This window comes from Ranitomeya imitator, chromosome 1 (genome assembly GCF_032444005.1).
Source record: "Ranitomeya imitator isolate aRanImi1 chromosome 1, aRanImi1.pri, whole genome shotgun sequence".
Lineage (NCBI taxonomy): Eukaryota > Metazoa > Chordata > Amphibia > Anura > Dendrobatidae > Ranitomeya > Ranitomeya imitator.
The window spans coordinates 1,183,219,771-1,183,508,128 of record NC_091282.1 but is presented as its reverse complement, the minus strand read 5'-3'; the positions used below and the strand labels follow the sequence as shown (position 1 = coordinate 1,183,508,128).

Below are 288,358 nucleotides of genomic sequence, written 5' to 3'. Positions count from 1 at the left end.
TTCTATAGGAATGAAGACAAATCCCTTAATAAAGTGAAGTGCAAAGTTTCATAACTTTCCATGGTGGAAAGAATGATTAAAAACAAATGAAAGTATTTTTTTTTAGCTTTTTTAGTAATTTGTGCTGCAGGAGCTCTCCTTTGGGATAGGACTAGATGTAAGCCTTTGCTCCCACTACCCTGTTTCTGGTTTACCAGTAGTCCTCTGTTGAATACTTATTGATGTTTCATCTTTTTTTTGCAGAAATTAATACAGATCCACTAATAACATGATTTGCAAAGTTCCATAATGTGCCAAAACTATTTTTTAAAAAAGTTTACTCGTCAATGTCTAGTATGATATACACATGTCCACACACACCATTTTCACAGAATGGGCATGCATCTGGGTAGGAGACTTCATGTCTTGTTACTGGAGTTCTTCTTCAAACACAACATTTTGACAAATGAAGAAGACGAGTAAACGCCGATATCGGTTTTTAGTACTGTAAATATGCTGTAATTTGTATGAACATCAGTGAAGCATGAGTCCCTACCTTTCATTTTTGCTTGACCGCCAAACTACTGAGCTAAGATGACACCGGTTGCTATAACAATGACACTTTTGGCTCCGTGACAACTAAGCAGCATTCTGACACTATTTCCTCCTGATAGTACAGTGCCTACAAGTTCTCTTGTGTCATGTTCAAGAGATATGATCTATATGAGAAAGGATGTAAAACTAGAAGGTCTTAAAAAGGTGTACAGATTCATGTCTCATGGGTCTGAGCTCACTAAGGCCCCCTTCACATGTCCTGATATTAGCGATGTCCTGGAAAATCAGTACAGTTAGTGCTTTTCATAGTGCTGAAGCCAGTTATCATTGTTGCCAGGTTCCCCGTAATCATGGATGAGGGGTGGGTCCCCCGTAAATTTCATAATCAGCAGATGAAAAGCTGACCACTGGGCGCTGATGTTAATAATCTGGAAAAGGGGACCAATATACCAAAACATTCCCAGGCTTTTAATAATATCTCACAGCTGTTTGTTTAGCATTTACTGAATAATTTACGGAGGACCTTCCAAAAAAGATGACGTGGGGTCCCCCTATAATTTCTAACCAGCAAAGGCTAAACAGACAGCTGTGGGCTTATATTTATAGCCTGGGAAGGGGCCAGAGATATTGGCCCCCCTCCAAGGCTTAGAACATCAGCCCTCAGGCACCCCAGAAATGGTGAATCCAATCTTCTCACTTGCCCTGGTGTAGCGGCAAGTGTAGTTGGGTTGGGGTTAATGTCAGCTGTTTTATGGCATCTGTAAGACACCCCCATTACTAACCCCATAGTCTAGTCAAATGTAAAAAAGACACAGAGTAAAACCCTTTAATTGAAATAATCGCAGAGTCCTTTATTTGAAATAAACACTCCCCACATTTCTAATGATACAGTTGGAGGTATGGCTCGCAAGTTAATTTATGATTGTGCATTGCTTATACTGTATAGCTCTATCATATTCCGCAGCACTTTACACGAAAGTTCAACGTTTAAAGAGTAACTGATGATTTTCCCGTTACTGAGATAGGAGATGACAGTTGGTGCTCATAATGTGTCTATGAAGGGGGAGGAACATGCATTCTACTGCATCTTCAAAAGAACTTTAACCCCTTTCTGACATTAGACGTACTATCCCGTTGAGGTGGCCTGGGCCCGTATGTGTTGTGAATTCCGCTCTTGGGCTCCCTCCGGTGGTTGTAAGTGGCACTTTTGTGAGTTCTGCTCTTGGGCTCCCTCCGGTGGTTTTAAGTGGTATGGCTGCTCCTTGGATTTAGCAGTCAGCAGCTGCTTCCACTGATTGTCTATTCTGCTCGGCTATTTAGCCTGGCTCTTTCCTTCAGCTTGTGCCACTTGTCAATGGTTCCTGGTTGGATTCACATCTCTTTGGATTTCCCTGTTATCCTGACCAGCTCAGCAAAGCTAAGTCCTTGCTTGCTCTTTTCTGTCCACAGGTTGTGGACTTATCCGTTCTGTGCTTTCTATGTTTGTCCAGCTTGTCAGTATGAATTAATTCAGGTAAGCTGGAAGCTCTGGGAAGCAAAATTACCCTCCACACCTTTAGTCAGGTGTGGAGATTTTTTTAGTGTTTTATACTGACCGCACAGTATTCCATCCTGTCCTATCTATCTAGCTAGACTGGCCTCCTGTGCTCATCCTGGTTTCATTCTGTGTATGTCTTTTCCCTCTCCACTCACAGTCATTACTTGTGGGGGGCTATCTATCCTTTGGGGATTTTCTCTGAGGCAAGATAGTTTTCCTGTTTCAATCTTTAGGGGTAGTTAGTTCTAAGGCTGTGACGAGGTGCCTAGGGAGTGTCAGGAGCATCCCACGGCTACTTCTAGTGTTGTGTTGAGCTTAGGGACTGCGGTCAGTACAAGTACCACTTCCCTCAGAGCTCGTCCCATGTTGCTCCTAAACCACCAGATCATAACAGTACAAGTGGCCAAAAATGAATTAAATGCATCTCAAAAGAAGGAAAAAATTCTGAGCCATTTTTTTTTCTGTGCTCTGTTGTGTCTTTTTTATCCTCTTGATCTCTGGGTGGTTCAGGATTTATGCTCTGGCACGGATGTTCAGGGTTTGTTTTCTCGTGCGGATCAACTTGCTGCAAGAGTACAGAGTATCCAAGATTATGTTGTCCAGACTCCGGCTTTGGAGCCTAGAATTCCTACTCCTGATTTGTTTTTTGGGGACAGATCCAAGTTTTTGAACTTTAAAAATAACTGCAAATTGTTTTTTGCTTTGAAACCCCGTTCTTCTGGTGATCTCATTCAACAAGTTAAAATCATCATATCCTTGCTGCGTGGTGACTCTCAGGACTGGGCATTTTCCCTTGAATCAGGGGATCCGGCATTGCTGAATGTAGACACATTTTTTCAAGAGCTCGGATTATTGTATGACGAACCTAATTCTGTGGATCATGCAGAAAAAACCCTGTTGGCCTTGTGTCAAGGTCAGGAAGCGGCACAGTTATACTGCCAGAAATTTAGAAAATGGTCTGTGCTCACTAAATGGAATGAAGAGGCTCTGGCTGCTATTTTCAGAAAAGGTCTTTCTGAAGCCCTTAAAGATGTTATGGTGGGCTTCCCTACGCCTACTGGTTTGAGCGAATCTATGTCTCTAGCCATTCAGATTGATCGGCGACTGCGCGAGCACAAAGCTATGCACCATATGGCAGTGTCCTCTGAGCAGAGTCCTGAACCTATGCAATGTGATAGGATTTTGACTAGAACAGAACGGCAGGAATTCAGACGTCAGAATAGGCTGTGTTTTTACTGTGGTGATTCTGCTCATGTTATTTCTGATTGCCCTAAACGTACTAGGAGGGTCGCTAGGTCTGTTACCATTAGTACTGTACAGCCTAAATTTCTTTTATCTGTGACCCTGATTTGCTCATTGTCGTCCTTTTCTGTCATGGCATTTGTGGAATCAGGCGCTGCCCTGAACTTAATGGACTTAGAATTCGCCAGGCGCTGTGGTTTTTCCTTGCAGCCTTTGCAGAGCCCTATTCCTTTGAGGGGCATTGATGCTACACCATTGGCCAAGGATAAACCTCAGTACTGGACGCAGATGACCATGTACATGGCTCCTGCACATCAGGAAAATTGTCGTTTTCGGGTGTTGCATAACCTGCATGATGTTGTTGTACTGGGTTTTCCATGGTTACAGGAACATAATCCGGTGCTGGATTGGAAAATTATGTCTGTGACTTGTTGGGGTTGTCAAGGGGTACATAGTGACGTTCCTTTGATGTCAATTTCCTCTTCCCCCTCTTCTGAGGTCCCTGAGTTTTTGTCAGATTTCCAGGATGTATTTGATGAGCCCAAGTCCAGTTCCCTTCCTCCACATAGGGACTGTGATTGTGCTATTAACTTGATTCCTGGTTGTAAGTTCCCTAAGGGCCGACTTTTCAATCTGTCTGTGCCAGAGCATGCCGCCATGCGGAGCTATGTTAAGGAATCTTTGGAGAAGGGGCATATTCGGCCGTCTTCGTCACCATTGGGAGCGGGTTTCTTTTTGTTGCTAAGAAGGATGGCTCCTTGAGACCCTGTATAGATTATCGTCTTCTTAATAAGATCACGGTCAAATTCCAATACCGCTTGCCTTTGCTTTCTGATTTTTTTGCTCAGATTAAGGGGGTTAGTTGGTTTACTAAGATTGACCTCCGAGGGGCATATAATCTTGTTCGTATTAAACAGGGTGACGAATGGAAAACTGCATTTAATATGCCCGAAGGCCATTTTGAATACCTTGTGATGCCATTCGGGCTCTCTAATGCTCCATCTGTGTTCCAATCCATCATGCATGATATTTTCCGCAATTATCTTGATAAATTCATGGTTGTATAATTGGATGATATTTTGATTTTTTCCGATGATTGGGAGTCTCATGTGAAGCAGGTCAGGATGGTGTTCCAGTTCCTTCGTGATAATGCTTTATTTGTGAAGGGGTCTAAGTGCCTATTCGGAGTTCAGAAGGTATCTTTTTTGGGTTTTATTTTTTCTCCCTCGTCTATGGAAATGGATCCTGTTAAGGTCCAAGCTATTCATGACTGGATTCATCCCACATCTGTGAAGAGCCTTCAAAAATTTTTGGGCTTTGCTAATTTCTATCGCCGTTTCATTGCCAACTTTTCCAGTGTGGTTAAGCCCCTTACTGATTTGACGAAGAAAGGCGCTGATATGACGAATTGGTCCTCTGCGGCTGTTGAGGCCTTTCGGGAGCTTAAGCGCCGATTTACTTCTGCCCCTGTGTTGCGTCAGCCAGATGTTTCTCTTCTTTTTCAGGTTGAAGTTGACGCTTCTGAGATTGGGGCAGGGGCTGTTTTGTCTCAGAGGGATTTTGATGGTTCTTTGATGAAACCATGTGCTTTTTTTTCCAGAAAGTTTTCGCCTGTGGAACGCAATTATGATGTCGGCAATCGGGAGTTGTTGGCTATGAAGTGGGCGTTTGAGGAGTGGCGACATTGGCTTGAGGGAGCTAAGCACTGTATTGTGGTCTTGACTGATCATAAGAATCTGATTTACCTCGAGTCGGCCAAGCGGCTGAATCCTAGACAGGCTCGATGGTCCCTGTTTTTCTCCCGTTTTGATTTTGTGGTCTCGTATCTTCCGGGATCTAAGAATGTTAAGGCTGATGCCCTCTCTAGGAGTTTTTCGCCTGATTCTCCTGGAGTCCTTGAGCAGGTTGGCATTCTTAAGGAAGGGGTGATTCTTTCTGCCATCTCCCCTGATTTGCGGCGGGTGCTTCGGGAATTTCAGACTGATAGGCCTGACCGCTGTCCAGTGGGGAAGCTGTTTGTTCCTGATGGATGGACAAGTAAGGTGATTTCTAAGGTTCATTGTTCTGTGTTGACTGGTCATCCTGGGATTTTTGGTACCAGAGATTTGGTTGCTAGGTCCTTTTGGTGGCCTTCCTTGTCGCGCGATGTGCGTGCTGTTGTGCAGTCCTGTGGGACTTGCGCCCGGGCCAAGCCTTGCTGTTCCTGCGCTAGTGGGTTGCTTTTGCCTTTGCCGGTCCCTGAGAGGCCCTGGACGCATATTTCCATGGATTTTATTTCGGATCTTCCTGTTTCCCAGAAGATGTCTGTTATCTGGGTTGTTTGTTACCGGTTCTCTAAAATGGTCCATGTGGTACCTTTGCCTAAGTTGCCTTCCTCCTCAGATTTGGTTCCATTGTTTTTTCAGCATGTGGTTCGTTTGCATGGCATTCCGGAGAATATTGTGTCTGACAGAGGTTCTCAGTTTGTCTCTAGGTTTTGGCGGGCCTTTTGTGCTAGGATGGGCATTGATTTGTCTTTTTCTTCGGCGTTTCATCCTCAGACTAATGGCCAAACTGAGCGAACTAATCAGACCTTGGAGACCTATTGGAGATGCTTTGTGTCTGCTGATCAGGATGACTGGGTGGCTTTCTTGCCGTTGGCTGAGTTTGCCCTTAATAATCGGGCTAGTTCGGCTACTTTGGTTTCACCTTTCTTTTGTAATTTTGGCTTTCATCCTCGTTTTTCTTCTGGGCAGGTTGAGCCTTCTGATTGTCCTGGTGTGGATTCTGTGGTGGACAGACTGCAGCAGATTTGGACTCATGTGGTGGACAATTTGACGTTGTCTCAGAAAAGAGCTCAACGTTTTGCTAACTGCCGTCGGTGTGTTGGTCCCCGGCTTCGTGTGGGGGATTTGGTTTGGTTGTCTTCTCGTCATTTTCCTATGAAGGTTTCTTCCCCTAAGTTTAAGCCTCGGTTTATTGGTCCTTATAAGATTTCTGAAATTATCAATCCGTTGTCTTTTCGTTTGGCTCTTCCAGCCTCTTTTGCCATTCACAATGTTTTCCATAGATCTTTGTTGCGGAGATATGTGGTGCCCGTGGTTCCCTCGGTTGATCCTCCTGCCCCGGTGTTGGTTGAGGGAGAGTTGGAATATGAGGTTGAGAAAATTTTGGATTCTCGTTTTTCGAGGCGGAGGCTTCAGTATCTTGTCAAGTGGAAGGGTTATGGCCAGGAGGATAATTCTTGGGTTGTTGCCTCCGATGTCCATGCCACCGATTTGGTTCGTGCTTTTCACTTGGCTCATCCTAATCGGCCTGGGGGCTCTGGTGAGGGTTCGGTGACCCCTCCTCAAGGGGGGGTACTGTTGTGAATTCCGCTCTTGGGCTCCCTCCGGTGGTTGTAAGTGGCACTTTTGTGAGTTCTGCTCTTGGGCTCCCTCCGGTGGTTTTAAGTGGTATGGCTGCTCCTTGGATTTAGCAGTCAGCAGCTGCTTCCACTGATTGTCTATTCTCCTCGGCTATTTAGCCTGGCTCTTTCCTTCAGCTTGTGACACTTGTCAATGGTTCCTGGTTGGATTCACATCTCTTTGGATTTCCCTGTTATCCTGACCAGTTCAGCAAAGCTAAGTCCTTGCTTGCTCTTTTCTGTCCACAGGTTGTGGACTTATCCGTTCTGTGCTTTCTATGTTTGTCCAGCTTGTCAGTATGAATTAATTCAGTTAAGCTGGAAGCTCTGGGAAGCAGATTTACCCTCCACACCTTTAGTCAGGTGTGGAGATTTTTGTAAACTCTGTGTGGATATTTTGTAGTGTTTTATACTGACCGCACAGTATTCCATCCTGTCCTATCTATCTAGCTAGACTGGCCTCCTGTGCTCATCCTGGTTTCATTCTGTGTATGTCTTTTCCCTCTCCACTCACAGTCATTACTTGTGGGGGGCTATCTATCCTTTGGGGATTTTCTCTGAGGCAAGATAGTTTTCCTGTTTCTATCTTTAGGGGTAGTTAGTTTTCAGGCTGTGACGAGGTGCCTAGGGAGTGTCAGGAGCATCCCACGGCTACTTCTAGTGTTGTGTTGAGCTTAGGGACTGCGGTCAGTACAGGTACCACTTCCTTCAGAGCTCGTCCCATGTTGATCCTAAACCACCAGATCATAACACGTATGACCACCAACGGGATATTACGTCATCACCAATCAGCCCCTCACACGGGGGGAGCGCGGCTGATCGCGGCCAGGTTTCAGCTGATTATCAAAGCTGACATCCGGCACTATGCGCCAGGAGTGGTCACGGACCGCTCCCTGCACATTAACCCCTGGAACACTACGATCAAACATGATCGCAGCATTCTGGTGGCATAGGGAAGCATCGTGCAGGGAGGGGGCTCCCTGCGTGCTTCCCTGAGACCCTCGGAACCAAGCGATGTGATTGCATTGTTCTGAGCATCTCCTCCGTCCTCCTCCCTGCAGTCCCTGGATCCAAGATGGCTCCTGGATCCTTCCGGGTCCTGCAGGGATGTGACTTGCGAGCGCCTGCTGAGAGAAGGTGCCAGCAAGCCTCCAGCACTGCCTGTCAGATCGCTGATATGACACAGTGCTGTGCAGTGTCAGATCAGCCATCTGACACTATACAATGATGTTCCACCCTGGGATAATGTAAAAAAGTAAAAAAAAAAAAAAATCACACTGTGTAAAAATATTTTTTTAAAAACCTAAATAAAGATAAATAAATAAATAAATATTGTTCCAATAAATACATTTCTTTATGTAAATAAAAAAGCCAAGCATTAAAAGTACACATATTTAGTATCACCTCATCTGTAACGACCCAACCTAAAAAACTGTCCCACTAGTTAACCCCTTCAGTGAACACCGTAAAAAAAATAAATAAAAAAGAGGCAAAAAACAATGATTTAAGGCTAGTTTAACACTAGCGTTTTTCTGATCTGCGGAGGGCTGCGGACTTCCTCCGTGAAGCCCCGCCCTCGGCTGCACCTCCGCCGCTAGCTCCGCCTACTTCTGCATGCGGCCCGCATACGGCCTGCGTACCTATCTTTAACATTAGGTACGCAGGTCGTGCGGCTGTATGCGGATGCTTCCGCATGCGTCGTTTTGACTATAAATAGTAAATAAGACCCCCTTTATCACCGCCTTAGTTAGGGAAAAATACTAAAATTAAAAAAAGTTTTTATTTCCATTTTCCCATTAGGGTGAGAGTTGGTGCTAAAGTTAGGGTTACGGTTGGGGCTAAAGTTAGGGTTAGGGTTGGAGCTAAAGTTAGGGTTAGGGTTGGGGCTAAAGTTAGGGTTAGGTTTGGAGCTAAAGTTAGGGTTAGGGTTGGGGGTAGGGTTTGGATTACATTTACGGGTGGGTTACAGGTGTGACAGGGTTAGGGGTGTAGTTAGGGTTATGGTTAGGGTTGTGATTAGGGTTAGGGGTGTTTATTATTATTTATTTATATAGCACCATTGATTCCATGGTGCTGTATATGAGAAGAGGTTACATACAAATTACAGATATCACTTACAGTAAGCAAACTAACAATTACAGACTGATACAGAGGGGCGAGGACCCTGCCCTTGCGGGCTTACATTCTACAGGATGGTGGGGAAGGAGACAATATGTTGAGAGTTGCAGCAGCTCCGGTGTTGGTCAGGCGGTAGCTTCAGTAGTGGTGAGGAGACAGCAGGGTCAGTGCAGGCTGTAGGCTTTCCTGAAGAGGTGGGTTTTCAGATTCCGTCTGAAGGATCCGAATGTGGTTGATAGTCAGACGTGTTGGGGCAAAGAATTCCAGAGGATGGAGAATATTTGGGAGACGTCTTGGAGGCGGTTGCGTGAGGAGCGAATAAGTGTGGAGGAGAGAAGGAGGTCTTGAGAGGAACGGAGATTGCGTGAGGGAAGATATCGGTGAGATTAGTTCAGAGATATATGCAGGAGACAGGTTATAGATGGCTTTGTAGGTTAGTATTAGTAATTTGAACTGGATATGCTGAGGGAATGGGAGCCAGTGAAGAGATTTGCAGAGGGGGGAAGCGGAGAAGTAGCGAGGAGAGAGATGAATTAGTCAGGCAGCAGAGTTAAGGATGGACTGGAGAGGTGCAAGGCTGTTAGCAGGGAGGCCACAGAAAAGGATGTTGCAGTAGTCAAGCCAGGAGATGATGAGGGCATGCACAAGCATTTGAGTAGATTAATGATTGAGGAAAGGAAGGATTCTGGAGATACTTTTGAGCTGGAGGTAACAGGAGGCGGAAAGAGCTTGGATGTGCGGTTTGAAGGACAGCCTCAGAATTATATCATGCCTAGGTTTCAGGCAGCTCATGAAAAATATATACATCCAAGAAAGCGAAAAAAAGCTATAGCCTTAAAATACAAAACGTTTTATTTCAATCAATAGTTAAAATCAACATTTTAAATAAGACAAAAGATAAGAAATTGCGAAGACATAGTGTAAACTATATGCGGACCAGCCTACGAGTAAATAGCACTATTGGGCTTTATGTGAAAAAAAGGGGGAACCGGTCCACGCCAACAGAGGTAATGTGCCTACGCCACTGTGCGATTTAACCCTTAGGCCTCTATTTGATTGGGCAATTTAACCCCTTGTTTTTCCATTAAGCTGCACCTGCACTTGCACCTTACAAATCACTAATCTCACCCCTGTGAGTATAGTTACTACACTCGGCCATAATTTTATTCAGGCATCTTTACCATCTTTACTTAAGCCATATAGGTACAGATATATTAACTTAAGGAGGGGCTTTTTTCCCACCGTAGATTTACTTTTTTCTGAATACCTATATGTTTCTTTTTTTCACATAAAGCCCAATAGTGCCATTTACCCGTAGGCTGTTCCGCATATAGTTTACACTATGTCTTCGCAATTTCTTATCTTTTGTCTTATTTAAAATGTTGATTTTAACTATTGATTGAAATAAAACGTTTTGTATTTTAAGGCTATAGCTTTTTTTCGCTTTCTTGGATGTATATAGGTTTGAAGGACAGGGCAGAGTCGACGGTTACTCCAAGGCAGCGGACTTCCGGTACAGGGGAAAGCGTGATGTCGTTAATTGCAATAGATAGGTCAGGTAAGGAAGATCTATGAGATGGAGGAAAGCTGATGAGTTCAGATTTGTTCACATTGAGTTTGAGGAAGCGAGAGGAGAAGGAGGAGGATATGGCTGATAGACACTCCGGGATTCTGGACAGCAAAGAGGTGACATCTGGGCCAGAGAGGTAGATCTGAGTGTCATCAGCATAAAGGTGGTACTGGAATCCATGGGACTTTATGAGTTGTCCCAGGCCAAGTGTATAGATTGAGAAGAGTAGGGGTCCTAGAACAGAGCCTTGGGGCACTCCAACAGAGAGAGGGTGGGATGAGGAGGTAATGTGGGAGTGTGAGACGCTGAATGTGCGGTTGGAAAGGTATGAGGAGATCCAGGATAGTCATACAACAACAGTCGCAGTCAAAGAAAGGTTTTCGGAGATTTGGTTTTTGTCTGAAAAATGTGGTTTTCTTTATTACAAACACCAAAATAAAGGTAGCACTGCAGTGTTTCAAGGTAGGTAACATTTCGACCCTCAGGGTCTTTCTCAAACCTTACTTTTAACACCACCACCGCAGACACTAGTATCTTCGCAGCTACAGCCCCGAACGGGACTCCTACACCCAACCAAGGATCTGTACCCTTTGCTCTGCTCCTACAATTAAAAGTAAGGTTTGAGAAAGACCCTGAGGGTCGAAACGTTACCTACCTTGAAACACTGCGGTGCTACCTTTATTTTGGTGTTTGTAATAAAGAAAACCACATTTTTCAGACAAAAACCAAATCTCCGAAAACCTTTCTTTGAGTGCGACTGTTGTTGTATGACTATAATCTGGAGCATCCCTCAGTGTTCAGTCTGCACCACCCTTAGCGAGAGTGCACGTCTTGTTCTACAATACGAGATCCAGGATAGGGCGAGGTCTTTGATGCCAAAGGAGGAGAGGATCTGTAGTAGGAGGCAGTGGCCAACTGTGTCGAAAGCAGAGGACAGGTCTAGAAGGAGGAGTACAAAGTAGGGTTGAGCGAAACGGGTCGAACATTTTCAAAAGTCGCCGACTTTTGGCTAAGTCGGGGTTTCATGAAACCCGATCCGACCCCTGTGCGGGGTCGGCCATGCGGTACGCGACTTTCGCGCCAAAGTCGCGTTTCAATGACGCGAAAAGCGCCATTTCTCAGCCAATGAAGGTAAACGCAGAGTGTGGGCAGCGTGATGACATAGGTCCTGGTCCCCACCATCTTAGAGAAGGGCATTGCAGTGATTGGCTTGCTGTCTGCGACGTCACAGGGGCTATAAAGAGGCGTTCCCGCCGACCGCCATCTTACTGCTGCTGATCTGAGCTTAGGGAGAGGTTGCTGCCGCTTTGTCAGAAGCAGGGATAGCGTTAGGCAGGGTCCATTAACCACAAAACCGCTTGTGCTGCAGCGATTTGCACTGTCCAACACCACCCTCGGTGTGCAGGGACAGTGGAAGTTATTTTTTTTTTTTTTCCCCTCAGCGCTGTAGCTCATTGGGCTGCCCTAGAAGGCTCCCTGATAGCTGCATTGCTGTGTGTACGCCGCTGTGCAAACCAACTGCTTTTTTCAAAGCACAAATCCTCTTGTTCCTTCCTTTCTGCACAGCTATCTTTTTTGTTTGTCCACACTTTTTATTTCATTTGTGCATCAGTCCACTCCTTATTGCTGCCTGCCATACCTGGCTGAGATTACTGCAGGCAGGGAGATAGTAGCTGCCTGCCATACCTGGCTGAGATTACTGCAGGCAGGGAGATAGTAATTGTAGGACATTCCCTGTTTTTTTTTTTTTTTTTTTTTTGGTGGGAGATTAAGATTGGCAATTTGGCATTTCTGCTAGAGTGCCATCCCTGTGTGTGCCATCTCTCTCACATAGTGGGCCATAGAAAGCCTTTTCATTTTTCTGTATTTTTTTTTGTGGGGTGTATAAATTCTCCCTGATAAAAATACAGTGGGAGATTAATATTGGCCTTTGGGCTTGTGTGCCAGTCCTGAGTGTGCCATCTCTCTCACAAATAGTGGGCCATAGAAAGCCTATTTTATTTTTTTGGGGGTTTAATAAATTCTCCCTGAAAAAAAGGGAGATTAATATTGGCCTCTGGGCTTGTGTGCCAGTCCTGAGCGTGCCATCTGTGCCAGCCCTGAGCGTGCCATCTCTCTCACAAATAGTGGGCCATAGAAAGCCTATTTAATTTTTTTTTTTGGTTTTATACATTCTCCCTGAAAAAAAGGGAGATTAATATTGGCCTCTGGGCTTGTGTGCCAGTTGTGAGCGTGCCATCTGTGCCAGTCCTGAGCGTGCCATCTCTCTCACAAATAGTGGGCTATAGAAAGCCTATTTAATTTTTTTTTTGGTTTTATAAATTTTCCCTGAAAAAAGGGAGATTAATATTGGCCTCTGGGCTTGTGTGCCAGTTGTGAGCGTGCCATCTGTGCCAGCCCTGAGCGTGCCATCTCTCTCACAAATAGTGGGCCATAGAAAGCCTATTTAATTTTTTTTTTTGGTTTTATAAATTCTCCCTGAAAAAAAGGGAGATTAATATTGGCCTCTGGGGTTGTGTGCCAGTTGTGAGCGTGCCATCTGTGCCAGTCCTGAGCGTGCCATCTCTCTCACAAATAGTGGGCCATAGAAAGCCTATTTAATTTTTTTTTTGGTTTTATAAATTTTCCCTGAAAAAAGGGAGATTAATATTGGCCTCTGGGCTTGTGTGCCAGTTGTGAGCGTGCCATCAGTGCCAGTCCTGAGCGTGCCATCTCTCTCACAAATAGTGGGCCATAGAAAGCCTATTTAATTTTTTTTTTGGTTTTATAAATTTTCCCTGAAAAAAGGGAGATTAATATTGGCCTCTGGGCTTGTGTGCCAGTTGTGAGCGTGCCATCTGTGCCAGTCCTGAGCGTGCCATCTCTCTCACAAATAGTGGGCCATAGAAAGCCTATTTAATTTTTTTTTTGGTTTTATAAATTCTCCCTGAAAAAAAGGGAGATTAATATTGGCCTCTGGGGTTGTGTGCCAGTTGTGAGCGTGCCATCTGTGCCAGTCCTGAGCGTGCCATCTCTCTCACAAATAGTGGGCCATAGAAAGCCTATTTAAATATTTTTTTGGTTTTATAAATTCTCCCAGAAAAAAAGGGAGATTAATATTGGCCTCTGGGCTTCTGTGCCAGTCCTGAGCGTGCCATCTGTGCCAGTCCTGAGCGTCCCATCTCTCTCACAAATAGTGGGCCATAGAAAGCCTATTTTTTTTTTTTTTTGGGTTTTAGAAATTCTCCCTGAAAAAAAAAGGGAGATTAATATTGCCCTTTGGGCTTGTGTGCCAGTACTAAGCGTGCCATCTCTCTCTCTCTCTCAGTCAGTGGGCCATAGAACGCCTATTTTTGGTTTTATTTGTTTTCTAAATTCTCCCTGAAAAAATCATTTTATTTTATTTGGTTTCTAAATTCTTCCTGATAAAATCATATTTTTTTTATTATTTTTTTTTCTAAAGTCTCCCTGAAAAAAAAAAAAAAAAAAAAAAAAAAAAACAACCCCCCAAAAAAAATGGGAGATTAATATTGGCCTTTCTGCTTGTGTGCCAGTCTTGACTCCTGGGTGTGCCATCTCTCTCTCTCTCTCTCTCTCTCTCCAATTGTGGTCCATAGAAAGCCTATATTTTTTTTCCTTGATTTGGGTTCCAAAATCTACCAGAGAAAATAACTCCATCAATCATTGGTAGAAAAATATTGGCCTCTGGGCTTGTGTGCCACTCCTGATTCCTGTGTGCGTCATCTCTCACTCAGTGGCCCATAGAAAGCATATAGTTTGTTACATTTGTTTTCTAAATTCTCCCTGCAAAAATCTATTTTTTTTTTTTTGGGGGGTTTCTAAAGTGTTCCTGAAAAAAATAAAAATAAAAAAAAAATAATAGTGTGACATTAATATTAACATTTGTGCTTCAGTGACAGTCCTGCGTGTGGGGCATCTCTCTAATTTGCAGCCACCAAAAACAGAGTGTGTAACATTGGGCCTGATTTTCGCTGTGGTCTCACCAACCTGTAAAGGGGTAGCTAAATCATACTGAAGTTATAGCTCACCGTGTAAGTTGTGTGACTGCAACAAATAACGTTAGTTTGGTTACGTTTTTAAAACAATGAGGAAGTCTAGTGGAAGAGGTCGTGGCCGGGGGCGTTCATTGTCAGCTGGTAATGAGGGTAGTGGTAGTGGTGGAGCATCAGGTGGTCGTGGGGAAAAAAATATTGCACCTAAGTCTGGAGCTGTGGAGCCAGGTTCGTCGTCCGGCTACACAAGGCCTCGAACGCTCCCTTTTCTGGGATTAGGAAAACCGCTTTTAAAGCCGGAGCAGCAAGAGCAAGTTTTGGCTTATCTTGCTGACTCAGCCTCTAGCTCTTTTGCCTCCTCTCGTGAAACTGGTAAAAGTAAAAGCAGCGCGTCGTTAGTGGATGTTCACGGTCAGGGACAAGTCACTTCCTTGTCCTCTTCAGCAAAAACAACAACAGAGAAGAATGCAGCAGGCGACACAACGGGTTACTCCATGGAGCTCTTTACACATACCGTCCCTGGCTTAGAAAGTGAAGCAGTTAACAGTCCATGCCCATTACAAGTTGAATCTGACATGGAGTGCACTGACGCACAGCCACAGCCAGACTACTATGCTGGTCCTTTGACTCAGACCACAACATTGCCCTCGCAGGGTGCTGATCAAGAATCAGACCCTGATGAGACTATGTTGCCCCATCACGAACGCTATACCACCGAACGACACGGTGACACAGACGAAGTTGCGCAGGAGGTACAAGAAGAGTTATTAGATGACCCAGTTCTTGACCCCGATTGGCAGCCATTGGGGGAACAGGGTGCAGGCGGCAGCAGTTCTGAAGCAGAGGAGGAGGAGGGGCCGCAGCAGGCATCAACATCGCCACAGGTTCCATCTGCCGGGCCCGTATCTTGCCCAAAACGCGTGGCAAAGCCAAAACCTGGTGGAGGACAGCGTGGCCATCCGGTTAAAGCTCAGTCTGCAATGCCTGAAAAGGTATCCGATGCTAGAAAGAGTGCAGTCTGGCATTTTTTTAAACAACATCCAATTGATCAGCGCAAAGTCATCTGTCAAAAATGTTCTACAGAGGTCAGAATCTGAAAAGTCTCAATACTAGTTGCATGCATAGACATTTAACCACCATGCATTTGAAAGCTTGGACTAACTACCAAACGTCCCTTAAGGTTGTTGCACCCTCGGCCAATGAAGCTAGTCATCAACGCAACATCCCTTCCGGCAGTGTAGGACCACCATTTAGCGCACCACCTGCTGTATCTGTGCAGGTATCTTTGCCAGGCCAAAGCAGTCAGGGTCAGGGAATCACCAGTTTCGTAGTAGGAAACACTGCATCTAGGGCACCGGCGGCAACAATACCATCTCCCACCGTCTCTCAGTCTGCCATGTCCACCGGCACCCCCGCTAGTTCCACGATCTCCAGCTCTCCAGTCCAGCTCACCCTACATGAGACTATGGTTAGAAAAAGGAAATACTTAGCCTCGCATCCGCGTACACAGGGTTTGAACGCCCACATAGCTAGACTAATCTCGTTAGAGATGATGCCCTACCGGTTAGTTGAAAGCGAAGCTTTCAAAGACCTGATGGACTACGCTGTACCACGCTACGAGCTACCCAGTCGACACTTTTTTTCCAGAAAAGCCATCCCAGCCCTCCACCAGCATGTTAAAGAGCGCATCGTCCATGCACTCAGGCAATCTGTGAGCACAAAGGTGCACCTGACAACAGATGCATGGACCAGTAGGCATGGCCAGGGACGTTACGTGTCCATCACGGCACACTGGGTAAATGTGGTGGATTCAGGGTCCACAGGGGACAGCAAGTTTGGGACAGTTCTGCCTAGCCCACGGTCTAGTAAACAGTTGTCTGTAGCCGTTCGCACCCCCTCCTCCTCCTCCTCCTCCTCGTCCTCCTGCAGAAGCAAGAGCTCGTCCACAGACCGCAGTCGCACAAACACTCCATCCACACCTGCCACTGTTGCACACCAGGTCTCCCATTATGGGGCAGCTACTGGCAAACGTCAGCAGGCTGTATTGGCTATGAAGTGTTTGGGCGACAATAGACACACCGCGGAAGTTCTGTCCGAGTTCTTGCAGCAAGAAACGCAGTCGTGGCTGGGCACTGTAGATCTTGAGGCAGGCAAGGTAGTGAGTGATAACGGAAGGAATTTCATGGCTGCCATCTCCCTTTCCCAACTGAAACACATTCCTTGCCTGGCTCACACCTTAAACCTGGTGGTGCAGTGCTTCCTGAAAAGTTATCCGGGGTTATCCGACCTGCTCCTCAAAGTGCGTGGACTTTGCGCACATATCCGCCGTTCGCCTGTACACTCCAGCCGTATGCAGACCTATCAGCGTTCTTTGAACCTTCCCCAGCATCGCCTAATCATAGACGTTGCAACAAGGTGGAACTCAACACTGCACATGCTTCAGAGACTGTGCGAACAGAGGCGGGCTGTTATGTTTTTGTGGGAGGATACACATACACGGGCAGGCAGTAGGATGGCAGACATGGAGTTGTCAGGTGTGCAGTGGTCGAAGATTCAAGACATGTGTCAAGTCCTTCAGTGTTTTGAGGAATGCACACGGCTGGTTAGTGCAGACAACGCCATAATAAGCATGAGCATCCCCCTAATGCGTCTGCTGATGCAAAGTTTGACGCACATAAAGGATCAGGCGTCTGCACCAGAGGAAGAGGAAAGCCTTGATGACAGTCAGCGATTGTCTGGTCAGGGCAGTGTACATGACGAGGTACCGGGCGAAGAGGAGGTGGAGGATGAGGAGGATGATGGGGATGAGTATATTTTTAATGAGGAAGCTTTCCCGGGGGCACGGGAAATTGGTGGCGTGGCAAGGCCGGGTTCTGGTTTTTTGAGGGACACAAGTGACGTAGATTTGCCTGCAACTGCCCCTCAACCAAGCACAACCGCAGATTTGACAACGGGAACTTTGGCCCACATGGCGGATTATGCCTTGTGTATCCTCAAAAGGGACACACGCATTACAAAAATGATGAACGATGACGATTACTGGTTGGCCTGCCTCCTTGATCCTCGCTATAAAGGCAAATTGCAAAATATTATGCCACATGAGAACTTGGAACTAATATTAGCAACAAAACAATCAACTCTTGTTGACCGTTTGCTTCTGGCATTCCCTGCACACAGCGCCCGTGATCGTTCTCACACGAGCTCCAGGGGCCAGCAGACCAGAGGTGTTAGAGGGGCAGAAATCAGAAGTGGCGTTGGCCAGAGGGGTTTTCTGACCAGGTTGTGGAGTGATTTTTCTATGACCGCAGACAGGACAGGTACTGCAGCATCAATTCAAAGTGACAGGAGACAACATTTGTCCAGTATGGTTACAAACTATTTTTCATCCCTTATCGACGTTCTCCCTCAACCGTCATTCCCATTTGATTACTGGGCATCCAAATTAGACACCTGGCCAGAATTGGCAGAATATGCATTGCAGGAGCTTGCTTGCCCGGCAGCTAGTGTCCTATCAGAAAGAGTATTCAGTGCTGCAGGTTCAATACTAACAGAAAAAAGGACTCGTCTGGCTACCCAAAATGTAGATGATCTAACCTTCATTAAAATGAACCACAACTGGATTTCAAAATCTTTTGCCCCACCCTGCCCGGCTGACACCTAGCTTTCCTATGAAAAGGTCTTGCCTGTGGACTATTCTGAATGACTTTTCCAATCTCGTAATTTTCTTCACCTGATTGTCCAGCATACGACATGTTTCCACCTCACGAAATGGCCAAACTCCCCACACGGGGCCGTGCTATCGCCACTTTGCGCTTGGACCCTTGAGAGTGCTGTTTGTCTGAAGAGGTGGGTGTGGCCGCTTTTGGTCGACGGCACTGCCACTGGGTCCCTCATAGTACAATAAAGTGTCTCTGGCAGTGGTGGTGCGCACCCAACGTCAGACACACCGTTGTAATATGAGGGGCCCTGTGCCTGTACCGCCGGCCACAAGACAGTTCCCCCCCCCAGCTCAAACAGTGCTCTACCACTAGCAAAATTATCTCTCACAGCTTCACCAATGTGTAGTCTAGGCGCTGACATCCTTCAATGCCTGGCACTGACAATACCATTGTTTTGACATTTTTGTTATGTTAGGCCTTCGAAGCCTGTCTGCGGTCCCTTCTTTCTACAACTACTACACTGACCAGGCCACTGCTGGCCGTGTTACCCTGGAACCAATTTAAAAGTGCCTACAGTCAGCCCAATTTTGTTATGTTAGGCCTTCGAAGACTGTCTGCCGTCACTCCTTCCACTAGACTTCCACTGACCATACACTGCTGCCCATGTACCCCTGGAACCAATTTAAAAGTGCCTACAGCCAGCCCAATTTTGTTATGTTAGGCCTTCGAAGCCTGTCTGCGGTCACTCCTTCCACTAGACTTCCACTGACCAGACCACTGCTGCCCGTGTACCCCTGCAACCAATTTAAAAGTGCCTACAGCCAGCCCAAGTTTGTTATGTTAGGCCTTCGAAGCCTGTCTGCGGTCACTCCTTCCACTAGACTTCCACTGACCAGACCACTGCTGCCCGTGTACCCCTGGAACCAATTTAAAAGTGCCTACAGCCAGCCCAAGTTTGTTATGTTAGGCCTTGGAAGCCTGTCTGCGGTCACTCCTTCCACTAGACTTCCACTGACCAGACCACTGCTGCCCATGTACCCCTGGAACCAATTTAAAAGTGCCTACAGCCAGCCCAAGTTTGTTATGTTAGGCCTTGGAAGCCTGTCTGCGGTCACTCCTTCCACTAGACTTCCACTGACCAGACCACTGCTGCCCGTGTACCCCTGGAACCAATTTAAAAGTGCCTACAGCCAGCCCAAGTTTGTTATGTTAGGCCTTGGAAGCCTGTCTGCGGTCACTCCTTCCACTAGACTTCCACTGACCAGACCACTGCTGCCCGTGTACCCCTGGAACCAATTTAAAAGTGCCTACAGCCAGCCCAAGTTTGTTATGTTAGGCCTTCGAAGCCTGTCTGCGGTCACTCCTTCCACTAGACTTCCACAGACCAGACCACTGCTGCCCGTGTACCCCTGGAACCAATTTAAAAGTGCCTACAGCCAGCCCAAGTTTGTTATGTTAGGCCTTGGAAGCCTGTCTGCGGTCACTCCTTCCACTAGACTTCCACTGACCATACACTGCTGCCCATGTACCCCTGGAACAAATTTAAAAGTGCCTACAGCCAGCCCAAGTTTGTTATGTTAGGCCTTCGAAGCCTGTCTGTGTCCCGTTCTTTCAACTACAACTACACTGACCAGGCCACTGATGGCCGTGTTCCCCTGGAACCAATTTTAACTTGCCTACAGCCAGCCCTATGTTATTATGTTAGGCCTTCGAAGCCTGTCTGCGTCCCGTTCTTTCAACTACAACTACACTGACCAGGCCACTGATGGCCGTGTTCCCCTGGAACCAATTTTAACTTGCCTACAGCCAGCCCAATGTTAGGCCTTTGATGCCTGTCTGCCGTCACTCCTTCCACTAGGCCTCCACTGACCTGTCTATTGCTGCCCGTGTACCCCTTGAACCAACATCATTAAATATAAAAAAAATTAATTTGATTATAAAAAATAAGATCGTGTTGAGATCTCAAATGCAGACATTTTAACAATCAAAACAAACACACAACAAATATCTGGAACTGTACTACAAAGGTCCAACAGCTACAATTTCTTTCTCCTGCAAGAAGTTAACTGAAAGTTTTTTGGAGTTGTTAACACAGATATGGCATCCACCGAGTGTTGTCCTGTCGCGTCTCCTTTAAATTATTTCCAATAAGATGTTAAACTATTAATTTAATAAAATCAATAATTAAAAAAATAATTGAGTAAGTCAAAAGCACATTGCAAATAAACATTAATTACAAATCAAGAAGCATGGCGCGTCCGAGGGTGAGTAGATACCGAATAAGAATATAATCACCCTCGGACGCGCAATGCTTATTTACAACAGCCTTCCTTCCTAAGAATCAGCCCTTCCGTGGTGTAGAGAGAGGTTGTGTTACACTCCAAGGTGTTCCCCAGGTTGCCTTTCCTGAGCTTCGATCTTCCGGCTCTCGTTTAGTAGCTGTTGGAAACTACGCTGCATTAGGCCTACTAATTGTGTATGGGTGAAACAGTGGCGCATCTGCGGTCCCTCCTTCCACTAGGCCTCCACTGACCTGTCTACTGCGGCCCGTGTACCCCTTGAACCAACCTAATAAAATATTTAAAAAATTAATTTGATTATAAAAAATAAGATCGTGTTGAGATCTCAAATGCAGACATTTTAACAATCAAAACAAACACACAACAAATATCTGGAACTGTACTACAAAGGTCCAACAGCTACAATTTCTTTCTCCTGCAAGAAGTTAACTGAAAGTTTTTTGGAGTTGTTAACACAGATATGGCATCCACCGAGTGTTGTCCTGTCGCGTCTCCTTTAAATTATTTCCAATAAGATGTTAAACTATTAATTTAATAAAATCAATAATTAAAAAAATAATTGAGTAAGTCAAAAGCACATTGCAAATAAACATTAATTACAAATCAAGAAGCATGGCGCGTCCGAGGGTGAGTAGATACCGAATAAGAATATAATCACCCTCGGACGCGCAATGCTTATTTACAACAGCCTTCCTTCCTAAGAATCAGCCCTTTCGTGGTGTAGAGAGAGGTTGTGTTACACTCCAAGGTGTTCCCCGGGTTGCCTTTCATGAGCTTCGATCTTCCGGCTCTCGTTTAGTAGTTGGTGGAAACTACGCTGCATTAGGCCTACAAATTTGGTATGGGGTGTAGAGACAGGTTGTGTTACACTCCAAGGTTTTCACCAGGTTGCCTTTCCTGAGCTTCGATCTTCATGCTCTCGTTTAGTAGTTGTAGAAAAGTATGCTGCATTAGGCCTACAAAATGGGTATGGGGTGGAGAGAGATGGTGTGTTACACTCCAAGGTGTTCCCCAGGTTGCCTTTCCTGAGCTTCGATCTTCATGCTCTCGTTTAGTAGGTGTCGGAAAGTAGGCTGCATTAGGCCTACAAATTGGGTATGGGGTGGAGAGAGATGGTGTGTTACACTCCAAGGTGTTCCCCAGGTTTCCTTGCCATTGCTTCGGTCTTCCGACTCTCGTTTAGTAGTTGTAGAAAAGTACACAGCATTAGGCCTACAAAATGGGTATGGGGTGGAGAGAGATGGTGTGTTACACTCCAAGGTGTTCCCCAGGTTGCCTTTCCTGAGCTTCGATCTTCATGCTCTCGTTTAGTAGGTGTCGGAAAGTAGGCTGCATTAGGCCTAAAAAATGGGGAATGGGGTGGAGAGAGATGGTGTGTTACACTCCAAGGTGTTCCCCAGGTTTCCTTGCCATTGCTTCGGTCTTCCGACTCTCGTTTAGTAGTTGTAGAAAAGTACACTGCATTAGGCCTAAAAGATGGGTATGGGGTGGAGAGAGATGGTGTGTTACACTCCAAGGTGTTCCCCAGGTTGCCTTTCCTGAGCTTCGATCTTCATGCTCTCGTTTAGTAGGTGTCGGAAAGTAGGCTGCATTAGGCCTACAAATTGGGTATGGGGTGGAGAGAGATGGTGTGTTACACTCCAAGGTGTTCCCCAGGTTGCCTTTCCTGAGCTTCGATCTTCATGCTCTCGTTTAGTAGGTGTCGGAAAGTAGGCTGCATTAGGCCAACAAATTGGGTATGGGGTGGAGAGAGATGGTGTGTTACACTCCAAGGTGTTCCCCAGGTTTCCTTGCCATTGCTTCGGTCTTCCGACTCTCGTTTAGTAGTTGTAGAAAAGTACACAGCATTAGGCCTACAAAATGGGTATGGGGTGGAGAGAGATGGTGTGTTACACTCCAAGGTGTTCCCCAGGTTGCCTTTCCTGAGCTTCGATCTTCATGCTCTCGTTTAGTAGGTGTCGGAAAGTAGGCTGCATTAGGCCTAAAAAATGGGGAATGGGGTGGAGAGAGATGGTGTGTTACACTCCAAGGTGTTCCCCAGGTTTCCTTGCCATTGCTTCGGTCTTCCGACTCTCGTTTAGTAGTTGTAGAAAAGTACACTGCATTAGGCCTAAAAAATGGGTATGGGGTGGAGAGAGATGGTGTGTTACACTCCAAGGTGTTCCCCAGGTTGCCTTTCCTGAGCTTCGATCTTCATGCTCTCGTTTAGTAGGTGTCGGAAAGTAGGCTGCATTAGGCCTACAAATTGGGTATGGGGTGGAGAGAGATGGTGTGTTACACTCCAAGGTGTTCCCCAGGTTTCCTTGCCATTGCTTCGGTCTTCCGACTCTCGTTTAGTAGTTGTAGAAAAGTACACAGCATTAGGCCTACAAAATGGGTATGGGGTGGAGAGAGATGGTGTGTTACACTCCAAGGTGTTCCCCAGGTTGCCTTTCCTGAGCTTCTATCTTCAGGCTCTCATTAAATTGTGGTTAAATGGAACAACTGCATTTGGCGTACTAGTTGGTTTGGGGCCTACTATCGGTGTCTGCCACTCCTTGCTGTTCTCCTGGTTTCCTGTCCTGAAATTCCATTTTCAGCCTCTCGTTAAGTAGTTGTTAATGTTAGACTGCATTTGGCCTACTAGTTGGGTTGGGGCCTACTATCGGTGTCTGCCACTCCTTGCTGTTCTCCTCCACTGAACAAAGCTGTGCCGCCTGTTTACTACGGTTGCCAATTTTGAACTGCATTTCGACTACTTACTGATTTGGCCCTACTCTCTGTGTCAGCCTCTCATTCCAGTTGTCCTCCACTGCAATGCCCCCTGGTTATTCCTGTGTTACCAATTTTGAACTGCATTTAGCCCACTTTCTTCTTTGGACCTATATCTGTGTTTCCACTTCATCGTGCCCATTGCCCAGCCAGTGATAGATGAGTCTGCTGGTACATTGACCCATAACGCAACATTCCCCGTGCACGCTACACAACAACATTGTGACCCTGCTGAAAGTCAGGTTGCTATTCCCGCATACCATACCACCTTACACGGGGACAAAGAGGAAGGTGCAGATGAAAGTGCAGGTTCCTTCATCAGGTGGGGGGAGGAATACTAGTTGGCGACGTCACTGGCACAGGGCCTCTCATAGTACGCAAAAGTGTTGCTGCCGGTGGGAGGCGCCCCCGCCGTGCAAACACACCGCTGTACTTTGAGGGGCCCTGTGCCAGTGCCAATGCCAACGAGTGGGCCCCCCCTGCTTGCTCAGGTTCACAGCACTTGCAAAGTTGAAATACTTACCTCTCCCTGCTCCACTGCCGTGACGTGGTCCAGATTTCCTGGGCCCACTAATTACTTGAACCAGCCCTACCCCCCACAACTTTAGCCAAATGACCCCCAATTTCAAATGCCTTCCAATTATTATAAGGTAAATTACGCTTGACAAGCTTCATTAAGAAGAATGGATGGTTTTGACATTAAAATGGGCACTCTAGGTGTTTTCCTGGCCCCCACTCACTGCCGACTATGCTGCCCCATTGACTTGCATTGGGTTTCGTGTTTCGGTCGATCCCGACTTTACGTCATAATCGGCCGATTTCACTCGACCCGACTTTGGACATAGTCGGGTTTCGCAAAACCCGGCTCGACTCTAAAAAGGTCAAGGTCGCTCAACTCTAGTACAAAGTATTGTCTGTTAGCTTTGGCTGTAAGTCGGTTGTTAGTAATTTTTGTCAGGGCTGTCTCAGTTGAGTGATGGGGCGGAAACCAGATTGTAGATAGTCAAAGAGCAAGATAGATGAGAGGTGGGAGGAAAGTTCAGCGTGGACATGCTGCTCCAGGTGTTTGAAAGCGAATGGGAGCAACGATATTGGGCGTGCCTGCCGGGGGCTCTGTGCGGGCTGCTGGGGCTCTGTGCGGGCTGCCGGGGGTCTGTGCGTGCCTGCCGGGGGCTCTCTGCGGGCTGCCGGGGCTCTGTGCGGGCAGCTGGGGGTCTGTGCGTGCCTGCGGGGGCTCTGTGCGGGCTGTGGGGGCTCTGTGCGGGCTGCGGGGGCTCTGTGCGGGCTGCCGGGGGTCTGTGTGGGCTGCTGAGGGCTCTGTGCAGGCTGCTGGGGCTCTGTGTAGGTTGCCGGGGCTCTGTGCATGCCTGCCGGGGCTCTGTGCATGCCTGCCTGGGCTCTGAGCGGGCTGCAGGGGCTCTGTGTGGTCTGCTGGGGCTCTGTGCGGACTATACATACAGACATACAGTACATTAAACATAGAGTACATACTCACCATTGCTTGTCATTTTGATCCCTGAAGCCAGTGTCACCTGTAAAAAAGATTAAAATATCAAACAACCAATATACTCCCTGTCCGCAGAAATCCACGAGTGTCCCACGACGATCTCCCGTGGAGAACGGCAGCATCAGGTGATCCGACCGCTCTCCAGGGGCTCCAGAAACACAATGACAGGAGGAAGGTATACTTCCGCACTGTATTCCTCCGCCGCTGTACAAAAAAATAGTCCCTAGTCTCACTTTTGGCATTGCTGTGTGAGAAATTTTCCCACGCAGCAATTGCCATAAAGTGAGACTTTGAACTATAGTAACCTCAGTGATGCACTGCAGGAGCCATTGTCTCCAGTCAGTGTGTCACTGAGGGTCCTATAGAGCAGTGACATCACCCGATGTCACTGTTTTATAGGGGAGATCGTCGTGGGACACTCGTTATTAATTGTACTACGGCGGACAGGTAGTATACGGTTTATTATTTTACTTTTTTTGCAGGCGCTGAAGTATGGTAAGTATGGATGTAGTCCCATCAGACGATGCCTGCACACACGCACAGACCCCCGGCAGCCTGCACAGAGCCCCGACAGCCCGCACAGAGCCCCGACAGCCTGCACAGAGCCCCTGGCAGGCACGCACAGAGCCCCAGCAGCCCGCACAGAGCCCCGGCAGCCCTCCCAGAGCCCCGGCAGCCCGCACAGAGCCGCTGGCTGGAACGCACAGACCCCCGGCAGCCTGCACAGAGCCCTGGCAGCCCGCACAGAGCCCCCGGCAGGCACACACAGAGCCCCGGCAGCCCGCACAGAGCCCCGGCAGCCCGCCCAGAGCCCCGGCAGCCCGTACAGAGCCCCAGCAGCCCACACAGAGCCCACGGCAGGAACGCACAGACCCCCGTCAGCCCACACAGAGCCCCATCAGCCTACACAGAGCCCCCAGCAGGCACGCACAGACCCCCGTCAGCCCGCACAGAGCCCCGGCAGCCTGCACAGAGCCCTGGCAGCCTGCACAGAGCCCCCGGCAGTCACACACAGACCCCCGGCAGCTCGCACAGAGCCCCGGCAGGCCCACACAGACCCCCGGAAGCCCGCATAGAGCCTTGGCAGCTTGCACAGAGCCCCAGCAGCCCGCATAGAGCCCCGGCAGCTTGCACAGAGCCCCAGCAGCCCGCACAGAGCCTCCGGCAGCCTGCACAGAGCCCCCGGCAGGCACACACAGACCCCGGCAGCCCGCACAGAGCCCAGGCAGCCCGCACAGAGCCCCCGGCAGTCACGCACAGACCCCCGGCAGCTGGCACAGAGCCCCGGCAGGCCCGCACAGACCACCGGCAGCTCGTACAGAGCCCCAGCAGGCACGCAAAGACCCCCGGCAGCCCGCACAGAGCCCCAGCAGGCCCGCACAGAGCCCCGGCAGGCACGCACAGACCCCCGGCAGGCCCGCACAGACCCCCATGGTCACGCACAGACCCCGCCTGCACACACAAACACTCAGTCTCTGCCCACGCACCGCCCACACACCATTATAGTGCATCATTGCACTATGGGAACTTCCGATTCCGGTATCGGATATTGCAAAAGTATCGGAACTCAGTATCAGAATTCCGATACAGCAAATATCGGCCAATAACCGATATTTGCAGTATCGGAATGCTCAACACTAATTATGACCTTTCACGCGCCTGTGTGAAAGGTATTTCAGCAATCGCATAACTGATAAGAGGATGCTGTGAGAGTCAGAGGCATGACGGTAAGGAGCTGAGAATCCAGAAAGATGAACGGGAAGGTGAGGATAATTTTTTTTTCTTACATATTGCATTTACAGTTTTATGTTCCAAAGAGAAGCAGAGAATGAATGGCACCAGGGAACCCTTTGAAGCACTAGTTGAAACGGCCGTCTTTTCTTCCCTGCATGCTGACACACACATGCTGTTCCTATGGACCTTGTTTTTTAACCTCATCATGGTAAAATAAAGGACTTCAGTTTTTACTGAATCTGGGTGAGTGCCGCATCTCTGTTCATGATTTACTGTATTATACTTTGCGGCCTGTAGAGACCACAACGCGTAATAATGGACATTAAAGAATAACTGTTCTGCAAATTGTTATTCCTGGGAAAATCCCCATGAACAGGATAATTAGAATTTTTGCCTGATTCGCTCATCTTTAACCAGGACATAAACAACCATACCACTAGTTTTTGGTAGTAAAAGCGTCCTGACTAGGGATGAGTGGTCTCTCGCTGTCTCTCTTGTCCTGGAACCCCGAACATTGCAATGAACTTCCAGGGAAAGTCTACCCGTCCAGTACGAATGCCAAACTCTTAAGTTCAGGTTCGCTCATCTCTAGTCCCGACAGGTTTCCGTTACATGTACTTATGCAGACTCTTTAAATTGAAATAGTTTTTTTTATTAACATGACTTTTAGAAAATTACCGAAGTTGGGAAAAAAATGCATGCCGTTAAGTTAGCGGAGTAATTGTGTTTACTGCTGTAGGAACATTGACTATATGTCTATTGTGAAGTTATGAGCTTCTAGGTAACTGTTATTATAGAGCCGACTGAATTTCACTAGACCATTTACATTCAAGCCATTTAAAATTAATGTCTCATGCATTATTCCTTGTTGCTTTTTCTGTCCTGTACACAGCCGGGTAATTTTGATTGTTGCTGTTCTGTTCCTCCTGAATGGCCTGAAGATTGGAGACAGATTTTTCTTACTGCTGTATATTTAATATATAGAGCCGGTATGTCTGATTGCTGCCTTAAAGCGTTCCTTTTTATACAGCATGTCATCTAAAATGTCAGCTCTGTCAAAGGATCTGTCCCGGCTTTCAGCCTCGTATGTACTAATCTCCAGTGGATAATAAGTGGGTTCCTTATAAATAAACGGTTATATCGATGGCTGGATCATTGTTCTGTCCTGAGTATGATTCTTATGGCAAGAGGAAGTTAATACGAGAGCTTTGTCATATACAGTATATAATCTAGCTAAGTATTGACATCCTAATATACAGTACTTTAAAGGGAACCTGTCACTTTGGACAGTCAATCCGTGGACAGCATGGTATAGGGAAGGAATAGCAGAGCAGAATGATATATAGGTTTGTTGGAAAAGATTCAGTACAACTTATATTTATTCATTGAAATGCCTGGAGTTTGCATGTATGAGTCCAGTGGGAGGTCCTACTCAGTGATTGACCGTTATCTATGTATGTCAGGTATACAGGGAAGAACCGCACGCTGAACTCACATGAATAAGAACACCAGGGATTTCAGTGGAAAAAAAATACAAGTTTTACTGAAACTTTTACCTCCCCAAAATTGTCTATCATTCTGATCAGGTCCTCCAGCTCAATAACATCCTGTCTGCAGATCAGATACAATTTTAAACATGATAGATTCCCTTAATGCAATCTACCTGGAAAGTACATGTTAAGCCTCAAAAAGGTCTAGTTTATTGATCCCCAATAACTGTGCTGTGTGGCCTATAATTTTAAAGTATAGGACATCAATATCAGATTGATGGCATACCAACACCCAGCACCCCCATTAACTGCTGCTGAAAGTACCCAGTATATGGATCTGGAGCAGCACAGCTTTGTAATCTGTGTACTGACCATTCTTGGGTACCGAATTTCAGCTCCCATTCACTTCAATAAGTATTAAGCTGCCGAACGTGGGAACGGCCACTACCCAGTGTACCATTCTGGGCTTTCCTGTTGTGAACTCCGCTCTTGGGCTCCCTCCGGTGGTTGTAAGTGGCATTTTTGTGAGTTCTGCTCTTGGGCTCCCTCCGGTGGTTTTAAGTGGAATGGCTGCTCCTTGGATTTAGCAGTCTGCAGCTGCTTCCACTGATTGTCTTTCTGCTCGGCTATTTATGCCTGGCTCTTCTCTTCAGCCAGTGCCACTTGTCAATGGTTCCTGGTTGGATTCACATCTCTCTTGGATTTCCCTGATATCCTGACCAGTTCAGCAAAGATAAGTCCTTTCTTTGCTCTTTTCTGTCCACATGTTGTGGACTTATTTGTTCTGTGCATTCTATGTTTTGTCCAGCTTGTCAGTATGGATTAATTCAGTTAAGCTGGAAGCTCTGGGAAGCAGATTTACCCTCCACACCTTTAGTCAGGTGTGGAGATTTTTGTAAACTCTGTGTGGATTTTTGTAGTTTTTAATACTGACCGCATAGTATTCCGTCCTGTCCTATCTATCTAGCTAGACTGGCCTCCTGTGCTACATCCTGGTTTCATTCTACGTATGTCTTTTCCCTCTCCACTCACAGTCATTACTTGTGGGGGCTATCTATCCTTTGGGGATTTTCTCTGAGGCAAGATAGTTTTCCTGTTTCTATCTTTAGGGGTAGTTAATTCTCAGGCTGCGACGATGTGCCTAGGGAGTGACAGGAGCATCCCACGGCTACTTCTAGTGTTGTGTTGAGCTTAGGGACTGCGGTCAGTACAGGTACCACCTCCTTCAGAGCTCGTCCCATGTTGCTCCTAAACCACCAGATCATAACACTTTCCATCTCCACGCACTGTATACATCTGGTGGCTGCGGGATCTGCTAGGAGCAACTAAAAGGTATTGGATCTGTTTAGGCTTACCTGATGAGGTGGATCTTTTAGGCTTCAGGTCCAAGTGGATACATGCACCCTAGGTGTTGGTGAGGTAAGCTAGAAAGCACATGGGAAGAGAGTACTTGGCATAGTCAGGAATCTTGGGAACAGCAGGATGGGTGAAGTGGAACCCAGTAGTGATTGAAGAAAGTTAAAGCACCATGTGCACACAAGGTGGGGTAGACCAAACAAAAGCCAATGCTAAGAGACAGGTTTGTGTCCTAATGGGTTTAAGAATGATTGGGGAGATGAAGTCACTGTGCCACACTATACCGTCTGCAAACCCAAGGTGGAGCACAACATAGAGCAGCAGACTGAAGGGATGGAAGCAGAGCCTGGGATACACTGGAATGGTGTTTAACAGACCACCATCAATCTGGTATCTAAAGAATAGTTCATCGATATTGTAATTTGTGTCAACTCCTTTACAGAGGTTGTGATACATAAAAAAATATAGTACCAATAATAATAATAATAATAATAATAATAATAATAATAATAATAATACCATAGGCTTGGTCTGGTATTGGGCTGAGATACATGACCAGATACCATCCATAGATTAAACTGTTATGTTTCGTGGCTGCTTTTTCCTGCACAATGGATTAAAAAAAAACATAAAACTGTTGAGATGTAAAGCAGGGATACTGCATGTTTCATGAACTACAATTCCAAAAGACTCGTCAGGGCATGTCCCTCACATCTAAACCTTTAGTGTGCAGTATGTGAAGTTGTTCACTTTTTAAATATCCAAAATTTGTAAGAAATAATCCTCACTGCAGGAAATGTTATAAAAAACAACTACCACTGATTGGCTATTAAATCCCCTTACACTGCAGCTCTGGTGATTTAGTGCACCTGGTACGAAGATGATCTGCACATGTATGGGACAGTAATTGGCTGCAGTGGTCAACCGCATAAACAGAATGTTATTGCTTCTAGAAATTAGCCATTTACTGGCAAAGTCTATCAGAGTATCGCTGCTTGGACTTCGTGAGATAAATAATGTTTATTTTTTATTTTTGAATATTTTCTAAAGTAAACCTTATTTCTTAGGATACTCTCACATCGGTTGTTTTTGACATGGAAAGCCACTATTATTTTAAGGGCTCTTTTCCATTTGTGAGAAACACGTCTGTGTCTCGCATGTGAAAACCAAGCTCTGGCTCCGTCACTCCAGAGCGGAGCGTGCGGCCGCATAGCAACACATGGAGCCGCACGCTCCGGCCCCAAGTGCCGGTGCCAGAGCATGGTTTTCACATGCGGGACACGGACGTGTTTCTCGCAAATAGAAAAGAGCCCTTAATGGGAAATTGGCCTGGCCATTCTTATGTCATGTAAGGTTGCAACCAGACAAGTCCTGGATGGAATGCTTGTGTCACTGAGATGCCTAGGCTGGGTGATGTGAAACCCAGAAAGCATGCTCCAGCACACGTAGTGCTGAGAGGATTTATTAATAGGCCTGAATTTATGTGTCTGGGATTTATGAGCAACTGAAAGAGCTGGGTGGGATTGGCAGGTCAGCTGCCTCAGATGTGTCCATTTTTTACCAGCACCACGGTCAAAATGCGTGCCGCACATGTGCACACTAATGACACACGGATGACATCTGTGTGTCATCCATGTGACACGTAGCGGCGCCTGGGAAAAGCCATACAGTTTGTACTTTTCCCAAGAAGTGGGTGTTGAAGACAGCTCTGATCATTGTCGCCTGGTCTCCCTGAGCTCAGAGCGACCAGGCGACAATAATGGGAGTTGAAATCAGCACTCGCTGCATACATCGTGTGTACCATAAAAAATTAAATAAAAAATTGGACTCCCTTGTGATTTCGATAACCAGCAGAGGGCAAGCCCACAGCTATGGGCAGATGTTACTTATCTGGGAAAGTGGACAATATCCCAAATATATTCCCAGGCTATTAATAACAGCTCACAGCTGTTCGCTTAGCCTTTACTGGTTAATTCGCAGGGGACCACAGAAAAAAAATGACATAGGGACCCCCTATAAATTCTAATGAGCAAAGGCTAAACAGACAGCTGTGAATTGATATTAATAGCCTGGGTGTCACGCTCACGCCCTGACTGGTGGGCATGAGCTCGGGGGGTTTGTGGCCCCACTATGCCACGAACCAGACTACCCTGGAATGGGCATGACTATGACAACTGCCTTGGTCTTCACTGGAGCCTCTGATGGCTTGTGTGGCAGGCAGCTGCCAGGTGCTACTCCAGGGTGGTGTCTGGCTGTGGCTGCTGATCCCACTTGGGAAACAGGAACACCAGGATTGATGCAGGCATCAGGCAGGACTAGCAGATGAGCATGGATGAAACTCAGACGAGTAGGCTGGCATGGCTGAGACACAGCTGGCAGACACACAGGACTGGCAGGAACGGCAGAGACACAGGGCTGGCAGGCAGGGCAGAGACACAGGGCTGGCAGGCATGGCCGAGGCACAGGACTGGCAGGCACGGCAGAGACACAAGGCTAGCAGGCACGGCAGAGACACAGGGCTGGCAGGCACGACAAAGACACAGGGCTGGCAGGCACGGCAGAGACACAGTGTTGGCAGGCACGGCAGAGACACAGGGCTAACAGGTACGGCAGAGAAACAGGGCTGGCAGGTACGGCAGAGACACAGGGCAGGTTGGTGTGGTGAATGGAGGAACAGGTAGGGACCTGTTCACACAGGAGGTGCATGTATGGATATGATGTATGAAGGAACAGGTTGGGACCTGTTCACACAGGAGGTGAAGGTAGCGGAATAAGCCGGAGGGAAAAGAGTATGAAGGAACAGGTTGGGACCTGTTCACACAGGAAGAGAACTGCAAGGCTGCGGATAGGAGCAGTAGAGCAGCAGAGCAGCAAGAGATAGCACAGCAACAGAAGCTAAGCAGAGCGGAACCGCAAGGAATGCGGAGAGGAGCTGCAGCAAGAGATAACTGCAGCAACAGGAGCAAAGCAGAGTAGAACAGAGCAGAACCGCAGGAGTGCGGAGCAGAGGTAAAGCTGCAAGAGAGACAAGAGTAAAACCACAAAGTGCAGAGCCAAGAGCAGAATGAAGGCACAGAGTGCAGAGCCAAGAGCAGAGTGAAGGCACAGAGTGCAGAGGCAAAGCAAGGTCGCAGAGTGCGGAGCAGAGCAGAGAGGCACTGCAGGGAAAGAAACCACAGACAAGGAGACAGAGATAGGACAAAGTTCAGACAAGGTAATGGAACAAGGCAAGGTACAAGAGCAAAGACACAGGGACCAGGATATACAGCCGCCAGGAGGGCAAACAAAAAAGATACAAGGCAAAGCAAGGAGAACAGCCTTCAGAGAAGGCAAGACACAAAGCAAGGCATGGAAGCTCAGAAGCAGAACACAAGCTGAGTTAACACCTTGCACAGGCCCAGTCCACTGGGTGGAGCTGCACTAAATACTGGAGGCCTCTTGGTAATTGGTCAGGAACAGATTAGACAGGTGCACCTGATTCCTATAGGAACCAGACAGTTCAGGCGCCACCACCCTATGCACACAGCCAGGAAGCATGCAGAGAGCAGAGGCACAGAATATGGAGCTGGCAAGAAACAGAAACCACAACATGACCTGGAGCAGTGGGTAAGATAGTGTGAGAGATGAGAAGCCATGCCGTGATGCCAGCAGAGTTGCTACAGTTCCCCCCATCTTTACGGCCCCTCTTCTTCAAGCCCGCCAGAATAACTTGTAGAAGAAGGATAGGAGCACACATAGTCAGAGCCATCACAACATTCCTCTGGTAGAATGAGGTAGATGAGACATAAGAGATCTCAGGTTGCCCAGTCTTTTAGAGTCCAGCAAGATCAGCTTCCCACACTGAAGATACAAGGGCCAGGACTTCTTTCACCTGGTTGACTGAAAGCAGGGTCTTGTAAGCTGCTGATTTGACATCAACATAATCCATTCTTTGGAAACTGAAGTGAAGACACATTCACTGGATCCAACTTAAGCCCATCATCACAAGGAAATTGAACCTCCTCCTTTAGACTGATGGAAAGCAGAGATGAGAACACTTCTGTCTTGGGATCTTCACCCAATGGCCACATGGAAGCTGGAGACATACATACAGGAAACATCTTCAGCCTGGTACCCTGAGAAAACTGGACGTCCTCTTCTAGATTAGAGGATGAGTAAGTGTCTGTCTTGGTATTATCACTAATTAGCCACTTGGAAGCAGAAGGCATACATTTTAAAAGCCCCATCAGCCTGTTACTCTGACAAAACTGGACCACCTCTTCTTCCGGATTGGTGAAGAACAGAGATACAAGAGCTTCTGCTTCAACTTCTTCATCCACCTGCCACATGGAATCTGAAGGCATCTTTACAGAAAGCATCATCTGCCCATAGTTTCAGAGAAAAACTTTCAAGTGACAGGGATGTTCCTGGGAACTGGTCACTGGTATTGGCGCTGGAGGTGTGTGGAGAGGGTGCCAATGCTTCATTTTCTTCAGTGGCGTCAGCACACCATGACTTAACCAGCAGATCAGGTGGAGAAGTTGACAACACTGTAGACCGACCTCACATTATAGGAACTAGAGACCTCTGAAGATTAGGTAGTTCAAAATGTAGCACCATGCTGGGTCTTCGGACTGTACTGGGCAGTAGAGTACCCAGCTCAGAACAACCGATGGGCAAACTGGTCAGCAAGTGAAAAACAAATTTCTTTGAATATAATGCTTCAATTTGGAGCTGTAGTAGTCCCTTCGACACTGGACTGTTCATAAGTAGGACTCGGCATTCGCCAAACCCTTCACAGGATTCTGGAGCTGAGGAACAGGAACCACACATAGACTCCGTCTGGTTTGCAGCTTAAACACATCTGCAGGACCGAAGCTCCCACAAGGCACCGGAACGGACACAGATTTTAGCGGAAGGGAGTTGTTCTCACCAAGGGCAGTCTCTCCTACTGGCCCGAGGATTTGGAGCTTTAGATCCCCTGGACAGAGGCCATCCAAGTATTCCTCACAACAGCAGCGACATTATATGACCTTTTTATGGCTGATTTCAGGCTGCTGCTTTGCCAGCCCACTCTCAACCTTTTTAGGCTTCACTCGGGTAGCTGGTTTAACGAGTAGAGGAACTGGAGGGTCACAGACGGTCGTGGCTTGAAGTGGAGGTTTCTTCACGGGTTTTGCCCGTCTGGAGCACCTCTCGGATCTAGGTGAGGAAGACTTTACAGGAGCAGCAGGACGAGGTATGTCAAAGACTCTACAGAAGGCCACCAGGAGGGCCCCAAGACTCAAGACGATAGGATCCCCTGCTTCCCAGAGGGGACAAATCCATAATAAAGCATTTCCTGCTAGGTAGGACATAATGTAACCCACCTTAAACCGATCAGAGGGGAAACAAGCTGCACACTGCTCCCTGAAGAAGCGGAAGCGAAACACGTGTTGGGTGTGTGCGGTGTTCAGTGCTGTCCTATGGGTGAGACATTCCTCTATCTAGCATCTGCTCTTGATTTACCTTTGGTTCACAGAGATATCATGGACATAATGTGCGGTTATTATACCTCCTTTTATATATTGTCCTGAGAGCAGGCTGGTGGTCATATTTTGCTCACCCATTTACGTATTCTTACTGTTGGGGTTACTCATATATATATTGTTAGATACTGTTATCAGATTATGTTACGGTTAGAGTACCCTTGTACCTTGGACAGCCTGTCACTGCCTATATGTGTCATTGCTTAGATTACCTGTCCAGTTACTTTGGATTTTATTGTATGTTTCTGTTCTGTCTCCGCCATCTAATATTGTTACCCTGATTATTTGCTTGCATAATTGCAGTTTCCTCAGTATACAGTATTGATATATTCATGCCTTTATTCATCTGTGATGCTTTGGCTCCCTCTAGCGGTCAGAGTTATGTTGGCAGTTCAATCTTGTTTTTGTATTATCCATGTCTGATTCTCCTCCTCCTTTGCAATGCATTATGGTAGCTCAGCCTCCATTTCCCTCCATTTTTCCTTTCACTTTCTTCAGTTTGCCTTCAAGGAAAGACGCTTCACTTCATCCCCCTTGCGATTGCATTACCGGTATGTCTTTATGCTTCCTATAGATATTCCTGCTCTATATTAGCTTAGTTTAACCAGTTGTACTCCTAGTTTAGTCACTAGCTTCCTAAATGTTATGCATAATGTACCTCATGTGTAGTATGTATCTGTTCTATACCATGCACTGATTCTATGTATATCATTGTTCACAGTTTCACCGCATCAATATACCACTACGTTTAATAAAGCACAGACTCAACCACAGTCTCCTTATTGGACCCCGGTATAGCGGTTTAGCTGACTGTATAGCTACGTATGAGCCTGCCTCAGCTAGTGAGGACAGAACAGTGAAACGGCAGCCATCCAACTAGTGGGATTCAAGTCACCGGCTACACAGAGACTGAATACAGCTGCAGCAATCTCTGCACAGCCAAGCACTCTCCCAAGACACCATGTCTCACAAATCACATAGGACAAGATCTGTTACTTCCGTCTCCTCAAAGACAACATCCATCAGCAGCGCGGTCGCCATTGCCCGCGCAAATGCTGAAGCCGCCAAAATACGAGCGAGCTTTGCTGACCAAGAGATGCAACTTAAATTAGAAAAAGCACGCCTAGATGACGAAGAGAGAAGGTTGCGCTTGGAGAGAGACGAGCAAGAGAGAAGGTCACGCTTAGAGAGAGACGAGCAAGAAAGAAGAATGCAGTTAGAGAGAGCCGACCAAGAGAGAAGAATGCAGTTAGAGAGAGCCGACCAAGAGAGAAGAACGCAGTTAGAGAAGGCACGTGTGGATGCCGCCTTAGAAAGCCTAGCAGCAAAAAGGGAAGCTGCCGCAGCCCTCGCCGAAGCAGAATCGCTAGAAGCCGCGCAAAATCCCAAGCTGCATAGCCAAAGCAGTACGTCGAGTCTGGAGTTTCCACTGCAAGACTCACCACAACGCACATCTCAGTATGTTAATGACCTTCCTGATCCAAACTATAACCCTGAACCAGTACCAAAACCAGAATACGACACCTCCAGCGAAGTGAGCGAGAGTCGTCACGAGGCTCAGGACAGAAACAAACTTGAAAATGTGAGGCAAAACAACTCTGCTAATGACTACCTTGCCCCTCATCAGGTAACCAACGTGGATCACCCTGCTGACACACCGTACATCAAACCGAAGCAATACGATACCGGCTGGCGCCACCATGAGGACACTAACAGGTACGAACGCACCTCACATCACTATCAGGGCGACCCATCACGAGTATACTCTGCTGACAACCGATTCACGACAGAATTTGCCAAGTTCTTCACACGACGTGAACTGGTTGCCAAGGGACTCATGAAATTCACTGACCGAGCTGAAGGTTACAGAGCTTGGAAAGCTTCCTTCCAAAATGTCATTAGAGACTTGGGGCTACAACACAGGGAAGAGATAGACCTGTTAGTCAAATACCTGGGAGAAGAGTCAGTCAAACATGCAGTAAGGATCAGAGACATTAATATAAACCGCCCTGAGACTGGCCTCAAAGAGATGTGGAAAAGGCTGGATGAGTGTTACGGCTCAGCAGAAGTAATAGAAAGAGCCTTGTTCAAAAGAATCGATGACTTTCCTAAAATATCTAACAAAGGTCTCCAGAAACTTAGAGAGCTAAGCGACTTGCTAAAGGAAGTCCAAGTTGCCAAATACGAGGACGACCTACAGGGACTTGCATTTCTCGACACAGCCAGAGGTGTTAACCCTATAGTCCAGAAGTTGCCCTACAATCTACAGGAGAGGTGGCTCACACATGGTTCCACGTACAAATACAAACACAGCGTTCCATTCCCTCCCTTCTCCGTTTTTGTTGACTTCATACACCAACAAGCAAGAATTAGAAACGATCCCAGCTTTGACTTTGCAATACCATATGCCACACCGTCACCACCTGCAAATCCACGCAGAACATCTGTGGAAGTACACAAGACTTATGTTTCTTCTCCAGGTTCTAATTACAGGTCTGCTGGCTGCTCCCAATCAGAGACAAAGGTGCAGGACCCTGACAAGCAGTGCCCACTTCATCAGAAGCCTCATCCTCTCCTGAAATGCAGAGCCTTCAGAGGAAAATCTATGCCAGATCGCAGAAGCTTCCTGAAAGAAAACGGTATCTGCTACAAGTGCTGCTCGTCCACAGCTCATCTCGCCAAGGATTGCAAGGTCAGTGTAAAATGCACAGAATGTGGCACCACAGATCATAACACCGCTCTACACCCTGGCCCAGCTCCATGGAGTACACAAAACATGCCAGCTGACAGTGAGCATGGCGGGGAGGAAAGCAACACTGATACAGCTACGCCAGAGATCACTTCACAATGCACAGAGGTCTGCAAAGGGACAATAGACAGTAGGTCCTGTTCAAAAATATGCCTCGTCAAAGTATACCCGAAGGGCCATAGAGACCAAGCTGTAAGACTGTATGCTATCTTAGATGACCAAAGTAATCGATCCTTGGCTAGATCAACGTTCTTTGACCTATTCAACATCAAAGGGCCAAGCACTCCCTACTCCTTAAAGACGTGTGCAGGTACTGTGACAACAGCAGGCAGAAAAGCTACTGACTACCAGATCGAGTCTTTAGACGGACAATTCTGCCTACCACTACCTGCGATCATCGAATGTAACCAGATCCCAGACAACAGATCTGAAATCCCTACGCCAGATGTAGCAATCCATCACGCTCACTTAAAACAAATAGCACACCTCATACCGGAACTCGACCATCAGGCCCAGATAATTCTGCTGTAGGGGAGAGATATCCTACAGGTTCATAAAGTGAGACGTCATATCAACGGACTCCACAATGCTCCCTATGCCCAAAGGCTAGACCTAGGATGGGTCATAATTGGCAACGTATGCTTGGGACGCATGCACGCCCCATCTTCTGTGACAAGCATGCTGATAAATACATTGGAAAAAGGACGTCCATCTCTGTTTCAACCTTGTAACAATGAGTTCCATGTCAGGGAACTGCCACACAGCATCCAACTACCTGATCATTTAATAGACTTTACTCACGACAGCAGTATAGTGTCGGGAAGCTATCAGGATCAGTTAGGGGGCACAGTCTTCCAGAGAACTAAGCAGGACAACCAAGTGGCAATGTCGGTAGAGGACAAGTTGTTCTTAGAGGTAATGGACAAGGGACTCGTTAAAGATGAGACCAACAGCTGGGTCGCACCTCTTCCTTTCAAAACCCACAGACCACGTCTACCGAACAACAGAAATCAGGCATTACAACGTTTCTCCGCTCTCATTCGTAATCTGCAAAAGAAACCAGAGATGAAAGATCACTTTTTCTCCTTCATGTCAAAGATTTTTGAAAACCGTCACGCAGAACTAGCTCCCACTCTCAAAGACTCTGAAGAATGCTGGTTCCTACCCATGTTCGGAGTATACCACCCTAAGAAACCAGGCCAGATCAGAGTCGTGTTTGATTTCAGTGCTAAATTTAATGATGTCTCCCTGAATGACGTTCTACTGACAGGACCAGACCTCAATAACAAACTACTGGGTGTACTTATGCGCTTCCGTAAGGATTCCATTGCCTTCATCGCTGACATCCAGCAAATGTTCCATTGTTTCCTTGTGAGAGAGAGAGACAGGAACTTCCTAAGATTCTTCTGGTACAGAGACAATGATCCTACTAAAGAAGTCACAGAGTATCGCATGAGAGTGCACATCTTTGGCAACAGTCCTTCACCTGCAGTCGCCATTTACGGACTCAAAAGGTCAGCTCAGGAAGGAGAACCAGAATACGGAGCAGATGTCAGACAATTCATAGAAAAGGACTTTTATGTCGACGACTGTCTAAAAGCCATGCCTTCAAATGAGACTGCCATCAGTCTTCTCAGGAGAGCTCAGGACATGCTTGCCTACTCGAACCTTAGGCTTCATAAAATAGCCTCAAACAGCCAAGAACTCATGGAAGCGTTCCCTTCTCAAGACCTATGTAATGGTCTCAGAGACCTGGACCTGGGGTCAGACCCCGCACCAATGCAACGCAGCCTCAGGCTTCTCTGGAATCTACAATCAGACACTTTCACCTTTCAGGTCAGCCAGGAAGAAAGGCCTTTCACACGTAGAGGCGTCCTGTCTACCATCAACAGTCTGTACGACCCCTTGGGTTTCGCAGCTCCTGTTACTATACAAGGCAAGGCCCTACTAAGAGACTTAACTAGGGAAACATCTGACTGGGATGAACCTCTGCCACCTGATAAGAGGATCCAGTGGGAAGAGTGGAAGAACTCGTTAGCGGCACTCTCCAACTTGCATATGCCAAGACCATACACCCCTGTGCCATCTACTGAGATACAGAGCCAAAGACTGTACATATTTGCAGATGCTTCTGTGAAAGCAATTGCCGCTGTTGCCTACCTCAAAACTGTAGACTCCAAATGTCAGTGCCACATTGGTTTCATCATGGGAAAGGCCAAACTCGCACCACAACCAGAGCACACTATACCCAGGTTAGAGCTTTGTGCCGCAGTCTTAGCCATTGAGTTAGGGGAGTTCATCGCATCCGAAATGGATATCGACCTGACACAAGCCAAGTTCTACTCAGACAGCAAAGTAGTCCTGGGATATATCCACAACGAAACCAGGCGATTCTACGTTTATGTCAATAACAGAGTGCTACGAATCAGGAGATCAGTTCACCCACAGCAGTGGCATTACATACCCACAGACCAGAATCCCGCAGATCATGCAACTAGAGCAGTTGACGCAAGTCGACTAGGTAGCACAACGTGGCTCTCTGGACCAAAACTATTGTACATTGAGGAATGTTTTCCAGACACCTTTGAACTAGTAGGAGAGGACTCAGATGCTGAAATCTGCCCTCAGGTGTCTACACTTCATACAGTGACCTCTAGTATCCAGCTTGGATCTTGCAGGTTCGACAGATTCTCAAGTTGGAAGTCACTTACTCGAGCCATTACCTGCCTGACTCATATAGCTCGCTCATTCAGGACCACCAGAACTCATGACATGGAAAAATGTAAAGGAGCAGCAAGGCTCACTCACGAAAGCCTAATCACCTTCATGGCTGAAGCTGCAACAATAATCAATGCAAGACCCCTGGTTCCAGTTCCTAACGACCCTGAGGAGCCTTTGTTATTGACTCCAGCCACTCTACTTACCCAGAAAACGGGACTGTCCAGTGCCCCTCCAGGAGGATTCGACGCTAAGGACCTCTACAAGCGCCAATGGAGACAGGTACAAAGTCTTGCATACACTTTCTGGGACAGGTGGCGCAAACAATATTTGTCTACCCTGCAGCCACGTACAAAGTGGCAATCTGCTAAACCTAATCTGAACATAGGTGACCTTGTTCTTGTGAAAGACTGTCAGATTCACCGGAACCAGTGGCCACTTGGTCTAGTTACCGCAACGTTCCCGAGCAAGGACGGCAACGTCCGCAAAGTTGAGCTAAGGATGACCAAAGGGAATGAACCTAAGACATTTTCCAGACCGGTATCTGAACTGGTCCTATTGTTGCCTTCGGAAGAAAGGAGTAGTGACATCCGTTGATGCCAGACGGGGAGTGTTCTGTCTCCGCCATCTAATATTGTTACCCTGATTATTTGATTGCATAATTGCAGTTTCCTCAGTATACAGTATTGATATATTCATGCCTTTATTCATCTGTGATGCTTTGGCTTCCTCTAGCGGTCAGAGTTATGTTGGCAGTTCAATCTTGTTTTTGTATTATCCATGTCTGATTCTCCTCCTCCTTTGCAATGCATTATGGTAGCTCAGCCTCCATTTCCCTCCATTTTTCCTTTCACTTTCTTCAGTTTGCCTTCAAGGAAAGACGCTTCACTTCATCCCCCTTGCGATTGCATTACCGGTATGTCTTTATGCTTCCTATAGATATTCCTGCTCTATATTAGCTTAGTTTAACCAGTTGTACTCCTAGTTTAGTCACTAGCTTCCTAAATGTTATGCATAATGTACCTCATGTGTAGTATGTATCTGTTCTATACCATGCACTGATTCTATGTATATCATTGTTCACAGTTTCACCGCATCAATATACCACTACGTTTAATAAAGCACAGACTCAACCACAGTCTCCTTATTGGACCCCGGTATAGCGGTTTAGCTGACTGTATAGCTACGTATGAGCCTGCCTCAGCTAGTGAGGACAGAACAGTTTCTATTTTGTATATTTATGTATCATGTGTCAATAAAGCTTTGTACTTTTTTCTAATTAGTTTATCTTTTTGATATTTGTTACTATTTATTTCATTTGTAGTTGGGAATCGTAACTCTTTTTTGTTTCTTATGGTTACTATTCTGCAGGATGTAGCGCAAGCACTGTTCCAGGAAGCTTTGGCATTCTTCTGGATTCCCATAGAACCTAGGCGGGTCTGCTGGGTCGTGCTCCTCCTCATAGGCCAGAAGATGCTTGTAGAGAGCGTTAGAGACTATGATTTTGTCAGAAGTCTTTTCAATCTGAACCACCCTTGGTGGAACAAATTTTTCAGGTTACTCACATGAGTAGGAAAAAAGTTCATCATGCTCTGCGAGCGGTAGGACATGGAATACAGCGGAGGCCATGGCCTGTGCAAACTGTCACGCTCATGCCCTGACTGGTGGGCATGAGCTCAGGGGGTTTGTGGCCCCACTGTGCCACGAACCAGACTACCCTGGAAGGGGCGTGACTATGACAGCTGCCTTGGTCTTCACTGGAGCCTCTGATGGTGAGGTCAGGCTTTTGTGGCAGGCAGCTGCCAGGTGCTTCTCCAGGGTGGTGTCTGGCTGTGGCTGCTGATCCCACTTGGGAAACAGGAACACCAGGATTGGTGCGGGCATCAGGCAGGACTAGCAGATGAGCATGGATGAAACTCGGACGAGTAGGCTTGCACGACTGAGACACAGCTGGCAGAGACACAAGACTGGCAGGAATGGCAGAGACACAGGGCTGGCAGGCAGGGCAGAGACACAGGGCTGGCAGGCATGGCAGAGACATAGGGCTGGCATGCACGGCAGAGACACAGGGCTGGCAGGCACGGCAAAGGCACAGGGCTGGCAGGCACGGCAGAGACAGAGGGCTGGCAGCCACTGCAGAGACACAGGGCTTGCAGGTACGGCAGAGACACAGGGCAGGTTGGTGTGGTGTATGAAGGAACAGGTAAGCACCTGTTCACACAGGAGGTGCAGGTACGGAAACAAGCCAGAAGGAAAAGAGTATGAAGGAACAGGTTGGGACCTGTTCACACAGGAAGAGAACCGCAAGGCTGCGGATAGGAGCGGTAGAGCAGCAAGAGATAGCACAGCAACAGAAGCTAAGCAGAGCAGAACCGCAAGGAATGCGGAGAGGAGCTGCGGCAAGATATTACTATATCAACAGGAACGGAGCAGCGTAGAACGGAGCACAACCGCAGGAGTGCGGAGCAGAGGTAAAGCTGCAAGAGAGACAAGGGTAGAACCACAAAGTGCAGAGCCAAGAACAGAGTGAAGGCACAGAGTGCAGAGCCAAGAGCAAAGAGCAGAGTGAATGCACAGAGTGCAGAGCCAAGAGCAGAGTGAAGGAAAAGAGTGCAGAGCCAAGAGCCAAGTGCAAAGCAAAGGCACAGAGTGCAGAGACAAGAGCAAAGCAAGGTCGCAGAGTGCGGAGCAGAGCAGTGGGGCACTGCAGGGAAAGAAACCACAGACAAGGAGACAGAGATAGGACAAAGTTCAGACAAGGTAATGGAACAAGTTAAATAGGTCTCAAGGCACGGTACACAAAAACAATTGTGTAAAGGAGGGAAACATCACCACTAATGTGCACCAGTAGGAGGTATATTGGACATATCGGAATAACACCTGAAAACACGAAGAAAAAAACCGAAACAAAGTCCAAGATAAAGTATAAATAACAATATTTATTTTAATATATGGTAGAGTGGAACGGTGGAAAAAATACCATAAAAGCACACCACCAGGGACATATAAATGGCACTGAGAATAAATTATAAATATAACCACACTTTATAATATTAATTTAGTATATCTGCTACTTAAATCTATATGGCTTACATACACAGGTATGCACATATATGTTGAACCTCCACTGTGGTTATATTTATAATTTCTTCTCATTGCCATTTATATGTCCCTGGTGGTGTGCTTTTTATGGTATTTTTTCCACCGTTCCACTCTACCATATATTTTAATAAATATTGTTATTTATACTTCATCTTGGACTTTGTTTCGGTTTTTTCTTCATTTTAAGGTAATGGAACAAGACAAGGTACAAGAACAAAGACACAGGGACCAGGATATACAGCCTCCTGGAGGGCACACAAACATGATACAAGGCAAAGCAAGGAGAACAGCCTTCAGAGAAGGCAAGACACAAAGCAAGGCCTGGAAGCTCAGAAGCAAAACACAAACTGAGTTAAAACATTGCTCAGGCCCAGTCCACTGGGTGGAGCTGTACTAAATACTGGAGGCCTCTTGGTAATTGGTCAGGAACAGATTAGACAGGTGCACCTAATTCCTATAAGAACCAGACAGTTCAGGTGCCGCCACCCTATGCACACAGCCAAGAAGCATGCAGAGAGCAGAGGCACAGAATATGGAGCTGGCAAGAAACAGAAACCACAACATGACCTGGAGCAGTGGATAAGATAGTGTGAGAAACGAGAGGTCATGCAGTGATGCCAGCAGAGTTGTTACACTGGGAAGGAGCCAGTGATATTGACCCCTCTGAGGCTACCAACATCAGCCTTCAGCTGCCTCAGAAATGGGGCATCCATAAGATGCTCCAATTCTGGCCCTTAGCCTTGCTCTTCCCACTTACCATGGTGCAGTGGCAAGTGGGGTATGAGGTTGGGTTGATGTCAACTTTGCATTGTCAGATGACATCAAGCCCAAGGGTTAGTGATGAAGATGCATCTATAAGACTCCCTGAATACTAACCCCATAGTCATATTGTAAAAAATGCACAGCCAGAATAAAGTCCTTTACTTGAAATAAGCACATTACACCCTCATTTTCATTTATTCATTTATTACTGTAAAAATGAAAATAATAAGAAAAACATATTCCTCACCTGTCTGACGACAATCTATTTGTCCCACAAAGAAGTCCGTCTGGATTACATAGCAGAGGGATGTCATGATGCGACTTCTCAGCCATGAATCTAGGACACACTGAGATGAGCTTGGGGTGCAGCTTGAGTGTCAAACGGTAACGTCATAGAGATTACCGCCGATCACTTCCTGCTGTTTCCATGCTCAGTTCAATGTGAGCCGGCTGATGAATTGTGGTAACCATCAACACATCACCACGAGCACCATGAAAATGTTCTCACGGTGCTAGTGATGATCTCATTGAGGTCACCGCAGTTCATCGGGCCGCTCACAATGAGCTGCCTGTAGGAACCGCAGTTTCAGTAACCTCAATGATGTCACCATGGGTCACTGATGTTGTGCTCTGACATTCAGCTCATTGTGTCCTGGACGCCAGGCTGAACGGTCGCATCATGTCACCGTTCAGCAAGGCATCCAGACGAAGGAAAGATGGATTATGACGTGGGACAAATGGATTATCATCGGACAGGAGAGGAATATGTTTTTTTTAATTTTTAATTTTACACTAATAGGTAAAAGAGGGTGGGGAGTGTTTATTTCAAATAAAGGAGTCTGTGTTTTTCTTTCAATAGGACTTTATTCTGGTTGTGTATTTTTTACTATGTGACTATGGATTTAGTAATGGGGGCATCTTATAGATGCCTCTCCATTACTAACCCCTGGGCTTGTTGTCAGCAGCCATAAAAGAGCTGACATTAACTCCAACCCTATTACCCCACTTGGCACCAGATCAGGGCAACTTGGAAAAGCGAGGCTAAGTGCTAGATTTGGTATATATAATTGATGTGCCATTTTTGGATCCACTGAGGGCTGATGTTATTAGTCTGGGAAGGAGACCAATATCCATGCCCCCTTCCCAGGCTATTAATATCAGCCCACAGCTGTCTGTTTAGCCTTTGCTGGCTAGAATAGGGGTCTCCTGTTAAACTAACCAGTAAAGGCTAAGTAAACAACTATGAGCTTTTATTAATAGCCTGGGAATATTAGGGCTAATGATCCCTTTTTCAAATTATTAATAACAGCCCCCCGCTGTCGGCTTTCCCTCTGCTGGTTATGACAATTTTTTAAAATTAATTTATTTAACAATAAAAAACAAGTTAAAAAACACACACAAAACACTGATTATATAGCCACTGACATATTAATATTTATCAACTATCACAAAAGGTGTGATCAGAGAATGACACAATGATCCCCACAATGGTACTATATAAAATATCAACTTTATTAAATATCTGTTAATAACAATAAAAACATATGAATTACTACATAAAGAGAAAAGTCACGCCTCCAGAAGAAGCTACTGCGAAACGCACGTTGGGGCAGAGGGACGCCGAGGAGCACACACCAGGTCCATTAAGAGGTAACATACCTGTTTCACTATATCGCCACATTTTGCTGCATAAGATAGGGGGTGAAAACCATGGTATGATTTTATACATTTCCTTATTGGGGGTACTTAACAACCTATTGGCATCTACATGGAGACTCTTAGTGAGTTCAATAGAACTAGGATACGTTAGACTCTATTGGTCTGTTCTCCCGTTAACACCTAGTGGCATTATGCGGCTTATTGTTTAGTTAGTTTGTCTGGCCTGGTATTGTGGTGCCTAACTCAGGCTAAATAGTCCCTCTATTTGTTGAGGATTTGCACCTTTCTCTTTATGTAGTAATTCATATGTTTTTATCGTTATTAACAGATATTTAATAAAGTTGATATTTTATATAGTACCATTGTGGGGATCATTGTGTCATTCTCTGATCACACCTTTTGTGATAGTTGTTCTGTATATGGTACCAGTTGCCCCTTGCTCTGGCGGGGCAATATTTTGTTTATTGAGGAGCAAAAGTTGTGTATATAATATTAATATTTATCTTCTATCTATCTATCTATCTTAACTCATGTCTATCTATCTATCGTGTTCCTCATCACTATCTCTATATTTGAACATCTTTACAACATAACTCTCTTTAATTCTATTCTTCAATACTGGACTCTAAACTAAGCCTTCACTGCCTTTCTATTGGTGGGGGTTGGACCAGGGTGACAAAAACGGTGCTTTGTCCATCATAACTACATAGGTTGAAAAAAGACCTGGGTCCATCAAGTCGAACCTTTCTCCACTAATTGTACATTTCGTCACTAATTTAACTGTAACCCGCAATATTATGTGTTTCAAGGAAATTGTCCAGCCCTTTTTTAAAAGCTGTTATAGTGTCATCCATTACAACCTCTTGTGGTCGGGCATTCCACAGTCTGACTGTTCTAACTGTAAAGAACCCTTTCCTATTTAGCTTTTTGAAGAAAAGGACAATGAGCCTCTGAACTGAAAAAGGGAGGCAGCTGCTATAGAAAAGAAAGCACTTGCTATCATGCCTGCACATGCATATGTATAGTCACATTTAGGTTCTGGGGTAGAGAGTCAATTTGACATTTTTTCTGAATATAAGAATATACATCCTGCATCTGAAAATCATGCTACAAAATTATCCACCTATATTTCTAAGTAATTTGCGAGTATATTGATAATAAAACTGGCTTCAGAAAAGAGGGCACCTGGCATCATGACTAGACCTGAAATGTATTGTCACATTTAGGTTGTGGGTTTGGAGAGTGACTTTTACATTTTTCTAATTATTAGAATACAAATCATGCCTCTGACAACCATCCTACCAAAGTATCCATCTATACTTCTATGTAGTTTTAGAGTATATTAATAATAAAACCGATTTTTAATCACTTCAAGAAATCCTCAGAACCTTCATTATTTTTAAAGATGCTTGCACATTACATTCTGAAAGCACATACTCGCCCGGCGCAAAAAGAATCGCATTCAAATAACATACTCCAGTTATAAACTAATTTCAGCGCCTTTTGTAATCCAAGAAGATATAATTGCAGAAGCAATCGGCCATATTGTATTGAAAGTATGGGCTGATAAATGACAGATAAGGTTTATTATACAGGGAAGATAATGCCTCCGGCCAGAGAGAGAGAAAGAAAGAGCAAATTTAGCATACAGTATATTAAATGGATCAAAAGTAGGTCAGGCCTTTACAGGGAAGTATTCAGAAGACTGTGAACACAGCAGGTGATCCAGCAGGTTTAAGTACCGGAACGAAGGCTAAATTCACATTATTAATTGTATCGGCGGGTATGGATGGGCCGTAACATGTAACATGATATTTATAGCTTGAATTGTACATCGTGTAAAAGGAAAAACAATAAAGTTTATAGGGTAAATGTATGAAAAGTCAATTATTTTAGTAACAAAAGTATATCTACTATATAAAGCTGAATGTGTGTATGTGTGTATGTGTGTATGTGTGTATGTATGTATGTATGTCCGGGATTGGCATCTGCACCGTCGCCGCTACAGCCACAAAATTTTGCACAGTCACACGTCTGGACCCTAAGAGTGTCATAGGCTATGTTGTGAGGCGAAATTTTAACCCCGCGCTTTCCAATTCACCAAACTATTTTGCTCCTATCTGCATAATGGGGAAAAAGTGAAAGGAAAAGTGTTGGAGGCAAATTGACAGCTGCCAGATGTGAACAAGGGGGACTTAAAGAGTGAGAGCGATGGCGCCAAAGAGTATATACCGTACAGTTGCTAAGGTGGGGCCCCGACATGGGATACTCACCACACACGGGGATATGAACACACACCCAAAATGCACCACACACTACCACGTGCTTGAAAACATATACCACCCTCAGCACACATTTCACCACACATACACCAACCTCGCCATATAAAAGTCGAAACACAAAAATCGCCGCTCAAAACTCGCCACGCGCAAAACTCGCCACATACAAAACTAGGCTCACGCTAAACTCGCCACACGTGCAAAACTCACCTCATGGAAAACTCGCCACACGCAAAACTTGCACACGCGGAAAAATTGCCACATGCACAAAAAATTTGCAACACATGTAAAAGTTGCCTCACACAAAACTTGCACATACTCATAATGCACCACACATAAAGCTCGCCACGCGCAAAACTCGCCATGCGTAAAACTTGCTGCACACAACTTGCTACACTAGCATGTCACATGCAACTCAACACACAAAAAGTTGCTACACGCATGTCGCCACACAAAACTCATCTCACAAAATTCGCTACATGCATGTCGCCACACGCAACTCAACACACACAACTTGACACATGAAACGCCCTAAAACACACACAAGTCTGGTATTATTCTTCAAAAATAAAAATCTGATTAATAAGCAGACAAACTACAAGAGCAAAAAATGTACCATATAGGAAATACGGCAGCTGTCAGTCACATGACCTGTCTATTATGTGTATGTGTGAGCTAATATATACTGCCAGGGGGAGGGCTTCCTGTTGACTGGGGATTTATCAGGCTGCCAATTTAGCTTACAAATACTGAGGTAAAAATACTGAGCAAATAACGAGTGAACGCGGTATAGGTATATAGTGGAGGAGATGACATACAGCAGGTATATACTATATACAGTGGAGATGACATACAGGTATATACTATATACAGGAGATGACATACAGGTATATACTATATATAGGAGGAGATGACATACAGGTATATAGTATATACAGAAGAGATGACATACAGGTGTGTATATATATATATATATATATATATATATACACAGGAGGAGATGACGCACAGCAGGTATATACTATTTACAGAGGAGATGACATACAGGTATATACTATATACAAGAGAAGACATAGGTGTATACTATATATAAGGGAGATGACAAACATATATATACTGAGGTGAAAATGAGGGGTGTGAGGTGAAAATGAAAAGGTGTGAGTGCAAAATGAGAGGAGTGAGGAAAATAGTGAAGTGATCGGAAAATGACAGATGTGAGGTCGAAATGACAAGTGTTAGAGGGAAATGAGAGGTGTGAGGGGGAAAATAAGAGGTGTAAGGGAGAAAATGAGAGGTGTAAGGGAGAAAATGAGAGGCATGATGGGAAAATAAGAGACGTGAGGTGCTATAACTAACCACTGATATTTACTATGCCCAGGCAACGCCGGGCTCTTCAGCTAGTCTAATATATAAAGCTGAATGTGTGTATGTGTGTGTGTATGTGTGTATGTATGTCCGGGATTGGCATCTGCACCGTCGCAGCTACAGCCACCAAATTTTGCACGGTCACACGTCTGGACCCCGAGAGCGTCATAGGCTATATTGTGAGGTGAAATTTTAACCCTGCGCTTTCCAATTCACCAAACAATTTTGCCCCTATCTACATAATGGGGAAAAAAGTGAAAGGAAAAGTGTTGGAGGGGTCGCAGCTACAGCCACAAAATTTTACACAGTCACACATCTGGCCCCCGAGAGCGTCATAGGTTATGTTGTGAGGTGAAATTTAACTCCGCGCTTTCCAATTCACCAAACAATTTTGCCCCTCTCTACATAATGGGGAAAAGTGAAAGGAAAAGTGTTGGAGGCAAATTGACAGCTGCCAGATGTGAACAAGGGGGACTTAAAGAATGAGAGCGATGGCGCCAAAGAGTATATAGCGGACAGTTGCTAAGGTGGGGCCCCGACATGGGATACTCACCACACACGGGGATATGAACACACACAAAATGCGCCACACACTACCACATGCTTGAACACATATTACCCTCAGCACACATTTCACCACACATACACCAACCTCGCCACATAAAAGTCGAAACACAAAAGTCGCCGCTCAAAACTCGCCATGCGCAAAACTCACCACATGCAAAAACTAGGCTCACGCAAAACTCGCCATAAGTGCAAAACTCACCTCATGGAAAACTCACCACACACAAAACTTGCACACGCGCAAAAATTGCCACATGCACAAAAGTTGCAACACATGCAAAAGTTGCCTCACACAAAACTTGCACATACTCAAAAGGCACCACACATAAAACTCGCCACGTGCAAAAACTCGCCATGCGCAAAACTTGCTGCACACAACTTGCTGCACTAACCTGTCACATGCAACTCGACACACAAAAAGTTGCTACACGCATGTTGCCACACAAAACTCATCTCACAAAAGTCGCTACATGCATGTCGCCACACGCAACTCAACACACACAACTTGACAAACAAAACTCGCCCTAAAACACACACAAGTCTGGTATTATCCTTCAAAAATAAAAATCTGATTATTAAGCAGACAAACTACAAGAGCAACAAATGTACCATATAGGAAATACAGCAGCTGTCAGTCACATGACCTGTCTATTATGTGTATGTGTGAGCTAATATATACTGCCAGGGGGAGGGCTTCCTGTTAGCTGGGGATTTATCAGGCTGCCAATTTAGCTTACAAATACTGAGGTAAAAATACTGAGTAAACAACGTGTGAACGAGGTCTAATACAGGAGGAGATGACACACAGGTATATACTATATACAGGGGAGATGACACACAGGTATATACTATATAGAGGAGGAGATGACATACAGGTATATACTATATATAGGAGGAGATGACATACAGGTATATACTATATATAGGAGGAGATGACATACAGGTATATACTATATATAGGAGATGACATACAGGTATATACTATATACAGGGGAGATGACACACAGCAGGTATATACTATATACAGGTGGGATGACATACAGGTATATACTATATACAGGAGATGACATACAGGTGTATACTATATATAAGGGAGATGACAAATATGTATATACTGAGGTGAAAATGAGAGTTGTGAGGTGAAAATGAAAAGGTGTGAGTGCAAAATGAGAGGAGTGAGGGAAAATAGTGGAGTGATCGGAAAATGACAGATGTGAGGTCGAAATGACAAGTGTTAGGGGGGAATGAGAGGAGTGAGGGAGAAAATGAGAGGTGTGAGGGAGAAAATGAAAGATGTGAGGGGGAAAATGAAAGATGTGATTGGGAAAATGAGAGGCGTGATGGGAAAATAAGAGAAGTGAGGTGCTATAACTAACCACAGATATTTACTATGCCCAGGCAACGCCGGGCTCTTCAGCTAGTTATTTATATAGTTGTATGGAAAAGGGAGAAAAATGGTGCTCAAATACCATCATTGGCTTCAAAAACCTACCATCTTCAGTTGCTAAAACAATAGACACCTCCATCTCCAATCAAAACCATGTTTGAATCTCTCTGCCATGCCTTGTCTACAGATCCGTGTATTAACCTTTGCTTGACATCTGTTCCTGTGCATTGTGATTCTGATCTCCACTCCTAACCTTGATCTTGTCCTTGGATATTGCTTATATCTTGCCATTTGGATTATTCATTTGGTATCTATTGTTCATACTTCTGGCTCCCATACACTACAGCTTCTGTCGTCTTTTCTGTGACGTGCCTCAGCCGGCGCCGACACAATGACGTTATGACTAGCAATGAGTGAACCCGAACAGTAAAGTGTGAGGTCCGTATCGAACACCTACTGCTGGGTATGGACCCCAAACACGGACGTCTCCAGGAAATGCGTGTTACTGTTTGGGTTCGGCATCCCAAACATCAGGTGTTTCCCACGCTGTTATCTGCATGGCAGTATGAGAAACACCAGGCAATAAGATCATTACCACCAGTCAGAGCGCCAGCAGTAAAAGTTTACCTCTGGTCACAGAGGTGTCGACTGATGTGAGTACTGCTCCGATCAACATACGCCTGCTTCTGCTAATAACAGTGAGAGCAGGCACGGCTATTAGGTGTATTCATCACCCGGTGCCTGCTCTATAAATAAATAGAATAAATGTCGTTGGGTCTTTCTATTTTTGATAAACAGCATGGCAAAACTGGCAGCTGGGAGCTGCAAGCCTCAGCTGTCAGCTTTATCATGCTTGGTTTGTTAACAATAACAATCACAGTAATACTCACCTTATGCCCATTCCATTGAAATTCTGGTCCCCTGTAAAAATAACACAGAAAATATTAAACTACAAAAATACTCACATAAAGCTCATTCCATTGAAGCCCTGGTCTCCTGTAAAAAAAATAAAAAACAACATCTGTCACCTGTCCGACATACTGTCCCACGATGTAATCCATGACTGCGATAATTGGTTTTCAACCTGGATGGTGCCAAGATGCAACTATCCAGACTGAAAACAGCAGGAGAATGAGCTGCTGCATCAGTTACTAGCGGTGACGCCGAGGTTACCGCACGTCACTCAGGCTGCGTTCACAGCTCAATTTGCTATGAGCAAGGCCGGTGAACTGCGGTGACCTCAGTGAGATCACCGCTAGCACTGTGAGGAAAAAGTCTCACGATGCAGCGCTGAGAAAAGCTGTTTGGGGGTGGTGCCGTTCTAGTTTCATCTAGTCTCCTGAAAAGTATCTGGCCGAATCTTCAAGAAAAATATACATAGCTGCAATCGTGGCGCCAGGCATTAAAGTTGATTGTGAAGTATATAAATAGGAAGATTTGTCCTGATCTGACTTTCTACAACCGTGGCATCCTAATAAGCTCAAACTCAGTGAAATTTTTACAACAAGCTATTTTTTCCCAGGGTTCATTGCCTGTAAGGCTACTTACACCATCGGGAACTCATCAAGGAGAAACAATACCGCTGAGCTTTAGGTTTCCTAAGCAAGGAGATTTGCCAAGCCTTTCCAGAGTATGGGAGGTCTCCCAGACATCAATGAAAAGTTGGCAAGTATAAACTTACAGGATAAAGAGAATACTGATAAAGTGTAGCACAGGTAATGTGGTGATGGGAATGATTTCTGTCTGCTGCAGCTTATCTTCAATGGGTTGCCTTTATGTACTAATAAAGGCGACAAAATTAATTTTGACTTAAAAGGGAAATACCTTTTGCTGTCATCTGCGCCTGTGAACGGCGCTATCATTGACCTCTCTCTCGGTATCATGTGCCCCTGGCGGCAGCTGCTGCTACTGATGTCAAGTTCCAAAATCACTTGCATCACCCTTGCGTGACCCATTCGCCGCACACCCCTGCTTATTGACTGGGCTGTGGGCAGAGTTTCACCACACGTCACAGTCCAGTATCCAGCACGTGCTGGCGGCTAATGAAAGCGGAGGAGAGAGGGAAAGCTCTTCCTGATCCACACTGATTGCATGATCTCAGCCAGATATACGAAATTCTGCAATTTCAGAGAAAAACACAGTTTAATATCCGCCGGGGACGGAGTTGCATGGATGACGAGTCGGATAGGTGGGTTCCTGGTGGGTTCTCACCATCTGCTCACCTGGAGTGACAGGTTTCTTCCTATACATGGGAGAGACCTGTCACTAAAGGGGAGCAGGCAGGGAGAAACTGCCAAGGTCAAGACTTTCCAACTAGTCTTCTATGCGGATCAGTCCTCGGCAGCCATTAAAGCATCTTTTTCTCTGAAAGTCAAACATACGTGGCTGAGATTGTACAGCCAGTGCCTGAAACATTCTGCCCCTGGATTGGGCAGTATGTATCAGCTCTGTTTACCTTTAACAAGTAAAATCCACTCCACTTTCCACTTTATAGAAGATTACCAAAATACTATTTGTTAAAAGATTAAGAGACAGTTCCTCCTGATGAAGATTTTGCCATTTGGCACTGTGATAATCCTCAATTTTTCACACCATTCTAAAGGAAGAATGTGCCATCTGAAAATGAGTAATCACTTATTGTTTAAATCAGGTTTTTGCATTACTTGTATCTTTAAGACTTTTTTGCCAATTTGTTCTTTTTTCATATCACGATCTTTCTTTAAACGAAAAAAAAACAGCACTCTTGCCTTTTTCACACTGGCCACTGGGGCTAAATTAAACTTGCACTTCCGGTCCTTTCAGGAAGAGTTTTCAGCAGGTTTCGTATCTTCACAGCCAGGATTATAATGACAGCTCACCCATCTATACACAGCTGACTACACAGGGTTCACCAATCACAATAATGTTGAATAAATGAATAATAATGAAAATGTTGAATAAAAAAAGCCTGATAGAAATCATAAGTCATTTTTTATGACACATTCTATTTAATGCATACATATTTTGCAGCTGAATTAGCATTTGTTCACCTTGTTGCTATTCAAAAAAAAAAAAATTTTGCTTCCTTTTTTTTCATCAGTCGTTTAAAGATGCCTTATCATTAGCATCGGATTTTTTGTGAGTTCAAAGGAGATATTGTATCCTAAAGAGTAGAATAGCGACAAATTACAACAGCGAGCGCTTTGGAAAATCCGTCTTTGTATGTAAAGGTCACTTTTAATATTACAACCTACAGCTATATATATTGAAAGGATCTGTCAAGTGTCTCGAAATTTACATCTCTTTAAAGTCCATTGTAGAAAGTGAGTTTTTCCAAAAGCTCAAAGCCAAGTTTATGAATTTGATGCATTTCTATATTAGGCATAATTGAATTGGTAGAGTGAAATGTTCTCACTCGTAATACAAAGTGCAGATATTATAGACCAAATACGAGTCTATTGTTAAAGGGGACCTCTCAGGACGGTTGTACTACTCTATGTTACTTCAGACTTGTGAATGCTTATGGAGCGCCCCCAGACACAGGGCCATGAGTTCTCGGTACCGGGCCTCTCTGATTCGGTTCTGAGGTTGTCACGGTGGCTAGACCCCGTCCGCGACCCTGCTAAGGGGCGTCCAATAAAAGGGGATAAGAGTCTGTCAAGGTTTCGTGACGCCACCTGTGGTGTTCGGTCAGGGTGACCGACGCTGCTGTGGGGTCCGCTGGGGTGATGGAATGGTAGCTAGATGGTATACCTTCCCACAGGTGAAGTATGTCCCCAGGGCTTCCCAGTAAGGTGGATGGTGATTGTGTGAGATGCAGTCAATAACGAGGACACAAGGTTGCAGTCTCTTTACCTCTTTACTGAAGACTTCAGGATCCTCAATCCAGAGCACACTTAACAGGGCTATCTGAGACCGGCCGGTCCAATGGGCACATCCAGAGTTCACTTTGCAGGTGGAAATCAGTGCCTACCACTAGCGCCTCTGTGTTGTAGTGCTACCCTGCTGAGCATTCGGAATAGTCCTCACAACTGCTGTTCTCATTCGTTCGTTCTTTCTAATTCTCTCTCGCTTGTTCCAGATGTTACTAGTTTCTCGTCCCCCAGTATGTTATGGCTAGGACGCACCCGTATGACGGGAAGGCTCGGAGCTCTCCCGGGACCCTAGAGACGCCCCTCTCCACGCGTTGCCCCCTATGTCTTCGTAGGAAATTTAAGGTAGACAGCCAACCTATAATTAACTGTCCTGCGGAGTTCGAAGTAAGGCCTAGAGTCAGTTACTCCCGCGGTGTTCCGGCCACCGGCTACGCACCTCAGTAGGATGTTGCCTCGGTCTCACGGCACGACTCCTACTGGTTCTCCTTTGTGCTTGATCTCGTTTCTCACTGTTCCTTAATATCCTTCCCTTCGTGTCTCTCTCTTAGGATACCGCCGCGGGGTGTGCAGGCGCGGTTCCGTTACGTTCTGCTCTGTTCGCTAGGCACCTGCCAGGTTCCCACGCCTGACAGGGACCCCCCAGTGTCTTCTCCCTGCAACACCCCCTGCCACGGGATGTTGCCTGAATCCAACCCAGTCAGCTTCTCACTAACTTCCTATCCAACCCCTAGTTTTACCAGTGTGAGGAGTGGCCCAATAAATAAAGCCTTTTGCTCCCCCTAGTGGCCGGAGTGTGAAGTGTAATGTGTGCTGGTGATACCTGGTCAGTAGAATTCCTTCAGTGCCATCAGACGTACCATCACTCCCCTTAGAGGCCGGAGTGTTATACTGCAACGACCAGATCTCTGGGGTGCTGCACTTACATCGCACACTCTGCACATTGTGAGTTTTCTCCATTACCGGCATTTGCATACTTCATGCCACATTCCAACTAGACTTATCTGGCCTTCTTGAGTTCACTTGCATTGACAAAGGCCGCACAAGTCTAGTCCGCATGTGACTGAATGTATGAAAATTTCATACTTGTGGTCAAGAGCCCACCGACATTGGAGAATCCTCACAGCGCGCAGTGCTCATATTATGAAGATTCAGGCTTGTTTTAGGCTATTCTTCCTCCTTTGAGTCATACTATAGGTTAGCGAACTCTGGGCAAAACTCTCTATATGTAGCTAAAAAAAAATAATATTTGATGCCATCTATTGTTGATGAGTTCTAAATTGAATTATTGCTTCCAAAAAATCTTGCAGTGTAAACAGACTGCTAATGACCTGGCAATCAATCAAAATGCTATTTATAAGGTGTCATGTATTGACAAGGGACTGTAGGCACCTATCAAATCTCTCGAACTAGGGGTACCCTACGCAATCCCTGTTACCCCAGATTACCTTGGATGGTGGAGACGCCGGGGTCTCGTACCTTGCTATGCTCCTAACTTTATCCTTATCTGTTCCCTCCCCCACTCAGGGAAGTATGAGGCCGAAGTGTATTGTAAATCAGTAACCTGACAGGGGTAAACAGACAGAGATAAATGAAAACTACAATCATACAAATACACTCACAAATCAATAGAGTGGAAATCAAAGGATTAGTAGTAGGCGTAGACCAAAAGAGAGAGGATTAGGATAAACACCAAATCCACGCTGTCAAAGATTGCAGCCTGAGAGGTCGCGAAGATCCACCCACTGTTATCTTTGGAGCGAACAGCTCTCTGCTGCCCTCTATAATCCAGACAATTACGCAATTGACTGATGATTTATGGAGGAAGCCGCAGGCTGTTTGCACTAATAGGCCGGTTATCAGGAAACTGTAGTGAGCATATGGTATATACACCTCTGATTCCAGAAGCATGGAATATATGTATTTACTCTTGATACAGTCACTGCAAACTCCACAATAACCCAGACTACTCACTCACTAGTTGTGTTTTATAGAGGCTGACTGGAGGCCTGGTTCTGGTAGTATATGGCTTTGAGGTGTGGGTTACAGAACAAAAGGAACATTTTATATTTAATCCAGTACAATAGGCAGTGTTTATAAAAAATATACAAAAGATTTTACAAAGGGGACAAAGCAATACAGCATATACAATTACATAAAATATAACAGGATTAACCAAAGAACTTACTACTGATTGAAAATGTCTGGTTAATGGAATCAAGCCTACACTGGTATGCATCTTCCTCAGCATTGAACACAGATTATATTTTGCCTTGATCTTTGATCAGCACCTCAGTTTCATCCATACATCTCCTCGTGATGACCTCACGTGGGCCGGGTTGTGGGATGTCCTCAGTCCTTAAGAATTTTATGAAATTCCCAACTTATATAATTACTTTACTCCTGATAAATGCAGAAGTTTGAGATTGCCACCATATTATTTATTGTGATTTTACCATTACCAAGAGGACAATGACATGGCTGTTGTCAATGATCTGTCCACTATTGATTTGTGGCTTATAGGCATGGTTTACAGTTATGAAAAAATATGCATCTTCTTCCCCGATTCATCCTAAAGCTGAAAATGTATGCCCTATGACTATCGGATCTATAGAAGCCCCAATATTCATAATGTCGGAGACATCAGTCTACGGTCCATTTATAACATTTCCCCTAAAGGGAACAATCTATTTCCTGTGGACAAAAGAGGCTTTTTCACTTCTCTATTTATGTGTAAACCCATGTCTCTCTTGTTAGCCAACCCTCTGGAAAGACAATTCCGATTACCTGTCCATTCTATAAATCTCATTCTTTTACAAAAGATATTATCATTCAGTCACCTGGCCACTACTTGGAGTCTGGGCTTCAAATGGAATTTTAATCAGATTTGCCACTTTGCTTGCTCTCCAATGTAAACATCTCAATCTTTCTCATTTCCCATATTTTAAACTGTGTAATTCTACTTCTAAAAGAGATTTATGGATTTTTAGTCCTTTTTGCTACTGCAATTCCTTGTGAGAGAGGAGGAGCGAGGGGGTAAATGCTCCCCTCACTAGGGTCTTCAGAAACGTTATCATTTAAAAAGATGAGAGAGGCCTGTAATTAACATCATAAGTAGCGCACAACTATGAGAGTCAAAATGAGAAAACAAATCCAGAAAATAACCTAACCTGATATGGCAAGATTTATTTTGGAAAATTAGAATTTGGTTACCTAAAAATATGCAAGATTTCTGGCTCTTACATACCTGTAACTTCTTCTTTAAGAGGCTCCTATGTTCTTTACTCATTAGGTGTAGCAATGGCACCTGTTTGAACTTGCTATCAGTATAAAAGACACCTGTCCACAATCTCAGTCACACTCCAAACTCCACTATTGTGAAGACTAAAGAGCTGTCGAAGGACACCAGAAACAAAATTATAGCCCTGAGCCATGCTGGGAAGACTGAATCTGCAGTAGGCAAGATGCTTGCTGTGATGAAATCAACTGTGGGAGCAATAATAAGAAAATGGAAGACATACAAGACCACTGATAATCTCCTTCGATCTGGGGCTTCATGCAAGATCTCAAGAACGGTGTGCAAAAATCCCAGAACCACATGGGGGGACCTTGTGAATGACCTGCATAGAGCTTGGACCACCGTAACAAAGGCTACCATCTATAACACACTGCGCCACCAGGGACTCAGATCCTGTAGTGTCAGACATGTCCCCCTGCTTAAGCCAGTACATGCCCAGGCCCGTCTGAAATTTGCTAGAGAGCATTTGGATTATCCAGAAGTGTATTGGGAGAATGTCATATGGTCTGATAAAACCAAAGTAGAACTGTTTGGTAGAAGCAAAAATAATCATGTTTGGAGGAGACAGAATGATGAGTTGCATCCAAAGAACACCATACCTACTATGAAGCATGGGGGTGGCAACATCATGCTTTGGGGCTGCTTCTGTGCAAAGGGACCAGGACAACTGCTCCGTGTACATGAAAAAATGAATGAGGCCATGTATCTTGAGATTTTGAGCGCAAACCTCCTTCCATCAGCAAGGGCACTGAAGATGAAATGTGGATGGGTCTTTCAGCATGATAATAATTCCAAGCACACCACTAGGGCAACAAAGGAGTGGCTTCATAAGAAGCATATGAAGGTCCTGAAGTGGCATAGTCAGCCTCCAGATCTCAACCCCATAGAAAACCTTTGGAGGGAGTTGAAAGTCCGTGTTGCCCAGCGACAGGCCCCAAACATCACTGCTCTAGAGGAGATCGGCATGGAGGAATGGACCAACATACCACCAACATTGTGTGCTAACCTTGTGGAGACTTACAGAAAATCTTTGACCTCTGTCATTGCCAACAAAGGATATATAACAAAATATTGAGATTGTTTGTTAGTGACCAAATACTTATTTTCCACCATAATTTGCAAAAAAAAATCTTGCCAAATCAGACAATGTAATTTTCTGGATTTGTTTTCGCATTTTGACTCTCATAGTTGTGGTCTACCTATGATGTCAATTACAGGCCTCTCTCATCTTTTTAAGCGGAAGAACTTGCACAATTGGTGGCTGACTAAATACTTTTTTCCCCACTGTAGGAGATGAGAAACTTTACAAGTCATTATGCTAAACTCTGTTCAGTAGGTTAGTAACTATAGTGAGAGGAGGGGTTGTAGTTGTACCTTGGTCCTTGAGTGCAGGGAGGGGGTCTCTTTGGCCCTTATACAAAGATTAATAGTATTAAAGAGCCTTGATAGTTGGGAATCCTGTTGAAGATTTTGCACTGAACTTCAAGTTATGTCACTACTGTCCAGTGCCGCTGAACATGACTACCCACTTAAAAGGGTTGACATAAACGCTCTACTGAACCTCCATAATTCTTGCCAAGTCATAAAGATTTTCCTATTAGATTCAATACAAGCAAGACAGAAAAAATGGCATGCTCCAAAAGCTTCATATGTATGGAGCAGTAGCGCAGCTACTGAGGGGGCAGAGGTGACTGTTGCCCCGGGCCCTGTCACATGAAAGGGCCCACTGGGAGCCACTGCCACTGCAGTGGGAATATCATTCTATGTATAGGGGAACTCTGCTGGACATCATACTGTATATACGGGAGCTGTGGGCCCATCATACTGTGTATAAAGGACCAGTGGGCCTACCATACTGTGTATAGGGAAGCTGTGGGGGCAGTATACTGTGTATAAGGGAATGGTTAGCCCATTATACTGTGTACAGGAGAGCTGTGGAGGACATCATACTGTATATATGGAAGCTGTGAGCCCACCATGTTGTGTATAGGGGAGCTGTGGAGGTATTATACTATGCAGAGGGGAGCTGTTTCCCCATTATACTGTATATAGGGGAGCTCTGTGGGATATTATTCTTTTTATAGTGGAGCTCTGTCAGCATAAGACTGTGTATGGGGGAGCTGTGGGCTCATCATACTGTGTATATGGGAGCAGTGGGGACATCATCATAATGTCTGCAAAATTGTAAAGCGCTGTGAAATGTGTTGGCGCTATATAGATTATTATCATACGGTGTATAGGGGAGCAGTGGGATCACCATACTGTGTTTAGGGGAGCTGTAGGGGCATTATATTGTGTATAGGAAAGCTGTGGGCCCAACATACTGTCTATAGTTGAGTTATACATAGGGGGGACATAGGGGACATTATTAAATGTTAAGTGGGCACTGAAGCATTATTGTTATAGGGGCAGAGTATTGTGACCTTCAAAGTTGCATACGGGTATTATTACTTTCTAGGGACAAAATGTGGAGGGCACTAGCACAGGGCACTAATATTTTCTAGGGGGGGAATTTTGGAGCGCCCCCAGACACAGGGCCACAAGTTCTCGGTACCGGGCCTCTCTGGTTCGGTTCTGAGGTTGTCACGGTGGCTGGACCCGGTCCGCGACCCTGCTAAGGGGCGTCCAATAAAAGGGGATAAGAGTCTGTCAAGGTTTCGTGACGCCACCTGTGGTGTTCGGTCAGGGTGACCGACGCTGCTGTGGGGTCCGCTGGGGTGATGGAATGGTAGCTAGATGGTATACCTTCCCACAGGTGAAGTATGTCCCCAGGACTTCCCAGTAAGGTGGATGGTGATGGTGTGAGGTGCAGTCAATAACGAGGACACAAGGTTGCAGTCTCTTTACCTCTTTACTGAAGACTTCAGGATCCTCAATCCAGAGCACAGTTAACAGGGCTATCTGAGACCGGCCGGTCCGATGGGCACATCCAGAATTCCCTTTGCAGGTGGAAATCGTTGCCTACCAATAGCGCCTGTGTGTTGCACTGCTACCCTGCTGAGCATTCGGAATAGTCCTCTGTTATGATCCGGTGACCTTGGAGCAGCATGAAAACTTCACTGGAGTAGGTGGTAACTATACTGACCGCAAATCCTGATCTTAACACCGCACTAGAAGTAGCCGTGGGGTGTACCTAACAAACCCTAGACACCTCGTCACAGCCGAAGGACTAAATACCCCTATAGATGGAAATAGGAATACTACCTTGCCTCAGAGCAGAACCCCAAAGGATAGGCAGCCCCCCACAAATATTGGCTGTGAGTAGGAGAGGAAAGACACACACAGGCAGAAAAACAGGATTTAGCACAAGAGGCCACTCTAGCTAAAATAGGAAAGGATAGGACAGAGTGCTGTGCGGTCAGTATTAAAACCCTTCCAAAAATATCCACAGCAGATTATACAAAAATTCCTCCATCTAACTAAAGACGTGGAACGTATATCTGCAACTCCAGAGACTCTTACACCCAGAGCAGGAATACAATAAAAAAAACAAGCACACAGCTTGTGTGCCATAGAAAAAGAAACATACACTTATCTTTGCTGAATTGGCAGCTAAGCAGGAGAAGCCAGACAGATCCAACACTTCCCAAGAAACATTGACAACTGGCAAGAACTAATGAGTCCTGCAAACCTAAATACCCCAGTCAGAATTGCAATCAGCAGAAACACCTGTCCAGGACTGCAGCCCAGGGACAACTGCATTACCACCTACAACCACCGGAGGGAGCCCAAAAGCAGAATTCACAATAGTCCTCACAACTTCTGTTCTCATTCGTTCGTTCTTTCTAATTTGTTCCAGATGTTTCTAGTTCAACGTCCCCCAGGTATGTTATGGCTAGGACGCACCCGTATGACGTGAAGGCCTGGAGTTCTTCCGGGACCCTAGAGACGTCCCTCTCCCACAGTTGCCCCCTATGTCTTCGTAGGTGTTTAGATGAGACAGCCAACCTATAATTAACTGTCCTGCGGAGTTTGAAGTAAAGCGTAGTCAGTTACTCCTGCGGTGTTCCGGCCACCGGCAACGCGCCTCAGTAGGATGTTGCCTCGGTCTCACGGCACGACTCCTACTGGCTCTCCTTTGTGCTTGATCTTGTTTCTCACTGTTCCACAATATCGTTCGCTTCGTGTCTCTAGTACCCTGCCGGGTATTCTACTAAGTGCAAATCCTGAACAATAATTTAACTTTTCCTTTAAGGGCATGTAAGCTAAACCCACTAAAGGCCTACTATAAAATACTATGAAATAACTCAACTTTTTCTTTCTCTTCTTTCTAGCGTCACCAATGCAGGACCGCCTAGCTCCTGGGCTGGGCCTACTGTCATTGTCTCTCTTTCAGCAACCAACTGTCGTTCTACGGTTCTCAGGAGGACTCTCTCTCTAACCCCTACGGGTTCACTTTCAATCTTTCCTGTCCTCAATCTTTATCAACATTATCAAACTATTCTAAATGTCAACATTATGAACATTTTAACTTTTCTTAAGGCAACAGGTGAACATTCCCTTTAAGAGGGAACCAAGTCTCTATGAGGTAGTGCAGATTCTCTCCATTTGCAAGTCCAATGAAAGCAAGACCTTCTGCGTCATGTCCAGAAGCATTATCTTTGCAAAGTCTTCTTTCTTTTGTAAAACCAGTAGGGAGCACCTTTAAGAAGGTGCAAACTATATACAAAGCAGTTTTGGAATCATTCACTGTTCATGATCCAGCAGTCTTTTAAACAATGATGAACTTGTGCAAAAATAGAAAAAGAAATGAAAACAACAGGGATCCCGGGTCAACAAAGGGATCCCTTTAAGAACTAACCCTGGACGGGTTCAAAGCAGCAAAACAGGAAACAGTTAAACAACTATGTACATACTCGGTTCTTTGAGGTTTATTTCTGCGACGTTGGTGGTTGTGACAACTCCACCAGCAGCAGTGGGCGGGGCCACCCCGCCGGGTACTCGCGTGCACTCGGTGTGGTCACAGGAGATCCCGGGCTCCAGTCCGGAATCTGTGTGGCAATGGTTCTGAACCTCCTTGCAGCCGAGGTACCAACCACTCCCGAGGCTGGGCTTTCTGCCACCACCGTAGTGGTAGTGTCCACGGTACAGGTAGTGGTTTTCACGATGGTGCACGTGGGGGTCACTACAGTAGTCTTATTGATGGTCGTGGTCCGGTCACAAGGGGGCACCCTCGCCACGGGGGACGGCTTCTCCGCCACTTTGTCTGGCGATGTCATGGGGACTGGCCGCTTGCGTACATTCAGGGCGAACCACCCCCTCTCCCCAAAGTGCCGGGTGTAGGTGACCTCGTCCCCCTAGTAGACATCCCGCAGCATCAATAGTAAAAAGATCTAATGCTAAAAATAATTTAAAAAAAATTAAAAATCAATATATTCTCACCTTCTGGCGCCTTTCCCGCTCCTCGCGAATCTTCGGTCCATGCATTGCGGTCTCGCGTGATGATAACGTAGCGGTCTCGCAATGCATTCTTGGGACCAGAGCGTCACGAGGAGCATCGCTAAACGCCTGGCCTGAATCCGGGGCCGCCGGAAGGTGAGTATATAACTATTTTTTATTTTAATTCTTTTTTTAACAGGGATATGGTGCCCACATTGCTATATACTACATGGGCTGTGTTAGATACTTTGCAGGCTGTGTTATATACTGCATGGGCTGTGTTATATACTGCATGGGCTGTGTTATATACTACGTCTCTGTGCTATATACTACGTGGGCTGTGCTATATACTACGTGGCTGTGCAATATATTACATGGGTAGGCAATATACTACGTGGCTGTGTTATATGCTGCGTGAGCTGTGCTATATACTATATTCGCACCCAGCTCTGCTCGGTGGCTGTGGGGATCTGAGGGGACGGCGTAGTGTGTGGGGGTTTTTTTCCGCTTTTAGTCGTCGGCGGCAGTGCGGGCTCCGGACACCACATCCAACCGAGGAAGTGGGATTATTACCGGCCGAGCAGCAGAGAGAGGAAACCGTGAGGAAGAAGCCGCTGCCAACCCGCCCGTCCTCCCTCCCGTCACCGCCCAGCACGTCTCCTGCTCCCCTCATCCTCCCCGTCCCCCTCCGGCCGCCCTTCACCTCCTGTAGTGTCGGAGCATGCTGTGGGCCTCCGGGGGAAGGCAGGAAAGCGGGTGAGCGCAGACTGCTGCCCTCGGGGCATGACCAGGCCGAGGAGGGGCGCGGACACAGCCGTGGATGGTCACACATTGGCTGCAGAGCAGCTGTAAAGGATCTGCACCTGTTCTCCCACCAGCTGCTGCTGAAGAAATTACATCAAAAAAAGAATTTATGTGAACCCATGAGTGAGACCGAGAGGGAGACCCTCCAGAATTTGGAGGATCTTCTGGACGAACAGTGGGACCTTTAATACATGGGTCTATCCTATGTTGGAATCGGGACACTATTCCATACTGTTTGCGCCACTGAAATTATCATGGAGGATATGACAGAGGACCTTTGATCTATCTGGCGGAGATAGAACTGTTTGAAATATGTAAAAATAAATTTCTTGTAAAAGTGTAATATACCCATATGTGACCACTATCTCTGTATGTGTATTATTTGTACCTCTGGACATGCTCGCCATATCACCATGTTGATTAATCTGCATTTTTGATTTGTGGCTGTGATGTACTAGTGTTCTATCTATACATTGGTGATACAGTGGTTGTGCGCATGCGCGCCGCGGCCCGGGATCCCTGGTATGTGGCGGCGCGTCTTTTTGCCTTGCTCGCACGCCTGGGGATCCTTTGTACTCCCCGCGTGTGCGCAGTAATGCGCGATGCTCCTCTGCACTTCCAGGACCTGCGGTACGCGATGCGCATGCGCCGCTTTCTAGCCAGTTGGATTGGCCCGGTTTCACCATGTGACACACTCTTTGACCTTTAAAGGTCCTATTGATCAGCGTTTTAAGCACTTTCCTTGAGAAAGCGGTTGATTAGGGACGCGAAACGCACGTCGGGGGGCTTTTTCTACACACCCAGCCCAGGACCCTCCCACCCTTGCCAGTGGTAAGTGTCTGCCGACCCTTCTTGTAATTCTTACTGCCCCGCTGTGGGGATTTATTTACTTGGGGTTTTTCTATCTCATCTGGCAGACCTACTTACCAGTGCCACAGTATTTTCTTGCACATGCACCTTATGAGTTAACTATTGTTAGGCACCCACAAACGAGGGCTAGTGGTGGGTCCTGATGACCCTGGTGTGTTGTTCTTGCACACGTGTCATTTTACGTATGTTCTTTACATATATGTGTATAATATTAACTGTATTCTTAATAAACTTTGATATATTTCTTATATATACCTAGTACAGCTCGTATTTTTCTCCTTTTTAAGTATTTTTTTAACAGGGATATGGTGCCCACATTGCTATATACTACGTGGGCTGTGTTAGATACTATGCGGGCTGTGTTATATACTGCATGGGCTGTGTTATATACTGCGTGGGCTGTGTTATATACTACGTCTCTGTGCTATATACTACGTGGGCTGTGCTATCTACTACGTAGCTGTGCAATATATTACATGGGTAGGCAATATACTACTTTGCTGTGTTATATGCTGCGTGAGCTGTGCTATATACTACATGGGCTGTGTTATATATTATGTGGGCTGTGTTATATACTGCATGAGCTGTGCTATATACTACGACTCTGTGCTATATACTACGTGGCTGTGCAATATATTATGTGGCTGGGCAATATACTACGTGGATGTGCTATATACTGTGTGGGCTGTGCTATATACTACATGGGCTGTGTTATGTACTGTGTGAACTGTGCTATATAGTACGTGGGCTGTGCGATATACTACATAGCTGTGCAATATACGTGGCTGGGCAATATACTACGTGGCTGTGCTATATACTGCGTGGGCTGTGCTATATGCTACGTAGCTGTTCAATATACGTAGCTGTGCTATATACTATGTGGCTGTGCTATATACTACGTGTCTGTGTTATATACTGCATGAGCTGTGCTGTATACTACGTGTGCTGTGCTATATACTATGTGGCTGTGCTATATACTACGTGGGCTGTGCTATATACTACGTGGGCTGTGCTATATACTATGTGGCTGTGCTATATACTACGTGGCTGTGCTATATACTATGTGGGCTGTGTTATATACTACGTGGGCTGTGCTATATACTATGTGGCTGTGCTATATACTACGTGGCTGTGCTATATACTATGTGGGCTGTGTTATATGCTACATGGGCTGTTATATGCTATGTGGCTATGCTATATGCTACGTGGGCTGTGTTATATACTACATGGGCTGTGCTATATACTATGTGGCTGTGCTATATACTACGTGGCTGTGCTATATACTATGTGGCTGTGTTATATACTACGTGGCTGTGCTATATACTACGTGGCCTGTACTATATGCTACGTGGCTGTGCTATATGCTACTTGGCTGTGCTATATTTCTCTGCTGTATCTGTGCATCATGAATCGTGGTATGTGTTAAAGAGGGGGGCCACTGAGACTCTTTCGCCCGGGGCCCTCAAAAACCTGCAGCTGGCCCTGGTTTCACTGATTGGTCATGCCCGGCCAGCCATGAACAATCAGCGACAGGCGCAGTCCGGCCGCGAATTGGCGTGGAATTTGAGTCACAATTCGCTAATGGATCGCTCCCGGATGTCCGAATCCTGTGTATAAATTGCATTATTCTGAAAACTTCATAAATAACCTACATACATATTCTAGAATACCCAATGTTAGGGGTCAAGTTCCTGCCTCTGCACAGGGGGAATCTCGGGCCGTCTCCACTGCGGTCTCCCATTCTTCTCCTGCCGCAGTGGAACCTGCTCAGCAGAGACATCGATCCCGGCATCTCGCTCAGACTGACTCTGTGCTAAGAGTTACTGCTGCACTTCCTGCTTCTGCCATTGAAGTCAGTGCTGGGCAGTAGCGAGCAGACGCTTTTGGGACTAAGTCCTGCTTTTCACGTTCTGAGCATGCCCAGAGTAAGATCTCTCAGTGAAGATCGAGGATCACATGATCAGACACTGCAGCTAGGTCATTGGTCCTTCTTGGAAGGTCCTTGTAGGTGCTAGGTCTAAGTCCTACTTTGCACTCTGAGCATGCCCAAGGCAAGATCTCTCAGTGGAGATCTGGGGTCACATGCTCAGGTACTGCAGCAACTCCATTGGTCCTTCTCTGAAGTTCCTAAACGTGCTGCAACTATTTAAGTCTTCCACGGCCATGCGCTAGTAATGACTTGATAATGTGTGTGTGTAGATGGAAGTATGTCGATGGATGAAAGCTCCTAAATCATTCTCATTCCTAGAGTTGTTGACTGTTCGCGAATGATGGTAGCTATCTAGCGCCTGTCCAAGCCATTAGCACGTTACACACATTACAGCGTCTAATTGCTGTGACCGCAAGTGCGGCGCCGTGTGCTTTCTCTGCGCTTTCCTGACCCAAGCCTGGGTGGTTAGTGGCGTCCGCCAGTGCGGCACCGCACGCACTCTTGTGCTTCTTAAATAATATTATTTCTGTCTCTCTGACACCCCAGTAGCGGTGTCGAGCGCATGAGGTCTTTATGAACTCAAATCCTGAGTCTTGGGATTGAGTTCTGAGACTCCTTGCTTGCGCTCTTGGTGCGGTACCGCGGCCCTGTGACGCAACAGGGTTCGCTTCCTTCACACAGGGTGAAGTTAACCCATGTGTGTATTCACATTGTACCGCCATATAGTCTGTCTCTACTAGCAGCAGGGTTTTCACCTGCACGGTGGACCTCGGACTGCGAACGCACCTAATACCATTACATCTTAAACTTGGTGCGCTCCGCCAGTCCTAACATAATACTAGCTCCCAGGTCTGGCTAGTAAATGGTGGATGATCAGCGTTTACAGCGGTACATCCAGCAGTTGGAGGGAAGGTTGGCGGCTCTAGAGCGTTCAACCTCAGCTGTGGATGTCACTGCTGTTGCTGTTCAGGCTGCTAGCGTGGCGGCAGCTACCTTGTCCACTGCCACCCCTGTACCGACTCTATCTCGCCTCCCGCTACCAGAAAAAATTTCTGGTGATAGAAAGTCTTGTAGGGGTTTCGTGAGTCAGTGCTCTATACATCTCGAGCTTCTGGCCTCTCGTTTCCCTACAGAGTGGGCAAAGGTGGGGTTTATCGTGTCTCTCCTGTCGGACAGGGCGTTAGAGTGGGCTACGCCGCTGTGGGCGCGTAGCGATCATGTGGTGCAGAGTGCTTTGTTATTCCTGAGCCCTCTGAAACAGGTCTTTTTAGGACCTCGTGTCACCCATGATACGGTGCTCCAACTGTTGGCATTGACTTAGGGCTCGTCCTTGGCCAGCCATTTTGCCGTCCACTTCCGCACCCTAGCATCTGAGCTGGAGTGGTCGGATAAAGCCCTTATTCCTATATTTTGGAGGGGGCTGTCTGACCACATTAAGGAAGCCCTGGCCACTAGGGAGATTCCCGCCACACTGGAGAAATTAATAGCAGTATCCACTCGTATTGACCTCTGTTTTCACGAGCGGAGGTTAGAGCGAGCCCAGTGTAGGCAAAAGTTTCAGCTGGCTCCCACCTTTGCCAAACCTTTGGAATCTCCAGTCCAGGCTCCTGAGTCACATGAGGCCCTGGAAGTGTCACGAGCGGGATCTAAGTCCCGGACCGCTCGTGCACTCCAAGTTTGTCATGTTTGCCAGCAGTCAGGACATCTTGCCACCAGATGTCCCCAGCGGTCGAGGAAACGTCAGCGTCTAGTGGTAGTAGGTGGAGGTACACTAGACACGGCGACGTTTGCCTCCAAATTGTCCTTTAAGGGGACAATAACGTTAGGCTCATCCTCCAACTCGGTAGAGCTCTGCATGGATTCTGGGGTGGAGGGCAATTTTATGTCTTCTGCCTTCGCCCAACATCACGCAATACCCCTGGCTATGCTACCTCAACCAGTAACGGTATGAGTGGTGAATGGGTCGACACTGCCCTCACAGATAACACACCAGACCATCCCTTTTACTCTGTCCATGTCGCCATCCCATCAGGAGATTATATCTCTGCTCGTCATTCCTGAGGGAATTGATGAGGTCCTGTTGGGGATACCTTTGCTACGGTACCACTCTCCTCACATCGAGTGGTCCTCAGGCAGAATTCTGGGATGGGGTGAATCTTGTGGGCAGCGTCGGACTGGAGCACCTTGGGCCCACCAGAGAAAATCATTCTTGGGGCCCACTATGTAGCTACATAGAAATAGATACAAGACCACCAATTGTGCGGTAAAAAGCGCTAATATCAGGGTATAATATAAGGTAGTTCACGTCTTAATAATGTAGCAAGGGTTGGGGTAGCCCCCTCACAGAATATAATGTAGCCCCCTCATAAAATATAATGCAGTCCCCTCTCATAGAATATAATGCAGCACCCCACAAAATATAATGCAACCCTCTCAGGTATGACGCAGTCCCCACCATAGAATATAATGTAGCACCCCATAGGGTATAATGCAGCCCCCCCATATAGTGTAATGCCACCCCCCACAGAATATAATGTAGCCCCCCAGGGCCGTATTTAGAGTTTCTGCTGCCCTAGGCACTTTTAGCGCTGCCTCCCCTTTTGGTGAGTATGACACTATCCGCAGTGACTTTGGCAAGAATCGCTGATGTGAAAGTCGCCTTTTGCAGCAGATCAGGCAGTTTTTCTGCATCGGCCGCGTAACGGATCACTTACAGCAACACTGCATTCGGCCTCATTCATTCCCTATGGGATTTGCGGCACTTGCCGTGATCTGGCAAATGTGGTACCATATCTCCCAACTTTTGAAAGGAAGGCGGTATAAAGTTTGTGGCGTGCGTAGTGCGCCGCGGCAAATTTTAGGCCACGCCTCTGACCAGACCCATTTCACAACTAGTCACACCCATATCCACGTCCCAACCGCAGCCATTTAGCACTGCTGATCACACTGTTTTATATACAATAATTATAAGCAAACAAAAATATGGCCACACATGATGCTCAATACTGTATAACGGCCACACATGATGCTCCATACTGTATAATGGCCACACATGATGCTCCATACTGTATAACGGCCACACATGATGCTCCATACTGTATAATGACCGCACATGATGCTCCATACTGTATAATGTCCATTGGCCACACATGATGCTCCATACTGTATAACGGCCACACATGATGCTCCATACTGTATAACGGCCACACATGATGCTCCATACTGTATAGTGTCCATTGGCCACACATGATGCTCCATACTGTATAATGACCCCCCTCTTGTATGCATGGCTCATCTCCCTCCTATCCCATATACATAGCTCATATTACCCCCTCCTGTATGCATGGCTCATATTCCCCCCCCTATGCATGGCTCATATCCCCCCCGTATGCATGGCTCATATTCCGCTCCTGTATGAATGGCTCATAGTCCGCCCCTGTATGCATGGCTCATATCCCCCCCCTGTATGCATGGCTCATATTCCCCCCTGCATGGCTCATAATCCCCCCTGCATGGCTCATATTCCCCCCTGCATGGCTCATAATCCCCCCTGCATGGCTCATATTCCCCCCTGCATGGCTCATATTCCCCCCTGCATGGCTCATAATCCCCCCTGCATGGCTCATATTCCCCCCTGCATGGCTCATGTCATATTCCCCCCTGCATGGCTCCGCACCCGCTCCTGCTCCTGCTTGGCGCGCCGGCTCATGTCCTCCTTCATCCCCCCGTCCCCCCATCCCTCATACTCACCTGTCCCACTGCACGGCCGTGCCGACATCCCTCGCGCTCTGTCCCGACTCCAGGCAGCGGCGCCGGCGCAGCACGTTCTTCCTGCTTGAGCGGTCATGTGACACCGTTCATTAAGATCATGAATATGCGCATATTCATGATCTTAATGAGCGGTGTCACGTGACAGCTCGTTCAGGACGAGCTGCAGTGCAGACGCCGAGACCATCGCTGGAGCAGGCAGGGTGAGTATTCAAGGCGGGCAGCGGCGGCGGGGGAGGGGGCCCTGGAGCGGGGGGAGGCCCTGCCAGCAGGTGTCAGTGCCAGGGCCCACAGGAGGATCCTCCGGTTCCCCGGTGGGCCAGTCCGAGCCTGCTTGCGGGGGTAGGTGTCAGAGGGAGTGCGTTCAGGTTGCTACTACAGAGGTACCCGCAGATCTATCCTCTCTCCCCAAGCAATATTGGTCTTATGCAGACGTGTTCTCCAAAAAGGCGGCGGAGACCCTTCCGCCCCATTGCACCTATGATTGTCCTATTGAACTCTTGCCTGGTGCTGAGCCTCCCTGGGGTTGAGTCTATCCGTTATCTCTCCCGGAGATGGAGGCAATGTCTCAGTACATTCAAGAGAATCTGGACCGTCTCTACTAGCAGCAGGGTTTTCACCTGCACGGTGGACCTCTGGCTGCGAACACACCTAATACCATTACATCTTAAACTTGGTGCGTTCCGCCAGTCCTAACACCCGATGCATTAGAATCGGGCCACCATCTAGTAATTATAATAATTGTACAGGATACCAATATAATAACTACCATTCACATCTCCTCAGTCTAATGTATTTTCGGAAAATTTGCTCCACTTTATAAAATATTTCCCTGGAAATATCTCTATGCATACAGTAACCTGAGCTTAATCTTCTGCATCGTACTGACTGGCCTAAAAATGGAGCATGCTGTCACAACACATTTACCTCATTTCATGTATTGTACCATTGCCTCTGGAATTTCAGAGAATAGCAGAACATATATTTTGACACCTAACATTTCTTAGCAAAATAACTCTTATTGGTAAAATAGGTAAGAAATTACTTTTTAAAGAATGGTCTACCTTCAGATTGTTAGCCAAACATTTAGTAAATAAATAGCAAATATATCGAAATAACTGCAAAAAACAAATATGTCCAGGGCTCTTTTTCCAAAAATACATGCTTTTCTTTTTTTAAAGCTGCAGAGGTTCAGTTCCTCTACAGCTGTACCAAAGGGAACTGAAGGGTTAGCGAGGGCATATGGAGCTCCATGGGCCACCCATATACAGTCTCGTAAAAAAGTATTCATATCCTGTAAACTTTTCCAAATTTTTTTTCCATGTTACACACACAAACTTAAATGTATTTTTGGGGGATTTTATGTGAAATACCAATACAAAAGAAGCAAATGTTTGTGAAGTGTAAAATAAATTATACATAGTGTTTACTAATTATTTAAAAATATAAATCTGAAAGGTGTGACGTGCATTTGTATTCAGCCTCCTGTAGTCGGATACTCCTAAATAAAATCCTGGGTGACCAATTGCCTCCCGAAATCACATAATTAGTAGATTGAATCCACCTGTGTGTAATTTATTCTCAGTATAACTACAGCTGTTCAGTGAAGACCTCAGAGGTTTGTTTGAAAACATTACAGATCAAACAGCATCATGAAAACCAAGGAACACACCAGATAGGTCAAGGATAACGTTGTGGAGAAGCGTAAAGCTGTTTGTTAGGTTATCCCTGCATGTGTTGTGGTTTTTGAACAGCTGCGAGACATGAAGCCGTGTCAACTCAAATATAGCATTCAATCACACTGAAGATACTCTGTTAGCACTCGAGCATGCTTGGATATCACCTTATCTGAGCACGTTCACTCAGCACTAGTTTCCCCCCATTTTTGACAACCAGCTAAGCTGAAGTAAACAGCTGGGGGCTGGTATTCTCAGACTGGTAAGGAACCATGGATATTGGCCCCCTCCAGCCTAAGAATAGCTGTCGCAGCTGCGCCAGGGAAGACACATCTATTAGTTGCGGCAATTCTGGAGCTTTGCCTGACTCTTCCCATTTGATCTGATGCAGTGGCAAGTGGGGTAATGGTTGTGGGGTTGATGTCAGCTGTTTTATGGCTGCTGACATCAACCCCAGAGGTTAGTAATGGAGAGGCATCTATCAAATGCCATTAATAACCCCATAAGTTTAAGTAAACATACAGAGTCAAGTCCTTTATTTGAAATAAAACTCTTCAACCCTCTTGTACCCATTTATTATATTTAAATGACAATAAAAAACACAGTATTCCTCACCTGTCCTCCGATAATCCATGTGCCCCATGGCGTGGTCCAACTCAGCTACATATGGATGCATTGCTGAGTGCTGACCGGATGCGACCGCTCAGCCATGCATCCAGGAGACACTGAGCTGAGCTTGAGAATGTACAGTAGCTTCAGTGCTCAGCACTGACGTCAGTAAGGTGACTGGAGTTCATTGGCTATGAACTCCGCTCGGTATTGAAGCTGGATTCTGCGCTCTCATGCTCAGCTCAGTGTCTCCTGGATGCCGCATCATGCCACCACTCTGCAATGCATCCACGTATAATAGAGTTTGAGCACGTTGTGGAACATATGGATTATAGGCGGACAGGTGGGGAATACTGTATTTTTTCTTTTTGCAATAATAAATGGGTAAAAGAGAGTGGGGAGTGTTAATTTCTAATAAAGGAGTTTTTTCTGTGTGTGTGTTGGTCAATTAAAGGACTTTTTCTATGTGTGTGTGATTTTTAACTTAAACTTACAGGGTTGGTAATGGGGGCTTCAGATATATGCCTCTCCATTACTAACCCCTGGGCTTGATGTCAGCTGACATTACAAAGATGACATCAGAGGCTATTTCCATGACGAACAGGCTAAGAATCCTCAGGAACGCTGCCAAAAGCTCGTGTCTGGCTATGCATCACATTCACAGCTGGTTATAACAGCAAAATAGGCTCTTCTAAGTACTAAATATACTTGGTATGAAGTGCCCGAATAATTCTGAGACTGCTGTTGTCATTAAAGGGAATCGGTCAGCAAGTTTTTGTTATGTAATCTGGAGCGGTATGATAAATGGGTAGAGAGTCTGATTCCAATGATGTGCCACTTACCGCACTGCTTGGTGTAGTTTATAGTTTAGAATATCTGTTTCCTCTGCTGTAGATGTAGCAGTTCTCTAAATTATGAGCTGTGTGAAGCTACGACCCGCAGTCCAGTAAGTGACATATAGCTGGAATCAGACTCTCTGCCACTACATCATGCTGCTCTCAGATTACACAACAAAAATCTGCTGATAGATTCCTTTTAAAAGTGTTATTTTGTAATTAATTTAGAGAAACCACTTGTTATATTGGTTGTGTTAGCTATTAACATTGTTCTTGTTTATTGCAAACAGCAGAAAGTTTATAAATTTTGCAAATAAACTGAATTTGCGATGGGAAATTGAAAAATTTTGATTGCCTCTGTGTATATTGATACATATACAAGTGCTTCTCACAAAATTAGAATATCATCAAAAAGTTAGTTTATTTCAGTTCTTCAATACAAAAAGTCAAACTCATATTATATAGAGGCATTACAAATAGAGTGAGCTATTTCAAGTCTTTATTTCTGCTAATGTTGATGTTTATGGCTTACAGCCAATGAAAACCCTAAAGTTATTAGCTCACAAAATTAGAATACTTTATAACACCAGCTTGAAAAATTATTTTAAAATCCAAAATGTTGTCCTACTGAAATGTATGTTCAGTAAATGCAGTCAGTACTTGGTCAAGGCTCCTTTTGCATCAATTACTGCATCAATGCAGTGTGGCATGGAGGCGATCAGCCTGTGGCGCTGCTGAGGTGTTATGGGAGCCCAGGTTGCTTTGATAGCAGCCTTCAGCTCGTCTGCATTGTTGGCTCTTTACAATACCACATAGATTCTCTATGGGGTTAAGGTCAGGCAAGTTTGCTGCCAATCAAGCACAGTGATACTGTTTTGTTAATACCAGGTATTGGTACTTTTGGCAGTGTGGACATTTCCATCTCAAATAGCTTGTCGGCAGAGGGAAGCATGAAGTGCTCTAAAATTTCCTGGTAGACGGCTGCTCTGACTTTGGTCTTGATATAACACAGTGGACATACACCAGAAGAGACATGGCTCCCCAAACCATCACTGATTGTGGAAACTTCACATTAGACCTCAAGCAGCTTGGATTGTGGCCTCTCCACTCTTCCTCCAGACTCTGGGACCTTGATTTCCAAATGAAGTGAAAAATGTACTCTCATCTGAAAACAACTATTTCGACCACTGAGCAATAGTCCGGTTCTTTTTCTCCTTTGCCCAGGTAAGATGCTTCTGGCGTTGTCAATTGGTCATTAGTGGCTTGACACAAGGAATGTGACACTTCTGTGTGCGGTAACTCTTGAAGCAATGACTCCAGCAGCAGTCCACTCCTTGTGAATCTCCCTCAAATTTTTGAATGGCCTTTTCTTAACAATCCTTTCAGGGCTCCGGTTATCCTGGTTGCTTGTGCACCTTTTTCTACCACACTTTTTCCTTCCACTCAGCTTTCCATTAATATGGTTGTATACAGCACTCTGTGAACAGCCAGCTTCTTTAGCAATTATTATTAGTTATTTATATAGCACCATTAATTCCATGGTGCTGTACATGAGAAAGAGTTACATAGAGGGTTATAGATATCGTTTACAGTACACCACAAATGGTACAGAGGGGAGAGGACCCTGTCCTTGCGGACTTGAATTCTACGAGACACTGGGGAAGAGACAGAAGGTCGGGGATGCGGCAACTCTGGGGGTGGTGAGTTGGCAGCTCGGGTGGTTGGTAAGGTGGCAGCTCGGGTGGTTGGTGAGGGGTGATGGATTCTGGCAATATTTTTGAGTTGGAGGCGACAGGAGGTGGCAATTTACCATAATAGATAGATCAGGTAGGCTTACCCTCCTTGTGGAGTGTGTCAATGACTGCCCTCTGGACATCGGTCAAGTCAGCAGTCTTCCCCAAGATTGTAGAGCCTGCTGAAACAGACTAAGGGACCTTTTTAAATGCTTATTAAGCCTTTGCAGGTGTTTTTGTCACTTATTCTAATTTACTGTGATAATGACTTTTGGGTTTTCATTAGCTGTAAGCCATAATCATCAACATTAACAGACAATAACACTTGAAATAGATTACTCTGTTTGTAATAACTCTATAGAATATATGAGTTTCACTTTTTATATTGAAGAACTAAAATAAATTAACTTTTTGATGATATTCTAATTTAGTGAGAATCACTTGTAAGTGTATCTACAAACACTGTGTCTACAGATAGCAAATCTTATAACTGCTCATTAACTGTACTCCAACTATGCAAAGTTGCAAACACAGATCTATTCTGCCTTCGTCAGCGATATGTTCCCTAATGAAGAATAAGTATATTCAGCTTTTCTTCAGCTATAACAAACAAAATACCTAAAGGCCAAATAACACATCAGAGCTGGAACACATTTTCCCTTAAACCAATGCATACTTTATATCATCATAATCACAGGGTACAAGACGTTCAGTTACGAGATTATGTCAAAATATTACTCATTTAGCATGACCAATTATAGAGAGATGTGACAACTTTGGTATTTTCGGTGAAGCCAGCTGAATAATATCCAGAAGTAGATAGTTTATGTGGATCCCAATGACATATGAGTACATCGACGTATTCAGCGTCCCGGATTGTAGTATTTGAGTTGCAGCTTTCTATCAGGAGTCGGAACCACCACCACTAACTCATGGAAGAAAACATTTTTTTATTTGTCCATTTACAGTGATTTTTAGTTATCCCAGTTGGACTACTGTAGAGCTGAAATAACACAGTCCGATCACATATGTTAAATGATTGCTAATTGGCTACATATTTACCGATTGATGCTCACTTATTGGCTTGTTTAGACCGCACTTCCCATTTCCATAGAACATCACTGTTTTCGGCAGCACATATACTGTTTACACAGGACGTTGTGCCTCTGAGAACGATGATTTATAAGCAAGCTTAAAAATGATTTCACTCAACAAGCAAGCATTTTGCTCATTTATTGTCTTTTAAACAGGCTGTTTTTTAAACAAGCTGATAATCAGGAAATGAGCATTTTCTAGAAACTGTAATTGGAATCTTGCTTGTAACATGCTATTCTGCTGACTGACACCTCTCTGATATTTTATAGACTCTGCTGCCAACTCAAGTATCTCTTCTTTGGTTCCTCTATGCCAGGTCTTTCCCTGTCAACAGTTCTCAATATTTTGCACATGCCATCATTTAGGGAACCTATAGTTTCATACTTTACAGTTTTCCCTTGAGAAAGCGTTGAGAGCGTGAAAGTGCAGTAGGCTGCCTGCTCAACATCTCCTTTACGGGAACATCATCCATAGCTTAGTCCTGGACAACCCATTTAAGCAGAGCACAGAGTCTATTTTTACAAATGGCACATCCAGGTAAAGCTTGTACATTCCAGGTCCTCCAGAGAGCTATTGTATGCTTTTTGCAGCCATCTTTTACCTGAACAAACCACCTAATAAACCATCTACAATTGACTTAGAAAGCATTAATAGAGTATTTCAAAATAAAGTTTCACTGTAATTCTCAGGTGGAAACTTTCTCAATCTCCACATTTTATGCGAATATTCTTTAGGTGTCCCATTCTCGTTCAAGGACATGTTTGGTCCAGTACAGTACCAGTCTACTCCTCCACAAACTAAACAGGGCTAAATGCCTTATTTCCATAAATCTGCTCGTTCTTTCAATATAAACTATATATTACATATAGAGTTGCCTTCTGGATTTTTTTTTTACTTAAATTCACGTATGTTTTATCAAAAAACATTGTTTTTGCAGTTAAGTTTCATTAAACATTTTGAACCACTTGTCTTTTTCAGGCCCTTTGTGTTCCTGCACATGGCTGGCTGCAGAATGAATTAACTTAGAATCCATCAATGAAGTCATATTGGGCAGGAGAGTTAAAAACTGTTTTATCAGTCTTTTTTTCTTACCTACTTTCAGCTGATTTATGACTACAAAAATTCAACTCAACTTTTATGTGGTCATAAATCATTTGAGAAGAGCTCAGGAGAAGAAAAATAGGAGTTTAAAACTCTTGGTGAGACCAAGTTTGCTAATGGATTGTCAGCAAATTTATTCGCATCTAGCAATATGCAGGGAAACAAAAAGCTAAAGTGCAACATTTTGCATAAATCTTAACTGAAAAAATGAGTTTTCCCTAAAAATACAAGAAATTCACTATATATTAAATAGGGGTCTGTAAAGTAGATAAAGCATAAATTTTAATAATTATCTAATAATCCAATCAGCACGATAATACATGAATGATGTAGAGTTTCTTAAATGACAACAGTTGGGACAGCAGTAGGTTAGTGTGGATATAGATCTCTCTAATACCTGTGGATATGCAGTATATATATATATACATATATATATATATATATATATATATATATATATATATATACAGTGGATACGGAAGGTAGTCAGACCCCTTTAAAGGGACACTGTCACCTGAATTTGGAGGGAACAATCTTCAGCCATGGAGGCGGGGTTTTTGGGTTTTTGATTCACCCTTTCCTTACCCGCTGCCTTGTGCAGGCATGTACTACGGAGGACAGAGAATGAACTTCAATCCAATATTGCAGCCAGCATGCAGCCAGCGGGTAAGGAAAGGGTGATTCAAAAACCCCAAAACCCCGCCTCCATGGCTGAAGATTGTTCCCAAATTCAGGTGACAGTGTCCCTTTAAATTTTTCACTCTTTGTTTCATTGCAGCCATTTGGTAAATTCAAAAAAGTTATTTTTTTCTCACTAATGTGCACCCCATCTTGACTGCAAAAACAGAAATATAGTATTTTTGGCAAATTTATTAAAAAAGAAATACTGAAATATCACATGGTCATAAGTAGAGTTGAGCGACCTTGACCTTTTTAGAGTCGAGCCGGGTTTCGCGAAACCCGACTATCTCAAAAGTCGAGTCGAGTGGAATCGGCCGATTATCGCGAAAAGTCGGGGATCGACCGAAACCCAATGCAAGTCAATGGGGGAGCATAGTCGGCAGTGAGTAGAGGCCAGGAAAACATGTACAGAGGCCATTGTATTGGCAAAAACATCCATTCTTGCTACTGAAGCTTGTCAATCGTAATTTAGCTTATAATAATTGTAAGGCATTTGAAATTGCAGGTCATTTGGCTAAAGTTGTGGAGGGTAGGGCTGGTTCAAGCAATTAGTGGGCCAAGGACATCTGGACCACGTCACGGCAGTGGAGCAGGGAGAGGTAAGTATTTCAACTTTGCAAGTGCTGTGATCCTGAGCAAGCAGGGGGGGCCCACTCGTTGGCTTTGGCACTGGCACAGGGCCCCTCAAAGTACAGTGGTGTGTTTGCACGGCGGGGGCGCCTCCCACCGGCAGCAACACTTTTGCGTACTATGAGAGGCTCTGTGCCAGTGACGTCGCCAACGAGTATTCCTCCCCCCACCTGATGAAGGAACCTGCACCTTCATCTGCACCTTCCTCTTTGTCCCAGTGTAATGTGGTATGGTATGCGGGAAGGGGGACCTGACTTTCAGCAGTTTCACAATCTTGCAGTGTAGCGTGCCCGGGGAATGTTGCGTTATGGGTCAGTGTACCAGCAGACTCATCTATCACTGGCTGGGCAATGGGCAGGATGAGGAGGAAACACAGATATAGGCCCAAAGAATAAAGTGGGCTAAATGCAGTTCAAAATTGTTAACAGGACTAACCAGGGGGCATTGTTTTGTTCAGTGGAGGACAACTGGAATGAGAGGCTGACACAGAGAGTAGGCTCAAATCTGTAAGTAGTCTAAATGCAGTTCAAAATTGTCAAGAGTAGTAAACAGGCGGCACAGCTTTGATCACTGTAGGAGAACAGCAAGGAGCGGCAGACACAGATAGAAGGCCCCAACCCAACTAGTAGGCCTAATGCAGTGTAGTTTTCAACAACCACTAAACGAGAGTCGGAAGACCGAAGCAATGGAGAGGAAACCTGGGGAACACCTTGGAGTGGAACACACCGTCTCTACACCCCATACCCAATGTGCAGGCCTAATTCAGTGTACTTTTCAACAACTACTAAACGAGAGTCGGAAGACCGAAGCAATGGCGAGGAAACCTGGGGAACTGTTGTGAATTCTGTGGTCAAGCTCCCTCCTGTGGTCATGAGTGGTACTTCAGCTGGTTCTGTCTATGAGCTTCCTCTGGTGGATGTGAGTGGGGCTGCGGCTTCTGAGTTTCCTTCCTCAGGTGATGAGGTTAAGTCATTAGGCACTGCTCTATTTAACTTTACCTAGTTCTTTGTTCCTGGCCTCCAGTCAATGTTCCAGTATTGGTCTTGCTCTCTCCTGGATCGTCTTGTGGCCTGTCTGCCCTGCATAAGCTAAGTTCTGCTTGTGTTACTTTTGTTTGCTATTTTTTCTGTCCAGCTTGCTATATTGGTTTTTCTTGCTTGCTGGAAGCTCTGGGACGCAGAGGAAGCACCTCCGTGCCGTTAGTCGGTACGGAGGGTCTTTTTGCGCCCTCTGCGTGGTTTTTTGTAGGTTTTTGTGCTGACCGCAAAGCTATCTTTACTATCCTTGGTCTATTCAGTAAGTCGGGCCTCACTTTGCTAATACCTATTTCATCTCTGTGTTTGTATTTTCATCTTTGCTCACAGTCATTATATGTGGGGGGCTGCCTTTTCCTTTGGGGAATTTCTCTGAGGCAAGGTAGGCTTATTTTTCTCTCTTCAGGGCTAGCTAGTTTCTCAGGCTGTGCCTGAGGCGCCTAGGTCTGGTCAGGAGCACTCCACGGCTACCTCTAGTGCGGTGTGATAGGATTAGGGATTGCGGTCAGCAGAGTTCCCACGTCTCAGAGCTCGTCCTATGTTGCTAGTAACTATCAGGTCACTTTGTGTGCTCTTAACCACCAGGTCCATTGTGTTTCTGAATCACCAGTTTATAACAGTACTGGAGGACCAAAGTACTAATGCTTCTCAATAGAGGGAAAAGAGAAGTTCTGAGACCATTTTTTTTTCTCTGCACTGTGTTTTGCCTTTCTTTTCCCCTAGACATTTGGGTGGTTCAGGACACAGGTGTAGTGATGGACATTAAAGGTCTGTCTTCTTGTGTGGATCATCTCACTGCAAGAGTACAAAATATTCAAGACTTTGTGGTTCAGAATTCTATGTTAGAACCTAGAATTCCTATTCCTGATTTGTTTTCTGGAGATAGAGCTAAGTTTCTGAGTTTTAAAAATAATTGTAAACTATTTCTGGCTTTGAAACCCGCTCCTCTGGTGACCCAGTTCAACAAGTTAAGATCATTATTTCTTTATTACGTGGCGACCCTCAAGACTGGGCATTTTCCCTTGCGCCAGGAGATCCTGCATTATGTAATATGGATGCGTTTTTTCTGGCGCTCGGATTGCTTTATGATGAACCTAATTCAGTGGATCAGGCAGAGAAAAATTTGCTGGCTCTGTGTCAGGGTCAGGATGAGGTAGAGATATATTGTCAGAAGTTTAGGAAGTTGTCTGTGCTCACTCAATGGAATGAATGTGCGCTGGCAGCAATTTTCAGAAAGGGTCTCTCTGATGCCCTTAAGGATGTCATGGTGGGATTTCCTATGCCTGCTGGTCTGAATGAGTCTATGTCTTTGGCCATTCAGATCGGTCGACGCTTACGTAAGCGTAAAACTGTGCACCATTTGGCGGTATTATCTGAGCATAAACCTGAGCCTATGCAGTGCGATAGGACTTTGACCAGAGCTGAACGGCAAGAACACAGACGTCAGAATGGGCTGTGTTTCTACTGTGGTGATTCCACTCATGCTATCTCCGATTGTCCTAAGCGCACTAAGCGGTTCGCTAGGTCTGCCACCATTGGTACGGTACAGTCGAAATTTCTTTTGTCCGTTACTTTGATCTGCTCTTTGTCATCCTATTCTGTCATGGCATTTGTGGATTCAGGCGCTGCCCTGAATTTGATAGACTTGGAGTATGCTAGGCGCTGTGGGTTTTTTGCTTGGAGCCCTTGCAGTATCCTATTCCATTGAGAGGAATTGATGCTACGCCTTTGGCCAAGAATAAGCCTCAGTACTGGACCCAGCTGACCATGTGCATGGCTCCTGCGCATCAGGAGGATATTCGCTTTTTGGTGTTGCATAATCTGCATGATGTGGTCGTGTTGGGGTTGCCATGGCTACAAGTCCATAACCCAGTATTGGATTGGAAATCAATGTCTGTGTCCAGCTGGGGTTGTCAGGGGGTACATGGTGATGTTCCATTTCTGTCTATTTCATCATCCACCCCTTCTGAGGTCCCAGAGTTCTTGTTGGATTACCGGGATGTATTTGATGAGCCCAAGTCCAGTGCCCTACCTCCGCATAGGGATTGCGATTGTACTATCGATTTGATTCCTGGTAGTAAGTTTCCTAAAGGTCGACTGTTTAATTTGTCTGTGCCTGAGCACGCCGCTATGCGGAGTTATGTTAAGGAATCCTTGGAGAAGGGTCATATTCGCCCGTCGTCATCGCCATTGGGAGCAGGGTTCTTTTTTGTGGCCAAGAAGGATGGTTCGCTGAGACCTTGTATTGACTACCGCCTTCTAAATAAAATCACAGTCAAATTTCAGTACCCCTTGCCGCTGCTGTCTGATTTGTTTGCTCGGATTAAGGGGGCTAGTAGGTTCACCAAGATAGATCTTCGTGGTGCGTATAATCTTGTGCATATTAAACAGGGCGATGAATGGAAAACAGCATTTAATACGCCCGAGGGCCATTTTGAGTACCTGGTTATGCCATTCGGGCTTTCTAATGCTCCATCAGTGTTTCAGTCCTTTATGCATGACATCTTCTGAGAGTACCTGGATAAATTCCTGATTGTATACTTGGATGATATTTTGGTCTTCTCGGATGATTGGGAGTCTCATGTGAAGCAGGTCAGAATGGTGTTCCAGGTCCTGCGTGCTAATTCTTTGTTTGTGAAGGGGTCAAAGGGTCTCTTTGGTGTTCAGAAGGTTTCATTTTTGGGTTTCATTTTTTCCCCTTCTACTATCGAGATGGACCCTGTTAAAGTTCAGGCCATTTATGATTGGACTCAGCCGACATCTCTGAAGAGTCTGCAAAAGTTCCTGGGCTTTGCTAATTTTTATCGTCGCTTCATCAATAATATTTCTAGTATTGCTAAACCGTTGACTGATTTAACCAAGAAGGGTGCTGATGTGGTCAATTGGTCTTCTGCTGCTGCGGAAGCTTTTCAAGAGTTGAAGCGTCGTTTTTCTTCTGCCCCTGTGTTGTGCCAGCCAGATGTTTCGCTCCCGTTCCAGGTCGAGGTTGATGCTTCTGAGATTGGAGCAGGGGTTGTTTTGTCGCAAAGAAGTTCTGATGGCTCGGTGGTGAAACCATGCGCCTTCTTTTCCAGGAAGTTTTCGCCTGCTGAGCGTAATTATGATGTTGGCAATCGAGAGTTGCTGGCCATGAAGTGGGCATTCGAGGAGTGGCGTCATTGGCTGGAAGGAGCCAAGCATCGCGTGGTGGTCTTGACAGATCACAAGAACTTGACTTATCTCGATTCTGCCAAACGGTTGAATCCTAGACAGGCTCGTTGGTCGCTGTTTTTCTCCCGTTTTGACTTTGTGGTTTTGTACCTTCCGGGCTCTAAAAATGTGAAGGCGGATGCCCTGTCTAGGAGTTTTGTGCCCGACTCTCCGGGTTTGTCTGAGCCGGCAGGTATTCTCAAAGAGGGGGTAATTTTGTCTGCCATCTCCCCTGATTTGCGGCGGGTGCTGCAAAAATTTCAGGCTAATAGACCTGACCGTTGCCCAGCGGAGAAACTGTTTGTCCCTGATAAATGGATGAGTAGAGTTATCTCTGAGGTTCATTGTTCAGTGTTGGCTGGTCATCCTGGAATCTTTGGTACCAGAGATTTGGTGGCTAGATCCTTTTGGTGGCCATCTCTGTCGCGGGATGTGCGTTCGTTTGTGCAGTCCTGTGGGATTTGTGCTCGGGCTAAGCCCTGCTGTTCTCGTGCCAGTGGGTTGCTTTTGCCCTTGCCAGTCCCAAAGAGGCCCTGGACACATATCTCTATGGATTTTATTTCGGATCTCCCCGTCTCTCAAAAAATGTCGGTCATTTGGGTGGTTTGTGATAGCTTCTCTAAGATGGTCCATTTGGTACCCTTGTCTAAATTGCCTTCCTCCTCTGATTTGGTGCCATTGTTCTTCCAGCATGTGGTTCGTTTACATGGCATTCCGGAGAACATCGTTTCTGACAGAGGTTCCCAGTTTGTTTTGAGGTTTTGGCGAGCCTTTTGTACTAGGATGGGCATTGATTTGTCTTTTTCCTCGGCTTTCCATCCTCAGACAAATGGCCAGACTGAACAAACCAATCAGACCTTGGAAACATATCTGAGATGTTTTGTTTCTGCTGATCAGGATGATTGGGTGTCCTTTTTGCCTTTGGCTGAGTTCGCCCTTAATAATCGGGCCAGCTCGGCTACTTTGGTTTCGCCGTTTTTCTGCAATTCTGGATTCCATCCTCGTTTCTCTTCAGGGCAGGTTGAGTCTTCAGACTGTCCTGGTGTGGATACTGTGGTGGATAGGTTGCAGCAGATTTGGACTCATGTAGTGGACAATTTGACATTGTCCCAGGAGAAGGCTCAACGTTTCGCTAACCGCAGGCACTGCGTGAGTCCCCGACTTCGTGTTGGGGATTTGGTTTGGTTGTCATCTCGTTATATTCCTATGAAAGTTTCCTCTCCTAAGTTTAAGCCTCGTTTCATTGGTCCGTATAGGATTTCTGAGGTTCTTAATCCTGTGTCTTTTCGTTTGACCCTTCCAGCTTCTTTTTCCATCCATAACGTATTCCATAGGTCATTGTTGCGGAGATACGTGGCACCTGTGGTTCCATCCGTTGATCCTCCTGCCCCGGTTTTGGTTGAGGGGGAGTTGGAGTACATAGTGGAGAAGATTTTCAATTCTCGTATTTTGAGACGGAAACTCCAGTACCTGGTTAAGTGGAAGGGTTATGGTCAGGAAGATAATTCCTGGGTCTTTGCCTCTGATGTTCATGCTGCCGATCTGGTTCGTACCTTTCATTTGGCTCATCCTGGTCGGCCTGGGGGCTCTGGTGACGGTTCGGTGACCCCTCCTCAAGGGGGGGGTACTGTTGTGAATTCTGTGGTCAAGCTCCCTCCTGTGGTCATGAGTGGTACTTCGGCTGGTTCTGTCTATGAGCTTCCTCTGGTGGATGTGAGTGGGGCTGCGGCTTCTGAGTTTCCGTCCTCAGGTGACGAGGTTAAGTCGTTAGGTGCTGCTCTATTTAACTCCACCTAGTTCTTTGTTCCTGGCCTCCAGTCAATGTTCCAGTATTGGTCTTGCTCTCTCCTGGATCGTCTTGTGGCCTGTCTGCCCTGCATAAGCTAAGTTCTGCTTGTGTTACTTTTGTTTGCTATTTTTTCTGTCCAGCTTGCTATATTGGTTTTTCTTGCTTGCTGGAAGCTCTGGGACGCAGAGGAAGCACCTCCGTGCCGTTAGTCGGTACGGAGGGTCTTTTTGCGCCCTCTGCGTGGTTGTTTGTAGGTTTTTGTGCTGACCGCAAAGCTATCTTTACTATCCTCGGTCTATTCAGTAAGTCGGGCCTCACTTTGCTAATACCTATTTCATCTCTGTGTTTGTATTTTCATCTTTGCTCACAGTCATTATATGTGGGGGGCTGCCTTTTACTTTGGGGAATTTCTCTGAGGCAAGGTAGGCTTATTTTTCTCTCTTCAGGGCTAGCTAGTTTCTCAGGCTGTGCCTGAGGCGCCTAGGTCTGGTCAGGAGCGCTCCACGGCTACCTCTAGTGCGGTGTGATAGGATTAGGGATTGTGGTCAGCAGAGTTCCCACGTCTCAGAGCTCGTCCTATGTTGCTAGTAACTATCAGGTCACTTTGTGTGCTCTTAACCACCAGGTCCATTGTGTTTCTGAATCACCAGTTCATAACAGGGAACACCTTGGAGTGGAACACACCGTCTCTGCACCCCATACCCAATTTGTAGGCCTAATGCAGTGTAGTTTTCTACAACTACTAAACGAGAGTCGGAAGACCGAAGCAATAGCGAGGAAACCTGGGGAACACCTTGGAGTGGAACACACCGTCTCTACACCCTATACCCAATGTGCAGGCCTAATGCAGTGTAGTTTTCTACAACTAATAAACGAGAGTCGGAAGACCGAAGCAATGTAGACGAAACCTGGGGAACACCTTGGAGTGGAACACACCGTCTCTACACCCCATACCCAATTTGTAGGCCTAATGCAGTGTAGTTTGCAACAACTACTAAACGAGAGTCGGAAGCCTGAAGCAATGGCGAGGAAACCTGGGGAACACCTTGGAGTGGAACACACCGTCTCTACACCCCATACCCAATGTGCAGGCCTAATGCAGTGTAGTTTTCTACAACTACTAAACGAGAGTCGGAAGACCGAAGCAATGGCGAGAAAACCTTGGGAACACCTTGGAGTGGAACACACCGTCTCTACACCCCATACCCAATGTGCAGGCCTAATGCAGTGTAGTTTTCTACAACTACTAAACGAGAGTCGGAAGACCGAAGCAATGTAGACGAAACCTGAGGAACACCTTGGAGTGGAACACACCGTCTCTACACCCCATACCCAATTTGTAGGCCTAATGCAGTGTAGTTTGCAACAACTACTAAACGAGAGTCGGAAGCCCGAAACAATGGCGAGGAAACCTGGGGAACACCTTGGAGTGGAACACACCGTCTCTACACCCCATACCCAATGTGCAGGCCTAATGCAGTGTAGTTTTCTACAACTACTAAACGAGAGTCGGAAGACCGAAGCAATGGCGAGAAAACCTGGGGAACACCTTGGAGTGGAACACACCGTCTCTACACCCCATACCCAATGTGCAGGCCTAATGCAGTGTAGTTTTCTACAACTACTAAACGAGAGTCGGAAGACCGAAGCAATGTAGACGAAACCTGGGGAACACCTTGGAGTGGAACACACCGTCTCTACACCCCATACCCAATTTGTAGGCCTAATGCAGTGTAGTTTGCAACAACTACTAAACGAGAGTCGGAAGACCGAAGCAATGGCGAGGAAACCTGGGGAACACCTTGGAGTGGAACACACCGTCTCTACACCCCATACCCAATGTGCAGGCCTAATGCAGTGTAGTTTTCTACATTTACTAAACGAGAGTCGGAAGACCGAAGCAATGTAGACGAAACCTGGGGAACACCTTGGAGTGGAACACACCGTCTTCACAGCCCATACCCAATTTGTAGGCCTAATGCAGTGTAGTTTGCAACAACTACTAAACGAGAGTCGGAAGACCGAAGCAATGGCGAGGAAACCTGGGGAACACCTTGGAGTGGAACACACCGTCTCTACACCCCATACCCAATTTGTAGGCCTAATGCAGTGTAGTTTTCTACAACTACTAAACGAGAGTCGGAAGATCGAAGCAATGGCGAGGAAACCTGGGGAACACCTTGGAGTGGAACACACCGTCTCTACACCCCATACCCAATGTGCAGGCCTAATGCAGTGTAGTTTTCTACAACTACTAAACGAGAGTCGGAAGACCGAAGCAATGGCGAGAAAACCTGGGGAACACCTTGGAGTGGAACACACCGTCTCTACACCCCATACCCAATGTGCAGGCCTAATGCAGTGTAGTTTTCTACAACTACTAAACGAGAGTCGGAAGACCGAAGCAATGTAGACGAAACCTGGGGAACACCTTGGAGTGGAACACACCGTCTCTACACCCCATACCCAATTTGTAGGCCTAATGCAGTGTAGTTTGCAACAACTACTAAACGAGAGTCGGAAGACCGAAGCAATGTAGACGAAACCTGGGGAACACCATGGAGTGAAACACACCGTCTCTACACCCCATACCCAAATTGTAGGCCTAATGCAGTGTAGTTTTCTACAACTACTAAACGAGAGTCGGAAGATCGAAGCAATGGCGAGGAAACCTGGGGAACACCTTGGAGTGGAACACACCGTCTCTACACCCCATACCCAATGTGCAGGCCTATTGCAGTGTAGTTTTCTACAACTACTAAACGAGAGTCGGAAGACCGAAGCAATGTAGACGAAACCTGGGGAACACCTTGGAGTGGAACACACCGTCTCTACAGCCCATACCCAATTTGTAGGCCTAATGCAGTGTAGTTTGCAACAACTACTAAACGAGAGTCGGAAGACCGAAGCAATGGCGAGGAAACCTGGGGAACACCTTGGAGTGGAACACACCGTCTCTACACCCCATACCCAATTTGTAGGCCTAATGCAGTGTAGTTTTCTACAACTACTAAACGAGAGTCGGAAGATCGAAGCAGTGGCGAGGAAACCTGGGGAACACCTTGGAGTGGAACACACCGTCTCTACACCTCATACCCAATTTGTAGGCCTAATGCAGTGTAGTTTGCAACAACTACTAAACGAGAGTTGGAAGACCGAATCAATGGCGAGGAAACCTGGGGAACACCTTGGGGTGGAACACACCGTCTCTACACCCCATATCCAATTTGTAGGCCTAATGCAGTGTAGTTTTCTACAACTACTAAACGAGAGTCGGAAGACCGAAGCAATGTAGACGAAACCTGGGGAAGACCTTGGAGTGGAACACACCGTCTCTACACCCCATACCCAATTTGTAGGCCTAATACAGTGTCGTTTTCTACAACTACTAAACGAGAGTCGGAAGACCGAAGCAATGGCGAGGAAACCAGGGGAACACCTTGGAGTGGAACACACCATCTCTACACCCCATACCCAATTTGTAGGCCTAATGCAGTTTAGTTTGCAACAACTACTAAACGAGAGTCGGAAGACCGAAGCAATGTAGACGAAACCTGGGGAAGACCTTGGAGTGGAACACACCGTCTCTACACCCCATACCCAATTTGTAGGCCTAATACAGTGTAGTTTTCTACAACTACTAAACGAGAGTCGGAAGACCGAAGCAATGGCGAGGAAACCAGGGGAACACCTTGGAGTGGAACACACCGTCTCTACACCCCATACCCAATTTGTAGGCCTAATGCAGTGTAGTTTTCTACAACTACTAAACGAGAGTCGGAAGACCGAAGCAAGGTAGACGAAACCTGGGGAACACCTTGGAGTGGAACACACCGTCTCTACAACCCATACCCAATTTGTAGGCCTAATGCAGTGTAGTTTTCTACAACTACTAAACGAGAGTCGGAAGACCGAAGCAATGGCGAGGAAACCAGGGGAACACCTTGGAGTGGAACACACCGTCTCTACACCCCATACCCAATTTGTAGGCCTAATGCAGTGTAGGTTTCTACAACTACTAAACGAGAGTCGGAAGACCGAAGCAATGGCGAGGAAACCTGGGGAACACCTTGGAGTGGAACACACCGTCTCTACACCCCATACCCAATTTGTAGGCCTAATGCAGCGTAGTTTGTAACAACTACTAAACGAGAGTCGGAAGACCGAAGCAATGGCGAGGAAACCTGGGGAACACCTTGGAGTGGAACACACCGTCTCTACACCCCCTACCCAATGTGCAGGCCTAATGCAGTGTAGTTTTCTACAACTACTAAACGAGAGTCGGAAGACCGAAGCAATGTAGACGAAACCTGGGGAACACCTTGGAGTGGAACACACCGTCTCTACACCCCATACCCAATTTGTAGGCCTAATACAGTGTAGTTTTCTACAACTACTAAACGAGAGTCGGAAGATCGAAGCAATGGTGAGGATACCTGGGGAACACCTTGGAGCGGCAGACACCGTTAGTAGGCAATACCGAAGTAGTAGCCCCAATGCAGTTTTCAAATTCCTAGAGGCTGAAAACCAGACTATTGACGCTCAGCTTTTTTCAAAGGAGGACAGCTGTATTGAATGGCGCTGACAGACACAGGTAGTAGGCCTTAAACCAAAAATGTGGCTCCATGCAGTTTAAAAAAAGTTACAGGGGTACACAGGCAGCATTGGTCTGGTCAGTGGAGGACTATTTCAATTATGGACCGCAGACAGACTTTGTACTCCTACTATTAAAAAAAGGATGCTCTATGCAATTAAAAATAGGTTCCAGGGGTACACGGGCAGCAGTGGTGTGGTCAGTGGAGGAGTATTGGAAGGAGGGACCACAAACAGGCGTAGTAGGCCTAACATAACAAAATTTGTCTGTAGGCACTTTAAAATTGGTTCCAGGGGTACATGGGCAGCAGTGTTGTGGTCAACGGAGGACAATTTGAATTAGTGACTGCAGATAGACTTTGTAGGCTGTCCCCTGTGGACCATGCATCCAACACATTAACCCAGTGCGCCGTAATGGACACGTAACTTTTTGTGGACATGCCTACTGGTCCATGCGTCTCTTGTCAGGTCAGGTGCACCTTTCTACTGTTTGATTGCCTGAGTGCTATGACAATGCTGAATTTTTCATGCCGGTGGAGGGCTGGGATAGCTTTTCTCGCAAAAGAAGTGACGACTGGGTAGCTTGAACCGTGGTACAGAGTAGTTCATCTGGGCTTTATAAATATAAAACAAAGAAAAAAAGTAGGCTTCATGCACTTTCAGCTGGGTTCCAGGGGTACACGGCCAGCATTGGTCTGGTCAGTGGAAAACTATTGGAAGGAGGGCCCGCAGACAGGCTTCGAAGGCCTAACATAATAAAATTGGGCTGTAGGCACTTTATAATTGGTTCCAGGGGTACACGGGCAGCAGTAAACAGGTCAGTGGAGGCCTAGTGGAAGGAGGGACCGCAGACAGGCTTCGAAGGCCTAACATAATACAATTGGGCTGTAGGCACTTTATAATTGGTTCCAGGGGTACACGGGCAGCAGTGGTCTGGTCAGTGGAGACCTAGTGGAAGGAGGGACCGCAGACAGGCTTCAAAGGCCTAACATAATAAAATTGGGCTGTAGGCACTTTATAATTGGTTCCAGGGGTACACGGGCAGCAGTAGACAGGTCAGTGGAGGCCTAGTGGAAGGAGGGACCGCAGACAGGCTTCGAAGGCCTAACATAATAAAATTGGGCTGTAGGCACTTTATAATTGGTTCCAGGGGTACACGGGCACCAGTGGTCTGGTCAGTGGAGACCTAGTGGAAGGAGGGACCGCAGACAGGCTTCAAAGGCCTAACATAATAAAATTGGGCTGTAGGCACTTTATAATTGGTTCCAGGGGTACACGGGCAGCAGTAGACAGGTCAGTGGAGGCCTAGTGGAAGGAGGGACCGCAGACAGGCTTCGAAGGCCTAACATAATACAATTGGGCTGTAGGCACTTTATAATTGGTTTCAGGGGTACAAGGGCAGCAGTGGTCTGGTCAGTGGAGACCTAGTGGAAGGAGGGACCGCAGACAGGCTTCAAAGGCCTAACATAATAAAATTGGGCTGTAGGCACTTTATAATTGGTTCCAGGGGTACACGGGCAGCAGTAGACAGGTCAGTGGAGGCCTACTGGAAGGAGGGCCCGCAGACAGGCTTCGAAGGCTAACATAATAAAATTGGGCTGTAGGCACTTTATAATTGGTTCCAGGGGTACACGGGCAGCAGTAGACAGGTCAGTGGAGGCCTAGTGGAAGGAGGGACCGCAGACAGGCTTCGAAGGCCTAACATAATAAAATTGGGCTGTAGACACTTTATAATTGGTTCCAGGGGTGCACGGGCAGCAGTGGTCTGGTCAGTGGAGGCATAGTGGAAGGAGGGACCGCAGACAGGTTTCGAAGGCCTAACATAATAAAATTGGGCTGTAGGCACTTTATAATTGGTTCCAGGGGTGCACGGGCAGCAGTGGTCTGGTCAGTGGAGGCATAGTGGAAGGAGGGACCGCAGACAGGTTTCGTAGGCCTAACATAATAAAATTGGGCTGTAGGCACTTTATAATTGGTTCCAGGGGTACACGGGCAGCAGTAGACAGGTCAGTGGAGGCCTAGTGGAAGGAGGGACCGCAAACAGGCTTCAAAGGCCTAACATAATAAAATTGGGCTGTATGCACTTTATAATTGGTTCCAGGGGTACAGGGGCAGCAGTAGACAGGTCAGTGGAGGCCTAGTAGAAGGAGGGACTGCAGACAGGCTTCGAAGGCCTAACATAATACAATTGGGCTGTAGGCACTTTATAATTGGTTCCAGGGGTACACGGGCAGCAGTGGTCTGGTCAGTGGAGACCTAGTGGAAGGAGGGACCGCAGACAGGCTTCGAAGGCCTAACATAATAAAATTGGGCTGTAGGCACTTTATAATTGGTTCCAAGGGTACACGGGCAGCAGTAGACAGGTCAGTGGAGGCCTAGTGGAAGGAGGGACCGCAGACAGGCTTCGAAGGCCTAACATAATACAATTGGGCTGTAGGCACTTTATAATTGGTTCCAGGGGTACACGGGCAGCAGTGGTCTGGTCAGTGGAGACCTAGTGGAAGGATGGACCACAGACAGGCTTCGAAGGCCTAACATAATAAAATTGGGCTGTAGACACTTTAAAATTGGTTCCAGGGGTGCACGGGCAGCAGTGGTCTGGTCAGTGGAGGCATAGTGGAAGGAGGGACTGCAGACAGGCGTTGTAGGCCTAACATAATAAAATTTGGCTGTAGACACTTTGAATTCTCTTGCAGGGGTACACAGGCAGCATTGGTCTGGTCAGTGGAGGACTATTTCAATTATGGACCGCAGACAGACTTTGTACTCCTACTATTAAAAAAAGGATGCTCTATGCAATTAAAAATAGGTTCCAGGGGTACACGGACAGCAGTGGTGTGGTCAGTGGAGGAGTATTGGAAGGAGGGACCACAAACAGGCGTAGTAGGCCTAACATAACAAAATTTGTCTGTAGGCACTTTAAAATTGGTTCCAGGGGTACATGGGCAGCAGTGTTGTGGTCAACGGAGGACAATTTGAATTAGGGACTGCAGATAGACTTTGTAGGCTGTCCCCTGTGGACCATGCATCCAACACATTAACCCAGTGCGCCGTAATGGACACGTAACTTTTTGTGGACATGCCTACTGGTCCATGCGTCTCTTGTCAGGTCAGGTGCACCTTTCTACTGTTTGATTGCCTGAGTGCTATGACAATGCTGAATTTTTCATGCCGGTGGAGGGCTGGGATAGCTTTTCTCGCAAAAGAAGTGACGACTGGGTAGCTTGAACCGTGGTACAGAGTAGTTCATCTGGGCTTTATAAATATAAAACAAAGAAAAAAAGTAGGCTTCATGCACTTTCAGCTGGGTTCCAGGGGTACACGGCCAGCATTGGTCTGGTCAGTGGAAAACTATTGGAAGGAGGGCCCGCAGACAGGCTTCGAAGGCCTAACATAATAAAATTGGGCTGTAGGCACTTTATAATTGGTTCCAGGGGTACACGGGCAGCAGTAAACAGGTCAGTGGAGGCCTAGTGGAAGGAGGGACCGCAGACAGGCTTCGAAGGCCTAACATAATACAATTGGGCTGTAGGCACTTTATAATTGGTTCCAGGGGTACACGGGCAGCAGTGGTCTGGTCAGTGGAGACCTAGTGGAAGGAGGGACCGCAGACAGGCTTCAAAGGCCTAACATAATAAAATTGGGCTGTAGGCACTTTATAATTGGTTCCAGGGGTACACGGGCAGCAGTAGACAGGTCAGTGGAGGCCTAGTGGAAGGAGGGACTGCAGACAGGCTTCGAAGGCCTAACATAATACAATTGGGCTGTAGGCACTTTATAATTGGTTCCAGGGGTACACGGGCAGCAGTGGTCTGGTCAGTGGAGACCTAGTGGAAGGAGGGACCGCAGACAGGCTTCAAAGGCCTAACATAATAAAATTGGGCTGTAGGCACTTTATAATTGGTTCCAGGGGTACACGGGCAGCAGTAGACAGGTCAGTGGAGGCCTAGTGGAAGGAGGGACCGCAGACAGGCTTCGAAGGCCTAACATAATAAAATTGGGCTGTAGGCACTTTATAATTGGTTCCAGGGGTACAAGGGCAGCAGTGGTCTGGTCAGTGGAGACCTAGTGGAAGGAGGGACCGCAGACAGGCTTCAAAGGCCTAACATAATAAAATTGGGCTGTAGGCACTTTATAATTGGTTCCAGGGGTACACGGGCAGCAGTAGACAGGTCAGTGGAGGCCTACTGGAAGGAGGGCCCGCAGACAGGCTTCGAAGGCCTAACATAATAAAATTGGGCTGTAGGCACTTTATAATTGGTTCCAGGGGTACACGGGCAGCAGTAGACAGGTCAGTGGAGGCCTAGTGGAAGGAGGGACCGCAGACAGGCTTCGAAGGCCTAACATAATAAAATTGGGCTGTAGACACTTTTGGTTCCAGGGGTGCACGGGCAGCAGTGGTCTGGTCAGTGGAGGCATAGTGGAAGGAGGGACCGCAGACAGGTTTCGAAGGCCTAACATAATAAAATTGGGCTGTAGGCACTTTATAATTGGTTCCAGGGGTACACGGGCAGCAGTAGACAGGTCAGTGGAGGCCTAGTGGAAGGAGGGACCGCAGACAGGCTTCGAAGGCCTAACATAATAAAATTGGGCTGTAGGCACTTTATAATTGGTTCCAGGGGTACAGGGGCAGCAGTAGACAGGTCAGTGGAGGCCTAGTAGAAGGAGGGACTGCAGACAGGCTTCGAAGGCCTAACATAATACAATTGGGCTGTAGGCACTTTATAATTGGTTCCAGGGGTACACGGGCAGCAGTGTTCTGGTCAGTGGAGACCTAGTGGAAGGAGGGACCGCAGACAGGCTTCGAAGGCCTAACATAATAAAATTGGGCTGTAGGCACTTTATAATTGGTTCCAAGGGTACACGGGCAGCAGTAGACAGGTCAGTGGAGGCCTAGTGGAAGGAGGGACCGCAGACAGGCTTCGAAGGCCTAACATAATACAATTGGGCTGTAGGCACTTTATAATTGGTTCCAGGGGTACACGGGCAGCAGTGGTCTGGTCAGTGGAGACCTAGTGGAAGGAGGGACCACAGACAGGCTTCGAAGGCCTAACATAATAAAATTGGGCTGTAGACACTTTAAAATTGGTTCCAGGGGTGCACGGGCAGCAGTGGTCTGGTCAGTGGAGGCATAGTAGAAGGAGGGACCGCAGACAGGCGTTGTAGGCCTAACATAATAAAATTTGGCTGTAGACACTTTGAATTCTCTTGCAGGGGTACACAGGCAGCATTGGTGTTGTCAGCGGAGGCGATTGTAATGAGTGTCTGCCAGTTAGTAGTCCCAAACAATAAATACATGTTAATGTCTCGCATTACAACAAAACGAAAACACAAAAGGGTGCAATCATTAGGTACACGGCTGGGCTCCTCTGCGCAGTTTCAGACCTAGTAATTTGGCACAAAGTATTTACTTGGGTAAATATAGGACACTGCCCCTGACTATGTTAAGTACCATCATACATGTCAACACAATGGTATTGTCAGTGGAAGGAATTTACGGATGTCAGCGCATAGACTAAACATTGGTGGAACTGTGAGAGATAATTGTGCAAGTGGAAGAGCAATGTTTGAGCTGGGGGTGGGGGAACTCCCTTGTGGCCGGCGGTACAGGCCCAGGGCCCCTCATGTTACAACAGTGTGTCTGACGTTGGGTGCGCACCACCACCGCCAGAGACACTTTATTGTACTATGAGGGACCCAGTGGCAGTGCCGTCGACCAAAAGCGGGCACACCCACCTCTTCAGACAAACAGCACTCTCACGGGTGCTTGCGCCAAGTGACGATACCACGGCCCCGTGTGGGGAGTTTGGCCATTTAGGGAGGTGTAAACATGTCGTATGCTATACAATCAGCTGCTGCAAATTACGAGATTGGTAAAGTCATTCAGAGTAGTCCACAGGCAATACCTTTTCATAGGAAAGCTAGGTGTCGGCCTGGCAAGGTGGGGCAAAAGAATTCGAAATCCAGTTGTGGTTCATTTTAATGAAGGTTAGATCATCAACATTTTGGGTAGCCAGACGAGTCCTTTTTTCGGTTAATATTGAACCTGCAGTACTGAATACTCTTTCTGATAGGACACTAGCTGCCGGGCAAGCAAGCTCCTGCAATGCATATTCTGCCAATTCTGGCCAGGTGTCTAATTTGGATGCCCAGTAATCAAATGGGAATGACGGTTGAGGTAGAACATCGATAAGGGATGAAAAATAGTTAGTAACCATACTGGACAAATGTTGTCTCCTGTCACTTTGAATTGATGCAGCAGTACCTGTCCTGTCTGCGGTCATCGCAAAATCACTCCACAACCTGGTCAGAAAACCCCTCTGTCCAACGCCACTTCTGATTTCTGCACCTCTAACACTTCTGGTCTGCTGCCCTCTGCAGCTCGTGTGAGAACGATCACGGGCGCTGTGTGCTGGGAATGTCTGAAGCAAACGGTCAACAAGAGATGATTGTTTATCAGAAGAGAAAATATGGCACTCACCCCTAGAAATGCTGTGATGAAGTCCTTTATTTGCTACAAACAGCAATCAGGTACACATGGAGAGGCGGCAGGACGTGAACAGGAGAGGGTGCGGGGAACCGGTAAGGACTACGGCCGTTTCGCGCAAAGCGCTTCAACGGGTCCACACACCTGTGAAAAGTTGTGGTTCTAGTGCCGCACGGCTATCATTCTTTGGTTTGGTTAGAGTTGATTGTTTGGTTGCTAATATTAGTTCCAAGTTCTCATGTGGCATAATATTTTGCAATTTGCCTTTATAGCGAGGATCAAGGAGGCAGGCCAACCAGTAATCGTCATCGTTCATCATTTTCGTAATGCGTGTGTCCCTTTTGAGGATATGTAAGGCATAATCCGCCATGTGTGCGAAAGTTCCAGTTGTCAAATCTGCGGTTGTGCTTGGTTGAGGGGCAGTTTCAGGCAAATCTACGTCACTTGTGTCCCTCAAAAAACCAGAACCCGGCCTTGACACGCCACCAATTTCCAGTGGCCCCGGAGAAGCTTCCTCATTAACAAAATACTCATTCCCATCATCCTCCTCGTCCTCCTCCTCCTGTTCGCCCGCTACCTCGTCCTGTACACTGCCCTGACCAGACAATGGCTGACTGTCATCAAGGCTTTCCTCTTCCTTGGCTGCAGATGCCTGCTCCTTTATGTGCGTCAAACGTTGCATCAGCAGACGCATTAGGGGGATGCTCATGCTTATTATGGCGTTGTCTGCACTAACCAGCCGTGTGCATTCCTCAAAACACTAAAGGACTTGACGCATGTCTTGTATCTTCGACCACTGCACACCTGACAACTCCATGTCTGCCATCCTACTGCCTGCCCTGTGTTTGTGTATCCTCCCACAAAAACATAACAGCCCGCCTCTGTTCGCACAGTCTCTGAAGCATGTGCAGTGTTGAGTTCCACCTTGTTGCAACGTCTATGATTAGGCAATGCTGGGGAAGGTTCAAAGACCGCTGATAGGTCTGCATACGGCTGGAGTGTACGGGCGAACGGCGGATATGTGAGCAAAGTCCGCGCACTTTGAGGAGCAGGCCGGATAACCCCGGATAACTTTTCAGGAAGCACTGCACCACCAGGTTTAAGGTGTGAGCCAGGCAAGGAATGTGTTTCAGTTGGGAAAGGGAGATGGCAGCCATGAAATTCCTTCCGTTATCACTTACTACCTTGCCTGCCTCAAGATCTACTGTGCCCAGCCACGACTGCGTTTCTGTCTGCAAGAACTCGGACAGAACTTCCGCGGTGTGTCTGTTGTCGCCCAAACACTTCATAGCCAATACAGCCTGCTGACGCTTGCTAGTAGCTGGCCCATAATGGGACAACTGGTGTGCAACAGTGGCAGCTGCGGATGGAGTGGTTTGCCGACTGCGGTCTGTGGACGAGCTCTCGCTTCTGCAGAAGGACGAGGAGGAGGAGGAGGAGGGGGTGCGAACACCTACAGCCAACTGTTTCCTAGACTGTGGGCTAGGCAGAACTGTCCCGAAATTGATGTCCCCTGTGGACCCTGCATCCACCACATTCACCCAGTGTGCCGTGATGGACACGTAACGTCCCTGGCCATGCCTACTGGTCCATGCATCTGTTGTCAGGTGCACCTTTGTACTCACAGATTGCCTGAGTGCATGGACGATGCGCTCTTTAACATGCTGGTGGAGGGCTGGTATGGCTTTTCTCGAAAAGAAGTGTCGACTGGGTAGCTCGTAGCGTGGTTCAGCGTAGTCCATCAGGGCTTTGAAAGCTTCGCTTTCAACTAACCGGTAGGGCATCATCTCTAACGAGATTAGTCTAGCTATGTGGGCGTTCAAACCCTGTGTACGCGGATGCGAGGATAAGTATTTCCTTTTTCTAACCAGAGTCTCATGTAGGGTGAGCTGGACCGGAGAGCTGGAGATCGTGGATCTAGCGGGTGTGCCGGTGGACATGGCAGAATGAGAGACGGTTGGAGACGGTATTGTTTCCGCCGGTGCCCTACATGCAGTGTTTCCTACTACGAAACTGGTGATTCCCTGACCCTGACTGCTTTGGCCTGGCAAAGAAACCTGCTCAGATACTGCAGGTGGTGCGGAAAATGGTGGCCTTACAGTGACGGCAGGGATGTAGCGTTGCTGACTAGCTTCATTGGCCGAGGGTGCTACAACCTTAAGGGACGTTTGGTAGTTAGTCCAGGCTTGCAAATGCATGGTGGTTAAATGTCTATGCATGCAACTTGTATTGAGACTTTTCAGATTCTGACCTCTGCTTAAGGTAGTTGAACACTTTTGACAGATGACTTTGCACTGATCAATTGGATGTTGTTTAAAAAAATGCCAGACTGCACTCTTTCGAGCCTCGGATCCCTTTTCAGGCATTGCAGACTGAGCTTTAACCGGATGGCCACGCTGTCCTCCAACAGGTTTTGGCTTTGCCACGCGTTTCGTCCCATCTACGGGCCCGGCAGATGGAACCTGTTGCGATGTTGATGCCTGCTGCGGCCCCTCCTCCTCCGCTTCAGAACTACTGCCGCCTGCACCCTGTTCCCCCAATGGCTGCCAATCGGGGTCAACAACTGGGTCATCTATAACCTCCTCTTCTAGCTCGTGCGCAACTTCGTCTGTCACCGTGTAAGACGGTGGTAGAGCGTTCGTGACGGGGCAACATAGTCTCATCAGGGTCTGATTCTGGATCAGTACCCTGCGAGGGCAATGTTGTGGTCTGAGTCAAAGGACCAGCATAGTAGTCTGGCTGTGGCTGTGCATCAGTGCACTCCATGTCAGATTCAACTTGTAATGGGCATGGCTTGTTAACTGTTTCACTTTCTAAGCCAGGGACGGTATGTGTAAAGAGCTCCATGGAGTAAGCCGTTGTGTCGCCTGCTGCATCCTTCTCTGTTGTTGTTTTTGCTGAAGAGGACAAGGAAGCGACTTGTCCCTGACCGTGAACATCCACTAACGACGCGCTGCTTTTACATTTACCAGTTTCAAAAGAGGAGGCAAAAGAGTTAGAGGCTGAGTCAGCAAGGTAAGCCAAAACTTGCTCTTGCTGCTCCGGCTTTAAAAGCGGTTTTCCTACTCCCAGAAAAGGGAGCGTTCGAGGCCTTCTGTAGCCAGACGATGAACCTGGCTCCACAGCTCCAGACTTAGGTGGAATATTTTTTTTCCCACGACCACCTGATGCTCCACTACCACTACCATCATTACCAGCTGACAATGAACGCCCACAGCCACGACCTCTTCCACCAGACTTTCTCATTGTTTTAAAAACTTAACCAAAGTAACGGTATTTGTTGCTGTCAAACAACTTACACGGTGAGCTATAACTTCAGTATGATTTAGATATCGCTTTACAGGTGGGTGAGACCGCAAGGAAAATCAGGCACAATGTTACACACTCTGTTTTCGGTGGCACCAAATGAGAGAGATGCCACACACTCAGGACTGTCACTCAAGCACAAATGTCAATATTGATCTCCCACTTTTTTTTTTTTTTTTTTACAGGGAGACTTTAGAAACCAAATTTAAAAAAATGATTTTTTCAGGGAGAATTTAGAAACCAAATTAAAAAAAATGATTTTTTCAGGGAGAATTTAGAAACCAAATAAAAAAAAAAATAGGCTTTCTATGGCCCACTATTTGAGAGAGAGAGATGGCACACCCAGGAGTCAAGACTGGCACACAAGCAGAAAGGCCAATATTAATCTCCCACTGATTTTTTTTTTTTCAGGGAGAATTTAGAAACCAAATAAATAAAAAAAAATAGGCTTTCTATGGCCCACTATTTGAGAGACAGAGATGGCACACCCAGGAGTCAGGAATGGCACACAAGCAGAAAGGCCAATATTAATCTCCCACTGATTTTTTTTTATTTTTACAGGGAGACTTTAGAAACCAAATTAAAAAAATGATTTTTTCAGGGAGAATTTAGAAACCAAATAAAAAAAAAATAGGCTTTCTATGGCACACTATTTGAGAGAGAGAGATGGCACACCCAGGAGTCAAGACTGGCACACAAGCAGAAAGGCCAATATTAATCTCCCACTGATTTTTTTTTTTCAGGGAGAATTTAGAAACCAAATAAAAAAAAAAATAGGCTTTCTATGGCCCACTATTTGAGAGACAGAGATGGCACACCCAGGAGTCAGGAATGGCACACAAGCAGAAAGGCCAATATTAATCTCCCACTGATTTTTTTTTAATTTTTACAGGGAGACTTTAGAAACCAAATTAAAAAAATGATTTTTTCAGGGAGAATTTAGAAACCAAATAAAAAAAAATAGGCTTTCTATGGCACACTATTTGAGAGAGAGATGGCACACCCAGGAGTCAGGAATGGTACACAAGCATAAAGGCCAATATTAATCTCCCACTGATTTTTTTTTATTTTTTCAGGGAGAATTTAGAAACCAAATAAAAAAAAAAAAGGCTTTCTATGGCCTACTATTTGAGAGACAGAGATGGCACACCCAGGAGTCAGGAATGGCACACAAGCAGAAAGGCCAATATTAATCTCACACTGATTTTTTTTATTTTTACAGAGAGACTTTAGAAACCAAATAAAAAAAATGATTTTTTCAAGGAGAATTTAGAAACAAAAAAAAAAAAAATGATTTTTTCAGGGAGAATTTAGAAACCAAATAAAAAAAAATAGGCTTTCTATGGCCCACTATTTGAGAAACAGAGATGGCACACCCAGGAGTCAGGAATGGCACACAAGCAGAAAGGCCAATATTAATCTCCCACTGATTTTTTTTTATTTTTTCAGGGAGAATTTAGAAACAAAATAAAAAAATAAATAAATAGGCTTTCTATGGCCCACTATTTCAGAGAGAGAGATGGCACACCCAGGAGTCAGGAGTGGCACACAAGCAGAAAGGCCAATATTAATCTCCCACTGATTTTTTTTATTTTTCCAGGGAGAATTTAGAAACCAAATTTAAAAAAAATAGGCTTTCCATGGCCCACTATTTGAGAGAGAGATGGCACACTCGGGACTGGCACACAAGCCCAAAGGCCAATATTAATCTCCCACTGTTTTTTTTTTATCAGGGAGAATTTATAAACCCCACAAAAAAAAAACAGAAAAATAAAAAGGCTTTCTATGGCCCACTATATGAGAGAGATGGCACACACAGGGATGGCACTCTAGCAGAAATGCCAATCTTAATCTCCCACAACTTATTTTTTTAGGGAGAATTAAAAAAAAAAAAAAAAACAGGGACTGTCCTACAATTACTATCTCCCTGCAGTAATCTCAGCCAGGTATGGCAGGCAGCAATAAGGAGTGGACTGATGCACAAATTAAATAAAAAGTGTGGACAAACAAACAAGATAGCTGTGCAGAAAGGAAGGAACAACAGGATTTGTGCTTTGAAAAAAGCAGATGGTTTGCACAGCGGCGTACACACAGCAATGCAGCTATCAGGGAGCCTTCTAGGGCAGCCCAATGAGCTACAGCGCTGAGGAAAAAAAAATGTAGCTTCCACTGTCCCTGCAAACAAAGGTGGTGTTGGACAGTGGAAATCGCTACAAGAACAAGCGGTTTGGTGGTTAATGGACCCTGCCTAACGCTATCCCTGCTTCTGACGAAGCCGCAGCAACCTCTCCCTAGGCTCAGATCAGCAGCAGTGAGATGGCGGTCGGCGGGAACGCCCCTTTATAGCCCCTGTGACGCCGCAGACAGCAAGCCAATCACTGCAATGCCCTTCTCTAAGATGGTGGGGACCAGGACCTATGTCATCACGCTGCCCACACTCTGCGTCCACCTTCATTGGCTGAGAAATGGTGCTTTTCGCGTCATTGAAACGCGACTTTGGCGCAAAAGTCGCGTACTGCATGGCCGACCCCACACAGGGGTCGGGTCGGGTTTCATGAAACCCGACTTTGCCAAAAGTTGGCGACTTTTGAAAATGAACGATCCGTTTCGCTCAACCCTAGTCATAAGTATTCAGACCCTTTGCTCAGACACTCGTATTTAAGTCACATGCTGTCCATTTCCTTGTGATCCTCCTTGAGATGGTTCTACTCCTTCATTGGAGTCCAGCTGTGTTTAATTAAACTGATAGGACTTAATTTGGAAAGGCACACACCTGTCTATATAAGACCTCACAGCTCACAGTGCATGTCAGAAAAATTGAGAATCATGAGGTCAAAGGAACTGGCCAAGGAGCTCAGAGACAGAACAGTGGCGAGGCACAGATCTGGCCAAGGTTACAAAAGAATTTCTGCAGTACTCAAGGTTCCTAAGAGCACAATGGCCTCCATAATCCTTAATTGGAAGAAGATTGGGACCACCAGAAGTCTTCCTAGACCTGACTGTCCAGCCAAACTGAGCAATCGTGGGAGAAGAGCCTTGGTGAGAGAGGTAAAGAAGAACCCTTTAGTCAGACTTTAGTCAGATGTGACATCATTTCAAGTGACATCTTTAAGTGTATCATCAGAAATATGCCAGAAAGATAACCCATGGCATATTCTCCTTCATGCTGTCATGCCCTGACCCACCTGCTTCCAATCACATGTACGTTTAAACTGTCTGCTAACCGGGAATACCCACTGCACCCCTGGATCCATGCACCTCTCTCCCCCTATTCTACCTGGTCCGCTGCTACTTTTTCCCTGACTTTAATTCAATGAATCATACTTCTAATTTACTGCATGCTGATTGAAATATCCATGCTTTTCACACCTAACACTATCCTCCTATCTCATCCTATCTTTCTTCAGCTTTGATGGCAGTCAAATGTTCATTTAACTGAAATCTGCTAATTGTCCCCTGCTGTGGACTGTCTTCCACCTCCTTCCTCCTCCCCCCCTCCCTCTCTCACCTGGCTTCATTTCTTGGACACTTGTATGGTATAAGTTGAATGGTGTTGGCCAGATTTGACTTTAGTCAGATGTGACATCATTTCAAGTGACATCTTTAAGTGTATCGTCAGAAATATGCCAGAAATAGTCCAGGAATCAGCCAGATGGTAAGACTAATCACTGTATTATAATTTTACTTGCTTCTCCTTTTTTCCCCTGCTCTTTAACCATACTCACTTTTGCCCTCACTATTTTCACTCCATGAATCCTCACCCCTATCCTTCTCACACTATGAGAAACTACCGCAATCCCTCACACTTAAAACCTGTGCATCTGACCCCCACCCCCCTGCTTCCTCTCTCTGGGGCACTTTGGAATGCCCACTTTGTCTGCAACAAGCTCCACTTGATCCACGATCCCTTCACTTCCCGCAACCTTTCCTTCCTGGCCCTCACTGAGACCTGGCTGACGCCCCCTGACACGGCCTCCCCTGCTGCACTGAGTTATAGTGGCCTCCACTTTACCCACACTCCTCGCTCTGGCAACAGACATGGTGGGGGAGTGGGTTTCCTTTTTTCTAAAAACTGCTACTTTAACCCTATCCAACCCCCACCCTCCCTTATCCTCCCTTCTTTCGAGGTTCACTCTGTCCGTATCTACTATCCCTCTAATCTCCAAATGTTCATCATATACAGACCACAGGGCTCAGCCACTGCCTTCATTGACCAATTCTCCACCTGGCTTCTTCACATTCTCTCTGCTGACATCCCCACAGCCACCCACACAGACGGACATACACAAGACCTCATCTTCACCCGCCTCTGTTCCTTATCTAATCTCACAACCTCTCCCTTCCCCTTAGCTGACCACCATCTACTCACCTTCTCTTTCTTGTCCTCCTCACCCGCCCCTCACGTCCAGCCAGTACCACATCCTCGCAGAAACCTTGCTCACCTAGACATTCACAGACTCTCGGACTCTCTTCTACCTCGGTCCTCCATATCTTCACTCCATGACACGGATAGCGCCACCGCTTTCTATAACTCCACCCTCACATCAGCCATAGACTCAGTCGCCCCTCTCATGCATGGCAAAGTGCGACAAATCAATAGGCAACCCTGGCATAACAACCTCACCAAAAACTCCGACAAGGATCCAGGGTCGCGGAGCGGCATTGGAAAAAAACACGCCTGCCAGCCAACTTCACCACTTTCAAACAAGCTACACTTGCCTTCAAACTAGCCCTCACTTCTGCTAAACAGACCTATTTCTCTAACCTTGTATCTTCACTATCCTACAACCCAAAACAACTGTTCAGCACATTTAACTCTCTCCTCCACCCCCACTGCCACCTCCTACTCCCCTCATCTCTTCTGAGGACTTTGCCAGCTACTTGAAAAACAAGATTGACCAAACAGGGCAAACCTTTACTGTTCCACCACTCCAACCACTCCATATACCAGACTTCTGCCCTTCCCCAATAACTTCCCTCTCCAACATCACTGAAGGAGAACTTACTCACCTCCTTTCCAAATCACACCTCACCACCTGTGCACTTGACCCCATCCCTTCCCACCTGCTCTCCAACCTCACTAACACACTCATTCCAGCCCTAACCCATTTCTTCAACCTATCGCTATCTTCTGGTACTTTCCCCTCTGCCTTCAAACATGCCACCATCACACCCATCCTCAAAAAAGCTAACCTTGACCCAACTGCTATGCCCAGCTATCGTCCCATATCACTGCTTCCGTTTGCTTCCAAACTCCTTGAGCAGCATGTCCATGGTCAACTTTCCTCCCACCTCTCATCTAACTCTCTCCTTGACAACCTCCAATCTGGCTTCCACCCCCACCACTCCACTGAAACTGCACTGACCAAAATTACTAATGACTTACTCACAGCCAAAGCTAACAGACAGTTCTCCATCATCCTCCTTCTTGACCTGTCCTCTGCTTTCGACACAGTCGACCACTGCCTACTGCTACAGATTCTTTCTTCCCTCGGCTTCAAAGGCCTTGCCCTGTCCTGGATTGCTTCATACCTTTCTGACCGCACATTTAGCGTTTCCCACTCCCACACTACCTCTTCATCCTGCCCCCTCTCTGTTGGAGTCCCTCAAGGCTCTGTCCTAGGGCCTTTACTTTTTTCCATCTATACCCTTGGCCTAGGACAACTCATAAAGTCCCATGGCTTCCAGTACCACCTATATGCGGACGACACTCAGATCTACCTCTCTGGCTCAGATGCCACCTCTCTTCTGTCCAGAATCCCGGAGTGTCTGTCAGACATATCCTCCTTCTTCAACTCTCGCTTCCTAAAAGACAAAACTGAACTCATCATCTTTCCCCCATCTCGCGTATCCCCCCTACCTGATTTATCTATTATGGTAAATGGCATCACGCTCTCTCCCGCACCTGAAATCCACTACCTCGGGGTAACTCTCGATTCTGCCCTGTCCTTCAAACCGCATGTCCAAACTCTTGCCACCTCCTGTCGCCTCCAACTCAAAAATATTGCCAGAATCCGTCCCTTCCTCAGCCCACAATCTACTAAAACTCTTGTGCATGCCCTCATCATCTCCCGCCTCGATTACTGCAACACCCTCCTCTGTGGTCTCCCCACTAACTCCCTTGCACCACTCCAGTCTGTCTTCAACTCTGCTGCTCGGCTAATCCAACTCTCTCCTCGCTACTCCCCTGCTTCACCCCTCTGCAAATCCCTCCACTGGCTCCCAATTCACCAACGAATCCAGTTCAAACTACTAACACTGATCTACAAAGCCATCCACAACCTGTCCCCTCCTTATATCTCTGAACTAATCTCCCACTATCTTCCCTCACGTAATCTTTGATCTTCCCAAGACCTCCTACTCTCCTCCACACTTATTCGTTCCTCACACAACCACCTCCAAGGTTTCTCCCGAATATCCTCCATCCTCTGGAATTCCACGCCTCAACACGTCCGATTATCCACCACCCTCGGATCCGTCAGTCGGAACCTGAAAACCCATCTCTTCAGGAAAGCCTACAGCCTGCAATAATCATTCTGCCGCCTCATCAACCACCTGAGCTGCCACCTCACTAACCACCTGAGCAACCGCCTCACCACAAACCATCCGAGCTACCGCCACATCACCAACTACCCGAGCTGCCGCCAAGTCACCAACCACCCGAGCTGCTGCCACATAACCAACCACCCAAGCTGCTGCCACGCCACCAACCACCCGAGCTGCCTTCGCGTCACCAACCACCCGAGCTGCCTCTGCATCACCAACCACCTGAGCTGCCGCGTCGCCACCAACCCAAGCTGCCGCGTCACCACCGCCCGAGCTGCCACCCCACCAACCACCCGAGCTGCCACCTCACCAACCACCCGAGCAACCGCCTCACCACAAACCACCCGAGCTATCGCCACATCACCAACCACCCGAGCTGCCGCCATGTCACCAACCACCCGAGCTGCTGCCACATCACCAACCACCCGAGCTGCTGCCACGCTACCAACCACCCGAGCTGCCTCCGCGTCACCAACCACCCGAGCTGCCGCGTCACCACCAACCACCCAAGCTGCCGCGTCACCACCGCCCGAGCTGCCGCCCCACCAACCACCCGAGCTGCCACCTCACCAACCACCCGAGCTGCCGCCTCACCACCACCATTGCTGCAGCACACCGACCTCCTGTCTCTTTCCCATTATCCCGAAGAATGTAAGTCCGCAAGGACAGGGTCTTCTCCCCTCTGTACCAGTCTGTCAGTGTAAATTTGTTTACTGTTAATGATATCTATAACCCTGTATGTAACCCCTTTTCACATGTACAGCACCATGGAATTAATGGTGTTATATAAATAGATAAATAATAATAATAATAATAATAATAACCCCAAGATCACTGTGGCTAAGCTCCAGAGATGCAGTAAGGAGATGGGAGAAAGTTCCACAAAGTCAACTATCACTGCAGCTCTCCACTGTTCAGGCCTTTATGACAGAGTGGCCTGACAGAAGCCTCTCCTCAGTAAAAGACATATGAAAGACCGCAATACAGATTGCTAAAAAACACATGAAGGACTCCCAGACTATGAGAAATAAGAATCTCTGGTCTGATGAGAAAAAAATAGACATAGTAACATAGTAACATAGTTAGTAAGGCCGAAAAAAGACATTTGTCCATCCAGTTCAGCCTATATTCCATCATAATAAATCCCCAGATCTACGTCCTTCTACAGAACCTAATAATTGTATGATACAATATTGTTCTGCTCCAGGAAGACATCCAGGCCTCTCTTGAACCCCTCGGCTGAGTTCGCCATCACCACCTCCTCAGGCAAGCAATTCCAGATTCTCACTGCCCTAACAGTAAAGAATCCTCTTCTATGTTGGTGGAAAAACCTTCTCTCCTCCAGACGCAAAGAATGCCCCCTTGTGCCCGTCACCTTCCTTGGTATAAACAGATCCTCAGCGAGATATTTGTATTGTCCCCTTATATACTTATACATGGTTATTAGATCGCCCCTCATTAGACCTTTTTGGTGATAATTCTAAGCGGTATGTGTGGAGAAAACCAGGCTCTGCTCATCACCTGCCCAATACAATGCCAACAGTGAAACATGGAGGTGGCAGCATCATGCTATGGGGTGTTTTTCAGCTGCGGGAACAGGACGACTGGTTGTCATTGAAGGAAACATGAATGTGGCCAAGTACAGAGATACCCTGGATAAAAACCTCTTCCAGAGTGCTCCAGACCTCAGATTTGGCAGAGGGTTCACTTTCCAACAAGACAATGACCCTAAGAACACAGCTAAAATAACAAAGGAGTGGCTTCAGAACAACTCTGTGACCATTCTTGACCGGCCCAGCCAGAGCCTTGACCTAAACCCAATTGAGCATTTCTGGAGAGACCTGAAAATGGCTGTCCACCAACGTTCACCATCCAACCTGACGGAACTGGAGAAGGATTTGCAAGGAAGAATGGCAGAGGATCCCCAAATTCAGGTGTGAAACACTTGTTGCATCAGTCCCAAGAAGACTCATGGCTGTACTAGCTCAAAAGGGTGCTTCTGCCATGTGATATTTCAGTTTTTCTATTTTAATACATTTGCAAAAATTTCTATATTTTTTTTCAGTCAAGATGGGGTGCAGAGTGTACATTAATGAGAACAAAAATGAACCTTTTTGAATTTACCAAATGGCTGCAATGAAACAAAGAGTGAAAAATGTAAAGGGGTCTGATTACTTTCTGTACCCACTTTATACTGTTCCTTCCTCTCTGCATAATGGCAAGCTGGAAGGACTGATCGAGGAGAGCTAAACAAAGATAGAAGAAAACATTAAACTAACTACAGTAAATCTAACTAAACCTCCTTAGCAGTGTACATGCCTTCAATCATTAGGGGATAACCAGAGCATTAAAAGGAATAAACGACTAACAGTAAATCAGTCCAACAATTTTGTACATACTGTGGTAAGGATGGATTTAAAGTGGACTTTTCACCAAATTTTTCATGCTGAGCTGAACACACAATGCAGCAATGGCTCCGGAATGGATTTTTTTTTGTATTTAGCGCCTCCATTGTGGAGATATTAGCAATAAAATATGTGGTACGTAATGAGTTAACTTTAGTTAAGTCCAAGTGTGTGTTATCAGATATTAAGGAAGTGCACTTCTGCCTCATGTATGGCGCTGATGACCAATCATAAACAGGCAGCAACATAGAAGAACACAAATGTAACAAGCATATCACATGTAAAAGAGAAAGAATTATCAAAATACAAGTGTCACATACCACTCAAATACATGCATCTACAGTATAGGACCATATCAGGACCAACGGCAGATACTTATATCAAACAAAAGAAGGACAGGCTGTCATAAGGTCCCATAAAATTGCATAAACATTATTAAATACAAAATGTAATAATATTAAAATTGATAGGTGCAATGGCAAAATGGGAAAATGCGCATACTCAGTGGCCACACATAAACAACAGGCTTCTAGGACCAATCATCCCTGCATCAACAAGATATCCCATAGCTATGATGGCAATTGGCAAGTATCGCAAGGACTGCAAGTACATCAGGGCAAGTGCCTACGTAATACAATGATTAATACTATCCTGAGGAAGGAGCTTGGTGCTCCGAAACGCGCTTCGGGGTGGGCTGACGGTCCTCCACTTCTGCATCAATCAGGTACTTTACCGTGACCACTGTCTTGTGACTGCTTGTATGGTATTAATCATTGTCATCTTGTCCCATAAAAAACGAGTGCCCATACAGCATCATCAGTGAAAAAATAAAAAAGTTATAGTCCTCAGAATAAAGCGATGCAAAAATAATTATTTTTTCTATAACATAGCTTTTATCCAAAACATAAAAAAATTATATAAATGAGGTATCTCTGTAATCGTACTGACCCGACGAATAAAACTGCTTTATCAATTTTACCAAACATGGAACGGTATAAACGCCCCCCCACAAAAGAAATTCATGAATAGCTGGTTTTTGGTCATTCTGCCTCAAAAAATCGGAATAAAAAGTGATAAAATGTTACCAATAAAAACGTCAACTCGTCCCGCAAAAAACAAGACTTCACATGACTCTGTGGACCAAAATATGGAAAAATTATAGCTCTCAAAATGTGGAGACGCAAAAACTATTTTTTGCAATAAAAAGCATCTTTTAGTGTGTGACAGCTGCCAATCATAAAAATCCGCTAAAAACCCCGCTAAAAAGGTAAATCAAACCACCCTTCATCACCCCCTTAGTTAGGGAAAAATAATAAAATTAAAAAAATGTATTTATTTCCATTTTCCCATTAGGGTTAGGGTTAGGCTAGGGTAAGGGCTAGGGCTAGGGTTAGGGCTAGGGTTAGGGCTAGGGTTAGGGCTAGGATTAGGGCTAGGGTTAGGGCTAGGGTTAGGGCTAGGATTAGGGCTATGGTTAGTGCTAGGGTTAGAGCAAGGGTTAGGGCTGGAGTTAGGGTTGGGTTTAGGGTTGGGGTTAGGGTTGGGGCTAGGGTTAGGGCTAGGCTTAGGGCTACAGTTAGGTTTGGGGCTAAAGTTAGGGTTAGGGTTGGGGCTAAAGTTAGGGTTAGGGCTACAACAACTTTTGGGGTCCATTTTCTTCTGTTACCCTTGGTAAAAAAAACAAAACAAATTGAAGCTGAAGTAAATTTTTTGTGAAAAAAAGTTAAATGTTCATTTTTTTTTAAACATTCCAAAATTTCCTGTGAAACATCTGAAGGTTAATAAACTTCTTGAATGTGGTTTTGAGCACCTTGAGATGTGCAGTTTTTAGAATGGTGTCACACTTGGTTATTTTCTATCATATAGACCCCTCAAAATGACTTCAAATGTGATGTGGTCCCTAAGAAAGAATGGTGTTGTAAAAATGAGACATTGCTGGTCAACTTTTAACTGTTATAACTCCCTAACAAAAAAAAATTTTGGTTCCAAAATTGTGCTGATGTAAAGTAGACATGTGGGAAATGTTACTTAGAAAGTACTTTGTGTGACATATCTCTGTGATTTAAGAGCATAAAAATTCAAAGTTGAAAAATTGCAAAATTTTCAAAATTTTTGACAAATTTCCATTTTTTTCACAAATAAAGGCAGGTAATATCAAATAAATTTTACCCTTATCACGAAGCCCAATATATCATGACAAAACAAAGTCAGAATCACCGGGATCCATGGATGCGTTCCAAAGTTACAACCTTATAAAGGGATAGTGGTCAGAATTGTAAAAATTGGCCAGGTCATTAACGTGCCATCCACCCTTGGGGCTTAAGGGGTTAATCATGTGATAATATAAACCTTATGGAAAACAGAAGAATTAATTGGGTACAAAGGCAAAATGAGCAACTGTATTTACACAGTGCTATACAAGATGATGGCTGCAATATATCAAGAGGATAACAATTTTGATTAGGAGAAGTGCGTCTTTAAGATTGGTCAGTGTCATACAGGAGGTAGGAGTACACGCCCAAAGGGAAAAATAAATCTGGTTGGTATCAAATATTTGATTGCTAATATCTCCACAACAGAAAGGCAAAATCAAACAAAATAAAAAAAACTCTTTTTATTCTGCAACTCATCATTCTGACTAGTGATGGGTCGTTCGTAAACTATCTGGTACAAAACACTGGCTCCCTGCTGTGAACAATGGGAACGATGAAAACCGACACTCCAGTGAGAGCCACTGAATTCTGTGACTGGCTCTCACTGGATGTAAAATTCCAGGGTTCGGCGGGCATAACTCAGCCCACCTGACCCAAACTCCGCCCAGCCATCAATTTAATTGGCTGTATGCAAGTGGGCAGGGTTTCGGCCATGGGTTGGCAGAGTTTCGACCACATGCATGTCATTTTAAATACGTGTTCACATTTTTTGAACACATATTTAATGGGGATCCATTTAGAATACAAAAGAGCCATCTCTTCTTGGTGAGCGGAGCCAAGAGAGCTGGATCACCAAAAAGAGCTGGACTGCCCATCACTAATTTAAACCCCAGACCATGTGACTCTTTCCATCATGTGACTGGCCGCATGATCATGACATCACACAGGTCCTGGCGGCAGCTCTGCAGGTGGGGATAAAGTGGACCTCCTCCCTCCCACTCTATGAAGGCCCACATGAAACCAGCCCATTGTGTAAGTTTAACTTAACCCTCACAGCACATAGGGTGCTGGAGGAAAACACTCTGCTTTCATATCTTTGACGCCATTAAGCGCAGTGACACTTATCTCCCCTCTATTACAATACCAGTGACTTTGTCACAACTTATTGTTTTAACAAGTCATAGATGCATGTCAAAAGTTTTGATTGGTTGGCATCAGGGTGCTGAAACCTCCACTGATCACTGAAATCAAGGAGCAGAAGTGCTCAGTTGACTGAAGATGGTTAGTTTCTATAGAAAATTTATGAAGTTCACCTTCAGACTCCACAACTTCCAAACTATGACTGACATTTGAAAAAGTTTTTTAAAATGCAAAAGTTAGGTTTAGACAGTTTGTTCTATTGTCCACAGTGGCCGCAAATACCATCTACTACATCAAAAGACACCAGTTTTATATCTTGCACATGGTTAGATGTGGGGAAGGGGGGGTGAATTGCAGACTTTTAAGTTATTTCTCCACATCTGATCCGCTTGTTAGCTGATATAATAATCGTTAGCAAGTCTAAGGGCTCAATCAGTCATCCAGGTTTTTATGTACAAGATAAAGTCCCAGTTTCATCATTTATCAGATTCTCATCAAAATGTCATCCAACTTTCATCAGAGTTTAGTCCAACTTTTATCAATTTTTCTTGGATGAGAAAACAATAGTTTCTCTACCTTCTCCTATCTAGCAGTCAGTAAAAATGGGCAGATGGAATCCCAGGACTGTCCAATTTTTTTCAAAGACCCATAGATTTGCATTGCCATTTCTGATCGGACACTTGGATCGATATCAGATATGTATTTCAGATTTAATGTAGATCAATAGGTCCACAAAACAAAACCGGACACGTGAACAGCTCCATAGACTATACTAGGTACAAGTTCTATCTGTGAAAAACATGGATAGGACTCATACGTGAACAACGGAACGAACCCTATGGGTGAGACTACATTTGGCCACATGATGCACGTAGTCAAATCTTCTCCCAATTGTGGCACAACCATGTGGTAATTGGCCCACAGCGGATGGGTGGAGGCAACTTTTTTGACCACAGTCTATTTAATTCTAGTAATTGTTAGTGAAGTATAAATTAAATTGTATATTGCTGCATATAATTTAATTTTGTGGTATTTTTCTCTCTCTTGCTGTTACCTGAATATTACCAAGTCACAGAAGAAAAGAATATGATGACCTTAAGGTTACATGTCGTAGATGGTGCAACGAAATCTGACATGTTCATGGAAAGAATTGTTGTGACTGTTGGAAAAAATGATTCACTGATCTACTACAAAACAGTAGTGAAAATGTCATTGTAACACCACAAAGTAATTGGAGATTCAAAGTAACAAGTCTGAGTCACAAAGTGTTTGCCAGAAAAAGAAAAAGTTACATTAATGTGAGCAAATTTGGAATTAACGGTGCTGAAATGTGGTCTCCAAAACTTGCTCAGGATAAGGAACAGCGAGACCTTTCCATGGTGGTAAATTATAGAGCAGCAGAAGAAAATAAATGACAAAAGTCAGTCTATGGTCATAGTCAAATATTCGGAATTTGATATGTGGTATATTGTTCTCTTAAAATAGCTGCCTTTTTATAAACTGCATCACACACGTCCACTACAGAGAAGCAAATCATTCCAAAGCGAATCGTGTTTCATAGAAAATTTGCATTTCCCGGAAACCAAATATTTTGGGAATTTAATACATTCGAATTTGATACACTTGAATATAGCAATATGGTCACTTGTTGCTTGATTCTTTTTTGGGGTTGAATAAAATAAAAACACTATACTTTGAGCAGACACATCATTCTTAAGCTATCCCATGCTACAAACAGATAAAATGACAAAGCCAGAGCCATCGGTAATCCTTAATTTAACTGAGGCAAAGTTTCGCTTATTGGCTACTGCCAGGGAAAGTACAGTTGCGTTGATTGATTGTGGATCTTCCAATAAGAACGTGAAGCCTTAGGTGTGTAAAGCTCACCTGGTGAGATGAAACAACTAAGTTTCAGGTCTAGATGGGCACATGGACCTCTAGCGTTGGTGTAGATTCCTAGAGGCCACAATGAACCGTGAGGACTTGTACAATCTGGAATCTCAGGAGCAGTAGGACAGATGAAGTAGAACCCAACAGGGATGGAAGCAAGTTGAAGCACAATGTAAGGACTCTGGATTCCTTGTTCATCTGTGGTGCTTTATTGCCATTTTCCAAGATGGCGTCTGCTGCCTCAAATCTGCTCATGTGATCTGACTTCCCTGTCTCTATAAGCCTGGCTTGCTTCATACTCCTTGCTTGTATATTCTGCCTGAATCCCTGGCTTGTGCTGCAAGAGACTTCCCCTCTTCAGATACTCTGGCTCCGCCTATTCAGCAAACCTTCTGAGCTCTCAGAGGTTCTCCTGCATTACTCTGCATTCTTCTCCTGCCTGCTGGGACTTCTAAGCTCATCCTGCTACAGCTAATCTTGTTTGGTTTCCACTGCTAGTTTATTTGACTGTTTCTGGACTCGTAGCTAGTGTTGAGCGATACCGTCCGATACTTGAAAGTATCGGTATCGGATAGTATCGGCCGATACCCGAAAAGTATCGGATATCGCCGATACCGATACCCGATACCAATACAAGTCAATGGGACACCAAGTATCGGAAGGTATCCTGATGGTTCCCAGGGTCTGAAGGAGAGGAAACTCTCCTTCAGGCCCTGGGATCCATATTAATGTGTAAAATAAAGAATTAAAATAAAAAATATTGATATAATTACCTCTCCGGAGGCCCCTGGACATCACCGCTGGTAACCGGCAGCCTTCTTTGCTTAAAATGAGCGCGTTTAGGACCTGAGAATGACATCGCGCTTTCTGATTGGTCGCGTGCCGCTCATTTGACCGCCACGCGACCAATCAGAAGCCGCGACGTCATTCTCAGGTCCTAAATTCCTAGAATGAGGAGTTTAGGACCTGAGAATGACGTCGCGGCTTCTGATTGGTCGCGTGGCGGTCACATGAGCGGCACGCGACCAATCAGAAGCCGTGACGTCATGGAAGTCCCTAAACGCGCTCATTTTAAACAAAGAAGGCTGCCGGTTACCAGCGGTGATGTCCAGGGGCCTCCGGAGAGGTGAGTATATCAATATTTTTTATTTTAATTCTTTATTTTACACATTAATATTAATCCGATACCGATTCCCGATACCACAAAAGTATCGGAACTCGGTATCGGAATTCCGATACTGCAAGTATCGGCCGATACTTGCGGTATCGGAATGCTCAACACTACTCGTAGCTCTGCACTGCTTCTGGACTCTTTGCTAGTACTGCCAGCCCTGGTTTGAACTGTGTCTTTTGATCTGCATTTCCCCAGAAAGTCCTACGCCCTTAAGACAAAGCTGCTAACGACCTATTCCTAAGAAGAACCCTGTTTGCCGTCCACAAGAACTGTTGTGCACGTACTGCACCCACGTTTGTGCATGTGAATATTGACTTTGCCGCAGGCAGAGCTGCAAAGAACTTATCCTGATTTCACCTTATTTGCTGTGTTTTGAACTTGCTCACGCATTGCACCAGTTTTTGTTTTTTTAATAATACAGACTTATCACTATACTTAGTTATGTTGCTTATTTGTCTCAAGCCAAGAGATTCCTGAGTGTACCACTATAATTGTTACACGATACACAAGCCAAATAAGGAATCTGCTGAGACAATGGCTACTGAACCTAAGATTGAACAACTGTTTTCTATGATGAGATCTCTGCAAAAAGAGATGGGCAGTCTGCAGAGTAAGGTTGGAGGCTTGGAACATAATCAGCAGTTGTTTGGACAGGATCTGAGTACTCGAATGGACACTCAGGAAAATACATTTAAAAACATGGAGTCCCAGTATGGACAGGCCTTTCAGGACTTAAGTGCACAGATGGCCACACAAGTGATCTTGCCCCCTGGACAGCCGCAGGCAATCAGTCCTCCTAAGCTGCCGCCATTCCGATACAATGGTGATGGTGATAAATTTTGTGGTTTTGTAAATCAATGTCTGTTATATTTTGATGTGCATGCCGACCGCTTTCACACTGATTGATCTAAAGTGTTATGTATCATTATGCTATTGACATCACGAGCACTCGCCTGGGAAAATCCGATGATTGAGTCTCGTGATCCACGTTTAAATGTATTGGATGATTTTTTGGCTGCAATGGCATTAATGTTTGATGACTCTAACCGACGCGCCTCTGCTGAGACCGCCTTACTGTCCTTGTGTCAGGGTAAATGTTCAGTTATTGAATATGCCACTGATCTTAGAAGGCTAGCTGTGGATACTAATTGGGATTGCCATGCACAATTGCCTATTTTCAGGAGAGGTCTATCAAGTGTCATAAAGGATAAACTAGCTCGCTCTGAGTCACCATAAGAGCTAGAAGCATTTATCCAACATTGTGTACGCATTGATATTTGCCTTACTGAGCGGAGACAGGAGAAAATGGCAGTATTTAATCGTATGTCTAATTATTCTCTTTCTCCCAAGGAACCTGCAGGTAAAACCACTCGGGAGACAGAGGTAGTGCCTATGCAAATTGACTCAGGACAGAGACGTGCAAGTAATGAGCGGTGGGAGCGCCGCCTTCGAGAGAGTCTTTGCTTCTATTGCGGCCAATCTGACCACTTCTTAATCAACTGTCCCAAGCGGCCTAACAAGGTGTTAGCAGTGGTAGGGGAATACGATAATGATGACAATGAATCTGATGTATCTGAATTTAGCCTACCATTGAATGCTGTTTTTCATTCTCTCTCTATGACTACTCCTTCCAGGGAGAAGAAAGAAAAAGACTCTCACTGCTCACTCCCTAATAAAATCTTATGTTCTGAACAGTGGATCTCTAGCGCAGCCATGATGGATTCCGGCGCAGGGGGTAATTTTATGGACATTGCATTTGCCAAGAAACACGGCATAGAGATTCAGCATAGAGCTTCTCCAATTGCTATGGAGATGGTAGATGGCCCACCTTTAATTTCTGGGCCAGTTGATCAGGAGACTGTACCGCTTGTCATTTTGTTGGAACCGGACCATTAGGAGCAACTCTCATTTTTAGTAATTTCTGATCCTCATTTTCCAGTGATTCTAGGCATTCATTGGCTGCGCTCACAGAATCCATCAATCAACTGGGAGACCAAGGAGATTACATTCTCAATCAGGAGTGATTCAACTGTAACGGAAACTGTTCCGGAGTCTCTTGATTCGGAACCTCCTGAACCGGTATTTACTTTACCTGCTGTGTATAAGGAATACTCTGACATCTGTGATAAGACAAAGGCAGACCAGTTTCCCCCACATAGGGATTATGATTGTCCTATTGAATTGCTTCCAGGGGCAGCTATTCCTTTCAGTAACATCTACCCGTTGGCAGCTCCTGAGCTCCAAGCTTTGAAAGAGTATATTGACAAAAATTTGGCTAAAGGCTTTTATCCGTCCTTCTTCCTAGGCAGGGGTGCCTATTTTTTGTATAGAAAAAGGATGGGACCCTAAGATCCTGCATTGACTATCGGGAACTCAATAAGGTGACCATCCGGAATCTTTATCCCTTGCCTTTGATGCCAGAACTGTTGGAAAGAATCCGTCATGCCAAGGTATTCTCTATATTGGATCTTCGCGGGGCATACAATCTGGTACATATCCGTCCTGGTGATGAATGGAAGAAGGCATTCAGATGTCGGTATGGACATTTTGAGTACTTGGTGATGCCTTTTGGGCTGTGCAATGCCCCTGCAACAATTCAACATCTCGCCAATGATATTTTTAGAGATTTACTGGACCAGTTAGTCGTAATCTATCCGGATGACATTCTAATTTTTTCTGACTCTCTACAGGAGCATCAGGAACATGTCAAATTGGTTTTGAAGCGTTTGCAAGAGAACCATCTTCATATCAAGCCGGAGAAGTGTGAGTATCATCGTTCTGAAATTCAGTTCTTAGGTTATGTCATCTCTCCTCAGGGGATAAACATGGAATCCGGTAAGATTCAAGCAATCCTGGATTGGTTGGTGCCTAAGAACATTAAGAAGGTTCAACGCTTTATCGGCTTTGCAAATTTTTATAGACGTTTCATAAGAAATATTTCAGAGATTGTCCGTCTCTGACTAAGAAGGAGCAATCCTTTAAGTGTCTTCACAGGCTCAGGAGGCTTTTGATCGGCTTAAGTCTTGTTTTACCTCAGCTCCGCTATTGATTCATCCAGACCCAGCACTTCCTTTCGTCGTGGAGGTGGACGCTTCTGATTGGGCACTGGGAACCATTCTCTCTCAAAGAACTGGATTGAAGGCTCTATTACATCCTTGTGCTTTTTTTTCTCGTAGACTTACCCCTGCAGAAAGGAACTACTATGTGGGAGAAAAGGAACTCCTAGCGATTATTGCAACCTTTAAGGAATGAAGATACCATCTGCAAGGGGCCGCACAACAAATCTTAGTGCTCAATCATCGCAATTTAGAGTTCCTCAGATCTGCTAAATGTCCGTCTTCACATCAGGCTCGGTGGAATTTATTTTTAAACCAATTTAACTTTATTATATCGTACCGTCCAGGTTCACGTAATGGGAAGACTGATGCCTTGTCCCGAATCCATTCTGCGGATTCCGTACCTGGAGCCCCGTTCAAGGCCATTCTTTCAGATGCCAACTTCATCGGAGTAATCCATGATTCAGATCTATGGACAAGGATCAAGGAGGCCTATGATGGTGATGTATTTCTTGCTAACCCGCCTGTGGATATCAATCTTGCCCATAAGGGAGGCTTGTGGTTCCGTGACAGATGCATCTACATTCCTGAGGCTGTACGTCTGCAGATCCTCAAGTTGGTACATGACTCCAAGTTGGCTGGTCATAGTGGGGTACAGAAGATGCAAGAATTCCTTAGTCGATTTTTCTGGTGGCCAACTTGCCTGAAGGATACTAAGGACTATGTGCTCTCTTGTGAGGTATGTGCTGGTTATAAGACTCTTCGTGCTTCTTCTACGAGTCTACTTCAGCCACTACCTGTTCCATCTTGTCCGTGGGGTTCAATCACTATGGACTTCATTGTGGATCTTCCTACTTCTGGTGGCATGAACACAATTCTAGTGGTAGTTGATCGTCTGACTAAGGCTGCTCACTTTGTTCCTTATGCCGGCATCCCCTCGGCTAAAGAGACTGTGAGCTTAGTAATACAGAATATTTTTTGGCTGCATGGAGTCCCACATGAAGTTATCTCTGACCGTGGAGTACAGTTCACTTCAAGATTCTGGAAGGGGTTTTATTCTGCGCTTAATATTGATGTTCATCTTTCTTCCGCATATCACCCTCAGACGAATGGTCAGACCGAGCGAACCAATCAGACTCTGGAGCAATATCTACGATGCTACGTCTGCCATCTTCAGGATGACTGGTTGGAACTGCTTCCTTTAGCGGAATTCTCCTACAATAATTCTCAGAATGCCTCCACTATGCTAGCGTCTTTCTTCGCTAATCTAGGTTATCACCCAAACATCTTTCCTAGTTCTCCAATGGGTGTTCCATTTCCGGCAGTGGAGGAGAGATTGACTGCTTTGAGGGAAAATCTAGAAGTCCTTAAGGAATCCTTAACTTCAGTTCAGGAACGTTACAAGAGGTCGGCGGATAGATTCCGAAAGCCGGCGCCCATGTTCAAGGTAGGAGATTCAGTATGGTTATCTACTAAGAATATTTGACTAAACGTTCCTTCACAGAAACTGGGACAGAAGTTCATCGGTCCTTTCAAGATCAACGGTATCGTGAGTTCTGTGGCCTGCCATCTAAAGCTGCCAAAGACTATGAAGGTACACCCAGCATATTGTTACACACAATATGCACAGAATGTGGAGCACACCAAAACATATAACTCTAAAGTTTTAATCTTAAAACATAGGTGTGTGTCTTAGTGGGCCTTAGATAGGCCAGGGAGATGAGGTCATTGAGGCATGCTGGGCAACTTACAAAACCTGACATGGAGCACAACAGAGGGCAATGGATCCTAGGGAAAGAAGTGGAGCCAGGATACCTGGGACAGGTGTGTAACAATATGTGTCTATGAGGCTGTCCAGTTCAGATTCGAAGACTCAGGGCCGATCTGTGCATAGCAATCTGTTCTTTGACATGTCAGGCTTTCATGGTTCAATTACGGGCTGCGATGCCTGGATTGATTGAGGATCTCCTGACCTGAAATTATTAACCACAGGGCTTGTTCGAACAATTATGTTTTCAGTCATCATACTGTCTTTCTGCTGATGGACCACACATGGACAGTACAAGAACCAGCTAGGGCCCATGGTCAGGTTTACGCAGATTTTTGTAGAAGGCCGCTCCTGCACCCAGCCACATTATACAGCGTTTGTCCCCTTCCTAATTTCCGATTCTTTTGCATTTTTGTCACTCTTAAGTTTTTCAGATCACCAAATTTAAATCTTAGGCAAAGATAACACAAGTAAACACAAAATGCTGTTGAAGGTCTTTATTATTAAGGGAAAAAGAAATCCAAACCTACAGGGCCCTGTGTGAAAAAGTGATTGCCCCCTAAACTTAATAACTGGTTGGGCTACCCTTAGCAGCATCAACTGCAATCAATCATTTGCATAACTGGCAATGAGTTTTTTGCAGCGCTCTGGAGGAATATTGGCCCACACATCTTTGCAGAATTGTTGTAATTCAGTCGCATTGGACTGTTTCTGAGCATAAGCTGCCTATTTAAAGTCATGCCACGGCATCTCAAGTGGATTAAGGTCAGAACTTTGATGAGGCAACTCCAAAGTCTTAATTTCGTTTTTCTTAAGCCATTCAGAGGTGGCGTGGCTGGTGTGTTTTTGATCATTGTCCAGTTGCATAAGTTTCACTTCAGCTTGAGGTCATGAAAATATGGGTGGACATTCTCCTTCACGATTTTTTGACAGACAGTAGGATTCCTAGCTCCATTTACCACAGCAAGCGTTCCAGGTAGTAGAGGGAGTACCTTGCTGGATTGGGCCAGACTTTTCTACACCACTGAAAAACATAACCTCCAATACAGTGTATTTTTTTGGAGATGTACTGTATTCCCATGCACATCTTCACACCCACACGTGAGAATACGCTTCCTGATTTTGCTTATTTGGTGTTATCCTCCTCCTTCTACTCATCCTCATCATCCACCACCACTAGATCACAGTGGTGACTGTGATCCGTGATGCAACAGCCAACTTATTGTGTAAATGGGTGTTTTTAATGCCCTTTAAAAAAAAAAGTTTAAACAGTATGTTGATGTGTACCCCCCAGGGGAAAATGTTTGTCAGCCCATAAACTTAGTGTATGGGCAATACAAGTATAGGAAACCCACTCCTTTAAATTGGGTAAAGATTTATAGGAGGACATCCTCCACGTCTCTTCCGACAGCACCACTAGATCACCAAGGTGAACGTGTTCCGTGATGCAACAGCCAAGTAATATTTTTTAAGGGTGTTTAGGATGCCTGTTCCAAAAATGTTCACACAGTATGTTGAGGTGTACCCCCCCCCCCAGGGGAAAATGTTTGTCAGCCCATAAACTTAGTGTATGGGCATTACAAGTATAGGAGACCCACTCCTTTAAACTGGGAAAACATTTTTTGGAGGCCATCTCCACATTTCTTCCTTGGGAGATTGGAGTGCATTCAAATTTTGGCCAGGCCTTATATTCACTTCATGGGCAAACTGTAGGTGACCTTAAAAAATCATAATAATGGGAACTTTGGTTTCATGTGGCCATGCGGTACGTGTGTTCAAAGGCTTATTGGGGTGCGTGCAACTCTGGTGCAGGGCAGAACTTACATTCAAAGCATAAGCAAACAGGATGGGAGTACCAAAGAATAATGTCAACTTCGTTTTCCTGTGGCCATCCAGTACGTGAGTTCAAAGTCTTATTGGGGTGCATGTAACTTTGGGGCAGGGCAGGCCTTGCATTCAAAGCATAAGCAAACAGTATGGGAGTACCAAATGAATACTGGGAACTCTGGTTGTATGTGGTCATCCATGACGTCTGTTGAATGGGTTGTTGGGGTGCGTCCAAATTTTGGGCAGCCCTGCCACTGACTGCATACACAATAACAGTATAAGGGACCCACTGTTTAATAATGGGAACAGGCAAGCATAGCCGGCTGATGGCTCGCTAAGAAAAGTGAGGGCCGACTGCTGGCCCTATAAAAATAGACTTTCAGAGTCCCTCCTTCATAAATGAAGTAGGATGTGTCTGATGATGTGTCACACACCACATGGCCAAATAAGGCTGCAAAATGTTAAAATGACATTTCCAGTGAATGCATTTGTCTTGGTTGAAAGCAATGGTAAAGTAGAAAAACACATCAAAAACGCTACGTGTGAACTTGGCCCAAGTTGTGGAGGAACATTTTTGTTTTGGGCTATTTATTTTGCCTTACATACAAATCATTACCCTGGAAAGCATGTTCCTCAACATATTTCCCAGGAAAATCCATCTTGGTTTTGTTTTTATATGTTTTATTGTGCGCCAGTAAAAGTGGCGTAAGGCTCTGACAGCATTGTTAACAGCTGTAATCTGGGAGTCAGAAATGGGGTCTTTCCCATGATGTTCCCATGTAATTTCAGTGTTCACTGTTATCATCGATTTCAGATGTTTTTAGACCCTAAAATGACCCCCCCATGTCGTGGCAAAAGTGCTCGGTTTTCCCATAGACTTACATTGGGCTCGTTGCTTGGGTCGAGCACCCGAGCGTTCCAATTTGCTCGACCCGAGTAATGAGCACCAGAGCTCCTGTGTGGGGTCGGCCATGAGGTCGGCGATCTTCTGATCTGGAATCGGAATTCCGATACCGAGTTCCAATATGTTTAAGATATCGGGAATTGGTATCGGAATTCATATTTAAGTGTAAAATAAAGAAAAAAAAAAATAAATATTGATATGCTCACCCTCGGACGCGTCCTGGTTCTCACCGGCAGCCTTCCTTCCTAAGAATTAGCGCCTGAAGGGCCTTCGATGACGTTGCGGCTTGTGATTGGTCTCGTGAGCGGTCACATGGGCGTCACGCCACCAATCACAAGCCGCGACGTCATCTAAGGTCCTTCAGGCGCTAATTCTTAGGAAATAAGCGTCCGAAGGCGCGTCCGAGGGTGAGTATATTCCTAATAGGTATATACTCACCCTCGGACGCGCCCTGGTTCTAACCCACAGCCTTCCTTCCTAAGAATCAGTGCCTGAAGGACCTTAGATGACGTCGCGGCTTGTGATTGGTCGCGTGACGCCCATGTGACCGCTCACGCGACCAATCACAAGCCGCAACGTCATCGAAGGTCCTTCAAGCGCTCATTCTTAGGAAGGAAGGCTGCCGGTGAGAACCAGGGCGCGTCCGAGGGTAAGTATATCAATATTTTTTATTTTAATTCTTTATTTTACACTTAAATATGGATCCCAGGGCGTGAAGGAGAGTTTCCTCTCCTTCAGACCCTGGGAACCATTAGAAACCCAATGCACTGCATTGGGTTTCGTGTTTCGGCCGACCCCGACCCCGACTTTTCTATAGGATCGGCCGATTTCACTCGACCCGACTTTTGAAAAAGTCGGGTTTCGTGAAACCCGACCCGATCCTATAAAAAGAAAAGTCGCTCAACCCTAGTGCTCGCCCATCATTAGTTGTATTATCTTTGTCTAATATTTTAATTTATTTGGTGATCTGAAACATGTAAGTGTGACAAACATGCAAATGAGTAGGAAATGAGGAAGGGGGCAAACACTTTTTCACACTGTAGATGAGCACATGGAGACAATCACATCCCTTTTTTATGAACGTGGCTGGCCTCTTTTTTTCCATGAGTACACGGAGTCAATCATGTCCGCATTTTATGAACGTGGCTGGCCTATACTGGATGTTGAGTTTGAGTCAGGAGGGGCACAGCAAGTCCCAATATTACAACACCAAACTTAGACTATGAGTGTAGGATTTATTAAACTGGCCTTAGATGTCAATGAATTTGGATTTTGTGTAGACCACTTAGTCCGCCAGAATACATAGACATGTAACCAGCACCATAGACTATCCAATGTGAGAATATCTAGTGATGTAAAAAGAAAAGTCTGATCTTTTTGCATTTTCCTGGGGGGCAGTATTTGAATCCCATTTGATTCAAATTCACATTAAGTAAGTTTCATGGAAAGCCGTTTCGAGCAATCTTTTCTCTCCTCTATTATCTCACAATCTGTAGGTTTCATACAATTTACATGCATTGATTATTAAAAAAAAGTCTGAAATTGAGATTGCAATTAACGTGCAGTAATTGCAGATGTGATGCGCCTGGAGTCATAACATTTTCTAGGCTCCTTCCATCAGCGATGTAAACAAACCTGGGGGGATAATTAGAAGTTCATTTTACTTTGTGCTTCCGTGCAAATACTTCAGCAGCGATATTTACATCTGATCTGTCCAAGGAAAGAATTAGCTCATCATCTGGTTCATCTGTTTGTAATAACTAATTTTAGTTTTATTACGTTTTCTTTTTTTTTTTTTTTTAAGTACAGTATAGTTACATTTTTAAAGTCTTATTCTCATTGGACATATGGATCTTCCATACATCTCTGATATATGTGGATCTCACCTCTGGGACCTGCATTTACCTTGTGAACTGGGTCAGAAAAGTGGCTGCACATGCGCAGCTCTCTTCCATTCGCTTCTGATACGAGATGTGTCTCTTCTTGGGCTGCTTGTGGTAGTTTTGATAAAATCATTGTTTATCAGCACGCAGGAGATTATCACTAGAGGACTAGTAAACCTTCTGCCATTTAGTCCTCCATAATGCTGAGCTCTGTATAGCCCCACCACTGATTTCTGCCTATGCACAGTGTACACAGAAAGCTGCCAATCAGTGGTGTGGGTGGGGTTATACAGAGCTCAGCATTCAGAGAACTAGTAGATCTACAGCAGGTTAAACTGTGATTTTATCAAAGCTGCAGAAAGCAGCCCAATAAGTGATGTATCACTGGAATCTTGCCTCTACATCATGCTGCTCTACTCTGAGATGGGGTAGCCAAAACCTGCTGACAGATTCCCTACAATTCTGCTTAGTGTGGTTATCACTTGTATTATCACTTCACACAGGACAAAAACGTAGGTTGCAATTTTTTGATTGTCTAGAAAATGAAAAGTCACAATGATTGTGTTTACTTTTTGAGTCTAGTTTTTTCTTTTAACTAATCCATCGTCATGAGTCACTGGATAAAATGTTCAGTCTACCTGCTTTAGTGAAAAAAGAGACAGATGAAGACAAAGAATGGAAGCAACTAGGAGACCTGAATCTCCTGCATTTTTCACTAGTTTTCCTCTCTACCAGCTGCATTATTTCAGTTGTCTCTGAGCTAGTGGGTGGAGACCACCTGCTATGATGTCTCCCGTACACTGCCCATATAATCATGATTGATTCTTGTTCTCCTATATATGTAGCTCATGTTCACAACCAGCAACTGCATGATTGGCATTATACACTTAAACTGATCAGTGTAGCTGTGGATCCAAACTGTGTCTATCCATCTCTGGTATTAAAGGGGTTAATCGGCCATGTTGGGAGCTCTGGGAGTTTGAGTTCTCAGCTGAGCACAGTAAGTCACTCCTATCCCCTATATAATCTGGGTCCTGACTGAAACACGCCATCAGAGCTCGATTATGCTGCATAGTTTGGAGCAGAGTTGTTTGGTGGTTTTATGAGTATGAGTTTGATGGATTTATCTGTGACTAATGCGTGGGTCTGTAAATGTGATAATTCCCTTTCCTCCTCTTACTTTGGCTTTCCCCCATTATCCAGTCCCCGGCATTCCTATGTTATATGTGAGTGAATATTTGTATGCCTGGTATTTTCAGTGTCCCTTGTGCGTGTTGCCCTTGTGCAGTTGCTCCCCTATTCCCTGGGAGGGGGACGTTAACAGACAGAGGGTGGATACAGGATAAAAGGCAATGTTGGTGGCCCTGGCATCTTCACCTTCAGAAGTAACCCAGGGAATAGAGCAAGCGAGGGCACCCCCTAGTGTTAGGGAAAGAGTAAGAGCCTCTGGTTCCGAGTCACCTGACAACTGACCTGTGACACATGGGCAGCCAATCACAGTAATGCCATAACCAAGATGGCTACGTCATTACAGTGACGTGCAGACAATGCCCGCATGCTTATTGGCTGTGTAACATTCGCTAAGAATAAAGGGGTGGCGGTGGGGATTCAAGTTTTAAATAGTGTACCGCCCATTACTTGGCAATTAACAAGCACATCCAAGTACTGTGAAACTTGAGTGATAACCGAGCATGTGTGCTCATCACTTACTATCTCTGCTAGATTTCTAAAACTTAACATGGACAAAACAGAATTCAACATCTATCCCCATCTTACTCGACTCCCCCAACAAACCTATCCATTAAAGTAAATGGCTGCTCTCCCTCCACAGTCCCACAAGCTCGCTGCCTCGGGGTAATCCTTGACACTGATCTCTCCTTCAAACCACATATCCAAGCCCTTTACACTTCCAGCCGACTGCAACTCAAAAGTATTTCCCAGATCGGTACATTCCTCAACCAAGAATCTGCAAAAACCCTAGTCCATGCCCTCATCATCTCTCGCCTCGACTACTGCAACCTCCTGCTCTGTGGCCTCCCCTCTAACATTCTCGCACCCCTCCAATCTATTCTAAACTCAGCTGCCCAACTAATCCTCCTGTCCCCCTGCTATTCCCGGCCTCTCCCCTCTGTCAATCCCTTCACTGGCTCCCCATTACCCAGAGACTCCAGTTGAAAACCCTAACCATGGCATACAAACCCACCCACAATCTGTCTCCTCCATACCTCTTTTCCAATGTAACGCGCCATGGAATAAATGGTGCTATAATAATAAATAACAATAATAACTATAACCCCAAATGCAGCCTATGGGTAAGAACACGCCTGTTTTTCCAATTATGGACCACAGTATTGAAAAATATAAATAAACTATCAACATTTCTGCCTATTTTTCTATGATAGCCCGCACGCTAATATGGGTTTCCTGTTTCGATCATGTGTGGATAAAGGTAATATGTGGTTAACACGCTTGTCTTCAGTTCTACAGGTGCAATCCCAAAATAGAGAGAAAAGTGGGGGAAGGAATCTGAAGAAGCAGGATGATATTCATTAAAACTGACAGAGCAGAAATGCTAGATTATAACATGTGCTAGAGGGAAGAAACATAACAAACGTCCACGGAAACTCCACAACAATTCATCTAGCCAGCTCATCAGCCCCGCTCTCCACATTTCACAGGTCACAAACCTCAATTGCTTATATTAGACCTTTCCAGGAGAGATTTCTCTTCTGTCAGTCACTCATTTGGATTCCTATTGAAGCTGTAAGCAGGAGTTACATTGTCGGTAATGACTAAGAGAAAATAAATATGATGACGGAGAAGCAATAGTTCTCTACCTGCTCAGTAGTCCTAATGAGCACTTATTGTACGGCTACTATAGTCATTTGCTAGAGATCAAGCGTCAGTAAAATGTGGTCATGGTAATTATGATGATATTCACCGTTTGCTCTTTACGCCAAATAGCCGAGTTAGTCAACAGCTATTTTTAAGGCAATGAAAAGGCTACGGCTAAAAACCAGGTCGCCTTAGGTTATTTACCAAGAACATATTCAGATCAGCCGTAACAATAAAATTGCTTGCATTATTTAGCGCGCTACATAGCATGGCAGCCCCATGCACAGCAAGCTGCAATGCTCCACTGTTCTAGCATAGCGGTATTGTTTTTTTTAGCAATTTGGGCTACATTTCATTCCAGGATAACCTTTAATAGCAGGTTTCTTAGTTTACTCCTGTATTGTTTGTAGCTCTAGGTCAGGGATGGGGAACCTTTTTCTGCCAAGGGCCATTTGGATATTTATACCATTCTTTGGAGGCCGTACAAATCATGCCCTAACACCACCCACAAAGTACATCCTGATGCTAGCACTGGGGTCAGGATGTAATCTTTCATTGCACATGCCTCAGAGTTCACTGAGCAAGGAGAAATTAAAGGGCTGGAGGCCATCAAAATACAGCTGCCGACCCAAGCAGTGTGTCCTCGAAAATCTGTCAGGGGGCCAGATAAAAGGTCATAAAGGGCCGTAAACGGCTTGCGGATCTGAGATTCCTTACCCCTGCTCTAGGTCCTAGTAACAAATTTATAGGGGTCTGTTCTCACCAGCCTCACCATTTACCATGTAACTATAGGATTAGTAATGGATAGGTGTCTTATAGATGACTCTCCATTACTAATCCATGGGCTTCATGTCACCGGACAATACAAAGGTGACATCAACCCCACAAATCTTAATCCCACTTGCTACTGCTACAAGGCAAGTGGGAAGAGCCGGGCAAAGCACCAGAATTAGCACATCTAAGAGCTGTTCCATCTCTGGGTGGCTGCAGGCTGCTATTCTTAGGCTGGGGGGCAATATCTATGGCCCCTTACCAGCATAAGAATACAAGCCCCCAGATGTCTGCTTTAGCAAGACTGGTTGTCAAAAAAGGGGGAGACCCCACACCGTTTGTTTTAATCATTTATTTAAATAATTAAAAAATACGATGTGGGGACCCCTCTGTTCTTGATAACCAGACATGCTGAAGCTGACGGCCGAGGGTTGCAGCCCCAGCTGTGAGTTTTACCTGGCTGGTTCTTAAAAATACAGGGGATCCCAAGCCATTTTGTTTTTTTTAATTATTTATTTTCAGCGCAGGAGCTGGCTAATGAATACTTCTATCAGCAGCTCCTGCTTTCGCTGTTATTAGCAGCAGCAGGTGTTGTATGATGGGAACAGTAGTCCCATCAGCTGACACCAGTGACCGGAGGTAAACTTTATACCTCCGATCACAGCTGAGCGCTCGTGCTGTCTTTTGACAGCGTGGGAACCACAGCTCTCTGACCGGAGGGGATGATATCACCACCGATCAAAAGCGATGTTTGCCACACTGTCATGCACATGACAGTGCGACAAACTCCTGGTGTTTAGGCAGCTGAACCCAAACAGTAAAACAGACTTCCTAGTGAAGTTCGTGTTCGGTGTCCGTGCCGAACTTTACTGTTCGGGTTCGCCCATCTCTAATACCCAGCGTTCTACAGCATTCAGAAGGGGTGGGTCAGGAAGTGCAATGCTGAAGCTTTTGGTGTTTGTTTCTGGAGCTGGCGGATTCCCGTAGCAACAAGGACTGTGGCATATGTTTATTTTTGTTTTTCCTATTACGTCAGGAAGGCTGGGTTTGTTTTTGCTAACGCTGCATTGGTTTATACAGTACTTTTAAAAATAATTGTAAGATTTAAAGAAACAGTGTTCCTGTGTCTACCTCTATGTGCAGTCAAGTGAACCGATCTACCACAACCTATATATCAATGCAGCATTAAAATAAATCTGTTCGGTAACCAAAGTGCTACTCACAGGGCCATCTTTGGCATTTTACAGCACTTGGCATAGTTGATGTCTCCTAGACTGTCACGGCTGCAACGTTATGACATCACACAATGCACATCATGTCGTCAAGTGGTGCACACTGTGACTAGTCAGCAAGGGAGACTCTAAATTTATCTGACCCGAAATACTGGTCCAGTGAAGACTGCACAGGAAGACAGGTCAGGGCTATGTGAATATTACTTTTTTAAAATATTTTAACCCCCTAGCGACCGCTGATACACCTTTTAATGGTGGCAGTTAAAGGTACTTAAGCCTCAGCACCGCTTTTTAATGGTACTGAGAAATAAGTGTATAGTGCCCCCCAGTGTCAGAATTTCTCCAGAGTCTCGGCTACCGTGGGTAGCTGAGACCCCAGATAATATGATTCTGGTTGGTTTTTACCGACCCCAGTGTTGCGATCGCCATTATTAATGTTATAATGGCAACCTAAAAAAAGTCCGATTTCCCATTTAATTTCTCTCTCCTCTGATGTGATCGCACATCAGAGGAGAAAGAAATGGGGTCCCCCGGTACCTCTGGTGCCCCTGCAACCCCCCCATGAAGTCCCCCAGGCCACCGGCATCTTCTTCCAGGAAGAACATGGCAGGCAATGGGAAATTTTTCCTATTGGTTCATTTTGATCACTATGATAGACCCTATCTCACTGATCAAAATAAAAAATAGTAAATCAAATCCCTTTATCACCCCCTTAGTTAGGTAAAAATAATAAAATTTAAAACATTTATTTATTTCCATTTTTCCATTAGGGTTAGAGTTGGGCTCAAGTAAGGGTTAGGCTAAAGTTAGGGTTGGGCTAAAGTTAGGGTAAGGGTTGTGCTAGGGTTAGGATTGTGCTAAAATTAGGGTTGGGCTAAAGTTAGGGTTTGGCTAGGGGCAAGGTTGTGGTTATGGTTGGGATTATGGTTAGGGTTAGTATTAAGGTTAGAGGTGTGTTAGGGTTATAATTAGGGATGGGATTAGGGTTAGGGTGAGTTAGGATTGGAGATAGAATTGGATGGTTCCAGTGATACTAGGTACATCAGGGGGTGTCCAAACGCAACATGGTGCCACCATTGATTACAGCCAATTTTGTGTTTAAAAAGTCAAACGGTGTTCCCTCCTTTCTGAGCCCTGCCATGCGCCCAAACAGTGGCTTTCCTCACCATACAGGGTATCGGCGGACTCAGGAGAAAGTGCACCACAAATTTTGTGGTCAATGTTCTCCTGATACTCTTGGGAATATAATAAAAATTGGTTACAAAATAATTTTTTTGTGAAAAAAGCAAAATGTTCATTTTTCCTTCAACATTGCTTTAGTTCTCGTGAAGCACTTGAAGAGTTAATAAACTTCTTGAATGTGGTTTTGTGCACCTTGGGGGGTGCAGATTTTAGAATGGTGTCACTTTTGAGTATTTTCTGTTATGTTGACCCTCCAAACTCACTTCAAATGTGAGGTGGTCCTTAAAAAAATGGTTTTGTAAATTATGTTGGAAAAAAAATGAGAAATCGCTGGTCAAATTTTAACCCTTATAACGTCCTAACAAAAAGAAATTATGTCTCCAAAATTGTTTCTCCAAAATTGTGTTAATTTAAAGTAGACATGTGGGAAATGTTATGTATTAACTATTTTGTGTGACACCACTCTTTGATTTAAGTTGGCAAAAATTACAAGTTTGAAAATTGCAAAATTTTCAAAATTTTTGCCAAATTTCAGTTTTTTTCATAAATGAGCGCAAGTTATATTGAAGAAATTTTACCACTAACATGAAATACAATATGTCATGAAAAACAATCTCAAAATCAATGGGACACTTTGAAGCGTTCCAGAGATATAACTTCATAAAGCGTCTGTTAGGTGTCGAGTTCCCGCCGCTGCACAGGGGGAATCTCAAACCACCTCAGCTGCGGTCTACCATTCTCCTCCAGAGACATTGGTTCCAGCACGTGTCTCAGGCAGATACTGTGCGTTTGGTTACTGCTGCCCTTCCAGGTTCAGCCATTTTAACCAACACTGACCAGTGGCGAGTAGGCGCTCCTGGGACTAAGTACTGCTTTTCTTCTTCTGAGCATGCCCAAGGGGAGACCTCTCATTGGAGGTCAGGGGTCACATGCACAGATCCAGTGGCAGCTCCTATTGGATGACTAGGAAGGTCCCAGAGAGCTACAGCTATAAAAGGTTTGCATGGCCACACGGCCATGCACTAGTATAAACCTGTTATCATGTGTGTGTGGATGTAAGCCTGTTCTGGTGAATGCTCCTTAATCATTCCCATTCCTAGTGTTGTTGAATGCTCGCGAATGCTGGAGCTACCTAGCGCCTGACAGTGCTATCCAAGCACAAGAGCATGATTCTTATTTCATCAGACCAGCAGCGACCGCCAGTGCAGCACCATGCGCAACTAGTGCGCTTTCCTGGCCCTAGTCAGGGTGCTTAGTGGTGTCCGTCAGAGTGGTGCTGTACGCACTCTCTTGCAGTAAATGTTTATTTTGTTTTCCCCTGTCACCACAGTAGTGGCGCCGAGCACTAGTGGTCTAGAGGGACTCTTCCCCCACTCCTAGGGGCAGAGTTCTGTAATCTCATCCTAGTGCTCATTTCGCGGTTCAGCGACCCTGTGAAGCAACACGGTTCATCTCCTTTTTCATACTGGGTGAAGCTAACCCATGTGTGATCACGTTATACCGCCATATAGTGTCTGCCATTACTGAGCAGCAGGAGTTTCTCTGCACGGTGAACCCCGGGCAGCGAACACATCTGATACCTTTCATATTATTCTTAGGTGCGTTCCGCTTGTCCTAACAGTGTCAGTGGTCAGATTTGTAAAACTTGGCTTGGTCATTAAGTACCAAATTAGCTCTGTCACTATGGTGTTAAATCTCTTCTTGACCCTTGTGAATCCAGCAAAATAGCTGTTGAATACTTATTCATCATGCGATATCATCAGGCAGGTTTCTGATTAGCTCGAATTTTATTCTCCAGCAGGACAACAATCGCAAACATACAGCCAATGTCATTAAAAAATATCTTAAGGTTAAAGAAGAATAAGGAGTTCTGGAAGTGATGATTTGGCCTCAAAGAGCCCTGATCTCACATCATCCAGTCTGTCTGGGATTACGTGAAGAGAGAAAGAAAGAAATTTACACAAGCGACATCCACAAAAGATCTGTGGTTAGTTCTCCAAGATGTTTGGAACAAACTCACTGCCGAGTTCCTTCAAGAAGAATTGATAGTGTTTTGAGTGCGAAGGGTGGTCACACCAAATACTGATGTGATTTAAAGTTCTGCTTTGTTAGTTGATAAAATTAAACTATTAACACTCCTATTTTTGAAATAGAATATATTAATATATAATAAAATATATTATAAAATAAAACCTGTCAATGGCTTCTGTGGATTCTGCGTATTGGCTGCTGCTTATACTAATTCAATTGAATTGTATTTTTTTCTTTTGTCAGTGCTATTAGGCTCAGAATTTGCGCATGATTCATCTTGGTTTTATACTGATTGCCACCTCTAATTCTATTCTTAATCCGCCTGATGACCCATACTGTCAAATTAGTTGAGTTAGATTTGATAATGTTCAAGACTGAATTTAGCTAAAGGACAAATGTATCTTTTTTCTTTCCATATTCTTCAGCCAAGGCTGACAAAAGGACAGGTTTTGTCTTCTACTATATAAGTGCTATTTTTGACAAATCGTTATGTAAGTAGCTTCCCATGCAAGCGTTATTGCATTACTCAGAGAAGGGTAATGTAAGGTAACCGCTTGCTACTAGCAGTTTTGAAAAATCAGTAGTTGATGTAAGATTGTAATATGCAGGGGCGTAACGATCGTAATCACAGAGGGTGTAACTGGGAGGGGGGCCCATTGATGTCAGTGACTATTTCAACTGGATGTGCGTCCTCGGTCGCACATTCAGCTGAAATGTATTGTGGAACGACAGTGGCTGTTTGCAAAGACTATGGAGTGTCAGAACGAAGATCCATCGGCTTTGTACAGAGGATTTGATGGACTTCGCTGTATTCGGTGAACTACTTTGTACCTGTGTGAGAACTTTTTTTTCTATAAAGTGGTGAATGAGTGAAAGTGTCTTTGTTTTTCTGTGTGTGTTCTTTTCAGGTTTCCATTTGCTGGACTATGGTGAACCTGAGTGTGATTTTTTTTTTTAATAATGTGGTTAACCTAAAACTCAATGTAGACAAAACTGAACTCATCATCTTTCCCCCATCTCGCGTATCCCCCCTACCTGATCTATCTATTATGGTAAACAGCATCACGCTCTCCCCCGCACCTGAAATCTGCTGCCTCGGGGTAACTCTCAACTCTGCCCTGTCCTTCAAACTCTAAACTCGCACGTCCAAACTCTTGCCACCTCCTGTCACTTCCAGCTCAAAAATATTGCTAGAATCCGTCCCTTCCTCAGCCCACAATCTACCAAAACTCTTGTGCATGCCTTCATCATCTCCCGCCTCGATTACTGTAACACCCTTCTTTGTGGCCTCCCCGCTAACTCTCTTGCACCGCTTCAGTCTGTCCTCAACTTTGCTGCCCGGCTAATCCACCTCTCTCCTCACTACTCCCCTGCTTCTCCCCTCTGCAAATCCCTCCACTGGCTCCCAATTCCCCAACGAATCCAGTTCTAACTACTAACACTGATCTACAAAGCCATCCACAACCTGTCCCCTCCCTAGAACTGTGAACTAATCTCCCAATATCTCCCCTCACGTAATCTTCGATCCTCCCAAAACCTCATACTCTCCTCCACACTTATTCGTTCCTCACACAACCGCCTCCAAGATTTCTCCCGAATATCCCCCATCCTCTGGAATTCCACGCCTCAACACGTCCAATTATCCACCACCCTCGCATCCTTCAGACGGAACCTGAAAACCCATCTCTTCAGGAAAGCCTACAGCCTGCAATAACCATTCTGCCGCCTCACCACCACCAGAGCTGCTGCTTCACCACCACCTGAGCTGCCACCTCACCATCACCAGAGCTGCCGCCTCACCAACCGCCAGAGCTGCCACACCCCCGACCTTCTGTCTCTTCCCCATTATCCCATAGAATATAAGTCTGCAAGGACAGGGTCCTCTCCCCTCTGTATCAGTCTAAATATAAAATAATAATAATAACCAGATATAGTGTTAGGGAGTGTTTATTTAAATAAATCCCATGTGCCCCATAACCCTGATTTCCACTGCACCAGTGCAATCAAGAAGAGCAAAAAGAAGTGCCAGACTTTCTAGAATCTCGTGTGATGCCCCAATTCTGGGGAAGCTGTGGGCCTGTATTTTTAGGCTGGGAAGAGCCCAATAACCAGAGACCTTCCCAGCCTGATAATATCAGCTCAGAGCTGTCTGCTTTACCTTTGCTCGTTACCAAAAGTCAGGGGACCGCACACAATTTTTTTCATTTATTTATTTATCAGGTTAACCCCTTTCTGCCAATGGACGTACTATTCCGTCCATGTGGGGTGGGCCCTACTTCCCAAGGACGGAATAGTACGTCCAGCGCGATCGGCCGCGCTTTACGGCTGGCCGACGCTCACAGCCAGTGCAGGAAAGCACAACGCCGGGGGACAGACACCGGAATGTAAGTATGTAGTGTTTTTTTTTTTTTTACGTTTACGCTGGTAACCAGGGTAAACATCGGGTTACTAAGTGCAGCGCTGTGCTTAGTAACCCGATGTTTACCCTGGTTACCAGTGAAGACATCGTTGAATCGGCATGGATCGCTAGCGATATCGTTCAGTGTGACGGTACCTTAACTTTCTAACCAAGTGCATTTAATGCTATGAAGAAGGTTTGCAATGTATTATCGAAGCTTCCAGGGAACATAATTTTTTTCCAAATGTGTCCTAGGAGACGAGTCATTGTCCGCCTTCACCTCACTAACCTCAGATATCACTCTGGCTATAGGGTCACTAGCAGAAGCCCTTTCCCATTGCTATGGATGCACCTCCTTCATCCAATCAGAATAACATTGATATTAGTTTTGAGGATTTTTCTCAAGTCTATGTACACAAAAATCCAAAGAAGTAATAAAATAATTCCTATTCTCCACTAATTCTCTGCTTATGTACTTAGTATATTACATTTTATCTTTAGTCATTGGCATTTAGAAGGAATGTCATCCCCCAAGCATCTATAAGCCGTTTCTTATCACTAAATTCCATTATCCTTTATAGGACGTTTCTATGCAAAGCGTCCAACACATTTAATTGTGGTAATTTATGTTTTAAGACTTTGCTGCAATTTTAATTAGACAGATTTAAATTTGTGCATTAATAGCAGGTAAATTATTTTTCATTGATTTTTTTTTAATTCTCTGCTGTCTTACCGCTCTATTCTTTCTGTAGTAAGATTCAGGAAGCCAATATTATCGGTGTCCGTAAGCTCATTGCCATCCATCCACTGGTTCTTTAGCAGTTGTATAACTACAACACCTACAATACAAAAAAATGAAAATAAAAATCCTTTTTGACAGTGAGGGTGATCAATGAGTGAAACAGGCCGCCACGAGAGGTGGCGAGTTCTCTTTCAATGGAAGTCTTCAAACAGAGGCCGGACAGACATCTGTCTGAGATTGTTTAGTGAATCCTGCTTTGAGCAGGGGTTGGACATGATGACCCTGGAGGTCCCTGCTAACCCTAATATTCTATGATTCTGTGAACATCCAACTTGTTAGGGCTGCCTGTTATGATATGGTAATTCAGTACCACAATGGACATAGAAGTCAGAGCACATACAGTGACCTGACAATAACCCAAAAACATAGAACGAGCTCTGAGACGTGGGAACTCTGCTGACCGCAATCCCTAATCCTCTCCAACCACACTAGAGGCAGCCGTGGATTGCGCCTAACGCTCCCTATACAACTCGGCACAGCCTGAGAAACTAGCTAGCCTGAAGATAGAAAATAAGCCTACCTTGCCTCAGAGAAATACCCCAAAGGAAAAGGCAGCCCCCACATATAATGACTGTGAGTTAAGATGAAAAGACAAACGTAGAGATGAAATAGATTTAGCAAAGTGAGGCCCGACTTTCTGAACAGAGCGAGGATAGGAAAGGTAACTTTGCGGTCAATACAAAACCCTACAAAAAACCACGCAAAGGGGGCAAAAAGACCCTCCGTACCGAACTAACGGCACGGAGGTACACCCTCTGCGTCCCAGAGCTTCCAGCAAGCAAGAAAAAACAAATAAGCAAGCTGGACAGAAAAAACAGCAAACAAAATAGCAAAAGCGGAACTTAGCTATGCAGAGCAGCAGGCCACAGGAACGATCCAGGAGGAAACAGGTCCAATACTAGAACATTGACTGGAGACCAGGATCAAAGCACTAGGTGGAGTTAAATAGAGCAGCACCTAACGACTTCACCACATCACCTGAGGAAGGAAACTCAAAAGCCGCAGTACCACTCTCCTCCACCAACGGAAGCTCACAGAGAGAATCAGCCGAAGTACCACTTGTGACCACAGGAGGGAGCTCTGCCACAGAATTCACAACAGCTGCCTTCATATAAATGGATCTTCCCAGTAATCCACCCAGAATTTGATCTTTATACACAAGTATTAGACTGTTATTATTATGCTTTTTGTCTTGCTTTTTATCATGACAGGTATTGAAGTGTCAATAAGGACCTAGAATGGCAAGTGGACCAAGAAGTCCTTTGCATTTACTAAAAGCAACCTATGCAATTTTAGTTTTCAACTGACAGGTCTCTAGGTTGTGTGTTATATTGCTTTATAGAACATGGTAAAGATTAGATAACCTTTGAAATTATATGTGACACTTTATATTTCAACTGGGCAGTGGGCCCTTGTGGACTTGTCACACCTCGATGGTATAAGGGTTCGGTGTACAACATGGTTTACTAGCCTTCTGAGTGAGATTGTATTTCGATATGCCGTCCCTGGATCATCGAGGTCTGAAACCACAAATGTTCTGGAGTTAATCTATACAAGTGAGGAGTAATTTCATAAACATCTTCTCTGTATCAACGGCCCAAAATGTTGTGCTGCCAGAAGACAGTATAGTTACAGTGATATCCATAAGTAACTTTACAGCCCTAATCATCAATTCACATGAGATTGTTACCTGCAAATGATTGGTAACAATTTACAACATTGTGCAAAAGTTTTAGGCAAGTGTATAAAAATGCTGCAAAGTAAGGACATTTTAAAATATAGAAAGAGTGCCCGGATCACAACATCATCCAGTATGTCTGTGATTACGGCAGTGATTACTGTCACAGACAGCGTTATACCGTCTGTGATTACTGTATAGCTGGCTACTTTACCTTTTCTGGTTTCCAGAAATAGGGGGGTCCCACATCATTGTTTTCATTTATTTATTAGGTTAATACATGTGCACTAAGCTACACATGCTAGGCAAAATTTATGAATCTCACGGATATCCATTTCTCTATATAAAGATAAGAAGAGGCAGCATTCCATTAAATAGGCAAAAAGTGTGGACTTTGTTAGTCCATTAATGAAGTGCTGCCTCTTCATATATATATATATATCTTCGGACTGGAGAAATGCGGCCGGTTGGCAATAAAGAGAGGCAATGTAGTCAAGACTGATGGAGTGGAATTACCAGCAGGGCACATAGCAGATGTACAGACATGCTACAGAGACAACCAGTCTGTACTGAGTGCCTTGGAAATTGTCTCACCAGCCAGATTTCTCTGCTTGTTTCTTTAATCCACACTTGCTTCCTGGCTGGCTTAGACCTCCTGATAACTCTTTGTCTGCTATAATCATACTGAAAACTCTTCTCTGGAACTGTTCACATTACAATTGCTGCTACAACAGATTTTATATCCTCAATAAACTACTGTGCTTGTAAATCACTGCTGCCAGAAGAGATCCTTTCCTTTGCTGAGTCAGACTTCACTTGCTGTAAGCACAGCAAAGCCTCCTCTGCAACTGTTTACACTACAAACGCTGCTACAAGTACTGGACTGACTGTACATCTTGATTTCTCAGGCATGTCTACATTTTTGTTTTTTTGTCTTCCGGTGTTTCATGTTGGGCTTTTCTGCCTTCTGTTCTGGTTCTTGCTATTCCATGTGCCATCTGACAAGAACTGTCCACTGTGCCATCGCCTTCCGTCCATATTATCCACCCCAACCCGTGGTTCAGAGAAACCATCTCACCAGGTGAGCCTAAATGTTGGTTGTTGCTTATTGTTCTACTTCTGGTTTTAACAACCAACCAGTCCTTAGAACCGTATCTCATAGTTTCTTTACCTTTAATTGCAGATACAGTCCGGGGCACTGGTGACAGGTGATCTTGGAGATTCGGGCAGCCTGGAAGCAGTTCAGAATCCCCCTAGGCACGTGGTATTGGAGGCCTCCCTTACTGCGCTGTTGTTTAGGTCCTTGATGTCTTAAGCTCTCTGCAAGTCCCTCTCTCAGTCTGTCCCCTTAAGTGAAACACTACCCGCATGGCAGGCAGCTCGAGCCTTTTACAGGTGTCACTCTCTCGGGGTGACGCCGGGCTCTAGTTTGCGGCTGTGCCTTCAGGTGTCAGTTGTGGCCAGGAGATATGCAATCTCCTGCCCTTCGGATTCAGTTGCTGGGCATGCAGTCCCCAGACAACCACGGACTCCATTGACTGGCCTTTTGCGCTCATTCCTGGGGTGAGCTCAGTCGCAGCTCCACACCTAGGCTCTCCTCGCTTGCTTCCTCCTCCACTGTTTCCCTCTGACTCACTAACTAACCCCGCCCCCAGGCCAGAACTTATAGGGAAGCTACCCTGAAACCGGGTTCAGAGCTCGCCCTTCTGGTCTGGAGTCAGGAAAGTGTTGTATGCTGAAATTACCTGCTAAGGGAATCCCATTCTGCTTCCAGGCATGGCATCATCCCTTGTGAGGGAGGCAATGCCACTGTGGCAACCGGACCCCTGGGGTGCCACAGAAGCGTTATCAGTCGGAGTTTCACAGTAAACGTTCATTTGACAGATTTAGTGTTTACTAGGGTTGAGCGAAACGGGTCGAACATTTTCAAAAGTCGCCGACTTTTGGCTAAGTCGGGGTTTCATGAAACCCGATCCGACCCCTGTGCGGGGTCGGCCATGCGGTACGCGACTTTCGCGCCAAAGTCGCGTTTCAATGACGCGAAAAGCGCCATTTCTCAGCCAATGAAGGTAAACGCAGAGTGTGGGCAGCGTGATGACATAGGTCCTGGTCCCCACCATCTTAGAGAAGGGCATTGCAGTGATTGGCTTGCTGTCTGCGACGTCACAGGGGCTATAAAGAGGCGTTCCCGCCGACCGCCATCTTACTGCTGCTGATCTGAGCTTAGGGAGAGGTTGCTGCCGCTTTGTCAGAAGCAGGGATAGCGTTAGGCAGGGTCCATTAACCACAAAACCGCTTGTGCTGCAGCGATTTGCACTGTCCAACACCACCCTCGGTGTGCAGGGACAGTGGAATTTTTTTTTTTTTTTTTTTTCCCCTCAGCGCTGTAGCTCATTGGGCTGCCCTAGAAGGCTCCCTGATAGCTGCATTGCTGTGTGTACGCCGCTGTGCAAACCAACTGCTTTTTTCAAAGCACAAATCCTCTTGTTCCTTCCTTTCTGCACAGCTATCTTTTTTGTTTGTCCACACTTTTTATTTCATTTGTGCATCAGTCCACTCCTTATTGCTGCCTGCCATACCTGGCTGAGATTACTGCAGGCAGGGAGATAGTAGCTGCCTGCCATACCTGGCTGAGATTACTGCAGGCAGGGAGATAGTAATTGTAGGACATTCCCTGTTTTTTTTTTTTTTTTTTTTTTGGTGGGAGATTAAGATTGGCAATTTGGCATTTCTGCTAGAGTGCCATCCCTGTGTGTGCCATCTCTCTCACATAGTGGGCCATAGAAAGCCTTTTCATTTTTCTGTATTTTTTTTTGTGGGGTGTATAAATTCTCCCTGATAAAAATACAGTGGGAGATTAATATTGGCCTTTGGGCTTGTGTGCCAGTCCTGAGTGTGCCATCTCTCTCACAAATAGTGGGCCATAGAAAGCCTATTTTATTTTTTTTTGGGTTTTATAAATTCTCCCTGAAAAAAAGGGAGATTAATATTGGCCTCTGGGCTTCTGTGCCAGTCCTGAGCGTGCCATCTGTGCCAGTCCTGAGCGTCCCATCTCTCTCACAAATAGTGGGCCATAGAAAGCCTATTTAATTTTTTTTTTGGTTTTATAAATTTTCCCTGAAAAAAGGGAGATTAATATTGGCCTCTGGGCTTGTGTGCCAGTTGTGAGCGTGCCATCTGTGCCAGTCCTGAGCGTGCCATCTCTCTCACAAATAGTGGGCCATAGAAAGCCTATTTAATTTTTTTTTTGGTTTTATAAATTTTCCCTGAAAAAAGGGAGATTAATATTGGCCTCTGGGCTTGTGTGCCAGTTGTGAGCGTGCCATCTGTGCCAGTCCTGAGCGTGCCATCTCTCTCACAAATAGTGGGCCATAGAAAGCCTATTTAAATATTTTTTTGGTTTTATAAATTCTCCCAGAAAAAAAGGGAGATTAATATTGGCCTCTGGGCTTCTGTGCCAGTTGTGAGCGTGCCATCTGTGCCAGTCCTGAGCGTGCCATCTCTCTCACAAATAGTGGGCCATAGAAAGCCTATTTAAATATTTTTTTGGTTTTATAAATTCTCCCAGAAAAAAAGGGAGATTAATATTGGCCTCTGGGCTTCTGTGCCAGTCCTGAGCGTGCCATCTGTGCCAGTCCTGAGCGTCCCATCTCTCTCACAAATAGTGGGCCATAGAAAGCCTATTTTATTTTTTTTTTGGGTTTCAGAAATTCTCCCTGGAAAAAAAAAGGGAGATTAATATTGCCCTTTGGGCTTGTGTGCCAGTACTAAGCGTTCCATCTCTCTCTCTCTCTCAGTCAGTGGGCCATAGAACGCATATTTTTGGTTTTATTTGTTTTCTAAATTCTCCCTGAAAAAATCATTTTATTTTATTTGGTTTCTAAATTCTTCCTGATAAAATCATATTTTTTTTATTATTTTTATTTCTAAAGTCTCCCTGAAAAAAAAAAAAAAAAAAAACAACCAAAAAAACAGTGGGAGATTAATATTGGCCTTTCTGCTTGTGTGCCAGTCTTGACTCCTGGGTGTGCCATCTCTCTCTCTCTCTCTCTCTCTCTCTCTCTCTCTCTCTCTCTCTCCAATTGTGGTCCATAGAAAGCCTATATTTTTTTTCCTTGATTTGGGTTCTAAAATCTACCAGAGAAAATAACTACATCAATCATTGGTAGAAAAATATTGGCCTCTGGGTTTGTGTGCCACTCCTGACTCCTGTGTGCGTCATCTCTCAGTCAGTGGGCCATAGAACGCCTATTTTTGGTTTTATTTGTTTTCTAAATTCTCCCTGAAAAAATTATTTTATTTTATTTGGTTTCTAAATTCTTCCTGATAAAATCATATTTTTTTTATTATTTTTTTTTCTAAAGTCTCCCTGAAAAAAAAAAAAAAAAACAGTGGGAGATTAATATTGGCCTTTCTGCTTGTGTGCCAGTCTTGACTCCTGGGTGCGTCATCTCTCAGTCAGTGGGCCATAGAACGCCTATTTTTGGTTTTATTTGTTTTATAAATTCTCCCTGAAAAAATCATTTTATTTTATTTGGTTTCTAAATTCTTCCTGATAAAATCATATTTTTTTTATTATTTTTTTTTCTAAAGTCTCCCTGAAAAAAAAAAAAAAAAAACAACCAAAAAAAACAGTGGGAGATTAATATTGGCCTTTCTGCTTGTGTGCCAGTCTTGACTCCTGGGTGCGTCATCTCTCAGTCAGTGGGCCATAGAACGCCTATTTTTGGTTTTATTTGTTTTCTAAATTCTCCCTGAAAAAATCATTTTATTTTATTTGGTTTCTAAATTCTTCCTGATAAAATCATATTTTTTTTATTATTTTTTTTTCTAAAGTCTCCCTGAAAAAAAAAAAAAAAAAAACAACCAAAAAAAACAGTGGGAGATTAATATTGGCCTTTCTGCTTGTGTGCCAGTCTTGACTCCTGGGTGCGTCATCTCTCAGTCAGTGGGCCATAGAACGCCTATTTTTGGTTTTATTTGTTTTCTAAATTCTCCCTGAAAAAATCATTTTATTTTATTTGGTTTCTAAATTCTTCCTGATAAAATCATATTTTTTTTATTATTTTTTTTTCTAAAGTCTCCCTGAAAAAAAAAAAAAAAAAAACAACCAAAAAAAACAGTGGGAGATTAATATTGGCCTTTCTGCTTGTGTGCCAGTCTTGACTCCTGGGTGTGCCATCTCTCTCTCTCTCTCTCTCCAATTGTGGTCCATAGAAAGCCTACATTTTTTTTCCTTGATTTGGGTTCCAAAATCTACCAGAGAAAATAACTCCATCAATCATTGGTAGAAAAATATTGGCCTCTGGGCTTGTGTGCCACTCCTGATTCCTGTGTGCGTCATCTCTCACTCAGTGGCCCATAGAAAGCATATAGTTTGTTACATTTGTTTTCTAAATTCTCCCTGCAAAAATCTATTTTTTTTTTTTTGGGGGGTTTCTAAAGTGTTCCTGAAAAAAATAAAAATAAAAAAAAAATAATAGTGTGACATTAATATTAACATTTGTGCTTCAGTGACAGTCCTGCGTGTGGGGCATCTCTCTAATTTGCAGCCACCAAAAAAAGAGTGTGTAACATTGGGCCTGATTTTCGCTGTGGTCTCACCAACCTGTAAAGGGGTAGCTAAATCATACAGAAGTTATAGCTCACCGTGTAAGTTGTGTGACTGCAACAAATAACGTTAGTTTGGTTACGTTTTTAAAACAATGAGGAAGTCTAGTGGAAGAGGTCGTGGCCGGGGGCGTTCATTGTCAGCTGGTAATGAGGGTAGTGGTAGTGGTGGAGCATCAGGTGGTCGTGGGGGAAAAAATATTGCACCTAAGTCTGGAGCTGTGGAGCCAGGTTCGTCGTCCGGCTACACAAGGCCTCGAACGCTCCCTTTTCTGGGATTAGGAAAACCGCTTTTAAAGCCGGAGCAGCAAGAGCAAGTTTTGGCTTATCTTGCTGACTCAGCCTCTAGCTCTTTTGCCTCATCTCGTGAAACTGGTAAAAGTAAAAGCAGCGCGTCGTTAGTGGATGTTCACGGTCAGGGACAAGTCACTTCCTTGTCCTCTTCAGCAAAAACAACAACAGAGAAGAATGCAGCAGGCGACACAACGGGTTACTCCATGGAGCTCTTTACACATACCGTCCCTGGCTTAGAAAGTGAAGCAGTTAACAGTCCATGCCCATTACAAATTGAATCTGACATGGAGTGCACTGACGCACAGCCACAGCCAGACTACTATGCTGGTCCTTTGACTCAGACCACAACATTGCCCTCGCAGGGTGCTGATCAAGAATCAGACCCTGATGAGACTATGTTGCCCCATCACGAACGCTATACCACCGAACGACACGGTGACACAGACGAAGTTGCGCAGGAGGTACAAGAAGAGTTATTAGATGACCCAGTTCTTGACCCCGATTGGCAGCCATTGGGGGAACAGGGTGCAGGCGGCAGCAGTTCTGAAGCAGAGGAGGAGGAGGGGCCGCAGCAGGCATCAACATCGCCACAGGTTCCATCTGCCGGGCCCGTATCTTGCCCAAAACGCGTGGCAAAGCCAAAACCTGGTGGAGGACAGCGTGGCCATCCGGTTAAAGCTCAGTCTGCAATGCCTGAAAAGGTATCCGATGCTAGAAAGAGTGCAGTCTGGCATTTTTTTAAACAACATCCAATTGATCAGCGCAAAGTCATCTGTCAAAAATGTTCTACTTCCTTAAGCAGAGGTCAGAATCTGAAAAGTCTCAATACTAGTTGCATGCATAGACATTTAACCACCATGCATTTGAAAGCTTGGACTAACTACCAAACGTCCCTTAAGGTTGTTGCACCCTCGGCCAATGAAGCTAGTCATCAACGCAACATCCCTTCCGGCAGTGTAGGACCACCATTTAGCGCACCACCTGCTGTATCTGTGCAGGTATCTTTGCCAGGCCAAAGCAGTCAGGGTCAGGGAATCACCAGTTTCGTAGTAGGAAACACTGCATCTAGGGCACCGGCGGCAACAATACCATCTCCCACCGTCTCTCAGTCTGCCATGTCCACCGGCACCCCCGCTAGTTCCACGATCTCCAGCTCTCCAGTCCAGCTCACCCTACATGAGACTATGGTTAGAAAAAGGAAATACTTAGCCTCGCATCCGCGTACACAGGGTTTGAACGCCCACATAGCTAGACTAATCTCGTTAGAGATGATGCCCTACCGGTTAGTTGAAAGCGAAGCTTTCAAAGACCTGATGGACTACGCTGTACCACGCTACGAGCTACCCAGTCGACACTTTTTTTCCAGAAAAGCCATCCCAGCCCTCCACCAGCATGTTAAAGAGCGCATCGTCCATGCACTCAGGCAATCTGTGAGCACAAAGGTGCACCTGACAACAGATGCATGGACCAGTAGGCATGGCCAGGGACGTTACGTGTCCATCACGGCACACTGGGTAAATGTGGTGGATTCAGGGTCCACAGGGGACAGCAAGTTTGGGACAGTTCTGCCTAGCCCACGGTCTAGTAAACAGTTGTCTGTAGCCGTTCGCACCCCCTCCTCCTCCTCCTCCTCGTCCTCCTGCAGAAGCAAGAGCTCGTCCACAGACCGCAGTCGCACAAACACTCCATCCGCACCTGCCACTGTTGCACACCAGGTCTCCCATTATGGGGCAGCTACTGGCATACGTCAGCAGGCTGTATTGGCTATGAAGTGTTTGGGCGACAATAGACACACCGCGGAAGTTCTGTCCGAGTTCTTGCAGCAAGAAACGCAGTCGTGGCTGGGCACTGTAGATCTTGAGGCAGGCAAGGTAGTGAGTGATAACGGAAGGAATTTCATGGCTGCCATCTCCCTTTCCCAACTGAAACACATTCCTTGCCTGGCTCACACCTTAAACCTGGTGGTGCAGTGCTTCCTGAAAAGTTATCCGGGGTTATCCGACCTGCTCCTCAAAGTGCGTGGACTTTGCGCACATATCCGCCGTTCGCCTGTACACTCCAGCCGTATGCAGACCTATCAGCGTTCTTTGAACCTTCCCCAGCATCGCCTAATCATAGACGTTGCAACAAGGTGGAACTCAACACTGCACATGCTTCAGAGACTGTGCGAACAGAGGCGGGCTGTTATGTTTTTGTGGGAGGATACACATACACGGGCAGGCAGTAGGATGGCAGACATGGAGTTGTCAGGTGTGCAGTGGTCGAAGATTCAAGACATGTGTCAAGTCCTTCAGTGTTTTGAGGAATGCACACGGCTGGTTAGTGCAGACAACGCCATAATAAGCATGAGCATCCCCCTAATGCGTCTGCTGATGCAAAGTTTGACGCACATAAAGGATCAGGCGTCTGCACCAGAGGAAGAGGAAAGCCTTGATGACAGTCAGCGATTGTCTGGTCAGGGCAGTGTACATGACGAGGTACCGGGCGAAGAGGAGGTGGAGGATGAGGAGGATGATGGGGATGAGTATATTTTTAATGAGGAAGCTTTCCCGGGGGCACGGGAAATTGGTGGCGTGGCAAGGCCGGGTTCTGGTTTTTTGAGGGACACAAGTGACGTAGATTTGCCTGCAACTGCCCCTCAACCAAGCACAACCGCAGATTTGACAACGGGAACTTTGGCCCACATGGCGGATTATGCCTTGCGTATCCTCAAAAGGGACACACGCATTACAAAAATGATGAACGATGACGATTACTGGTTGGCCTGCCTCCTTGATCCTCGCTATAAAGGCAAATTGCAAAATATTATGCCACATGAGAACTTGGAACTAATATTAGCAACAAAACAATCAACTCTTGTTGACCGTTTGCTTCTGGCATTCCCTGCACACAGCGCCCGTGATCGTTCTCACACGAGCTCCAGGGGCCAGCAGACCAGAGGTGTTAGAGGGGCAGAAATCAGAAGTGGCGTTGGACAGAGGGGTTTTCTGACCAGGTTGTGGAGTGATTTTTCTATGACCGCAGACAGGACAGGTACTGCAGCATCAATTCAAAGTGACAGGAGACAACATTTGTCCAGTATGGTTACAAACTATTTTTCATCCCTTATCGACGTTCTCCCTCAACCGTCATTCCCATTTGATTACTGGGCATCCAAATTAGACACCTGGCCAGAATTGGCAGAATATGCATTGCAGGAGCTTGCTTGCCCGGCAGCTAGTGTCCTATCAGAAAGAGTATTCAGTGCTGCAGGTTCAATACTAACAGAAAAAAGGACTCGTCTGGCTACCCAAAATGTAGATGATCTAACCTTCATTAAAATGAACCACAACTGGATTTCAAAATCTTTTGCCCCACCCTGCCCGGCTGACACCTAGCTTTCCTATGAAAAGGTCTTGCCTGTGGACTATTCTGAATGACTTTTCCAATCTCGTAATTTTCTTCACCTGATTGTCCAGCATACGACATGTTTCCACCTCACGAAATGGCCAAACTCCCCACACGGGGCCGTGCTATCGCCACTTTGCGCTTGGACCCTTGAGAGTGCTGTTTGTCTGAAGAGGTGGGTGTGGCCGCTTTTGGTCGACGGCACTGCCACTGGGTCCCTCATAGTACAATAAAGTGTCTCTGGCGGTGGTGGTGCGCACCCAACGTCAGACACACCGTTGTAATATGAGGGGCCCTGTGCCTGTACCGCCGGCCACAAGACAGTTCCCCCCCCCAGCTCAAACAGTGCTCTACCACTAGCAAAATTATCTCTCACAGCTTCACCAATGTGTAGTCTAGCCGCTGACATCCTTCAATGCCTGGCACTGACAATACCATTGTTTTGACATTTTTGTTATGTTAGGCCTTCGAAGCCTGTCTGCGGTCCCTTCTTTCTACAACTACTACACTGACCAGGCCACTGCTGGCCGTGTTACCCTGGAACCAATTTAAAAGTGCCTACAGTCAGCCCAATTTTGTTATGTTAGGCCTTCGAAGACTGTCTGCCGTCACTCCTTCCACTAGACTTCCACTGACCATACACTGCTGCCCATGTACCCCTGGAACCAATTTAAAGTGCCTACAGCCAGCCCAATTTTGTTATGTTAGGCCTTCGAAGCCTGTCTGCGGTCACTCCTTCCACTAGACTTCCACTGACCAGACCACTGCTGCCCGTGTACCCCTGGAACCAATTTAAAAGTGCCTACAGCCATGTGTTATTATTTTAGGCCTTCGATGCCTGTCTGCGGTCACTCCTTCCACTAGGCCTCCACTGACCACACCACTGCTGCCCGTGTACCCCTGGAACCAATTTAAAATTGCCTACAGCCAGCCCAATTTTTTTATTTTAGGCCTTCGATGCCTGTCTGCGGTCCATTCTTTCAACTACTACTACACTGACCAGGTCACTGCTGCCCGTGTACCCCTGGAACCAATTTAAAATTGCCTACAGCCAGCCCAATTTTTTTATTTTAGGCCTTCGATGCCTGTCTGCGGTCCATTCTTTCAACTACTACTACACTGACCAGGTCACTGCTGCCCGTGTACCCCTGGAACCAATTTAAAATTGCCTACAGCCAGCCCAATTTTTTTATTTTAGGCCTTCGATGCCTGTCTGCGGTCCATTCTTTCAACTACTACTACACTGACCAGGTCACTGCTGCCCGTGTACCCCTGGAACCAATTTAAAATTGCCTACAGCCAGCCCAATTTTTTTATTTTAGGCCTTCGATGCCTGTCTGCGGTCCATTCTTTCAACTACTACTACACTGACCAGGTCACTGCTGCCCGTGTACCCCTGGAACCAATTTAAAATTGCCTACAGCCATGTGTTATTATTTTAGGCCTTCGATGCCTGTCTGCGGTCACTCCTTCCACTAGGCCTCCACTGACCACACCACTGCTGTCCGTGTACCCCTGGAACCAATTTAAAATTGCCTACAGCCATGTGTTATTATTTTAGGCCTTCGATGCCTGTCTGCGGTCACTCCTTCCACTAGACTTCCACTGACCAGACCACTGCTGCCCGTGTACCCCTGGAACCAATTTAAAAGTGCCTACAGCCAGCCCAAGTTTGTTATGTTAGGCCTTCGATGCCTGTCTGCGGTCCATTCTTTCAACTACTACTACACTGACCAGGTCACTGCTGCCCGTGTACCCCTGGAACCAATTTAAAATTGCCTACAGCCAGCCCAATTTTTTTATTTTAGGCCTTCGATGCCTGTCTGCGGTCCATTCTTTCAACTACTACTACACTGACCAGGTCACTGCTGCCCGTGTACCCCTGGAACCAATTTAAAATTGCCTACAGCCATGTGTTATTATTTTAGGCCTTCGATGCCTGTCTGCGGTCACTCCTTCCACTAGGCCTCCACTGACCACACCACTGCTGCCCGTGTACCCCTGGAACCAATTTAAAATTGCCTACAGCCAGCCCAATTTTTTTATTTTAGGCCTTCGATGCCTGTCTGCGGTCCATTCTTTCAACTACTACTACACTGACCAGGTCACTGCTGCCCGTGTACCCCTGGAACCAATTTAAAATTGCCTACAGCCAGCCCAATTTTTTTATTTTAGGCCTTCGATGCCTGTCTGCGGTCCATTCTTTCAACTACTACTACACTGACCAGGTCACTGCTGCCCGTGTACCCCTGGAACCAATTTAAAAGTGCCTACAGCCAGCCCAAGTTTGTTATGTTAGGCCTTCGATGCCTGTCTGCGGTCCATTCTTTCAACTACTACTACACTGACCAGGTCACTGCTGCCCGTGTACCCCTGGAACCAATTTAAAATTGCCTACAGCCAGCCCAATTTTTTTATTTTAGGCCTTCGATGCCTGTCTGCGGTCCATTCTTTCAACTACTACTACACTGACCAGGTCACTGCTGCCCGTGTACCCCTGGAACCAATTTAAAATTGCCTACAGCCATGTGTTATTATTTTAGGCCTTCGATGCCTGTCTGCGGTCACTCCTTCCACTAGGCCTCCACTGACCACACCACTGCTGCCCGTGTACCCCTGGAACCAATTTAAAATTGCCTACAGCCAGCCCAATTTTTTTATTTTAGGCCTTCGATGCCTGTCTGCGGTCCATTCTTTCAACTACTACTACACTGACCAGGTCACTGCTGCCCGTGTACCCCTGGAACCAATTTAAAATTGCCTACAGCCATGTGTTATTATTTTAGGCCTTCGATGCCTGTCTGCGGTCACTCCTTCCACTAGGCCTCCACTGACCACACCACTGCTGCCCGTGTACCCCTGGAACCAATTTAAAATTGCCTACAGCCAGCCCAATTTTTTTATTTTAGGCCTTCGATGCCTGTCTGCGGTCCATTCTTTCAACTACTACTACACTGACCAGGTCACTGCTGCCCGTGTACCCCTGGAACCAATTTAAAATTGCCTACAGCCAGCCCAATTTTTTTATTTTAGGCCTTCGATGCCTGTCTGCGGTCCATTCTTTCAACTACTACTACACTGACCAGGTCACTGCTGCCCGTGTACCCCTGGAACCAATTTAAAATTGCCTACAGCCATGTGTTATTATTTTAGGCCTTCGATGCCTGTCTGCGGTCACTCCTTCCACTAGGCCTCCACTGACCACACCACTGCTGTCCGTGTACCCCTGGAACCAATTTAAAATTGCCTACAGCCATGTGTTATTATTTTAGGCCTTCGATGCCTGTCTGCGGTCACTCCTTCCACTAGGCCTCCACTGACCACACCACTGCTGTCCGTGTACCCCTGGAACCAATTTAAAATTGCCTACAGCCATGTGTTATTATTTTAGGCCTTCGATGCCTGTCTGCGGTCACTCCTTCCACTAGACTTCCACTGACCAGACCACTGCTGCCCGTGTACCCCTGGAACCAATTTAAAAGTGCCTACAGCCAGCCCAAGTTTGTTATGTTAGGCCTTCGATGCCTGTCTGCGGTCACTCCTTCCACTAGGCCTCCACTGACCACACCACTGCTGCCCGTGTACCCCTGGAACCAATTTAAAATTGCCTACAGCCAGCCCAATTTTTTTATTTTAGGCCTTCGATGCCTGTCTGCGGTCCATTCTTTCAACTACTACTACACTGACCAGGTCACTGCTGCCCGTGTACCCCTGGAACCAATTTAAAATTGCCTACAGCCAGCCCAATTTTTTTATTTTAGGCCTTCGATGCCTGTCTGCGGTCCATTCTTTCAACTACTACTACACTGACCAGGTCACTGCTGCCCGTGTACCCCTGGAACCAATTTAAAATTGCCTACAGCCATGTGTTATTATTTTAGGCCTTCGATGCCTGTCTGCGGTCACTCCTTCCACTAGGCCTCCACTGACCACACCACTGCTGTCCGTGTACCCCTGGAACCAATTTAAAATTGCCTACAGCCATGTGTTATTATTTTAGGCCTTCGATGCCTGTCTGCGGTCACTCCTTCCACTAGGCCTCCACTGACCACACCACTGCTGTCCGTGTACCCCTGGAACCAATTTAAAATTGCCTACAGCCATGTGTTATTATTTTAGGCCTTCGATGCCTGTCTGCGGTCCATTCTTTCAACTACTACTACACTGACCAGGGCACTGCTGGCCGTGTACCCCTGGAACCAACATCAGAAAATATAAAAATAAGTATTTTGCTTATAAAAAAGAAAATACTGGTGAGATATCAAATGCAGACATTTTAACATTAAAAACAAACACACAACTCTAATCTGGTACAGTACTAAAAATGGCCACCAGCTACAATTACTTTCTCCTGCAAGTAGTTAACTGAAAGTTTTTTTAAATTGAAAACACACATATGGCATCCACCGAGTGTTGTCCTGTCGCGTCTTCTTTATATTATTGCCGAGAAGATGCAAAATAATGAAAATAATAAAATCATTAATTACCAAAATAATAGAGAAAGTCAACACCACATTGCAAATAAACATTCATTCCAAATAAAGAAGCAGGGCGCGTCCGAGGGTGAGTATATACCTAATAAGAATATAATCACCCTCGGACGCGCAATGCTTATTTCCAACAGCCTTCCTTCCTAAGAATCAGCCCTTCCGTCGTGTAGAGAGACGTTGTGTTACACTCCAAGGTGTTCCCCAGGTTGCCTTTCCTGAGCTTCGATCTTCCGGCTCTCGTTTAGTAGTTCTTGGAAACTACTCTGCATTAGGCCTTCAAATTGGGTATGGGGTGTAGAGAGATGGTGTGTTCCACTCCAAGGTGTTCCCCAGGTTGCCTTTCCTGAGCTTCGATCTTCCGGCTCTCGTTTAGTAGTTGTTGGAAACTACGCTGCATTAGGCCTTCAAATTGGGTATGGGGTGTAGCGAGAGGGTGTGTTACACTCCAAGGTGTTCCCCAGGTTGCCTTTCCTGAGCTTCGATCTTCCGGCTCTCGTTTAGTAGTTCTTGGAAACTACACTGCATTAGGCCTTCAAATTGGGTATGGGGTGTAGAGAGAGGGTGTGTTACACTCTAAGGTGTTCCCCAGGTTTCCTTGCCATTGCTTCGGTCTTCCGACTCTCGTTTAGTAGTTGTAGAAAAGTACACTGCATTAGGCCATACAAAATGGGTATGGGGTGGAGAGAGATGGTGTGTTACACTCCAAGGTGTTCCCCAGGTTGCCTTTCCTGAGCTTCTATCTTCAGGCTCTCATTAAATTGTGGTTAAATGGAACAACTGCATTTGGCGTACTAGTTGGTTTGGGGCCTACTATCGGTGTCTGCCACTCCTTGCTGTTCTCCTCCACTGAACAAAGCTGTGCCGCCTGTTTACTACGGTTGCCAATTTTGAACTGCATTTCGACTACTTACTGATTTGGCCCTACTCTCTGTGTCAGCCTCTCATTCCAGTTGTCCTCCACTGCAATGCCCCCTGGTTATTCCTGTGTTACCAATTTTGAACTGCATTTAGCCCACTTTCTTCTTTGGGCCTATATCTGTGTTTCCACTTCATCGTGCCCATTGCCCAGCCAGTGATAGATGAGTCTGCTGGTACATTGACCCATAACGCAACATTCCCCGTGCACGCTACACAACAACATTGTGACCCTGCTGAAAGTCAGGTTGCTCTTCCCGCATACCATACCACCTTACACGGGGACAAAGAGGAAGGTGCAGATGAAAGTGCAGGTTCCTTCATCAGGTGGGGGGAGGAATACTAGTTGGCGACGTCACTGGCACAGGGCCTCTCATAGTACGCAAAAGTGTTGCTGCCGGTGGGAGGCGCCCCCGCCGTGCAAACACACCGCTGTACTTTGAGGGGCCCTGTGCCAGTGCCAATGCCAACGAGTGGGCCCCCCCTGCTTGCTCAGGTTCACAGCACTTGCAAAGTTGAAATACTTACCTCTCCCTGCTCCACTGCCGTGACGTGGTCCAGATTTCCTGGGCCCACTAATTACTTGAACCAGCCCTACCCCCCACAACTTTAGCCAAATGACCCCCAATTTCAAATGCCTTCCAATTATTATAAGGTAAATTACGCTTGACAAGCTTCATTAAGAAGAATGGATGGTTTTGACATTAAAATGGCCACTCTAGGTGTTTTCCTGGCCCCCACTCACTGCCGACTATGCTGCCCCATTGACTTGCATTGGGTTTCGTGTTTCGGTCGATCCCGACTTTACGTCATAATCGGCCGATTTCACTCGACCCGACTTTGGACATAGTCGGGTTTCGCAAAACCCGGCTCGACTCTAAAAAGGTCAAGGTCGCTCAACTCTAGTGTTTACTGCTTTCTTTGTCCACGGCTTCGCTGCATCGCGGGGAGCCCACCCCAGTCCACAGTTTACACCCCAGTCCACAGCTTACACCCCACCCCCAGCCTCTTCTGTTTCTTTTACAGGTCACTGATTATTTAGTGACCTGCCTCCTTTTAAAAATTCCATGCTGCTGCTGCTTCTATCATTGTGTGTGTGTGGCATGTGCACAGTGTGAGTCTGCGACCTCTTGTGCAGATCACTGATAATTCAGTAAACGCAAACCTTGCACTCAACTTAAATGCAAGACAAGAGACAAATGAAGGGGTGAGGCAGCTTTGTCATTTGTCTGTTATGGACCTGGTGGTTAGGAGCACCAGGAACGACCTGATGGTTAAACTCACACAAGACAAGCTCTGGGAAGTGGGAACTCTGCTGACCGCAACCCCTAATCCTATCACACAACTAGAAATAGCCGTGGAGCGTACCTAACATGGCCTAGACGCCTCTTCACAGCCTAAGAGCTAACTAGCCCTAGAAATAGAAAATAAAGCCTGCCTTGCCTCAGAGAAATTCCCCAAAGGAAAAGGCAGCCCCCACATATATTGACTGTGAGTAAAGATGAAAGTCACAAACACAGAAATGAAACAGGTTTCAGCAAAGAGAGGCCCGACTTACTAAACAGACTGAGGATAGGAAAGGTATCTTTGCGGTCAGCACAAATACTACAAAAAGACCACGCAGAGTGTGCAAAAAGACCTCCGCACCGACTCACGGTGCGGAGGTGCCACTCTGCATCCCAGAGCTTCCAGCTAGCAAGGCAAAATCATGATAGCAAGCTGGACCAGAAAACAATGAACAAATAATAACTAGCAGGGACTTAGCTTCTGCTGGAGTAGACAGGTCACCAGAAAGATCCAAGAGTGAACTGAACCAGTACAAGAACATTGACAGCTGGCATGGAGTAACGATCTGAGTGGAGTTAAATAGAGCAGCCAGCCAACGAATAAACTCCGTCACCTGTGGAAGGAACCTCAGAAGCAGCAGCACCACTCACAGCCACCAGAGGGAGTCCATGGACAGAACTCGCCGAAGTACCATTCATGACCACAGGAGGGAGTTCGATAACAGAATTCACAACAGTACCCCCCCCTTGAGGAGGGGTCACCGAACCCTCACCAGAGCCCCCAGGCCGATCAGGACGAGCCAAATGAAAGGCACGAACTAGATCGGCAGCATGAACATCAGAGGCAAAAACCCAGGAATTATCTTCCTGACCATAACCCTTCCACTTGACCATGTACTGGAGCTTCCGTCTCGAAATACGAGAATCCAAAATCTTCTCCACCACATACTCCAACTCCCCCTCGACCAACACCGGGGCAGGAGGATCAACGGAGGGAACCGTAGGCGCCACGTATCTCCGCAATAACGACCTATGGAACACATTATGGATGGCAAAAGAAGCTGGAAGGGTCAAACGAAATGACACAGGATTGAGAACTTCAGAAATCTTATACGGACCAATGAAACGAGGCTTAAACTTAGGAGAGGAAACCTTCATAGGAACATTACGAGACGACAACCAAACCAAATCCCCAACACGAAGTCGGGGACCAACACAGCGCCGGTGGTTAGCGAAACGTTGAGCCTTCTCCTGGGACAATGTCAAATTGTTCACCACATGAGTCCAAATCTGCTGCAACCTGTCCACCACAGTATACACACCAGGACAGTCCGAAGACTCAACCTGCCCTGAAGAGAAACCAGAATAACAGAAAACGGGCGAAACCAAAGTAGCCGAGCTGGCCCGATTATTAAGGGCGAACTCAGCCAAAGGCAAGAAGGACACCCAATCATCCTGATCAGCAGAAACAAAGCATCTCAGATATGTTTCCAAAGTCTGATTAGTTTGTTCGGTTTGGCCATTTGTCTGAGGATGGAAAGCCGAAGAAAAAGACAAATCAATGCCCATCCTAGCACAAAAGGACCGCCAAAACCTCGAAACGAACTGGGAACCTCTGTCCGAGACGATGTTCTCCGGAATGCCATGCAAACGAACCACATGCTGGAAAAACAATGGCACCAAATCAGAGGAGGAAGGCAATTTAGACAAGGGTACCAAATGGACCATCTTAGAGAAGCGATCACAAACCACCCAAATGACCGACATCCTTTGAGAGACAGGGAGATCTGAAATAAAATCCATGGAAATATGCGTCCAGGGCCTCTTCGGGACCGGCTAGGGCAAAAGCAACCCACTGGCACGAGAACAGCAGGGCTTAGCCCGAGCACAAGTCCCACAGGACTGCACAAAAGAACGCACATCCCGTGACAAAGAAGGCCACCAAAAGGATCTAGCCACCAAATCTCTGGTACCAAAGATTCCCGGATGACCCGCTAACACCGAACAATGAACCTCAGAGATAACTCTACTAGTCCATCTATCAGGGACAAACAGTTTCTCCGCTGGGCAACGGTCAGGTCTATCAGCCTGAAATTTCTGCAGCACACGCCGCAAATCAGGGGAGATGGCAGACAAAATTACCCCCTCTTTGAGAATACCCGCTGGCTCAGGAACATCCAGAGATTCAGGCACAAAACTCCTTGACAGGGCATCAGCCTTCACATTCTTAGAGCCCGGAAGGTACGAAACCACAAAATCGAAACGGGAGAAATACAGCGACCATCGAGCCTGTCTAGGATTCAACCATTTGGCAGACTCGAGATAAGTCAAATTCTTGTGATCCGTCAAGACCACCACGCGATGCTTGGCTCCTTCAAGCCAATGTCACCACTCCTCGAATGCCCACTTCATGGCCAACAACTCTCGATTGCCAACATCATAATTGCGCTCAGCAGGCGAAAATTTTCTAGAAAAGAAGGCACATGGTTTCATCACCGAGCAATCAGAACTTCTTTGCGACAAAACAGCCCCTGCTCCAATCTCAGAAGCATTAACCTCGACCTGATACGGAAGTGAGACATCTGGCTGGCACAACACAGGGGCAGAAGAAAAACGACGCTTCAACTCCTGAAAAGCCTCTACAGCCACAGAGGACCAATTGACCACATCAGCACTTTTCTTGGTCAAATCAGTCAACGGTTTAGCAACACTAGAAAAATTAGCGATGAAGCGATGGTAAAAATTAGCAAAGCCCAGGAACTTCTGCAGGCTCTTCACAGATGTCGGCTGAGTCCAATCATAAATGGCCTGAACTTTAACAGGGTCCATCTCGATAGTAGAAGGTGAAAAAATGAAACCCAAAAATGAAACCTTCTGAACTCCAAAGAGACATTTCGTCCCCTTCACAAACAAGGAATTCGCACGAAGGACCTGGAACACCATTCTGACCTGCTTCACATGAGACTCCCAATCATCCGAAAAGACCAAAATATCATCCAAATATACAATCATGAATCTATCCAGGTACTCTCGGAAGATGTCATGCATAAAGGACTGAAACACAGATGGAGCATTAGAAAGCCCGAATGGCATAACCAGGTACTCAAAATGGCCCTCGGGCGTATTAAATGCTGTTTTCCATTCATCGCCCTGTTTAATTCGCACAAGATTATACGCCCCTCGAAGATCTATCTTGGTGAACCAACTAGCCCCCTTAATCCAAGCAAACAAATCAGACAGCAGCAGCAAAGGGTACTGAAATTTGACTTTGATCTTATTAAGAAGGCGGTAATCAATACAAGGTCTCAAAGAGCCATCCTTCTTGGCCACAAAAAAGAACCCTGCTCCCAACGGTGATGACGACGGGCGAATATGACCTTTCTCCAAGGATTCCTTTTTATAACTCCGCATAGCGGCGTGCTCTGGCACAGATAAATTAAACAGTCGGCCCTTAGGAAACTTACTACCAGGAATCAAATTAATAGCACAATCGCAATCCCTATGAGGCGGTAGGGCACCGGATTTGGGCTCTTCAAATACATCCCGGTAATCTGACAAAAACTCAGGGACTTCAGAAGGAGTGGAAGACGAAATTGACAGCAATGGAACATCACCATGTACCCCCTGACAACCCCAGCCGGACACAGACATAGATTTCCAATCCAAAACTGGATTATGGACCTGTAGCCATGGCAACCCCAAAACGACCACATCATGCAGATTATGCAACACCAAAAAGCGAATATCCTCCTGATGTGCAGGAGCCATGCACATGGTCAATTGAGTCCAGTACTGAGGCTTATTCTTGGCCAAAGGCGTAGCATCAATTCCTCTCAATGGAATAGGATGCTGCAAGGGCTCCAAGAAAAAACCACAGCGCCTGGCAAACTCCAAGTCCATCAAATTCAGGGCAGCGCCTGAATCCACAAATGCCATAACAGAATAGGATGACAGAGAGCAAATCAGAGTAACAGATAAAAGAAATTTAGACTGTACCGTACCAATGGTGGCAGATCTAGCGAACCGCTTAGTGCGCTTAGGACAATCGGAGATAGCATGAGTGGAATCACCACAGTAAAAACACAGCCCATTTCGATGTCTGTGTTCTTGCCGTTCAACTCTGGTCAAAGTCTTATCACACTGCATAGGCTCAGGCCTATGCTCAGAGAATACCGCCAAATGGTGCACAGCTTTGCGCTCACGCAAGCGCCGATCGATCTGAATGGCCAAGGACATAGACTCATTCAGACCAGCAGGCGTGGGAAATCCCACCATGACATCCTTAAGGGCTTCAGAAAGACCCTTTCTGAAAATTGCCGCCAGGGCACACTCATTCCACTGAGTAAGCACAGACCACTTTCTAAACTTCTGACAGTACACCTCCGCTTCATCCTGACCCTGACACAAAGCCAGCAAGATTTTCTCTGCCTGATCCACTGAATTAGGTTCATCATAAAGCAATCCAAGTGCCAGAAAAAACGCATCTACATCACGCAATGCAGGATGTCCTGGCGCAAGGGAAAATGCCCAGTCTTGAGGGTCACCACGCAACAAAGAAATAATGATTTTTACTTGTTGAACGGGGTCACCAGAGGAGCGGGGTTTCAAAGCTAGAAACAATTTACAATTATTTTTGAAATTCAGGAACCTAGATCTATCCCCAGAAAACAAATCAGGAATTGGAACTCTAGGCTCTAACATCGGATTCTGAACCACAAAATCTTGAATGTTTTGTACCCTTGCAGTGAGATGATCTACACAAGAGGACAGACCTTGAATGTCCATATCTACACCTGCGTCCTGAACCACCCAAAGATTAAGGGGAAAAGAAAGACAAAACACATTGCAAAGAAAAAAAAAATGGTCTCAGAACTTCTCTTATCCCTCTATTGAGATGCATTAATACTTTGGGCCAGCTGTACTGTTATGGACCTGGTGGTTAGGAGCACCAGGAACGACCTGATGGTTAAACTCACACAAGACAAGCTCTGGGAAGTGGGAACTCTGCTGACCGCAACCCCTAATCCTATCACACAACTAGAAATAGCCGTGGAGCGTACCTAACATGGCCTAGACGCCTCTTCACAGCCTAAGAGCTAACTAGCCCTAGAAATAGAAAATAAAGCCTGCCTTGCCTCAGAGAAATTCCCCAAAGGAAAAGGCAGCCCCCACATATATTGACTGTGAGTAAAGATGAAAGTCACAAACACAGAAATGAAACAGGTTTCAGCAAAGAGAGGCCCGACTTACTAAACAGACTGAGGATAGGAAAGGTATCTTTGCGGTCAGCACAAAAACTACAAAAAGACCACGCAGAGTGTGCAAAAAGACCTCCGCACCGACTCACGGTGCGGAGGTGCCACTCTGCATCCCAGAGCTTCCAGCTAGCAAAACAAAATCATGATAGCAAGCTGGACCAGAAAACAATGAACAAATAATAACTAGCAGGGACTTAGCTTCTGCTGGAGTAGACAGGTCACCAGAAAGATCCAAGAGTGAACTGAACCAGTACAAGAACATTGACAGCTGGCATGGAGTAACGATCTGAGTGGAGTTAAATAGAGCAGCCAGCCAACGAATAAACTCCGTCACCTGTGGAAGGAACCTCAGAAGCAGCAGCACCACTCACAGCCACCAGAGGGAGTCCATGGACAGAACTCGCCGAAGTACCATTCATGACCACAGGAGGGAGTTCGATAACAGAATTCACAACATTTGTCTCTTGTCCTCTTCAGGCATCGCTATTCATGCCATACTTTTGCTGACTATTGGTGCCACAGGTATACCGCTGGGACGCTATACTATGGTCTCACTGTGTGCCCATATTGAAAATCTAGGGATAGCATATTTTGCCTGTTTTCTTGCACTTTTGTGGGATATTTGCCACACACCTGGTTGTGGCTTGGAGCATTCTGAGTCCTATCAGGGTCATGAGGGACATATTTGTTTACGGCATTATCACCGCCATATATGAGCATACTTATCCTGACATATGACCACATTATTACATATGAGAAAATTACTATAATTATTTGCCATTTGGTATGCTGGGTTTGGCTCACTTTATTTTCTCTATCTGAGTATATGCAATATTATGTTCCTGTATTTTTTCTGTGATCTGATAGAATATCCTGTGGACAAGAGACATTGTATATATATATATATATATATATATATATATATATTGTATTTATGTAATAACATTCTTTCTATATGTTAGGCCTATTTATGCCACATATGTTTAGGGGTGATGGTATATGGTCCTGTATCCAGACCTTTTTAATTGGTTTTATCTTGTACATGTCCTGTTTTGAGGTGTAATTAAAATTGTTTGATATGTTTATATAATCCGTGGGTGTGCATACCGTTATTGGCCTAGTCTTCATCAGTAACGTGACACACTGGGCTTGTGTATAACCTAGTTCCTAGAAAAGGACTGTATGTGAAAAGTACCTAAGCGGGAGACAGCACTAAGTGATATACGAGGCACTGAAAGAATGTAGGTAGGCGGGTACTTCTACCGCTGGGCATTAAATGGCATGTAGAAGGTGGGACAGGAGAGTAAGGAGAGAGGGCGGATACGTCCGCCGACAGACACGGAATCCACCGCACGTCAGACTCAAGGTTTACTTTTACTACATTAACAGTTTGGGAACCTAACCTTAGCACCACCCCATAGCTGTGCACACGGTGTTTTCTATATACTGATAATTCAGTGACTTGCCTCATTTTTATAATTCTGTGTTGCTGCCGCGATCATTGTGTGGGCAGCGCATACGCTGCTGAAGTCCTGTGCTCAGGACTTCAATAAAATGATGCTGGATCTGTGTATGCGCTGCCTCCAGTGCCATTTTATTGAAGCCCTGAGCACAGGATGCCGGCTCCCACTGTGTATGTGCTGCCCACACAATGATGGCGATGGCAGCGTGGAATTTTAAAAAGGAGGCAGGTCACTGAATAATCAATGACCTGCACAAGAAACAGAGGAGGCTGTTGGGGGGCGGAGAACCAGAAGAAGACCCTGCCCCCACACCCCATCTTGAAGCACACTGGAGCCCACAAAATGTAATTTTTTTTAAACTTCCTAAGGTGAGTATTCAGCAGCCACTGAGCGAATCCCTTCACATTAGGTATGATATTAATCAGCATCACAGCACCATTATAGCCATGCTTTTAGTTTGTAGGGCTAGATCCTGCTGACAAGTTCGTTTAAGTCTGCCATGTGTTTCTAATCCTGTACAACCACTTTGTCTACTATTAACAATACTCTGTAATTTTATCGGTTTTGACTTCTAAATATACTCCACTAGATGGTGGCCTGATTCTAATGCATCGGACATTCTAGAATATGTATGTAGTTTATTTATGAAGATTTAAGAATAATGCAAAGAATACACGGGATTCGGCCAACCAGGAGCGATCAATTAGCGAAATCAATTAGTAAAATATATACATTATCATTAAATTTTATTGCTCATAGAACTTAATTATACAACTGAACGAATCAGCGAAGCATGGTTCAAATCCCGTGCCAATTCGCGGCCGGACTGTGCCTGTCGCTGATTGGTCGCGGCCGGCCGGGTGCGACCAATCAGCGAAGTGTGGTACAAATCCTGCACCAATTCGCGGCCGGACAGCACCTGTCACTGATTGGTCGCGTCCGACCGCGACCAATCAGCAAAGCAGTGTTTAAATCCCATGCCCAATCAGTGACGCAGGATTTCCGTTACAGACAAACAGACAGAATTAGACGATTGTATAGTAGATTATACAGAGAAAAGTTCAGTAACAAAACAATAAGCTTTAATCAAACTCAGAATCAAGTAGTACAAGTGTTATCCTTGGGCAATGTCATCACTCTGGAGTAGAGAAAAAATAGTTCAGCCAAGTTTTGAATAAAAAGTTTTACCTTTCGCGTGATTTACAATGCTCGCTGCACAAACCAAGAACATTAGATGGAGTATTATCTGGGTTTTGTGCAGAAAGAATGATGCAAAGAGCCCGTGATTAGGAACATCTCGAGTACTGGAGGAAATGTGTCAAATTCAGCCATTAGCGCAAAAAAAAATAATAAAAAACCCTTACCTGAATCCTATCTCCACAGTCTTTAGACTTTGAAGCCCTATGCTAGAACTGTTTTTCCAGCCATTTTCGGCAATGCTCCGTTGAGTTCCTTCTTGAGTCAGGACTACTGTGCTTGTTTCTGCTCTGCTGTTACGCTCTTTTTTGCTTATATTAAAGAGTGATACTTTAAAAAGTTGTTTCTAAAGATCTAAGAGCCGCCAACGATCCCTGTAGATGCTAAATAATAATTTGATGAAGCGATTACTAGTGTAGAAAACCCAAGTTTGGTGGCCTATCTCAAATAGCAGCCATTGAAAGGTGATGTCCACTTTTGGCAACCATCTTTTGTTATGCCCCCCTCCATACACTTTAGAAAGCGTTCAGCTGGAACGATGGTTTGGGCGATCATTTGGCAGGCAGGTATCTCCTTCAACTTTCCCATATACAGCATTGCTCAGTCCGCTGAAATTAGCATGCTGGATCCAGTGGTGGACACAGACAGAAGAGGCCTCCTGTGCAAAAACAATATATGGACTCATCATCATGCACAATTCCTCCTGCTTTGGAGTTAGAATTGCCCCCTTACCTTTTGGGCCTCTGAATGATAATTATATGTCCGCCACCAGCAGGGTCCTTATCTCCCCAATACCATTTGTAGGGTGAGGTCAGGGGCTGCCATGCAAAATTGGCTGTCAGCAGCATCTGTCAATGTCAGAAGGTTTCGTCAATGTTAAAATAAAGGCTTCGACTCATTGATTAGACCACCATCATTCAGTTGTAATGTATATTTTATATATATATATATATACTAGATTGTGGCCCGATTCTAACGCATCGGGTATTCTAGAATATGCATGTCCCCGTAGTATATGGACAATGATGATTCCAGAATTCGCGGCACACTGTGCCCGTCGCTGATTAGTCGAGGCAACCTTTATGACATCATCGTCGCCATGGCAACCATTATGACATCTACGTCGATACTGTGCCCGTCGCTGAATCAGAAACGTGAGACGTCTACGTCCTTTATGACATCACCGTCGCTGTGCCCGTTGCTGATTGGTCGAGGCCTGGCGGCCTCGACCAATCAGACGCGGGATTTCTACGTCCTTTATGACATCATCGTCGCTGTGCCCGTTGCTGATTGGTCGAGGCCTGGCGGCCTCGACCAATCAGAGATGCGGGATTTCTACGTCGATGCTGTGCCGGTCTCTGATTGGTCGAGGCCTGGCGGCCTCGACCAATCAGAGAGCCGGGATTTCCAGGACAGACAGACAGACGGACAGACAGACGGAAAAACCCTTAGGCAATTATATATATATATATATATATATATATTTCTTGTCAGATATTCAAAGTATGGTCATTTTTCCAGTAACCAGCTTTCCAGTACTTGAATACTTTATACAGTTTGGTTCCTAGAGCTGATAAAATTGACAGAATGGATAATTTTTAGACTTTTTTTTCGTAATAAATGATACGCTGCCTCTTTTGGATTATATTTTAATGTTCTGTAATAAAATTGTAAAATGTAAAATGACTAAAGGCATAACCCAGGGTGATGGATGCAAGAAGTGAGCAGTTCAGACAGCTGCATTAGGCTCCTTTCACACTAGCGTCAGAATCTCCCCGTCGCAATGCGTCGGGCAGAGATTCTGACATTAGCGTTTGACGCACTGCACAACGGGTGCAGCGGATGCATTTCTCCAGCGCATCCGCTGCCCCATTGTGAGGTGCGGGGGAGGTGGGGGCGGAGTTCCGGCCGCGCATGCGCGGTCGGAAAAAGCGGTCCGTCAGGAGCAAAAAACGTTACATGTAACGTTTTTTGCTCCCGGCGGTCCGCCACAACATGGCGCAACCGTCGCACGACGGTTGCGACGTGTGGCAAAGCGTCGCAATGCGTCGCTAATGTTAACCTATGGGGCAAAAACGCATCCTGCAAACAATCTTGCAGGATGCGTTTTTTGCCATAAACGACTCATTGCGACGTCTGGCAAAAAACGCCAGTGTGAAAGTAGCCTTACATCTTCTCATTTTTTGGATGATGTAATGTGGGAGATTATGCACAACAGGACTCTATACATTGGGATAAATTGTCAGAATGAAAAGCAAAATGGCAGAAGCTGTTATAAGAAAAGAAATGGAATGTACACAGGATTTGGGGGATTTAGATATAGATTTCACGTTTTTGCTAGTGTAATAATATGTAAGTTGTTTCCAGATACCTAAGAACTATTAAATATATGACGATCCACTGCCTTCCCAGGACAAGGAAAGTGCAAGATGGACCCGATGATGATGAAGAAGAAGAGCTCATTAGTGTAAACTCAGTATTTCTAACATTTCCTTCAGAACAATCTATTTAAAGCCGTATTCCTGCTCCAGATATTTTTGAAGATTAGGAACAAGATGTTCCTCTGACCAAGATTAGAAAAATATTGCTGTTTAATTTGAAGGGAACCTGTCACCAGATTTTTGGTACCTGACCTGAGAGCAGCAAGATGTAGAGACAGAAACCCTGATTTTGTAGTTTTGATTAACCTTCGTCAGGCTGCATAATTTTACAATGTTAACAGGCTGCAGAGGTACAATTGTACCTTCATATATATTTTATTGAAATTTGGCCAATATATTCTGGACCAAAACTGCAGAGATGTCACGAAATTCCAGTCCTCTATGGCTTTTCGAAAAAAAAAACAGTTATTGCAATTTTAAAACGGAATAGTTACAATTGTACCTACTCAGCCGGATGAAGGTTAAATTAACGTTTTATCAGTAAGTAATTATCACTTAAGGACTACCTGGCCTACAGCCAGGTATTCCAATTATGCCCCCACCACTGGTAGTTTTCTGCCTATACACAGTATACATAGGAAGCTGCCAGTCAGTAATGTGGGCGGGGTTATACAAGGCTCAACATTCAGAGAACTGCTAACTCTGCAGAAGATAATATAGTCTTATTATAAATTGCAATAAGCAGTCCAATAAGTGACAAATCGCTGGAATCAGGGTCTTTGTCCCTATTTGATTCTGCTCCCAGAAGGGGGGTAGCAAAAACCTGGTGACAGATTCCCTTTAAGAAACAGTGCTTCCTCTAACCAAAGATGGTGTGTGGTATTGCTGCTAAGCTCCATTTTGTTAATTGGGCAGAGTTGCAATTCTACCCAATCCATAGTTCAGGAGTTGTTCTGTTTTTGAAAGAACGTAGCAATGCTTTTTTTTTCTAATCCTGGAAACCCCTTTAAAGGAACTTTGTCACAAGGGTTTTGCTACCCCATCTTAGAGCACCACGATGTAATGCAGAGATGCTGATTACAGCAATGGATCCCTTACTGGGCTGCTTGTTACAGTTTTGATGAAATCAGAGTTTTCTTTGCTGCAGATCTACCAGTTCTCTCAATGCTGAGCTCTGTATAATCCCGTCAACACCACTGATTGGCAGCTTTCTGTGTACACTGCGCATAGGCATAAACCTGCCAATCAGTGGTGTGGGTGGGGATATGCAGAGCTCATGAATATAGAGGATTGCATTGCAGCAGGTGTACTAGTCCTCTAGTGATAATTTCCTGCTGATAAAATAGTGAATTTATAAAAACGACAATAAGCAGCCCAGTAAGTGACACATAGCTGGAATCAGTGCCTTTGCCCCTATATTATATTGTTCTAGGATTAAAGGGAATCTGTCATGTATAAAAAAATGCTGTTAACCTGCAGATATGGGGATTTCTGCAGGTATGCAATTACCTCTATTAACCTGTAGGCGTACGAAGGGGCTGCCAGGAAGAAATAAACCTTATTCCTCCTGGCAGCCTCCGGCTTTCAGTTATAGAGACCTGCAGATTAACCCCATATGTGCAGGCTAATAGCATTTGGGGATGTCTCTTTATGAAATAATATAGCTATGGCGGTATACAATCCATCATCGCCAGTATAGGGCAGTACTGTTCCACACCATGGGCTGCACAAGAGCAACTTTGGCAACATTTTATTTCCTGATAGGCAGCAAAAACCAAACCGTCACACAATTATATGATTCAGTGTCAGCAAGTTTAGTTCTTCCATGAATTTGTCGTGGATTAACACATTAAGACTCGGTACAAAGTGCTGATCATACCTTTCTTTGCTAAACAATAAAGGGTCCATAATATTAGTAAAACGTTCATGTTTACGTTTATATCATGGCCTTTTCTTCCTGGAGAAATCCCTGTTCATCCTGATCATCTTGATGCATGACTACATTGCCTGAACTACAATGAATATTAATAATAATTATTTGGTGCAGTAAAAAGCGTCTGGTGGACAAGAAGGAATAATTGTGCATAACTAAATATATATGGTATATAAGGTCAGCAAAAAAGCTACAATAGGACGTCTCTGCTGATTGTAACCAGTCTTCTGTCTTTGTGTCCCAGAAAGGAAGGGGTGAAAATGACAATTTAATACCCAACATCTGCCGCACTTACATGGAAATTAATTTTGTAACTATATTACTTCCAGGATGCAAGGCTTAGTGGGAACAGTCTGTAATTAGTATAATTGTAGTGTCTGTGAATCCATTTGATACACTGGGAAATTCAGATGTGTCCACCAGGGATGAGCGAGCGCTAAAAGGCTCCAGTGCTCGTTACTCGAACTGAGCAATTCTTGATGCTCGGATGCTCATTGTGAGTAACAAGTATAATGGGAGTCAATGGGAAAGACTAGCATTTTTCCGGCAGACCCTACAAGGAGGTCTGGGGCAGTGAAAATGTTGAAATGGATGGAAAAAGTGCTGAATGGAAGGAAAACAGAATGGGGAAGAACCCTGGAAGCATGTCTGACTCCCCGATTACTGCTGAGAACAATGGTTTCACAATTTTACTCCACTTTAAGGAATTACAATAAAACATTCACAATCGACAAGAAATTGGAGCTTACAGGAAAAAAACTGTTGAGAAACATTCTTTCCTGTATAATGGCTTGTATATTCCATTATGTGGTAAGTTTTGGGGAGTTTCCATTGTTAAGGTACATCAAGGACTCTCAAAATGCGACATGGTGTCCCCTTATTATTCCAGTTTTGCGCTCCCAAAGTCAAATGGCGTTTCTTCCCGTCTGTGCCTTGCAGTGCACCCAAACAGTAGTTTTTCCCCACATTTGGGCTATCGGCGTACTCATGAGAAATTGCACAACAAATTGTGGGGTTCATATTCTTCTGTTACCCTTGTGAAAATGCCAAATTTGTGGCAAAAAAACATTTTGTGGGAAGAATTTTAATTTTTGTTTCACAGCTCAACATTATAAACTTCTGTGAAGCACCTAGTGGTTCAAGGTACCTAACATACATCTAGGTAAGTTTCTTGAGGGGTCTACTTTCTAAAATGGTGTCACTTGTGGGGGTTTGCACTGTTTAAGCACATCAGGGGCTCTGCAAACGCAACATTGCGTCTGCTAATTACTCCAGGATATTTTGCATTCAAAAATTCAAATGCCGCTCCTTCCCTTCCGAGTCCTGCCGTTTGCACACTTAATAGTTATCCTCCACATAATTGGTATATTTGGAATTTTTTTTGACAGCTCAACATTATAAACTTCTGTGAAGCACCTGGCTGTTCAAGGTACTCACCATACATCTAGATAAGTTCCTTGTGGGGTCTAGCTTCCAAAATGGTGCCACTTGTGGGGATTTCCACTGTTTAGGCATATCAATGGCTCTCCAAATGCGACATGGTGTGTGCTAATTATTCCAGCAAATTTTGCATTCAAAAATTCAAATGGCGCTGCTTCCCTTCCGAGCCTTGCCGTGCGCCCAAACAGTAGTTTTTCAACACAAATAGGGCATTGGCATACTCAGGAGAAATTGCACAATAAATGTTACGGTCCATTTTCTTCTGTTACCTTTGTGAAATTAAAAAAATGTGGGTCTAAAGTAAAATTTTGGTGAAAAAAGTTAAATGTTATTTTTTTCCATCCACATTCCATTAATTTCTGTGAATCATCTGCAGGGTTAATAAATATCTTGAATGTGGTTTTGAGCACCTTGATGGGTGCAGTTTTTAGAATGGTGTCATTTTTGGGTATTTTCTGTCATATAGATCCCTCAATGTCACTTCAAATGTGAGGTGGTCCCTAAAAAAATGGTTTTGTAAATTTTGTTGGAAAAATTAGAAATTGCTAGACAACATTTAACCCTTATAACTTCCTAATAAAAAAATTATGTTTCAAAAATTGTGTTGATGTAAAGTAGACAAGTGTGAAATCTTATGTGTTAACTATTTTGTGTGACATAACTTTCTGATTTAAGGTTATAAAAGTTTGAAAATTGCTGAACTTTTTTAATATTAGCCAAATTTCTGATATTTTTACAAATTTATGTAAGTCATATCAAAGAAATTTTACCATTATCATGAAAAAACAACCTTAGAATCAGTGAGATCCATTCAATCCAGAAAAAATGGTGAACCCATTTTTGGAATGTCATATGTCACTGAAATGTAAAACAAAGCACATAATGCTCTCTGGATGACAAATTCAATTCAGAAAAACATTTTGAACGCTTTTTTAGAGTGTGATATACCATCAAAATGTGAAGCAAAGTACAGAATATTATTGATGCCAAATTCAATCCAGAAAAACATTTGAATGCTTTTTTGAAGTGTTATATACCACCGAAATGTAAAGCAAAGCAAATAATACTCTAATTCTATCCAGAAAAAAATGTTGAATGCTTTGTTTGAGTGTCATATACTACTGAAATGTAAAACAAAGCACGTAATACTTTATGGATGACTGATTGAATTCAGAAATTTTTTTATTGCTTTTCTGGAGTGTTATATACCACCAAAATATAAAACAAAGCACATAATACTCTATGGATAAAAAAATTCAATCCAGAAACACTTTTTAGCACTTTTTTTGAGTGTTACATAAAACTAAAATGTAAAGCAAAGCACATGATACACTTCAAATTAAAAATTCAATCCATAAAAATTTTTGAATGCTTTTTTGGAATGTTATATACCGCTGAAATGGAAAACAAAACACATAACACTCTATGGATGACTAATTGAATCCCGATTTTTTTTACCACTTTCTTGGAGTGTTATATATCACCAAAATGTAATACAATGCATTCAATACTCTATGGATGACTAATTGAATCCAGAAAAAATTTTGAATGCTTTTTTGGAATATTATATACTACTGAAATGTAAAACAAAGCAAGTAACACTGTATGGATGACTGATTGAATCCAGAAAATTTTTTGACCCTTCTTGGATTGTTATATGCCACCGAAATGTAAACAAACAACGTAACACTCTATGGATAACTAATTGAATCCAGAAAATGATTTAAACTTTTTTTTGAGTGTTATATAGCACCGTAATGTAACACAAAGCACGTAATAATCTATGGATGACAATATAGTGAATTTTTTCACCCCCATAAAAAGAATGTGGTCAGGTGTAGCAGCTTTATATTTAGCACCAGATTGCAAAGACCTAAGCCCTGCCTGGACGCTCTATTCTGACACTCTCACTGCTCCTGCAACTGTCCCTAGGCTAAATGCAGAACCTATCTGATGCAAGCAGCAAAGCTCAGATTAGCCCTTAGAAGGACAGTGAGTATGATGGTTAAGCATCAGCACCAGTATCAACACGACAGAACTCTAATTAGTTAAACTGTACACACATAGGCCACACATCTCTCTCGCCAATCAGAACTGTCTCTGAGCTGTTCAATTGTGTTAGTGAGTAGAGCACGGTGGAGCAAATAATTTTATAACTGTTGATGAGGTTATGCGGCCAGACAATCACAGTAATGCCACTACCAAGATGACTATGGCATTACAGTGACTGGCAAGCAATCCCTGCATGGTAATTGGCTGTGTAACAGGCGCAAAACAAGCGGGGCAGGGATTCAAGCTTCAAATCCGAGCACCGGCCAATGCTCATCGAGTGACAAACACATCCAAGCACTCAGATACTTGAGTGAAATCCGAGCATCACCGAGCATGTTCACTCATCCATAGTATCCAGCCAAATGCTATAAAGTTTCCAATTTATCACTATACATAATAATTTATAATAATCACAATAATATCCCACCACAAAAACTTCGAGGGGCACTTACCTATGCATACAATTCTAATAACATGTGAGAAAAATAAGAGGACGCCTTTTCAAATAAAAGCTCCTTTAGCAATCAGCTGGGGACATTGTCACTGGCTGTATAGTAATTTTCCTCTGCAGTGATCATTGAGATGATACAGGTGATGGTACCTTATGGTGATATCTGGATAAGTTAAGTCCACAAGAGTGAGAGTTGTTGATTGTTATAATTTCTTCAACAAACAACCCTATGGAATCCATATTTCCTACTAATGCAGATGAACAATGACTCTCTTTTTCCAACCTCTTTAGAGAAGTGCACCCATGAGATGAGAGCATCAATGCCAGGAAGAAATTAACTTTATTCCTCTCGGCAGCTTCTGGATTTTAGTCATTGAGGCGTGGCTTCAGTAACCACTCAGTTCATAGGGAGCAATGGTTCTAACAACCAGCTCTACAGTGAATCGGCGCTGAGACGGATGTCAGTCACAGCCACTTATGACAATGAACTGAGCTGTGACTGAAGACGCACCTCAATGACTGAAAGCCGGAGACTGCCAGGTGGAATAAAGTTCATTTCCTCCCGGTAGCGGGGCTTTCAGTGCTGGCGCCAGGCAGCTTCAGAGCGCTATTAGCCTGCAGATTAACCTCAGATCTGCAGGTTAATAGCATTTTTTTACAGGAGAAGTTCAACTTAAATCTGTGTATATGTGCATGTAGTTTATTGTCTTAACCTCTTTCTGACCTCGGACGGGATAGTAAGTCTGAGGTCAGATACCGCACTTTGATGCAGCTCCGGCGGTGAGCCCGCATCAAAGTCGGGACATGTCAGCTGTTTTGAACAGCTGACATGTGCCCGCAATAGAGGGGGGTGAAATCGCGATTCACCTGCAGCTATTAACTAGTTAAATGCCGCTGTCAAATGCTGACAGCGGCATTTAACCGGCGCTTCCGGCCGGGCGGCCGGAAATGAGCGCATCGCCGACCCTCATCACATGATCGGGGGTCAGCGATGCGTCAGAATGGTAACCATAGAGATCTTTGAGACCTCTATGGTTACTGATCCCAGCTAGCTGTGAGCGCCACCCTGTGGTCGGCGCTCATAACACACCTGCATTTCTGCTGCATTGCAGCAATCTAATGATCACTGCTATGTAGCAGAGGCAATCGAGTTGTGCCTGCTTCTAGCCTCCCATGGAGGCTATTGAAGCATGGCAAAAGTAAAAAAAAAAGTAAAAAAAATGTAAAAAAACAAAAAAAATATAAAAGTTTAAATCACCACCCTTTCGCCCCATTCAAAATAAATCAACAAAAAAAAAAATCAAACCTACACATGTTTGGTATCGCCGCGTTCAGAATCGCCCGATCTATCAAGAAAAAAAGAGTTAACCTGATCGCTAAAATTTGAAATGCCAGAATTACGTTTTTTTGGTCGTCGCGACATTGCATTTAAATGCAAAAACGGGCGATCAAAAGAAAGTATCTTCACCAAAATGCTATCATTAAAAACACCAGCTCAGCATGCAAAAAATAAGTGCAAGGCAAAGGTATCGGAAAATGGCGCAATTTGGTTTTTTTTTTTTTTTAAGCAAAGTTTGGAATTTTTTTCTACCACTTAGATAAAAAATAACCTAGACATGTTTGGTGTCTCTGAACTCGTAAAGACCTGGAGAATCATAATGGCTGGTCAGTTTTAGCATTTAGTGAACCTAGCATAAAAACAAACAAAAAACAAGTGTGGGATTGCACTTTTTTTGCAATTTCATCGCACTTGGAATTTTTTTTACGGTTTTCTAGTACACGACATGCTAAAACCAATGATGTCGCTCAAAAGTACAACTTGTTTTGCAAAAAATAAGCCCTCACATGAGCATATTGACGGAAAAATATAAAAGATATGGCTCTGGGAAGGAGGGGAGCGAAAAACGAACACGGAAAAACGGAAAATCCCAAGGTCATGAAGGGGTTAATATATGTACCTACCACCATCTTCTCTGGGATCCAGCACCATTTCGCTCCACTTCTGAGAGATGTCAATGCTCTTCAGACTCTCTGGGTTACGTTGAGCACGTGACCGGGAAATGACTTTTACAATATAAGCCTATGGAGCATTAGAAAAGTGTAGCATTCACATTGTATAAGAGACGCATAGTACAGGGAGTGATCTGGAGAGTCTGAAGAGCAGTGATGTAACTGAGATGAGGAGCGGAACCAAGCTGGACATCAGAGAGATCAACAATCGGTGAGAATATTAACCCCTTCACGACATGCATGTCGTGTCCTTTCCTTTGGTATGGGCTCTGGCGCTGAGCCCACATCTTTCCCGCCACATGTCAGCTGTTTTGAACAGCTGGCATGTGCTCCTAACAGCCGTGGGTAGAATCACAATCTACCCGCGGCAGTCAACCCGTTGAATGCCGCTTTCAATCTCTGACTTCGGCATTCAATGTGATCGCACCGGAAGTGCGTCAATAATCACACCCATCTTGCCATTGTCACATGACCGTGGGTCGCCGATGGGTTGGCATGACAACCCGGGGTCTGCAGGAGACCCTGGTGGTTGTCAGTACCCGATTGCGCCCAGCTGTCAGCGCTCATAGCAAGTGAGCATTTTTGCGACATGCAGGCAATCTGATAATCGTCTGTGTGTAGCATAGGTGATCAGATTATTGAAGCATGCAAATTTTTTTAGAAATATAAAAAAAATAAAAACTATAAAAGTTCAAATCACCCCCCATTCGCCTAAATTCAAAATAAAACAATAAAAAAAACCACATATTTGGTATCGTCTCATTCATAATCTCCTGATCTATCCATATATAAAAAAATTAATCCGATGGGTAAACGGCGTAGCGAGAAAAAAAAAGTCAAGACGCCAGAATTATGTTTTTTTGGTCGCCACAACATTGAATTAAAATGCAATAACGGGCGATCAAAATATCATATCTGCACAAAAATGGTATCAATAAAAACATGAGCTCGGCGCACATAAAATAATCCCTCACCTGACCCCAGATCATGAAAAATGGTGACGCTGCAGGTCTCAGAAAATAACACCATTTTGTATTTATTTACCGGTATTTTAACAAACTTTGGATTTTGTTTTCACCATTTAAATAAAAATCTACCTATACATGTTTGGTGTTTATGAACTCATAATGACCTGGAGAATCATAATGGCAGGTCAATTATAGCATTTAACGAACATGGTAAAAAAAAATCCAAAAAACTGGATTCCGCACTTGGAATTTTTTTCCCGTTTTCGACTACACGACATGGTAAAACCAATGGTGTCGTTCAAAAGTTCAACTCGTCCTGCAAAAAAGCAAGCCCTCACATGGCCATATTGACGGAAAAATAAAAAAGTTATGGCTCTGGGAAGAAGGGGAGCGAGAAAACAGAAACGCAATAATGAACATTTGCCGACTTTACAATACTGGAAAACTTTTTTGGGGAGGGAAAATACATGTATGAGTTTCTTATTTGTTTGGAGGTAGATAGTTATTATTTTGGGGTCCTCTAAAATCAAAACGGAAAGTGTCCCAATTCCGGTGTAATGGCGAATTTCCGGAAATGTTACTCAAATTCGAGCCTCTGGCTAGCAAGCTGGGGGTTGTAGTTTTGCAACAGTTACAGGCTGAAAACCTGATTTTCTTTATTATAATCAGTGCTGACATTGAGCTGCGGAACAAGATCACATGAAACGACTGATGACGACGATCCTATCTTTTATCTATGAATCTTTCCGTACATTTGATCAGTCCTACAGAAACACCAACCCTTTTTAATAAGCGGCTAACGAGTCCACATTGGGACTTGTATCAGCGGTGGGTTATTATAACAAGGAATGAAATAAATACTTAACAGGATCTGACTTATTCCGGTATTCGGAGGAGCACACAGAAAATGTGCCAGCTATTGCAGGATGGAGGAGGTGTCATTTTCCCTCTGTTACGTTGTAGGGTTAGTGTCACACTTCATGAGTAAGTAGCAAGGAGCCTGCAGACAGGGAGTGATGGTGATGTGCCTGTCTTGCCTTTGTCAGCTCTGCTGTCCTGCGCATGAGTCAGCCTTGTAGGCAGAGAGGAGAAGGTGTGCCACTCACTCACAACTGCTGGGCTGCTTTCTTGCAAAGAACAACTGCTTTATTATTATTATTATTATTATTATTATCAGTGTGATCTATGGAATGACTGCACTCACTTGGATCTCAGGAGCTGTAGCAGCAGCAGCAGAGACAAGCAGCAGCAGGCAGCAGCCACTTGCTTGCTGTGGGATGGGACCTGGGCTCCTTGGCATCTTCAGGACCTTGGACAGCAGCAGCAGCATCAGCACCATCATAAAGAACAGAACCTGGGGGAGTCACATCATCCTGTCCTAACACCCACAGAGGAAGCATGTAGAAAAGCCAGCCTTTACTAATTCATCCTGCTAATTCAATGAGCGCTGTGAAAAGATCAGGCTAATGGATAGATGCTAAGAAATGCCCTTGGCAGAGATTCTGCTGGCTGGTTTACTCCTAGTAGTCTTCATTGTCTCCCTGCTGGCGAACCTCCTGGTGCTGATATGCTTCTTGTCCAGCGCAGAGATAAGGAAGCAGGTCTCTGGGCTATTTCTGGTCAACCTCTCGCTCTGCAACCTCCTTCTGACTACCCTCAACATGCCCTCCACTTTCCTGGCTATCCTACATCATCAGCAGCCATTCAGTGACTGCCTCTGTAAAGCGTTGGGATTTCTGGAAACTTTTTTGACTTCTAACACCATGCTCAGCATGGCGGCTCTCAGCATAGACAAATGGATTGCGGTGGTTTTCCCCCTGAGTTACACCAGCAAGATGAGGTACAAGGACGCAGTGATCATGATGGGGTACACCTGGCTGCACTCGCTCGCCTTCCCCCTGGTCTCTCTCTTCCTGTCCTGGTTAGACTACAGTAGCATGTACGCCTCCTGTACCCTGCATGTCCAAGACGCCCCCGAGACCAGACGCTTCATGGCGTTCACCATCGTGTTCCATGCCGCCAGTTTCATGCTCTCACTGGTTATATTATGTTTCACTTATTTAAAGGTGCTGAAAGTGGCACGGTTCCACTGCAGGAGGATAGACATTATTACCATGCAAACCCTGGTATTGCTTGTAGACATCCACCCCAGGTAACTCCATTTGTCTCATATCTTGACAGATATTGTATATATGATGCATGCCGGTTATATATCCTACCGTAAAATGTCTCTAAACCCGACCGACCACAAGAATGGTGCCAAAAACCCTACAGGAATGGACATCCTCCCACACCCATAGGCTCCCGGTACTTGAAATAGATCTATATTTATACCATATGGCTGTGAATGATGCCTCTGCCAGGTGCTATCTGTCACCCAAAGGTTCCCCTGATAAAAAAAAAAATTATATAAATGAAATATAACTTGTTGTATTAGATGAATGTCTCTGCCTGGCAACCTAAAGGTTAAAAAACCATAGACATTACATTTCTCTACTATTACATGCCTCTGCCAGGTGCCATCTGTCACCCAAAGGTTGCCATGATCAAAAAAATTATATATATTAAATATACACTTCTTTATTATAAGAATACCCCTGCCGGGAGCAAGATGTCACCTAAAGATGAAAAAACTATGTACATGAAATATATCCATTTTTACTATATAGCAGTGAATGAAGCCTCTGCCAGATGCCATATGTTCCCATGATAATGTACAGTATATATATATATATATATATATATATATATATATATATATATATATTATACTCTTTTTTATGACAAGAATACCCCTACCTGGTGTCATGTGTTACCCTAAGGTTAAAAAAAGATATGCACATTATACATGTGATTTTTTTAATAAACGGCTGTGTGTGATGCCCCTGCCAGTGTCATCTGTCACTCACAAAAACTATATACATGAAATATATCTACCTTTTTATTTAATGTCTGTGATTGATGCCTCTACCAGGTGCCATATGTCACCCAAACGGTTCTTTGAAAAAAAAAAAAAATATATATATATATATATATTGTATATACTTTCTTATTAGAAATACCCCCTGCCAGGTGCCATTTATAACAAAAAGGATTTTATATATGTATATATATATATATATATATATATATATATATATATATATACTGTATATATATATATATATATATATATATATACTGTATATATATATATAAATATATATACTCACACAAAATTTATCCATTTTTAATAAATGATTGTGATTGATGCTTTTGACATGAGCCTCCTGCCACCCGAAGATTCCCATGTAAAACAAAATATATACATTAAACATACCATTTTAAATAGAAGGGTGCCTCTGTCCTGTGCCATCTTCTACCCATAGGCTCCCATGTTTTACAATGTTTTTTTTTATAAAATTAGCATCCATTTTGATGTACAGTATGGCACCAGATTGTCTTAAATCTGAATTAAATCAGAAACTGTGTAACTGATCACTAATGAGGACAGACATCTGTAATGCTGGATTGTTCTCTGTACAGACAGGAGACTCACCGCACAGTCCACACACATCGCTATAGTAGAACGTTCTGCGTACGCTGCTGGGTGTGATGGGCTGCGTATAGTTTTCTGTACAGTCTCCACAGATGGAGGTAGCAGGGCTGAATTACTTTCCAAGAACTCTCTGGGGTTGCCAGCCTTAGTTTTGCTCTCAGCTGTGAGTTTACTTTCAGTCCAATGTATAACACAATGTCAGCTCTGCTACCTCTGTGTGTGTGAATGACTCTGAGCATTGTAGTTAGCCAGATATAAGTGGGGATCAGTATTAAGAATAAATGTGACACAGTCATAACTAAGATAAGTGGAAATCCATTCCTTCTATCAAAAGCAAGTGAGAAAACATTATATGTATTTATTATGATGTATTATATTATTTAGAAAGTATAGTATTATGTTCAATGTTGATATATTACATTTTCTATCAGTTGTGGTCTTAGTTTAGTATATTTATGTTATAGTTCTGGATTAGGGGATGAACATTGTTATAGTGTTTCCTATGTTATTTCTTTTCAAACTGCTACACTCATAAAAGTGTAAACCCTCCATCCACCTTCTCAGCAGAGTAGCAGAGCTGGATGTGTCATTGAACTGCTTCCTTTATGAAGTGAGTTAAGGTAATGTCAGAGCTTTGCTGCAGTCCTATGTAAAGCCCTTTAAAAGAACAGAGGATAGATGACAGTATTATTAAGTCAATTACTTTATACAACTATTAATTTTAAGTCCCTATCTATCAATATTATCTATCTATGTATTTATGTATCTATCTCTCTATCTATCTATTATCTATATATTTATCTATTATCTGTCTATCCAGCTATCTATCGATCTATCTATCGATCTATCTATTATCTATCTATCTATTATCTATCTTTCATCTATCTATCTATCTGTTATCTATCTATCACCTATCTATTATCTATCTATCTATCTATCTATCTATCTATCACCTATCTATCATCTATCTATCTATTTATCTATCTATCTATCATCTATCTATCTATCTATCTATCTATCTATCTATTATCTATCTATTATCTATCACCTATCTATCATCTATCTATTTTCTATCTATCTATCTATCTATCTATTATCTATCTATCTATCTATCTATCTATCTATCTATCTATCTATCTATCACCTATCTATTATCTATCTATCATCTATCTATCTATCACCTATCTATTATCTATCTATCTATCATCTGTATCTATCTATCTATCTATCTATCTATCTATCTATCTATCATCTGTATCTATCTATCTATCTATAATCTATCTATCTATCATCTATCTATCTATCTATCTATCACCTATCTATCATCTATCTATCTATTTATCACCTATCTATTATCTATCTATCTATCTATCTATCTATCTATCTATCTATCTATCTATCTATCTATCTATCATCTGTATCTATCTATCTATCTATCTATCTATCTATTATCTATCTATCTATCTATCTATCTATCATCTGTATCTATCTATCTATCTATCTATCTATCTATCTATCACCTATCTATCTATCTATCTATTATCTATCTATCTATCATCTATCTATCTATCTATCTATCTATCTATCTATCACCTATCTATCATCTATCTATCTATCTATCTATCTATCACCTATCTATTATCTATCTATCTATCTATCTATCTATCTATCTATCTATCTATCTATCATCTGTATCTATCTATCTATCTATCTATCTATCTATCTATCTATCTATCTATCTATTATCTATCTATCTATCTATCTATCTATCTATCTATCTATCTATCTATCATCTGTATCTATCTATTATCTATCTATCTATCTATCTATTATCTATCTATCTATCTATCTATCTATCTATCTATCATCTATCTATCTATCTATTATCTATCATCTATCTTATCTATCTATAGAAAGAAAGAAAGATAGATAGATACTCTTTCATATATCTCTATCTACTATCTATCTAACTATCATATTAGACATTTTATTGTATTACTAAATGACTGGGTATTTTCATACGTGCCCATGTTCTCCTGTATTACTGTCACAATTGTGACTTATCATTTTCTCCTAATATGCGCCATGTAGTGTCTGTCCCACGGTTTGGCTGACGTTCCTGTGTAATCATACAGCGCTTCTACCTTGCAGTGTGAAGCAGAGATGTCTAAGTGAGCAAAAAAGAAGAAGGCAGCGGGCTACAAAGAAAATCAGTATTTTTATAGGCTCTTTTGTGGTGTGCTTTGCGCCCTACGTCATCACAAGGTCAGTATGACTTGTCGTGTCTGCAATAAAAACAAATAGATGGCTGGTAACTAAAAGCAGCATTGGATGCAGGCAGGTTTTTGAAATAATGGGTAAGCCTCTTCTGAAAATGTTAATTTTTTCCTTTATAGAATCTGTTTCTACATATTATAGGGAATGAAGGTGCCTAGAAGTCGAGTATTGTGACCAACAGGTCTAAATTTATTCCCGCACTTTAATATACCGCAGAAGGAAAGACAGGCAACAACCAATAACTTTACAAGCTTCTAGATTTTCTGCTGTAGACTTCCACATTCCCCAAGTTCCTTTTCCAACCCCCCCTACAAAAACTTTTCAAAACAAAGAATAATTTTGCTCCTTAAAGCCCCACTCCAGAAATTTTTTTATTGCATGACTACAGTGGTGCTTTATATGTCATTCCCCTGCCCCGTCTCTTACTCACCTACCGGTGAAAAGTGACCTGTCGGCAGCTCTATTGTTTCATGAAGCGGCACAGAGGTCACTTTTCAACTTTTCAATACATCTCTATGAGAGCTTCTATCTGGCCTTGCTCTGGCTCTCATAGATCTGCATTGAGAGCTTGTGACGTAGCTTCTTACTTCCGGTCAGTCAGAAGTTGAGCTTACAAAACTGTGCCGCGGAACTGAAGCTGTGCCGAAAAATGGTGAAGGGTGAATATAAGACCTGGGGCAGGGAAATTAATTTTAAAGTGCCACTCCAGCTGTGAAAAAAACCCCCACTGGAGTGGTGTTTCAAGCAAATTTGATAGCATAATTAGCATAATTATTAGCATAATTCTGGATATGTGCTTCATGGTGAATCTCCAACCACATCCAGTTACCAAGAGAGGCAACCCTATTAAAGTTAGTTTGTGGTTCCGTGTCTCTATGTTGTAGAAATATAAGACTGTCATAGTGCAGCGGGGTAGGTGCAGTGTGATAGATAGTCCTCTGGACTGCTGTCGGGTTTCCATAAACACAGTCCAGAACTCAAAACCCGTTGCTGTGGACAATGACACAGCCGCGTTTCTTGGGAGCGTTAGCTGCCTGGAAGTCCCTGGCTCTGTGTTAGCTCCATACAGACCTGGGTTGCACAGAGCCTGCTGCTCTGCAGCTTGCAAACTCCAATACTGACACGCCCAAGGCAAAACTTACAGATTTAAATGGAATCGTGGCCATAGAGCCACGACCAAAACCCGGAGTGGAGAAGGGATTTGCCCAACTACCAAACCTGCCAATCCCTCTAAAAATAAAAGCCCTTAAAGGGTTTTCCTAAAAATCTGACTGAGTCACTACTTGGACTTAATCCATTCTTTCTTTTGTTTTGCCTTGTGACTCACAGGCATCCTGCTATGAACACAAAGCACTCCAGCGGGTTTAATAGGACTCTGTCCCCATCCTGGGGAACACATATCGACCCTCGCATATGATCCCCCTCACTGCCTCACACTATAAAGTGTCTTTTTTTTAGTTTCTCATGGATTTATTTCATTGCAAATATGTCAATAACCAAACAGATAGGTGCAGATGGACGTCTTTTCCTTTTGCAAAGATTCTGGTCTGGCTAAAAATGTGAAATTATGTTGCAAGACTCATTTTAGGCATGGACGTTATTGCGTAGCTACCTTCAGTAGATGGCGCTAGCTAGCTTTCCTCTTCCTTGAGCAGAGTTAATTTGCTCGTTTCCAGGTAACTTTACTCAGACTGTAAGATCCCTAAACTTGTTGGTAGTCACTACAAGGCGGGATATTAACCCTTGCAGCCCATGACATTATATTGAAATCCGCTTGCGGACACAGATGGAAGAGGGCCTCTTCACGAGAGCATTATATTGACCCTTTAGAGTCCAATAGCCCATAAAAATGCAAAAGTTCACCTGCTTTGATGTAGAAATGGGCCCTCTTACCTCTGCGGCTGCACAGGTGGCACCCAGGGTCGGACTGGGGCACCGGGACACCGGAGAATCCTCCGGTGGGCCCCGCCCCCAGCTCCTGCCTCCATCATTTGTGCCTGCCCTGCATCATGCTCATAGCTTGCGCACAGCAGTGCGCACTTTATTGTATAGTCGGCACCGGCTGGCAGACTGCACAGGTGATGGGAAGTGCAGGAGCAGCTCCTTCACATCACCTGCTGCCATTACTCTGCCAGGAGAGCTGTGTGTGTGTGCCGACCCTCACTTCAGCCAGCACAGTCAGAGGAACAGCTGACTGTGAGGCTGAGAGGAGACGCACACAGCAGCTCACCCGCAGTCACCTGTCTCCTGTGCTGGGTATGATCTCTGCTCCTCTTCCACAATCCACAAAGCCCTGGGCAGCAGTGTAAACGCTGATTGGCTGCAATTCAGCCAATCAGCGTTAGTTTTCTTTGTGTGAGCTCACAGCACAGCTCAGGCAAGGAGCTGTGCTGTGATTGGTCAGCAGTCCTACCCAAGCAGCAGTGGAGCAGATGGTGTCTGATGGCTGCAGTCAGTGTGACTGTAAGTAAATAACTATGATGCCGGCACCCTGAGTAGATCTCCGGCCACAGAGGCAGTTAGGGGAGGGGGTCCCATTCATCCTATAGGTGACACAGGGGAGGGGGCCCACAGTGATATTCTAATTTTCTTGTGGGCCCCCTCCCCTATTGTGTCATCCACCTCTATTTTCCTGTGGCTCCCCTTTCCCTCTCTGACTAGGCCCATAGGAAATCAGAGGTGACATAGTGGGGGAGGGGCCCACAGAATATTGGGTGACACAGTGGGAGAGGGGGCCCACAGGAAAATAGAGGTGACACAGTGGGGGAGGGGGCCCACAGGAAAATAGAGGTGACACAGTGGGGGAGGGGGCCCACAGGAAAATAGAGGTGACACAGTGGGGGAGGGGGCCCACAGGAAAATAGAGGTGACACAGTGGGGGAGGGGGCCCACAGGAAAATAGAGGTGACACAGTGGGGGAGGGGGCCCACAGGAAAATAGAGGTGACACAGTGGGGGAGGGGGCCCACAGGAAAATAGAGGTGACACAGTGGGGGAGGGGGCCCACAGGAAAATAGAGGTGACACAGTGGGGGAGGGGGCCCACAGGAAAATAGAGGTGACACAGTGGGGGAGGGGGCCCACAGGAAAATAGAGGTGACACAGTGGGGGAGGGGGCCCACAGGAAAATAGAGGTGACACAGTGGGGGAGGGGGCCCACAGGAAAATAGAGGTGACACAGTGGGGGAGGGGGCCCACAGGAAAATAGAGGTGACACAGTGGGGGAGGGGGCCCACAGGAAAATAGAGGTAGCACAGTGGGGGAGGGGGCCCACAGGAAAATAGAGGTAGCACAGTGGGGGAGGGGGCCCACAGGATATTGGGTGACACAGTGGTGACGGGGGTCCCCGGTAACACCTTTACGACATCAGCCTTACATATATGGCGCGTGTTAAATGCCAGTGTCAATCTCTGACAGCAGCATATAACACATGCCAACATGCGTGCGCATCATTCTCTCACCCATTGGCACCCATGATGTGATCGTGGGTTGCCGATGGGTTGTCATGACAGCCAGGGGTCTTCTTCCTGTACCCGAGCTTTAAAGGAGACTGTGATTTCTGCTATATGCAGTGATGCTGTGGCATCACTGTATATAACAGCACATGCAATCGGATGATCGCATCCTCATGTCCTCTATGGGGGCTATCTGTACCAGTGAAAGGTAAAAACAAAATGTAAAAAGTTCCTAAAGTTCAAATCACCCCTGTTTATTCAATTGAAAATAAATATATTTAAAAAATAAAAACAACAACACATATTTGGCATTGCTGGGTTCAGAAAAGTCCGATCTATCAAAATATAAAAACAACTCGATCAGTAAACACCGTAAACAGAAACAACTCAAGAATTCCAAATGTCCTTTTTTCGGGTCGCCACAATTCCACAAAAACAGCTATAACAAGTGATGAAAAAAAATCAAATCTATACCAAAATCAAACTAATAAAAACAATGTCTCACCCCCAACAGAAACCTTCCCTGTGTGTAATAAAATACGCAGCAGTCGCCGTCTTCTGCCGCTGTGTCGTTGCTTCTGTCTTCTTCATTGCAGTGGAATATGGCCACCAGTAAGTATTTTACTACACACAGTGGACCTACATTACTGTTCTCATGTGTGGTGTAGTATATAGAGATGTATGTATGTATGTGTATATATATCTGTCGGCTCTCCCGTGTGGTGTAGTACAGTGGGGCAAAAAAGTATTTAGTCAGTCAGCAATAGTGCAAGTTCCACCACTTAAAAAGATGAGAGGCTTCTGTAATTTACATCATAGGTAGACCTCAACTATGGGAGACAAACTGAGAAAAAAAAATCCAGAAAATCACATTGTCTGTTTTTTTAACATTCTATTTGCATATTATGGTGGAAAATAAGTATTTGGTCAGAAACAAAATTTCATCTCCATACTTTGTAATATATCCTTTATCTTCACAAGGTTGCCACATACTGTTGTTGGTATGTTGGCCCATTCCTCCATGCAGATCTCCTCTAGAGCAGTGATGTTTTTGGCTTTTCGCTTGGCAACACGGACTTTCAACTCCCTCCAAAGGTTTTCTATAGGGTTGAGATCTGGAGACTGGCTAGGCCACTCCAGGACCTTGAAATGCTTCTTACGAAGCCACTCCTTTGTTGCCCTGGCGGTGTGCTTTGGATCATTGTCATGTTGAAAGACCCAGCCACATTTCATCTTCAATGCCCTTGCTGATGGAAGGAGGTTTGCACTCAAAAGCTCACGATACATGGCCCCATTCATTCTTTCATGTACCCGGATCAGTCGTCCTGGCCCCTTTGCAGAGAAACAGCCCCAAAGCATGATGTTTCCACCACCATGCTTTACAGTAGGTATGGTGTTTGATGGATGCAACTCAGTATTCTTTTTCCTCCAAACACGACAAGTTGTGTTTCTACCAAACAGTTCCAGTTTGGTTTCATCAGACCATAGGACATTCTCCCAAAACTCCTCTGGATCATCCAAATGCTCTCTAGCAAACTTCAGACGGGCCCGGACATGTACTGGCTTAAGCAGTGGGACACGTCTGGCACTGCAGGATCTGAGTCCATGGTGGCGTAGTGTGTTACTTATGGTAGGCCTTGTTACATTGGTCCCAGCTCTCTGCAGTTCATTCACTAGGTCCCCCCGCGTGGTTCTGGGATTTTTGCTCACCGTTCTTGTGATCATTCTGACCCCACGGGGTGGGATTTTGCGTGGAGCCCCAGATCGAGGGAGATTATCAGTGGTCTTGTATGTCTTCCATTTTATAATTATTGCTCCCACTGTTGATTTCTTCACTCCAAGCTGGTTGGCTATTGCAGATTCAGTCTTCCCAGCCTGGTGCAGGGCTACAATTTTGTTTCTGGTGTCCTTTGACAGCTCTTTGGTCTTCACCATAGTGGAGTTTGGAGTCAGACTGTTTGAGGGTGTGCACAGGTGTCTTTTTATACTGATAACAAGTTTAAACAGGTGCCATTACTACAGGTAATGAGTGGAGGAAAGAGGAGACTCTTAAAGAAGAAGTTACAGGTCTGTGAGAGCCAGAAATCTTGATTGTTTGTTTCTGACCAAATACTTATTTTCCACCATAATATGCAAAAAAAATGGTAAAAAAACAGACAATGTGATTTTCTGGATTTTTTTTTCTCAGTTTGTCTCCCATAGTTGAGGTCTGCCTATGATGTAAATTACAGACGCCTCTCATCTTTTTAAGTGGTGGAACTTGCACTATTGCTGACTGACTAAATACTTTTTTGCCCCACTGTATATAGAGGATCTGTCAGCTCTCCTGTGTGGTGTAGTATATAGAGGATCTGTCAGCTCTCCCGTGTGGTGTAGTATATAGAGGATCTGTCAGTTCTCCTGTGTGGTGTAGTATATAGAGGATCTGTCAGCTCTCCTGTGTGGTGTAGTATATAGAGGATCTGTCAGCTCTCCTGTGTGGTGTAGTATATAGAGGATCTGTCAGCTCTCCTGTGTGGTGTAGTATATAGAGGATCTGTCAGCTCTCCTGTGTGGTGTAGTATATAGAGGATCTGTCAGCTCTCCCGTGTGGTGTAGTATATAGAGGATCTGTCAGCTCTCCTGTGTGGTGTAGTATATAGAGGATCTGTCAGCTCTGCTGTGTGGTGTAGTATATAGAGGATCCGTCAGCTCTCCTGTGTGGTGTAGTATATAGAGGATCTGTCAGCTCTCCTGTGTGGTGTAGTATATAGAGGATCTGTCAGCTCTGCTGTGTGGTGTAGTATATAGAGGATCTGTCAGCTCTCCTGTGTGGTGTAGTATATAGAGGATCTGTCAGCTCTGCTGTGTGATGTAGTATATAGAGGATCTGTCAGCTCTCCCTGTGTGGTGTAGTATATAGGGGATCTGTCAGCTCTCCCGTGTGGTGTAGTATATAGAGGATCTGTCAGCTCTCCTGTGTAATGTAGTATATAGAGGATCTGTCAGCTCTCCTCTGTGGTGTAGTATATAGAGGATCTGTCAGCTCTCCTGTGTGGTGTAGTATATAGAGGATCTGTCAGCTCTCCTGTGTGGTGTAGTATATAGAGGATCTGTCAGTTCTCCTGTGTGGTGTAGTATATAGAGGATCTGTCAGCTCTCCTGTGTGGTGTAGTATATAGAGGATCTGTCAGCTCTCCTGTGTGGTGTAGTATATAGAGGATCTGTCAGCTCTCGTGTGTGGTGTAGTATATAGAGGATCTGTCCCCTCTCCTGTGTGGTGTAGTATATAGAGGATCTGTCAGCTCTCCTGTGTGTTGTAGTGTATAGAGGATCTGCCAGCTCTCCTGTGTGGTGTAGTATATAGAGGATCTGTCAGCTCTCCTGTGTGGTGTAGTATATAGAGGATCTGTCAGCTCTCCCGTGTGGTGTAGTATATAGAGGATCTGTCAGCTCTCCCGTGTGGTGTAGTATATAGAGGATCTGTCAGCTCTCCTGTGTGGTGTAGTATATAGAGGATCTGTCAGTTCTCCTGTGTGGTGTAGTATATAGAGGATCTGTCAGCTCTCCTGTGTGGTGTAGTATATAGAGGATCTGTCAGCTCTCCTGTGTGGTGTAGTATATAGAGGATCTGTCAGCTCTCCTGTGTGGTGTAGTATATAGAGGATCTGTCAGTTCTCCTGTGTGGTGTAGTATATAGAGGATCTGTCAGCTCTCCTGTGTGGTGTAGTATATAGAGGATCTGTCAGCTCTCCTGTGTGGTGTAGTATATAGAGGATCTGTCAGCTCTCCTGTGTGGTGTAGTATATAGAGGATCTGTCAGCTCTCCTGTGTGGTGTAGTATATAGAGGATCTGTCAGCTCTCCCGTGTGGTGTAGTATATAGAGGATCTGTCAGCTCTCCTGTGTGGTGTAGTATATAGAGGATCTGTCAGCTCTGCTGTGTGGTGTAGTATATAGAGGATCCGTCAGCTCTCCTGTGTGGTGTAGTATATAGAGGATCTGTCAGCTCTCCTGTGTGGTGTAGTATATAGAGGATCTGTCAGCTCTCCTGTGTGGTGTAGTATATAGAGGATCTGTCAGTTCTCCCGTGTGGTGTAGTATATAGAGGATCTGTCAGCTCTCCTGTGTGGTGTAGTATATAGAGGATCTGTCAGCTCTCCCTGTGTGGTGTAGTATATAGGGGATCTGTCAGCTCTCCCGTGTGGTGTAGTATATAGAGGATCTGTCAGCTCTCCTGTGTAATGTAGTATATAGAGGATCTGTCAGCTCTCCTCTGTGGTGTAGTATATAGAGGATCTGTCAGCTCTCCTGTGTGGTGTAGTATATAGAGGATCTGTCAGCTCTCCTGTGTGGTGTAGTATATAGAGGATCTGTCAGTTCTCCTGTGTGGTGTAGTATATAGAGGATCTGTCAGCTCTCCTGTGTGGTGTAGTATATAGAGGATCTGTCAGCTCTCCTGTGTGGTGTAGTATATAGAGGATCTGTCAGCTCTCGTGTGTGGTGTAGTATATAGAGGATCTGTCCCCTCTCCTGTGTGGTGTAGTATATAGAGGATCTGTCAGCTCTCCTGTGTGTTGTAGTGTATAGAGGATCTGCCAGCTCTCCTGTGTGGTGTAGTATATAGAGGATCTGTCAGCTCTCCTGTGTGGTGTAGTATATAGAGGATCTGTCAGCTCTCCCGTGTGGTGTAGTATATAGAGGATCTGTCAGCTCTCCCGTGTGGTGTAGTATATAGAGGATCTGTCAGCTCTCCTGTGTGGTGTAGTATATAGAGGATCTGTCAGTTCTCCTGTGTGGTGTAGTATATAGAGGATCTGTCAGCTCTCCTGTGTGGTGTAGTATATAGAGGATCTGTCAGCTCTCCTGTGTGGTGTAGTATATAGAGGATCTGTCAGCTCTCCCGTGTGGTGTAGTATATAGAGGATCTGTCAGCTCTCCTGTGTGGTGTAGTATATAGAGGATCTGTCAGCTCTGCTGTGTGGTGTAGTATATAGAGGATCCGTCAGCTCTCCTGTGTGGTGTAGAATATAGAGGATCTGTCAGCTCTCCTGTGTGGTGTAGTATATAGAGGATCTGTCAGCTCTGCTGTGTGGTGTAGTATATAGAGGATCTGTCAGCTCTCCTGTGTGGTGTAGTATATAGAGGATCTGTCAGCTCTCCCGTGTGGTGTAGTATATAGGGGATCTGTCAGCTCTCCCGTGTGGTGTAGTATATAGAGGATCTGTCAGCTCTCCTGTGTAATGTAGTATATAGAGGATCTGTCAGCTCTCCTCTGTGGTGTAGTATATAGAGGATCTGTCAGCTCTCCTGTGTGGTGTAGTATATAGAGGATCTGTCAGCTCTCCCGTGTGGTGTAGTATATAGAGGATCTGTCAGTTCTCCTGTGTGGTGTAGTATATAGAGGATCTGTCAGCTCTCCTGTGTGGTGTAGTATATAGAGGATCTGTCAGCTCTCCCGTGTGGTGTAGAATATAGAGGATCTGTCAGCTCTCCCGTGTGGTGTAGTATATAGAGGATCTGTCAGCTCTCCTGTGTGGTGTAGTATATAGAGGATCTGTCCCCTCTCCCGTGTGTAGTATATAGAGGATCTGTCAGCTCTCCTGTGTGGTGTAGTATACAGAGGATCTGTCAGCTCTCCTGTGTGGTGTAGTATATAGAGGATCTGTCAGCTCTCCTGTGTGGTGTAGTATATAGAGGATCTGTCAGCTCTCCTGTGTGTTGTAGTGTATAGAGGATCTGTCAGCTCTCCTGTGTGGTGTAGTATATAGAGGATCTGTCAGCTCTCCCGTGTGGTGTAGTATATAGAGGATCTGTCAGCTCTCCCGTGTGGTGTAGTATATAGAGGATCTGTCAGCTCTCCTGTGTAATGTAGTATATAGAGGATCTGTCAGCTCTCCTCTGTGGTGTAGTATATAGAGGATCTGTCAGCTCTCCTGTGTGGTGTAGTATATAGAGGATCTGTCAGCTCTCCTGTGTGGTGTAGTATATAGAGGATCTGTCAGTTCTCCTGTGTGGTGTAGTATATAGAGGATCTGTCAGCTCTCCTGTGTGGTGTAGTATATAGAGGATCTGTCAGCTCTCCTGTGTGGTGTAGTATATAGAGGATCTGTCAGCTCTCGTGTGTGGTGTAGTATATAGAGGATCTGTCCCCTCTCCTGTGTGGTGTAGTATATAGAGGATCTGTCAGCTCTCCTGTGTGTTGTAGTGTATAGAGGATCTGTCAGCTCTCCTGTGTGGTGTAGTATATAGAGGATCTGTCAGCTCTCCCGTGTGGTGTAGTATATAGAGGATCTGTCAGCTCTCCCGTGTGGTGTAATATATAGAGGATCTGTCAGCTCTCCTGTGTGGTGTAGTATATAGAGGATCTGTCAGCTCTCCTGTGTGGTGTAGTATATAGAGGATCTGTCAGCTCTCCTGTGTGGTGTAGTATATAGAGGATCTGCCAGCTCTCCTGTGTGGTGTAGTATATAGAGAATCTGTCAGCTCTCCTGTGTGGTGTAGTATATAGAGGATCTGTCAGCTCTCCCGTGTGGTGTAGTATATAGAGGATCTGTCAGCTCTCCCGTGTGGTGTAGTATATAGAGGATCTGTCAGTTCTCCCGTGTGGTGTAGTATATAGAGGATCTGTCAGCTCTCCCGTGTGGTGTAGTATATAGAGGATCTGTCAGCTCTCCTGTGTGGTGTAGTATATAGAGGATCTGTCAGCTCTCCTGTGTGGTGTAGTATATAGGGGATCTGTCAGTTCTCCTGTGTGGTGTAGTATATAGAGGATCTGTCAGCTCTCCTGTGTGGTGTAGTATATAGAGGATCTGTCAGCTCTCCTGTGTGGTGTAGTATATAGAGGATCTGTCAGCTCTCCTGTGTGGTGTAGTATATAGAGGATCTGTCAGCTCTCCTGTGTGGTGTAGTATATAGAGGATCTGTCAGCTCTCCTGTGTGGTGTAGTATATAGAGGATCTGTCAGCTCTCCCGTGTGGTGTAGTATATAGAGGATCTGTCAGTTCTCCCGTGTGGTGTAGTATATAGAGGATCTGTCAGCTCTCCTGTGTGGTGTAGTATATAGAGGATCAGTCAGCTCTCCTGTGTGGTGTAGTATATAGAGGATCTGTCAGCTCTCCTGTGTGGTGTAGTATATAGAGGATCTGTCAGCTCTCCGGTGTGGTGTGGTATATAGAGGATCTGTCAGCTCTCCTGTGTGGTGTAGTATATAGGGGATCTGTCAGCTCTCCCGTGTGGTGTAGTATATAGAGGATCTGTCAGCTCTCCTGTGTGGTGTAGTATATAGAGGATCTGTCAGCTCTCCTGTGTGGTGTAGTATATATAGGATCTGTCAGCTCTCCTGTGTGGTGTAGTATATAGAGGATCTGTCAGTTCTCCTGTGTGGTGTAGTATATAGAGGATCTGTCAGCTCTCCCGTGTGGTGTAGTATATAGAGGATCTGTCAGCTCTCCCGTGTGGTGTAGTATATAGAGGATCTGTCAGCTCTGCTGTGTGGTGTAGTATATAGAGGATCTGTCAGCTCTCCTGTGTGGTGTAGTATATAGAGGATCTGTCAGCTCTCCTGTGTGGTGTAGTATATAGAGGATCTGTCAGCTCTCCTGTGTGGTGTAGTATATAGAGGATCTGTCAGCTCTCCTGTGTGGTGTATTATATAGAGGATCTGTCAGCTCTCCTGTGTGGTGTAGTATATAGAGGATCTGTCAGCTCTCCTTTGTGGTGTAGTATATAGAGGATCTGTCAGCTCTCCTGTGTGGTGTAGTATATAGAGGATCTGTCAGCTCTCCTGTGTGGTGTAGTATATAAAGGATCCGTCAGCTCTCCTGTGTGGTGTAGTATATAGAGGATCTGTCCTGTGTGGTGTAGTATATAGAGGATCTGTCTGCTCTCCTGTGTGGTGTAGTATATAGAGGATCTGTCAGCTCTCCTGTGTGGTGTAGTATATAGAGGATCTGTCAGCTCTCCCGTGTGGTGTTGTATATAGAGGATCTATCCCGTGTGGTGTAGTATATAGAGGATCTGTCAGCTCTCCTGTGTGGTGTAGTATATAGAGGATCTGTCAGCTCTCCCGTGTGGTGTTGTATATAGAGGATCTATCCCGTGTGGTGTAGTATATAGAGGATCTGTCAGCTCTCCTGTGTGGTGTAGTATATAGAGGATCTGTCAGCTCTCCTGTGTGGTGTAGTATATAGAGGATCTGTCAGCTCTCCTGTGTGGTGTAGTATATAGAGGATCTGTCAGCTCTCCTGTGTGGTGTAGTATATAGAGGATCTGTCAGCTCTCCTGTGTGGTGTAGTATATAGAGGATCTGTCAGCTCTCCTGTGTGGTGTAGTATATAGAGGATCTGTCAGCTCTCCTGTGTGGTGTAGTATATAGAGGATCTGTCAGCTCACCTGTGTGGTGTAGTATATAGAGGATCTGTCAGCTCTCCTGTGTGGTGTAGTATATAGAGGATCTGTCAGCTCTCCCGTGTGGTGTAGTATATAGAGGATCTGTCAGCTCTCCTGTGTGGTGTAGTATATAGAGGATCTGTCAACTCTCCTGTGTGGTGTAGTATATAGAGGATCTGCCAGCTCTCCTGTGTGGTGTAGTATATAGAGGATGTGTGGTGTAGTATATAGAGGATCTGTCCTGTATGGTGTAGTATATAGAGGATCTGTCCCCTCTCCCGTGTGTAGTATATAGAGGATCTGTCAGCTCTCCTGTGTGGTGTAGTATATAGAGGATCTGTCAGCTCTCCCGTGTGGTGTTGTATATAGAGGATCTATCCCATGTGGTGTAGTATATAGAGGATCTGTCAGCTCTCCTGTGTGGTGTAGTATATAGAGGATCTGTCAGCTCTCCTGTGTGGTGTAGTATATAGAGGATCTGTCAGCTCTCCTGTGTGGTGTAGTATATAGAGGATCTGTCAGCTCTCCTGTGTGGTGTAGTATATAGAGGATCTGTCAGCTCTCCTGTGTGGTGTAGTATATAGAGGATCTGTCAGCTCTCCTGTGTGGTGTAGTATATAGAGGATCTGTCAGCTCTCCTGTGTGGTGTAGTATATAGAGGATCTGTCAGCTCTCCTGTGTGGTGTAGTATATAGAGGATCTGTCAGCTCTCCTGTGTGGTGTAGTATATAGAGGATCTGTCAGCTCTCCCGTGTGGTGTAGTATATAGAGGATCTGTCAGCTCTCCTGTGTGGTGTAGTATATAGAGGATCTGTCAACTCTCCTGTGTGGTGTAGTATATAGAGGATCTGCCAGCTCTCCTGTGTGGTGTAGTATATAGAGGATGTGTGGTGTAGTATATAGAGGATCTGTCCTGTATGGTGTAGTATATAGAGGATCTGTCCCCTCTCCCGTGTGTAGTATATAGAGGATCTGTCAGCTCTCCTGTGTGGTGTAGTATATAGAGGATCTGTCAGCTCTCCCGTGTGGTGTTGTATATAGAGGATCTATCCCGTGTGGTGTAGTATATAGAGGATCTGTCAGCTCTCCTGTGTGGTGTAGTATATAGAGGATCTGTCAGCTCTCCTGTGTGGTGTAGTATATAGAGGATCTGTCAGCTCTCCTGTGTGGTGTAGTATATAGAGGATCTGTCAGCTCTCCTGTGTGGTGTAGTATATAGAGTATCTGTCAGCTCTCCTGTGTGGTGTAGTATATAGAGGATCTGTCAGCTCTCCTGTGTGGTGTAGTATATAGAGGATCTGTCAGCTCTCCCGTGTGGTGTAGTATATAGAGGATCTGTCAGCTCTCCTGTGTGGTGTAGTATATAGAGGATCTGTCAACTCTCCTGTGTGGTGTAGTATATAGAGGATCTGCCAGCTCTCCTGTGTGGTGTAGTATATAGAGGATGTGTGGTGTAGTATATAGAGGATGTGTGGTGTAGTATATAGAGGATCTGTCCTGTATGGTGTAGTATATAGAGGATCTGTCAGCTCTCCTGTGTGGTGTATTATATAGAGGATCTGTCAGCTCTCCTGTGTGGTGTAGTATATAGAGGATGTGTGGTGTAGTATATAGAGGATCTGTCCTGTGTGGTGTAGTATATAGAGGATCTGTCAGCTCTCCTGTGTGGTGTAGTATATAGAGGATCTGTCAGCTCTCCTGTGTGGTGTAGTATATAGAGGATCTGTCAGCTCTCCTGGGTGGTGTAGTATATAGAGGATCTGTCAGCTCTCCTGTGTGGTGTAGTATATAGAGGATCTGTCAGCTCTCCTGTGTGGTGTAATATATAGAGGATCTGTCAGCTCTCCTGTGTGGTGTAGTATATAGAGGATCTGTCAGCTCTCCTGTGTGGTGTAGTATATAGAGGATCTGTCAGCTCTCCTGTGTGATGTAGTATATAGAGGATCTGTCAACTCTCCTGTGTGGTGTAGTATATAGAGGATCTGCCAGCTCTCCTGTGTGGTGTAGTATATAGAGGATGTGTGGTGTAGTATATAGAGGATCTGTCCTGTATGGTGTAGTATATAGAGGATCTGTCAGCTCTCCTGTGTGGTGTATTATATAGAGGATCTGTCAGCTCTCCTGTGTGGTGTAGTATATAGAGGATGTGTGGTGTAGTATATAGAGGATCTGTCCTGTGTGGTGTAGTATATAGAGGATCTGTCAGCTCTCCTGTGTGGTGTAGTATATAGAGGATCTGTCAGCTCTCCTGTGTGGTGTAGTATATAGAGGATCTGTCAGCTCTCCTGTGTGGTGTAGTATATAGAGGATCTGTCAGCTCTCCTGTGTGGTGTAGTATATAGAGGATCTGTCAGCTCTCCTGTGTGGTGTAATATATAGAGGATCTGTCAGCTCTCCTGTGTGGTGTAGTATATAGAGGATCTGTCAGCTCTCCTGTGTGGTGTAGTATATAGAGGATCTGTCAGCTCTCCCGTGTGGTGTATTATATAGAGGATCTGTCAGCTCTCCTGTGTGGTGTAGTATATAGAGGATCTGCCAGCTCTCCTGTGTGGTGTAGTATATAGAGGATCTGTCAGCTCTCCTGTGTGGTGTAGTATGTAGAGGATGTGTGGTGTAGTATATAGAGGATCTGTCAGCTCTCCTGTGTGGTGTAGTATATAGAGGATCTGCCAGCTCTCCTGTGTGGTGTAGTATATAGAGGATCTGTCAGCTCTCCTGTGTGGTGTAGTATGTAGAGGATGTGTGGTGTAGTATATAGAGGATCTGTCAGCTCTCCTGTGTGGTGTAGTATATAGAGGATCTGTCAGCTCTCCCGTGTGGTGTATTATATAGAGGATCTGTCAGCTCTCCTGTGTGGTGTAGTATATAGAGGATCTGCCAGCTCTCCTGTGTGGTGTAGTATATAGAGGATCTGTCAGCTCTCCTGTGTGGTGTAGTATGTAGAGGATGTGTGGTGTAGTATATAGAGGATCTGTCAGCTCTCCTGTGTGGTGTAGTATATAGAGGATCTGTCAGCTCTCCTGTGTGGTGTAGTATATAGAGGATCTGCCAGCTCTCCTGTGTGGTGTAGTATGTAGAGGATGTGTGGTGTAGTATATAGAGGATCTGTCCTGTGTGGTGTAGTATATAGAGGATCTGTCAGCTCTCCTGTGTGGTGTAGTATATAGAGGATCTGTTAGCTCTCGTGTGTGGGGCGGTATATAGGATCTATCCTGGGTGGTATTTTTAAACGGCATGGTGGGCCCCAAGAATGATTTTTCTCTGGTGGGCCCAAGGTACTCCAGTCCGACGCTGGTGGCACCAATGATATGTCTGGACCTGTTGATATCCACCACACTGTAACTGTATTTGTTTTATCTTCATCTGTATACTAGGATGTTACTGTTGGTCTCAGTAAAATTGTATGACTGCACTTTACATCCTTTCTTTAAAGGTTGATTTATAAAGATATGTACTGTATATAACCAAAGAAAACAAGAATGCTTAAAAAAATGTGTTAGTAGATTTTTTTTTATCAAGTAACAAAATGCAAAGTAATGTACAAAAGAGAAATGTAAATCAAATCAATTTTTGGTGCCTACAAAACAGCATCAGTTCTTCCAGGTACTTGTCATTTGTACACAGTTTTTGAAGAACCTCGGCAGGGAGGTTGTTCCAAACATCTTGGAGAACTAACCACAGATCTTCTGTGGATGTTGTTTGTGAAAATCCTTCTGTTTCTTCATTTAATCTCAGACAGACTGGATGATGTTGAGGGCTGTGTGGGTCCAAATCATCACTTCCAGGGCTCCGTGTTCTTGTTTAAGCTAAAGAAAGTTCTAAATGACATTAGCTGTATATTTGGGGTCATTGTCTTGCTGTGGAATAAATTTGGAGCCGATCAGATGCTTCCCTCCCTGGTATTATATGCTGGATAAACATCTGCCTGTACTGGAATGTGCACATTGTAGATTCTGGCCAAAGGAAGCAAAATCACAGACAGGCACATATGGAAACAAGACGAAAAGAAACAAACTAGAATATGGGTTAAACCTTAAATTCCTCAAAGAACGACCTCCCATTTTATACCCCTTTGGCATTCTCTCAAGTAGCTTCATCAGGAGTCACCTAAATGACTTTCCATTAGTCATGAAGGAGTTGCAAACGTGCTGAACACTTTTCTGCAGGGCCGGTTTTAGACAAAATGGGGTCCCAGGCAAAATTCAAAGTGGGGCCCCCAATCCTGAAATATTCCACAAACAACACTATTAGGCCTCCTTCACATGTCCATATAAAACACGTACATGTTACACTGATATTGGTGTCACCAGTGTTTTCAATCAGTGTGCCGTCCATGTGCCATCCGTGTTTTTCCAGTATGGATACTGGAAATTAAATTACAAAGCCTCTCACATACTTTCCATGTTAAATACGGACGGCACACGGACAGCACATGGATTGCACACGGATGGCACATGTACGGCACACGGACGGCACACGGACAGCATGTTTACACGGACTCATAGACTTGTATTGGCCCTTATCATCTGTGCTTCTGGGAAAGCACAGACATGAGTGCAGCAACGTAGGTTAAAGAGGGCACACGTGGCATCCGTGAAAAACATGATACCCGATTGTGTGAAGGGGCCGTACAGTCACATAATAAAAAACATTAGCAGAAATGCCATCTTTGTCTACATCCTACCTCACAAACAGCAGAATAAAAAGAGATTATAAAAAATTCTACATGTCCACCAAACTAATCTGCTAAATCCACTCTGTCTTCGAGGTGATGGTTCGGGGTCCCTGATGGTTATTATTCATTTTGCAGCTATACTATAATGTAGTGCCACAAGACCACTGCAGCCCAGTGCTAAGACTGGCGGAGACCCCCAGAGCCACAAGACCCCTGCAGCCCAGTGCTGAGACTAGCGGAGACCCCAAGAACCACAAGACCCCTGCAGCCCAGTGCTGAGACTGGTGGGGACCCCTGGAGCCACAAGAACCCTGCAGCCCAGTACTGAGACTGGTGGAGACCCCCAGAGCCACAAGATGACTGCAGCCCAGGGCTGAGACTGGCGGAGTCCCCCAGAACCACAAGACCCCTGCAGCCCAGTGCTGAGACTGGTGGAGACCCCTGGAGCCACAAGATCCCTGCAGCCCAGTACTGAGACTGGTGGAGACCCCCAGAGCCACAAGACCCCTGCAGCCCAGTGCTGAGACTGGTGGAGACCCCTGGAGCTACAAGATCCCTGCAGCCCAGTACTGAGACTGGTGGAGACTCCCAGAGCCACAAGAACCCTGCAGCCCAGTACTGAGACTGGCAGAGACCCCCTGAGCAACAAGACCCCTGCAGTGCAGTGCTGAGACTAACGAAGAAACCCGGAGTCACAAGACCCCTGTAGCCCAGTGCCGAGACTGTCGGAGAACTCAGGAGCAACAAAATGACTGCAGCCAAGTGCTGAAACTGGCACAGACCCTCGGAGCCACAAGACACCTGCAGCCCAGTGCTGAGACTAGCAGAGAACCCCAGAGCCATAAGACCCCTGCAGCCCAGTGATGAGACTGGCGGAGACCCCCTGAGCCACAAGACCCCTGCAGCCCAGTGCTGAGACTAGCAGAGCCCCCAGAGCCACAAGATGACTGCAGCACAGTGCTGAGACTGGCGGAGTCCCGCGGAGCCACAAAACCCCTGCAGCTCTATGCTGAGACTGGTGGATACCCCCGGAGCCACTAGAACCCTGCAGCCCAGTGCTGAGACTGGGGGAGTCCCCTGGAGCCACAAGACCATTGCAGCCCAGTGCTGAGACTAGCAGAGAACCCCGGAGCCACAAGACCCATGCAGCCCAGTGTTGAGACTAGCGGAGAACCCCAGAGCCACAAGACGTCTGCAGCCCATTGCTGAGACTAGCAGAGAACTTAGGAGCCACAAAATGACTGCAGCCTAGTGTTGAAACTGGCGGAGACCCCCGGAGTCACAAGACCCCTGCAGCCCAGTGGTGAGACTAGCGGAGAACACAGGAGCCACAAAATGACTGCAGCCTAGTGCTGAAACTGGCAGAGACCCCCGGAGCCACAAGACCCCTGCAGCCCAGTGCTGAGACTAGCAGAGCCCCCAGAGCCACAAGATGACTGCAGCACAGTGCTGAGACTGGCGGAGTCCCGCGGAGCCACAAAACCCCTGCAGCTCTATGCTGAGACTGGTGGATACCCCCGGAGCCACTAGAACCCTGCAGCCCAGTGCTGAGACTGGCAGAGACCCCGAAGCCACAAGACCCCTGCAGCCCAGTGCAGACACTGGGGGAGTCCCCTGGAGCCACAAGACCGCTGCAACCTAGTGCTGAGACTAGCGGAGAACCCCGGAGCCACAAGACCCCTGCAGCCCAGTGCTGAGACAAGCAGAGCCCCCAGAGCCACAAGATGACTGCAGCACAGTGCTGAGACTGGCGGAGTCCCGCGGAGCCACAAAACCCCTGCAGCTCTATGCTGAGACTGGTGGATACCCCCGGAGCCACTAGAACCCTGCAGCCCAGTGCTGAGACTGGCAGAGACCCCGAAGCCACAAGACCCCTGCACCCCAGTGCAGACACTGGGGGAGTCCCCTGGAGCCACAAGACCCCTGCAGCCCAGTGCTGAGACTAGCGGAAAACCCCGGAGCCGCAAGACCCCTGCAGCCCAGTGCTGAGACTAGCGGAGAACCCAGGAGCCACAAAATGGCTGCAGCCCAGTGCTGACACTGGCAGAGCCCCCGGAGTCACAAGACACCTGCAGCCCAGTGCTGAGACTAGCGGAGAACCCCGGAGCCATAAGACCCCTGCAGCCCAGTGCTTAGACTAGCAGAGCCCCCAGAGCCACAAGATGACTGCAGCACAGCGCTGACACTGGCGGAGTCCTCCGGAGTCAAAAGACCCCTGCAGCTCTATGCTGAGACTGGTGGATAACCCCGGTGCCACTAGAACCCTGCAGCCCAGTACTGAGAGTGGCAGAGACCCCCGAAGCCACAAGACCCCTGCAGCCCAGTGCAGACACTGGCGAAGTCCCCCGGAGCCACAAGAACCCTGCAACCTAGTGCTGAGACTAGCGGAGAACCCCGGAGCCACAAGATCCCTGCAGCCCAGTGCTGAGAGTGGTGGAGACCCCCGAAGCCACAAGACCTCTGCAGCCCAGTGCTGAGACTGGCGGAGACCCCCGGAGCTACAAGACCCCTGCAGCCCAGTGCTGAGACTAGCGGACAACCCCAGAGCCACAAAATGACTGCAGCCCAGTGCTGAGACTGGCAGAGTCCCCGGGAGCCACAAGACCCCTGTAGCCCAATGCTGAGGCTGTCGGAGTCCTCCAGAGCCACAAGACCCCTGCAGCCCAGTGCTGAGACTAGCAGAGAACCCCGGAGCCACAAGACCCCTGCAGCCCAGTGCTGAGACTAGCAGAGAACCCCAGAGCCACAAGACCCATTCAGCCCAGTGTTGAGACTAGCGGAGAACCCAGGAGCCACAAGACGTCTGCAGCCCATTGCTGAGACTAGCAGAGAACTTAGGAGCCACAAAATGACTGCAGCCTAGTGTTGAAACTGGTGGAGACCCCCGGAGCCACAAGACCCCTGCAGCCCAGTGGTGAGACTAGCGGAGAATCCCAGAGCCATAAGACCTCTGCATCCCAGTGCTGAGATTAGCGGAGAACCCAGGAGCCACAAAATGACTGCAACCTAGTGCTGAAACTGGCAGAGACCCCCGGAGCCACAAGACCCCTGCAGCCCAGTGCTGAGACTAGCAGAGACCCCCAGAGCCACAAGATGACTGTAGCGCTGTGCTGAAACTGTTGGAGTCTCCCAGAGCCACAAGACCCCTGCAGCCCAGTGCTGAGACTAGCGGAGAACCCCGGAGCCACAAGACCCCTGCAGCCCAGTGCTGAGACTAGTGGAGAACCCAGGAGCCACAAGACCCCTGCAGCCCAGTGCTGAGACTAGTGGAGAACCCAGGAGCCACAAAATGACTACAGCCTAGTGCTGAAACTGGCAGAGAACAACGGAGCCCCAAGACCCCTGCAGCCCAGTGCTGAGACTAGCGGAGAACCCCAGAGCCACAAGACCCCTGCAGCCCAGTGCTGAGCCTAGCGGAGAACCCCAGAGCCACAAAATGACTGCAGCCCAGTGCTGAGACTAGCAGAGTCCCCCAGAGCCAAAAGAACCCTGCAGCCCAGTGCTGAGACTGTTGAAGTTCCCCAGAGCTACAAGACCCCTGCAGCCCAGTGCTGAGACTAGCGGAGAACCCCGGAGCCACAAGACCCCTGCAGCCCAGTGCTGAGACTAGTGGAGAACCCAGGAGCCACAAAATGACTACAGCCTAGTGCTGAAACTGGCAGACACCAACGGAGCCACAAGACCCCTGCAGCCCAGTGCTGAGACTAGCGGAGAACCCCGGAGCCACAACATGTCGCAGCCTAGTGCTGAAACTGGCAGAGACCCCCCCGAGCCACAAGACCCCTGCAGCCCAGTGCTGATACTAGCGGAGAACCCCAGAGCCACAAGACCCCTGCAGCCCAGTGCTGAGACTGTTGGAGTCCCCCGGAGCCACAAGACCCCTGCAGCCCAGTGCTGAGACTGTCGGAGTGCCACGGAGCCACAAGACCCCTGCAGCCCAGTGCTGAGACTGTCGGAGTGCCACAGAGCCACAAGACCCCTGCAGCCCAGTGCTGAGACTAGCGGAGAACCCCGGAGCCACAAAACCCCTGCAGCCCAGTGCTGAGACTAGCGGAGAACCCCGGAGCCACAACATGTTGCAGCCTAGTGCTGAAACTGGCAGAGACCCCTAGAGCCACAAGACCCCTGCAGCCCAGTGCTGATACTAGCGGAGAACCCCGGAGCCACAAGACCTCTGCAGCCCAGTGCTGAGACTGTCGGAGTCCCCCGGAGCCACAAGACCCCTGCAGCCTAGTGCTGAGACTGTTGGAGTTCCCCGGAGCCACAAGACCCCTGCAGCCTAGTGCTGAGACTGTCGGAGTGCCACGGAGCCACAAGACCCCTGCAGCCGAGTGCTGAGACTGTCGGAGTGCCACGGAGCCACAAGACCCCTGCAGCCGAGTGCTGAGACTAGCGGAGAACCCCGGAGCCACAAGACCCCTGCAGCCCAGTGCTGAGACTAGCAGAGAACCCCGGAGCCACAACATGTTGCAGCCTAGTGCTGAAACTGGCAGAGACCCCCAGAGCCACAAGACCCCTGCAGCCCAGTGCTGATACTAGAGGAGAACCCCGGAGCCACAAGACCCCTGCAGCCCAGTGCTGAGACTGGTGGAGACCCCCAGAGCCACAAGACCCCCTGCAGCTTAGTGCTGAGACTGGCGGAGACCCCCAGAGCAACGAGACCCCTGCAGCCCAGTGCTGAGACTAGCAGAGACGCCCAGAGCCACAAGATGACTGCAGCGCAGTGCTGAGACTGGCGGAGTCCCCCGGACCCACAAAACCTCTGCAGCCCAGTGCTGAGACTGGTGGATACCCCCAGAGCCACTAGAACTCTGCAGCCCAGTGCTGAGACTGGCAGAGACCCCCGAAGCCACAAGACCCCTGCAACCTACTGCTGAGACTAGCGGAGAACCCCGAAGCCACAAGACCCCTGCAACCCAGTGCTGAGACTGGAGGAAACCCATAGAGCCACAAGACCCCTGCAGCCCAGTGCTGAGACTAACAAAGAACCCCAGAGCCACAAAATGACTGCAGCCCAGTGCTGAGACTGGCGGAGTCCCCCGGAGCCACAGGACCCCTGCAGCCCAGTGCTGAGACTGATGGAGACCCCCAGAGCCACAAGACCCCTGTAGCCCAGTGCTGAGACTAGTGGAGAACCTCAGAGCCACAAAATGACTGTAGCCCAGTGCTGAGACTAGCAGAGACGCCCAGAGCCACAAGATGACTGCAGCGCAGTGCTGAGACTGGCGGAGTCCCCCGGACCCACAAAACCTCTGCAGCCCAGTGCTGAGACTGGTGGATACCCCCAGAGCCACTAGAACTCTGCAGCCCAGTGCTGAGACTGGCGGAGTCCCGCGGAGCCACAAGACCCCTGCAACCTACTGCTGAGACTAGCGGAGAACCCCGAAGCCACAAGACCCCTGCAACCCAGTGCTGAGACTGGAGGAAACCCATAGAGCCACAAGACCCCTGCAGCCCAGTGCTGAGACTAACAAAGAACCCCAGAGCCACAAAATGACTGCAGCCCAGTGCTGAGACTGGCGGAGTCCCCCGGAGCCACAGGACCCCTGCAGCCCAGTGCTGAGACTGATGGAGACCCCCAGAGCCACAAGACCCCTGTAGCCCAGTGCTGAGACTAGTGGAGAACCTCAGAGCCACAAAATGACTGTAGCCCAGTGCTGAGACTAGCAGAGAACCCCGGAGCCACAAGACTCTTGCAGCCCAGTGCTGAGACTAGCGGAGAACCCCAGAGCCACAAGACCCCTGCAGCCCAGTGCTGAGACTAGCAGAGAACCGCGGAGCCACAAGACCCCTGCAGCCCAGTGCTGAGACTAGCGGAGAACGCTGGAGCCAAAAGACCCCTGCAGCCCAGTGCTGAGACTAACAAAGAACCCCAGAGCCACAAAATGACTGCAGCCCAGTGCTGAGACTGGCGGAGTCCCCCGGAGCCACAGGACCCCTACAGCCCAGTGCTGAGACTGATGGAGACCCCCAGAGCCACAAGACCCCTGTAGCCCAGTGCTGAGACTAGTGGAGAACCTCAGAGCCACAAAATGACTGTAGCCCAGTGCTGAGACTAGCAGAGAACCCCGGAGCCACAAGACTCTTGCAGCCCAGTGCTGAGACTAGCAGAGAACCCCGGAGCCACAAGACCCCTGCAGCCCAGTGCTGAGACTAGCGGAGCCCCCCCTGGAGCCACAAGACCCCTGCAGCCCAGTGCCCAGACTAGTGGAGAACCCCAGAACACAAGATGACTGCAGCCCAGTGCTGAGACTGGCGGAGTCCCCCAGAGGCACAAGACCCCTGCAGCCCAGTGCTGAGACTGGAAGAGACCCCCGGAGTACACAGCGTTCAACCCGCAGCGATTGCTGACCGAGTGCACCTACCCCCAGAGTCTCTTTGTGTTTTTTCATCTAAAAGTGTCCACTTTTCTGTGGCTGTTGGGACAGACGGACACGTTCAGAAAAAAACCATCACATGTGGAATTCATGTGAACTCCATTCCTGCTATTGCAGTCTATGGCTCTATAGGGGATTCAGACAGAACGCAACGGGAGCAGTAAAGAAAGACAGTGTGAACAGGTCCTAATGTAAAGCACAGGCATTAGACATAAACTGCTGATCCCCATTATGGCGGCACTAGAATTACAGAGCTATAAATGCAGCACATATTCACAGATACAGACTATAAATGTACACACATTATATATACTTTATAAATATAGAAACACACACTGTATTGTATATACAGTATAGACACAGTGTGTACAGGCACATATAGAAAGTATATACACATAGAAGCATTCAGTTTATATACAGTATGCTCACATACATATACACTTTATACATATATTTACACAATATACTGCACACATGCAGTATACAAATATAATATACAGACACACATACTATACACTCAATGTACACATGTATTATATATATATATATATATATATATATATATATATATAAACACCTACACTCCCTGACAGAAGTTATGTCGCTTATCCATGTTATGTAAATAAAAGCTTATAACCAGATGTTAAATTCATCCATTGGTTGTATAAATTATTCTTTTGAATGCTGAAACCCTCCGAAATGTGGTTTAGGTTAAGAAAATAAATTGGCATCAATGCAGAAATATTGGTCAGTTAATGGACACAGAATGGTCAGATTTTGGCAAGAAAGTTTTGTTACCTGGTCATATAATGCACCTAATCCTAGTTTACATCCTCACCTGTGCTCAGTAAATGATCGGTTAATTACTGTGCGTGTATAAAAAGAAACCCAGCACCCCAGGCCTTCACTTGAGCTGCAACTTGAGCTCAGACAATATGCCAAAAATCCACCCTGCAACCAAAGCCTGGATTATCAAGAGGCTGACGACCAGATCCACTGAAGAGGTGGCTGGCACCTTTAATGTGTCTCAGCATCAAGAACAAAGAATTAAAAAAAAGATTTGAAGAGACTGGAGATGTGTTTGACAAGCCCAGGTCCGGTAGACCCCACAAGACAACTGCTCAGGAGAAAAGTTTGTTGGTTAGAAAATCCAAAGTAAGCCCCTCTACCACTGCAGCAGAGCTCCAACAGGCCTGGTCATCTCAAGTCCCTGTGTCAACTAGAACAGTTTGTAGGATTCTGTCTCGAAATGGCCTCCATGGGCCAATCAGTGCCCAGAAGCCAGCACTAAACAAAAGGCAAATAAAAAACGGTGTGGCATTTGCAAAGTTCTACAGCCTGCTAAACAGAGGGACGCTGGAAAAGTGGCAGAAGGTGGATTTCTCTGATGAATCTTCAGTAGAATTACACCACAGCCGCCGCAAATACTGCAGGAGACCTACTGGAGCCAGTATGGATCCAAAATACTCCAAGAAAACAGTTAAAATTGGTGGTGGAAGATCATGGTCTGGGGTTACATTCAGTATGGGGGTGTGCGAAACATTTGCAAGGTGGAATGTTGTGAATTCTGTGGCTGAATTCACTCCTGTGGTCACAAGTGGTACTGCAGCTTCTGAGCTTCATCCCTCAGGTGTTCTGGTGAGCTTGTTGGCTGCTTTGTTATTTAACTCCGCCTGATTCTGTCTTCCTTGCTCCTTGTCAATGTTCCAGTGTTGGATCTGAGCTTCTGGATCTTTCCTGTGGCCTGCTGCTCTGCTTAGATAAGTGCTTCTTTGCTTTTGTTGCATCTTTTTCTGTCCAGCTTGTCTTTTCGTTTTGCTGGAAGCTCTGAGACGCAAAGGGTGTACCGCCATGCCGTTAGTTCGGCACGGTGGGTCTTTTTGCCCCCTTTGCGTGGTTTTTTGCTTTAGGGTTTTTTGTAGACTGCAAAGTTCTCTTTGCTATCCTCGCTCTATCTAGAATATCGGGCCTCACTTTGCTGAATCTATTTCATCCCTACATTTGTCTTTTCATCTTGCTAACAGTCATTATATGTGGGGGGCTGCCTTTTCCTTTGGGGTATTTCTCTGAGGCAAGTCAGGCTTGTTTTTCTATCTTCAGGCTAGTCAGCTCCTCAGGCTGTGCCGAGTTGCATAGGTAGTGTCAGGCGCAATCCACAGCTGCCTTTAGTTGTGTTTAGGATAGGTTCAGGTATTGCGGTCTACAGAGATTCCACGTCTCAGAGCTCGTTCTATTGTTTTTGGGTTATTGTCAGATCACTGTATGTGCTCTGATTGCTGGCACACTGTGTCACTGGATTGCCTACATAACAGTGGAAGGCAATATCAATAGCCTAAAATATCAAGAAGTATTAGCTACCTCTTATATTCCAAATCATAAAAGGGGTCAAATTCTGCAGCAGGATGGTGCTCCATCTCATACATCCATCTCTACAACACAATTCCTCCAGGCAAAAAAAGATCAAGGTGCTCAAGGACTGGCCAGCCCAGTCACCAGACATGAACATCATTGAGCATGTTTGTGGTAAGATGAAAGAGGAAGCTTGGAAGACAAAACCAAAGAATCTAGCTGAACTCTGGGAGGCATGTAAGATGGCATTCTTTGCTATTCCTGATGACTTCATTAATAAACTGTATGAATCATTGTTGAACTGCATGGATGCAGTCCTCCAAGCTCATGGAAGTCACATCTACTATATAAAGCTGAATGTGTGTGTGTGTGTATGTGTGTGTGTATGTCCGGGATTGGCATCTGCACCGTCGCAGCTACAGCCACAACATTTTGCACAGTCACACGTCTGGACCCCGAGAGCGTCATAGGCTATGTTGTGAGGCGAAATTTTAACCCCGCGCATTCCAATTCACCAAACAATTTTGCCCCTATCTACATAATGGGGAAAAAAGTGAAAGGAAAAGTGTTGGAAGCGTCGCAGCTACAGCAACAAAATTTTGCACAGTCACACGTCTGGACCCTGAGAGCGTCATAGGCTACATTGTGAGGTGAAATTTTAACCCCACGCTTTCCAATTCACCAAACAATTTTGCCCCTATCTACATAATGGGGAAAAAAGTGAAAGGAAAAGTGTTGGAGGCGTCGCAGCTACAGAAACAAAATTTTGCACAGTCACACGTCTGGACCCTGAGAGCGTCATAGGCTACGTTGTGAGGTGAAATTTTACCCCGCGCTTTCCAATTCACCAAACAATTTTGCCCCTATCTACATAATGGGGAAAAAGTGAAAGGAAAAGTGTTGGAAGCGTCGCAGCTACAGCCACAAAATTTTGCACAGTCACACGTCTGGACCCTGAGAGCGTCATAGGCTACGTTGTGAGGTGAAATTTTAACCCCGCGCTTTCCAATTCACCAAACTATTTTTCCCCTATCTACATAATGGGGAAAAGTGAAAGGAAAAGTGTTGGAGGCAAATTGACAGCTGCCAGATGTGAACAAGGGGGACTTAAAGAGTGAGAGCGATGGCGCCAAAGAGTATATACCGTACACTAGCTGAGGTGGGACCCCGACATGAGATGCTCACCACATACGGGGATATGAACACACACACAAAATGCGTCACACACTACCACGTGCTTGAACACATATACCACCCTCAGCACACATTTCACCACACATACACAACCTCGCCACATAAAAGTCGAAACACAAAAGTCGCCGCTCAAAACTCGCCACGCGCAAAACTCGCCACATGCAAAAAATAGGCTCACGCAAAACTCGCCACAAGTGCAAAACTCGCCACATGCAAAAAATAGGCTCACGCAAAACTCGCCACACGCAAAACTTGCACATGCGGAAAAATTGCCACATGCACAAAATTTGCAACACATGCAAAAGTTGCCTCACACAAAACTTGCACATAGTCAAAAGGCACCAGACATAAAACTCACCACGCGCAAAACTCGCCATGCGCAAAACTTGCTGCACACAACTTGCTACACTAACCTGTCACATGCAACTCGACACACAAAAAGTTGCTACACGCATGTTGCCACACAAAACTCATCTCACAAAAGTCGCTACATGCATGTCGCCACACGCAACTCAACACACACAACTTGACAAACGAAAATCGCCCTAAAACACACACAAGTCTGGTATTAGCCTTCAAAAATAAAAATCTGATTAATAAGCAGACAAACTACAAGAGCAACAAATGTACCATATAGGAAATATGGCAGCTGTCAGTCACATGACCTGTCTATTATGTGTATGTGTGAGCTAATATATACTGCCAGGGGGAGGGCTTCCTGTTGGCTGGGGATTTATCAGGCTGCCAATTTATCTTACAAATACTGAGGTAAAAATACTGAGCAAATAACGTGTTAACGAGGTCTAATACAGGAGATCACACAGGTATATACTATATACAGGGGAGATGACACACAGATATATACTATATACAGGAGAGATGACACACAGGTATATACTATATAAAGGAGGAGATGACATACAGGTACATACTATATACAGGAGGAGATGACATACAGGTATATATTATATACAGGAGGAGATGACACACAGGTATATACTATATACAGGAGGAGATGGCATACAGGTATATGCTATATATAGAAGATGACATACAGGTATATACTATATACAGGAGGAGATGACACACAGATATATACTATATACAGGGGAGATGACACAGGTATATACTATATACAGGAGGAGATGACATACAGGTATATACTATATATAGAAGGAGATGACATACAGGTATATACTATATATAGGAGGAGATGACATACAGGTATATACTATATATAGGAGGAGATGACATACAGGTATATACTATATATAGGAGGAGATGACATACAGGTATATACTATATACAGGGGAGATGACACAGCAGGTATATACTATATACAGGGGAGATGACATACAGGTATATACTATATACAGGAGATGACATACAGGTGTATACTATATATAAGGGAGATGACAAACATGTATATACTGAGGTGAAAATGAGAGGTGTGAGGTGAAAATGAAAGGTGTGAGTGCAAAATGAGAGGAGTGAGGGAAAATGACAGATGTGAGGTCGAAATGACAAGTGTTAGGCGGGAATGAGAGGAGTGAGGGAGAAAATGAGAGGTGTGAGGGAGAAAATGAGAGATGTGAGGGGGAAAATTAAAGATGTGATTGGGAAAATGAGAGGCGTGATGGGAAAATAAGAGAAGTGACGTGCTATAACTAACCACAGATATTTACTATGCCCAGGCAACGCCGGGCTCTTCAGCTAGTAAAATATTAAAAATGACTAATAGCATCACAACTTCATTCACCAATGTTATGCAGCATATAGCTGTATTTTAAGTTAATTATTTGTTTGAATATCACATTACTTTCTGTGGGCGACAAAACTTTTGTCTTGTCAAAATCTGACCATTCTGTGTCCATTAACTGATCAATATTTCTGCATTGATGTCAATTTATTTTCTTAACCTAAACCACATTTTGGAGGGTTTCAGCTTTCAAAAGAATAATTTATACAACCAATGGATAAATTTAATGTCAGGTTATAAGCTTTTATTTACATAACATGGATAAGTGACATAACTTCTGTCAGGGAGTGTATGCACCACAGATATACATAATCATATTATGTACACACACACAGACACATCCTGTATACTGTATGTATATATATATATATATATATAAATATACACACACATGCACTATACATATATAATATACACAGAGACACATACTATACATGCATTTACAATATATATACACAAATGCACCACAGATATACACAATCATACTATATACTGTATATATGCACACACATACAATATACACATACACACACACTGTATACTGCACATGTACACACAGATAGACATATATATGTATACTTACCAGGTTCTGCGGCTTCAATTGTGCAGCTCTCAGCACAGAGTTTTAGGAGCAGCCAAGATGATGAGGAGGGGACACAGATACACAGTGCTGCAGACATCTTCCTGCCCCAACTCTAAAGTCTGCTGTGCTGTGAGACGATCCCTCCCCCTCACTCTCAACTTAAACGGACACTACCAGAGAGAAGCGGGGTTTGGGAGAGATGACCAAGGACTGCAAAGGATGCATAGCATTATTCAAATGCTGTACACTGTCAGTTCACTTTATAAAGGGGCTGCAAACGCAGAGGGACCCCTTTTTGGGTGGGGGCCCCAGGCAGCTGCCTTGTCTGCCTGCCCCAAACGCCGGCCCTGCTTGTCTGCTGCTTTAAGTTCAGCTGGCTGTATAATTCATACCAAATTATATAATTTGGGTTGAGGACAAGTAATTGTGGAGGCCATGTAATCTAACACATCATTCCATCCTTCTCCTTCTTGGTCACGCAGTCTTTTCATAGTCTGGATGTGTGTTTTGTGGTGATTCCACAAATGAACTCTGGATGAGACATACCTGATCATTGAGGAAATTTCTGCCTGCCCCAAACGCCGGCCCTGCTTGTCTGCTGCTTTAAGTTCAGCTGGCTGTATAATTCATACCAAATTATATAATTTGGGTTGAGGACAAGTAATTGTGGAGGCCATGTAATCTTACACATCACTCCATCCTTCTCCTTCTTGGTCACACAGTCTTTTCATAGTCTGGATGTGTGTTTTGTGGTGATTCCACAAATGAACTCTGGATGAGACATACCTGATCATTGAGGAAATTCAAGGTGACTAACAGATGAAGAATGCCAAGGAGGTGTAAAGATGGCCTCATAGTAGAAGGAAGGAGGATGGGTGGTTATTCTAGAAATCTAAATTTTAACACAAAATTAATTTGGTTCCACAAGTGTTTCTTTACTAACTGTTTCCATGTGTGTTCCTTTGTGGTTTTCTTGCATACACTCTGAATCTAATTGTGCATATCCCAACTAGGACAAGGAAACCATTGCATGAACAGATGTGTCTGAATATACTTTATGTATATATAGATACACATCTATATAATGTAACTGGAGATGTGCAGGAGTCAGCGCGTGCTGCATAACGGCGTTGGTTAGAGCAGCTTCACTGATGGTGAGTAGAGAGAGGGTGAAGAGAGAGGGTTGAGAGGGTACAGAAAGAGAGAGGTACCAATTAAAATGCTTGCCACCCGGAGTAGAACTAGAACAACCGCTAGTCTATGATATAACCGGAGATGTGTCCTTCTGTCCGAAGCCTGTGCAGGTCAGCACTACGGCATCATTACCTCTAGATTAGAATGTCGATTGTATGAGCAGCTTCATGAGGAGAGGGAGTTAGAGAAAGGGAGAGGGCAGGGAGAGAGAGGAAGAGGGAGAGAGAGACAAAAAAGCACCAATAAAAATGCTCGCCACCCGGGAGTAGCACTGGTTCAATAGCTAGTCTATAATATAACCAGGGATGTGTCCTGTCTGAAGCCTCCGGCGCATGCTCAGGAGTCAGCACATGCCGCACAATGTCATTATCTCTATATGGAGAGAGAGACAAAAATGTACCAATAAAAATGTTCAGCACCCTGGCATAAAACTTGTTTAATAGCTAGTATATATATATATATATATATATATATATATATATATTAGAGATTTGGCAAATATTTAGAATTGCAAGTTTTCCCCCAAATTTGGCTTGCAGTGAATCTATTTGCCGAAAAGTACTGCAGAGGCTCCGATTGCCCTGAAAAGACATGTATAACACTCTGAGATCTCTAGGACTGTAATTGGATCGCCCTCAGACACAGGGCCACGCGTTTTGGTACCAGGCCTCTCTGGTTCGGTTCTGAGGCTGTCACGGTGGCTAGGCCCGGTCCGCAACCCTGCTAAGGGGTGTCCAATGGAGATAGTGGTACAGTCTGTCAGGAGTTCGTGACGCCACCTGTGGTGTTCGGTCAGGGTGACCGACGCTGCTGTGGGGTCCACTGGGATGATAGAATGGCAGCTGGATGGTATACCTTCCCACAGGTGAAGTATGTCCCCAGGGCTTCCCAGTAAGGTAGATGGTTATGGTGTGAGGTGCAGTCAATAACGAGAACACAGGGTTGCAGTCTCTTTACCTCTTTACTGAAGACTTCAGGATCCTCAATCCAGAGCACGTTTAACAGGGCTATCAGAGACCGGCTGGTCCGATGGGCACATCCAGAGTTTCCTTCGCAGATGGAAATCGTTGCCTACCACTAGCGCCTGTGTGTTGTAGTCCTACCCTGCTGAGCATTCGGAATAGTCCTCACAACTGCTGTTCTCGTTCGTTCGTTCTCTACAGCTCTCTCTCTCTCTTCAGTTCCAGATGTTACTAGTTTCTCGTCCCCCAGTATGTTTTGGCTAGGACGCACCCGTATAATGGGAAGGCTTGGAGGTCTTCCGGGACCCTAGAGACGCCCCTCTCCCAATGTTGCCCCCTATGTCTTCTTAGGAAATTTAAGGTAGACAGCCAACCTATAATTGACTGTCCGGCGGAGTTTGAAGTAAGGCTTGAAGTCAGTTATTCCTGCGGTGTTCCGGCCACCGACTACGTGCCTCAGTAAGATGTTGCCTCTCTCTCTCGGCACGACTCTTACTGGCTCTCCTTTGTGCTTGATCTCGTTTACACTGTTCCACAATATCCTTCCCTTCGTGTCTCTCTCCTGGATACCGCCGCAGGGTGTGCAGGCGCGGTTCCGTTACGTTCTGTTCTGTTCGCTAGGCACCTGCCAGGTTCCCACGCCTGACAGGGACCCCCCTGTACCTTCTCCCTGCAACACCCCCTGCCACGGGATGTTGCCTGGTTCCAACCCAGTCAGCTTCTGACTAACTTCCTCCCCAGCCCCTAGTTTTACCAGTGTGAGGAGTGGCCCAATAAATAAAGCCTTTTTCTCCCCCTAGTGGCCGGAGTGTGAAGTGTAATGTGTTCTGGTGATACCTGGTCAGGAGAACTCCTTAGTGAAATGCTTAGAACAAGTAAATAGAAAAGGTGCTTCCCTTTATGGGAGGTAAGGACACTTAAACATTACAAACAAGGAAACAGGATTAAATATTTTTAAATAACCTTTTGACCATAAATAACTCTCAGTACCCAGCCGGGTATTCTACTAAGTGCAAACTTTTGAACAATAAGTTAACTTTTCCTTTAAGGGCGTATACGCTGAACCCACTAAAGGCCTACTATAAAATGCTATATAAATAACTCAACTTTTCTTTTCCGTTCTAACTTCCCCAATGCAGGACCGCCTAGCTCCTTGGCTGGGCCTACTGTCATTGTACCGACCATCTTTCTACAGTTCTCAGGAGGACTCTCTCTCTAACCCCTATGGGTTCACTTTCAAGCTTTCCTGTCTTCAATCTTTATCAACATTATAAAACTTTACTAACTTTCAACATTATTAAGGTTTCAACTTTTATTAAGGCAATTGTGTAAACATTCCCTTTAAGAGGGACCCAAGTCTCTAGTGCAGATTCTCTCTCTGTCTGCAAGTTCACTGCAAGCAAGACCTTCTGCATTATGTCTTCGCAAAGTCTTCTTTTGCTTGTAAAACTAGTAGGGAGCACCTTTAAGAAGGTGCAAACTATATACAAAGCAGTTCTGAATCATTCACCGTCCATGATCCGGCAGTCTTTAAAACAATGATGAACTTTGTGTAACAGTAGAAAAAGCAATAGAAAACAATAGGGATCCCGGGTAAACAAAGGGATCCCTAGGAGTTAACCCTGGACGGGTTTAAAGTAGCAGCAGGAGACAGTTAACTATATACAAGTCGGGTCTCCGAGGTTTATTTCTGCTCTGGTGGCCTCTGCCAGGGCCTAACCGGACAGGCAGACCTCGAGGGTCTGGGAAGCCTCAAATCCCGGCCTATTTTCGGCAGTGCGGGAGTCCAATGAGCGATCCGAGGAACAGCAGCAGCGGCTGCCGCTGCTTCAGACAGTTCTTCCTCCAAGGACTTGGCAGCAACCAGGAAGGAGGTACAGTGCTGGATATCCTGAGCCCACCAGCCGTGGCCCTTTTGGTATCTGCAGTAGCTTACCGCATCCCCTGGCAGCAGGACGGGACCCTTACTGTCGCCCCGCAGACCAGCCTCCACCACCTCCCGGGTGATATGGACCCTTATCGTCGATCCAATTTCCTGGACAAAGCCTCTTCCTCTCTGGGGCTGGTAAACGATCACCACTCCCCATTTCGGCAATGACCCATCCAGCAGCTCACCGCGGGCCTCCCGTTCCACGTCCCTGACATGCTCAGCTATGAGGTGCTTCCGATAATCCCCCCAGGGGAAGGAGCCCATGTCCCACTCACGCGTTTCCGGGTCGAATGATGCGGACTCCGGAACTCCACCAACCGCGCCGGTGGTCGGGTCATGCGTCGGTGGAACACCGATCCCCAATCGGCCAGGGTACCGAACTCCCCCGCAGGTGGGGGCTCTGGCAGCTCCACGCTGTTCCTCAGGGGCGGCCACCTGGTCTGGTGCAGGCAGCGGTGGATCCGCGGATAGCTCCCAGGACTCGATCTCCTCCAGCGGCGGCATGCCGGTATAGTCCTTCGGTGATGGGGACTTAGACTGGGCCATCTTTCTCTGCAAGCCTCCTCGGCTTTCCAGCTCCACTCCGTCTGAGTCATAGTTTCGTTTCTTCGGTCTCCGCCCGCCATAGAAGATGAGAAGGCGGACCTCAGCCGCTGACGGACCCGCCCTCAAAATACAGCAATACTTAGACTGGGCGGTCATTTTCTTTCGCGCTCTTCAGCTTGCTCACGCCCACTTCCACGCCCTTCTTCTTCTTTTGCGCTCCTTGTGGCGCTGCAATGGCGGCAGTTTCGGCAGGAACCTTGCGGTAGATAGCAATACACAGTCTTTTTAATAAATCACAGTCCAACGCGTTGCAATCACAGTTCCAAGGTACACATGACCCAATTCTTCAGGCTTAAGTACAATCCTGTTCGTGATGCCAAGTTGGATCGCCCCCAGACACAGGGCCATGCGTTTCGGTACCGGGCCTCTCTGGTTCGGTTCTGAGGCTGTCATGGTGGCGAGGCCCGGTCCGAAACCCTGCTAAGGTGCGTCCAATGGAGATAGGGGTACAGTCTGTCAGGAGTTCGTGACGCCACCTGTGGTGTTCGGTCAGGGCGACCGACACTGCTGTGGGGTCCACTGGGGTGATAGAATGGCAGCTGGATGGTATACCTTCCCACAGGTGAAGTATGTCCCCAGGGCTTCCCAGTAAGGTAGATGGTGATGGTGTGAGGTGCAGTCAATAACGAGAACACAGGGTTGCAGTCTCTGTACCTCTTTACTGAAGACTTCAGGATCCTCAATCCAGAGCACGTTTACCAGGGCTATCAGAGACGGCCGGTCCGATGGGCACATCCAGAGTTTCCTTCGCAAATGGAAATTGATGCCTAACACTAGCGCCTGTGTGTTGTAGTCCTACCCTGCTGAGCATTCGGAATAGTCCTCACAACTGCTGTTCTCGTTCGTTCGTTCTCTACAGCTTTCTCTCTCTCTTCAGTTCCAGATGTTACTAGTTTCTCGTCCCCCAGTATGTTTTGGCTAGGACGCACCCGTATGACGCGAAGGCTTGGAGGTCTTCTGGGACCCTAGAGATGCCTCTCTCCCAATGTTGCCCCCTATGTCTTCTTAGGAAATTTAAGGTAGACAGCCAACCTATAATTGACTGTCCGGCGGAGTTTGAAGTAAGGCTTGAAGTCAGTTACTCATGCGGTATTCCGGCCACCGACTACGCGCCTCAGTATGATGTTGCCTCTCTCTCTCGGCACGACTCTTACTGGCTCTCCTTTGTGCTTGATCTCGTTTACACTGTTCCACAATATCCTTCCCTTCGTGTCTCTCTCCTGGATACCGCCGCAGGGTGTGCAGGCGCGGTTCCGTTACGTTCTGTTCTGTTCGCTAGGCACCTGCCAGGTTCCCACGCCTGACAGGGACCCCCCTGTGCCTTCTCCCTGCAACACCCCCTGCCACGGGATGTTGCCTGGTTCCAACCCAGTCAGCTTCTGACTAACTTCCTCCCCAGTCCCTAGTTTTACCAGTGTGAGGAGTGGCCCAATAAATAAAGCCTTTTTCTCCCCCTAGTGGCCGGAGTGTGAAGTGTAATGTGTTCTGGTGATACCTGGTCAGGAGAACTCCTTAGTGCCATCAGACGTACCGCCACTCTCCTTAGCGGCAGAGTGCCATACTGCAACGACCAGGTCTCTGGGGCGCTGCACAATCATCCCTATACTTGCTATTTAACTAAAAAATACAGTCTTTGTACTATCAATATGACCTTAACGGGAACCGGTCAGGTCCCCCATGCCCTCCAACCCAGCAGCATTCACATTCATATGACTAAATTTTCTGCCTAACCAGCGGTGTATAATGTTATTCAGTTTAATTAATATTTAAAAAAAGCATTTATAAGATCTGCTTTTAATATTTTAATTAAGGCTTCAACTAGTCGATATCACGTCACAATGTTTGACCGCTCTTCTGAACTTCCGGTCATGCGCAGTGCGCCTCTGAAGCCGGGAAGTGTACACCACTCTGCAGAGTCACAGTAAGACTGCCGAAATGAGCGGTGCACATATCCGAGATTTACATGAGCTGGCGAAAACAAGGCAAGGGTGTGACAACGTGGAAAGTGGACCGACTTCTTACCATAAAAGTACTTTTGCCGGATGGCAAAGCTAGACAATTGTGATCTGTAGTTCATAGTACTACTGCCCGGATGTCTAGCGTCAGTTGTGGTGCTGCTGCTTGTGGCCTTCCCTTTGTTATTGCAAGATGCCAAAGTATGGGGGTATTTTTTTGCATTACCCTATCCATTACCACTGTCACTTTTTTCTCCATACATTGTTTTTCACTGTTTTTAACCACAATTCCCCCTTTGCCAAAGAGCACTTAATAAGAAGTGCTACGTATTTATTTTGTAAATTTGAACACAATTATTTCCAAAAAGGGCTGAACAAGAAATGCCAAAAACTCAGTACTGTAGCTTGTGACACACACAGATTTGTTTTCCTCAGCGGAAATGCACTAAAAATGCATGAAATCGGCACATGAAGTTTTGTCAAAACCAAATACTAGGAAGGATCAAAAACAAAGCAGCTTTATATAAAACACGACACACCAACAAGATGCAAAAAACGCAGTGTCAAAACGAGCAAAACACACGTGAAAAAAAGAAAGTAATCAAATTAACTTAATAGATGCAGAAATGCTGCAGAAAATCAGCACCATCAAAAACTCATCAAAAGCTGAACGTGGGAATGTTGCCTGAAAGTTTGACACAAATTCAGTTTGCATCAAATCAATTTGCTCTTCTCTAATAATATATACAATTATATTAATGTATTATAAATAGATATCCAGGTTGGATATGAAAGCTAATTTAATGTTTTTATATATTTTTTAATAATGCTATTATTATTCCTCACTGTTTATTCTTCACAATCAGATTGGTTTGACTGCATTAAACGTTGGCTCGCCACACAAAGATTAGAAACTTGGAAATAATTGAATGATGGATGATGGCATGAATTTGTAGTTGCCTCTGGCTAAAATAGTACAACCGTGTGATTGATCTATATGTTGTGACATTCCAAGTGACCACCATCCAGTAAATCTACGACTACAATTCTCGTAAACTGTCAGTATTATCTTCACAATATCAAAGGTCTACTGCCAAACCCATGACTCTACTGGTTCCCTCTCGGATAAAAAAAAAGTCTCACAACCATGATGAGTGCTCAATGAAGAGATTAAATGTGCGGAGATGAGAAAATAGGTGAAAATCCACTTTGCCAGGCATTCTCCTATCAGCCAGGATTCCTATTATGGAGCCACATATCCTGCATATACAGTTAGGGCCAGAAATATTTGGACAGTGACACAAGTTTTGTTATTTTAGCTGTTTACAAAAACATGTTCAGAAATACAATTATATATATAATATGGGCTGAAAGTGCACACTCCCAGCTGCAATATGATAGTTTCCACATCCAAATCGGAGAAAGGGTTTAGGAATCATAGCTCTGTAATGCATAGCGTCCTCTTTTTCAAGGGACCAAAAGTAATTGGACAATGGACTCTAAGGGCTGCAATTAACTCTGAAGGCATCTCCCTCGTTAACCTGTAATCAATGAAGTAGTTAAAAGGTCAGGGGTGGATTCCAGGTGTGTGGTTTTGCATTTGGAAGCTGTTGCTGTGAGCAGACAACATGCGGTCAAAGGAACTCTCAATTGAGGTGAAGCAGAACATCCTGAGGCTGAAAAAAAAGAAAAAATCCATCAGAGAGATAGCAGACATGCTTGGAGTAGCAAAATCAACAGTTGGGTACATTCTGAGAAAAAAGGAATTGACTGGTGAGCTTGGGAACTCAAAAAGGCCTGGGCGTCCACGGATGACAACAGTGGTGGATGATCGCCGCATACTTAATTGGGGAAAGAAGAACCCGTTCACAACATCAACTGAAGTCCAGAACACTCTCAGTGAAGTAGGTGTATCTGTCTCTAAGTCAACAGTAAAGAGAAGACTCCATGACAGTAAATACAAAGGGTTCACATCTAGATGCAAACCATTCATCAATAACAAAAATAGACAGGCCAGAGTTAAATTTGCAGAAAAACACCTCAAGAAGCCAGCTCAGTTCTGGAAAAGTATTCTATGGACAGATGAGACAAAGATCAACCTGTACCAGAATGATGGGAAGAAAAAAGTTTGGAGAAGAAAGGGAACGGCACATGATCCAAGGCACACCACATCCTCTGTAAAACATGGTGGAGGCAATGTGATGGCATGGGCATGCATGGCTTTCAATGGCACTGGGTCACTTGTGTTTATTGATGACATAAGAGCAGACAAGAGTAGCCGGATGAATTCTGAAGTGTCCTGGGATATACTTTCAGCCCAGATTCAGCCAAATGCTGCAAAGTTGATTGGACGGCGCTTCATAGTACAGATGGACAATGACCCCAAGCATACATCCAAAGCTACCCAGGAGTTCATGAGTGCCAAAAAGTGGAACATTCTGCAATGGCCAAGTCAATCTCCAGATCTAAACCCAATTGAGCATGCATTTCACTTGCTCAAATCCAGACTTAAGACGGAAAGACCCACAAACAAGCAAGACCTGAAGGCTGTAAAGGCCTGGCAAAGCATTAAGAAGGAGGAAACCCAGCGTTTGGTGATGTCCATGGGTTCCAGACTTAAGGCAGTGATTGCCTCCAAAGGATTTGCAACAAAATATTGAAAATAAAAATATTTTGTTTGGGTTATGTTTATTTGTCCAATTACTTTTGACCTCCTAAAATGTGGAGTGTTTGTAAAGAAATGTGTACAATTCCTACATTTTCTATCAGATATTTTTGTTCAACCCTTCAAATTAAACGTTACAATCTGCACTTGAATTCTGTTGTAGAGGTTTCATTTCAAATCCAATGTGGTGGCATGCAGAGCCCAACTCGCGAAAATTGTGTCACTGTCCAAATATTTCTGGCCCTAACTGTAAGATAATAAAGGCTGAAATAAGGTTCAAAATTTTAGTTTCCAACTGATCATATGGATAAAATGTAGATCGATAGTAGAAAGGTCATCAGTCAACTAAAGTGGATCAAATGTAAAAAAAAGGGCATGAAAAAATGGGACACAACAAAAATTCTGAGTAGTTGATATCAAAACAACCTATGAGAGGTAAATATCACTAAAATTGAAGGATTAGTCCTACCTTTGAATAATAAGTAGTAATATGTATGTTCTAATGTTTCTGCTATCAGATATTCAACAATGTATGTGATCCATAGAGGAACAAATATCAATAATATGAAAATGCCACAGATTTTGCGGTTTTATCTATTCATATTTTTACTTTCATGCAGTGGTGTAACTAGAGTCCTATGGGGCCTGATACAGAATTTGGTAAAGGTCCCCCATTGACATGTGGGTCAGATGAACAGACCCCTATAGCATTCTATATATCTTAAAGCCATATGTTTTTGTACCCACCCTCCATTAAAAAGAACTATAGATAAATAATATTATTCATAGAAAACACAGCAATAAAGAGAAGTCATACAGTTAGAAAATAACAAATATCTCCATATCGTTACTGAACAGATCCGCTATACCAAGACCAATATACCCATAATAAACCACATAAAGGGGATAAATTCCGCCCCATAATGACCAAATATTATCACCGTATAGTGTCTCAGTGTAACCACCATCCTGATTCTGAACCAAATCCTCTATATCAAGAATAATATGATAATAATACCATATACATTGTCATGTAAAAGTTTGAGCATCCTTGGTCAAAATTGATGTTATTGCGAACAGTTAAGCAAGTTGAAAATGAAATGATCTGTAAATGGTCTAAAGTTAAAGATGACACATTTCCTTTTTATTTTAGGCAAAAAAAAACTTGTCAATTTTTTATATTTTAAAAATTGCAAAAAGGAAAATGGTCCTATACAAAAGTTTAGGTACACTCGGAGATATGTATGTTCAGGTAACTTTGACCAAGGTTTCAGACCCTAATTAGCCTGTTAGGGTTATGGCTTCTTCACTGTCATTGTTAGGAAAGGGCAGGAGGTTCAAATTTCCCAGCTTTATAAAAACCCAGCCTCCTCTAACCTTGTGCCAAAAGAATAGTAGCCATGGATTCTTCTAAGCAGCTGACTAGCACTCTGAAATAAAAATGGTGGAGGCCCACAAAGCAGGAGAAGGCTATAAGAAGATACAAAAGTGTTTTCAAGTTGCCCTTTCCTCAGTTTGAAATGTAATTAAGAAATGGCAGTTAACAGGAACAGTGGAGGTCAAGGTAAGGTCTGGAAAACAAAGTAAAATTTCAATGAGTGTTGCTCATAGGATTGCTAGAGAGACAAGTCAGAATCAGACATTCAGAAAAATTTAACAGACTTTGGAGTTGCTGTACATTTGTCTACTGTTCAGACATTGGCACAGACATGACCTTGATGGAAGAGCCATCAGAAGAAAATCTGTCCTGCGTCCTCATCATAAAATTCACTGTCCAAAGCAGGGGTGTCAAACTGCATTCCTCGAGGGCCGCAAACCATGCTTGTTTTCAAGATTTCCTTAGCTTTGCACAAGGTGCTGGAATCATTATGTGTGTAGGTGATTAAATTATCACCTGTGCAGTACAAGGAAATCCTGAAAACATGACCTGTTTGCAGCCCTTGAGGAATGCAGTTTGACACCCCTGGTCCAAAGTATGCAAAAGAACAATGATCAAAGGTATGTTAGAAGAAAAAAAGGCGCAGAATTTCAGGAAGGAACATCTTGCCAACATTAAGTATCAGGGTGGATCAATCATGGTTTGGGGTTGTGTTGCAGCCAATGGCAATGTTAACCTTCAACAAATTCTTGATGCAAACATAATACCATCTGTAAAAATGCAATAATGTCCCCCATTCTGGCTCCTTTGTTTAATAATGTCCCCTGTAGAGATCAGCGAAACTGAACTTAAAAGTTAAAAGTTAGTGTCCGATGCTAAACACCAAACACGGACTTCTTCCCGAAGTCAAGAGAGAGAGAAAAATTTGCTCTAGCTCCAAAGTTCGGCTCCCCTGTTCTGATGCTCTTTTCCAGCACATTTAAAAGAAAAGAAAGAACTATTCTTTTCACCAGTCCTTTCTCCCAGGTGTTGACATTGGCAGGCCGCCTTGCTACCTGGACCCATTACGCCCCTGCTTTCATGAGGTCACCATTCATTGTTGAGTATTTAGTACATATTATGAACGTTTATAGAACTCTGCACTACATTCACTATAATACACTAAGGGGCTGAAGGGTAGAAAAATATAGTGACATATGATAAGAATTAGGAAGTGATAAATAGAAGTGGCAGATACTGTAGAAGATGCCTCCTGGATATTGCAGATATAGAAGGATTATAGCGTAGTGGAGAGGAATGCCTGGCTATTAAGTGGGCGTTCGAGTCCATATGTTATTATTTGGTCTGTCGGCCATTTCACTTGTTGACGGATCATTCATCCTTGGTCTGGATGAGAAATGCCAAGCAGAGGAATGCTTGGGTTACCTGATGGTTCCCGTCTCTGCAAAATTTCTATTTCACTGTGGAACATCGTGCAAGGGAGGCACGAGTCAATGCGGATGCTCTGTCGCGGGCACCCTGCATGGTAACAAGTGTTCAACCCCACAAGTTTGAACAGATGGGGGCGATATGTAGGAAGTGAGGTTGATCATACGTGAGGATCGATTTGTGTCCCCCAGGATGTAGACAGAATCCTATTAAACCCGCTGGAGTGCCTTGTGTTCACAGCTGGACGCCTGTGAGTCACAAGGCAAAATAAACGAAAGAATGGATTGAGTCCAAGTAGTGACTCAGCCACATTATTAGGAAACCCATTAAGGGCTTTTATTTTTAGAGGGATTTGCAGGTTTGGTAGTGGGGCGAATCCCTCTCTCCACTCCAGGTTTTGGAAGTGGCTCTATGGCCACGATTCCATTTAAATCTGTCAGTTTTGCTTTGGGTAGGTCAGTTTGGAATTTGCAAGCTGCAGAGCAGCAGGCTCTGTTCAACCCAGGTCTGTGTGGAGCTAAACAGAGCCAGGGGCTTCAATGCAGCTGACGCACCCAAGAGACTCAGTTGTGTCATTCTCCACAGCATTGGGTTGTGAACAAGGACTGTGTATATGGAAACCCATCTGCGATCCGGAGGATAACACACCTGTTTGTGAGTCTGCAAATAAAGACACTGTTTGCATTGAACTTTCTGTGTTCCTTGCCTATCTGTCGCACTGCACCAACCCGGCTGCACTACACCTCTTATTGTAGGGCTACACTAGTACTTCCTAATTAAAACAATGGGAGTTCCAGATGCATCTTGGCAATTTCCCGATGTGCTTCCCAAGTCTGCTAATGCACATGTAATTGCCTCCTACACCAAACCAATTCAGTAAAACTAAAACAGACCTCTGCTCCTTAATGAAGACCATCTGATTACCATGGATCTGTTAATTAAAACCCAACTTCTATAGATATGCGGCTCTCTGCTGTGTCTACCAGTATGGGGCCCAGGCTATGAACTCCCCCGCTATGTCATCCACATGTCCTTCAATTTAATTAGCTTGTGTCCTCAGTGTCTGGATCAGTGTTATGTCATTTTCTAGGATTTTTTTTCATGTAGAAGAAAATTTGATGTTTCATTTCATTAAGCATTACTTATCTCCAATCAATAGTCATTCTTCCCAAGTTTCCTTACATCGAATCTTCCATGTGCAGCTTCTTGTGCATTAAGATTATTATGATATGACTTTGACAGTAGAGATGGAAATGCAAATGTAAGAGTAAGGTCCAAATCTAGAAAATAATTTATTGTGTAGAAACTCTCCGAATTATTGCATGTCAAGTCTACTAAACAAATATTGGATATTTAATCAAATGTCACAGCATAAAGAAAACCAGTGCAGCAGAAACCAAAATGTTGGTGTAAGCGTAAAGACTGATGACCAGTTCCAGGATTGTACCATATCCATTATAAAAAACTGATGGTTCTCCTCTTAACTAGGGTTGAGCGAAACGGGTCGAACATTTTCAAAAGTCGCCGACTTTTGGCTAAGTCGGGGTTTCATGAAACCCGATCCGACCCCTGTGCGGGGTCGGCCATGCGGTACGCGACTTTCGCGCCAAAGTCGCGTTTCAATGACGCGAAAAGCGCCATTTCTCAGCCAATGAAGGTAAACGCAGAGTGTGGGCAGCGTGATGACATAGGTCCTGGTCCCCACCATCTTAGAGAAGGGCATTGCAGTGATTGGCTTGCTGTCTGCGACGTCACAGGGGCTATAAAGAGGCGTTCCCGCCGACCGCCATCTTACTGCTGCTGATCTGAGCTTAGGGAGAGGTTGCTGCCGCTTTGTCAGAAGCAGGGATAGCGTTAGGCAGGGTCCATTAACCACAAAACCGCTTGTGCTGCAGCGATTTGCACTGTCCAACACCACCCTCGGTGTGCAGGGACAGTGGAAGTTTTTTTTTTTTTTTTTTTCCCCTCAGCGCTGTAGCTCATTGGGCTGCCCTAGAAGGCTCCCTGATAGCTGCATTGCTGTGTGTACGCCGCTGTGCAAACCAACTGCTTTTTTCAAAGCACAAATCCTCTTGTTCCTTCCTTTCTGCACAGCTATCTTTTTTGTTTGTCCACACTTTTTATTTCATTTGTGCATCAGTCCACTCCTTATTGCTGCCTGCCATACCTGGCTGAGATTACTGCAGGCAGGGAGATAGTAGCTGCCTGCCATACCTGGCTGAGATTACTGCAGGCAGGGAGATAGTAATTGTAGAACATTCCCTGTTTTTTTTTTTTTTTTTTTTTTGGTGGGAGATTAAGATTGGCAATTTGGCATTTCTGCTAGAGTGCCATCCCTGTGTGTGCCATCTCTCTCACATAGTGGGCCATAGAAAGCCTTTTCATTTTTCTGTATTTTTTTTTGTGGGGTGTATAAATTCTCCCTGATAAAAATACAGTGGGAGATTAATATTGGCCTTTGGGCTTGTGTGCCAGTCCTGAGTGTGCCATCTCTCTCACAAATAGTGGGCCATAGAAAGCCTATTTTATTTTTTTTGGGGTTTTATAAATTCTCCCTGAAAAAAAGGGAGATTAATATTGGCCTCTGGGCTTGTGTGCCAGTCCTGAGCGTGCCATCTGTGCCAGCCCTGAGCGTGCCATCTCTCTCACAAATAGTGGGCCATAGAAAGCCTATTTATTTTTTTTTTTGGTTTTATAAATTCTCCCTGAAAAAAAGGGAGATTAATATTGGCCTCTGGGCTTGTGTGCCAGTCCTGAGCGTGCCATCTGTGCCAGCCCTGAGCGTGCCATCTCTCTCACAAATAGTGGGCCATAGAAAGCCTATTTAATTTTTTTTTTTGTTTTATAAATTTTCCCTGAAAAAAGGGAGATTAATATTGGCCTCTGGGCTTGTGTGCCAGTTGTGAGCGTGCCATCTGTGCCAGTCCTGAGCGTGCCATCTCTCTCACAAATAGTGGGCCATAGAAAGCCTATTTAAATTTTTTTTTGGTTTTATAAATTCTCCCAGAAAAAAAGGGAGATTAATATTGGCCTCTGGGCTTCTGTGCCAGTCCTGAGCGTGCCATCTGTGCCAGTCCTGAGCGTCCCATCTCTCTCACAAATAGTGGGCCATAGAAAGCCTATTTTATTTTTTTGGGGGGTTTTATAATTTCTCCCTGAAAAAAAGGGAGATTAATATTGGCCTCTGGGCTTGTGTGCCAGTCCTGAGCGTGCCATCTGTGCCAGCCCTGAGCGTGCCATCTCTCTCACAAATAGTGGGCCATAGAAAGCCTATTTTTTTTTTTTTTTTGTTTTATAAATTTTCCCTGAAAAAAGGGAGATTAATATTGGCCTCTGGGCTTGTGTGCCAGTTGTGAGCGTGCCATCTGTGCCAGTCCTGAGCGTGCCATCTCTCTCACAAATAGTGGGCCATAGAAAGCCTATTTAAATATTTTTTTGGTTTTATAAATTCTCCCAGAAAAAAAGGGAGATTAATATTGGCCTCTGGGCTTCTGTGCCAGTCCTGAGCGTGCCATCTGTGCCAGTCCTGAGCGTCCCATCTCTCTCACAAATAGTGGGCCATAGAAAGCCTATTTTATTTTTTTTTTGGGTTTTAGAAATTCTCCCTGGAAAAAAAAAGGGAGATTAATATTGCCCTTTGGGCTTGTGTGCCAGTACTAAGCGTTCCATCTCTCTCTCTCTCTCTCTCTCAGTCAGTGGGCCATAGAACGCCTATTTTTGGTTTTATTTGTTTTATAAATTCTCCCTGAAAAAATCATTTTATTTTATTTGGTTTCTAAATTCTTCCTGATAAAATCTTTTTTTTTTTATTATTTTTTTTTCTAAAGTCTCCCTGAAAAAAAAAAAAAAAAACAGTGGAAGATTAATATTGGCCTTTCTGCTTGTGTGCCAGTCTTGACTCCTGGGTGTGCCATCTCTCTCTCTCTCTCTCTCTCTCTCTCTCCAATTGTGGTCCATAGAAAGCCTATATTTTTTTTCCTTGATTTGGGTTCTAAAATCTACCAGAGAAAATAACTACATCAATCATTGGTAGAAAAATATTGGCCTCTGGGTTTGTGTGCCACTCCTGACTCCTGTGTGCGTCATCTCTCAGTCAGTGGGCCATAGAACGCCTATTTTTGTTTTTATTTGTTTTATAAATTCTCCCTGAAAAAATCATTTTATTTTATTTGGTTTCTAAATTCTTCCTGATAAAATCATATTTTTTTTATTATTTTTTTTTCTAAAGTCTCCCTGAAAAAAAAAAAAAAAAACAGTGGGAGATTAATATTGGCCTTTCTGCTTGTGTGCCAGTCTTGACTCCTGGGTGCGTCATCTCTCAGTCAGTGGGCCATAGAACGCCTATTTTTGGTTTTATTTGTTTTATAAATTCTCCCTGAAAAAATCATTTTGTTTTATTTGGTTTCTAAATTCTTCCTGATAAAATCACATTTTTTTTATTATTTTTTTTTCTAAAGTCTCCCTGAAAAAAAAAAAAAAAAACAGTGGGAGATTAATATTGGCCTTTCTGCTTGTGTGCCAGTCTTGACTCCTGGGTGCGTCATCTCTCAGTCAGTGGGCCATAGAACGCCTATTTTTGGTTTTATTTGTTTTCTAAATTCTCCCTGAAAAAATCATTTTATTTTATTTGGTTTCTAAATTCTTCCTGATAAAATCACATTTTTTTTATTATTTTTTTTTCTAAAGTCTCCCTGAAAAAAAAAAACAAAAAAAAAAAAACAAAAAAAACAGTGGGAGATTAATATTGGCCTTTCTGCTTGTGTGCCAGTCTTGACTCCTGGGTGTGCCATCTCTCTCTCTCTCTCTCTCTCTCTCTCCAATTGTGGTCCATAGAAAGCCTACATTTTTTTTCCTTGATTTGGGTTCCAAAATCTACCAGAGAAAATAACTCCATCAATCATTGGTAGAAAAATATTGGCCTCTGGGCTTGTGTGCCACTCCTGATTCCTGTGTGCGTCATCTCTCACTCAGTGGCCCATAGAAAGCATATAGTTTGTTACATTTGTTTTCTAAATTCTCCCTGCAAAAATCTTTTTTTTTTTTTTTTGGGGGGTTTCTAAAGTGTTCCTGAAAAAAATAAAAATAAAAAAAAAATAATAGTGTGACATTAATATTAACATTTGTGCTTCAGTGACAGTCCTGCGTGTGGGGCATCTCTCTAATTTGCAGCCACCAAAAAAAGAGTGTGTAACATTGGGCCTGATTTTCGCTGTGGTCTCACCAACCTGTAAAGGGGTAGCTAAATCATACTGAAGTTATAGCTCACCGTGTAAGTTGTGTGACTGCAACAAATAACGTTAGTTTGGTTACGTTTTTAAAACAATGAGGAAGTCTAGTGGAAGAGGTCGTGGCCGGGGGCGTTCATTGTCAGCTGGTAATGAGGGTAGTGGTAGTGGTGGAGCATCAGGTGGTCGTGGGGGAAAAAATATTGCACCTAAGTCTGGAGCTGTGGAGCCAGGTTCGTCGTCCGGCTACACAAGGCCTCGAACGCTCCCTTTTCTGGGATTAGGAAAACCGCTTTTAAAGCCGGAGCAGCAAGAGCAAGTTTTGGCTTATCTTGCTGACTCAGCCTCTAGCTCTTTTGCCTCATCTCGTGAAACTGGTAAAAGTAAAAGCAGCGCGTCGTTAGTGGATGTTCACGGTCAGGGACAAGTCACTTCCTTGTCCTCTTCAGCAAAAACAACAACAGAGAAGAATGCAGCAGGCGACACAACGGGTTACTCCATGGAGCTCTTTACACATACCGTCCCTGGCTTAGAAAGTGAAGCAGTTAACAGTCCATGCCCATTACAAATTGAATCTGACATGGAGTGCACTGACGCACAGCCACAGCCAGACTACTATGCTGGTCCTTTGACTCAGACCACAACATTGCCCTCGCAGGGTGCTGATCAAGAATCAGACCCTGATGAGACTATGTTGCCCCATCACGAACGCTATACCACCGAACGACACGGTGACACAGACGAAGTTGCGCAGGAGGTACAAGAAGAGTTATTAGATGACCCAGTTCTTGACCCCGATTGGCAGCCATTGGGGGAACAGGGTGCAGGCGGCAGCAGTTCTGAAGCAGAGGAGGAGGAGGGGCCGCAGCAGGCATCAACATCGCCACAGGTTCCATCTGCCGGGCCCGTATCTTGCCCAAAACGCGTGGCAAAGCCAAAACCTGGTGGAGGACAGCGTGGCCATCCGGTTAAAGCTCAGTCTGCAATGCCTGAAAAGGTATCCGATGCTAGAAAGAGTGCAGTCTGGCATTTTTTTAAACAACATCCAATTGATCAGCGCAAAGTCATCTGTCAAAAATGTTCTACTTCCTTAAGCAGAGGTCAGAATCTGAAAAGTCTCAATACTAGTTGCATGCATAGACATTTAACCACCATGCATTTGAAAGCTTGGACTAACTACCAAACGTCCCTTAAGGTTGTTGCACCCTCGGCCAATGAAGCTAGTCATCAACGCAACATCCCTTCCGGCAGTGTAGGACCACCATTTAGCGCACCACCTGCTGTATCTGTGCAGGTATCTTTGCCAGGCCAAAGCAGTCAGGGTCAGGGAATCACCAGTTTCGTAGTAGGAAACACTGCATCTAGGGCACCGGCGGCAACAATACCATCTCCCACCGTCTCTCAGTCTGCCATGTCCACCGGCACCCCCGCTAGTTCCACGATCTCCAGCTCTCCAGTCCAGCTCACCCTACATGAGACTATGGTTAGAAAAAGGAAATACTTAGCCTCGCATCCGCGTACACAGGGTTTGAACGCCCACATAGCTAGACTAATCTCGTTAGAGATGATGCCCTACCGGTTAGTTGAAAGCGAAGCTTTCAAAGACCTGATGGACTACGCTGTACCACGCTACGAGCTACCCAGTCGACACTTTTTTTCCAGAAAAGCCATCCCAGCCCTCCACCAGCATGTTAAAGAGCGCATCGTCCATGCACTCAGGCAATCTGTGAGCACAAAGGTGCACCTGACAACAGATGCATGGACCAGTAGGCATGGCCAGGGACGTTACGTGTCCATCACGGCACACTGGGTAAATGTGGTGGATTCAGGGTCCACAGGGGACAGCAAGTTTGGGACAGTTCTGCCTAGCCCACGGTCTAGTAAACAGTTGTCTGTAGCCGTTCGCACCCCCTCCTCCACCTCCTCCTCCTCCTCGTCCTCCTGCAGAAGCAAGAGCTCGTCCACAGACCGCAGTCGCACAAACACTCCATCCGCACCTGCCACTGTTGCACACCAGGTCTCCCATTATGGGGCAGCTACTGGCATACGTCAGCAGGCTGTATTGGCTATGAAGTGTTTGGGCGACAATAGACACACCGCGGAAGTTCTGTCCGAGTTCTTGCAGCAAGAAACGCAGTCGTGGCTGGGCACTGTAGATCTTGAGGCAGGCAAGGTAGTGAGTGATAACGGAAGGAATTTCATGGCTGCCATCTCCCTTTCCCAACTGAAACACATTCCTTGCCTGGCTCACACCTTAAACCTGGTGGTGCAGTGCTTCCTGAAAAGTTATCCGGGGTTATCCGACCTGCTCCTCAAAGTGCGTGGACTTTGCGCACATATCCGCCGTTCGCCTGTACACTCCAGCCGTATGCAGACCTATCAGCGTTCTTTGAACCTTCCCCAGCATCGCCTAATCATAGACGTTGCAACAAGGTGGAACTCAACACTGCACATGCTTCAGAGACTGTGCGAACAGAGGCGGGCTGTTATGTTTTTGTGGGAGGATACACATACACGGGCAGGCAGTAGGATGGCAGACATGGAGTTGTCAGGTGTGCAGTGGTCGAAGATTCAAGACATGTGTCAAGTCCTTCAGTGTTTTGAGGAATGCACACGGCTGGTTAGTGCAGACAACGCCATAATAAGCATGAGCATCCCCCTAATGCGTCTGCTGATGCAAAGTTTGACGCACATAAAGGATCAGGCGTCTGCACCAGAGGAAGAGGAAAGCCTTGATGACAGTCAGCGATTGTCTGGTCAGGGCAGTGTCCATGACGAGGTACCGGGCGAAGAGGAGGTGGAGGATGAGGAGGATGATGGGGATGAGTATATTTTTAATGAGGAAGCTTTCCCGGGGGCACGGGAAATTGGTGGCGTGGCAAGGCCGGGTTCTGGTTTTTTGAGGGACACAAGTGACGTAGATTTGCCTGCAACTGCCCCTCAACCAAGCACAACCGCAGATTTGACAACGGGAACTTTGGCCCACATGGCGGATTATGCCTTGCGTATCCTCAAAAGGGACACACGCATTACAAAAATGATGAACGATGACGATTACTGGTTGGCCTGCCTCCTTGATCCTCGCTATAAAGGCAAATTGCAAAATATTATGCCACATGAGAACTTGGAACTAATATTAGCAACAAAACAATCAACTCTTGTTGACCGTTTGCTTCTGGCATTCCCTGCACACAGCGCCCGTGATCGTTCTCACACGAGCTCCAGGGGCCAGCAGACCAGAGGTGTTAGAGGGGCAGAAATCAGAAGTGGCGTTGGCCAGAGGGGTTTTCTGACCAGGTTGTGGAGTGATTTTTCTATGACCGCAGACAGGACAGGTACTGCAGCATCAATTCAAAGTGACAGGAGACAACATTTGTCCAGTATGGTTACAAACTATTTTTCATCCCTTATCGACGTTCTCCCTCAACCGTCATTCCCATTTGATTACTGGGCATCCAAATTAGACACCTGGCCAGAATTGGCAGAATATGCATTGCAGGAGCTTGCTTGCCTGGCAGCTAGTGTCCTATCAGAAAGAGTATTCAGTGCTGCAGGTTCAATACTAACAGAAAAAAGGACTCGTCTGGCTACCCAAAATGTAGATGATCTAACCTTCATTAAAATGAACCACAACTGGATTTCAAAATCTTTTGCCCCACCCTGCCCGGCTGACACCTAGCTTTCCTATGAAAAGGTCTTGCCTGTGGACTATTCTGAATGACTTTTCCAATCTCGTAATTTTCTTCACCTGATTGTCCAGCATACGACATGTTTCCACCTCACGAAATGGCCAAACTCCCCACACGGGGCCGTGCTATCGCCACTTTGCGCTTGGACCCTTGAGAGTGCTGTTTGTCTGAAGAGGTGGGTGTGGCCGCTTTTGGTCGACGGCACTGCCACTGGGTCCCTCATAGTACAATAAAGTGTCTCTGGCGGTGGTGGTGCGCACCCAACGTCAGACACACCGTTGTAATATGAGGGGCCCTGTGCCTGTAACGCCGGCCACAAGACAGTTCCCCCCCCCAGCTCAAACAGTGCTCTACCACTAGCAAAATTATCTCTCACAGCTTCACCAATGTGTAGTCTAGGCGCTGACATCCTTCAATGCCTGGCACTGACAATACCATTGTTTTGACATTTTAGTTATGTTAGGCCTTCGAAGCCTGTCTGCGGTCCCTTCTTTCTACAACTACTACACTGACCAGGCCACTGCTGGCCGTGTTACCCTGGAACCAATTTAAAAGTGCCTACAGTCAGCCCAATTTTGTTATGTTAGGCCTTCGAAGACTGTCTGCCGTCACTCCTTCCACTAGACTTCCACTGACCATACACTGCTGCCCATGTACCCCTGGAACCAATTTAAAGTGCCTACAGCCAGCCCAATTTTGTTATGTTAGGCCTTCGAAGCCTGTCTGCGGTCACTCCTTCCACTAGACTTCCACTGACCAGACCACTGCTGCCCGTGTACCCCTGGAACCAATTTAAAAGTGCCTACAGCCAGCCCAATTTTTTTATTTTAGGCCTTCGATGCCTGTCTGCGGTCCATTCTTTCAACTACTACTACACTGACCAGGTCACTGCTGCCCGTGTACCCCTGGAACCAATTTAAAATTGCCTACAGCCATGTGTTATTATTTTAGGCCTTCGATGCCTGTCTGCGGTCACTCCTTCCACTAGGCCTCCACTGACCACACCACTGCTGCCCGTGTACCCCTGGAACCAATTTAAAATTGCCTACAGCCAGCCCAATTTTTTTATTTTAGGCCTTCGATGCCTGTCTGCGGTCCATTCTTTCAACTACAACTACACTGACCAGGTCACTGCTGCCCGTGTACCCCTGGAACCAATTTAAAAGTGCCTACAGCCAGCCCAAGTTTGTTATGTTAGGCCTTGGAAGCCTGTCTGCGGTCACTCCTTCCACTAGACTTCCACTGACCAGACCACTGCTGCCCGTGTACCCCTGGAACCAATTTAAAATTGCCTACAGCCAGCCCAATTTTTTTATTTTAGGCCTTCGATGCCTGTCTGCGGTCCATTCTTTCAACTACTACTACACTGACCAGGTCACTGCTGCCCGTGTACCCCTGGAACCAATTTAAAATTGCCTACAGCCAGCCCAATTTTTTTATTTTAGGCCTTCGATGCCTGTCTGCGGTCCATTCTTTCAACTACTACTACACTGACCAGGTCACTGCTGCCCGTCTACCCCTGGAACCAATTTAAAATTGCCTACAGCCATGTGTTATTATTTTAGGCCTTCGATGCCTGTCTGCGGTCACTCCTTCCACTAGGCCTCCACTGACCACACCACTGCTGTCCGTGTACCCCTGGAACCAATTTAAAATTGCCTACAGCCATGTGTTATTATTTTAGGCCTTCGATGCCTGTCTGCGGTCACTCCTTCCACTAGGCCTCCACTGACCACACCACTGCTGTCCGTGTACCCCTGGAACCAATTTAAAATTGCCTACAGCCATGTGTTATTATTTTAGGCCTTCGATGCCTGTCTGCGGTCACTCCTTCCACTAGGCCTCCACTGACCACACCACTGCTGTCCGTGTACCCCTGGAACCAATTTAAAATTGCCTACAGCCAGCCCAATTTTTTTATTTTAGGCCTTCGATGCCTGTCTGCGGTCCATTCTTTCAACTACTACTACACTGACCAGGTCACTGCTGCCCGTGTACCCCTGGAACCAATTTAAAATTGCCTACAGCCAGCCCAATTTTTTTATTTTAGGCCTTCGATGCCTGTCTGCGGTCCATTCTTTCAACTACTACTACACTGACCAGGTCACTGCTGCCCGTCTACCCCTGGAACCAATTTAAAATTGCCTACAGCCATGTGTTATTATTTTAGGCCTTCGATGCCTGTCTGCGGTCACTCCTTCCACTAGGCCTCCACTGACCACACCACTGCTGTCCGTGTACCCCTGGAACCAATTTAAAATTGCCTACAGCCATGTGTTATTATTTTAGGCCTTCGATGCCTGTCTGCGGTCACTCCTTCCACTAGGCCTCCACTGACCACACCACTGCTGTCCGTGTACCCCTGGAACCAATTTAAAATTGCCTACAGCCATGTGTTATTATTTTAGGCCTTCGATGCCTGTCTGCGGTCACTCCTTCCACTAGGCCTCCACTGACCACACCACTGCTGTCCGTGTACCCCTGGAACCAATTTAAAATTGCCTACAGCCAGCCCAATTTTTTTATTTTAGGCCTTCGATGCCTGTCTGCGGTCCATTCTTTCAACTACTACTACACTGACCAGGTCACTGCTGCCCGTGTACCCCTGGAACCAATTTAAAATTGCCTACAGCCATGTGTTATTATTTTAGGCCTTCGATGCCTGTCTGCGGTCACTCCTTCCACTAGGCCTCCACTGACCACACCACTGCTGCCCGTGTACCCCTGGAACCAATTTAAAATTGCCTACAGCCAGCCCAATTTTTTTATTTTAGGCCTTCGATGCCTGTCTGCGGTCCATTCTTTCAACTACTACTACACTGACCAGGTCACTGCTGCCCGTGTACCCCTGGAACCAATTTAAAATTGCCTACAGCCAGCCCAATTTTTTTATTTTAGGCCTTCGATGCCTGTCTGCGGTCCATTCTTTCAACTACTACTACACTGACCAGGTCACTGCTGCCCGTCTACCCCTGGAACCAATTTAAAATTGCCTACAGCCATGTGTTATTATTTTAGGCCTTCGATGCCTGTCTGCGGTCACTCCTTCCACTAGGCCTCCACTGACCACACCACTGCTGTCCGTGTACCCCTGGAACCAATTTAAAATTGCCTACAGCCATGTGTTATTATTTTAGGCCTTCGATGCCTGTCTGCGGTCACTCCTTCCACTAGGCCTCCACTGACCACACCACTGCTGTCCGTGTACCCCTGGAACCAATTTAAAATTGCCTACAGCCATGTGTTATTATTTTAGGCCTTCGATGCCTGTCTGCGGTCACTCCTTCCACTAGGCCTCCACTGACCACACCACTGCTGTCCGTGTACCCCTGGAACCAATTTAAAATTGCCTACAGCCAGCCCAATTTTTTTATTTTAGGCCTTCGATGCCTGTCTGCGGTCCATTCTTTCAACTACTACTACACTGACCAGGTCACTGCTGCCCGTGTACCCCTGGAACCAATTTAAAATTGCCTACAGCCATGTGTTATTATTTTAGGCCTTCGATGCCTGTCTGCGGTCACTCCTTCCACTAGGCCTCCACTGACCACACCACTGCTGCCCGTGTACCCCTGGAACCAATTTAAAATTGCCTACAGCCAGCCCAATTTTTTTATTTTAGGCCTTCGATGCCTGTCTGCGGTCCATTCTTTCAACTACTACTACACTGACCAGGTCACTGCTGCCCGTGTACCCCTGGAACCAATTTAAAATTGCCTACAGCCAGCCCAATTTTTTTATTTTAGGCCTTCGATGCCTGTCTGCGGTCCATTCTTTCAACTACTACTACACTGACCAGGTCACTGCTGCCCGTCTACCCCTGGAACCAATTTAAAATTGCCTACAGCCATGTGTTATTATTTTAGGCCTTCGATGCCTGTCTGCGGTCACTCCTTCCACTAGGCCTCCACTGACCACACCACTGCTGTCCGTGTACCCCTGGAACCAATTTAAAATTGCCTACAGCCATGTGTTATTATTTTAGGCCTTCGATGCCTGTCTGCGGTCACTCCTTCCACTAGGCCTCCACTGACCACACCACTGCTGTCCGTGTACCCCTGGAACCAATTTAAAATTGCCTACAGCCATGTGTTATTATTTTAGGCCTTCGATGCCTGTCTGCGGTCACTCCTTCCACTAGGCCTCCACTGACCACACCACTGCTGTCCGTGTACCCCTGGAACCAATTTAAAATTGCCTACAGCCAGCCCAATTTTTTTATTTTAGGCCTTCGATGCCTGTCTGCGGTCCATTCTTTCAACTACTACTACACTGACCAGGTCACTGCTGCCCGTGTACCCCTGGAACCAATTTAAAATTGCCTACAGCCATGTGTTATTATTTTAGGCCTTCGATGCCTGTCTGCGGTCACTCCTTCCACTAGGCCTCCACTGACCACACCACTGCTGCCCGTGTACCCCTGGAACCAATTTAAAATTGCCTACAGCCAGCCCAATTTTTTTATTTTAGGCCTTCGATGCCTGTCTGCGGTCCATTCTTTCAACTACTACTACACTGACCAGGTCACTGCTGCCCGTGTACCCCTGGAACCAATTTAAAATTGCCTACAGCCAGCCCAATTTTTTTATTTTAGGCCTTCGATGCCTGTCTGCGGTCCATTCTTTCAACTACTACTACACTGACCAGGTCACTGCTGCCCGTCTACCCCTGGAACCAATTTAAAATTGCCTACAGCCATGTGTTATTATTTTAGGCCTTCGATGCCTGTCTGCGGTCACTCCTTCCACTAGGCCTCCACTGACCACACCACTGCTGTCCGTGTACCCCTGGAACCAATTTAAAATTGCCTACAGCCATGTGTTATTATTTTAGGCCTTCGATGCCTGTCTGCGGTCACTCCTTCCACTAGGCCTCCACTGACCACACCACTGCTGTCCGTGTACCCCTGGAACTAATTTAAAATTGCCTACAGCCATGTGTTATTATTTTAGGCCTTCGATGCCTGTCTGCGGTCACTCCTTCCACTAGGCCTCCACTGACCACACCACTGCTGTCCGTGTACCCCTGGAACCAATTTAAAATTGCCTACAGCCAGCCCAATTTTTTTATTTTAGGCCTTCGATGCCTGTCTGCGGTCCATTCTTTCAACTACTACTACACTGACCAGGTCACTGCTGCCCGTGTACCCCTGGAACCAATTTAAAATTGCCTACAGCCATGTGTTATTATTTTAGGCCTTCGATGCCTGTCTGCGGTCACTCCTTCCACTAGGCCTCCACTGACCACACCACTGCTGCCCGTGTACCCCTGGAACCAATTTAAAATTGCCTACAGCCAGCCCAATTTTTTTATTTTAGGCCTTCGATGCCTGTCTGCGGTCCATTCTTTCAACTACTACTACACTGACCAGGTCACTGCTGCCCGTGTACCCCTGGAACCAATTTAAAATTGCCTACAGCCAGCCCAATTTTTTTATTTTAGGCCTTCGATGCCTGTCTGCGGTCCATTCTTTCAACTACTACTACACTGACCAGGTCACTGCTGCCCGTCTACCCCTGGAACCAATTTAAAATTGCCTACAGCCATGTGTTATTATTTTAGGCCTTCGATGCCTGTCTGCGGTCACTCCTTCCACTAGGCCTCCACTGACCACACCACTGCTGTCCGTGTACCCCTGGAACCAATTTAAAATTGCCTACAGCCATGTGTTATTATTTTAGGCCTTCGATGCCTGTCTGCGGTCACTCCTTCCACTAGGCCTCCACTGACCACACCACTGCTGTCCGTGTACCCCTGGAACCAATTTAAAATTGCCTACAGCCATGTGTTATTATTTTAGGCCTTCGATGCCTGTCTGCGGTCACTCCTTCCACTAGGCCTCCACTGACCACACCACTGCTGTCCGTGTACCCCTGGAACAAATTTAAAATTGCCTACAGCCAGCCCAATTTTTTTATTTTAGGCCTTCGATGCCTGTCTGCGGTCCATTCTTTCAACTACTACTACACTGACCAGGTCACTGCTGCCCGTGTACCCCTGGAACCAATTTAAAATTGCCTACAGCCATGTGTTATTATTTTAGGCCTTCGATGCCTGTCTGCGGTCACTCCTTCCACTAGGCCTCCACTGACCACACCACTGCTGCCCGTGTACCCCTGGAACCAATTTAAAATTGCCTACAGCCAGCCCAATTTTTTTATTTTAGGCCTTCGATGCCTGTCTGCGGTCCATTCTTTCAACTACTACTACACTGACCAGGTCACTGCTGCCCGTGTACCCCTGGAACCAATTTAAAATTGCCTACAGCCAGCCCAATTTTTTTATTTTAGGCCTTCGATGCCTGTCTGCGGTCCATTCTTTCAACTACTACTACACTGACCAGGTCACTGCTGCCCGTCTACCCCTGGAACCAATTTAAAATTGCCTACAGCCATGTGTTATTATTTTAGGCCTTCGATGCCTGTCTGCGGTCACTCCTTCCACTAGGCCTCCACTGACCACACCACTGCTGTCCGTGTACCCCTGGAACCAATTTAAAATTGCCTACAGCCATGTGTTATTATTTTAGGCCTTCGATGCCTGTCTGCGGTCACTCCTTCCACTAGGCCTCCACTGACCACACCACTGCTGCCCGTGTACCCCTGGAACCAATTTAAAATTGCCTACAGCCAGCCCAATTTTTTTATTTTAGGCCTTCGATGCCTGTCTGCGGTCCATTCTTTCAACTACTACTACACTGACCAGGTCACTGCTGCCCGTGTACCCCTGGAACCAACATCAGAAAATATAAAAATAAGTATTTTGCTTATAAAAAAGAAAATACTGGTGAGATATCAAATGCAGACATTTTAACATTAAAAACAAACACACAACTAAAATCTGGTACAGTACTAAAAATGGCCACCAGCTACAATTACTTTCTCCTGCAAGTAGTTAACTGAAAGTTTTTTTAAATTGAAAACACACATATGGCATCCACCGAGTGTTGTCCTGTCGCGTCTTCTTTATATTATTGCCGAGAAGATGCAAAATAATGAAAATAATAAAATCATTAATTACCAAAATAATAGAGAAAGTCAACACCACATTGCAAATAAACATTCATTCCAAATAAAGAAGCAGGGCGCGTCCGAGGGTGAGTATATACCTAATAAGAATCTAATCACCCTCGGACGCGCAATGCTTATTTCCAACAGCCTTCCTTCCTAAGAATCATCCCTTCCGTGGTGTAGAGAGACGTTGTGTTACACTCCAAGGTGTTCCCCAGGTTGCCTTTCCTGAGCTTCGATCTACCGGCTCTCGTTTAGTAGTTGTTGGAAACTACGCTGCATTAGGCCTTCAAATTGGGTATGGGGTGTAGAGAGATGGTGTGTTCCACTCCAAGGTGTTCCCCAGGTTGCCTTTCCTGAGCTTCGATCTTCCGGCTCTCGTTTAGTAGTTCTTGGAAACTACACTGCATTAGGCCTTCAAATTGGGTATGGGGTGTAGAGAGAGGGTGTGTTACACTCCAAGGTGTTCCCCAGGTTGCCTTTCCTGAGCTTCGATATTCCGGCTCTCGTTTAGTAGTTGTCGGAAACTACGCTGCATTAGGCCTACAAATTGGGTATGGGGTGTAGAGAGAGGGTGTGTTACACTCCAAGGTGTTCCCCAGGTTGCCTTTCCTGAGCTTCGATCTTCATGCTCTCGTTTAGTAGTTGTCGGAAACTACGCTGCATTAGGCCTACAAATTGGGTATGGGGTGTAGAGAGAGGGTTTGTTACACTCCAAGGTGTTCCCCAGGTTGCCTTTCCTGAGCTTCGATCTTCCGGCTCTCGTTTAGTAGTTGTTGGAAACTACGCTGCATTAGGCCTTCAAATTGGGTATGGGGTGTAGCGAGAGGGTGTGTTACACTCCAAGGTGTTCCCCAGGTTGCCTTTCCTGAGCTTCGATCTTCCGGCTCTCGTTTAGTAGTTCTTGGAAACTACACTGCATTAGACCTTCAAATTGGGTATGGGGTGTAGAGAGAGGGTGTGTTACACTCTAAGGTGTTCCCCAGGTTTCCTTGCCATTGCTTCGGTCTTCCGACTCTCGTTTAGTAGTTGTAGAAAAGTACACTGCATTAGGCCATACAAAATGGGTATGGGGTGGAGAGAGATGGTGTGTTACACTCCAAGGTGTTCCCCAGGTTGCCTTTCCTGAGCTTCTATCTTCAGGCTCTCATTAAATTGTGGTTAAATGGAACAACTGCATTTGGCGTACTAGTTGGTTTGGGGCCTACTATCGGTGTCTGCCACTCCTTGCTGTTCTCCTCCACTGAACAAAGCTGTGCCGCCTGTTTACTACGGTTGCCAATTTTGAACTGCATTTCGACTACTTACTGATTTGGCCCTACTCTCTGTGTCAGCCTCTCATTCCAGTTGTCCTCCACTGCAATGCCCCCTGGTTATTCCTGTGTTACCAATTTTGAACTGCATTTAGCCCACTTTCTTCTTTGGGCCTATATCTGTGTTTCCACTTCATCGTGCCCATTGCCCAGCCAGTGATAGATGAGTCTGCTGGTACATTGACCCATAACGCAACATTCCCCGTGCACGCTACACAACAACATTGTGACCCTGCTGAAAGTCAGGTTGCTCTTCCCGCATACCATACCACCTTACACGGGGACAAAGAGGAAGGTGCAGATGAAAGTGCAGGTTCCTTCATCAGGTGGGGGGAGGAATACTAGTTGGCGACGTCACTGGCACAGGGCCTCTCATAGTACGCAAAAGTGTTGCTGCCGGTGGGAGGCGCCCCCGCCGTGCAAACACACCGCTGTACTTTGAGGGGCCCTGTGCCAGTGCCAATGCCAACGAGTGGGCCCCCCCTGCTTGCTCTGGTTCACAGCACTTGCAAAGTTGAAATACTTACCTCTCCCTGCTCCACTGCCGTGACGTGGTCCAGATTTCCTGGGCCCACTAATTACTTGAACCAGCCCTACCCCCCACAACTTTAGCCAAATGACCCCCAATTTCAAATGCCTTCCAATTATTATAAGGTAAATTACGCTTGACAAGCTTCATTAAGAAGAATGGATGGTTTTGACATTAAAATGGGCACTCTAGGTGTTTTCCTGGCCCCCACTCACTGCCGACTATGCTGCCCCATTGACTTGCATTGGGTTTCGTGTTTCGGTCGATCCCGACTTTACGTCATAATCGGCCGATTTCACTCGACCCGACTTTGGACATAGTCGGGTTTCGCAAAACCCGGCTCGACTCTAAAAAGGTCAAGGTCGCTCAACTCTACTCTTAACCAATGGATGTGGCAGCAGCCAGTTGTCAATTTATTTATAGTTTACCAAGACGAAAGGTAACAATGCGTAAAAGCGTAAAAAGATGAAGGGCGCAAGAAGTGTCTGAAAGGGCAACTACGTTCAAGTAACTTTTTCATAATAAGTTGTAATATGTGTGTAGATGAGGAATAACAATATTTCTTGACCTTTTGTGTTATTTTTGGTTTCCTTGTTATTGTTATTGTTATTTTTGGTTTCTGTAAGTCACTTTCATTTTAGTGCTGTAGTAATCATTGACTTTTTTTTGCCAAATTCTTAAAAATGACATACATGGTTTGTGAATTTTGTGCAACGTCACAGATGATTTCTTTAAACTTTTTTGCGACATTTTAGTTCAAACGCTCGCTACCCAAAATACCACAAAAATTGTGCAAAAAAAACGCTTGGTGTACATAAAATCACTCAAGAGGCGGGTGGAGAGAAGGAAGTACAGTACATTTGCAACAAATCTTGTGACTTTTCAAAAAAGTCACAAATGATGAATCAGTTGAAAACTTCTGGAAACCGTAAACTTACAATGGCAAATATAAAATAACACAGGCAAACGCATACGCATGTAAGAAAGGAGCAAATTAAAACCAGAAGGTGGAAAAAAAGGAGAAAACTAAACACAAACAACTAGACAGAAAAGATGTAAAAGCAAAAATGTATCGGGCCCTATATATATCTTGTACATTCCCCAGGTTTCTTCTCCATAAACTCTAAGCCCTGCTTATGTACAGCACAGGCGATCGGATGATCGCAGCTTCAAGTCTCTTAAGGAGACTATTGAAAACAGAAAAAAAAGTTTTAAAAAAGTTTACAAAAATATGAAAAAAATAAAAAACACAAAAGTAAAAAAAAAATAAAAATTCAAAAATAAAAAATGCAAATATTTGATATCATTGTGTTCAGAAATGTCTGAATTATCAAAATGTAAAATAAATGTCATGCCAATCAAATACTACAACTGGAGCTGATTTTAGACTCATGTGCAAACATTTCCCAAAGAAAACCTGAGCTTCAGCGGGCAGACGGGCGCCATATTCCTGCAGCTGAATTCTAATTATGCAGCTAATGCTACAGTATATTTAGATAAATGATCTTTTTTTTATCCTTAGAGAGAGAATTAATATTCTTTTAATACTTGTATGTGAGTAAAATGTGTAGAACTGGTATCTTTTAATTGCTTAGTAATCCAAGGGCCGTTTCAATCTCAGGAGACAAAGGAAACAATAATAATCTAATTACGGTGAAGACAATGAGACAATTCTTCAAATACGATGTAATTGAATGCTTCTATTTTAGGCCTTACGTCTAAAGGTACCGTCACACATAGCGACGCTGCAGCGATACCGACAACGATCCGGATCGCTGCAGCGTCGCTGTTTGGTCGCTGGAGAGCTGTCACACAGACAGCTCTCCAGCGACCAACGATCCCGAGGTCCCCGGTAACCAGGGTAAACATCGGGTAACTAAGCGCAGGGCCGCGCTTAGTAACCCGATGTTTACCCTGGTTACCATCCTAAAAAGTAAAAAAAAACAAACACTACATACTTACCTTCCGCTGTCTGTCCTCGGCGCTCTGCTTCTCTGGTCTGGCTGTGAGCGCCGGGCAGCCAGAAAGCAGAGCGGTGACGTCACCGCTCTGCATTCCGGCTGACCGACGCTCACAGCCAGAGCAGGAGGAGAGCAGAGCACAGCGCTGGAGGACAGACGGCTGTAGGTAAGTATGTAGTGTTTGTTTTTTTACTTTTAGGATGGTAACCAGGGTAAACATCGGGTTACTAAGCGCGGCCCTGCGCTTAGTTACCCGATGTTTACCCTGGTTACCAGCAAAGACATCGCTGAATCGGTGTCACACACGCCGATTCAGCGATGTCTACGGGGAGTCCAGCGACGAAATAAAGTTCTGGACTTTCTTCCCCGACCAGCGATCTCCCAGCAGGGGCCTGATCGCTGCTGCCTGTCACACTGGACGATATCGCTAGCGAGGACGCTGCAACGTCACGGATCGCTAGCGATATCGTCTAGTGTGACAGTACCTTAAGGATATTTTGCACAATGAGGCTTATTGCTGAGTGTTTGTAGGAGAAACTTAGCGGAAACTCTGCAGATTCTCATCCAAAACGTCTTCAAAACTTACGGCCTCATAAGTTTTGTGTTTTTTTACTTGCGCCCAATTCATTCTACTTTTTGTGCTTTGCTTGAAGTCAGCTTTATATGTGCTCGCCTGCCTTTTTTTAAAAATTCCGCCTTACAGGCGGAGTTTAGCATTTTCAAAACAGCACAATTTGGCGCAACTCCACTTCAGTCCTATTCCAGTGTATTTTTTAGTGAACCAGTATTGTGTCACAATTTTTGCCTCATTTTGGAAAATGTAGGACTTTTTGCACTAAAAAGTTGCAAAAACAGTTCAAGGAAGGAAAAAATGCCATTTTTTAAACTTTGCGCTAAATTCATGAACATGGAGTCTTTTTCAGGCAGTTTTCAGTCGGTAAAAAAGCTTTCAAAAGAATGATAGAATCATAGAATGTTAGAGTTGGAAGGGACCTTCAGGGTCATCATGTCCAACCCCCTGCTCAATGCCGGAGTCACTAAACCATCTCACACAGATGTCTGTCCAGCCTCTGTTTGAAGACTTCCATTGAAGGAGAACTCACCACCTCTCGTGGCAGCCTGTTCCACTCACTGATCACCCTCACTGTTCAAAAGTTTTTTTCAAATATCTATTCTGTATCTTCTTCCTTTGAATGAACATATGGATATCTACGGAAAAACAATATTGCTGTGAATGTGTTCAGTCTTTTAACAGCTTCAGAGTTTGAAAACTCTGAAACAGTAAAAAGGACCATGATTATTCTGCGTTCGGAAGCCACATGCTCTCTTAAGAGATGATCTAGGGAAAAGATGCCGTCAGTAGAGCCGATGAGAAAACTAGCGCAAAAATGCCGACGCTCTCATTATTGAAGATATAGTAAAACGTTTCCGATGGCAGACCTGATGTGAAAACGATAGCTAAAGTGTTGGTGGAGTCGCAACAGGAAAATATCTGTTTGCTTTTCCTGAAGTGGCTTTGTGAAAGAAAATTCCAGCGACATCGTATTAACCCTGCTGTTCTGTTCGGTCTGGGGAGACCTATTTTGAACTTTGGTATTTTTTGGGGTGTTCAAGATGCGGTTCTGAAACTTGTGGTTGATTGACTTAAATGAGGATGGGTCGGTCGGCCACGGGTTTCAGAGCCGCATCTTGAATATTTTAAAGAATATTGAAGTTCAAAGTCGGTCATTTTTGACCAACAGAACAGCAGGGTTAAAAATGTTGTCTGCCCATAAGTGGTATCAGCTCCAAAAACTCAGCAATAGCTGAATATATATCTTTACTGCCCCTTTGCGTACTGGCCCCTATTCTAGTGTGGAATAGAGGTTCCAAATTCAACAAATCAGTGTACAAAATTACCCTAAAGAGGAGAAAAGGAAAAACAATACAAAATGAAAACGTTGCTCTTCTTGTAACAATAAAAACAGTTCCATCAAAAGAAAATAAAAAAATGTATTGGCTCCCGGAATATGACACAAAAAAATGGATTATTTTGAGAAAAATAACTACAGAAATTAAGTTTTTTCTCATGTCGTTTCCTTACAAATAGTAACCAAAAAGCCATTTATACCTCAAAACAATACCAATGAAAACGACAGCTAGTCCCACAGAAAAAAATAAGTCCTTAAGCAGCCATATGAACAGGAATAAAAGCTATGGCTGTCAGAATACGGCAGCATAAACAAAGTGGTAAAGCAGAAAAAAGAACAATATAATTGTGGTGTTTCTATAATTGTACAAAATAAAGTTATCAAGTTATTTATGTCACCTGAAAAACAGTGCCAAATTTATCATGTAAAAAAAATTGTTCAAATTTTTGTCTTTTCCCCCAGTAACGGTTTCATTTACATTAATCCAAAAATGGTGTAATGGAAAAATTCAACTCTATCCTCAAAAATATGGCTAAAAATCATTAACAATTGGGTTGCAGTAACACAATTTAACCATTTAGGTTCAACAGCCTCAATGTATTACAGATCATAGATGACTACGGAATGAGTTTACCGTGAATCCGTCAATGAGTTTGTCCTGAAGACAAGATTTGTAAGCCTTATCTCACTTCTAAACTTTTTTAACACCTTTGCGACATGCACCTTACTAGTACGGCGCATGTTGCTTCTCTCCATTTGATGTGGGCTCTGGCGGTGAACCCACATATTTCCCAGGACATATCCACTGTTTTGAACAGCTGACATGTGCCCGGAACAGCCACAGGTGGAATCGCGATCCATCCACAGCTATTAACCCGTTTAGCGCGCGCTTCCAGCCATCGGGCTGAAAATCTGCCGACCGGTGACTCCCATCACGTGATTGCGGGTCACTGGTGGGTTGGCATGACAACCAGAGGTCTCCTGGAGACTTCTATGGTTGTCACTGCCGACTTGCTGTGAGCGCCGCCCGCTGGTCAGTGCTCATAGCAAGTGAGGTATTCTGCTACATACTGTAGAGGTGATATGATCATCGCCGGTATGTAGCAGAGCCAATCGGGTTATGACAGCTTCTAGTCTCCCATGGAGACTATTGAAGCATGCCGAAAGTAAAAAAAAGGCTTTAAAAATATTTAAAAAAGTTAAAAAATATGAACGTTTAAATCACCCCCCTTCCACCCCAGTCAAAATAAAACAATAATAAAAAAAAAACTAACACATATTTGGTATCACCGCGTTCAGAATCGCCCGATCTATCAATCAAAAAAGGATTAACCTGATTGCTAAACAGCGTAGCGAGAAAAAAGTCAAAACACCAGAATTGCGTTTATTGGTTGCCACGACATTGTGTAAAAATGCAATAACTGGCGATCAAAAGATCATATTTGCACCAATATAATATCATTAAAAGCGTCAGATCGGCTCACAAAAAATTAAGCTCTCACCCAAACCCAACATCACAAAAAATGGAGATGCTACGGGTCTCGGAAAATGGTGCAATTTTTTTTTTTTAACAAACTCATAATGACCTGGAGAAAGATAATGGCAGGTCAGTTTAAGCATTTGGTGAACATGGTAAAAAAAATCCAAAAAAAGTTGTGGAATTGCACTTTTTTTGCAATTTCACCGCACTTGGATTTTTTTTTCCCGTTTTTGAGTACAAGAAATAGTAAAACCAATGGTGTTGTTCAAAGTTACATCTTGTCCTGCAAATATCAAGCACTCACATGGCCATATTGATGGAAAAATAAAAAAAGTTATGGCTCTGGGAAGAAGGGGAGTGAAAAACAGAAAAGCAAAAACGAAAATGGGCTGTGGCACGAAGGGGTTAAGCTGATTTATAGCCACATTAAAGTTTCACTTTCAACTTTTTATAAATAGACTTATCTCTTCTAAGATATTTCAGGAAAAAAGAGATAAGGGTTAGAGGCCATCCAGTAGCAAAGCTTACTGATGGAGTCACACTAAAGCCATATTAGAAGGTTGCCATGCACTGTGATACATAGAGGCTGTAGAAGCCAAACTGTCTTTTTTTTATTAAATTGCAAAGCTTTTTGAAAACTTTATGAGGATATTTACCTTGAGTTTATTTTTCAGGATATTATGTTAATTAACATTAAGGATTTGCTGAGCAGTTGAAGTTTTTGTACAATAATCTAGATGAAAGTTGCCAAGAATTTCTTGGCAAGCCATTTAGATGCACACAAGTTTGTTGATTAATGTTTTCTACCACAGCAGATTTTGCTGATTAAAACCCCACAGTAATGAATGGACCTGAAAAATCACTTTCATGTGTTTGTGAATACTAATTACAATGCATGATGGAGAGGCACGTGGACAAGTGGGTGTGATTTTCATGCCTCTACTAATCCCCATCAGACTTAGTGTATGATGTATAACCTGAAAATAATGCAGCTAAATTCTTCTTTGGAAAAGAACAAATCCATATTTCCATAAATCCACCCGATATGAGAATTATTACTCCTACAGTACACTTCTATTTTAGTTTATTGGAATGTTATTTGATATACTAGCACAAAGTAACAAGCATTCGTGTAATGTAAAGGGAAATATACAGTAAACGGTTTTGTAATTCCAATGCCGACATCCCTGCACGGTTCCTCTCCCCCCTCCAAGCACGAACACCGACATACTCACCGCCCCTGCCCATAGTCATCTTTCCATTAACTCTGACTACTTTCTCTTTCCCTGCTGAAGGAGAGTATTCCCACAGCATGATGCTGCCACCAACATGCGTGATTGTGAGGATGGTGTTTTCAGGGTGATGTGCAGTGCTAGTTTAGCATTTAGCATTTTGGCCCCAAAAGGTCTACTTTGGTCTCATCTGACCAGTGCACTTTCTTCCACATGTTAGTATAAGCTGGCCTCCAGCGGTAGCCTGGTGAGTGGGCAGCCCTCTCCACACAGGGCCAGCTAGAGGAAATTAAGTGTTGTGGGTGTGTGAGATTATTCCTGGACCTGCTACCTCCATCTTCTTTTTCAGCGCACTTAGTGCAACCCCGCTCCCTTTTCCCTTTTTGATCAATAAACCAGAACAGTCTTTTTAACCAATATACATTTTATACATGGTCACACTGGTGAGCATGCGATAGCAGATTATACATTTTTCTTCTCCATCTTCCACACAATAAACTGGCTCATTTCTTAGAGTTACAATTTGCATTTTGTTCCCGACAACAGGTAATGCAGGGGGGCATGGGGAGAAGTTACCTGTGTTTTCTTAGGGGTAGAATCATATGGATCCATGTGTGTCACTATGATCCCAATACCCTGAGTCTTTGCCTATATTAGTCCCAGGGGCCGCTCGTTGAGATAATGCTCCCTGTTTCAGTACTCACAGTAGGGCTCTACCTCTTCCCAAGGTACTCCTTTTTCACTGGACCATACATTTCCTGGACTTACAAGCTTTCCTTTATGCAAGGGTCCCCAATTGCCTGTGATGATCTGTCGCCTCTCTAACTTGCTTCTTTTCTTGCTGAGACTTGTAGTTCCACAACTGATAACCCTGTCTTCTCCCTTTCATATCCTTTCCAACAGACAGCCTACTCAAAACTGACTATTTACTTCCTAAATCCCTAACAACTTTCACACTGGTTCCCCTATAGGGCCACCACACCCACTTCCTGGGGACGGCCTTGCAGTTAACCCTGCAGTAGCCTGACACGCACCATCCAAAGGGATAAAACTAGTGATGAGCGAATAATGAAATATTCAGATTCAAGAAAATCGGCACAAATAGTTTCTAATATTCGTGTATTCATAATGAATAACAAATCTAATGCAAGTCAATGGAAAAGACAAATATGTTTCTGCTGGACCCAACAAACAGGACTGGGGGCATGAGAAAAAAGCTGAGATGGATGGGAAAGAGCTAAAACTAAATAGGAACAGCATGGAGAAGATGCCTGCATGCCTTTCTGACTCACATATGGCATCTGGGAATAATGTTGTCAGACTACAGTTTTTATGGATTTATAAGACTTACCAAACCAAACCTAATTTATTTTTAACTGAAATATGCTAATAAACATTTTTCCTTCGTATAACATGTATATAACGCAAAATAAAAATAAAAAAAAAATACAAATTTTTTACCTCCCCTTTAGCATATGTTCACACAGAGCATTTTGGCTTTATTTTTTCCCTTAAGATTTGTGAGGGCTCTCATTCCTACATTTGGGAGATCCCTCCCTTATTCCAAATTGTTAGCTAGATAGTGGAATACATATTCCCCATCCCTTTACAATGCCAGCTAAAACATGCCCATTTAAATTTTGGGCTTCGCCCGCCACCACCACCACATCCACCACCATGTCATTATTCGGCCCTCGCTTGACATTTTCAGAGGAACAGCAGGTGCTGTGAAACCTGAGTTTGTGAAGGGCCCTCAGGTGGCCCTGTATCATACATTTGTGAGTGCTCTTACTCCTACATTTCTGAGGTCCTTCCCTCATGCCAAATTGTTAGCTAGATAGTGGAATACACATTCCCTATCACTTTACAGTGCCAGCTAAAACATGCCCATCTGAATTTGGGATTTTGCCTGCCATCACCACCACGTTCACCTCCATTTCCTTACGAGTCCATTGCTCTGTGAGATATTCTTAGCTTGGGTTATTTCTTTATAACCTTACCCTGCTGCACTCTTCTCCACAACTTTATCCCTGACCTAAAACAAAACCGAAAAAAATGAACTGGAATGTAAGTTCATATACATGCAACGTGTAGGCGCATGTTCACCCTGACCACTAAACAGACAAAACCTAAGATAAAGACAAAATGATCAGATACCCTGCAGCAGGGCTGTCAAACTGCATTCCTCGAGGGCTGCAAACTGGTCATGTTTTCAGGATTTCCTTGTACTGCACAGGTGATAATTTAATCACCAACTCATTATTTGTGTAGGTGATTAAATTATCACCTTTGCAGTACAAGGAAATCCTGAAAACATGACCTGTTTGCAGCCCTCAAGGAATGCAGTTTGACACCTCTGCCCTGCAGTAAGTAAATAAATAGCAATAGTGCATGAAAATAACATAGGGTACTCAGTTAAAATTAGCTTGATCAAAAGAACATACAAGCCATACCACCACATCAAGGTGACCCTACTCGGTACAATCCTATCCTCTAGTATTAAATCCTTACCATATGTCAAATAATGTAAATGTGAATAAGGGCCGCGCAGGACCGAGGCCTCGACTAATGTACACCCAGCAGTGGGAAGCTATATAACCTTAATGTCCATCTCAAAGAAAAGGGAGGCCACACCCTTACCTGCAATGAATGCAAAAAACTAAAGCAAAACTAAAAGAAATTAAGTGGAATAAACAGCACCATGAAAACCAACGAACACACTAATTTGGTGTTTGCCTTGGTTTTCATTGATGCTTTTTGATGCCTAATGTTCACAGAATCACAAACAAACCCCTGAGGCCTTCACAGAACAGCTGTAGTTAGACTGAGAATATAGTACACACAGGGGGACTCAATCTACTAATTCTGTGACTTCTGGAAGCAATTGTTCACTCAGGATTTTATTTAGAGGTATCAGACTACAGGGGGCTGAATACAAATGGACGTCCCAATTTTCAGATTTATATTTTTAAAATAATTAGAAAACTGTGTATCATTTCCATTGCAGTTCACAATACTACTTGAGTGAGGGTCCCACAAGACAGAGGGAGCGACAGCGGCGGAGCAGCGGGTCACAGGAGGCAAGTGATGGCTGCTGCAGATAACAACTGTGCCTTCTGCTAAAGGGAAATTAATATTCACTGCTCTCCACTTCCTTTGGAGTGGAGAGCAGTGAATATTCATTCCCTTTAGTAGCGGGCACATATGATCGCCCGGCTGCTGCAGGGTGACAAGTACTCCTTTTCCAGTCTGAAATCTAAACATGGAGTGTCCATTGCAAGTTCTAATTAAACTTCTAAAATTTAATGGAGTGTTTAGATCAGAAAGATCTCAAATAGTAATATCAAAAGGGTTAATAGGATCCAATTATTTTTACAATAATGTGCCCTGTAGGCAGTTCCATTTATCTCAATAATACCATGAAATGCAAAACAACAGTTTTTAGTAAAATCTACATAAAAGTTACAGTGGGGCAAAAAGTATTTAGTCAGTCAGCAATAGTGCAAGTTCCACCACTTAAAAAGATGAGAGGCGTCTGTAATTTACATCATAGGTAGACCTCAACTATGGGAGACAAACTGAGAAAAAAAAATCCAGAAAATCACATTGTCTGTTTTTTTATCATTTTATTTGCATATTATGGTGGAAAATAAGTATTTGGTCAGAAACAAAATTTCATCTCAATACTTTGTAATATATCCTTTGTTGGCAATGACAGAGGTCAAACGTTTTCTGTAAGTCTTCACAAGGTTGCCACACACTGTTGTTGGTATGTTGGCCCATTCCTCCATGCAGATCTCCTCTAGAGCAGTGATGTTTTTGGCTTTTCGCTTGGCAACACGGACTTTCAACTCCCTCCAAAGGTTTTCTATAGGGTTGAGATCTGGAGACTGGCTAGGCCACTCCAGGACCTTGAAATGCTTCTTACGAAGCCACTCCTTCGTTGCCCTGGCGGTGTGCTTTGGATCATTGTCATGTTGAAAGACCCAGCCACGTTACATCTTCAATGCCCTTGCTGATGGAAGGAGGTTTGCACTCAAAATCTCACGATACATGGCCCCATTCATTCTTTCATGTACCCGGATCAGTCGTCCTGGCTCCTTTGCAGAGAAACAGCCCCAAAGCATGATGTTTCCACCACCATGCTTTACAGTAGTTATGGTGTTTGATGGATGCAACTCAGTATTCTTTTTCCTCCAAACACGACAAGTTGTGTTTCTACCAAACAGTTCCAGTTTGGTTTCATCAGACCATAGGACATTCTCCCAAAACTCCTCTGGATCATCCAAATGCTCTCTAGCAAACTTCAGACAGGCCCGGACATGTACTGGCTTAAGCAGTGGGACACGTTTGGCACTGCAGGATCTGAGTCCATGGTGGCGTAGTGTGTTACTTATGGTAGGCCTTGTTACATTGGTCCCAGCTCTCTGCAGTTCATTCACTAGGTCCCCCCGCGTGGTTCTGGGATTTTTGCTCACCGTTCTTGTGATCATTCTGACCCCACGGGGTGGGATTTTGCGTGGAGCCACAGATCGAGGGAGATTATCAGTGGTCTTGTATGTCTTCCATTTTCTAATTATTGCTCCCACTGTTGACTTCTTCACTCCAAGCTGGTTGGCTATTGCAGATTCAGTCTTCCCAGCCTGGTGCAGGGCTACAATTTTGTTTCTGGTGTCCTTTGACAGCTCTTTGGTCTTCACCATAGTGGAGTTTGGAGTCAGACTGTTTGAGGGTGTGCACAGGTGTCTTTTCATACTGATAACAAGTTTAAACAGGTGCCATTACTACAGGTAATGAGTGGAGGAAAGAGGAGACTCTTAAAGAAGAAGTTACAGGTCTGTGAGAGCCAGAAATCTTGATTGTTTGTTTCTGACCAAATACTTATTTTCCACGATAATATGCAAAAAAAATGATAAAAAAACAGACAATGTGATTTTCTGGATTTTTTTTTCTCAGTTTGTCTCCCATAGTTGAGGTCTACCTATGATGTAAATTACAGACGCCTCTCATCTTTTTAAGTGGTGGAACTTGCACTATTGCTGACTGACTAAATACTTTTTTGCCCCACTGTATAGCAGGGACTGCTACGCAAATACGATCGCCGAACAAACCTTTGTGGAATCTAGGCCGCGCATATATTTTACCTTGTTTACCATATTCTCTCCACAAGCTTTCATTTCTTGAAAGATAATTTAGCAATTTATATGGATTCTAAAGTGTAAGCCGATGGGGCTTCTGTAATTAGGGATGTAGCATATTGATTAGTTAATGAACTTCTTAAATGTTGTTTGTGGCTATTTGTCTTGAGAAGACATCTATAATTATTGAATTTTATTCTCACTGATGGTATAGGAAAAGTCTATGCTGGATACTGGGAAGATTAAAACAGTTATAATAGGAAAATAACAGTTTACTAAACCTCAAAATAGTGGTGTAATAAACTGTGAATTATTAAAAATGTATAAACTGCCTCGTATACAAATACAATGTAAAGCACAAAACTTTTCAACAGAGTTTTATGAGATTTTAGAAATCCTTCTATATTAGTGAACAGCATATACCATGGTGTACTGCTATTACCTGTATGAGTGCGAGTAGTCTGGTCAGGTCCCAGTACCTATAATGCTAGCCTTAATGAGTTTATATAGCACACTATAAAAACATAAATGAGCTTTAAAGAGTAAATTATATAACTTACGAATGTAGTTTAATTATGCCAGATTCCCTGATCATCAGATTGCTATTTCATCTGGGGTTTGGCCACTCCACTTAGAACAGTAAGCCCTGGCTAACTTCTCATTTTATTGACTAAGCCAGCCCCCTTCTCTGTCATGACCATTGTCATGGGGCTAGATAACACCTTCAGTATTTCACATTAAGGGAAAAAATAATGGTATATTTGGCATAATTATAGTTCTTGTGATCTGTACACAACTGTTCTCTGACTGATAAACATAATACACCATTTGACAAAATTTGCTATGCAGCCTTAGCAAGTTCACCAGGTTAGCGATTTTCAGGTTCGCCGGGTGAATGGAATCTTGTGAAAGTCCAGATCATTGTAGGTTGATGCCATAGCTCCACCATTCGCAGCGCTGAAGAAAAACAGGAAAAGCGAACATGATCACTTGAATCACAAAAATCGACGCGTTTCGAACATTAAATTCTTTTTCAAGTTTGCAAGTTTTTTAAACAATGCTAACTTTTATCCTGGACTCTTTTTAACTCTATTACAGTCTTAACTATATACTAAAAAGATGAAGGGAAGCTCCTGTCTAATTGGATTGTATTGTTTGGCTTTTTTGAGCACCATTTTCTGCCCAAATAAGGGAGGGGTGGAAGTCGCTGCAGCTATTGAATGAAGTGTAGGATTGGACAGTTCGATTTAGATACATTGATGCCATTTAGTTGGGTGATTTTTTTTTACGTGAAGGGATTTGATATTATGGATTAACTGAATTATAGGTAACTAGATGGTGGCCCGATTTTAGCGTATTGGTATTCTAGAATATATAGGTAGTATATAGCACAGGCTATGTACTATATTGCACAGTGACGTAGTATATAACACAATCGACGTAGTATATAACAGAGTTACAAAGTATATAACACAGCCACTTAGTATATAACATAGCCACGTAGTGTATTGCACAGCTACATAGTGTATTGCACAGGTACGTAGTATATTGGTCAGCCACGTAGTATATAGCAGAGCCACGTAATATATAACATAGCCACATTGTATATCATAGTATATTGCACTGCCATGTAGTATATAACAGAGCTACGTAGTATATTGCACAGGCGATATAGTATATAACAGAACCGACACAGCCACATAGTATATTGCACTGATACGTAGTATAAAGCACAGAGCACGTAGTATATTGGACAGTCACGTTGTATATTGCACAGTCACGTTGTATATTGCACAGAGATGTAGTATATAACAGAGCCCACGCAATATGGGCACTATATGCGTGGTTAAAAACAACTTAAAATAAAAAATAAACATATACTCACCTTCCGAAGGCCCCTTGAAGTCCTGGCGCCTGTGTGCGGTGCACACGGCAGCTTCCGGTCCCAGGGTTGGCATGAGCGCAGGACCTGTGATGACATCGCTGTCACATGACCGTGATGTCATGGCATGTCCTTCTTGCATAGCATCATTGGCACCGGAACCTGCCACTTGCACAGCAGGCGACGTCGGCGGGTGAGAATAACCTTTTTTTTTAAATTATTATTATTTGTAACATTAGATCGTTTTACTATTGATGCTGCATACCAGCATCAATAGTAAAAAGTTAGTCACACAGGGTTAATAGCTGCGTTAACGGATTCCATTACACCACGGTCCTTTAACTCTGGCATTAACCCTGTGTGAGCGCTCAGCGCTGACTGCAGGGCAGTAAAGCAGAGGCCATTTCGCTGCCAGACTACCGCCGTCGCTGATTGGTTGTGGTAATGGTAGTGGTGGTTTTGCCACGAACAATCAGCGACTTGGATGTCCATGACAGACAGAGGTCGTGACCAATGAATATCCGTGACAGACAGACAGAAAGACAGACAGCGTCTCCCCAAGAAAAATTGACACTCTGCAGTCTGGAAAGACATGCTGCATGTCTGTCTCTGCTGGTGAGCCGTAGGAGTCTGTGGATGCATAGTGGACATGGGATTTCTAGAGGGCCAAACCACAGCAACTCCGGTTGATGGACACATACCCTTATTGGCCTTGTGCTACAAGAAAAAGGTATGAAAATCAGGGTTCTGCCAGACAGAAAGAAAACTATCACATTTGTGCCATCTATTGGATGCAGCTATAAGTCAATAGCTAACCTTCTAATAAAACTTGCAACATGACTAGGATCGGAGCCAAACAAGCTGTCTACAGACAGCGGATATGAGTACTAACTCTTCATGTAGCCCTTGACACAGCTTTGTGGACGGACTGTCAGTGTAGGAGGTCTTTAAAAGGTATGCAAATTAGGTCTCTCCCAGAGATAGAAATTGATCTCAATAGAACCATCTCTTACAGATTATGTAATAGCTCTTATCAGCTGCCAACTATGGAAAGCACTCGTTAGATTAGAGAACCCACCAGTAGGAATCTTCAAGACAATGCAGTCATTACTCTCTTTTGAAGAAAACTATCTCTCTAATGCCTCCTGTCAATTCTTCAGCAAACGGAAAGTTGTTTTTTAAGGCTCTTAAAATAGTTGAACTTATTTGGAATTGTAGAAACTTTTTAATTCTTTTCAAGGAGACGTGTTTAACAAGCCCAGTTGGGACTACAAATTAAAAAGGATCCATCACTTGCCATAAGTATATATTAATGTTCTTACCTGGTGAAAAAATTTCCACCGTTTTCTTGGATCCGGCACTCTTTTTCTTTTCTTAATGCTCCTCTCCATTCCTGATTTATGGCCCCCTCTTGCCTTAGCGAATTTGGTGTGGTCCTCAAGAACATGAGCATGGAGAAGTCTTGAGGACCACGCCAACTTAACTAAAAAGAATGGGCTCACATACAGAGAAGAAGGGGCCATATCTCAGGAACGGAGAGGAGCAGGAACAATATTAACACATCACCGGATTCAGGAGAACATCAGCATTTTCATCAGGTTAAACAAATACAAGTTTTTGGCAAGTAACAGATCCTCTTTAAAGAAGGCCAGTTTACATATGTGCTTCAAAATCAACATTCATCAAGGCCAAAGTGATAGGCAGGTGTGAAGACCCTGATCTGACAGGTGGTCACTTTCAATGTTAGCTGTGTCCCTGCCTGGAGAATAGCTTACAGCTACAGATCCGCCCGGACCCAGTATGAACACATCGTGGTGAATGCTCGCAGCAAGTTCTGTGACTAATTGTTCCCATGTGAATGATGAGAAGGTTTTACCTGTCATTTCTTTGTGTGTATCCAGATGCAATTGGCTTCTTGTAGCCCTTGTGTATTCCCAATGGGTGAAACATTAGTATTAAAGGGTCAAATTTTATCTTCTCTACATTTATTGAACAACAGAATGCCTTTAGTGATGAGTGAATATACTCGTTACTCAAGATTTCTGGAGCACGCTCGGGGGTCCTCCGAGTATTTTTTATTGCTCGGAGATTTAGTTTTTCTGGCCACAGCTGAATGATTTACATCTGTTAGCCAGCATAAGTTCATGTGGGGGTTGCCCTTACTGCTAGGGAATCCCCACATGTACTTATGCTGGCTAACAGATGTAAATCATTCAGCTGTGGCAAGAAAAACTAAATCTCCGAGCACTAAAAAATGCTCGGACGACCCCCGAGCATGCTCGAGAAATCTCGAGTAACGAGTCTATTCACTCGTCATCACTAAATGCCTTCTTTTGTTCTCTGCTAACAGCTATTTTAGTCTGGGAAGAGGCTTCAATCACTGCAATATCCTATTTTTCTTTATTTATTGATTTTTGATTATTGGAGGCTTTAGATTTATTTTACTCACTTATTTATAAGGCTCTTTTCATTCAGAGGCAAGCAATTACTTTCAGGGCTTATAAAACACACAGACACATAAAAAGTCTACATTCCAAGGAAGTGGTTTATTTTATTTGAAATTGTGGATTTCACCAAATTCAACAAATTTTCACAAAAAAATGGATTCTTATCGAATATATTAGCTGTATATCACATTATTGGTACGTTTGTAATTGCTAGGAAAATACTGTACATGCAACACTTTTGGAGTCTGATTCATCAAGACCATCATTGTTCACGCCGGTCTTGATGAAATGTGCTGGAATCAGACGCTCCTCATTCACGGACAGGCGATTGACTGGTGGTCAACTCTGTGTGCGGCTCGCCAATCCTACTCCAGCCCCTGCTGGAGTAACATTTATGGCAAAATAAGTGCCACTGCTCTTGTGAATTTGATTATAGGGGAGTTGTCAAGACCCCATCCCACCCCAGCTCGTATCATTTTGTCAGAGCTCAAAGAAAATAGAAAGCCAGAATTCACTAAATTTCCCGGACGAGCCTACATTTTGCAATTTTTCAAAGCTTTTACTCCAGAATTCTAGCATTAAAGCTTTGCTGCATCGGATCCTAAGATTTGTAAGGAACTAGAGAGAGAAAGAGGAGTAGGAAATAATGCCATTTTTTTTTGCGATACTTGCTAATCAAATCTAAAAGGGTTCAAGTTCTCAAGAAACGTCAGAAAATTCGACTCAAAGTCAATTTTCCTTGGATCCATTCACTTCGCTCTTTTCCTTGTACAATGCTGGACAATGCTATCTTCCAAAAACAAACGAGTATATTATATAATTTCCAAGCGCTGTGGATTAGACAGGGGTGGAAAGAGATGATTTGCATAGCTCCGCCTACTGCAAAGGATTCTGGGTAAACCTGCTATTCTTTGTATTATGCTGCTTGCAAGTACTTTCCGTTTCAGGAAAGCATCCACTATGTATTTCCTTTAAGTAGAGGGCTTTTCGGTCTCTTTCGTCCCGCTACATTTAGCCCAACTTGGGTCTCTCCCTAAGGTGGCTAGCATGTATGTATCGCTTGCTCACCGAGCCCCACTCCATACAGCCAACCAATTCCAGCCCTGTGCTGATGAGGGCCTAAAGCCCGAAACACGTGTCCACAGGTAGGAATTGGTTGGCTGTGTAAATTTAGAAACTAATCCGCAGCATTGCACGCTTGGCGATTCCAAGCGCTGTGGATTAGACAGGGGTGGAAAGAGATGATTTGCATAGCTCCGCCTACTGCAAAGGATTCTGGGTAAACCTGCTATTCTTTGTATTATGCTGCTTGCAAGTACTTTCCGTTTCAGGAAAGCATCCACTATGTATTTCCTTTAAGTAGAGGGCTTTTCGGTCTCTTTCGTCCCGCTACATTTAGCCCAACTTGGGTCTCTCCCTAAGGTGGCTAGCATGTATGTATCGCTTGCTCACCGAGCCCCACTCCATACAGCCAACCAATTCCAGCCCTGTGCTGATGAGGGCCTAAAGCCCGAAACACGTGTCCACAGGCAGGAATTGGTTGGCTGTGTAAATTTAGAAACTAATCCGCAGCATTGCACGCTTGGCGATTCCAAGCGCTGTGGATTAGACAGGGGTGGAAAGAGATGATTTGCATAGCTCCGCCTACTGCAAAGGATTCTGGGTAAACCTGCTATTCTTTGTATTATGCTGCTTGCAAGTACTTTCCGTTTCAGGAAAGCATCCACTATGTATTTCCTTTAAGTAGAGGGCTTTTCGGTCTCTTTCGTCCCGCTACATTTAGCCCAACTTGGGTCTCTCCCTAAGGTGGCTAGCATGTATGTATCGCTTGCTCACCGAGCCCCACTCCATACAGCCAACCAATTCCAGCCCTGTGCTGATGAGGGCCTAAAGCCCGAAACACGTGTCCACAGGTAGGAATTGGTTGGCTGTGTAAATTTAGAAACTAATCCGCAGCATTGCACGCTTGGCGATTCCAAGCGCTGTGGATTAGACAGGGGTGGAAAGAGATGATTTGCATAGCTCCGCCTACTGCAAAGGATTCTGGGTAAACCTGCTATTCTTTGTATTATGCTGCTTGCAAGTACTTTCCGTTTCAGGAAAGCATCCACTATGTATTTCCTTTAAGTAGAGGGCTTTTCGGTCTCTTTCGTCCCGCTACATTTAGCCCAACTTGGGTCTCTCCCTAAGGTGGCTAGCATGTATGTATCGCTTGCTCACCGAGCCCCACTCCATACAGCCAACCAATTCCAGCCCTGTGCTGATGAGGGCCTAAAGCCCGAAACACGTGTCCACAGGTAGGAATTGGTTGGCTGTGTAAATTTAGAAACTAATCCGCAGCATTGCACGCTTGGCGATTCCAAGCGCTGTGGATTAGACAGGGGTGGAAAGAGATGATTTGCATAGCTCCGCCTACTGCAAAGGATTCTGGGTAAACCTGCTATTCTTTGTATTATGCTGCTTGCAAGTACTTTCCGTTTCAGGAAAGCATCCACTATGTATTTCCTTTAAGTAGAGGGCTTTTCGGTCTCTTTCGTCCCGCTACATTTAGCCCAACTTGGGTCTCTCCCTAAGGTGGCTAGCATGTATGTATCGCTTGCTCACCGAGCCCCACTCCATACAGCCAACCAATTCCAGCCCTGTGCTGATGAGGGCCTAAAGCCCGAAACACGTGTCCACAGGTAGGAATTGGTTGGCTGTGTAAATTTAGAAACTAATCCGCAGCATTGCACGCTTGGCGATTCCAAGCGCTGTGGATTAGACAGGGGTGGAAAGAGATGATTTGCATAGCTCCGCCTACTGCAAAGGATTCTGGGTAAACCTGCTATTCTTTGTATTATGCTGCTTGCAAGTACTTTCCGTTTCAGGAAAGCATCCACTATGTATTTCCTTTAAGTAGAGGGCTTTTCGGTCTCTTTCGTCCCGCTACATTTAGCCCAACTTGGGTCTCTCCCTAAGGTGGCTAGCATGTATGTATCGCTTGCTCACCGAGCCCCACTCCATACAGCCAACCAATTCCAGCCCTGTGCTGATGAGGGCCTAAAGCCCGAAACACGTGTCCACAGGTAGGAATTGGTTGGCTGTGTAAATTTAGAAACTAATCCGCAGCATTGCACGCTTGGCGATTCCAAGCGCTGTGGATTAGACAGGGGTGGAAAGAGATGATTTGCATAGCTCCGCCTACTGCAAAGGATTCTGGGTAAACCTGCTATTCTTTGTATTATGCTGCTTGCAAGTACTTTCCGTTTCAGGAAAGCATCCACTATGTATTTCCTTTAAGTAGAGGGCTTTTCGGTCTCTTTCGTCCCGCTACATTTAGCCCAACTTGGGTCTCTCCCTAAGGTGGCTAGCATGTATGTATCGCTTGCTCACCGAGCCCCACTCCATACAGCCAACCAATTCCAGCCCTGTGCTGATGAGGGCCTAAAGCCCGAAACACGTGTCCACAGGTAGGAATTGGTTGGCTGTGTAAATTTAGAAACTAATCCGCAGCATTGCACGCTTGGCGATTCCAAGCGCTGTGGATTAGACAGGGGTGGAAAGAGATGATTTGCATAGCTCCGCCTACTGCAAAGGATTCTGGGTAAACCTGCTATTCTTTGTATTATGCTGCTTGCAAGTACTTTCCGTTTCAGGAAAGCATCCACTATGTATTTCCTTTAAGTAGAGGGCTTTTCGGTCTCTTTCGTCCCGCTACATTTAGCCCAACTTGGGTCTCTCCCTAAGGTGGCTAGCATGTATGTATCGCTTGCTCACCGAGCCCCACTCCATACAGCCAACCAATTCCAGCCCTGTGCTGATGAGGGCCTAAAGCCCGAAACACGTGTCCACAGGTAGGAATTGGTTGGCTGTGTAAATTTAGAAACTAATCCGCAGCATTGCACGCTTGGCGATTCCAAGCGCTGTGGATTAGACAGGGGTGGAAAGAGATGATTTGCATAGCTCCGCCTACTGCAAAGGATTCTGGGTAAACCTGCTATTCTTTGTATTATGCTGCTTGCAAGTACTTTCCGTTTCAGGAAAGCATCCACTATGTATTTCCTTTAAGTAGAGGGCTTTTCGGTCTCTTTCGTCCCGCTACATTTAGCCCAACTTGGGTCTCTCCCTAAGGTGGCTAGCATGTATGTATCGCTTGCTCACCGAGCCCCACTCCATACAGCCAACCAATTCCAGCCCTGTGCTGATGAGGGCCTAAAGCCCGAAACACGTGTCCACAGGTAGGAATTGGTTGGCTGTGTAAATTTAGAAACTAATCCGCAGCATTGCACGCTTGGCGATTCCAAGCGCTGTGGATTAGACAGGGGTGGAAAGAGATGATTTGCATAGCTCCGCCTACTGCAAAGGATTCTGGGTAAACCTGCTATTCTTTGTATTATGCTGCTTGCAAGTACTTTCCGTTTCAGGAAAGCATCCACTATGTATTTCCTTTAAGTAGAGGGCTTTTCGGTCTCTTTCGTCCCGCTACATTTAGCCCAACTTGGGTCTCTCCCTAAGGTGGCTAGCATGTATGTATCGCTTGCTCACCGAGCCCCACTCCATACAGCCAACCAATTCCAGCCCTGTGCTGATGAGGGCCTAAAGCCCGAAACACGTGTCCACAGGTAGGAATTGGTTGGCTGTGTAAATTTAGAAACTAATCCGCAGCATTGCACGCTTGGCGATTCCAAGCGCTGTGGATTAGACAGGGGTGGAAAGAGATGATTTGCATAGCTCCGCCTACTGCAAAGGATTCTGGGTAAACCTGCTATTCTTTGTATTATGCTGCTTGCAAGTACTTTCCGTTTCAGGAAAGCATCCACTATGTATTTCCTTTAAGTAGAGGGCTTTTCGGTCTCTTTCGTCCCGCTACATTTAGCCCAACTTGGGTCTCTCCCTAAGGTGGCTAGCATGTATGTATCGCTTGCTCACCGAGCCCCACTCCATACAGCCAACCAATTCCAGCCCTGTGCTGATGAGGGCCTAAAGCCCGAAACACGTGTCCACAGGTAGGAATTGGTTGGCTGTGTAAATTTAGAAACTAATCCGCAGCATTGCACGCTTGGCGATTCCAAGCGCTGTGGATTAGACAGGGGTGGAAAGAGATGATTTGCATAGCTCCGCCTACTGCAAAGGATTCTGGGTAAACCTGCTATTCTTTGTATTATGCTGCTTGCAAGTACTTTCCGTTTCAGGAAAGCATCCACTATGTATTTCCTTTAAGTAGAGGGCTTTTCGGTCTCTTTCGTCCCGCTACATTTAGCCCAACTTGGGTCTCTCCCTAAGGTGGCTAGCATGTATGTATCGCTTGCTCACCGAGCCCCACTCCATACAGCCAACCAATTCCAGCCCTGTGCTGATGAGGGCCTAAAGCCCGAAACACGTGTCCACAGGTAGGAATTGGTTGGCTGTGTAAATTTAGAAACTAATCCGCAGCATTGCACGCTTGGCGATTCCAAGCGCTGTGGATTAGACAGGGGTGGAAAGAGATGATTTGCATAGCTCCGCCTACTGCAAAGGATTCTGGGTAAACCTGCTATTCTTTGTATTATGCTGCTTGCAAGTACTTTCCGTTTCAGGAAAGCATCCACTATGTATTTCCTTTAAGTAGAGGGCTTTTCGGTCTCTTTCGTCCCGCTACATTTAGCCCAACTTGGGTCTCTCCCTAAGGTGGCTAGCATGTATGTATCGCTTGCTCACCGAGCCCCACTCCATACAGCCAACCAATTCCAGCCCTGTGCTGATGAGGGCCTAAAGCCCGAAACACGTGTCCACAGGTAGGAATTGGTTGGCTGTGTAAATTTAGAAACTAATCCGCAGCATTGCACGCTTGGCGATTCCAAGCGCTGTGGATTAGACAGGGGTGGAAAGAGATGATTTGCATAGCTCCGCCTACTGCAAAGGATTCTGGGTAAACCTGCTATTCTTTGTATTATGCTGCTTGCAAGTACTTTCCGTTTCAGGAAAGCATCCACTATGTATTTCCTTTAAGTAGAGGGCTTTTCGGTCTCTTTCGTCCCGCTACATTTAGCCCAACTTGGGTCTCTCCCTAAGGTGGCTAGCATGTATGTATCGCTTGCTCACCGAGCCCCACTCCATACAGCCAACCAATTCCAGCCCTGTGCTGATGAGGGCCTAAAGCCCGAAACACGTGTCCACAGGTAGGAATTGGTTGGCTGTGTAAATTTAGAAACTAATCCGCAGCATTGCACGCTTGGCGATTCCAAGCGCTGTGGATTAGACAGGGGTGGAAAGAGATGATTTGCATAGCTCCGCCTACTGCAAAGGATTCTGGGTAAACCTGCTATTCTTTGTATTATGCTGCTTGCAAGTACTTTCCGTTTCAGGAAAGCATCCACTATGTATTTCCTTTAAGTAGAGGGCTTTTCGGTCTCTTTCGTCCCGCTACATTTAGCCCAACTTGGGTCTCTCCCTAAGGTGGCTAGCATGTATGTATCGCTTGCTCACCGAGCCCCACTCCATACAGCCAACCAATTCCAGCCCTGTGCTGATGAGGGCCTAAAGCCCGAAACACGTGTCCACAGGTAGGAATTGGTTGGCTGTGTAAATTTAGAAACTAATCCGCAGCATTGCACGCTTGGCGATTCCAAGCGCTGTGGATTAGACAGGGGTGGAAAGAGATGATTTGCATAGCTCCGCCTACTGCAAAGGATTCTGGGTAAACCTGCTATTCTTTGTATTATGCTGCTTGCAAGTACTTTCCGTTTCAGGAAAGCATCCACTATGTATTTCCTTTAAGTAGAGGGCTTTTCGGTCTCTTTCGTCCCGCTACATTTAGCCCAACTTGGGTCTCTCCCTAAGGTGGCTAGCATGTATGTATCGCTTGCTCACCGAGCCCCACTCCATACAGCCAACCAATTCCAGCCCTGTGCTGATGAGGGCCTAAAGCCCGAAACACGTGTCCACAGGTAGGAATTGGTTGGCTGTGTAAATTTAGAAACTAATCCGCAGCATTGCACGCTTGGCGATTCCAAGCGCTGTGGATTAGACAGGGGTGGAAAGAGATGATTTGCATAGCTCCGCCTACTGCAAAGGATTCTGGGTAAACCTGCTATTCTTTGTATTATGCTGCTTGCAAGTACTTTCCGTTTCAGGAAAGCATCCACTATGTATTTCCTTTAAGTAGAGGGCTTTTCGGTCTCTTTCGTCCCGCTACATTTAGCCCAACTTGGGTCTCTCCCTAAGGTGGCTAGCATGTATGTATCGCTTGCTCACCGAGCCCCACTCCATACAGCCAACCAATTCCAGCCCTGTGCTGATGAGGGCCTAAAGCCCGAAACACGTGTCCACAGGTAGGAATTGGTTGGCTGTGTAAATTTAGAAACTAATCCGCAGCATTGCACGCTTGGCGATTCCAAGCGCTGTGGATTAGACAGGGGTGGAAAGAGATGATTTGCATAGCTCCGCCTACTGCAAAGGATTCTGGGTAAACCTGCTATTCTTTGTATTATGCTGCTTGCAAGTACTTTCCGTTTCAGGAAAGCATCCACTATGTATTTCCTTTAAGTAGAGGGCTTTTCGGTCTCTTTCGTCCCGCTACATTTAGCCCAACTTGGGTCTCTCCCTAAGGTGGCTAGCATGTATGTATCGCTTGCTCACCGAGCCCCACTCCATACAGCCAACCAATTCCAGCCCTGTGCTGATGAGGGCCTAAAGCCCGAAACACGTGTCCACAGGTAGGAATTGGTTGGCTGTGTAAATTTAGAAACTAATCCGCAGCATTGCACGCTTGGCGATTCCAAGCGCTGTGGATTAGACAGGGGTGGAAAGAGATGATTTGCATAGCTCCGCCTACTGCAAAGGATTCTGGGTAAACCTGCTATTCTTTGTATTATGCTGCTTGCAAGTACTTTCCGTTTCAGGAAAGCATCCACTATGTATTTCCTTTAAGTAGAGGGCTTTTCGGTCTCTTTCGTCCCGCTACATTTAGCCCAACTTGGGTCTCTCCCTAAGGTGGCTAGCATGTATGTATCGCTTGCTCACCGAGCCCCACTCCATACAGCCAACCAATTCCAGCCCTGTGCTGATGAGGGCCTAAAGCCCGAAACACGTGTCCACAGGTAGGAATTGGTTGGCTGTGTAAATTTAGAAACTAATCCGCAGCATTGCACGCTTGGCGATTCCAAGCGCTGTGGATTAGACAGGGGTGGAAAGAGATGATTTGCATAGCTCCGCCTACTGCAAAGGATTCTGGGTAAACCTGCTATTCTTTGTATTATGCTGCTTGCAAGTACTTTCCGTTTCAGGAAAGCATCCACTATGTATTTCCTTTAAGTAGAGGGCTTTTCGGTCTCTTTCGTCCCGCTACATTTAGCCCAACTTGGGTCTCTCCCTAAGGTGGCTAGCATGTATGTATCGCTTGCTCACCGAGCCCCACTCCATACAGCCAACCAATTCCAGCCCTGTGCTGATGAGGGCCTAAAGCCCGAAACACGTGTCCACAGGTAGGAATTGGTTGGCTGTGTAAATTTAGAAACTAATCCGCAGCATTGCACGCTTGGCGATTCCAAGCGCTGTGGATTAGACAGGGGTGGAAAGAGATGATTTGCATAGCTCCGCCTACTGCAAAGGATTCTGGGTAAACCTGCTATTCTTTGTATTATGCTGCTTGCAAGTACTTTCCGTTTCAGGAAAGCATCCACTATGTATTTCCTTTAAGTAGAGGGCTTTTCGGTCTCTTTCGTCCCGCTACATTTAGCCCAACTTGGGTCTCTCCCTAAGGTGGCTAGCATGTATGTATTTTACATGATAACTAATATACCGGTAGATGTAAGTTATTGTCAGTAATGTTTAAACTACTCTGCAGCATCGCAAACAGATTACATTTAAAAAAAATGAAAACTTTCCTAGACTTTTTATTAACTGAAATTAATCTATTTTTGTGCTAAAAATTCATTTTTGCAACTGGGTTTCATTAAATATGTTGCACATGTCTTGTGGGATGATTCTCAGATGCCATCCAGATCATCGACCTGCCAGTTATCGCCACTTATCACAAACTAAGAGGGACAGAATCCTTGAACTGCGAGACCTTGGTTTATCACTCATGCCAAGATGTCAGCATTGTCCAACATTCCACGTGATTAGGAGAACTATAAAGAGCAGGAATGACAGCAAAGGTAGACGGAAGTGGTCCTCTGCTAGGACAGATCACCAGATTAGAACAATGGCCAATAGCGAGGAATTCTGTACTACGAGTGAAACTGGACATCAAGAGAAAGACGTTTCAGGAAATGCCAGCACTTGTTACTAATAGCAAATTTTTTAGTGTTTTTTGGGCCATTTCCTGAGTGGATTTTTACCATTTTTTGGCCACGTGTATTTTTATTGAGCATTTTCTTGATGTCTTTTTTTTGCTGTCCTTTTCCGGTCAATTTTTTAACTCCAGCCAATAATAACCCTAAACAAAAATAAAGAAACTGCTTAAAGCAAAAACACTGGCAAAATTCTCAAAAAGATGCCCAGGCGTCTTTTGGTCGTCTTTAGAGCCTTACAACTTATATTATAAAGTACAGAGCGTTTTCAGAGCGGAAACCACCTGAATAATGATCTGGTCACTTATTTTTATTGCTTGGTTTCTTTGGAAACCTGAAGCAGTTAAAATATGTTTAAAAGACTGAACAAGTAATTTTTACTTCGAAAGCCATAGACAGCTGTTTGGCAAAAGTATTCACCACCTTGACTTTTTACCTATTTTTGTTACACTGCAACCTGTGTTTAAACATTTTTGTATTCCAGTTTGTGTGTGCAGCATCAGCAGTAATTGGCCAAAGTTAGTAACGTGGACACATATTATCATTTGCCTCACAAGTTTAATTACTTCTTGTTTACACACGTGTTCCTTTGTAGTTTTGTTGCCTTCAGCTTGAATCTGGAAAACCATTCAATGAACAGGGGTGTCCAAACTTTTGCCCTGAAATGTACTTTTTACCATTTTTTTGGCAAGGTCCACTTTTGCATGGTGCACTCACTTTAAGATATTCTGATTTGTGATGACTAGGGATGGGCGAACCCGAACTATAAAGTTCGGGACCATACCGAACTCACAGTGTTCGTTCACACGGTCCCGAACATGGGTTTCCATGGGAAACCGGTGTTACAGTTCGAGTCCAGTTCAGGCTGTAAAAAGAAGCAAAACATTGATAATAAACATTATAATTATACTTACCTGTCCAGCGACAGGTCCTCCCGTCCCGCTCTCTCCCGGCCGCATCTTCTTCTGCGGCCGCTCATTACCTTCACCGCACGGACACTGCCAGAAAAAGCTGAAGACTGCCTAGTGCAGTGAATACTGCCAGCAGATGCGGCCGGGAGACAGCGGGACGGGAGGATGTGTCGCTGGACAGGTAAGTATAATTATAATGTTTATTATTAATTTTCTGCTTTTTTTTACAGCTCCCCTCCCCATCCCATATACAGTATGTAAAATCTGAGTTTGGGGTTCGGATTCAAGTTCATGTCATCTCCGAACCTGAACTCGGACTTTACAAAAAACTTGAGCGAACCTGCCGATCCCGAACATCGGGGGTTCGTCCATCACTAGTGATGACATCTTATCACTACCACTAACTTTCACCAGAAAATGGAACATATTTGCCTATGTAACTTGGTATCATATTGTTTTGTTCCCTTTTTATATCATTTTAAAATATTTTTTTTATGAACGCTGCCTACCTTTCCAGATTAAATGTATTAGCTCTGTTCCTCTTGTTCTGTAAACCGCACCCCTGAAACCATACATTACCCATAATGAGAGTCTAATTGGCCTGTATGAACGATTCATGGTGGCAGCTAGTACTGGTTCCTTTTTTTATGTTGTGGAGTTTTGTAGTGATCGTATCGGGGTACACACATATATATATATATATGTACCAAGAGCTGGAATTGGAGGTGTATACACCATATGCTCACTGTGAGCTCCCCAATAACCGACCTAGTATTGGAAGCAGCCGTGGCCTCGTCCATCACTCGCCAGTCAATTGCGTAATTGCCCTGATGATTGGAGGAAGCAGAGTTGCATTCCCTTGACAACTGGTGACAGTGGCTTGATCTGTGCGACCCTCCCCCAACTGTTATCCTTGACACGCTATATCGCTTTTTCTTAACATTCAAATGTATATGTCTCACAATGTTACAATATATTATGACAAGTCATCATTAGATTGAATGAAAATTGTCTTTATTGACATGTACATGCATGGAGCATGTATGGATGATGCATTGGGACATTCACCATATACTAAAGTGTATATCCTTATCCTTCTTCTTAGCTCAACACACCCAGAGGAGTAAGATGACCAGACTATAAAAAAGGATTTTGCGTTATTCTGTTAGGAGTTACTTGTATAAAATTGTATCTATGTGTGTCACCCACCTAGTGGTCATGTTGTAGATTGCAGCCTGTGGAGGATTTGCTAGCGGATCACCATAACGTACTAAATTTGCTTTGTTAGAAGTTGAAATCTTTAAGGCAAATGCAGAAAAACGTTAATGTTTATTCATTTGTATCTCCATTTACACTTTGTTAGATGTATTTAATTTTGGCAAAAGAAGACTTCGGTTTTAAAAGTTAAAAAATGTTGTCAAATTAAATTTTTAGTTTTATTTATTTAGTTTTGCGGTTTATTAATTGGTATTTGTTATTTCAGATCAAACCGTACCAAAAAGCATATATGGAAGGTTTTTGAAATATAACTCCATTGACACCTTTTGTATCTTCTATCTGTTGCTTCATTCTCTAGAAATTAGCATGTTATTTATTTATTTATTTATTTTTGTGGTTTTTTTAACGGGTAACTGAAATTCCAGAACAAACCCTACCCAAAAGAATATATGGGCAGTTCATTGAAATATAAATGCATTGACACCTTTCTATCTTTTATCTGTTCCTGCATTCCCTAGAAATTAGCATTTAATTCATATGTAAATTAGACATTAAGTGCTCTGGCCATAAAAAGGCACCAACCAAGCTTCTGCTTCTGGAAGTTGGTTTTTTGCTCAGCACCACACAAGCCTCTTTAGCTTGATTGACAGCTCACTGTCTTTGCAACATCAGGCAACGGGCAATGAAATCGGACAGTAAACTGTCAATTAGGCTGGTGCTGGGTGGGAAAACAACCTGGTGCAGTGGCACATTATGTTCTCTGTCACACCCAGAGCACTTAACATAACACCTCATTTGCATATGAATTAGGCTACGTTCACATTAGCGTTCCGCTAATGTGCGTCGCTGTTGCGTCGGCGACGCAGCGGCGACGCGCCCCTATGTTTAACATGGGGGACGCGTGCGTTTTTTTGTTGCGTTTTCCGACACGTGCGTCGTTTCCGATGCAAGCGTCGGACGCAAGAAAATGCAACAAGTTGCATTTTTCTTGCGTCCGATTTTCGTCAAAAAACGACGCACGCGTCGCAAAACGCAGCATTTTTGCGTGCGTTTGCGCGCGTTTTTTTGTGCGTCGTGCGTTGCGTCGCCGACGCAGCGGCGCGCAACGTTAATGTGAACGTAGCCTTAAAATGCTCATTTTTAGGCAATTGCAGCAACAGATAGAAGATATAAAGGTGTTGATAAATTTACATTTCAAAGACATGTCCATATATTCAGTTTGGAGGGGGGTTAATCTTACTGATTCCTTTTTTAATGTAATAAAATATGTGAGTTTTGTACTATGTATTTAATGTTTAGTTCTGGAGGAAACCTCATACTGTGGGTATGTATACTGACTATATATATATCTGATCACAGCTCCTGTGTTCTTCATGTCTTCCAGGTTAATAGAGCTTCTCCCGTATGTAAAAATAAACAGCTATTGGGGTATTGTAAGTAAGTGCCTGGCCTACAGTAAAGCTGCGGCAGATCCCTTCGTCTACTCGCTTCTCCGTCAGCAATATAAGAAGGTTCTGCTCAACATCATCAACAGGATACTGAAGCGAGAACTATATCCCTCATCTGGATACAACAGCTCGCTGGACACTGAAAATGACTATTGTTTGCACAGGGCCAGCTAAGGAGGACATCCTAGAAGCCTACACTACCAAGCCAGCGCTCAGCAAAGTGTCAGCTCTTGGTTTCTTTTAAAGATGTGACATCGGATATAAGGACACCGGACATGAAATGCAAGTTGATCGAGTGTCATTATAGTTGTGAAAGGGCCGAAATGTACAGACACAAAGCAAACAGCTCTTCTTCTGCCCCCCCCCATGATAATACTCCTTGTCTTGTGTCTATCCAGTGTTTTTATAGGGTCAAGGTTGGGAAGACCCAAAAGATGAGCAAGACAGTACTCAATAATGCTATATAAGTGAGCTGATCGAAATCTCCATCCACATCAACGTCCTCATTTACTGGCATAAATGGAAGCAAATATGTGTATGTATATGCATATATATGAGGCTCCATGCATAGATAGCTATGGAACTATGAATTACCAAAATATTGTGTTAAGTGCAGTACCAGGGGCCTTGAACACTGAAAGGGGTTGACCGGGCTAAAGACAGACTTGGTCAAAGGCTCAAATTCTGAGAAAAAAGCAAAATTTCCTATACACATTGCTACGGATCCATTACTGTTTGCTCTTTGGTCTGTGATGGAACCAGAAGTGATGACATCACCATTTCCCAGTGGCACAAGAGCTGGGACGTGTGATTGGCTGCAGCGGTCCTCTATGACAGGGGAACGGTGACGTCATTCCTTCCCGTGCAGACCATAGAGCAGCGTCCACTTTATCCATCCAGTTAACAGCAGGTGAGTGAGTACGACAGATTTTGCTATTTTTACAGAAGCCTCCGGTCAGGATTGTATTTAGCCTGGACAACGACTTTAAAGTCTGTAACTTCAAGAACTGATAAACAAAGAAGTAAACGGTTAAAATGGAAACTTTCATTGGCACACTTCGTGCTTCCTAAATTTCTATTTTGCATGTACAGTACAGCTATTTGCCCGCTTACTCATGGTACCAGTCGGCTAGAAGTTCAGTCTTGGAGACAAGTACTTTCCTGGTTTTGTGACGACATTTGCATTTTACGTCTAAAATTTCGGATCTTTTCTTTCCAAAAGAGGGGCATTCGAGAAATTAGCACGGTCTAATATTAATCCATATGATATTATTGAAGATGATAATGATGATGATGGTAATGATGATGATAATGGCGCTTGTGGTCCATCGGTTAAAAACACTTAGCTATATTTAGGTTCTTCTGTCCCGATACCTCAGGATGGGGAGGCTGGGACAATCGAATATTGATAGAAATATGCTGTAGCTCAATGACTTTTTGTACAATAGTCTTTAGTCAAGTGATCCAAACTGATTTAGAAATCTTACAATGGGAATGGAGAAACATCTTCATGAGAGATGAGAACATTGATTCACAGGACACTAGTTCAGTGGCCAGGTCAGTATTCCATGACTCGTAGACTGGAGCCTTGGGAGCCACTTCCTACCTGACAACATTATACGACTCCTATTTTGATTAGCTGGCTTGGCGCATCATCATTGGTGTGAGGTGACATAACATTATGCCTGGCCGACTAATCAAAAAAGGAGGTGGACAAGTCAGTAGGTAGGAGGTGGTTCCTAAGGCTCCCATATGGTAGACCTTGAATACTAACCTCGACGCTGCACCAGGGTTTTTCAAATTTATTTGCTTATTATTTTCTCAAAGGAACTGGCCAACATCTATAAGATCTAGATCTGAGCCCAAAGAAGGACTTGAAGTCCAAGCGTTGCACATAAAATGGACAATTCTATTGGTGTGCCTTAGCAGTATTTGATAGGTTGAGGCTAAAGATGACACAGTAAAGAAAAGTTATCAACATAATGGAAAGAGAATGTGGATCAATTAGATCAGATTCAGATTTAATTTTTAATGTCTTTTAGAAGAAGGTGGTCCATGTCTCCTTTTCACTTATGTTGAATAAAGGGTTTATCCAACTCACACTTTTCCATGTCAAGACGTAAGCAGAGTCGATGCCGACATATCTACTGATAACTTCAATGAAGTGTGCGCAATCGGCAAGTTTGGCGAATCTGGATAGGATAGGTGCCCAATATATGCCAATTGAGGTCTTGTACAGGCAGGTATCGGTAGATGTGACATCACCGTCCCTGGTCACCTCCCAAAATAGAAGAGAATTGAACTGGGTTAGCATCCTATTGTCTGCTATATTAATGCTAACAAACCCAAAGGGATTGATTAATCCTTGTTTATGTTGAGTTTACCGTAGTATAAAAATAAAGCATAGCCACTACCGATCCTCCACTGTGTCCTCCCTAAAAATGTCCAGGTCTCTCTATCGCTCTCCTTACATATAGTCAGTCCTGTTAAAACGGCCATGTGACCGCTGCAGGTAATTTCTCATCGTGTTGATGCCTGCCCCTACCAGAAGAAGATGGAAGAGTAGGAGGGGTAGCGGATCAGTAGACAAGCTTGCTTGCGTTCTTACTTGTAGATTATGCTGAAACCGTTTAAAGCATAAGAAAAATTGGTGGAAACCCCTTTCAAATAGAATTTCTAAAATGTATTATTTATTAATATGAATATAGAAATTGATTTGAGTGCACATGAATTGTGGAGAGAAATGTCTAGAATGAAAATAAAAAGTACCTGTTTTTTTGGGGTTCCATATAATTTCTCGTAAAATAATACATTATTATATGTGCTCCAGCTTTTAGCTTTCTGGCCGTTGGGGAAATACAATTCCCCAAATGCCCAGTTGGAGGATTCTAGGATATACTTAGAGCAGTCGTTTTGCAAAAATTGGAGAAGTGCTGGTTGTTAGAGCACTAATTTATATAAATAGGTTTGTTATATGATATTTTTAGGCTACAGGTATTTCGGCACATATTCATCTCAGTTGTGAGACTAGGCTTCTATTTGATAATTGGATGCCTTCTCATCTCTTAAATATTTCTACATGATTTTTTTGCACTTTAGCAGACAACTATTGCAATGTTAGTCAAGGATAACTCTACCCTAAGCTAACCATTTTATTTGAGTTCTGCCCTAAAGTCAGCCGGGTTGAGTTTCAATACGAAAAATGGCCTATGGAAAAATTGGGGCAGTTTCTTGCAGAGAGTAGCCGAGTTTCTTGCCAGTCTCACAGTCTTCTTAACACGCTGTCATTGCATTCACACATCTATGTACAAAATGTCTTCTATCATCATCACTTGATAAAATATGCAGAGAAATGAAATATTCCTTCAAGAAACTTGATTGCCTACTCTTGAGGAGCAATTTGGAAACTAGATTCATTATGTTTTATATAATCATAACTACATCATTATTATATGCGAATGTCCATGTACAGTCAGGCTGCAGGCAAAATGTATTTTTTAATTAAAATATTTTATAACGAACTGATCACAACTATGTTAGTATGATGGAAATTGATGTCCTCCAAAATAGATGTTATTCAAAATAGAAATTACACACTGTATACAAGACCACCCCTTCTCCATCTGTCATGTACCCATCCACTACTTCACCTCTCTTAAGTACAAGACCACTCCTTTTTCACCTCTTATATTCAAGACCACTCCTTTTTCACCTCTTATATACAAGACCACTCCTTTTCCAGTTCTTTTATGTAGCCGACTGCTCCTCCAGCTCTCTTATGTAACAGACTACCTTTCTCCAGCTTTCTAATTTAATAGACCTCTCATTCTTAAGCTTTCTTATGTAACAGACCACTCCTTTTCCACCTCTCTTATGTTCAAGACCACTCCTTCTCCACCTCTCTTATATTCAAGACCACTCCTTCTCCACCTCTCTTATATTCAAGACCACTCCTTCTCCACCTCTCTTATATTTAAGACCACTCCTTCTCCACCTCTCTTATATTCAAGACCACTCCTTCTCCACCTCTCTTATATTCAAGACCACACCTTCTCCACTTCTCTTATATTCAAGACCACTCCTTCTCCACCTCTCTTATATTCAAGACCACTCCTTCTCCACCTCTCTTATATTCAAGACCACTCCTTCTCCACCTCTCTTATATTCAAGACCACTCCTTCTCCACCTCTCTAATATTCAAGACCACTCCTTCTCCACCTCTCTAATATTCAAGACCACTCCTTCTCCACTTCTCTTATATTCAAGACCACTCCTTCTCCACTTCTCTTATATTCAAGACCACTCCTTCTCCACCTCTCTTATAGTCAAACCCACTCCTTCTCCACTTCTCTTATATTCAAGACCACTCCTTCTCCACCTCTCTTATAGTCAAAACCACTCCTTTTCCAGCTCTTTTATGTAACCAATCTCTCCTCCAGCTCTCTTTGTTAGAGACTACCCTTCTTTAGCTTTCTAATTTAATAGACCTCTCATTCTCCAGCTCTCTTACGTAACATACCTCACCTTTTCCTGCTCTCTTATGAACCAGACCACTCCTTCTCTTCCTTTATTATGTAGAAGGTCATTCTTTCTCCAGGCCTCTTATATAACAGACCACTACTTCTCCAGCTCTCTTATGTTACCCACCACTCATTCTACATCTCTCTCATGTAATATACATCTCTTCCTGCTCTCTTATTTAACAGGCCATGCTTTCTCCCTCTCTCTTATGTAACAGGCCACTCATTCTCCTTATCTCTTATCCAATAGACATCTCCTTTCTCTAGGTCCCTTATATAACAGACCACTCCTTCTCCAGCTCTCATGCAACAGATCATTCTTTCTCCAGCTCTCTTATGTAACAGACCACTCCTTTTCTAACTCTTTAAAGGTATAAGACCACTCCTTCTCCATCACTATTATATAACAGACCACTCTTTCTCAATGTCTATTATGTACAAGACCACTACTTCTCCAGCTCTTTATGAACCAGACCTCTCCTTCTCCACCCCTTTTATGTAACAGACCATTTCTTCTCGACCTTTCTTTGTAACCGACATCAACTTCTCCAACTCCCTGATGTACCAGTCCAATCCTCCTCCACCTCTCTTATGTACTAGAATGGTGCTTTTCAACTCCAGTCTTCAAGTACACCACACAGGTAATGTTTTCAGTATATCTTTAATTTTGCACAGGTGTTGCAATTGTAGTCAAGTCCTCAAGTAATCAAGTATTCAAGTATTGCCACAGGTGGTTAATCTATGACCTACCCTCAAATAATGACCTATAAGTGTACTCAAGGACTGGGATTGTAAAGCCTTGTATGAGATCATGCCTTCTGCATCTATCTTATGTGTCAGGCCACTACCTTTTCAGCTTTCTAATGTAAAGGATTGATCCTTCTCCACGCATAGGTTGGCCAGTTTGCCTCTACTCCAACTGTTATATGTGTGTCTAACCACTTTTTCCTTAATTATCCTATAGTCAAAACCTTATATTCTCTTTTCCACCTTTGCTCTCTATCTATACCATTTCTTTTTTACTTAATTTCAGTCTGAGTCTACCACATCTGTCCTATGTTCTACACCAGTCATTTTTAACTTCCATTTATGATTTAAAGATATTGCTCAGAAAGAACACCAATAGCAATATCTGATGTACTAACAATATTCTTGTCATCTGATCACCCATACTAGAAAATCTAAAAAAAATAACATGTTACGGATATACAACAAGTTGCGTAGTGAAGTGCAGTCTATAGAAGATGTTCGTAAGGTGACAAGCCAACTTGGATAAACTGAATTTGTAATCCACTCGAAAGAGGTTCAATGTAGATAAATATAAAGTTATACACCTGGGTACCAATAATGAGGGTATCATTGGTTCTAGTGGGAGTGAAACTAGGAGAGTCACTTGTAGAGAAGGATCTGGATAAACTTGTTTATCACAAACTAAATAACATCATTTAATGTCAATCGGTGACTTTTAAAGCCATCAGGATATTGTCAAATATTAATTGAGGCATGAACTAGAGGGACTGGGAACATAATATTACCACCTTAAAAAGTGTTAGTGCGACTTCATCTGGAATATTCAGTCAGTTCTGGGCACCAGGTCATAGAAAGGATGACCTGGAGATAGAAAAAGTACAAAGAAGAGCCACAAAACTCATAGGGGGCATGGAGGATCTTAGTTATTACATTTATTTAGCAATGAGAAGAGATCAATAAGGGGGAACATGATTAACTTGTACAAGTACGTAAATGGCCCATCCAAAAAGTATGATGTGAAATCTCTAAAGACTAGAGGGCATTCCCTCCTTCCGGAGAAAAAACAGGTTCAATCTCCAGAGGAGACCAGGCTTTTTTCGAACAGCCAAACTCTGAGAACTAACAATGGTTTAAAGATTAAAACAAATTTAGATGCTTTTTTAGAAGTATAAATGTATAAAATTGTTGTTCTGAATATTGATCAAATGGATCTATTTTCAGGATTTGGAGGGAACATTTATTCTTTAAGGGCAGATTGGTTCGATCATTGTAACTATACCTTTTCCTTTATTCTCTCCATCCCTCAATTAAATTTAAAGGACATGTGTCAACCTAACTATAGTAATATTTTAGGATTCGAACTTAGACCTTAGTAGACCACCTTAAACTTCCAGTAATTTTCAGAACACCCTAAAAATCAAATCCAGAGGGATTGTTGAAGAGCTAAAGCTCGCCTCATCTTTTCCTCTGCAGATTATACGAATGGCCAAGAGGTTGGCAAAAATTTCATGAAACCGTCCCTTCAATTCCTCAAATTAACTACTGGTTATCATTGTGGAGCCGAAGGTTAATTTTTTCACCCTTCCTCTACTGTATCTAGTATCTGTTTTCTGTAGCAGATAATGAACCATTCTTATTTATTCTTCACACGGATCAATAGCACAGCGGGCTGCTCTATTTGACCCACTCTCGATATAAGTTTTTTTTTTCCTTTTTTATCATCTATACTTGTCTTTAGTTGAAAATAAAAGCAAGAAATCTAAATTTTCATAACTATTTAAAAACAAAAACCTTTCATAATTCCAAAAGTTTTAATTCTGGAAGTAATCCAGAGTTCAACTTCTTGGCGATCTTCTGCTGATCTTCTATGTTGTCTTGTATATTATATATTATAAATAATGATAAATGTTTCTTAGAAAATAATATATATATTTTTTTGCCAATCACTCTAGTAGATAGGCTGCATAATACCGCGTACGCGTTCTTGGGTTCATTGTGCAGCTTATTTTTATCGAGTAACTGTAGATCTAGAGAAATCAGGTATCTCAGGCTTTCCACATCATTCTTACATCATGGCTTTCTATATATTTAGACTCCAAAGAAGTGTAATTATTCACAACGATCCAGTTTAACTGAATGTATCGTCACTTCATTTTGTTGTATTTTAGTAACATATTTGTACTTTTTTCCTTGGATTTTTGTGTATATTGTTCCTTAGAGAAATTTTGTACTGTATAGCAAATATTTATTGTACATATTGTATCTCTTACTTTGCACTAACTAGTAGAAGAATCTCGTTATCTTTGGAACTGTGTTTCAGAATGATATAGAAAATTGCTTAAAGGGAGTTTTAAAGAAAAATAAAAACATGTTAATGACTGATTCTTAAGAAATGGCCTTAGGTTAAAAGGATGAAAGTTGGTCCAATTTCTGTGCATATCCTGTATTATCAGCAGAACAAAGACTACAACAAAGTACAATCTGACATCTGGAAATAAGGTCCTAGCTAAAGACCTATTATCAATAATGCCTTAAAGCAATTCCTTAATATAGATGTAAAGATGGAGCTTTATTTTAAAGTGAACCTGCTCCGTACAGACTGTCGTAAGATGAAGATGAAAAAGTAAGGGATCATTTACATTGCCTGATGGTGGCCATTATAACCTCCAATTGTCGTAGAAGCCAATCGGTGGTTGTCTAATCCACACTACCCATGCGCACAGAACAATCGGTAATAGATCGTTCTGTGCACATAGGCTGTCATTGTTTTCGGCACCACTTGTGCTGTTTGCACTTGAACTTTTGGATATACCGTATTGATTAGAACAATGATTTTTCTCATTGCTTAAAAATCATTTCGCCCTACGAACGAACATTTTGGTCGTTGGTTGTGTGGCCTGTTTACGCTAGCCGATTATCAGAAAATTAGGATCTCTAGGACCAATCAGCCATGATAATTGGCTAGTGTAAATGCATCCGAAGTCCTGCTGAAGTTGGGTATCCACAGACAGAATGACCATTGTCCGATGTGTTGGGATACTTGTTACCTTTTTGTGTTAAATCTCCAGAAGGCATTGTCCAAAATTCTAAGGACATGGCTTTTCCCTCATAAACTGTACCGCAGTTGTCCATACGTTGGGTCTGATCGATATTGCAACTCACAAACTCATTTCCCATTTATAATGTATTTATCTGTCAGAAATTTGGTGCAGGTGCATGGAGCGGGCTCAGGAGCTGAGGATGCTGCAGACATGGCAGCTCAGATCACTGTTATTTAACCACTTAACCTCTGGCAGCAGCATTTAAGAGGCGCAATTATGGTACGACATCTATTACCCCCCCTTCACAAGTAGGACCTTCACAAGGTCCTCGATGGAATGGTGGCTGGGCTCACCATCTTAGTCCTCCTGCGAATCTGAGCAACAGGCTGACCTTCGTAGCAGATCCTGATGTTATTACACAGTACAAGCAATTAAACGATCTTTATAAAAAAAAAAAAAAATGAATTTACATAATTAATGTTACAAAAATACAAAAGTTTGAATCACTCCTTCTTTTTCCCACTCAAAAATAAAGAAATAAAAAAGGAAAAATAAGCAAAAAAAAAAAATTGAATATTTTGCACATTCAGTATTACCACAGCTATTAAAAATCTGATGTTTCGAAATACAAAATTATTTCACCCATTCAGTAAACCCTTTAAAGAAAAAATGCATCCAAATGACAGAATTGATGTTTAGTTGCTGCACCTGCCCAGGAAAATTCATTGCTAAATTATCAAAATGTCATAAGTATTCCAAAATTGTATAAAAAATTAAAGCTTTGCATGCAAAAAAAAACCACAGCTCCATCAACAAAAAATGGCCTGAAGAGGCTGTTTTCCTTTTTTTTGTTTTTTCTTACCTTCTTTAAAGAAACATAACATTTTACTTTTCCATCCACATATCAGTAAGGCGGCTTGCTTTTGGTAATTTTGAATCACATCACTCATGTGGTGCACTAGAAAGTGGAAAAAAAAATTCTATTGTGTAGAAATTGCAAAAAAAAGGTGCAATTCCACAATTTTTGTTTTTTTTATTTGCATGATCCCTATGCAGTAAACTGACCTGGCAGTATGACTCTCCAGGTCAGCACGAGTTCAGAAATACCAAGCATGTATACTATTTCTATTACTTAAGTGGTAATTTTTTTCAAAGTTGTAAAATAATAATGTTTTTGTCGCCATTTTCCGAAATCCGTAATATTTTAATGTCAGGATACGGGGCTGGCTGATGGTTTGATTTTTGCACCATGAACTGTTTCTAGTCGTACTATTTTGGGGTAGATAAGATGTTTTCGCCTCTTATTGTACAGGGTGGGCCATTTGTATGGATACACCTAAATAAAATGGGAATGGTTGGTGATATCAGCTTCCTGTTTGTGGCGCATTAGTATATGGGAGGGGGAAAACATTTAAAGATGGGTGGTGACCATGGCGGCCATTTTGAACTTGGCCATTTTGATCCAACTTTATTTTTTCCATTTTTCCTTTTTGAGAATTTTACAAGAAAAACAATGGTGTGCTTGGTTTTAACGTTACTTTATTCCTTCGTGAGTTTTTACAAGTTTCCCTTTGTTTACAGCCATTGGCATGTTGCTGAGGTTAACACGTGAGGAGCGGATAGAAATTGTGTGAACGCAGTACCTGGGTCATTGCAGCAGATTTGAATGCAAAACACCCAAGAAAACTGTCACCATTGCCGTGTTATTTAGGTGTATCCATATAAATATGAGATCAAGAGAAGAGAAAATATGCGGCACTCACCCCAAGTTAGCAGTGGAAATCGTGACCTGTCGATCTGGACCCGTCGAAGCACTTAGTGTGCGAAACGGCCGTCGTCCATACTCCAATACCGCACCCTCCTATATACCTGATGTCCTGACGGATGTACTCCATATACTTTCTCCAATAAAGTTCACGATTTCCACTGCTAACTTGGGGTGAGTGCCGCATATTTTCTCTTCTCGTGATCTCATATGGACTCCTGTTACACATTTTGTATGCAGAGCACCATAACCCCTAGCATTTGTGACGCCTGACAGTCGTTTGTTCGCCATCAGTCCTGCTTACTGGGAATCGTATTGCTCTAGTGCCGTTCTTTTCTTTATACTCGTTGTGGTATCCATATAAATGGCCCACCCAAAAAAGTTTGCCTCATCACTGAACATAATGTTCTGTGTACACTGAGGGTCCTGTTCCAATTTTTGCATTGCCCATGGTCATCCTTGTTGAGATGCTGCAGCAGCTGGATTTTGTAAGGGTTCCATTTGTGAGTAGCTAATGTCCTCCGCAGGGATGTTCGACTGATGCCAGATCGGTGCGCTGACTCTTGTTAAATGCCGCTGTCAGATATTGACATGGGATGGGACGGTGTTGCAATACGACACACAACTTATGGACACGTGCGCCACCATTTTTGGAAGAAACCAGCTATGTCTTTCTAATTCTAGACACAACTTTAATTTTGAGACCAGTTTCGTACATGAGCTTGGTCTTCATGGAAGAAGAGTCTCCGAGTCTCTCCGGCACTGATGTCGGATATTGATATGCAGTGGATATTTCCAATGACAAAACTGCAGAGGCAGCCATATTGGGGGCTTAACAACAATCAGTAGAATATCTCATGTTGGTGGCTCTAAGCCAACAGGACTTGTCTCAGTGATGTCATTGATTCCTAGTGATCAGATTGGCTACAATCTTATGAATGCCGGTAGAGTCCATTTTAAATGGCGGCCTATCCAGTATATAGGAGGCAGGAAACTTTACAGGCAACTAATGAAAAAAAAAAGGATATATTACGACCAGATGTAATGAGGTTTATTTTTTTAATGAAATGTGCGATAACCGGTGATACTTTTATGACGACGGTACATATTCTAGGATATTCTAGGAGCTGCAGTGGCGGCAGAGAACGTCTCTTCTGGAGGAGGCATACTACACGTAAGTGTGTATTAGACCGGAGCGTTTTGTGCCAAAAAGAGTTTTGATAATCCGTTATCACAGAAAACCTGCAATCTGGTGAAGTGAGGTAATTTGTTACGTCAATTGTAGGAATTTATTCTTTTTGAGATAATGTAACTGAATTTTTTTTGTGATGCAGATTGTCCTATAATTTCTGTAATGAAATAAAAAAAACATATTTATCAGAGTATATATTTTGCGTTTTGTGTGTTTGTGTGTTTAACTGATATGAGACAAATTATGTTTTAAGTTCCTCTTAAAGGGGTTGTTTATTCTTATAGAAATAGGTAATGTCTTCCCTTTTCCAACAAAAGGTGTATTGGGGTCACATGCCATGCATTAATTTTCCAATATTTCATAATAGCATTCAATTTTTCTCTCATGGTTCATAAAGATCTTATGTAAATCTATCATTTTCAATGACGGAATTTTGATTTGCAATTCTTAAACCTCATGGTTATTTCTTTAAAGGGAACCTGTCAGCAGGTTTTTACTGAGCAGCATGATGTAGAAGCATAGACACTAATTCCAGCGATGTGTCACTTACTTGCCTGGGTGCAGCAGTTGTGATAGAATCAAAGTTTTCTCTGCTGCAGATCTAGCAGAGCTCTGAAAGCTGAGCCTTTTATAACCCTGCCCACAACACTGATTGGCAGCTTTGTGTGTACGCTATGCATGGACAAAAAGCTGCCAATCAGTAATAGTACATCCGATGGCACTATCCCCCACTTTGATGCTCTGACAAACTCTGACAGGGGCATTTAACAAGCGCTTCCGGGCATCCATCTAGAAATGCGTGCACCGGTGACCCCATCACATGATCGAGGGTCATCGGTGCGTCGGCATGGCAACCAGATGTCTCCTCTATGGTTGTTGATGATGGATTGCTGTGAGCACCACCCTGTGGTCGGCGCTCATAGCAAGTCTGCAATACAGCTACATAGAGGCGATCTGAGCATCGCCTCTATGTAGCAGAGCAGATCAAATTGTGGCCGCTTCTAGCCTCCTACGTAGGTTATTAAAGCATGCTAAAAGTAAAGAAAAAATATTTTTAAAAATTTGAAAAAAATAAAAAAATGATATAAAAGTTGAAATCACCCCCCTTTCGCCCCATTCAAACATACACATATTTGGTGTCGCTGGGAACAGAATCTCCCGATCTATCAATATAAAAAGCATTAACCAGATTGCTAAACGGCATAGCGAGAAAAAAAGGCAAAACGCCACAATTAAGTTTTTTTTTTTCCGCCACAACATTGCATTAAAATGCAATAACAGGCGATCAAAAGATCATATCTGCACAGAAATGGTATCATTAAAAACATCAACTCGGCACACAAAAAGTAAGCCCTCACCCGACCCCAGATCACGTAAAATGGAGACACTACGGGTATCGGAAAATTGTGCAATATTTGGGTTTTTGTTAGAAAAGTTTGGAAAATTTTTTCACTACTTAGATAGGAAAGAACCTAGACATGTTTGGTGTCTATGAACTCATAATGACCTGGAGAATCATAGTGTCAGGTCAGTTTTAGTATTTATTGAACCTAGCAAAAAATCCAAACAAAAAACAAGTGTGGGATTGCACTTTTTTTGCAATTTCATTGCACTTGGAATTTTTTTTTCCTGTATTCTAGTACACGTCATGGTAAAACCAATGGTGTCGTTCAAAAGTACAACTCATCTTGCAAAAAATAAGCCCTCGCATGGCCAAATTGACGGAAAAATAAAAAAAGTTATGGCTCTGGGAAGGAGGGGAGCGAAAAACGAAAACGCAAAACCGAAAAAAGCTTCGAGGGTTAAGGAGTTAAAGAAGTTTTCTGTGACCTATGGTCAGGTCTGTATTTTTACCTCTAGTATGTTAGAAAAAAACACCTTTGCATGTAATAACAGTAGTATTTAACAGTTAGAAGCATCTAATAATGGTCGATGTGTTTCTAGCTTATTTTTCTTTTGCAGTTTTCTGGTCTGGCACTTCATCTAAATAGCCTAGCCAAGTTCGGGTGGCAAGATGTCGCATTACACCCGGCAGCCAACAATACATTACTTGTTTGAATAGCAGAATTCTAAGTTCCAAAGATCATAACTAATTTTCTACAATTTTTGCCGCAACTCCTCATTTTGGCTAATACAGTCAGATAGAAAAGTGCTTGTTCTGTTTGGATGACTCCTAATTAAAATGGAAACAACTAAGATCAGGTCTCATCCGAGAGCATCGGTCAATCTGATGAGAGTGTGAGCATAGTCCGATCCGATTCTCTCAGATGAGAAGAAGGAGACGAAAATTTCTCCATCTTCTCCATTCCGTCAGTCCATGAAAATCTGACTGCACTCGGATATCATCCAAGTGCAATCTGATCGTTTTCATAGACTCATTGATTTGCGTGGCCAAGTATGATCCGAATATCTGATAAAACTCGGGCATGCAGTGAATTCTTCCTCGGATCGTCTCTGTCCAAGGAAAAAGTCAGAAAATGTGCGCGGCCCCATAGAATAACATTGGCCTGAGTGCGATGTTTTTTTGGATCACCCTCGGACTGATAATACGGTCGTCTTCTCAAGGCCGAATGGAGAATAATCCCTCTAAAAAATTATTTAAAATTTGTTCTAATTAATTATCTTTATATTTTATAATAAATTCTGAATATTTCTAATCGCCACCTTTCCTGCCAACTCCAGAACTGTCTCATATTTTGAAACACGTTTTAAGCTGTTTTGTGCCTCTAAATCCTTTGTGGCTGCTCAAGTCCAAGCTGTGCTGTAACATGTATAATGCATGCGATGTCTGGCCTCGGTCCTAATAACCTTACTCCCAGCCGCTTGCCAGCACATCTATTGTTCCCTGAGCTTAGCATAGATGCGCTAAGTGGTTCTCTGTGAGAGCGATCAGCAGGAGACAGGACCTTCTGTCTTCTCTGCAGTTGGAAGAGACATGCAGTACTTTTAGGTTAAAGCCTAGCTTATAATGAACTAATAGACATATCCTGCCAGTACTGCAAGATTGGCTGCCATGCCATACATAAAGGTCTGTCAAAGCTGGGGAAACTACAGAAAAAGGCAAATTTCCAAGGGATGAATACACACACTGACAATTCCAGAATATTTATTCGGTTACCAAATGTTACCAAATGGGCTGGTATGGAGGGTCTGTCTACAGGTAGAAATTGCACCTCGGTTTCATGTAAGACAAAACCAGTATTATGAATGGCATATCATAGACCCTGAGACAGATTTTACAATGGCAACGCGGAGCTTTATGGAGCACCTGTCACAGTTCCACCCCTCGGTGTGTCTGGGATGCAGTTACTGACAGCTCAGCCATCTAATTCGGTACAGGGGTGTGCTGAAGCTGTTAGTAATTTGATTGACAGCTTGTCCATCCAATCTGGTACAGGGGCATGTTGTGCTGTCAGTGTGTTGATTGACAGCTCAACTACCCAATCTGAGACTGCGAGGCGTTGGCTGTCTCCAAGTGTTCATTATCCCAGGTGATTACCATGCTACTTAACTGAGCTACTTCTCCCAGACCACTGCCAGATGTACATTCAGCTTGTGAGGTTTGTTCTCCTGTGCCTTGAGTTTTGTAAGCTTGATCTTTTGATGCCTTGGACTTCGTTCTGACCATCCGACTGTTAAACCCCTTCTTCTCTGATCCGTTATCCTCCTGGTATTCTGACCTCAGAACGTTACCTGACCACGCTTTTGCCTCTTCCTTCTGTTTATGATGTACCCTCCTGGCTTCTGACCTTGGACTCCTTGATCATTCTGACTCACGGCTCGGCAGTGAGAAGTGACTATTGTCACAGCACCATTATGTTTAACCCTTTATCAGGCGCACCTCTGACACTCCCAAATTCAGGCGCAGTGCCCCTGACAGGCACAAGTTATGCCACCACCTATAATATCTAATTATCTCAATTTCATGACTCTAAAAGTAATAATCATGGATGCATTAAAAGAGAGTACACAAAATCAGATGGCAAAAAAAATGGAACAACCATAAACATATTAAAGGGACACTGTCACCTGAATTTGGAGGGAACAATCTTCAGCCATGGAGGCGGGGTTTTGGGGTTTTTGATTCACCCTTTCCTTACCCGCTGGCTGCATGCTCGCTGCAATATTGGATTGAAGTTCATTCTCTGTCCTCCGTAGTACACACCTGCGCTGTGCAAGATTGCCTTGTGCAGGCATGTACTACGGAGGACAGAGAATGAACTTAAATCCAATATTGCAGCCAGCATGCAGCCAGCGGGTAAGGAAAGGGTGAATCAAAAACCCCAAAACCCCGCCTCCATGGCTGAAGATTGTTCCCTCCAAATTCAGGTGACAGTGTCCCTTTAAAACAAAAAGTACCACATTTCTCACCTACCGCTAAATAGCTTCCAGTTTTCATGACAAATATTACTAAACATTAAAATTAGGAAAAAACCTTAATGGTAATGCAGTTAGACGCTACATGTTCAGCAGAAGAAACACAGTTATACTTCGAGAAGCAAGGCAGATCATTCTTCCATGGTACAGCCAGATTGCATTGTGACATTTTTTGCATTCTGGCACCGGTTTCAAAGGTGCAGGTGGTGCATCTACGGCTTTTGGGAGGTGGGAGAGGTGGTGATTTTCTCGATCATCTTTGGGATGAAATCTTTTAAGCCCGACATGCAAGCTAGAGAGGATTCCACTCGTTTTCAGACTTCTTTGGCATAGCTCTCTACTCACCAGTTCATTGGCCAATGTTTTCAGGTAAATTCTTCTACTCATTGGTTCCAGTTGATTGCTGAGGTAAATCACTTGTGAATTGATACCACCACATTCAACATCACAAAAAAGATGACCATTGACCATTGAGCAGCGCTTGTTGATCGCCCCCCAAGGGCCGTGGGGTACTCAGTACCGGGTCCTTTGGTTCACAGGGTGATGTCACGGTGGCTGACCCGGTCCATGGCCCTGGGACGTCAATGTAAAAGTGAAAGGTCTTTAAGGGGAATGTTTGTGACGCCACCTGTGGTATTCGGTCAGGGTGACCGACGCTGCTTTAAAGGGTTCGCTGGGGTGATGTTATGGCAGCTAGATTGTATACCTTCCCACAGGTGAAGTATGTCCCTAGGGCTTCCCGGTGTATAGATGGTGGTATGGTGAGAGGGGCAGAGAAGAACGAGGACACAAGATTGCAGTCTCTTTACCTTTACTGAAGACTCCAGCATCCACAGTCCAGGGTACCAGATCACAGAGCAGGCAGAGTCCGGCCGGTTTGGAGGCAAGTCCAGAGTCCCCTTGTCTAGGTGGAAATCAGTAGCCTTCCCTTAAACTGCGGTGGTGTAGTCCCTTACTGCCTAAGGCATCACATAAGGGTCTCACAGATGTGGTGTTTTGTTCTCTCTGTACCCCATATAGGATAGGACAAAACCTGTATGACTGGTGACTTGAGCCTGTTTATAGGGTCTCTTAGATAATCCGGATCTGTAGGTGTCACCGTGCCTCCTGAGTGTAGGTGCGGACAGGTAACCTGCAATTAGCTGTCCTGCCGGTATCTGAAATAAGGCGTAGAGATCCTTACTTCCTCGGTGTTCTGGCTACTGGGATGTTGCGCCTCAGAAGGAGGCAGCCTGAGCGGGGCTGGTCCCCTTCTGGTATCTGTTGTGAATTCTGTGGCAGAGCTCCCTCCTGTGGTCACAAGTGGTACTTCGGCTGATTCTGTCTATGAGCTTCCGTTGGTGGATGTGAGTAGTACTGCGGCTTCTGAGTTTCCTTCCTCAGGTGAAGTGGTGAAGTCGTTAGGTGCTGCTCTATTTAACTCCACCTAGTGCTTTGCTCCTGGCCTCCAGTCAATGTTCTAGTATTGGTCTTGCTTCCTCCTGGATCGTTCCTGTGGCCTGTCTGCTCTGCATAAGCTAAGTTTTGCTTGTGTTATTTTTGTTTGCTATTTTTTCTGTCCAGCTTGCTTTATTGGTTTTTCTTGCTTGCTGGAAGCTCTGGGACGCAGAGGGAGCACCTCCGTACCGTTAGTCGGTGCAGATGGTCTTTTTGCCCCCTCTGCATGGTTATTTGTAGGGTTTTGTGTTGACCGCAAAGCAATCTTTCCTATCCTCGGTCTGTTCAGCAAGTCGGGCCTCACTTTGCTAAATCTATTTCATCTCTGCGTTTGTATTTTCATCTCTACTCATAGTCATTATATGTGGGGGGCTGCCTTTTCCTTTGGGGTATCTCTCTGAGGCAAGGTAGGCTTATTTTTCTATCTTCAGGGCTAGCTAGTTTCTCAGGCTGTGCTCGAGGCGCATAGGTCTGGTCAGGAGCGCTCCACGGCTACCTCTAGTGTGGTTGGATAGGATTAGGGATTGCGGTCAGCAGAGTTCCCACGTCTCAGAGCTCGTCCTATGTTTTTTGGTAATTGTCAGGTCACTTTGTGTGCTCTGAACTTCAATGTCCATTGTGGTTCTGAATTACCTGTTCATAACAGTACTGGAGGCCCAAAGTACTAATGCTTCTCAATAGAGGGAAAAAAGAAGTTCTGAGAACATTTTTTTTTCTTTGCACTGTGTTTTGCCTTTTTTTTCCCCTAGACATTTGGGTGGTTCAGGACACAGGTGAAGTGATGGACATTAAAGGTCTGTCTTCATGTGTGGATCATCTCACTGCAAGAGTACAAAATATTCAAGACTTTGTGGTTCAGAATTCTATGTTAGAACCAAGAATTCCTATTCCTGATTTGTTTTCTGGAGATAGAGCTAAATTTCTGAGTTTCAAAAATAATTGTAAACTGTTTCTGGCTTTGAAACCTCGCTCCTCTGGTGACCCAGTTCAACAAGTTAGGATTATTATTTCTTTATTGCGTGGCGACCCTCAAGACTGGGCATTTTTCCTTGCGCCAGGAGATCCTGCATTATGTAATATTGATGCGTTTTTCCTGGCGCTCTGATTGCTGTACGATGAACCTAATTCGGTGGATCAGGCAGAGAAAAATTTGCTGGCTCTGTGTCAGGGACAGGATGAGATAGAGATTTATTGTCAGAAGTTTAGAAAGTGGTCCGTGCTCACTCAATGGAATGAAGGTGCGCTGGCAGCTATTTTCAGAAAGGGTCTCTCTGAAGCCCTTAAGGATGTCATGGTGGGATTTCCTATGCCTGCTGGTCTGAATGAGTCTATGTCTTTGGCCATTCAGATCGGTCGACGCTTGCGTGAGCGTAAATCTGTGCACCATTTGGCGGTATTATCCAAGCATAAACCTGAGCCTATGCAGTGCGATAGGACTTTGACCAGAGTTGAACGGCAAAAACACAGACGTCAGAATGGGCTGTGTTTCTACTGTGGTGATTCCACTCATGCTATCTCCGATTGTCCTAAGCGCACTAAGCGGTTCGCTAGGTCTGCCACCATTGGTACGGTACAGTCAAAATTTCTTTTGTCCGTTACTTTGATCTGCTCTTTGTCATCTTATTCTGTCATGGCATTTGTGGATTCAGGCGCTGCCCTGAATTTGATGGACTTGGAGTATGCTAGGCGTTGTGGGTTTTTCTTGGAGCCCTTGCAGTGTCCTATTCCATTGAGAGGAATTGATGCTACGCCTTTGGCCAAGAATAAGCCTCAGTACTGGACCCAGCTGACCATGTGCATGGCTCCTGCACATCAGGAGGATATTCGCTTTCTGGTGTTGCATAGTCTGCATGATGTGGTCGTGTTGGGGTTGCCATGGCTACAAGTCCATAACCCAGTATTAGATTGGAAATCAATGTCTGTGTCCAGCTGGGGTTGTCAGGGGGTACATGGTGATGTCCCATTTCTGTCTATTTCGTCATCCACCCCTTCTGAGGTCCCAGAGTTCTTGTCTGATTACCGGGATGTATTTGATGAGCCCAAGTCCAATGCCCTACCTCCGCATAGGGATTGTGATTGTGCTATCGATTTGATTCCTGGTAGTAAGTTTCCTAAAGGTCGACTGTTTAATTTATCTGTGCCTGAGCACGCCGCTATGCGGAGTTACGTGAAGGAGTCCTTGGAGAAGGGTCATATTCGCCCGTCATTGTCGCCATTGGGAGCGGGGTTCTTTTTTGTGGCCAAGAAGGATGGTTCGCTGAGACCTTGTATAGATTACCGCCTTCTAAATAAAATCACGGTCAAATTTCAGTACCCCTTGCCGCTGCTATCTGATTTGTTTGCTCGGATCAAGGGGGCTAGTTGGTTCACCAAGATAGATCTTCGTGGTGCGTATAATCTTGTGCGTATTAAGCGGGGCGATGAATGGAAAACTGCATTTAATACGCCCGAGGGCCATTTTGAGTACCTAGTTATGCCATTCGGACTTGCCAATGCTCCATCGGTGTTTCAGTCCTTTATGCATGACATCTTCCCGAGAGTACCTGGATAAATTCCTGATTGTATACTTGGATGATATTTTGGTCTTCTCGGATGATTGGGAGTCTCATGTGAAGCAGGTCAGAATGGTGTTCCAGGTCCTGCGTGCTAATTCTTTGTTTGTGAAGGGATCAAAGTGTCTCTTTGGTGTTCAGAAGGTTTCATTTTTGGGGTTCATTTTTTCCCCTTCTACTATCGAGATAAGGTTAAGGTCCAGGCCATCTATGATTGGACTCAGCCGACATCTCTGAAGAGTCTGCAAAAGTTCCTGGACTTTGCTAATTTTTATCGTCGCTTCATCTGTAATTTTTCTAGTATTGCTAAACCATTGACCGATTTGACCAAGAAGGGTGCTGATGTGGTCAATTGGTCTTCTGCTGCTGTGGAAGCTTTTCAAGAGTTAAAGTGTCGTTTTTCTTCTGCCTCTGTGTTGTGTCAACCAGATGTTTCGCTTCCGTTCCTGGTCGAGGTTGATGCTTCTGAAATTGGAGCGGGGGCTGTTTTGTCGCAAAGAGGTTCTGATTGCTCGGTGATAAAGCCATGCGTCTTCTTTTCCAGGAAGTTTTCGCCTGCTGAGCGAAATTATGATGTTGGCGATCGAGAGTTGCTGGCCATGAAGTGGGCATTCGAGGAGTGGCGTCATTGGCTTGAAGGAGCTAAGCATCGCGTGTGGTCTTGACTGATCATAAGAACTTGACTTATCTCGAGTCTGCCAAACAGTTGAATCCTAGACAGGCTCGTTGGTCACTGTTTTTCTCCCGTTTTGACTTTGTGGTTTCATACCTTGTGGGCTCTAAAAATGTGAAGGCGGATGCCCTGTCTAGGAGTTTTGTGCCCGACTCTCCGGGTTTGTCTTAGCCGGCGGGCATTCTCAAAGAGGGAGTAATTTTGTCTGCCATATCCCCTGATTTGCGGCGGGTGCTGCAAAAATTTCAGGCTAATAAACCTGATCGTTGCCCAGCGGAGAAACTGTTTGTCCCTGATAGGTGGACGAATAAAGTTATCTCTGAGGTTCATTGTTCGGTGTTGGCTGGTCATCCTGGAATCTTTGGTACCAGAGATTTAGTGGCTAGATCCTTTTGGTGGCCGTCTCTGTCGCGGGATGTGCGTTCTTTTGTGCAGTCCTGTGGGATTTGTGCTCGGGCTAAGCCCTGCTGTTCTCGTGCCAGTGGGTTGCTTTTGCCCTTGCCGGTCCCGAAGAGGCCTTGGACACATATCTCTATGGATTTTATTTCGGATCTCCCTGTCTCTCAAAAAATGTCGGTCATTTGGGTGGTTTGTGATCGCTTCTCTAAGATGATCCATTTGGTACCCTTGTCTAAATTACCTTCCTCCTCTGATTTGGTGCCATTGTTCTTCCAGCATGTGGTTCGTTTACATGGCATTCCAGAGAACATCGTTTCTGACAGAGGTTCCCAGTTTGTTTCGAGGTTTTGGCGAGCCTTTTGTGGTAGGATGGGCATTGATTTGTCTTTTTCCTCGGCTTTCCATCCTCAGACAAATGGCTAGAACGAACGAACCAATCAGACCTTGGAAACATATCTGAGATGCTTTGTTTCTGCTGATCAGGATGATTGGGTGTCCTTCTTGCCTTTGGCTGAGTTCGCCCTTAATAATTGGGCCAGCTCGGCTACCTTGGTTTCGCCGTTTTTCTGAAACTCTGGGTTCCATCCTCGTTTCTCTTCAGGGCAGGTTGAGTCTTCGGACTGTCCTGGTGTGGATACTGTGGTGGACAGGTTACAGCAGATTTGGACTCATGTAGTGGACAATTTGACCTTGTCCCAGGAGAAGGCTCAACGTTTCGCTAATCGCAGACGCTGTGTGGGTCCCCGACTTCGGGTTGGGGATTTGGTTTGGTTGTCATCTCGTCATATTCCTATGAAGGTTTCCTCTCCGAAGTTTAAGCCTCGTTTCATTGGTCCGTATAGGATTTCTGAGGTTCTTAATCCTGTTTCTTTTCGTCTGACCCTTCCAGATTCTTTTTCCATCCATAACGTATTCCATAGGTCATTGTTGCGGAGATACGTGGCACCTATGGTTCCATCTGTTGATCCTCCTGCCCCGGTTTTGGTGGAGCGGGAGTTGGAGTATATTGTGGAGAAGATTTTGGATTCTCGTGTTTCGAGACGGAAACTCTAGTATCTGGTTAAGTGGAAGGGTTATGGTCAGAAGATAATTCCTGGGTCTTTGCCTCTGATGTCCATGATGCCGATCTTGTTCGTGCCTTTCATATGGCTCATCCTGGTCGGCCTGGGGGCTCTGGTGAGGGTTCGGTGACCCCTCCTCAAGGGGGGGGTACTGTTGTGAATTCTGTGGCAGAGCTCCCTCCTGTGGTCACAAGTGGTACTTCGGCTGATTCTGTCTATGAGCTTCCGTTGGTGGATGTGAGTGGTACTGCGGCTTCTGAGTTTCCTTCCTCAGGTGAAGTGGTGAAGTCGTTAGGTGCTGCTCTATTTAACTCCACCTAGTGCTTTGCTCCTGGCCTCCAGTCAATGTTCTAGTATTGGTCTTGCTTCTGGATCGTTCCTGTGGCCTGTCTGCTCTGCATAAGCTAAGTTTTGCTTGTGTTATTTTTGTTTGCTATTTTTTCTGTCCAGCTTGCTTTATTGGTTTTTCTTGCTTGCTGGAAGCTCTGGGACGCAGAGGGAGCACCTCCGTACCGTTAG

At 44.9% G+C, this 288,358-nt stretch overlaps 1 protein-coding gene across 1 annotated transcript; it reads left to right on the top strand.

Moving 5' to 3' along the window:
• Window positions 1–173,814: 173,814 nt before the first annotated feature.
• GPR78 (G protein-coupled receptor 78) lies at window positions 173,815–277,535 on the top strand. Its single transcript, XM_069744761.1, has 3 exons — window positions 173,815–174,888; window positions 178,426–178,539; window positions 266,009–277,535. Exons 1-3 carry the CDS (start codon window positions 174,221–174,223, stop codon window positions 266,244–266,246), a joined length of 1,020 nt encoding a protein of 339 aa, XP_069600862.1. The 5' UTR covers window positions 173,815–174,220; the 3' UTR covers window positions 266,247–277,535.
• Window positions 277,536–288,358: the final 10,823 nt, after the last annotated feature.

Excerpts from the sequence above, each read along its gene's own strand:
- GPR78 (XM_069744761.1), top strand. The coding sequence starts at position 174,221 with ATGCCCTTGGCAGAGATTCTGCTGGCTGGTTTACTCCTAGTAGTCTTC. Across the intron at positions 174,889-178,425 it reads CTTGTAGACATCCACCCCAG|TGTGAAGCAGAGATGTCTAA; the intron begins GTAACTCCATTT and ends TCTACCTTGCAG. Across the intron at positions 178,540-266,008 it reads GCGCCCTACGTCATCACAAG|GTTAATAGAGCTTCTCCCGT; the intron begins GTCAGTATGACT and ends CATGTCTTCCAG.